Source organism: Molossus molossus, unplaced genomic scaffold (genome assembly GCF_014108415.1).
Source record: "Molossus molossus isolate mMolMol1 unplaced genomic scaffold, mMolMol1.p scaffold_m16_p_22, whole genome shotgun sequence".
In the NCBI taxonomy this organism is placed as follows: Eukaryota; Metazoa; Chordata; class Mammalia; order Chiroptera; family Molossidae; genus Molossus; species Molossus molossus.
The window spans coordinates 3091675-3335530 of record NW_023425358.1 but is presented as its reverse complement, the minus strand read 5'-3'; the positions used below and the strand labels follow the sequence as shown (position 1 = coordinate 3335530).

The 243856-nt window shown below is 42.3% G+C and overlaps 2 protein-coding genes and 1 pseudogene across 2 annotated transcripts; 1 reads left to right on the top strand and 2 right to left on the bottom strand.

Moving 5' to 3' along the window:
- Positions 1-56733: 56733 nt before the first annotated feature.
- Positions 56734-60598, top strand: BSX (brain specific homeobox). Its single transcript, XM_036276157.1, has 3 exons — positions 56734-57160; positions 59104-59300; positions 60291-60598. Exons 1-3 carry the CDS (start codon positions 56899-56901, stop codon positions 60510-60512), a joined length of 681 nt encoding a protein of 226 aa, XP_036132050.1. The 5' UTR covers positions 56734-56898; the 3' UTR covers positions 60513-60598.
- Positions 60599-78928: 18330 nt separating this feature from the next.
- JHY (junctional cadherin complex regulator) lies at positions 78929-203374 on the bottom strand. Its single transcript, XM_036276991.1, has 7 exons — positions 203037-203374; positions 185407-185923; positions 101117-101769; positions 91861-92152; positions 81707-81787; positions 80819-80947; positions 78929-79126 (listed from the first exon to the last, which is right to left on the bottom strand). The coding sequence occupies exons 1-7, from the start codon at positions 203372-203374 to the stop codon at positions 78929-78931; spliced, it is 2208 nt and encodes a 735-aa protein (XP_036132884.1).
- Positions 203375-231647: 28273 nt separating this feature from the next.
- Positions 231648-237304, bottom strand: LOC118640307 (annotated as a pseudogene).
- Positions 237305-243856: the final 6552 nt, after the last annotated feature.

Sequence of the window (243856 nt, the reverse complement as noted above, 5' to 3'; positions counted from 1 at the left end):
CCCTTTCCCCCCCCTATTATCGCATCTATAGTGTTAGTGGGAAGCAGGTCGATTTACTCTCAGAGAGGAGCTGGGAAGGGAAGTTGGCTGATTTGGGGAGGCTGGAGGCGAGGCCATGGTTGAGCAGATTGCACTGTTTGCTATTCACACTGAGGGACTAGCTAATCACTCAGCCCTGTTCGTCCCAGTTCTGGTTTGCCTGTGTAAGGAGGTGACTGCCAAGATCTTGGGACAAAGCGAGAGACCCTGCAGCCACTTCCTTGTGTGGCTTGGAATATCCCACGCCCTTACTTAAGTCATCCTCAGCCTTGCTAGAGTGCTGTGAACCCGAGGGGGTGCGAACACTGCTTTGTCTTCCGGGGCCTCAGCTCTAGCTACGGCACAAGGGTCAATGGGTGAATAGGTAGCAATAAGACACTGATTAGCACTGAGAAGGGCAAAGTACAGGGAGTTGTGGCAACCCATGGAAAGGTAAATGCCTAAACCGAACCTGAAGAATGGGTAGGAGAGAGTCACAAGAAAGAGGAAGAGCATGCAGTCAGTGGGAACAGCATGTTTCTAAGTGAAAGAGAAAAGACACGTGAAATATGGGGGATGTAGTCACATAAGGCCAACGCTTTGTATGCGGAGCAAAAACGTTCCTCTCCAACCCCAGTGTCTTATCTTCTACCCATCTGCCATGTGATGAATCTCATCAGGAGACTAAGGAAGCTCAGAGTCCCGTGTGGCATTTCCCATCATTTTATCGGATGCTTTCTTGTTTCCATCACACTTTCTTTTAGGCCAACAGTGATGTTTATCTCAGGTCCTTTACTTGTTTGTTTTGTGTGGTGGTTTTGAAACATGTTTACAGTTTTTTTTTGGTAGTACTATCATTAAGGTATGGAGTATAATTTCTCTCCCCTTGAATATGGGCCATCTTCAGGGACTGACTTCTGATGGGTAGCATGGGAAGTGAGTAACACTGGGTAACTTCTAAGTCTAGACTGTTACATTCGTGCTGCATCCATCTGGCCCTCTGGACGCTCATTGTAGGAGTCTTCAGCTGCCCTGTAGGAGAGAGCCCGGGTGAAAATTGGTCAGCTGAGACCAGTCAACTCCCAGTTTCAGAGCAAAACAAATGGTTGTTATTGTTTTAATTTACTATTTAAGGGTGATTTGTTACACAGTGATAACTCAAACAGTTACGTTTGGTTAAATTTGTGTTTGGTTCAGTTTGACTACTATAGCTGTATAGTGAGTCTTAAAACCACGTAGTATGATTCCCCCAATTTTGTTTTTCTTTTTCAAGTTTGTTATGAGTCTTCTAGATCTTTTGCTTTTACATGTAAAGTTTAAAACTTATCTCAATTAAAAAAAAATAACCTGCTTCAATTATAATTGGGATTTTAATTGGGTAAAGTTGACATCTTAATAATGTTGAATACCGACTCATGAACATGGTATATATCTCTTCATTTATTTAGGTCGTTTAAATTATCTATGAGTAGTTTTATAGTTTAGAAAAAATCTTGCACCTTTTGTTGAATTGGTTGCTAATTACATTTTATGCTATTATAAATAAAACTGTTTTTTAAAATTTTATTTTCCAATTAATCGCTTCTACTTTGTAGGAATACAATTGAACTTAAATATTGACCATACATTATGTGATTTGCTCAGTTCATTTCTTAATTCTAGTACTGATTTTGTGGAGTTCCTTCAGATTTTCCCCATAAGCAAAAATGTTATCTATAAGTATTTATAGTTTATTTCTTCCTTTCCAGTCTGTACACCATTTACTTCTTTTTCTTTTATTTATTTATTTTTTAATTTTATTTTTTTACATTTAAGGTGATTATTGATATGTACTTATTTATTGCCATTTTTGTTTAGTTTGGTTATATTTTTCTTCCTATTTCTTCTACTAATTACAGCAGTCCTTTTAACATTTCTTGCAGTGCTGGTTTGGTGCTAATGTATTCTCTTAGCCTTTTTTTTTGTCTGGGAAGCTCTTTATTTGACCTTCTATTTTGAATGACAGCCTTGCTGGGTAGAGTAGTCTTGGATACAGATTCTTGTTCTTCATGACCTTGATTACTTCATGCCATTCCCTTCTGGCCTGTAGTGTTTCTTGTGAGAAGTCAGCTGAGAGCCTTATGGAGTTTCCTGTGTAGGTAAGCTGTTGCTTATCTCTTGCTGCTTTTGGGATTCTCTCTTTGTCTTTAACTTTTGGCATTTTAATTACTATGTGTCTTGGTGTGGGCTTGTTTGGATTCTTCTTACTTGGGGCTCTCTGTGCTTCTAAAACTTGAATGCCTTCTTCCTTCACCAAATTAGGGAAGTTTTCTGTCACTATTTCTTTGAATACATTCTCTAACCCTTGCTCATTTTCTTCTTCTTTGGGGTCTCCTATGATGCGAATATTATTACGTTTCCAGTTGTCCCACAGTTCTCTTAAGCTGTCTTCCTGATTTTTTAAATCGTTTCTTCCTTTTGGTTTTCTGATTGGTTGATTTTTTCTACCCTGTCTTCTAATTCACTGATCTGGTCCTCAGCTTCCTCTACTCTGCTCTTTAGACCTTCTAATGTGTTCTTTATTTCAGATAAGTCACTCTTGATCTCTTCTTGGCGGTTTTTAATTTCCAATTGGTTTATTTTCAGCATCCCTATGTCCTTACTCATGCTGTAGAGCTTCCTCAAGATCATGGCTCTGAATTCTAGCTCTGCTAACTTGCCTAACTCTTCCACATTGATATCATCTTCGGTGGAGGTCTCTTGTTCTTTTATTTGGCTTTTGTTTCTGTGTTTCACCATTTTGGCTATCACAGTGGGCTTTGGAGCCTGCCAAGTTTTCTCTGTGGGTGTTGGTGTTCTGCTATTTGTGGCTTCCTCTCCTGGGTTTAGATGAGCGAGGGAGGACCCATGTTAAACACCACTGTCAAGTCTTACTTTCCTGGTTAAAGTTGCTAGCCCAGGAAAGGTACTGTTATCCTCTAGCTTTTTGCTTGGAGGCTAGAAGTCCAGGTTCTTGAAAATTTTTGGGTTGTTAGTTGATTGAAAAACTCCTTCAGGTGCTCAGTGTAAGGGGACTTCCCGAGGAAGGGGCAGATGCTGGTTGTTAGTGAGCCTCAATTAGCATTTCAATGGCCCACAGGGTGGGGTTGGATCTCTGAGGTAGAGGCCATCACCTCTCCCCAGAGTCCTGGGAAAGAGTAAGATGACCACCGTCCTGTGTGGCTGCAGCTCAGCAAAAGCTCTGAGCCCCCTCCAAATCCCGAGTGTCCCCACACAGTCCAGTCCAGTCCGCCCTCCCTCTGCCGGAGCCCAAGGTGAGTGACTGTGGCTATTTTAGTGTCTGTCCCAGCTCTGTGCTGTGGAGCTGCTTGGGAGTTTAACCCAAGGGCGCTGCTCCCAGCTAAGGCCGCTGCCGAGCTGCCGACCTTGGGCTCCCAGCCCCGTCTCGCGCCTTCGCAATCCTACCAGGATCGAGTCGGTGTCCCTGGTTATATGGTCCTCGCAAGCTGCTTTTCTGTTGCTTTTTCCCGTCGATTTGTCTGTGTTTTAGTTGTAATTCCAGTTTGGTCCTGGGAGACGTTCTGTGTAGCTCCATTCACTCCGCTGCCATTTTGGAATCCTTACTTCTTTTTCTTTCTTTACTGCTTTGGCTAGGACCTCCAGTAAACTGTTAGATAGAATGGTGAGAATGGACATTCTTGCCTTGTTTATTATCTTAGGAGGAAAGCATTTAATATTTCACCATTAAGTATGATGTTAACTTTGGGTTTGTCATAAATGTCCATAGATTTGGTTTGATATTGTGCTTACAATAAGGACAAATTTGTTGAGCATGGCAACTTACCCATAACAAAACTGCAGCAGAGACCAGGATGGAGGAAGAGGACCAATGCAAATGAACATAGGAGTGTGGCCTCACCATTTAAAGGAGATGAGAGAATCTGAAATAGTAAGAAGTGTTGCAAGATGTGGTTATCCTAGACAGCCTGGGAAGAATGGAGATAGAGCCAAGAGACAGTAACATCCTGTGGATTTACAATGGCTTCCTTTCTCCTCTGCACCTGGGAATCTATTCATTTCTCAAAAGTCAGCTGAAATCTTTTCCTAGGCAAAGTTGGTGACTCCCCCACTCAGTGCTCCCTATACATTTTGCACATTTAGTAGCAGTTTTCAAACATTTTGGACATGTTTCTGTGCCTGGTTGTCTCCTCCACTTATCAGTGGGATGCTCTGAGATTGGGACTGTGTCTTCGTTTTCATGTAGCCTCTAGGTCCTGCCTCTCGGGGAATCATGGGATAGAGTCAGAGCTCTGGGGTTTGGGTACCATATTCCCCCAGCTTTGCAAACCTCAACAAGTTTTCCTTCTGAAAATACTTCTATTTAAAACACAATTCCCTTCTAAGAACTTGTGCCAACGTTTTACTTATTCCCTTGAGTGTGGGATTGAGAGTTCTCTGGGGGTGGGGGCATGTGTGGGTGGGTGGATGCCTGAACTGTTATGTCAAGGAGTGGGTGAGGTAATTTGCTGAATTGGGTAGGCCACTTGCTTTAGGGCAGGCTGATTTGAACTCAACACGTAGATCGATTTCCTAACATTTAGAGTGATCTGTCAATTCGCATCAATGCTGAGAACGAACCTGGCATGTTCATGGTATTAGGCTGACTCCACCGGGGTGAAATGAGCCTCACAGCCTTCCTGTCTAAGGAGCCCATGGTGAAGAAATCAACAGAAGGCTCTGTCCGGTTGGAAAAGGAACGCGTGAGGAGGGAAAGCGAGCTGTTTTTGAACAGTTGGAGAGTGTGAATATATTCAGCATTAGAACTGGCATCCATAGCTGACGTGAATTGGCAGGAAGCAGTTTCTGGGCTACTATACCAGTTATTGAGTTATTGTCTCTTGTTCCAAACCCACTTCTTTGAATTCTGCTTTCTGGTGTTGGTGCTGGGATTCTTTATACATATTGATTGATTTTTAAAATTTATTCATTTTAGAGAGAGAGACATTGATTTTTTTGTTCCACTTATTTATGCATTTATTGATTGATTATTGTATGTGCCCTGATCTGGGACTGACCTACAACCTTGGTGTATTGGGATGACGCTTTAACCAACTGAGCTACCCCAGCAGGGTGGGCGTGGGATTCTGAGAACCACATTTCTTGTTGCCGACAGGGTCCCTATTAAGTTCCCCCGAAGGGGCATCAAAGGGAGAACAGAAAGCAGGGGGAAGGATAAGGAACTCCCGTCTTGTTTGTGTTACTGAGGGATTCATCCAGCAATGGCCCTCCACCATCACGGTGGCCATTGGTTCTAGTCTCTAGTTTCCCCAGCACATCCTGAACAAACATCATTGTGCCCCTCAGAGGCTGCAGGACTGGCTGAGACTGCTTCCTCAGAGTCTGAATCTCACCTCCATTATGTTCTCCCCCAAGCTCCTGAGGCACCAGCAACAACCGAGCAGCACCCCTTCCCCAGAGAGCTGGCTCCAGCACTGTGGGCCTCCTCCAAGTGTTCAGGCTCCTGTAGCCCTTCTCCTTATCTTCATGTCCCAGCTCAGAAGGGGTGACCACTCCAGAACTTATCTCAGTCTTCCCTTTCCCTTGTCAGTAACTAACCACTTTCTTTTTCTTTTTTAATTTTTTTCTTTATTGATTTTAGAGAGAGAGGAAGGGAGAGGGAGAGGTAGAAACATCGATGAGAGAGGACATCGATTGGCTGCCTTTTGCATGTCCCCACTGGGCATTGGGCCCACAACCTGGGCATGTGCTCTGACCAGGAATCAAACCAGTGACCTCTTGGTGCCTGGGTCAAGGCTCAACCACTGAGCCACACCTGCTGGGCTTGTGTTCCTACTTTTAATCGTTTTCTCTGTGTTGTTGTTAACCAGTGCCCAGCCTGGAGTCTAGGACTACCGAATGCCATTCTAGCATTCTTCAATGGCCACACTGAAGGCGGGCAGGTTGCCCCCGGGACCAGAGTCCTGTGCTGATGCACCTTCCAGCATTCAGGTGCCGGTTTCCATTACGTTCGATACATTTCCTGTTACCTACCTCCTGGAATTCTACATTCTCTTCATTCAGCACCCAAGTGAGAAGCTGCCCGGTGCCTCCCGCATTCCTGGCAGGGTGCAGAGAGGAACTCTGCGCATATGTAAAGTAAGACTGACTGAATCACTGTCAGCAGGATTGATGGTAGCAGCAACACTAATATTTGTATTAAAACTTTGTGGTAAAATACATATAAATGTATTATACTAGAGATTTTTAAGTGTACAGTTCAGTAGTGTTAAGTATTTTTTGTATTATTGTACAATTAATTTCCAGAACTTTTTCATCTTGTGAAACTGGAACTTGATACCTATTAAACAAGCTCCCCAGCCCCCCCAGCTGATAACTGCCCTTCTGCTTCCTGTTTCTAAAAGTTTCACTACTCAGGACACCTCATATACTCTATAAAACCTTTTTATGACAAACCAACTTTACATTCTTAGTCTTATTTGATTACAACAATAATCATATAAGCAGGCAGGACAAAGTCTCTCATGAAAATGGACCTGGACCGTTTCCATTGTTTTAGGCTCTCAGATGCTAAGAAATGCCAAACTGAGATTACAAAATTGTGGCATATTAAAAAGTTTAAATCGAATGAATGAGTGCTTTAAAAATGCAATGCCATATACTTGTCCTAGACAACATTTTTTAACGGTACATCATATAATGTTATACTTGTTTTTTTACTTCTTTCTTTTTTTTTTATTCTCACCTGAGGACATTTTTGCATGTATCTTCAGATAGAGTGGGGGTGGGGGGGGGAGAAAGAGAGAGAGAAATATCAATTTGAGAGAGACACATCGACTGGTTACCACCCACACGACCCCAACCAGGACAGGGACAAACTGCAACCGAGGTACATGCCCTTAGTGGAAACCAAACTCAGGTCTCTCTGATCCGCAGGCGACGCTCCAACCGCTGAGTCAAACCAGCCAGGGCTCTTTTTTTTTTTTAAGAGCATGTTTTCAAATGAAAACTTAAAGAAGTGTTTTTATAGATGGAAGATTAGGATCATCTCAGATTTCTCCTTATATCTGTTAAAAAATGAAATTCAGGCCAGTTGTCTCAGACAAATTTATTTTATTTATTTATTTTAACTTATCTTTATTGTTGAAAGTATTACAAATGTCCCTCCTTTGTTCTCCCATTGACACCCTCCTCCCTGCTCCGGCCCCTCTCGCCTTCCCCACTCTGTTGTCTGTGTCCAGTGGTTATGCATATATGCAGGTAAGTTCTTTGGTTTATCTTTTTTTTTCTTTTCCTCACCCGAGGATATTTTTCCATTTTTTGTACAGATAGAGTGGGAGGGAGAGAGAGGAAGGGAGAGAGAGAGAGAGAAACATCGACGTGAAGGGACACATTGAGTGGCTGCCACCCGCACGACCAACCAGGGCCGGGGACAAACTGCAACCGAAGTACGTGCCCTTAGCGGGAACCGAACCCGGGTCTCTCTGGACCACAGGCCGATGCTCTAACCGCTGAGCCAAACTGGCCAGGGCCCAATTTGTACTTCTTAATCCCTTCACATATTTTGCCCATCTCCCCAACCCCCTTCATCTGGCAACCAACAAAAAATGTTCTGTGTCTACGAGTCTGTTACTGTTCTGCTTGTTCATTTTGTTTGTAGATTCATTTGTTGATAGATATGAGTTTATTTCCATTTTATTGTTCATATTTTTGATCATCTTCTTCAAGAAGACCCTTCAACATCATTTCATATACTACTAGTTTGGTGGTGATAAATTCCTTTAGTTTTTTCTTGTCTGGGAAACTCTTTATATGTCTGTCAATTCTAAATGATAGCTTTGCAGGATAGAGTAATCTTGATTGTAGGTGTCTAAGACAAATTTATTTAAAAAATTCCTTAGAGGATACTGCAGAACAGGTGGTCCAAAAATGACATATTTCAAATCAAATGATGAACATTCCTTTCAATCTTGTTCATATTTCTCTGTGGCTGGATGTATATTTATTTGGAGACAGTGTCAAAATCTAAATTGGACATTAGTGTGAAGGTCAGATGACATGCCTTTTCTGCCTTCCCACCAGCCCTTCCCATTGTACAAGGCCGCAGGGCAGACCTCATTCCCGTCTGTACAGAGGGGGAGAGCTCAGCGAGTGTTGTTCCTAGCGGAAGACCGAAGGGCAACTGTGATGGGGGGTCAGGACCCCAAGTCAGGGTTCAGCTTTAACCTAACCCTCCTAGCACCACAGCGACTGACAAGGGTGTCTTCCTTTCAGTTCCCGGGACAGTCAGAACGGCAGCATGGCTGCCGTGCAGGAGGCTCTGGGTGCTGCTGGGCTGCTGACGCACGTGGACTGCCTTCAGGTAGTGAGAGCTCAGGCCCTGGGAGCAGTCAAGAGGTTAGGTCCTGGTCGGTTTGGCTCAGAATTTAGAGTGTGGGCCCTCAGAGCGAAGGGTTTTGGGTTTGATTCTGGTCAAGGGCACATACCTGGGTTACAGGTTCAATTCTGGCCCTGGTCGGGGTCAGGCAGGAGGCAACCAATTGATGTATCTCTCTCACATCGATGTTTCTCCCTCCCTCCTTCCCTTCCTTCAACTCTCTCTAAAAATCAATGGAAAAGAAAAAGAGAAGAGGTTTGACTAACATAATTTGGGTTTGCTGCAGAGGAGATTCAAAACTGGGGGTGGGAGTGGGGAGGAGGGAGTTGCCTTAGATGATTTCCAACCTCTCTCAGGCCCCGCAGCACAGGGCTGAGCGCAAACCGTCCCACGACCCTGCTGTCTGGGGAGAGCGTCTGGCCTGCACATTCGTTCTCCACCTTTTCATTTGCGGCAACCTGCCTGGTTGTCGGGCAGCCACCGCTTAATTCGAACAACTGGGCTCTGGTTTCCCGAGGAAAGCGGCCCAGGCACCTCAGCCTTCCATCAGTATTCTCTTCCGTCCCCCGGTAGCTGCGGGCTGGCTGAACCGCACTGACCTCATCTTCTCACACAGAGCAGAGGAGGGTTTGGGCAAAATTAGTTATATTAGTGACTCCCCGAAACACTCCGTTTACTTGTGATATGACAAATATTTCAGCCATTAGGATCTCTCTGTCTCTTATCATCTTAAATGCACTCACTTACATTCCAAATCACTACTTAATTTAAAAGTCTATTTGTTGAGATTGTCACAGGCCCAGGGAAAAGGAGAGACAGACACTCGCTCATCTCTGGCTAGAATAGGAGTCAGACTTGGAACTTTGATTGAATCTTTCTCCCCAAGACTTATACTCAGCCAGGTACAATCCAAACACTTAGGAAAAAAGACTTAAAGGGAAACCCGTACAGTGGAAATATATAGCTCTGCTCTCAAGTGGCAGTGTGGCAGGCCAACCTTGGGAAATGACTATTGATGGTGCCCTCATGCTCCCTGACCCTCAGATATAGTGACTTATTCAGTGAACGTTATGCTAGGCAGTGCGGCGGATCCTGAGGGCACAAGATGAGTGTCCCTGTGCTCAAAGCTGTTTTCCGTTTGATACTAACAATAAACATTTATTGAGCACTTATTATTTGCCAACTATGCTGAATGCTATACATGTGTTTTTGCATTTAATCTGCATTTTATTCCCATTTTACAAATGAAGAGACCGGTCCAACTCTTTAATTTATATTAAACACTGTGCAATACTATCTCCCCAAATAAAACATCCCTTAGTGCAATTTCTAAATGGAAAGTTCCCAGAACAGGCCGTGTTCAATATACACGTGCACTGTGTGATCAAGACATGTCTATGCTGTCACACCTGCAGCAGGTGCAAACCTTCTCCACCCGAAAGCAGAGGTCAGGACTGACCATGCCTACGTCCATCGGCACTGTCTAGCCAGCACACACCCGACACCTTATTTCAATGATTATATTCTTTTTTTTTTTTTAAATCCTCATCCGAGGACATTTTTCCATTTTTTGTATAGAGTGGGAGGGAGAGAGAGGAAGAGAGAGAGGGAAACATCGATGTGAAAGGGACACATCGAGTGGCTGCCACCCGCACGACCAACCAGGGCCGGGGACAAACTACAACCGAGGTACATGCCCTTAGCGGGAACCGAACCCGGGTCTCTCCGGACCGCAGGCGGACGCTCTAACCGCTGAGCCAAACCAGCCAGGGCTCAATGATTATATTCTTGTTTCTCTTTACTTCAGTCTCTTTGGTTCCTCTTGAGGTTTTGGCATGTTTGTTTGTTTGTTTCAGAGTTTCTCAGCTGTGCTAATGGAAAGCAAGGAAGGAGAATTATTCTACCTGGGCTTGGGTTCGAAAGTTAAAGGCAGAGAGAGCAAACTGCTTGGGACACAGTATGGAGGTGACGGGAGATACCACCTTGGGTGACTCCTAGGTCCCTGTCTGTGCTAGGAGACAGGGCCCTCCATCCCTGCCACAGCTGGTTGGTTCAGAGGCAGACTCCTGCCTCAGACTTGGAGCCCAGAGACCTGGACACCAGACTTGGAGCAGCTTTGTTAACAGCTTTCAAGACTTCGGCTGCAGAGAGCCCTGCGGCAGTTATCTGTGCCGAGTGACAAACAGCCTCGACATTCAGCGTCTACACAGCAATTTATTACTTCTCCTGACTGTAAGTTGCTTGGACACCTGGCCCCTCATGCAGCTGCACACTGGCCAGGCCCTGAGCTCCGCAAGGAGCCTGCCATGGCTTTCTGTTCTGGAGCCTAGACCAGGCTTCTTCATGTGGCAAAGGCAGTGTGCCAAGGGGGAGGGGCAAGGCCTTGCTCAGGCTGCGGCCCAGTGCTCCCTGGCATCTACCCTTCAGAACATGTTGCCAGGCCAGGCCATAGCCAAGCGCAGAGATGTGGACTCCTTTTCTTGATGAGGGAGCTGCAGATAATTGTGGCCAGAGGACGGGCTTGGATGAGCACCAAATAGACACAGGTTACCTGTGGCCTTTCCCATTAGTGGTAGAGTCTATTTCCTCAACCCTGGCATCCAGGATATGCCCACAGAACGCAGCAGAAGTGAAGCGGTTGCCAAGGTGGGCCCTCCCACTCCACTGCCACCCCCTTGCAGCACTTCCTGTGACGCAGCCTGGGTAGCCTCCTGGAGGAGGAAAGACCATGGGGAGAGGGAGGCCCAGTGTCCTCTGCCTTCCCAGGTGAGCCCAGCCCTCAGTCTGCCCACCAGTAGAATTATCATGTTGTGGCAGAAATTCGGTTGGCAGGAAGAGACAGACTGCACGCACTCGGAGGAAAGGACTGTTTAATGCACACAGTGCTGTCCCAGAGGAGTCACCTCCAAAGGCCGAGCCCTGAGCCCGGGTTCCAGCAGCCCTTATACATGATAAGCCTCTGGGCAACTGGAGGCCTTCTAGTTCCACTGTAGTTTAGGTGGTTGGTGGATGTAAGGGGATTCCAAAAGCCAGGGGCGGGGTCTCTGCACTGCGGAAGGGGCTGCACCGGGCTTGCCTTCTCACTCACATGAGTGAGTCCAGGAGAAACCTACAGAATAATTTTCAGCCAACCCATGGAATTGTGAGATAATATGCTGTGTGTGTTTTAAGCCACTGTTTTGTGTTGGTTTGTTATGCTGCACTAGGTAAGTAGAATGGCCCCAGGCTGGCCTGCTCATGGGGCTCTCTCTAAAGTATTCTGATCTTGTGACTGTTCTCCTAGGTCATTTTCCCCCCTCAAGGCAGCCAGAGTCAGTTTCTGTTGCTTGTAAGGAATACTCAGTAAAAGAGAACCCCAAGCAAAGGGAGACTCTCAATGTATTGTGAACCACTCGGTCAGTCCTCCAGGTGGAGGACCTCCTCCCCACCCCAAAAAAGAAGAACAAGGCAGAAATTAGAATTTATTGCATAATTTATATTTCCAAGATCTTAACTAGTTTTTTGTTAATTTTTTTTTTAGAGTGGAAGGGAGGAAGAGAGAGAGGAACATCGATGTGAGAGAGACATATCAACTGGTTGCCTACTGCATGACTCTGGGGCAGGGGACCAAAGCAGCAACCCAGGTATGTGCGCTTGACTGGAATTGAACCCCAGACCCTTTGGTCTGCAGGCTGATGCTCTAACCACTGAGCAAAACCAATCAGGGCTTAACTAGCTTTTTAAATTTACTCTTTACACCTTTTTTGCATACATTGAAAATTTTGGTTCCCGAAAACATTAGTATAGTTCTTATTAGCATTATTCTACAATAGATAAAATAATTTTAAAATAATCAAACTAATATTATTACCAGTAATTAGACTACCAAATGAAGTTTAAAGTTTCTCTCCAGTTTTATTTGTCTTTAGAATACACTCCTTTATTATTGTGGTCTAAAATGATGTGGAATAATTATCTCTGTGTTTATGAATCTAATTGATTTATCGTTAATTCTGTTCATTTTTAATTTTTAGGGGTTGTTTTTATATCATTTTTGAATATATAAAATATTTATATTTTTAAAGTCGAACTTTTACAGGTATTATTTAAAGAAATCTCCTTCTAGCTATGATCCTACAAGTCCTTCCTCACTTTTGTTAGCTTTTGATCCCTTTTCCAAGGGTTTGTTTCTTGCAAATATAAGCAACTACATATGTATATTTGCACTTGTTTCATTTTATTTTTATATTTTACAAAAAAAGAGACATTCTACTTGCACATATGTTTCATGTCTTGCTTTTCCCACTTAGTATGTCCTGGAGATCACTGTACATATGTACACACAGTTCTGTCTCATTACTTTAAAAAATATGTTTTTATTGATTACAGAGAGAGGAAGACAGATACAAAACATCATTGGCTGCATCCTGCACTGCCTCCACTGGAGACTGAGTCTGTGACCTGGCTCTGACCAGGAATCAAACTGGTGACCTCTTGGTGCATGGAGCGACACTCAATCCACTGAGCCACAGTGGCTGGGCCTGTCTTGTTACCTTTTATTTATTTTTTTATCCTCACCAGAGGACATTTTTCCATTTTTGTTCAGATAAAGTGAGAGGGGAGAGAAAGAGAGAGAGACATCAACGTGAAAGGGACACATCAAGTGGCTGCCTCCTGCACGACCCCAATCGGGGCCAAGGACAAACTGCAACCAAGGTACGTGCCCTTAGCGGAACCAAACGCAGGCCTCTCTGGACTGTGGGCCGACGATCTAACTGCTGAGTCCAACCAGCCAGGGCTGTCTTGTTACTTTTACAGCTCCAGCACACTCCCCTGCATGTAGGTACCCTGTTTATGCAACTGGACACTGGTGGATATGTGAGTTTTTCCAGTCATCTGCAATTACAAATGCGGCTGCAAAGATGAACTTTGTGTGTCGGTCATTTTGAATGTTGGCTCATGTATCTTTGGGATGGTTTGCTAGGAGTGACGTTTCTGGGTGAAAGGGTGACGTTTCTGGATATTTATGAATCCTTTCTGAATCCCCAACAATGAATGTCTGTTTTTCTACTTCTTCAGTAATAGAATATTCTCACGAACTCTGGGGTCCCTGCCAATCTGGCAGATGCGAAGTAGCATCTCCGTTGTTCAGCATTGCTCTGACGTGGGTTAGTGCGTCTTCCCATGGTGGGTGGCCATTTTAACCTTTTCTGCCTGTTCACGTCTTTGCATGGACTTTTAAGTAGATTGATACACAACAACCTTTCATCTCACAACAACGCAATGAGGTAGGGGGTTGGTATCATTTTACCCTTTTATAAAGATGAGAAAATGGCCGATTGAAAGCTGAAGTGATTTGCTCAAGGTCACAGCTGATTTGTGGCTAAACTCCAGTTGCCTGCCTGTTGGGCCTGTGGATTCTCTGTGGATCTAGTTCTAGGAGTGGACTTGTGATCCATGAAGGATCACATCCCTGATGTCGGACTCTTCTGGAGGTTTGGCCGTGGCTGGGTCTGGGGCAGGGCAGGGGAGCCTCTGCTGATAAAGAGAAGGATGGCACCTGGCACGTCACCCAGCCGTACCCAGCACACCGGGGCATTTTGAGAGAATGGTGAGAGACCTGCAACCTATTTAATTCTGTTAGAGAATCAGTGAGGTGCTTGATGAAGCCATTAAGTGGGGTTCGTGTCTCCATTCGACTTATGAGACCACGGGAGGGCAAATGCTGATGGAAATTTATTGATTTCTTTTTCTGCCTTTACCGAATGGGTCAAAAACGTGGTATAACACTGCTGGTTCCAATTAAAATCACCTGTTAGCTTACAAAGGTTGGCCCTTTCCACCCTTCCCCTTCTTCCCCATTTAAAAAGGGTTTAAAAGATTTTCATTTAATTGATTTGCTGTAAAATGCCCTTTACAATTACCCAGATAAACTAGGAGTCACCTGTGGAGTAAGAGCCAATTTGAGCTGTTTATCAAGACTTTGCCTCTGGCCACTTCTCACCCTGGGGTCTGAGTCTCCGTATTGATAGCCTGCATCTGTCCACATTGGATAGTTTTAGTGGCTGCAGAAAGCTTTTAGGGAGATGGGGTGGTGGCTGCCTCTCTGAGCAGGTGAAGAAAGCGTGATGGGGTTTTTGTTTGAAATGAGAATGGTCTTTGGTGCTGAAAACAAGTTCAGAAAATCAGCCCTTAGAAATATTTAAGATCACTTTACATGTGTCAGTTATCTGTTAACAGTTGGAAGTGCTTATGGAATTTATGTTAACAGGTTTCAGGACTCTTAAATTCTATACAATCAAATTATAATGCCATCATAAAATTCATAATATTGAAAAAAGAGAAGGAAATCAGCCTGGGCCCCATGTGCCTAATAATAGTAAGAGTTGGCCCTATTTGAAAACCAGGCAGCAGGCCTCGGGGGAAGTGGGGGTGGGGCAGTGGATACAGTGGAGGAGCACAGTGTTCCCGTGTCCTTTGGTTCGGGCATTTATTTATTTATTTTTATTTTTATTATCTTTTTGTGGTACGTGCCCCTAGTGGGAACCGAAGCTGGGACTCTCTGGTCCGCAGGCCAACCCTCCAACCGCTGAGCCAAACGGGCCAGGGCTGGTTTGGGTTTTATGTCAAGCTGTGTTGAACGTTAGAAAGAAGTTGGGGTGTGGAGTGACATTTGTGTTTTTTGAGCTAATGGGGAGGAGGGAGTGTGTTTACAGATGATGGGAAACAAAGACATGAGGGTATTTATTCTAGGCCTTGTATATTTCTGAAACCATACACTCGAATCCACTTAATCTTAGAAACAGTGGCAGTCCTGACTAAAGAATTATGAAAAAATTTGGTGCCCCAAAACAAAGGACTGGTAAATATGGAAAGGGAAGGGGGAGTTCTGGAAAATATAGACCAGTACTCTTAAAATTGATCATGGCAAAGTTTCATAATAAGTCAGGAAAAAAATGTTTTGTGAGACTTTGAAAGGTGATAGTGGGTCACTAAGAATGAGGTATAATTTCTGTTCGGATTGTTATAGAACAGGGAAGTGCCCTGGACACAGTGAACTGACACTATAGGGTGGTCGAAGAGAGTAAGTGATGGAGTACTTACGAAGGCTCTTCACACCTAGTAGACACGTGATAAATATTTGCTGCTGTACTTCAAGCTTTTATAATATTCATCAGAGTCAAAAGACTTAAAAGATTTGTCTACTTTTGTTTTTAATCTTCACCCAAGGAAGAGGTAGAGAGAAACATCAATGGCCAAGAGGAAAATTGATGTGAGAGAGAGACACGGATCGGTTGCCCTCGGCACGTGCCAGCAACCTTTCTGTGCACAGGACGGTACTTGGCCAGCTGAGCCACTCTGGCCAGAGAGAGATTTGAGTACTTTTGCCAGCTCTACCTCCCCATCCCCTTCCCCTCGACTCCATCTACTGACATTGCTCTCTCTCTATTACCAGTGACCTCCTGACAACTACATTCACTGAATTCTCTCAGTTCTTATTTTGCTTGAACCCTTTGAGAATTTTGACACTGTTAACTCTCCCCCCTCTAAGAAATTTTCCTTTCCTTGGAATCTCTGCCACCACACCCTCCTGGATTTCCTCTCTTCTACCTGCCTGCTTCCCACACTCGCTGGCTAACAGCACCCCTCTGCATTTCCTGAGCCCATAGTGTTGCTCGCAGCTCTCTCCTAGACCCCCTTCCCTACTTGTCTTGAGAGTAATTTCAACACACGTCATATTAAAACCCCATCAAAGTGGACAACTGCATAGGCACATGCAATGTAATGAATTTAGACCCCTATCTCACAACCATCTACAAAAATTAGCTCAAAACTGATCGAAGATATAAATATAATTGCTAAAACTAGAAAACTGATAAAAAAAAACATAGGTATAAATCTTTGTGACCTTAGATTTGGTTAACAATATCTTAGGTACAACACCAAAAACAAAAGCAACAAAAGAAAATATAAGAAGGACATCACAAAATTAAGTTTTTGCATGTCAAAAGATATCACAAGAAAGTGAAAGATAACCAAAAGAATGGGAGACATTTGCAAATTACATATATGAGAGATTTGTATCAAGAATACATAAGGAATTCTTACAAATCAATCATAAAAAGAAAAATAACCCAATTTAAATATGGGGAGAATGTCTGAATAAACATTTTCTCAAAGAAGCTCTACAAATGGCCAAAAAATACATGGAAAGATGTCCAACAACATTACTCTTCAGAAAAATGCAACTTCACACCACAAGACACCATCTCCTACCAATCAGGATGTGGAGAACGGGACCTCGCGCACTGCTGCAAATGTAGAGCGGTGCGGCCTCTTTGGAAAACGGTCTGGCAGTTCCGCAAAGAGTTAAACACAGACTTCAGTTAAAATATGCCTCGGGAATTCCACTATTACTTATATATTTGAGAGAAATAAAAACACACCTACACTAAACTTGTACATACACGTTAATAGCAGCATTATTCATAATAGCCAAAAAGTATCAACAACCCTGATGTCCATCAACTGATGAATGGATAAATAAAATGTGGCACATACACATAAGGGAATATTCTGGAAAAATAAAGAGAAATGAAGTACTGATATATACTAAAACATAGGTGAACTTTGAACACATTGTACTAAGAGAAAGAAGCCAATCACAAAAGACCTCACGTCATAGAATGCTGTTTCTATGAAATGTCCCAAACAGGCAAATCCATAGAGACAGAAAGTGGTTGCCTAGGGTTGGGGGAGGTGGTTTGGGGAAGAGGTTTAGGGAGAACTGTGGAGCGACTGCTAATGGGTATAGGGTTTTGTTTTGGAGTGACAAAAATGTAAAACTGATTGTGGTGATAGATATTCAACTTGTAAATATACTAAAAGTTATTGAATTGTACACTTTAAATGGGTGAATTGTATGTATGTGAACTGTATCTCAAAGATGTTAAAAAATTCTCCTCTCACAGTGCTCATATCTTAGTGAAAAGCAAATTGATTAAACGTACTTTATTGTTGACAGTATTACAGGTGTCCCCCATTTCCCCCTCTCTGTCCCCCTCCACCCAGCCCCTGCCCCACCCCAGGCCTTCCCCACACTATTGTCTCTGTCCATGGGTTTTGCATATTTGCACATATGCTCTTTGGTTAATCTCTTCCCTTCCCCTTCAACCCCTCCCCTCTGAGATCTGTCCTTCTGTTTCATGTACCCATTGCCTCTTGTCCTATTTTGATCATCAGTTTATTTTGTTCATTAGATTCCACAAATAAGTGAGATCATCTGATATTTGTCTTTCTCTCTCTGGCTTATTTCGCTTAGCATAAAAATCTCGAGGTCCATCCATGCTGTCACAAAGGGTAAGAGATCCTTCTTTTTTACGGTGGCATAGTACTCCATTGTGTGTATGTACCACGGCTTTTCATCCGCTCATCCACTGATGGGCACTTGGGCGGCTTCCAGATCTCAGCTATTGTAAATAGTGCTGCTATGAACACTTTCTGATGGGTGTTTTGGTATTCTTAGGATATATTCCCAGAATGGGATGGCAGGGTTAAACAGCAGTTCCACTTTTAATTTTTTGAGGAAATTCCATACTGTTTTCCACAGTTGCTGCATCAGTCTGCATTCCCACCAGCAGTGCACTAGGGTTCCATTGGTCACGCATATGTGCACATAAGTTCTTTGGTTTATCTCATTCCTCTTCTGAATCGTACTCCTTTCTATGTCTCTGGGTCTTTTTTTTTTTTAAAAATCTTTATTGTTGGATGTAAAATGTATTACAGATGCTCCACATTTTCTCCCATTGACCCCCTCCTCCCCACTCCTGCCCCCTCCCACCTTTTCCCACACTATTGTCTGTGTCCATTGGTTATGCATATAAGTTCTTTGGTTTATTTCTTTCCACCCCCCAACCCCTTTCCCTTTGAGGTTCGTCAGTCTAGCAATGAATTTGTACTTCTTAATCTCTTCACCTTTTTCACCCACTACTCCAACCCCCCTCCCAACTGGCAACCAACAAAATGTTCTCTGTATCTATGAGAATGTTTCTGTTCTACATGTTCATTTTGTTTGTAGATTCCATTGTTGATAGATATGTATTCATTGCCATTTTGTTTGTTCATATATTTTATCTTTTTCTTCCAAAAGACCCTTCATCATTTCATATAATAACGGTTTGGTGGTGAACTCCTTTAACTTTTTCTTGTCTGGGAAAGTTTTTATATGGCCATCGATTCTAAATGACAGCTTTGCAGGATAGAGTAATCTTAGTTGTAGGTTCTTGCTTTTCATCATGCTGAATATTTCTTGCCATTCCCTTCTGGCCTGTAAAGTTTCTTTTGAGAAATCAGTTGACAGCCTTATGGGAACTCCCTTGTAGGTAACTAGCTGCCTTTCTCTTGCTGCTTTTAAGTTTCTCTCTTTGTCTTGAACCTTTTGCATTTTGATGATGATGTGTCTTGGTGTGGGCCTCTTGGGGTTCATCTTGTTTGGGACTCCCTGTGCTTCCTGGAGTTGTATGTCTGTTTCCTTCACCAAGTTAGGAAAGTTTTCTGCCATTATTGTTTCAAACAGGTTTTCGATTTCTTGTTCTCGCTCTTCTCCTTCTGGCACCCCCAAGATGCAAATGTTGGCATGCTTGAAGTTGTCCCAGAGGCTCCTTACACTATCCTCATTTTTTTGGATTCTTTTTTTTTTTTTGCTGTTCTGATTGGGGATTTTTTGCTTCCTTATATTCCAAATCGATGGTTTGCTCCTTGGATTTACATACTCTATTATTGAAGCTGTGTAAATTATTCTTTATTTCAGTTAATGCCTCCTTCAATTCTAACTGTGCATCCATGATTTCTAACTGGTCCTTTTTTATGCTCTTGATGCCCTCCCTAAGTTCACTGAGGTTCTCACTAAGTTCATTGAGCATCCTTATAAGCAGTATTTTGAACTCAGCATCTGTTAGGTTGCTTATCTCCATTTTGCTTAGTTCTTTTCCTGGGGTTTTGTTCTGTTCTTTCATTTGGGACTTGTTTCTTTGTCTCCTCATTTTTGCTGCCTCCCTGTATTTGTTTCTTTGTATTACTTAAGGAGAGGTATGGGGCTCGCTGAGACCAGATGCTGGTTGTTTGAAAGAATTTAGGAAAAACCTGAAGCAGGATCCAAGACAGACCAATCCTATGGTTAAGCAAGTGGCAACAGCTTGGGTGGGCTTGAAAGTTGGGTGGGGTGGGGCGGGGCCTCAGGGAATCATCAGGGTGGGGCTACCTTTGTGAGCCAGGTTGCTGGAGTCCCAGATATGGTGGCCGTCTGCCGCCCCAGGGAAGGGCTCACCAAAGGAACAAAGGCCTCTGACAGCACAGTTGTCCTGGAGAAAGCGCCCTCTCCAGCCCTCGCTCCAGTGCCAAACAGCTCAGTTCTTCCCTGTGTGTCTCTGGTGCCCCTCGAGCTGCCTCCCCTCCGAGCTTAGAGGGAGAGAGTCCAATAAGTCCGTGCGCGGGCCCTTTAAGGAGCTGCCTGGGGCTCCAGCCGCTTCAGCTTCCCTGAGCCTCAGTTTCCGCTGGTTTTTCCAGCCAGAAGTTATGGGGACTTCTCTTCCTGGCACTGGAACCCTGAGCGGGGCACCTGGTGTGGGACGGGGACCCCTCAGTCCTCAGGAAGGACCTTCCCAGCCGAGGTGTCCTCCTGATTTTTATCCGCCACACGTGGGTGTGGGACCAGCCCCTCGCGCCGCCGCCCCTCCTACCAGTCTGGATGTAGCTGCTTTAATTCCGTAGTTGTAGGACTTCTATTCAGCTTAATTTCAGGTGGTTTTGAATGATGGTTGTTCTGTAGTTTAGTTGTAACTTTGATGTGGTTGTGGGAGGACGCGATACCGTGTTTACCTACCTGCCATCTTGACCAGAAGTCCAGGGTCTATTTTTTTCATCAGCTTATTTTATTCATTATATTCCACAAATAAGTGAGATCATGTGGTATTTGTCTTTCTCTGACTGGCTTATTTCGCTTCGCATAATACTCTCCAGTTCCCTCCATGTTGTCTCAAAGGATAAGAGATCTTTCTTTCTTACAGCTGCATAGTGTTCCATTGTGCATATGTACCACAGCTTTTTTATCCATTCGTCTACTAATGGACACTTGGGCTGTTTCCAGGTCTTAGCAATTGTAAATAGGGGTATATATAGTCTTTCTGATTGATGTTTCTTAGGATATATTCCTAGAACTGGGATCACTGGGTTAAATGGCAGTTTAATTTTTAATTTATTGAGAAAACACCATATTGTTTTCCATAGTGTCTGCACCAGTCTGCATTCCCACCAGCAGTGTACTAAAGTCCCCTTTTCTCCACACCCTCGCCAACACTTGTTTGATGATTTGTTGATGGTACCCATTCTGGGAGTTGTGAGGTGATACCTCATAGTTGTTTTAATTTGCATCTCTCAGATGGTTAGTGACATTGAGCATTTTTTCATATGTCTCTTAGCCATTTGTATATCCTTTTTGAAGAGGTATTTCTTTGGGTCCTCTGCCCATTTCTTATTTGGGTTCTTTGTCTTCCTTTTTTTGAGTTGTATGAGTACTCTCTAAATTTTGGAAATTAACCCCTTATCTGATGTATCATTGGCAATTATAGTCTCCCATATAGTGGGTTTCCTTTCCATTTTGATGCTTATTTCCTTTGCTGTGCAGAAACTTTTTAGTTTGATGTAGTTCTACATATTCATTTTTTCCTTTGTTTCTCTTGCCTTAGGCATTGTATCAGTGAAAATTCTGCTACATGTGATGTCTGAAATTTTGTTGCCTACATTTTCTTTTAGGGTCACATTTAAGTCTTTTATCCATTTGGAGTTCATTCTTGTGTATGGTGTAAGTTGATGGTCTAGTTTCATTTTTTTGCATTTAGCTGTCCAATTTTCCCAATAACATTTATTAAAGAGGCTGTTTTTACTCCATTGTAGCCATTCTGAGAGGTGTGAGATAATACTGCATTGTAGTTTTAATTTGCATGTCTCTGATAAATAGTGACGGTGAGCCTTTTTTTCATATGTCTTTTTGGAGAATTGTCTATACAGGTAACTTGCCCATTTAAAAATATGTTTTTATTGATTTTATTTTCTTTTAGAGAAAGATGAAGGGAGACAGAGACAGACAATAAGATGCCCCCCTGCACACTCTCTACTTGGGATCAATTCTGCAACCCTGGCATGTACCCTGACTGGGAATCAAACCAGTGACCTTTTGATGCATGGGACAGTGCTCAACCAACTGAGCCACACCTGCCAGGGCCCTTGCACATTCAAAAAAAAAATTTTTTTTAAATTTGATTTTAGAGAGGGAGAGAGATAGAAACATTGATGAGAGAGAACATCAATTGGCCGCCTCCTGCATGCCCCCCACTGGGGATTTGGCCCACAACCTGGGCATGTGCCCTGACCTAGAATCAAACCTGCGACCTCTTGGAGCATGGGTCAACGCTCAACCACTGAGCCATACCATTGGGGTCCCTTGCCCATTTTTAAATTGGATTGTTTGTCTTCCTGGTGTTGAGTTGTATAAGTTTTTTATATATTTTGGAAATTAACCCCTTATCAGATGCATCATTGGTGAATATGTTCTCCCATACATTGGGTTCTTTTTTCATTTTGATGATGGTTTCTTTTAGTGTGTAGAAGCTTTATAGTTTGCTGTAGTCCCATTTGTTCAGTTTTTTATTTCTTTCTCTTGCCCTTGGAGAATGTGGCAAAAATACTGCTATGTGAGATGTCTGAGATTTTACTGCCTATGTTTTCTTCTAGGGTTTTTATGGTTTCATGACATACAAGTAAGTCTTTTACCCATTTTGAGTTTATTCTTGTGTATGTTGTAAGTTGATAGTCTAGTTTAATTATTTATTTATTTATTTTATCCTCATTCGAGGACATTCTTCCATTTCCTGCACTGACAGAGTGGGAGGAAGAGAGAGAGAGGGAAACATTGATGTGAAAGGGACACATCGAGTGGCTGCCACCCGCACGACCAACCAGGGCCGGGGACAAACTGCAACCGAGGTACATGCCCCTAGCGGGAACCGAACCCAGGTCTCTCCGGACCACAGGCAGACGCTCCAACCGCTGAGCCAAACCGGCCAGGGCTAGGGCTAGTTTAATTATTAATTAATTTTTTGCATGTACCTGTCCAATTTTCCTAACACCATATATATATATAATTGATTTTAGAAAGAGAGGAAGGGAAAGGGAGAGAGATAGAAACATTGATGAGAGAGAACATTGATTGGCTGCCTCCTGCATGCCCCCCCCCCCACCCACTGGGGATTTGGCCTATAACCTGGGCATATGCCCTGACCAGGAATCGAACCAGCGACCTCTCAATGCATGGGTCAACAGTCAACCACTGAGCCACACTGGCTGGGCCCAACACCATTCATTGAAGAGACTCTCTTTTTCCATTGTATGCTCTTGCCTCCTTTGTCAAATATTAACAGCATAATGGTTTAGGTCAATTTCTGGGTTCTCTGTTCTGTTCTATAGGCCTATATGCCTATTCTTGTGCCAGTACCAGGATGTTTGATTATAATGGCTTTGTAGTATAGTTTGTTATCCAACATACTGATGCCCCCAACTTTGTTATTCCTTCTCAAGATTGCTGAGGCTATTCGGGGTCTTTTTTGGTTCCATATAAATTTTTGGAATACTTGTTATAGATCTGTGAAATATGCCATTGGTATTCTTCATTTCTACATGTTTCTTGTTCATGTTTCTATTCCCTCTTTCATGTTGTTGTAGTTCCCTCTAAGCTTCTTGTAAATCACACTAAGTTCCTTGAGCATCCTTATAACCATTACTTTGAACACTATATCTGATAAAATACTTGCCTCCATTTTATTTAGCTTTTTCTGGAGATTCTTCCTTTCCTTTCATTTGGGGGTTGTTTCTTTGCCTCCCCATTTTAAATAGCAGTCTCTCTGTGTTTGTTTCTATGTATTAGGTAGAACTGCTATGAGTCTGGGTCTTCATGGGGTGGCCTTATGTAGTGGGTGTCCTGTGGGACCCAGTGGCACAGTCTCCTTGATTGGCGAAGCTGGATTCTCTGTGAACGTCCCTCGTGTGGATTATGTGGGCCCTCCTGTTATGACTGCTGTGGCCCATTCGTGGGGGATTAGCCTCAGGCTGCTGACCGCGAGCTCAGCCCCCACACGCTGTGCACACGTGCAGGTGCACTGCTGCTGGTGCTCCTTAGCTGCCCACACGTGGCTCCAGCTTCCCAGAGCCTCTCAGCGCCTCTCAGCTCTGTTCGCTCTCCACAGCTCCTGTTTGGTTCACCCTGGAAACGTTCTGGCTGTGGCTCCATTGTGGTCCTCTGTAAATCTCCACTCTGCTGCCTTGGAGATCTTCCTGAAAGGCAAATTGATCACAGAACCTTAATGGTAAATTAGATTAAAAGGCCCTGCATGATCTGGTCCCTGCTTATCTAACCTCATTTCTCACCATTCATCACTCACCAATGTCAGTGTTGTGAGTCTCTTTGCTCAACCTCATTTCCGGTCCTTTGCAAAGGCTGATCATTCTGAATCTCAGCTTATATGTCACTGGCTCTGGCATATTTTTTTTCTTAAATACTCTCCTCCTTCATACGTTTGAGTTAGATGCCCCCTTACGCATGTGTTCCCATTTATTTTATAATGCTTACTGGATGCCAGGCACTATTCACACAGAGACTTAGTAACTTTCCCAAAGTCACACAGCCAGTGGTAAAACCTGGCTTTGAATAGATAATATAGTGCTAGAGTTTGTGCTATTATATTATGCTGCCCGCAAATTCTTATGCATTATAACTGACTGTTTAATTATATTTCCATGTGATTTTTAGTTCATTAAAAGTAAGGATTATGTCAGATCCCCATCATTTTCTGAGCACTTCCTTACCTGCTGGTACCACAAGATGTTCCGGGTTGACTGTACTTTCCCTGCCCCGTTGATGTGATCAGCCATCTTTTAAAGTTGGCCTGGTTCCTTTTTATTGGAGACTAATATTTAGAAACAAAAATCTTACTGCTAGGTGCTCATTGCTATCAGGTGTCGTTTCTTCACTCAGTGGGCAGAGCTAGGAAAATATGCATGTGTGACATACACACACCTCTACTTATTTCCACATTGTTTGTCTGTCTGTCTGTCTGTCTGTCTGTCTGTCTGTCGAAAGCTTTGACTTTATACCGACGCATCAAATTCCATTCCAACACTCAGGATTTATTCTAGTCTTTCCCTTTCTTATTTATAATTCCTTTCTCTGACAGTAAGAACACCTGGTGCTTATCATTAACAATATATTTACTTATTTGCTCAACCCTAGATTACACATAAGAGTTTCAGAATTGCGAACCTATAACATATTTTAAAACTAAATTTACTAACTAGAGTACAATACTGTATATATTCTTCAGCCTTAAAGTATATAGTTTAAATTACTGTTCAAAGTTCCTGAAGTTAATTCCTTTTTTCCCCTCATACCCTTTATTGTGGTTATGTAATTAATTTGTATTAAAGTCAATACATGTTTTTCAAAGTAAATAATATTTGTAAAAATATTTTGAGAAACACCATGTATATGGAACAGTCTCCTTCTCTCTCACATAACCCAGAACCCTGGAGAAATGTCCCCAGGTTAGGCACTGCAGAGGCTGCGGGAGGTTCAAGTCCTGCTCACTCCTTCCCAGTACCCTTCCCTCCCTCCCTCCCTCCCTCCTCTCGCTTGTTGAAAGAGGCCACCAGGTGGCGCCTTCAAATTTACTGCAGTCTCTTTTTACCTTAAACTTTTTTTCAAGTCAGCTTCTCCAAGTCAGGGTCTTTGGGAAGCAGTTGCATTTCTGAGAAGAGGAGAGATGTTCTATTTGAATGTTTTAATTAGCTAAGAAAAATTTTGCCATTTATATCTTCAGCTCAGCTCTCAGTAAAATAACGAAGCACAATTTAGCCTCTGTCTTTGTCTTTGCCTACAAACCCTGGGCTCCTTTTCTTTTTCTGTGATTAAAATTTGCTCCAAAGAAAAACATAATGCAAGTTTGCTGACAGCCGCAGTGGGAGTCTTCATAATGAGTGTGACAGTTCCTAGGTCCACCTGCCTCTCTGCAAAGGGGGCTTTGAGAGAACATCAAGAGGCTGGAATTCCTGTAGAAATGCCACCTCCTCCTTGAGGGGTCCCTTAGTTGTCCTTGACTTTGGTTTTCTTATGTGTATTATGAAGAGATTATTGCACTTCTGGTCGCAAACACAAATCTCTCAGGAGCCAGGGGGATACGGTAAGTCTATGAAGAAATTGAAGAGCTGGTTTAAGACAAGAGAAAGTGGTGTTGACTAAACTAGAACTGGAAAGTGCATACCCTGCTAAAATGCATTCATATTTAAACTTTTAAAAAACTTTGAGTAGACTAAACAAAATACCTCTGGCACTGAATGTGTCCAGAAAGCTGCCAGTTTTCAGTTCTGGGATTTCTTCTGTGAATACTCTAACTTGCTCACGTTCTTCTATCTACTTGGAATATTAGCTGTCACCATTGTTCTCCATCCCCTTTCCATGTCTAGATCCTAATTTCAACCCATTTAAATGCCATCTACTCCAGGAAGTTTTCCTTGATTTCTCTCTCTCTCTCTCTCTCTCTCTCTCTCTCTCTCTCTCTATCAGAAAACATCTTCTCTCTCCTCATAATTTTCCCAGCACTCTAATCCACTCTCTTCATGGCCCTCATTGCCTTTTCTGTTGTGGAATGGTTATTTACATACTGGTCACCAATCTTTTCCTACATATATGTTTTTAAGCTCCTGCATGCAGATGTCATGTCTAATTGAGTTTTGTATCTCTACCATCTGGAAAATTAGTTAAAAAGATTTCTTGAGTGCCTGCTCTGTGCTGGACATTGTCTTAGGCACTACTACGTCCAGCCCGTAGTAGTGGGACTCGATCAATGTTTGCTGAGTAAATGGTGTTCAGTGGCCAACCGGAATAATGAGAATGAGAAAGGCAGCCTGGCCGGGAGGCTCATTTGGTTGGAACGTCGTCCTGTGCACCAAAAGGTTGATGGTTTGGTTCCTGGTTGGGGCACATACCTAGGCTGCAGGTTCAATTCATTGTCGGGGTGCGTATGGGATGCAACTAATCAATGTTTCTCTCTCACATCATCATTTCTCTTTCTCTGTAAAATAACAACAACAACAATAATAATAACATATTCTTGAGTGAGGAAAAAATGAAAAAGACACTATTACATGTTACGATAGGTGGAGCAACTCTCGAGCTCTGCTGGCCTTCATAGCCTTGGCCTCCAGGTATATTCCCGTCATTAACATATGTCGCATGGTAAGAGGGATTTTGCAGATGTATTATGGTTACTAATCTGTTGACCTTATGGTAAGGAAATGATCTGATGGAGCTCAGTTTAATCCTACGAGCCCTTTAAAAACAGAGTTGCTTCAGCTGGTGAGAGAAGAGGGGGTCAGATATTCAGAACGTGAAAAGGACTCGTTGCATTGTTGCTGACTTGACGAGGCCTGAAAGTGGCTCTAGAGTCCAGAAGCGAGAGCGCCCCTCAGCGGCAGCCTGAGAAACTGGGAAGCTCCGCCCCAAGTAACCGCAAGGAACTATTCTGCCAACAGCTCAATGAGTTTGGAAGCAGATTCTTCCCGAGAGCCTCCAGGTCAGAACCCAGACCAGCTGACACTTGGATTTGACTCGCAAGAACTTAAGAGATCCCAGTTGGGTCTGCCTGGGCTTTTGGATGGCAGAACTATGAGACAATCCATGAGTGCCATTTTAAGCTACTGAGTTTGTGGTAATTTGTAATGCAGGAATAAAAATAGAGTAAAATAGCCCTGGCCAGTTTTGCTCAGCGGTTAGAGCATTGGCCTGTGGACCAGAGAGACCTGGGGTTGGTTCCCGCTAAGGGCATGTACCTTGGTTGCAGTTTGTCCCTGGCCCCGGTTGGGGTCATGTGGGTGGCAACCAGTCAATGTGTCTCTCTCACATCAACATTTCTCTTTCTCACTCTTTCCCCCTTTCTCCCTCCCGCTCTATTTGAAGATAAATGCAAAAAAATAAATAAGTAAAGTCATTGTTGAGGATAAAAAAATAAAATAAAAAGTTTAAAAAAAATAGAGTAAAATAAACAAATACAGACACTCCAGGAGCACTGTGGAGAGACTCACATGAAGAGGGATGAAGGCCTCTAGTAGAAGCCGGGGCCAACGTGCCAGCCAGGTGGGTGAGCCCTTCAGGAGTCGCTCTCCCGGCCCCAGTCAAGCCTTCTGATGATGCAGCCTGGGCCAACATGCTGACTGCAGCTCCTCAAGAAATCCTGAGCCAGCCACCCAGCCAGGCTTCTGACCCACAGACACCATGAGAGGAGAGATGATGTAAGCCACTGAGTTTGAGGGCAGTTGGTTGTGTACAACGTATCGCCAGCAGAGCCAGCGCTCAGCACGTGTCCAGACTGCGTGGCTGCCCTAGGGAACTGCAACTGAGCTGGTGCATGTCAGCCCCTCAGCTCTCTGGCAGCCCAGAAGTCAAGCCATGCCGACAGCCTTGCTCTCCGGAACGAAGCACACCCTGCAGCTCCCTGGCCCTGCTGTCTGCCTGGGGCAGCATCCCCTCCTTGGGTGCTCAGGGAGAGGATCTGCCTGCATGTTTAAGGACAAACGACGCTTCCTTAGGAGGAAGAGGAGAGCAAAATGTATTTTTTGAAATGGGAAAACACATATTTACTTTGCAAGAGTATTGTTAATTAAGTGGTAATGGTAGGAAAACAAATACTCTATAGTCATTAAAAATAGAGGGAAAAAAGCCTCTCCCTGCATAGATGTGGAACAGACCAAGATCGCTGACAAGGTTCAGAGCCAAGTGTACACTTAGCCATCACTGTGTGATGGGAAAGATATTTATAAATGTACACTGTGTAGGTCTAGCATATTTTTGGTAATAATGATTGCTTTTGGGAAAGAGAACTGGCTGGTTGGGCAGGGTGGGAGAGAGATCTTGTTTCACTGTATATCTTTTGTACCTTTTTAATCCGTGTACATATGAGATCTATTAAAAATAAATACCTTTTTTGGAGAGTGATAGTATAGGAGCTTAGCCACAGTTTCCTGTGTCCCTACTCCCTTCCATTTACACACTCACACACAACTAGAACTCCTTGCACACACATGTTTCCTTCCACATGTACACTTAAACAGTAAACATACAGCCAAGTGCCCTGCCTGATCACCACAGCCCACGTACACACACAAAGGCCGCGTGTGTCTGTGTACTCACATACATCCCCATGCACCCACCCAAAAGCACACATACACACATATGTGAGCCTCTGACCCAGCCCCTCACCCTCTGCCCACACCTGTGCCTGCTTCATATATGGGTTCACCTGGGTGGGTGATCCCAATTATAAGGCAAGAAAGATTAAAAGTAGCTTATTCAAAAGGACTAGCGGGGCCTAATTATAGGTGACTATAAAACTCTAATTAGGGGAGGGCTCATTAGTCACTAAGCAAGGGAGGAGAATGGCAGACTGGAATGAAAAGACCTGAATGATAAATGCAGATTCTTCAGACAGTTAAGAGAGAGGCTTAACTGCCCTTTGACAAAACTGGAATGGGGTAGACAGGAAGGAGGGGGAGACAGTAATCAAAGGACGGAATCCTGCAGGCAAGGCCTCTGCCCACAGCCCCCAGCATCTGCCTGGAGGCCATTCACAGGGACCGCCCCCCACGCCTGCAGATGAGGAAGGGGGCCTTGCACCTGCACCCGTCCTTCCTCTGCTCTCTGAGCGGCCTTCTGGGCTCCCCAGGAATCCTGAGTCCCCCACCTATTCAAACCCATTCTCCAGGGGGCTGCAAACATCGCCTTGTGGAGAGGCCCTGGTTCTAATCCTGACTCAGCCATTCACTAGCTGTGTGACCTTTGTGAGTCATTTAAACTAAGCGAACCTGTTTCTTCAGTTGCAAAATGGACTGATCACATGTGTGTTGCAGAGATGTGAACAAGCAGGAATGGTAAATAAGAAAGTGCTTGTTAAACTGCAAGTGGCTATATAATTATTAGTCGGTATGAACCAGATCCCAGGACCAGACGGAATGTTCTAGAGGACAAGGATCACCTCTTAGTCACCTTCGCTTCCAGATTCCCCCAACATTGATCCACAGGTTGGAGCTGAAGGGTCATTCTTGCTGTGGGGTGAATGACAGATCAGAGCAAATAGATCATTTCTCCCCTGGTGTAAGCAAATGGATACAACCTTTGGAGATAGGGTGTGTAATGGCCATACCATTAATTCTAATATTAACTGAGCATTTACTGTGTATCAGGTACCATCTTAAGTCGCTTACATATATTCACTTATTTCAGACTCACAATGTCCTCTAAAGAGGGGGTACATTATCAATATCATACCCATTTTATTTATTTATTTATTTATTTATTTATTTATTTATTTATTTATTTATTGTTTTATCCTCACCCAAGGACATTTTTCCATTTTTTTTGTTCAGCTAGAGTGGGAGGGAGAGAGAGGAAGAGAGAGAGAGAGAGAGAGAAACATCGACATGAAAGAGACACATCGAGTGGCTGCCACCCGCCCGACCAACCAGGGCTGGGGAGACAAACTGCAACCGAGGTACCTGCCCTTAGCGGGAACCGAACCCGGGTCTCTCTGCATGGCAGGCCAACGCTCTAACTGCTGAGCCAAACTGGCCAGGGCTATCACCCCCATTTTAAAGATGAGGAAATAGAGTATCCAGTTAAGAAATTTACCCAAAGCTATACTGCTAGTGAGTGGAGAAGCATGTCTTGAACCAAGGCAGTCTGGCTCCTTAGCCTATACTCTTTAAAAAAAATAGTTTATTGATTTTTAAGAGAGAGAGGAAGGGAGAAGAAAGAAACATGGATGTGAGAATGTACCAGGAATCAAGCCTGCAAAAAGGAATTGAACCAGCAACTTTTCGGTGCACTGAGCCACACTGGTCAGGGCTTTAGCCTATACTCTTAACTGTGTAGAGTTTAGGTACCAGCCAGCAGGTGGTGAATGACATCTGGGGTTTGTGGCCCTTTAGTTATCCTTGAATTGTAGTTATACCTAACATTTCTTGAGTGCTTATAATATACAAGGCACTATGCTTAGACTTTTACATATGTTATTTCCTTTAATCCTTTCAACAATTCCATCAAATAGATGCTATTGTTTATTTTCCTAGTTAAAGTTGAAACTTGTTAGTCTTCCTCAGAGTCTACATGCTGAATCTCATAATATTTTACAGGTACTTTGCATGAGCAGCTCCTTCCTCTGTTGAAGCTTTGAGGTTGGTTCTGTGTGGTCCAGCTGGTCTACCTCTGCAAGAGGAGTGAAGTCTGGGGGTGAGGGGCTGCCAAGGAAGTGGAAAAGAGACTGAGCTCGTTCTGATGTGCGAGGGCAGGAGGAAGGAGTAGGAAGACGGAAGGTGGTGATGATGACAGTGTGTTTCTGAAAGCATGTATTTTGTTATCTGCTTTGGTGTAAAAGACGACATAGATCCACAAAGAATTTATGGTCTAGAGATGGCATAAAACTGACCCTCAGTTGATTATTTTATAAAGCTTACATGGTGAAGAGATATGCATATGATGGATGAAATCAGAATAATGGTCATGGATAGGGAAGCATTCAACTTGGGTCGTGAAGACAGGAGAGGCTGCTGGGAAATAGAGAGCTGAGAAGGCTTTCCAAGAGTGATGGTTCTGATGCCGGAGTGTTTCCTTTTTGCAATGCCCCCTCCATATAGGAAAGATTTTGCCTATTAAAAGAGATTTATTAAATAATACCTTTTCCTATTTATAATTAAAGACAATAGAATTGTCTATTAAAGCTCCTGATCATCACACATTAGCTAACATTTATTCAACAAACAAGTGTTGGGCACCTGCTCTATGTACAGTGCTGTATTCGGTACTTGGGATACACTGATAGTCCATTGACAGACGAGATTTGCCCATTCCTTCAAGAAACTTTCTCAGTTTTCCTTTGAAATCAAAGAAACTTGACATTTCTGTGCAGCACTATGTTTGGTAGATAAATGTATATCTGTTATTAGGACTTTTGAAATATATATGAAAAAAATTACCAAAGGACAACTATATGCCAGGCATGCACTGGGCACTTTACAAATATTTGGTTTTATCTGTTCATGGCTCTCCTTCACCTTCACTCAAGTGCAAGCTCTGCATTTCACTTGTTGCTGTGTCTCCAGTGCCCACAGTGATGCCTGTCATACAATAGGTGCTCAACAAACCCTAGGTGAATCAAGCAGCAATATATAGGGTGGTTTGGATTTTAGAGAGATGGGAGATGACCGCTGTCACTAATTTGTCAGTGGTGAAGGTGGAAACCAGTAACTGAATGAAGATGGTGACAGTAAGAATAGAAAGGAGGGATGATGTGAGAATAGATTCACGTGCCCCAAGGAGGGGGGCTAGATCAAGTTATAGAGATTGATTTTCAGTAACAAGTAGGTGAGGCAGCTCGTATGTGTGGTTCCTCCTCCCTGCTGGAGTTATCTCCAGGTGGGTAGCAGCCTCTGACATAGGACCACAGCTTTAAACCACTCACCTTCTCAGCAGAGCCTTTGGCTAATCATTTCCCTACTAAATATTTATGGAGCACTTAGTATTACATGCTCACAGCATCACCATCAGCACTTTTTTTTAAACTTTAGGCTTGGGTCAATAAATGTATTGAGGCCATACTGTGTTAGGGTTGGAAATACAGGAGAACAGATTTGGGCATCTATCTGGCTTCCCAGTCCAATCTATATGTGACCTCCACCTTTCAGTTTCTTCAACAGGAAAGTGGGGATAATAATTGCACCTATCTTACAAGAGTGCTGTGAGAATTCAATGAGTTAATATAGATTAAGCAAATAGTAAGTGGTTGGTAAGTGTTTGCTACTGTTATGTACAAAGCCCGTCCCTTCAAGGATACAATCATCTGGTCCAGCAAGACACTGCAACAGTGCATGTGCACAAGAGACAGAGCTCTTCAGGGGGCTGATTCTTATGGATACTTGTCCATTGTTCAACCTGATCCCCACCACTGACAGCTAAGCTTTCCTCGTATCATCCAAACTTGTTGGTAATAGAATGATTATCAACTCTTCTCAAGCCTACATGATCTCAGGACTTCCCAGGAGTGTGCAAGAGCCAGAACCCCCATCAGTTTGGGAGGTGACCTCTTATTCCTCTCCAGCTTAGTGAACCTGCAGGAATTAAGTCTTTGCCTGGGACAAATAAGATTATGTTCCCTTTGGAGAAGAAAAAAAAAGACAATCTTCACCTCTCCCTGCACACACCTGCCAAGCAGATGAGCCTCTGAGATACCCTCTTTCTTGTTCACATAGGTGTGAAAAATTACCAGTAAGAATTCAATTAGCATCTTCTCCAAGTAGGTCCCAAGCCTTCTGGAGCCAATTCTTTTACTCCATCCTCTGCACATAAGCAGCATCTGCTTTGGGATCTTGTCCTAATTGAATCCAACTTGTGCTGTTATCATTAGTTAAGTGTAGCCCCAAGAGAAGGGAGGGAGGGATGGAGGGAGGGAGGGAAGAGGCTCTGCTGACAGGAAGGCAATCAAGAGAAAGAGTGATGGACCAGAGGGTCAGAGGTCAGCGTAAAACAATCTAGACACCTGGCTGGTTCTACACGCAATGAAAGATAATAAAAATGAATCTTTCTCAAGCACTTATTAGGCACCAGGCACTATTCTAAATGCTTCATATGGATTAATAAACCTAATCACCACAGCAACTCTCCAAGTTAAGTGTTCTTATCAGTTCTCATTTAAAAATAAGGAAAGTCCGGCTGGTGTGGCTCAGTGGTTGAGCATCGACCCATGCACCAAGAGGTGGCCAGTTCGATTCCCAGTCAGGACACATGCCCAGGTTGTGGGCCAGATCCCCAGTGGGGAGCATGCAGGAGGCGGCCAATCGATGATCTCTCTCATCGATGTTTCTCTCTCTCTCTCTCTCCTTCTCACTTTCTCTCTCTCTAAAATCAATAAAGAAAAAAAAAAACTTCTTTAAATATAAGGAAAATAGAGGCACTGAAAAGTTGAGTATTTGCCCAGGGTCACACAACTAAATTGAGGGAAAACCGAGACTTGGGTTCCAGCATTTCTGCTGCTACCTCTCTGTGTTCATAACCACTCTGCTGTACCACTTCTCCCTCAGCTTGCCCCTTCGCTGCGCAACATTGGAGCAAACCTCAAACCCAAGGGCTGCTGCTGAGAAACCACCATGCCTGGGTCTTCTGATCTCCCAGTTATCTGCTGGGAGAGCTTTGAGGAGCATCAGGTAGAGGATGGTCTCTGGCTGCAGAGGGAGATGTGGAGGAAAGAGAAGCAGGCTTTGAGGACACCTGGTCTAACAGGGAAACAGGATATACAAAGGATTGAGATAAGCAAAGGCAAGTAAATATCTGCCATTAGAAGCAACGGCCTGAAACCCAAAGCCCAGACTTCCTAGCAAAGCATGGGAGGCCCCTGTTCTGTGGTCTCTGCCATCTCCCCAGCCTCAGGATGAATACTGAGAAGAAAAAAATCTGTCTCCCATGTCATAGCTTCTTCTCATTTCAACCCTCCTGGCAAAAACCAATGCCCCCATTCCTTGCTGGAGTAAAACTGCTTCCAAATGCCAGTTTCAATCCTTCTGTTTCTTAGAGCACAGAATTGCAAGTTCAAACATCCTTGGAGGCCAGGCAGGTCAAATAAGCAAAGTGAGTAGTGTAGTCTGCCTTCCCCTGAAGAGCATACATTTTGCCTAAAGGCTTTCAGGATAAAAACAGTTGATTGGGCAAAAACCACTGTTAGGCTTTTAGCTTCTGAGAGACGGGGGTGATGGGAGTGAACCCAGAGTTTCTCCTTCCCTGTGAATTGCTTTATAGTAAAAACACAGCACAGACGATTCATCCAAAGCCAGGCTACGTGATTGGGATCCCAGACCTACTAGTTACTGCCTCTGTGCTTTTGGATAAGTTATATGCCTTCCCTTGCTCAGTTTCTTCATCTCTCAGGTGATTGGGATCCCAGACCTACTAGTTACTGCCTCTGTGCTTTTGGACAAGTTATATTCCTTCCCTCGCTCAGTTTCTTCATCTGTCAGATGGGGAGAATGGGTGGACCTACTTCATGAGAACTGTTGTAGGAATTAAGTGAGTTCTATGTAAAGTACTTACAACAGTGTCTGGCACATATTTAGTGCCATAGAAGTGGTAATGACTATTTCTATAGTGCACATCTTATAAGGTCTGGATAGTGTGGACATTGAATGACAATTTACAGTCTCAATACAGTCTGAGAGCCTGAAGGTAATCAAGAGTTATATTTGTGGGAATTCTAAAATGACAGCAGAGTGAATGTAAGCTACACAGACCATCTCCCAGGACCAAACTGGAATTACAACTAAAATAAAGACAAATCATCAGGAAAAATCAACATAAAAGCAGCTGGAGAGGACCCATATAACCAAGGGCAGGAAGACGACACTAAATTGAGCCTGGTAGAAACTGCAGAGGCACAAGAAGGTGGGCTGGGAGCCCATGGACAGCTGCTGTTTTAGCTGTAAGTAGCTCCCTCAGGGTTAAAATCTCAAGCTGGCTCCACAGTGCAGAGGGCCAGGACAGAGCACTAAATTAGCTACAGCCATGCACCTTGGGCTCTGGCAGAGGGAGGGCAGACTGAACTGGAACTGTGTGGAGAGACTCAGGAGCTTGGAAAGCTGGGAGGCCAATGGGAGCTTTGTGCTGAATCGCTCCCTCACAGGACAGTAGCCATATTATTCAAAGATCCCCTTCCCAGAGCTTCAGGGGAAAGCAACAGCCCCTCCCTTAGGAATTTAACACCACCCAGGCAGGCCAGAGAAATGCAAATTGCTCATTACAGCCAGCAAGCATCTGCCCCAGCCTCTGGAAATCCTCTTACCCTGAACACCTGAGGGTTTTTTTTTTTTCATTCATTTGAGGGCTACAACCCAAGGCTCATCAAGTAAGTGAGACTAATAGTCTCCAGGAAAAATGCTAGAGGATAACTAAACTTTTTCTGGGCTTGAAAATTGACCCAGAAAAGTAAGACTTGACAGTGGTGTAAAACATAGGTCCTCCCACACTCATCCACACCCAGTAGAGGGAGCCACAAAGAGCAGAACACCAACACCAACAGGAAAAATTCGGTAGTCTCCAAAACCCACTGAGATAGCCAAAACGGTGAAACAAAAAAAAACAAAAAACAAATCCCAAATGAAAGAACAAGAGAATTCTACAGAAGATGAGATAAATGAAATGCAGTTAAGCAAATTATCAGAGGTAGAGTTCAGAGTGATGATAATAAGGAAGATCAACAGCCTGAGTAAAAAGCTCAATGGCATGAGTAGAGCTACAGAAACATTGAAAATCAACCAATTGGAAATGAAAAACCACCAAGCAGAAATGAAGAATGACAAAGCAGAAATAAAGAACACATTGGAAAGAATAACAAGCAGAGTAGAGGACGCCAAAGACCAGATCAGTGAATTAGAAGACAGGTTAGAAAAACTCACCCAATCAGAGAACCAAAAAGAAAAAACAATTAAAAAAACAGGAAGACAGCTCAAGAGAACTGTGGGACAACATGAAACATAACAACATTCACATCATAAGGGTGCCACAAAAAGAAGAAAACGAGCAAGGGTTAGAGAATATATTTGAAGAAATAGTGACAGAAAAGTTCCCTAACTTGGTGAAGGAAAAAAGCATACAAGTACAAGAAAAACAGAGAGCCCCAACTAAGAAGAACCTAAAGAGGCCTGCACCAAGAGACATGATAATTAAAATCCCCCACATTAACGACCAAGAGAGAATCCTAAAGGCAGCAAGAAATAAGCAACAGGTTACCTGCAACGGAACCCCCAAAAGGCCATCAGCTGGCTTCTCAACAGAAACACTACAGGCCAGAAGGGAATAGGATGAAGTAATCAAGGTCATAAAAAACAAGGATCTGAATCCAAGACTAGTCTATCTAGCAAGATTATCATTCAAAATTGAAGGTGAAATAAAGAGATTCCAAGACAAAAAAAGGCTAAAGGAATATATTAGTACCAAACCAGCACTGCAAGAAATGTTAAAAGGACTTCTGTAATTAGTAGAAGAAATAGGAAGAAAATATAACCACAATAAACAAAAATGGCAATAAATAAGTATACATCAATAATAACCTTAAATGTAAATGGATTAAACATTCTGATAAAAAGACAAAGTAGCTGATTGCATAAGAAAACATGACTCATATATATATGTCCCCTTTTCTCCACATCCTTGTCAACACTTGTTGTTTGATGATTTGTTGATGGCGGCCAATCTGACAGGTGTGAGATGATACCTTATTGTTGTTTTAATTTGGAAAACAATTCTTAAATAGGAAACTCTTCTAGTGTTTGTCTGCAGGTAATGACCTGTTTGGCTAGGGAGAGACTGCTAGAGCGAAAGGAAGCAAAGAATCTTAAGACTGAAATGTTGATTTTAAATTTCTGCATAGCATCTGACATTTTATGAAGTGTTTCCTGGTTGCCCCAGTCCCTTTAGAACAAGGTGTTGTGTGACTAAATAAATAATGATGTGCTATTCTTTTTCTTGAACAGTCTCCACAACAGAACTGTGAAATAGACATTATGAGCCCCATTTTACAAACTAGGAAACAGACTCGGGGGTGTGGAGGGGTTAGGTGACCTGCCCAAGTTAAGTGCAGGGCCAGAACTCAACCCTATGTCTTATAAAGGTCCATCCAGCAGCCTTTCCCTGCACTGTGCCCCTTGAAGAGCTCATGCCACTGCCAGTGGCGTCCATCCAGCCACCGTGTTTACACTGTTCGACATGCCCAGAGGAGTCGGAGAACATCTGGAATACACATTCCCCACACTTAACATGAGAAGCGAGAGACACGGGGACATGACTCCATGACAGCAGAAGCGTCCTGAAGTAGCACAATGGAAGATGAAGGGACAGCAGCTCCAAAACGTCAAGGGGAAGTAAGAGTCTGTGCACATAAAGGAGTTTTGTGCACAAAGTACATGGAACATGCTGGCTGAGTAGAGGAAGCTGAAAGGCAGAGAGGGTGCTGCCCTGCTCAGTGCTGTGGCCCCACCCAGCATCGAGCTGAACTCTGGTGCATGGACTTTTATTGCCACAGAGCGTTTCTTCTCTTTCCTTTTCTTGTTGCCTGTGTGTTTCACTATGGTGTTGACTGCGGGCCGGGAATGTATGCTCTGCAACTCTTCTCTCCAACAGCCTCATTCCTTTAATTTGTTGAGCTGCCTAATTACCTAAATACTTCTGGCCAACACACGGGATGGGGATGGTGCGGCTGGTGTCTGTCACCTTCCTCTTCTTCCCCCAGCAGTGCCGCCCCATCTCAATTCAAAAGGCCTCGCAGTTTCCATGGAGTGTAGCAGCTCCATTTCCCTCGAATATTAATAATTATGACATTAGAAGGGTGATCTGTTGCAATTCAGCCTTTCTATTTGCAGGCTGGTGGCTGCATACCAATGGCATGATTAGGCAAATGAAATCAGATTGGCACTGTTACGAAATATTTACATGGCCAGAATGCATATGCTTCAATCTCATTGTTCCCATTATTAAGCCATTTTATAATCTCATAACATTTAGACTCACACTTTGCATTTCTAATTAACTTGAGGAGTGACTTCACTGGGAATTAATTGCAACTTGTGCATTCTTATACACACAAACTCACCGAGAAACAAACTCTGGTTGGCAATCATGCGACTCACCCCCAAGACAGACTCCAGGCTGACTTTGTTCTAAACCATCCTATTTGTCAGTGGGGAGAAGTGGCTGGGGACATTGGTTTGCATTAAAATTTGGTACAAATCACATGCAGGAACAGGCGAGTGCGAGTCCCTTTTCCCTTTGGAGGGTCTCATTTCCTCCGGAATACCTCTCACAAAGAAGCCCTTTGATGCCAAGCAGTTGTTTCAGCCTTTTGGATTTTGCACATCAACAATATCTGTCAAATAACAACAACAATAAAGATTTGGGATATCTAAATTACTGTTACACTGAGCTACTTTATTGCCTTTATTTGAATTACTTCAGTAGGAAGAACATGCTGTAGCTCACATACTTTATGGTTGGTTAGTTAGCATTTGAAAGTCTAATCAAAAGTCCATACCCCTGAAGTGGCTACTAAAGCACTTTAATGATCTTGTCTCCTGTTGACACCAGAGTTCTGTTAATATACACAACTGGTGTCAGAAATGATTTTTCTGGTGAAATAAGTGGTGTGCGAGATGTATGGATTGGTTGGAAAAGGTAATTGGGTGCTTCTTCTCACGGATGTGTGGGAAGGTGCCGGGAGCATGCCCGCAGCCCACTCTCCCAGCACACGGCTTAGGCCCAGAGTTCCGCCTGGTCGTAGCTCAGGAAGCCTATATAGGATCTGGCTGCTTGCCGCTACTGAAGGGAATATAACCAATAATACTGTAACAATTATTGTGTTGTCTGATGGGTACTAGATTTATCAGAGTGATCACTTTGTCAATGCCTAATCACTGAGTTGTACACCTGAAACTGGTGTAATATTGTATATCAAATGTAATGGAAAATTTAACATTTATTTATTTACTTACAGCTCCCCAAAATGTTTCCTGCACTTGCTCAGCACCCTGCGCAGGTCTGGAGGAACTACGTGAGCTCTGTGCCCGCGGCCCCCGGGAAGACCCCAGTGGCAGGCCCACCGCATCGAAGGACCTCGCTCCTCCCGGGCGCTCCTCGGGGAGCCCTCAGAGAGCGGGGCACCCTGCTCCTCGGGGAGCCCTCAGAGAGCAGGGCACCCTGCTCCTTGGGGAGCCCTCAGAGAGCGGGACACCCTGCTCCTCGGGGAGCCTTCAGAGAGCTGCGCACCCTGCTCCTCGGGGAGCCCTCAGAGAGTGGGGCACCCTGCTCCTCGGGGAGCCCTCAGAGAGCGGGGCACCCTGCTCCTCGGGGAGCCCTCAGAGAGCGGGACACCCTGCTCCTCAGGGAGCCCTCAGAGAGCGGTGCACCCTGCTCCTCGGGGAGCCCTCAGAGAGCTGCGCACCCTGCTCCTCGGGGAGCCCTCAAAGAGCGGGGCACCGTGCAGTGTGGCAGGGGAGGAACATGGAGTCCCCAAGGTCAGTTCTGTCCAAGTGGCTCATCAGCTTCTGGTTCTGCTCATCTGTCCTCCCCCGACGCTGGGCAGCTCCAGCCAGCAGCTCCTTCAGCTCCAGCTCACTGAGCTTGAACTTGTCACCTGGCTGGCCTGAGTGATTGTGGAAGGTGGACACCATCATGCCCAGGGCCCTCCCCGGGGGCACATCACGGTGTCAGTCAGGATCAGTCCAGGAGAGAGGAGGTGCTGAGGAGAGAGGGTGAGACAGGGAGAGAGGAAGAGCGGGAAAGGCCCAGCGGTCTGACCTATGTGTACCCTGGCCGGGCCTACCCGTGGCAGGGACGGGGAAGATGGAGGGAGAAACCTCTCCTCTGAGCCAGTGTGCTGGGGACCAGGGCCCCTCCACCAGCCCAGCCTGGACACACAACATCCTGCCCTGGGGAGCCAGAGACAGACAGAGTCCCAGTAGGCCCAGGGCGGGGCCTCAGTGTGGTCAGCACCCCCTATGTACACAGCTCAGCCCGTTTAGGGAGCCAGAGGAAGAGGCAGTCTGTGCCTGGGGTGTGTGGGACAGGGAGCAAGTAGTTCCACCAGGCAGCTAGGACGGGGGACCCCGGTGTGGTGGGTGACGAGTGGGAATTGCTCTGTGAAGGAGACTGCGTAGGAGCTAAGGGCGGGCCCAGGCTCAGTGCTGGGACAGTTCCCCCCGCCTTTCCTCGCCTCCCCAGAGGGCGCTCTGCCGTGCCCAGTGAGGCCCAGGCAGCTGCCGGGGGTCTGAGCAAAATCTACTTTTTTTAAAAAGAAGTGATCAGCTCAGTCGGTGTGGCTCAGTGGACTGAGCGTCGTCCTGTGGACTGAGAAGTCCCGGTTTGATTCCTGGTCAGGGCACACGCCAGGGTTGCGGGCTGGATCCCCAGGGGGCGTGCAGGAGGCAGCAGATTGATGTTTCTCTCTGACATCAATGTTTCTATCTTTCTCTCCCTTCCACTCTCTAAAAAAAAAATCAATAAAAACATATTTTTAAAAAAAGAAGTGATCTGAATCCACTGTGAGTGAACCTTGCTTGCAAGATGCTAGTTGGAGTGAGTGGTTCTCAGCCAGGGATGATTTTGCTTCCCCTCATCCAAGGGTGTGTGTATATGGGGGGGGGGTTGCTATTAAATCTAGTGAATAGAGCCAGCCAGAGATGCTGCTAAACACCCCTTAACACACAGGACACCCCATCGAGCAGCAAGGAATGACCCGGTGGAAGCCAATCGTGGAAACAGAATCCCTGGGGAAGGGGAGGGCGTCAGCCTCAGCGGGCTCCCAGAGCTGCCGTGAGCTTTCACATGAGGCTGCTAACTCTCGGTGGGCTCAGTCGGCGCCTCTGTGTCACCGCAATGCCATCTGACGGCGAAGTTGGAGGGAAAACACTTGGGTCCTTTTCTCTCGCAGCGATCGGAGATCACAACATCATCAGAACACAAGAACTGCGCCCAGCCAAGCTGTCCTAGGTCAGCCAGAAACAACAGTGTCGGTTCTCAGTGTTTCATTTTGGAAATTTTAAATTTTGTTAATTCCCAACTTTAAAAAGAAACAAATACCATCTACTATTGCCATCATATGATAACAAAATAAAAAGATTTAATTCCAAAGACATAGTAAAGAACAATCCTTTAAATAAAATATGTTTAGCTTTAATAGTAAAACTTGCTTTCCCCCCCTCAACTCATTGCATCAGTATTTGCTCCAGGCCGCCCTCGTCCTGGAACGAATATGCCCAATTTAGAAGCAAATGCTGCTCTTTCCCTCTCTGAAGGGACTCTCGGGCCGGGGCCAGCCTGAAGGAAAACCGCTTCCTCAGAGGCTGAGACAGTCCCCAGGCAGCCAGGCCACTAGGACAACTGCCAAGGCCCTTTCTTCACAGCGCTGGAGGCTCACAGACGGTACAGCCTCTTCGCTGGGGTGTGTGTGTGTGTGTGTGACTCCCATTGTACAGAGGAGAAAACAGGCTTCAGTGACTAGTCTAGTGACATGGCTGATGTGTGGTCCAGCATCTGACCAGACTCCCCCGCCTCCAAGACCTCAGATGTGAGGCGTGTCTGCGCAGCTTCATGTGGCCAAAGGACCCTGAATGAATTTCCACTCAGTGTTGGATGGATCATGGGATTAAATATTCTTTCAAGGGTCATCAAATTCAGAGATTCCAAAACTTACACGTAATAGGTCAATAAACATTTTGAAAGGTAATTATATACTTTATTTTTTTCCAAGGAAAAACATTTATTAAAAAACTGACATTATTAATACCATTGCATAGAAGAAAAGATATTTTAATACCAGGAAAGTAGAAAATCATTCACTTATTCATTCAGTAAATATTTATCAAGTGCCTATTACGTACAGGTAGTCTCTAGCTATTAGGGAAACACAGAGAACAAGAAAATCCAAGTCCTTGCCCTCTTGGAACTTACATTCCAGTAACATAATTTCAGAATAAAAGGTCTCTTGTAAGTGAAATAAACCGAGCTCTATAAAAGAGTCATCACAGTGCCCTTACTATTTCCATCTTAATAATAACCTGGTCATTGTCCTCACTGGTGCACAGACCAGCACTGGGAACTCTGAATCTGACACATTGGTCTGCTTCCAAGGAGAGAGCCCAGAGTAACCTCAGAGGGACGGAAATCAGACCAAAACTGAGATGCAGGCTGAGCCCTCCTGGGGCCCAGAGCTCATGGCTCAGGTGGCGATGGGGCGAGCGTGGTGCGCCGCAGGCAGCAGGAGCCAGGTTCTGTGAGGGCGACTCTGTTCAGCCAGTCCGGTGACATCCTCCACGTCACCACTTGGCTTTGTCTGCACCCTTGCAGGTCCCAGCCGCCTGCTGTGCCCAGCTCACTGGAGCTCAGTGGCAGCGCTGGGCGGCTGAGTTCATTTCCCACTCAGGGACACGGAGCCCCCGGAAGAGGGCAGCTGGCCAGGCAGAAGTGCGTTAGGACCTATCTTGGGTCTTCTGCTGTTCACCCATGGATCTACTCATGGGCAAGTCATGTTCAGAACAGGAAAGGCCAGGAGCTTTCTCCAGGCCACTGTCACTTCATTGGGTTGCGCCTCTTCAAAGTCACCCTCCCCACTCCGCCCGGAGCAGTGAGCAGGGAGCTCAGGGAAACAGGTTCGCACAGCTGACATCTCACTTGCTGAGCAGTCCAGCAGGCTTAGAAATGGCAATAGAATGATCCAAACGCTGAAAAATTATACTTGAGCACAACGAAGAGACAGGAGCAGGACAAGAGAAGCTGACTGGAAGGGCTTAGGCTAGGAGGCTGCTTGGTCAACTCCCCAGAGCCACGGAAATCCTGAATGTGGAATGAGGGGGCCCTGACAGCCGGAGAATAAATGCCCAGCTGCTCCTGCTCTGCTGGAGAGAGAGGCCGTCGGGCTGGCTGGGATCTTGGTGTGACGTCGTGTCTCTCCTTTGGCCTCCAAGCGGGCCTACGTTTGCACCATTCCTGTGGCTGCCGGTAGGCGGCGCCCCTCTCCCTCCATCCAAACGCCCACTGTTACCGTGCTCTTCCCAACTCACCTCCCGCAGGAGCCTTCCTGGGGTCGGAGTGCGACGCCTTCACAGGTCTCACCTTGACTCTCACCTTGTTTTCTTCATTGCCTGTGGAATTCATCCTCAGGCACTGGTGCTGAGCACCGGGTGGAAAACAGGGCCCAACACCGAGCACAGAGAGGTGTCAAGTGACTTTCGCTTCTGCTTTATTCCTCAGGCTAAGGTGCAAAATGAACCTTGGTCCTGAGCCTGTGACAAAGTGGAGCCCTAGAAAGCATGGCTGGGAGGGAAGCAGGACCCTCGGGGCTCCGGCTCGGCCATGCATGATCTCCAACAGGAGCAAGCAAGAGGCTGTCTGTTTTTTTAATTTGTAGAATTTAAAAATTATTTTTATATTGAGGTCTAATCGACACATGAACAGTGTGTTAGTTTCAGGTGTGCAACAGGATGACTTCATATACGAATATACTGCGAACTGACCACAGTAGGTCTAATTACCATGCGTCGCCTCACGCAGTTATAGGCTGTATAGAAACATCGATGTGATAGAAAACATCGATCAGCTGCCTCCTGCACGCCCCCTCACCCCCGGGGGACTGAGCCCGAAACCGGGCATGTGCCCTAACCGGGAATTGAACCCGGACCTCCTTGCTCAATCCACTGAGCCACACTAGTCGGGCCAGATTGTTTTTTCTTATGATGAGAATTTTTAAGATCTACTCTCTTAACAACTTTCAAATGTACAGGACAGTAGTATTAACTATAGTCATCATGCTGAAGAGGTCTTTTCTACATAGCATTTATTATGCTATTTAATATATTTATCCATCTATATGACTAGCTTAGTTTCTGCTGTCAATAACTGTTGGGTTAATGAGTTAATCAATGAGTGCATACAATATGTGTTTTTATTTAGCACCATTCAGGTCATATTTGAAATTTTATGTTCAATTGAAGGCAGTCACTCTTTTATTATTTTTAATTTTTAAATTTTTTAAAAATATATTTTTATTGATTTTTTAGAGAAAGAGAAAGGGAGAGAGAAATAGAAACGTCGATGTGAGAGAGAAACATTGATCAGGCGCCTCCTGCACGCCCCCCACCAGGGATCAAGGCCACACCTGGGCATGTGCCCCAACTGGGACTCAAACCAGGACCTCTCAGTCCATGGGACAACGCCCATCCACTGAGCCACCCTGCCGGCAAGGCAGGCACTGTTGTATAGCTCCAAGCTCCATCATGGTGAGGGCTGGGACAGGGAGCATTAGGAGGATCACTGCAGGTCCTGGGGTGTTTCGTCTGGGAGGAGAATACTGAGAAAGTAGAGTGCATTTTAATGTTTGGGATACTCTTTTTAAGTCAAAGTGAGTTTTCTTTCATGTGATTCCAGAGGTCAGAATAGGTGTCAGTAGCAGAGGTCAACCCAAGGTAAATTGAGGCTTCATATGAGGAAGTCACTGAACTGTCTGACATTTTAGGTGGGAGGCTTAATTTATGTTGAGGTTGGACCCCATGTCCTTTCATGCCATTTTCTGCTATAAAATTATGCTGTGTGTGTGCATGTGCCTATGTGCATGTGTGTGAGTGCATATGTATGTGTGTGTGTGCACAGGTGTGTGTGTGTGCTTGCCTTCATGTGTGTGAGTACATATGTGTGTGCCATGTGCATGTGTGTGCATGCTTGTGCATGTGTGAGTGTCTATGTATGTGTGCCCATGTATATGTGTGTGAGTGCATGTGTGTGTGCATGTGTGTGTGTGTTTGTGTGTAGCATATGGTTTCCTCCTGTACAAAACCTCCAGGCATAGGTTTTTGTTTATTTGTTTTTTGCTGGGTAAAATGTAGGTAAGACCATCCTCTGAAAGGACATTATTTCAGGCAATGTGAGCATGGTACAGGTGTCGACACATATAAAGGTGCATAAGCACGTAATAGTACTGACTAATTTTTATTAAGCACATACCACGTGCCAGACTCGCTAACCACTTTCCATGCAGTCTCACTTACAGCTTCCTACCACCCTGGAAGGAGGTAAGGACAATTTATTTACATCCCCATTCTATAGATGAGCCTGAGACTCTGTGAGGTCACACATAATATTCCCAAGGGCACACAGCTAGGTAGACCTGGGATGAACATTCGGGTGTGTCTCATGATTGGCCTCCTAAGCAAGGATGTGTGATTGTATTTAAACCAGGCACACATTCTAACCAAGCCTGTGCATGTGTTACGGAAACCTGTTTCCAAGGACAGAGCCACGTAGGCACCTGGTCATCGATGGTGATCATGGTGAAGGGGTGGTGTAGCTTATCTTTTCAGTGAGAGTCTTTCCCTCCCTCCTTCCGGATGCACCTGCTTCAACCTTAAGGAGCCCAGAGGCTCAGGCCGTTCCGGGCGACACTGTCCACCTGCAGCTCCCTCGCCACAGCCCATCATGGAATATACATAGACTGGGGTTTCTGTAGTCGAAGCAAATGAAGTTTTCTGTGACGAGTTGTTTCTTTTTGGTATTTGTGTGCTTTGTTTCCGGATGTATATATGCATGTGGGCTTTTGTCTTACTTTCCTGATGGATGGAGTTGGCATCGGACGGCTGAGCTCTTGTCCGCAGGAGAGCCTCCAGGTGGATGAGGGTGGATATATGAGGAGGTGCTGCCCAGACTTTGTGTGGAGCACTCACTCACGGGGTGCAGGAGATTTCCGGAAAATGGGTGGATAGCGTGGGTCTATTTCCTCTGCCCCTCAGTGGGGTAAAGCCTGCCAGCTGTCAAGACCCAGCAGCAGACGAGAACCGGTCTTCACCCTCACACACCAAGTCTGTGCATCAGTAAGTGCAGGCCCTGACAGGAATCTCAATTATTTAATCAGAAAGAAAATGAAAGAGGTCTTAAGTGTTGTGATTCGAAGACAGCCTTTTCATAGACCAATCTAGTGTGCGCTCACATTGAATATGAAGCAAAATGGAAAGGAAATTAAGGCAGCTTCGGCTTAAATCATGTGATTGCAAATAGTAAATTAGTTTCTCGATGTTTTCATTTAAGTGTTTAAGTGGAAGGTTTTATTCCTAATGTAGTGTAGTGACACAGAAGAGAACCCTCAGCCAATTTCAGCTTCCCCGTCCTCGATTCTGTGAAGTATTTGCCCTGGGGAGGGCGGGAGGAAGAGAGGCTAAGACAGAGGGAAGGGGAAGCGCAGCCTCAGTCACGTTAAGGCCCTTTTGTTTCAAATTGCTACCAGAGTAGCTTTCACAGCAAACTCATTAATCGAGCAGATGAGTAACGTCTGTTGAAAATGTACTAAGCGAAATGCATTTAATTTGGAAGGGAAATCAGGAACTGCATTAGCCAGAGCATTAAAATGGCAACATCATCCATTTGGCTGTTGTTTTGTTTGATGTGGACTCACTACATTTGTTCTTCAGGGACAAGGGCTAGGTAAAAATGGGCGACGTTGAGCTTCAGAGAAAAATGTTCCTCGGGTTTACAAAGGCTTCTGGTGGTTTTGCTGGGGCTAGACCCAGAGCCAGCTGTTGGGATGGGCCAGCATGTCCCAGGAATCTCTCTGCAAAGTGCTCACTGGGGTGGGCTGAGTTGACCTCTGAGCTGGTGCAACAAGTCACTGGAGGTCATTTCTTTGACAGTTAGCATCCCTTTGTGTTTGGGATTCGCTTTGGTTACTTGGTTGGGACCTTACAGCATGGCGGGAAGTCAGGCTCTGGGTTCATTCTACAGATCAACTGTGAGTGAACTTTTAATATCTAGTGAGCTAACGAGGCTCAGCATCTCTGATAGTCAGATCCACACCGCCCCTCCTGCAGCCCGCCCAGAAGAGGAGAGGCAAGTGTGATCAGACCGGCAACTGTCTTAGCTCTGGCTGGGTTACTGACCGGGTTCTGCCTGTGCATGTTCCAGTTTTATTCATTCAAGTACCTCCTCCTCCAGGGAGCATTTCTTGCCAAGAGATCCTTTCTTCAATAAACTTCCAGAAAGCTTTTGATCGATGTTTCTGTGTTGCTTTCTGGACACTGGGTACTGAGCATGCACTAACTTTTATTACTGTTCGACATTCTTTTTATGGTTAAATGGTATTTTCACTCTTACCTTTTTCTTTTTATTAGGGAAATTTTCAACAAATAGAAAAATAAAGAAAATAGTATAAGGAACTTCCATGTATCAACCACTAAACTTTATCTGTTTGTCATTTATTTCATTCCCTCGCAACTGAGGTTTACTTAAAGTAAATGCAGACATCATGATGTTTCACCCTAATTACTCAAGAATGCACTTAAAAAAACACAAAAGGAAATTTTCCTGTATAACAACGCCATTGTCACATCTAACAAAATTAACAATGATTCTTCAATGTCATTTAATAACTCGTTCATATTTAAATTTCCCCATTTCTCTAAAAGTATTCTTATGGTTGGAATGTTCAAAGCAACATCCAGTCAAGAACCATGCATAGCATTTGATCTTGTCATTGGAGTTACTTTATTCATGGCCTTGCTTTGCAGGAACAAGGATTTGTCCCACGGAATGCTGAGCCTCCCGGGTTTGTCTGGCGGCTTCCGTACAACATGGCCTTAGACTGCTTTCGGGTCCTTGGTGTTTTCTGTAACTTGAAGTGAGTTCTAAACCTGCCTGGATTCAGGTTAAACATGAGGCAGGAATACTTTATAGGTGTGGGTGTATACTTCATTTAGCATCACAATAAGGCATGTATGATGTCTGATTTTCCTTATTGGGTATGTTAAGATTAATCACTGTGTTGAAGTGGTGATAGCCTGATTGCTTTATGTAAAGTTACACTTTCTTTTTTGTAAACAGCAAGTAATCTAGAGGGTGATCGTTGTCATTGCGCATTACCTAATTTCTCTCATTCTACAGCCATAACAATACGAGGGTAGAGGACCCTGCATCAGACAATTTCTTGTTTTGTGCAGCACCTAGTAATGCAAGATAGGTAGTAACTTTAAAAAACACTGGCTGAGCCCGGCTGCTGGGGCTCAGTGGCTGAGGTCGACTAATGCATCAAGAGGCTGCCTGTTCAATTCCCAGTCAGGGCACATGCCCAGGTTGTGGGCCTGATCCCCAGTAGGGACATGCAGGAGGTGGCCAATCGATGTTCTCTCATCGATGTTTCTATCTCTCTCTCCCTCTCCCTTTTTCTTTCTCTCTCTAACATCAGTAAAGAAAAAAAAACAAAACAAAAACTGGTTGAAGGAGTGAATGAATAAATAGATGGATGCATGAGATTTTGAGTGAATAAAATAAAAACTTTAACCTAATGAGAACTTCTGCACTCCTGCCTGTGACTGACACATTGAGGAAGGGGTCCAACTCTGTTTGGAGTCATGAAATGATAACACTTCACGGGATGAGGAGTGATTCAGGTTTTTTAGCCTCAGCTTTGCAACTAATTTGCTGTGTGACTTTGGACAAATCATTTACCTTCTCTGAACTTATTTGTACAACAAGGAATACAAAAAGAAAAAGAAAAAATTCTAAGTTTCTACCAGCCTTAACATTCTAGGAGTCTAAAGAAATACAGATAACTGTATAGACCAGGTAGTTGGGGCCTAGAGATCTTGAGCCCACTTGAATCTGGGTTTTTCTTGTGCAGTCTAGGCTTGTGGTGCTTAATAGGCTTACAGGTTGTCATAGTAACCGCCCTCCCCACAGCTTGTTATCTAATAACCAGCCATCCCAATCATTACCAGCTACGATCTCGGCCCCGTTTGATATTGAACTGGGAAGGTGACTAGGGATTGATTAGCCTTCATGCCATTTTATAAACAATAGAAAGCACTTACTTTTCCCCCCAGCAAAGTAAAATCTGCCAGGCTGGATCATCTGAGTGGTCCTTTCACTTATTTATTTACTTATTTATTCACTTATTCAGTCAATTTGTTCATTTTTGAGATCTTACCATGTGCCAAGCATTGAACTCCATGCTCGGGGTATAACTGGTTCTTCTTGCATAGAGCACAGTTTATGGAGGGAGAGCAGTGATTACAGAGGCAGCTGCAATACTGAGAAAATTCTACGACATCAGTCTGTGGCAGCATAGAGACAGGGTGCCTACACCCCAGGGCGTTGGAGAAGGCTTCCAGGAGGAAGTGATGTGTTTCCATTGAGAACTGTATAGAAATAAGCCAGTGTAGGAGGGAGATGTGGCTAGAGTAATACATGCTCCTGGCAGAGAGGGTGGCATATACCAAGACTCAGGGATGGGAGAGAATATGGCATGTTAAAGAGTTTAGAACACTGGGGAATTACCAAAGATATTTAGAAACATTTTTTACTGTGGTAAAATATACATAAGTACTACCAAAGGATTTTAAGCATGGACTAACATAATCAGCTCCGCACACTGGAATCATCCCTCTGGCTAGTGAGGAAAAGATTGGAGTGTCAAAAGAGGAGTGGAGAGACCGTTGTAGTTAAGATCATGCCCTTAGCATGAGGTGTGGAAGTCTTCACAGTGGAGACCACGTTGTGTTTGTATCTTCTAAGCAGTGATGGCTACACTTCACATTCATAGAAATGACTAATAAATATTTGTTGAATGAATGAATGGTTGTTTATTGGCTGAATGCACATATATCTGGAAACACAAATAATTTAGTTTTGGGCTTTCTAGTACCTTTTCTCTAATTCTTCATGCATGAGACATTTTGATGAAATTTCCTAAATTACACCTCTACTCAAAAAAGTTTCATTGGCTGCTATGCTCACCTCACTGTCCTCAAAAGTAAAAAAAAAAAAAAAAAAAAAAAAATTGTAATTAGCTTTCAAAGTATATTGATAAGATCATAGCCACATTTCCAAATACTGTCCTAAACGCACTCTACTTATGCTGATCTCAGCATCCTGCACACGCACCACGTTCTGCCCACCTGGGAGCACTGTGCGTGCTGTTCCCAGCTGGAGCCTTGCACCACCTGCACTCACCTGCTCACTCTGCCTCCTAGGGCTCACTCTGCCTCCTAGGACTTGCTCTCTGCCTCCTAGGGCTCACTCAGCCTGCTAGGGCTCACGCTCTGCCTCCTAGGGCTCGCTCTCTGCCTCCTAGGGCTCGCTCTCTGCCTCCTAGGGCTCAATCTCTGCCTCCTAGGGCTCACTCTGCCTCCTAGGGCTCACTCTCTCCCTCCTAGGGATCACTCTCCCTCCTAGGGCTCACTCTCTCCCTCCTAGGGCTCACTCTCCCTCCTAGGGCTCACTCTCTGCCTCCTAGGGCTCACTCTGCCTCCTAGGGCTCACTCTCTGCCTCCTAGGGCTCACTCTCTCCCTCCTAGGGCTCACTCTCCCTCCTAGGGCTCATGCTCTGCCTCCTAGGGCTCACTTTGCCTCCTAGGGCTCACTCTCCCTCCTAGGGCTCATGCTCTGCCTCCTAGGGCTCACTTTGCCTCCTAGGGCTCACTCTCCCTCCTAGGGCTCATGCTCTGCCTCCTAGGGCTCACTCTGCCTCCTAGGGCTCACTCTCTGCCTCCTAGGGCTCACTCTCTCCCTCCTAGGGCTCACTCTGCCTCCTAGGGCTCACTCTGCCTCCTAGGGCTCACTCTGCCTTCTAGGGCTCACTCTCTGCCTCCTAGGGCTCACTCTCTCCCTCCTAGGGCTCACTCTGCCTCCTAGGGCTCACTCTGCCTCCTAGGGCTCACTCTGCCTCCTAGGGCTCACTCTGCCTCCTAGGGCTCACTCTCTGCCTCCTAGGGCTCACTCTGCCTCCTAGGGCTCACTCTGCCTCCTAGGGCTCACTCTCTGCCTCCTAGGGCTCACTCTCCCTCCTAGGGCTCACTCTCCCTCCTAGGGCTCACTCTCTCCCTCCTAGGGCTCACTCTCAACCAGGTCTAGGGCTGTCTTGCACGAAGCCTTCACTCATTATTGCAATTGATAGACTATTTAAATACAATTTTATAAAAATTAAAGCAAATTGTTCTTCACAGAGATTGTAGACATTTGCATTCTTTGAATCGGTGTATGAGAGTGAGTCTTTCCCTCACGTCTTTGCTAACAGTGGATTTAAATTAATCAGTTAAACTTTTGTCTTATTTTTTAGTATTATTATTAGCATTTAAAAATGTTTAACAGCCATTTATATTTTCTTTTTTGTGCACTCTTTTTTCCGATTCTTTGCCCATTTTTAAATTCATCCTTTTTATTATTGATTTGTAGTAAATTTATATATATATTAGATTATTTCTGTGTCTGGGATATGAGTTGCATATATTTTTCTCCCAGTTTGTTGTTCATCATTTTTTCTTTCCTCATAATAGTTTTAGCCATAAAGAATTAAAAAAATTATTGTAGTTAATTTTATTAATATTTTTCTTCTATGGCATCTAGGTTTTTATGTTACACACAAAATGGCTGTTCCTATTTTAAGTTTATTTAAGAAAATCTTTCCAATATTTTTCCTTCTGCTTCCTTTTAAATTAGCTGCTATCTTGGTCATTGTAAGACAAATTCAATATTATCCTCTAATAGTGACAAAATTTGTACCTTCCATTATTTTATATATATATATTTATATATATTTTATACACACACACGTATATGCATAGATATGTGTGTGTGTGTGTGTGTGTGTATATATATATATATTTGGTCCACTAACTTCATTGCATTACAAATTATAAATGAGAGTTAGAGGAATACAATCAATTTGGCTTCATGAACAGTATTTTCAAACAAAATATAAATGATCCGGCATTTTAACAAAAACATACCAAAAATTTAGTTCTGCACACAACGTCCTTTTGGGACATGTTTACAAGCTCATCTCTGTACCTAAAAATAGAGATAGAAAAGATCTTCTTTTTAAAAATGTTTTTATTGATATTTTAGAGAGAGAGGAAGGGAGAGAGAGAGATAGAAACATCGATGTGAGAGAGAAACATCGGTTGGCTGCCTCCTGCACCCTCTCCAACCCGGGTATGTGCCCTGACCCAGAACTGAACCAGAACCTCTCAGTCCATGGGATGATGCTCAGTCCACGGAGCCACACCAGCCGGGCCAGTTTGAAAAGATCTCACAACCTCTAACATCAGAAATGCACAGTATGTAGTGGTGGTCATGTATGCCCCTTTATTTTCAAAACAATGCATACTAGTTTGGTATTACCATTTAAAGTACATTTTATCATTAGGTGCTAAATTTTAACTCTGATGATAGAATTTGGGTGCTTTAGAATGGAAGAAAAGAATATTTAAAGGACATCTGTGTTACCTTTTTTTAAAAAAAAATATATTTGGCTACGTTTCTGGGACTTGATGAGGAAAATGGTAGAATTCTAATAAAAACTGATTTAAAGATCATTCTAATTCCATTATATACCACTTAGAGGATTAAGACATGATGATCTATGACCTTTCTTATTTCAAACCACTGATTCCCTTAAAGATCTTTCCATCACAAACTTTATGAAGCATGCTTTGAATTGAGGTGCCAGAGGCAGTATAGAAAACTTCAACAGAGAAAAGAAATGAATGCTTTAACCTTAAAGATTGACCCAGTCCTCAGTGAGCAAGCTGGATTCCTCCTTATAGGAGGAATAAATACTGTGATTTAAATATCCTACCCTTGAGTGTGTTCTCATGTGAGTTCACATCCTACTTTCCAGCGTAAAAGAAGATGCGTTTGCAGGGAGCATCCAGTGACTCCACTTCTTCCTCTAGACTGCTAGCCACTTCGGCAGTACTTAAAATAAAGTGCTCAGATAGAAGGTAAGTTGAAACAGGCAACAAGCAATATAATACAAAATGTTATGAGTAAAGTGTGTTACTCAGATCCTTCTAAAATACATTTCTCCCTTTATTTTGAAGGCCACAGTCTAGGCAAGTTGGCTAATGGAACCAGTCTTTTCTTTGATCATCAATAGGGTTATCTTTTTGGGAAACCAAGTCCCAGCTCAGATGACAGTTTCAAATGAGACTGACATGAAAGAGAGTAGGATTGTTTAATTATTTACACTCTGGAAAACATCTTTTTTTCTCTTTAAATTAATAATTCTTCATCTGAAACCATAAGCAGGAGCTCTATCATGCCTTGCAGATTGGGGAGGGGGAGAATTTATTTGATCTTTTTTTTTTTTGGCTCAGGGCAGTGTGCAGAGTCTGGTTTTATGTGTCAGCTACAGCTGGCTCTGGGTGACAGATTTTGGTCAAATAAAAATAAATGTAATGTGAGTGCATTTATTGAATCTTCTGAGGTTGAGAAAATGTGTAATAAGTAGCCTGGCATATAGTGGATGTTCAAAAAAATGCTCACAATAATGCTCACAATGATCACATATAGTGGATGGATGAAGGGCAGCATTGAAAATATACTGGGCTGGCTTCAGAAGCTGCTTTCCATTTCCTTTGTGCATGTCTACCTACCCTGGAGAGGGGCGAATGGGATTATGGCAGTTAACTGGCCATGTGCTGTCCAGTAAGTAACCACTAGCCTTATGTGGCTGTTGAGCGCTTGAAATATGGCTCATCTGGATTGAGATGTGCAGTTAATGTAAAATACACACTAGATTTTGGAGACTTAGTATTAAAAAGGAATGCAAAAGAATTTCATTGATAATATTTATATTGATTACCTGTTGAATAATCATATTTTTGACATATAGGAGTTAAATGAAATATAGTAATATTTCACCTGTTTCTTCTTACTTTTTAAGTGTGGCTAGCAGAAAATCTGAAATTGCCTATTTGATGCTCATATTTTTATTGAACAGTGCTGCTCTAGACTTTATAGATAATCCAGGCAAGGAAACAGTCCTGCTTTTAAGGGGCAAACTGTTTATAAGCTATCTAAAAACATAGAGAAAGGCCTGTGGGCTCTGGAATGCCCCTTCCCCCAAACATACGACCAACATGAAGTGAATCTCAAGAGGTGGCTGGATGCCCAGGTGGCCTCCATCACCCACCACAGAAGGAGGATGGGCCAGGCATGAGCCCCATGGGAAGGTAGGGATGGGGTTCTGTTAATCCTAGAGTGTCCCGTGGTTCTGCTCAGCAGCCCCACCATGATAAAGACAATTCCTAGCTTTTTTGACCTCTTGAATGGGAGACCCCACCCCATAGGAACTTTTCCAGGACAAGACTTGCCTGCACAGCCTGTCCATTCCAGTGCTAGGCTCAGGGCCACAATCCCCATGGCAAGCCCCAGCTGGGATTCTCTGAGCACCCTGGGAGAAGGGGTCTCTCTCATCAAATAGGGTGTCCACTATGGTGACTGAGGAATCCCTGTCTCTGCCTCCACTTCTGACCAATCCCCTGTTCTCCCCTCTGCCCCCCCCATCCCCGAGGGCTGCTTTGGTGCTGGCGGCTGTCTATTTTCTCAGCCACAGAGCTTTGTTTCCCAGCATCGCTGAAAGGGGAAGGGGAGGGGGGGAAGTAAAACTCACCTGCAGTCCTCGAGGTCCTGCCCCTTCTCATAGTCATCCCGTTTTCTCCCTTCATCTCTCTCTCAGGTTCCTACTGAGCGGGAGGTGTTGGGCTACCAGGAAGATGAGTCCCAGAATGAGCAGAACTCAGAATGGGCAGTGTGAGGAGTGGGCCTCCTCCCCTGCATCTAGGCCAGGCAGCAGGGCCAAGGAAAACAGCCTTAGCTTTGGGGGAGATAGGGAGCTGAGTCCAGGGTCTATGAAATAGGGGAAAGGGAAGGACCCAGCAGGTGCTCTACTTCCCTCCCTTTCCCTTCCCTCCTCAGATCCTGAGAAAACTCTGAGAGGTGCATAAGGCTAAATTCTGAGAAAGGGTTTGCAGTGCCTTGGGTCAAAGGTAACTGTCACCCAAAGATGGTTTTTACTACCCCTGGTCCCAAAGGGACATTCAGTAATCTTTTCATTTCACTTTCTGAGGCAGGAGTTAGTCCCACCTCATAGTGAAACTGAAATCCCATCCTCAAGGCTGATTGCAAATTTGTGCTCTCCCTCCATGTAGGGATGGAGAAGAGGGCGTGAGCAAGCACAGGAAGGCTCTTCCCTGTGACCAGTGTCTGGTTGTACCCCCACCACCTCTGAAACAGCCTCTAGCCTTTAGGATCCCAGAAGACAGGAAGGCTTGAAGCTCTCTCGCTGGGAGGCGGTGGACTTCCTACAGTGGGAACCATGCCCCAGGCCTCTTTAGGGGCCTCTTCAGTTTCTCTCTAGCCCTGGGGAGATGACTGGACTGAGGCTAAGGAATAAGAAATGACTCTTGGAAGTCTATCATTTTCCCTTTCTGTGGCCATTTCTCGGTGGCCTGCTCTGTGTCTTCAGTTCTTCCCATTATACACTTAAAACAAAAATCACTTTTCAGACTCCAGGACAAAGCATTCTGACTTTGTTTCAATGCCTACTTGCTAAGATCTTATTTTGAAGTTATTTACCCCCTTCTTTCTCCTTCCTCTCACTCTCCTCATCTGTTTTCCATTTTTACCAGGTCATCCATATGGAATAAGAGCTCTTACTTCCTGCAGCACTGTAGTTTGGGGCCTAATTGATTCTGGTAATTAATTTGTTTTACCTGCTAGATCAGATGAAAATTCTACCCATGCACCCAAGGATTAGCACTTGGCTTTCTAACACCTCCTTTAATTATCTAATAGCATGGGTTGTGAGGACTCAGTCTCTATTAAAACACTTTTGCTATTAGCAGTAGTGATTGGAATTGTGATGACAACTAGATTTCAACAAATTAGAGCTTAAAAATGGGGAGATGGAGGAGAAGTGGCTTCTTTTAATTTCTCTGAGTTTAACACCAATAATTAGAGCAATTTTTGGAGATGTGAGTCAAAGTTAGCCTGCTGTGCTGTAGATGATCACCTTAATTTTAGCAAATTGACTCAAGGTAAATAAATGTGACAGATCAGAAAAGAGACAAACAGGAGAAAGGATTGGGAAGGAGGGAAATAAAAAGAAAGGCTGGGAGGCGAATGGGGACAAAAACCTAGCACAAATATGTGTGTGTGTGTGGGGGGGTGTTGAAATGGGTAGTACAGCAGAAATAGCTCTGTGAGTGGAACAAGAAGATAACAAAAATCCGAGAGGAGGTGGAGACTGGCATTAAGAGGTAGCTCTGGCCATATTTACGCAGACCATGTTACTCAACTAATGTAGATATAACTTCCCTCACACCACCCGCTATAACTGAGGTAAAGGATGCTATGATCATTATTCCATTTATCCACCTCGACAATCTCGTCATCCGTCAGCCATCCCATTTCAGTTGGGTCCAGCAGATATGGCCTCTCTTTCTCCTCACTTCTCCCCTTGTCCTTGCTATGATTTCTCTACATTTTTGGAACCCAGACCCAAATGCCAAAATAAGTGTCTTATCCCTATTGCGTTGGGCCCTTGAAATGCCTTCTGTTCTCTAAAGAGGAGTTTGTCGGAAGACAGAGACTTTTTCTTTTTAGTCTTCTTTAAAAATAGCTGGGAGCAAAGCAGCTCCTACAGTGAAGGGTCAGAAATTACAGCGGGGAATCCTGGTAGGAGCAACAACCCGGTCCAGTCCGCCTGCCGGGTCTGGCCTGTAGAATTTAGCACCGCGGACAGCTCCCCGCCACGCCCCGAGCCCACCGCACCCTCCCCTCCACGGCTGGCAGCCCTGCCATTGGCTCTCCCGGCTCCCCTCTCCAAGCTGCCAATTCTCCTACCCAACCTACCCAGGAGCTAGTCTTCTTCCTCTGCAGCGCCAGGGGTAGCCCAGGCCGGGGAGAGAGCCGTGGGGATCCGAGCCTCGCAGGGTGGTTGTCCGCTGTCGACCAGGCTTGCTGAGACGCTGCCTGTTCCCTACACTTCTTCCTCGGCCCTCGCCCCGTGTCCAGCGCCAGGCTCAAGATGAATCTCAACTTCACCTCCCCTCTACACCCGGCATCTTCTCAGAGGCCCACGTCTTTCTTCATTGAAGACATCCTGCTGCACAAGCCCAAGCCACTCAGGGAGGTGGCCCCCGACCATTTCGCCAGTTCTCTGTCCTCTCGGGTGCCTCTGCTAGACTATGGCTACCCTCTCATGCCCACACCCACTCTCCTGGCTCCTCACCCCCACCACCCTCTGCATAAGGGAGACCACCACCACCCTTATTTTCTCACCACTTCGGGTAAGTAACAGGGGCTTCGAGGTACAGGGAGTGAGAGAGCAGGTGTTCCTGCGCAGACCCCATCCTGTGATGGAGCCTAGAGAAGGCCAAAACTGGTGCAGCCTGGCTTGTGGGCCTCCGTCCCCAGGTAACAGCAGAAGGTCGGGATGTCTGAGAACACACAGAGCTCCCTTGAGGTATGCCAACCCATGGGGTAACTTGTGGTCACTTTGTACTCTTTAGAATGGAGGAAACATGTGCAGCCAAGAGGTGGCTGGAGGTGTTGATTCTTGGTGGGCAGTGCTCAGTTTCCTTCCTGTTGTCTTCCTGGTGGCTTTGGTGCAGCTCTCAGTCTCAATTCTCTGTCTCTTCCTGCTCTGAGGGAGACCCCTGACCACTTCACCCCATAGAACAGAACTCAACTTTGCAATTCAGAAGTTCAAAAGACTCCAGGGGGTAGCTTTCTCTCCCAGGTGCTGAACATTCACCATCCGACCTGTGGAGGCTTGGAAGTGAGAGTTTGGGATATTCTGAGGACTGAAGGGTTGCACTGACCAAGGAAGGGAGAAAGGGTAAGAAAAAAAGAGGGAGGGACGTGGCTCTCTAACTCTCTCCACTCCCAAGTCGTGGGCGCAGCTTCCCTCTCTGCCCTTGTTGCTGGCACCGCTGGAGCCCAGCACCTAAGCATTTTGATTTGCCAGAGGTGGCAAGGAACCGGCACCCGCAAAGCCTAGTTGGTACAGGAGGTGTGGGGAAAGGCCCAGGTTTTTACTGCCTCTCTCTGAGAAAACTTGGTCCCACTTTCTTCCCGGCATTTCCATTCCAGCCGGAACAGAATAATTCGTTGAGTCCAAGCGCAGAGCGCAGCCGGAAACAACCCTAGTCCCAGCGGGGGCTGTGGAGAGACACGAGGCAGTGTGTGAATCCACAACAAACGCTAAAAGTGATTGTGAAACGGAAATCCCAGATGCCGGGGTCCGGAGTTGGAAAGGCGGTTGAGAAGCCTGCCTCGAAGTCTGCATCTTGGCACCGGCTTCAGCACCGGGCCGGCCCACTCATGCTCCCCCCAGAGTAGTGGCCACTCATGCTCCCTCCAGAGTAGTGGCCGAAGCCCGAGATACCGGGACTGCTTGTTTCCTGTTTTGCTTTTGTTTTCCCGGGATTGGCCAGTGCTGTGCCTGTGGCAGTGCAGGCTTGGTGCCTCTGGGACACGGCACAGCCTGCCAAGGTGTGAGGTGCGGAAAGAAAACGGTCTTTGATCCAGTTCTGCTTGAGGTCGGAGGGAGAGAATGAGAAAAACAGTGAGGGGCAGATTAGGCAGCGGGGTCCCCAGCGCTACCCTCAATCCGATAAGGAAACGTGCGAGGCGGGAATCGCCTCTCCGTCCGCGCTGGGAGCCTCCCCGGATGCGAGTGTGCAGCGGTTCCCTTAGGCCGAAGGCGGAAAATCCGGGAAGGCTGGGAAAGAGAAAGGCGATTTTAGTGAGTCTGAGAGGCAAGAGCAAGCTCAGGATTCCACTAATCTCAGAACCACCCTGAAGGTCATCGGGGTCTGGAAGAGTGGGGGATGGAGAAGAGGGAGACAGCTCCTGGCCGCCGACCTTTGCAAGGAAACTTCGGGGGGAGGCGCAGAGGAGGGCGGGACCCTGAGACGCTGGGAAAGTCTCTCTGAGAAGACGTGTTAAAAAGTCCTCCGATCTATGTTATAATGTTCTTTTCCGTTTTTCCTACTGTTAATTGTTTGTGTTTCTAGGTGGCTTCCTGACGATCTCCAAGCGGTACTCTTGCTGTCTCCCCGTCCCCAGCCCGCCCCTTGTGCCCCAGAGAAGGGTCGGAGGCTTTGGGGAGAGGAGGGGACTGTGGCGACGAGAGGCTGCGGGAGCCGGGGGACGGAGGAGGGGAGTGCAGCGGGGGCCGCTCGAGCGTGCTGGGGCTCTGCCCACCGGGCGGCTTTTCTCTCCGCAGGGGTGCCGGTCCCCGCGCTGTTCCCGCACCCCCCGCACGCGGAGCTGCCGGGGAAGCACTGCCGCCGCCGCAAAGCGCGCACGGTGTTCTCGGACTCGCAGCTGTCTGGCCTGGAGAAGAGGTTCGAGATCCAGCGCTACCTGTCCACGCCCGAGCGGGTGGAGCTGGCCACGGCCCTCAGCCTGTCTGAGACGCAGGTGGGCCTGGCAGAGGGAGGCCCCGATCTGCTCCTGCTCCTCTGCCCTCAACTCCTAACCCCTTCCGGACCCATGCAGAGGCCAAACGGGGATGACGCCGCTCCCCTTGATTCGAGGCGTCTCCAAAGATTCTTAGCCGAGCACAGCCACTTTCAACCTCATGTCAGACTTACCAAAGCAACGTCTCTCCAGCGGGCAGGCTCTGGACTTGGAGGAAAAACTCCAGTGATCCGACCACTGCTCCCGTCTGAGAGCTGCCTTTGCAGCGCCTTCTCTGCTTCTCCAGGTCAAGGCAGTACCCCTGTCAGACACAGACCGAGATCGGAGACGTTCTTGTCCCGAGAGAAGCCCACACGAGATTTTGTCTTCCTATTTCAATCTCTAACCGCTGCGAGTCTTCATATCCATGCCCCCCCCCCCATAACTTAAGCTTCTCCCTATCGCCCTCTCCTCAGTGGAAGAACCATTTGTCTTCCTCCAGATGCTATTCAACCTCCAAACTCCTTCCTCCACACCTTGTCTCACCTTCTGTGCACCTCAAACCCACCTCGCTGTGTTTTCTCTGGTGAGAACCAGCAAGTTTGATGCCCCTGCCTGCCCAGGAACCTTGCTGGCCAGACACTTGGCTGTCCTAATCAGAGGGACGTGTATTGAAAGTAAAGGAGACATCCACGCAACACTTACTGTTAGTAACTCTAGTTAATAACAGGGTTAGTATTCACTGACCACTCATCTTGCCCATCACTATTATTTCGGGACAGTTACTTCTGGGAGACACAGGTTGTTTGGTTCTCATTCAACCTAAGACGAACTTCTGAGCAGTTTGGGCGTGACTTGACCCTGCAGAGACTGTCACAACTCTTGAATAATTCGTCAATGGATTGCGGTCCAGGACCATGTTCCTAAAGCCCCGCAATCGCTCAGATCTTAGGTCAGTAATTATGGGTCTGAAGGAATAACATGGTTTTATATTTTTCTCCCTGAAATCAGGTGAAAACGTGGTTCCAGAACCGGCGGATGAAACATAAAAAACAGCTGAGGAAAAGTCAAGACGAGCCCAAAGCACCGGATGGGCCCGAGAGCCCTGACGGCAGCCCCCGCGGCCCAGAAGCCGCACCCTCCGAGGCTCGGCTGGGTCTGCCCGCCGGCCCCTTTGTGCTAACCGAGCCGGAGGACGAGGTGGACATCGGGGACGAGGGGAACTCGGCTTAGAGCCACAGGTGCTCTGAGCAGCCAGGCTGGGGCAGGCGGGAGGAGGCCGCGGGGCGGGCGCGGCTTCCTCCCGGACTGGAAGACTCCGGAGGCTTCGAGACCGGCGGCTTCGGAAGTCGGCTCCTGGAAGACAAAACGCAGCTGTTCGCCCTCCAACCCGTGCAGAACCCGCGCGGCGGCGGATCGACCGCTTGCCCTCCTCCTCCCCCCGCCCGTGAGTCCCCGAGGGGGGTACGTGTGCTCGGGGCAGCTCTTCCCCGTGCCCGGCGCTCATACTGGAACGCGGACCCGCGGCTCTCCAGTTCTCCTCCGGGAGAGCAGATCCCCTGGGCCCTCAACTCTCAGCCACCTGTCCCCAGCTCTGGTTGTCCAGGTTCCGCGGCCTCTCCACGCGGACCCTTTGCCCTTCTTGGGCAGACCCAATGACTGCAGGTAAGGGGCCGGTGCCTGGGCCTTCCGCTCTGCCGGGAGCCGGGCAGAGCCGTGACCTAATTCTTACTTAACGTGTCCACGGCCAGACGGACTCGCGCGCTGCTCGCTGCCAACCTCCAATGCGGATTCCCCCAACCCCATCTCAAACTCACAAACTAAGCGACGCCCTCCTTCTCAGAGCGGCGCTTCTGTCCTCTCCCGCCACCGTTCCCCTCGAGACCTGGCGGCTCTGCTCCCCGGCACCTTCCTGAGCTAGTGGTCCCTGGCGCTCCTTTCGGTCCTCCTCACCTCCACTGCGACTGGGGGCCCCATACTGAGAAGCGCCCGCGCGCGGCAGAAACTTGAGCAGAAAAACCCCTGGAGCAATTTTGCTGCCCGACCTTGCTGTGGGCCCGCCCCGCAACTCTTCCACGTCCCACCGCTTACTGACATTTTAAGTGAGCGTTCCTCGGGTTGTGTATGGAAATACTCGTTCTCATTGCGTTTTAAGAGAATGCGGAGTTTTTGCAAAAGTAAGGCTAAAGGGGAAGAAGCCTCGTCCCCTTCGGGAGTGCACCTGTTTGGGGACGACTGAGCTGGAGCAGGAGTCAGACGCGCCCTGCACGTGGCCCCGCTCTCTCTCCCGGGGAGGTCCGTTCTCATCCCGGGTTTGCAGTCTGTTTAGTTAATAAAGGGCTTGCGGGAAAAACTGGGAACGAACATAAGTTCTGGGAACCGTTTGTTCGGCCTCCAACCTATGCACGGTCCTTCCCGCCGCCGCAGGCAGTTTCCGGTTCTCCGCGGGACCGAACCAAGCCAACGCTTGACCTTTCCTTAACCGATCCCGTCTCCCGCACCCCGATTTTTCAGTTTTTAATTGTTTAATAGTCTTGAATTCTACCTGCATGGAAAAGGTCAAGGTAAATACTATTTTTTGACTCTGAAATGCTGAAGATACTTGGAATTTGAAATTATACTAACGAATCACGTGGTGATACTACAGGCCCAGTACGCTTATCAAATATAGCAGGTCCGCCAGGGGCAACCTCGCTTCCCATCTTCCCTCACTCTGGCTGTGTGTTTAGGTGAGCGAGCCCAGGAAGGCTGGAGAGGAGGGAGAGTGGCTAAGGGGTCCTCGCCCTTGGGTTCTAAGGATGAATAATAATAAAAGGCTCACCTGAGAGATACTGCAGTTGGGTTCGAGACCACTGTAATAAAACACAATAAAGCGAATGGTAATCCTTTTGCTGGTGGAGGATCTTGCCTTCAGTTTGTAAAGACGAAACTGTGAAGGGCAATAAAACGAGGCATGCCTGTATGTAGACAACAGCTGTGTGAGTTTACATTGCATTTGATCTTTTTTGGTTCTTCATTTTACTAGTAAGAGGATAAATCCTAAAGGTTTTTCTAGACCTTAATGCTACGATTCCATGAATGTAGGAGTAGACCTTTTTTTTTTTTTTTTTTTTTTTTTTTTACAGTAGCTTGCCCGGGGAAACATTATCTTAAGCAAAGACAAGGGTCAGAGGGTTAGACATTTACTCATTCTGCATCATTTAGGAGGCAAAACTGTTGTTTTAAAAACATAAGCATTGTATAGCTGTTTCCATTTTCCAAAGTGCTCTTTATCAATTAACAATCTTGTGAGTCACAGACAAGAATTATTTTTCCCTTTCATAGTTAAGGAAATTAAGGCTTGACAAGATTGTAAGATTTACGCATGAAATCAGGACTAGCTAACAGCCAAAGCAGGAATATATATGTTCTGACTCCTTTATTTCTCTGCCCAGGACACTTTTTTCCTAGTAACAATGCATTGATTGGCATTTTGCCTCTATCACTTCATAAGAACACCTTTCTCATTTACTTGGATTGTGTAGATGTGTTATTAAAAGCAAATTTAGGTTCAGATTTCTCCTTTCTCTTCTTGCTCAGATAATAACAGTACTGTTTTAAGGCAGGAGTTTTTGACAAATGCTTTACAATAAAACGAATAACTTGGTTTTAGGAAAAAAGTGATTTGTGAATAAGAATGTTCCTGGTAACATGGAAGGGAGAGTAGATACTATTACACAAGGAGGAAAAATTTCAAATTCTTCCAATCCCAGGAAGAACAGCTACTAAAAGGGATTTGGGGAGAATTTAAAATGGAACAGAAATTTTATGTTTTTGGGGGAAATTAAAAAAAAAATAAAGTAGATGATTTATACATATCCCAACACATCAGACATCTATCTCTTTCTTTTGTCTTCACAAGAAGATGCCAGGACTTATTTCGGGTCTATGAGGAGCAGATTGGGCACATCTCCTGACCTTCTGAAAAGGCAGGTAGATGAGATGCTTTGTTAGCATAGGCACCGCTCTACCTGGTTGGAGGCAGAATGAATCCTGGAGCCCAGGGACCTGGTTGTCTGTGTCTTTGATTCAGGAGCATTAAACATAGAAAGATGCCCATTTTGCCTCATCCTGGTCCTCTGTTTGTGGCTGTTCCTGGTGAGATGAGGTGAGAAGGAAAGAGCTAGGACCTGCAGCACTGTTTTCTCATCAGACAGTATTCCCTGAGATTGGTGGCAAACAATTCAATAGAAAAGTTCTCCTAATTTTCTTTTCCTTTTCTTTCTTTTTTTTAATCCTCACCTGAGGACACTCTTGCATTTATTTTCAGATAGAGTGGGAGGGAGAGAGGAAGGAAGAGAGAGAAAGAGAAACATCAATGTGAGAGAAACACATCAACTGGTTGCCACCCACATGACCCCAACCGAGGCCAGGGTCCAACCACAACCGAGGTACGTGCCCTTAGCGGAACCAAACCTCCGTCTCTCTGGTCTGAGGGCCGATGCTCCAACAGCTGAGCCACACTGGGCCAGGGCTCCTTTCTCCTTCCTTCCTTCCTTCCTTCCTTCCTTCCTTCCTTCCTTCCTTCCTTCCTTTGTGCTCGCTCTCTCCCTCTCCTTTCTTTCTTTCCTTCTTTCTTCCCCTCCCTCCCTCACAATTTAGTCTCAATTTAATGCAACATGATCACACTTTGGGTTTTGGCCTTCAATACTGATCATAGCCTCTATGGGCTGAAAAGTTATTTTGGTTTGAATTATCCAGCCTTTTGCCTCAACTCTGTTCCACTTGGTGGTGAAGCTCTGACAAGACCATGTTGATTATGACATGTTAAAGAAAGACATACATAGCTAGGTCTGATTCTGAAGGGGCACAAACTTCTTAAAACAGTCAAGGTGGCAAAGTCATCCTATATGTAATCTTAATTGTAGTGAATAATTTGTTCCATATTTGTTCTTAATGTTATTTGTGATGGACTTCATTTCATAGATTTTCAGAGAGGGGCTCTTGATAATATTTCTGTTCTTAAGAATATAAAAAACGAACAACACACCATCCATCCCAGTATTAAACTGATAGTGGCACTAAGAAATGATTAATTAGAATCCATGACACCACTTCAAAAGATAGAAAACTGGCCCGTGTGGATGTTTTTGATAACTAGAGATAAGGAGATATGGAGGCAAGGAGCAAACAGAATGCTTTCTGGTGCTAAGAGAATCATGCAATAAACATATTTAGTTGAAACAATGACTCCTTGATTTTCTTGAATTGGGCTTCATATATGTGTAAAAATAATGAGTTAATTAAAATACTTTATATTATATTTGTTATATTCTTGGAATCACATTTTAAAGAGGATGTGGACAAACTAAAATTCATCCAATGGACAGAAAGCTGGATAGCAAAAGGTATGGAAAACAATAAATAAAGGAGATGAGCTTTTAGCTTGGAGAGGCAAAGCCTTGGGGGCGGGGGGGCTCGGCGATGGTGGTTGTATTCAAATGGTTGCATGGCTATTAAGTATCAAGGGGGCACATTTATTTTGCCACACTTAGAGAGCAGAACCATAACCAATGGGTGGTTCCAGGGAATCAGATTTTTGAACAACATTTAAATACCTTCTATAGGTCAGGCACTGTGTTGTCTATCAATAGAACAGTCTAAATCCACAGAACACTAAACTCTTTCTCTAGGAAAATTTGAGAAATTGGAAGGCAAAGCATTAGGGATGCTCTATTATGGATTTCTTCCTTAGAGGGAGATGGGGCTGGATATCTTGTGTGGTTCTTTCTAACCTTTAAGATCCTAGAATTCTATCATTTTTTAAAATTGGAAATGAATATAAGTTTCAGCTTATTAAAATTGCTTGTCATCTCATTAAGATTTTAGGCCATATACTGTAATTTAAATACATATATCCAGAACATTTAGAAGAGTTAAGAGACACAAGAAAAATAAGAAAAGTATATTTTTTATTAAAGAAATCTTGCCCAGCTGGTGTGGCTCAGCGGTTGATTATCAACCCACCCACCAAGGGGTCGCCGGTTTGATTCCCGGTCAGGGCACATGCCCAGGTTGTGGGCCCGATTCCTAGTGGGGGGCATGCAGGAGGCAGCCAATTGATGTTCTCTCTCATCAACGTTTCTATCTCTCTCTCTCTCTCTCTCTCTCTCTCTCTCTCTCTCTCTCTCTCTCTCTCTCTCCCTTCCTCTCTATCTAAAATTAATAAAGGAAAAAAAATCTTAAAAACTTTATTCTAGAAAGTAAAAACAAAGTGCTATTCTACTGAGTTCAGGACAAAGATATAGTCAAGAAGGAATTGTAATTGTTAGAAGACATTTGACAAACTCTAAGACTTTATTTTATAAGCAAAGAGATTGGGATCCAAATATCATGCGTATCTTACCAATGTCAAACAGACAGCAGCAGAATTAAGACTAAAAGCCAATTTTAATGATTATACCTTACAACTAGTCCAGGTTTTGAGAAAAGTGACAGTGGGGGGTTGTCATTGTGGAGGAGAGGATTTTGCATAGCAATTTTGAATGTAAAATTAAACACTTAGCTAGAAATTATTTAGTAAAATCTTAGATCAATTTATGAAAAAACTTATGATTAGAAACAGTCTAAAATTTAAATTGGCTTTCCAAGGAGGTACTGAGTCCGTAAGCCCTGTTTCCATTCAAGCCAAGGTTGAATAACATTTGCTGGGCTGCTTTAGAAGAGGTTCATATATTTTCAGTAGGATGACCTAGTTGATCTCTAAGCTACTTCAGATCTCTACGTTTCTATTCTAAAAGGTTTCGCCTAATCTGCTTTAATTACGTACGAAGCAACTCATACAACCTATTAGTTTGGTGAGTTATAGAATCAATACATGCAGAGGTCAGAGAAGTGACCTCCAAAACATGTTTAAAAGTGAGATGAAAATCTGCAACGATTCTCATGTTTTCTCTCCAGTCACATTCTCTTCGTTCTATTTTCTGTTTTTTTTTTTTTTTTTTTTTTTTTAATAAAGGTTATTTTTATTAGAAACTAAGTTTTTTTTTTAACTTTATTTTTATTGTTGACACTATTATAGATGTGTCTTTTCTCTTAGAACTCCCAGTGTGCACACCAGATAACCTTTCCTCCGTGATTTTATTTATAATAATTCTGGGAGCCTTTCCTTATCACTCTGTATAATATTGCAGAGCCACAATCAGATTCAGCATCATCGCCACTGGCTAGATGGCTTGGCTTAGAGATGTAAATTCTAATCTTACTTTTGCTAATGGTTATATTACTTCTCTTGCTTGGCATCTGAAAAATGAGGACAGGATCTTGTAAATCAATAAAGAATGAAGAGGGGATGTGAGATAGGAGATAAAAGTCCCTACTGTGAGACCTGGTGACAGTGCTGGAGGAGGATAATGAAATGCAACGTGGATCTAAACACATCAGCACTTCACAGGACTCTTGCAACAGCGTGGTTAACCAGAGGTACTGGTCTTGTGCTCCATCACTAGTAGTATACAAGAGCTTTTGTCTCTTTCCAAGGAATGTTTTTTATCAGTTCATCTTATTTTCTCTTTGTCATTGTCCTATTGTGCGGACCAAGAGAGAAGTGTGGGCCTGGATGAAACAGGAGTCGGAAGGTTCCATTGCAGATGCTCTTTTACTGTCTGTGCCTCACCCGCCCACACCCGCCCAGCGTCTGTCATCCCAGACAGACATGCTATGTAGGGGGGAAGTGAGAACTCAAACCCATGGGAACCTTCTTAAAAGATAAACAACTGCTCTGTTTCTAGTACAGAATCTACCAGGAAAATACAGGATTTAAACTTTCTTCTTAAACTTTTAAGAAAAATTTTTGGTTTAAAAAGACACACCTTATGAATATACCTCTGCAACAAGAGTAAGCAGAAGAGTTGTTTACTAATATCGACTAACCTAATCCTTGGGGATTATCTGAATAGTTGTAGCGTCGGCTCTCCCTAGCCCCCAGGGCTACACATATGGAAGCTAAAGAACAGCCACATAGTCTCTGTCCTTCCTCAGGGCCTCGCCTGGGCTGGGAAATAAACTGCGGAGCAGTGGAATAGTTACAAGCTAAAAGCAAAACACCAATACTTCATGCTTGCTCTGAGAGTTTTCCACCTACTTTTCCTCTTTCAACTCCTAAATTCCTTATTTATAACTTCAAATATTTGAGTTTCATCATTGATCTATGTGTATCATTTAAAGAATCACATAGTTCTGCAAGGGTTATTTTATTTTATTTATATATCCTCACCCAAGGACATTTTTTCAGATAGAGTGGGAGGGAGAAAGAGGAAGAGAGAGAGAGAACATCTATGTGAAGGGGGCACTCGCACGACCAACCAGGGCCAGGGACAAACTGCAATTGAGGTACGTGCCCTTAGCGGGAATCAAACCCTGGTCTCTCTGTACCGCAGGCCGACCTCTAACCGCTGCGCCAAACCAGCCAGGGTTACAAGGGTTATTTTAAAAGGAGAGCAGTCCCCTGCCCCTTCCCTGTTCTCTTCACACAGGCAACGAGTCTTGGTGTGTCTGATTATTTTGGTATCTATTTTATGTTTCCAAATTATTTCACTGAATTGCTGCATTTATTTATTTATTTATTTATTTATTTATTTATTTATTTATTTTAATCCTCACCCGAGGACATTTTTCCATTTTTTGTACAGACAGAGTGGGAGGGAGAGAGAGAAAGAGAGAGAGAGAGAGAAACATCGATGTGAAAGGGACACATCGAGTGGCTGCCACCCGCACGACCAACCAGGGCCGGGGACAAACTGCAACCGAGGTACATGTCCTTAGCGGGAACTGAATCCGGGTCTCTCCGGACCGCAGGCGGGCGCTCTAACCGCTGAGCCAAACCGGCCAGGGCGCTGCTTTTATTTTTATTTTAGGAATTATCTAGTACTTTATGTCATAAAAAATAAAGATTTCATTCTCTTTCTCCCCTGCTCCTACCACACAGTGTACCCCCCCCCTCTCTCTGTCCTCAATACTGTTAGATCATTACTAGGACATGTATGTGTAAATCTCAACTAAACTAGGTAATCAATTATGATTACTTTTTTTGTTCTTCATGACTTTTTGTTTTCCTTGGAGTTAATACTTATCTTATTTTATCCTTAATTTTTAATGTACCTGTTGTCTAAATTAATTCCAAGCTCTTCACAATTTGTCTATGTCCCCCACCTCTCCAACATATTCATATGTTCTTAACATTTCATTTTCCTGAATAAATCTCTCCCAAAGCCTCTGGTCTGTTTCATTCTGGAGTCTCTTGTCAGTGCCTCTTCCTTCCCTTCATTCTGGGTGCCTTTCATTTCGCTGCTGCTTCCTTCCCATCCCTTTCTTCAATCTCGGGTTTTGGTGAAGAACAGTCTGTCTCTTGAGTGGTGTGTGAAAGGCAAATGTTTTGAGATCATCCTTGTCTAAGATTTTCTTTATTCTATTGTTATTTGGCTAAGTAGAGAATTCTAAGTGGGGAATCATTTTTGAATACTTTTGAATAAATTTGAAGGCATCATTCAATTGATTTTTAGCTTTCAGTTGCTGTTGTGAAACCTAAAGCCATTTTGATTCTTGATTCTCCGAGTCTTGTTTTATTTATCCATTGTTCTGAGGCTTGTGGGATACTCTATTTGTAGCTAGTGCACTGAAGTTTTATAATTATATGCCTTGGTTGGAGGTCTGTTTTTACTCACTATTCTCAAGACTATACTTTCAGGGATTATTTCTATAGTTTGTTACTATTCTGGATACTCAATAGGCCCTTTCAATCTGAAAACTCATTTATTTCAGTTATGAGAAAATTTCTCAAATTAATTCTTTGATGATTTCTATTTCTCTTTTTGTTTGTTCTATATGGAACTCCTATTATTTGGATTTTACCGTCTGGATTTATCCCTTAAATTTATTATCCTTTAGCATTTCAGCTCTGCTTTCTGGGAAAATTCCTGAATGGTATCTTCTAAGCTTTGGATTTTTAAAATTTCTGCTATCATATTTCTAATTGGCAAGATCTCTTCTAAATACTTTATCCTCCTGCTTCTTTTAAATCACATTTTTCTAATGTCCTCAGATGTTTGGGAATGCAGGGTTGCGTGCTTATTGTTCAGTATGAGAAACAAATGCTTGTGGGCTCTGAGCGTTACTGAAGGGTAATATGGTTCAGGTCTTTGGTTGGGGAAGCTCTGGAATCAGAAGCTTCAGGTGTTTTCTTTTGGGCTGGTCAGATCCCCCGAGAAGAATTTTCCAAAGTCCTGTTTGCAGGGTGAAGGCCCAACATTCTGGGGGCAGAGTGGCGGCAGAGGACCGTGGTCTCTGTATCTGAAACACGTGTGGTCACCTTTGACTCTGCTTCCCAGACTGTACCCCTCACAGGCCCACTTGTGCCTCAGCCTGACACACTGTCCTTGCAGAGGGAGGGGCAGTTGTCATCCCGTCAACCCCCCTCACCTCCTTTTCCCCCACTTGGAGGGGTAATTGACACCATCCATTACTGAGCATTTGGGGGTATTATTCAGTAAATCAGATAGATTATTGGATGTCCCCTTTGCTAGGTTAGAATTTAGTACTTTTGGAGTCTGTCAGTTTTTGTTTTGTTCACACAACTCATTTATTTACTTTCCAGTTTTCAAAATACAACCATTGTCCCTCCTCCTGTTTGTTCAGTTTTTATACGCTTATGCCTTAAAAGCACTCTTAACTGTCATTTTAGCCGGAGCTTGCCAAGAGAGTGAAATAGATGTGTGTGTGCGTGCGTGCATGTGTGTGTGTGTTCAGTGTACTGTAGCTATCCAGGAATCACATACTTAGAATTTTATGTTATTTTGCTCTGGCTTTGGCTGTGAGGGAGGGGGGTGTTGATCTTGCACCTCCATGTTTCCTTTATAACTGAATTCGTGGACATGCAGGAGAATTGCATCGTCATTAGAACAGGTGAAAAGGCCTCACTTCATCGCCAAAACACAGCATGGCCCCTCCTACCTCAGTCAGTGATGAGCCCAATGGCTTGAGATCTATCAGTTCGAGAGCATTGGAAGTTAGAGTTAGTCCTTAAGAATCTTTGTGGAAGGTCCTGAATAATTTTACAGGATATTCTTAAAAATTTCAGGGTGAGGGAATTTATGTTATTTTATTTTCCTTGGTTCAGATTTATTTAAAGCCTAGGTCCCTAATTCTCTGAGTAAAGAGACAGAAAGAAAGCACAAGGAAGAAAGACAGCTGCAGAAACGCACACACACATGCAAGCACACGCACACACACATGCACACCCATGCATGCTCCTAAGGAGAATGCTGCAGAAGGACCAGGAGAGCCGGAAGGTGATCAGTTAAGACATTAAGTGTTCTGTGACACATGGACGCATCTGCATTTTGCCCTGATAACAAGGCCATCAGCTCGTTTTCAGAGGGCTGCTATCTTCTTCAGCTCAATCCGCAGATCAAAGAAATACTGTCTGCTTGCATTTTCCAATCAGAATGGGGATGCTAATTTATACTCCTTAATGTGTGATGGTAAGAGACTCCTTCAATTAACTGAATTCTATAGCCAGCAAAATAAAAGGTATACAAAGAGGCGCAGGCTGAAAGAGCCGAAATTCTCATTAAATCAAAAGGTCCAGTATTCATTACCTCATGCATCTGAGGCTAAACACTAAATATGGGATCATCAAAGGAGGTTTAATGGGTTAAATTGAGAATATAATCTAATTAAAATATTAGACATGGCTAAATTGTTCTTTGATATTCATCTAAAGGTTTCATTAAAAATAGGTGCTTGAGGTTTGTATGATAGGAGATTATCAATTTTAAGTAGAGACAACAAATTTAGGGACTTATCAGCACTGATTCAAAATGTCACCATTGTGTGGACGCAGAGGAGATGGTGAGAGGCGTCCCTGCCAGAGGCAGGTTGATGCGAGACAACGTCACCCAGGTTCATGGTAGTGACTTTGGTAGTTGTCTGGATGGCAAAAAAAAAAAAAGCATAAGGTTCATTTGGGAGACAAATTTACCATAGAGGAAATAATACATTGGGTCTCTGAATTATTTAGTGTAGAGATCTACATTGGTTTCATTCACTGGATCACTGAGTGTCCATTCTGTTCTCTACTTCTTTCTCCTGTGTACTTTTTTGCTTTTAAATGTCTAAAGGTTATTTCCTTCACTGTCAAATTTGCAGCATGAGGATTTCTACTGTTTAAATATCTCTGGAAGAAGCTTGGGACCCTGTGACAGAGGGAGGGCACCCGAGCAGCTCCGGTGTCCGGCTGGTCTCTGTCCACTCATCAAAGGAGAGGTATGAAATCTCGTCAGATATTTCCAAGGTTTCGCTAAATATATTTGCCTGAAATGCTCATATCATTGCAATCCTCTCAACCTGTTAGACTGCTCAATAGCAGAAGACCATTTATGTAGCTTATTAATTACTTATTAATTACTTACATTGCAAGGGGAAAGTTAAAGGGCCACGGAGAGGCAGCAAGGGAGACAGACCTTGCCCACCGAATTCTTTCTCCTCTCTTCATCATACCCAAAGAGCCCCTACGCTGAGCAGTAGAGAGAGCTGAAAGTCTGTTCACTTTGCATCTCACAATGTGATGTTTTTATAACATTTGGGGAAGCCCCAATTTTCCAGTTATTTCACTAAGTCAAAATTAAGTAAACAAATCTTTAAGACTGGGGAATAAAATAAATAAATGAATGAAAATCTGCTATCCAAAGTCTTTTGTTTTTTATTGACCAGCTGTTTGCTTAGGAAATTGAGCCGTCATTTTCTCAGCACCTGTGTGAGAACGAGGTGTGGTTTTGCCTAACCCTCTCTCTCCCGGGGAGAGCGGAGGACATAGTGCACCACCTAGTTCGGAGGCAGTGGGGTGAGGGGCAGTTCTGAATACCAGCTTTCTCGCTACTCTGAGATCCTACTTCGATATATTTCCAAAAGTGTAATAAATGTCGAAATAAAATTTTTACAAGGATACCTATTTCTCTTTTATTTTGGTTTATAGTAGACAAATTCTTCCTGACAATATAGACAACTCCTCATAATCAGGGATAGAGGGTGAATGAGACACTATGGATAAACAAAACCCACAGTTTTTAAAGAATTTCACTTTGTGCTACTGTTTAAAATCTTTTCCTCACGGGAAAACAACTCAAGAGACAAGTGAAGTATTTATGTATCTTTTTGTTTCTGTTCTTACCCATAAAGAATAAAGTTATGAAAACACACATAGCATTAGGGAGAAGTCCTGTAGTAATCCTATGAATTCTTGAGAGTTGGATGAAATACACATTATTCATTCAAGATATGCATTTCATAATAGGAAAAGGGAATCTTTAAAAAAAAAAGATATATTTAGGACTTTGATTTTTTCTTAAGAATTTTATATTATCAAATGCTAGTTCTAATATAATGAAAATAGATGTTTTGAAGCACATCTTGGAGAGAATTAGCTAAACTTGCCCTGATATCTACAGACTATCACGCAAATTTAATTCATTTTCTGCTATTTTTCAATAAGTAATTAAAAAGAATCCCTCCTGAATTTATCTAGTCTGCTATTGTAGACCATTTGCTATCAACTCAAAGTTCTCAATTAGGTCTAGTGTTGTTATAATTACTGGATGTGTTTTCAAACAACTCCCAGATAATAGCTATTGGGATGAAGAGTCATTTTCTCGCTGTGGACTAGGCTGTGCGTGTTCATGCTTGCTGTGATGTTTTGACAATGATTCATTAACCAATAATAAGGCCCCAGTTGGAACCATTAGGCATTGGTGCCTTTGCTAGACTTACCTTTTATTTGTTCCTCAACATTGTCTTTTCTTGAGTTGGTTTCTAGATAACTCCCAAGAGACTCTTTTCTACACAAAACAATATCATGAAGGCAGCTGTCATTAAATTTAGCTATTTGTAAACAAGCCCCCCCCCCCCCAAGAGGATGCTCTTGTTGGAAACTGAAGTTGAAACAACACCATAAAAATGGGGGCTATAATAAGAGTTAATATGTAGCTTAAAGGTCCTTTGATTAGGCAGCTTAGGCACTGTGTCTAACATCTGGTGAAATACAGGCCCTCCCTCATTATATCAGTCAAGTTTAAAGTCCCTTGCTTTCTAACAGGCAGATTGTTTTTACTTCTTAAATATCTGAAACAGAAATACTATAGAAATTGGTCACTGATCCATGTGGGTCTATACAAGATCAATGTTATTGTCATTAGTACATTCGACTTTAAAGGAGCAGCAAACATTGCCTGTCATTCAGTGCTCTTGCAGACTCTTCTCTGCTTCAGTAGCATGGAAGCTTAGCCGCAGACAGACTGCGGGATCTTATCACTGTGAGCTGAACGGGGCCAGACGAAGGCCTGTTTTGATCCATTCTTTGATTTCAACCCCAAACGTTCAACAAATATGCCCTATTTCTTTAGCCAAAGTCATTTTTGATGCCATTTGTTCCTTTAAATATTTGCATTCAAAGAATTTTGATGTTCTGTAGTCTTATAGACTGGATGATAAGAACTTGCCTTGGGAGTAAGGATCCTGTGAAATGTTGTTTGATAATCAACCGAATTATTTAACCAAGTGTGGATTCTTGATAGTATGTGTGAAAATGCCTGAAGGGTTTAAAAATGCTTAGGCTAACAGAAATGGTTATGGGAAGATATTTAAAAGTTCTGGGAAAAAAATTGAAATAATATCTTTTTTTTTTTTTAATCCACAACCGAGGAGAGATATATATATTTACAATGTCTTCAGATAGAGTGAGAGAGAGGGAGAGAGAAACATCAGCATGAGAGGGACACATCCACTGGTTGCCTCCTGCATGACCTGGACCAGGGCTGGGGATGAACCACATGCTCTTGTCTGGAATCGAACCCGCTACTCTTTGGTCCTAGGTTGACGCTCTAACCACTGAGCAAAACCAGCTAGGGAGAAATAGTATCTCTTTTACTGGTCAACATCTGAGTTTCTTTATACATGTCTCTTAAACTTTATCAGTGTAGTAATGAACTTGCCAGATTGTCCATGATAAAAATATATGAGGTACGTAGTAATGCATATTTCTGAATGTTGGACTTACTTATGGAAACTCAGGTCTAAAAGGGAAATTCCGATCAGCTACATGCTCCTTGCTCACACAGTAAAACAAGAACTACTTCTTCCCGAAACAAGTACTCCGACGGTGCTCCTTCGTGGGGAAGGACTGGCGCTCAGACCTGGCTGCCCTCCCGCGGCTTCAGTCGGACTCTCTGGTCTCAGTCTCCTCTTCAGATTGGCAGTTGAACATGATACACCTGTTCCAAGCTCTAAGTTATTTTAAGATACTCTACTAGAAATGAATTATTTAAAAATTTTATCCTGTCCCTTTAATATGGAAATATGGAAGTGTCTCTATATGCATTATTTTCCAGAGTAAATTTAAATTTAAGGCTATAAACAATCATTTCCTGTCATGTTTCTTAGAAGTCTTCGCCTTGTACCCTGACGGTTCCTCTTCTTTTGCAAATATGTTTTAGGAACCACTTGAGCTATGATTTTTCTGAACTCCTTATGTATGACATGCTTTTCTAAATACCACGGAAACATGACTTGTCAGTTTACTATTTATCTTCAGATATTTGTTATCTTTCCAGACTTGCAATTCTAATTCCTTCCAGTTTTAAGAGAAAGTTAAGTACAGGCAGATTTCACACCACATCATGGCTTATGTAAAATGTATACAACATAGGAGTAAATTTCCAAAGTTAGTCTTTCTGCTGCTTGTATAGATAAATAGATCTGTTTTAAAGTATTGTTAAAATTGTCCATTTATGGGTATGACTATCTAAGGATAATCTAATACAAATAAGTAAAAAACAAACTTAAATCATCTAGAATCATTTTACGAACTGGGAATTTTATAATGTTCATTCAATTTCAAAAGGTTTTAAAAAGTACAAAATATTTATTAACATTCAGTAGTAAACTATGGAATGCTTTTGTCTTACCTAATATTATTTTTATGTAAAATACACATTTGATATATTTTAAGATCTTTGTGATGATAGCAAATTTAAATACTTGAGTAAGTAGCTTTTTAAAAAGATCATGTTTTATTTTTCAATTCAGTTGACATAAAATATTATATTAGATTCAGGTGATTAGGCATTATATAACTTACTAAGTGATCATCCAGGTAAATCTTGTACCCATCTGACAGCGTGCATAGTTACTGGAACATTATTGACCATCTTCCCCGTGCTGTACTTAACATCTCTATGACCATTTTGTAACAACCAATTTGTACTTCTTAATTCCTTCACCTTTTTCATCCATCCCCACAATCCCCCTCCCATCTGGCAACCAGCAAAATTTCTCTGTATCTATTATACTTATTTTTATAAATTTTTTTCTTTATTGATTTTAGAGAGAGAAGAAGGAAGAGGGAGAAAGAGATAGAAACATTGATGAGAGAGAGCATCAATTGGCCCCCTCCTGCATGTCCCCCACTGGGGATATGGCCCACAATCTGGGCATGTGTCCTGATCAGGAATCAAATTGGTGAACTCTTGGTGCATGGGTCAATGCTCAACCACTGAGCCACACTGACCAGGCTATTATACTCATTTTTTATAATTCTTTTTTCTTTTTATTGCTCTAATTGGGTGTTGTTTTTTTGTTTTGTTTTTTATTTTCCAAATCACTGATTTGATACTCAGCTTCATCTACTCTGTTGATTCCCTGTAAATCATTTATTTTAGTTAGTTTATCTTTGTCTCCACATTTTGTCTGCTTCCCTGTGTTTGCTTCTATGTATTAGAGCTGCTGTGTCTCCCCGACTTGGTAGAGGGGCCTTGGGTGCTCCAGATGCCCCTGTGTGGACTGTGTGCACTGTCCTGTCGTTGAGCCTTGATTGCTGTTAGCATCACTGGGAGGGACTGGCCTCCAGGCCACTAGGCTGTGAGGACCAGCTGTGACTGCAGTGGAGCAGCTGCTGTGCAGGAGCCGACCCTGTGGAGCAGACTTGCTTCAGGGGGGCTTTGGCGCTCACCGAGTCTGCCCCTGGAGTGTGTTGCTCGGGGAGGAGGAAAGGCTGTAGTCCGGTGTGGTCTGAAGCTGACTACCGGGTACTCTGGCTCTGGGGCCTCTGGGGAGGTGCAAGGCCAGGCCCTGCCTGTGCCCGGCCTGGGGCTTCCTGGCACAAGCTACTGAGTGATCTGCAGATGGCTGCTTCTTGTGCTGTGCTTGGAGGTGCCCAGGAGATGCCAAGCTGTGAACCAAGGCCAGCTACTGCTAATGCTGGGCCTAGGACCACTTAGCAAGAGGTATGGGGTACGCAGAGGTCAGATGCTGCTTGTTTGAGAGATTTTAGGGAAGTCTGAAGCATGGGGCAAAAGAGGCCATTGTATGCCCAGCCAGTGTGGCTCAGTGGTTGTGTGTCGACCCATGAACCAACAGGTCGCTGGTTCAATTCCCAGTCAGGGCACATGCCCAGGTTGTGGGGCTGATCCCCAGTGGGGGGCCAATTGGTGTTTCTATCTCTCTCTCCCTCCCCCTTCCTCTCTCTCTCTCTAATATCAATAAAGGAAAAAACAAACAAACAAAAAATAAAAAAGAGTGGGCATTGTATGGAAAAGCCTTTGGAAATGGCTTGGGTGGGCCCACGAGTTGGGTGGGACAGATCTCAGGGACTCAGCAGAATGGGGCAAACAGTGTGAGCCTGACTGATGGAAACTCGTATATGGTGCCCACCTGCCAGCTCTGGGGGTGGGGGTGGGGGCAGGGGGAGGTTGGTCTCAGAAAAGGAACAATGGCCTCTGCTGGAACTTGTGTCTGGCAGAAAGCTGCCCCCCAGCTCTCGCCCTGATGCCAGACAATTCAGTTCCTCCCTGTATGTCCCTGGTTCCTTTCAAGCTGCTGTCCCCACACTGCTGCTTAGAGGGGGAGAGTCTGAGTAAGTCCATGTGCGGGCCCTTTATGAGGAGCTGCCTGGGACTCTAGAAGCCTCTGTCTCCCTCAGCCTCAATCCCTGCTGGTTTCTACAGCCAGAAGTTATAGAGACTTCTCTTTCTGCCTCTGGACCCTGGGCTTGGGGGTCCTGGTGTGGAGCTGGGAACCATCACTCCTCAGGGGGAACTTCCACAGCTGGGATAGCTCTCCCAATTTTATTGAAATTTTTTTTATTGATTGATCTTTTGAGAGAGAGAGAAAGAGAGAGAGCCATCAGTTCGTTGCTTCACTTATTCATGCATTCATTGGTTGATTCTTGTGTATGCTTTGGGAATGAAACCTGCAACTTTGGTGTGTGGGGATGATGCTCTAACCAACTGAGCTACCTGACCAGGGCCCTCCTGATTTTAAACTACCACACATGGGTTTGGGACCAGCCCATTCCACATCTCTGCCCCTCCTGCCAGTCTCAATGTGGCTTCCTCAAATCTCTAGTTGTAGGACTTCCGTTCAGCTAGATTTCAAGTGGTTCTAATGATGGTTGTTTTGCAGTTTGGTTGTAATTTTTCCCTTTAAAATTCTCACCTGAGAATATTTTTTCATTGATCTTCAGACAGAGTGGGGGGTGGGGGAGAGAAACGTCAATGTGAGAGAGACACATCGACTGGCTGCCTCCAGCATGACCCTAACCAGGGTTGGGGATTGAACCGCAACTGAGGTACGTGCCCTTGACCAGAATCAAACACTCGACTCTTTGGTCCATGGGCTGATGCATTAACCACTGAGCCAAACCAGCCAGAGCATATAATTTTGATGTGGTTGTGGGAGGATCTGAGTACCGTATTTGCCTACACTGTCATCTCGACCAGAAGTCTGGAGTTAAGTACTCTGACAAAGGGGCTCTCAGAGTTGCCTGAGTTGGGTATTTCTGGACTTGGAGGATTTCTAGTTAATGTCTTGATGCTCTGCTAGAACAACCTTGGGATTTGTTTTACTTGAGTAGGCCATCTAGATGTATTTTCACTTCTTCCAATTGTATTTATTTATTTTTATTGGGATTAAACAAAAATTTAAAAAATTTATTTGTTGCCTCCCTATGCCCCGACCAGGGATGGAACCCACAAACCTGGCATGTGCCCTCCCCGGGAACCCACTACCACCTTTTGGTGTGTGGAATGATGCTCCAACTAACTGAGCCACTCTGGCCAGGGCTCTCCCAACGTGCTATATAAACCCTTGGCTCAATTAAAACATTTTAGAAATATTTTGGAAATGGTATCTCAAAATATACTAGTGATTAGTCCAATCTGAGTTCATCTTAGTAAAAACTGAAGTGTTTATACTTTTTTTATTATCAGGAATATAGAAGAGAGAAACACAAGTTGATAAACTTATTTCTGGGTAATTTTATGGTTTTCATTATGCAAAGGAAGGAGACAGGTTGTTTAAGAAATCAAAAGACCCAACATAAAACCAAAAGGCTTTATTCCCTAGTTCTTATTCAGCCCGAATTTTAACTGATGTGAAAGTAATTAAACATTTTTCTTCCTGGGAAGTAAAACATGGCAGCACAATGTCCCCGGGCCCCATGTTCTACATCCAACGTGAACGCAGACCGCAGCTGGACGACGCTGACGGCCCTCACTCAGTGCGAGGTCGGCCCGAGGTCGGCCGGGTTCTCCACGCCCCGTCTCTGGCAGCCGGGTCTCCACAGCCTACACAATGTGAAGGACTCTGAACGCAGCCACAGCTTGCTTTTCCCTCTCGTGCCTGCTCTGCAGCTTCTCCAGCAGCGAGAGCTCAGGCAGCGGGCCTCCTTCCCCAGCGCAGGTCCGGCTCTTCTCCTCCTTCGACGTGAGGCCAGGCAGGCTTGAAGGTTTGGGTTTGGGGATGGTCTTAGCATATTCCAAAGCCTGAAAGATAGAGATAACGTTTTATTTAAAATGGGAACTGAGTCCTGGATTCCTTAAATTAAATCTGCTCGTAGGAAACACTTATTGACAATGTAAGTGAAGAGTATTGCTACAATAATGTGCTAAGATGTGGGTGCAAATGGAAGACGGAAATAATGCCACGTAACTTTCAGTATAAGCAAAACCAATTAGCCACAAGGATTAGCTATGAAAAGTTGAGAAATGGTTGTACCTTCCAATCTTGTCTTCATAAAACAGTGTTTTATTTAGTCTTCGAAAACATTTTTCTTGTGTGTTTGATTTATTTAGCTCTGGCAGTCTTATTGAAACCAAACTTGTCATAAGAAGACAGTAACAGACCTTACTATCCAAAAGGACTGGTTACCACTTTAGACCCAAGATTCACTGCAGAAAACTGCACCTGCATTATCACACCAACTGTTCCTGTTCCTGGGCTCTTAGAAGCCCAGCACATATTTACTGGAGGTTAAAAATGAGTATTATTATTATTTTTTAGTATACCTAGATAAACCTGGATACTGAAAAAAGGCAGTATTTTTTTCTTTTCTGAGTGATGTCAGTTCTAAAAGGCATTACAATAAAAATAAAATCCCTAAATATGACATCTCAATCTGCCTTTATATCAGTTTTATATTTTAATAAAAATTTCGTGATGGCTAAGAATGGATAGTATATTTAAGTCCTAGAAGGAAAAAAGAGTACCCTCAAAACAGAAAAATTCTGGACTTCTCAGTATGTGCAGGTGACTTTGTATGAATTTCTCATTATAGACTTGTTGCCTTGAATCTCTTCATGAAAAAATAACGGACTGGAGGGGGGAAAAGTGGCACCATGATAACTCAAGTGGGTTGAGATCTTCGAGGTCTGAGGAAGAAAGGCAATAAATAAAAAATATGAGGGTCTGTGAATGAAAACATGAAGTACGAATTCCTAAGGGCCCAGAGGGTCACTGGTCCCTCATGCGAAGGCCCCTTGTGACTGGGCCTGAGGCAGGGACTTCAGAACTCCGCGTCTCCACAGAACTGCGTTCGTTCCCATCATGTTACAGCTGGATGGCCATGGCTGAGAGGGGGAATTCTGTATTTTATGAAATCATTTTTCTTGGACAGAGGAAGCTATATATTACAACTCCTTAGGGAAAATGTAGGAGAATGATTTTGAGAGAACCAAGGATTTTTCTTTGACACAGGCACCCATTAACAGCACAAAACCAGCATTTCCTTAACCTGTTAACTGAGCGGGACGTATAAATACGTCAAACGTTGCATACAGTGAAAGGGGAATTCCCCGGTTATCCCCTGGTTAACAGGTTAAGGCTTATTTAATGGTAGAGAAAGAAATGGACAGAAGAAACTACCAATCCTGATTAAGAAATCACCCTATTGTTCAACTGTTCTGTGTGGCAGCCTTGGAATCCTATACTCAGAAGGAAACATGCAGATGAATGAAGACAAGAATGACGTCAGGAAAGCAGAAGGCTGACCCTGTGGTGCCATGTGTGTGCGTAGCATTTCTGCATCCATGTCTGTGCATGGTGGGAGCTGCAGGAATGGTGCAGCCAAAACATCCCGTGTTCAGAAAATGGGGGGGAATTCATTAAGTTACGAGGTAACAAAGGTTTCTTTTTAATTCTAATCGAAAAGGTAGCTTGTCTTTGTGAGAATTTCTTACCTTCTGCCGAGAGATGGCAGATTTATTTTCAGTTTTTGTTGTTTGTGGTTTTGACAGAATGGATAGTGTCTTCATGTTGTACTCCTTAACTTGTTTTGCATATTCCTTTTGCTGTATTAATTTCTGCATCTATTCAGAGAAACAAAGTTATGATGACTTGCTGGTCCTGCTAGATCTCCCTGTTTTCCACTTAAAGTGACACTAACCTTGGTGAGCAGGGCATAGCCTACCGGCAGCACAGGGAAATGGGGTTCCCGCATGTAAGGTGAGGACAGGGAAGTGGCTAAGTCGGCATTTCTCCCAAAAGCAGTCTCTCTGAGGGGAACATCACCACAGTAGCCCACCCAGTGTTCCCTTAACAGTGGCTAAATCACATTCAGTCTCCTTTGTTGCATTTACCTAATTTGTTTTCATTTTTGCTTCCAACTTTGAACTATACTCTGTTTTTATGCCTTGAGTGCAACTGCAGTTAAAACACATTAAGTGAAGATCTCCTTTCACTGGAGGAAGAGAATCAAGTGGATGCACTTTTCATGGGTTGAGAAACTCTTACCCTAAGTGTCTTCCCTGCAGCCACTGTTCAGAATCAGCAAGATAACTCTACGGGCAAGACCCACAGCCACACGGCTCTTTTCCCGCGCACACGCCCCACTTTTCTGCTCGGGCCTTCGAAACTGAAAGGTGGATACGAACACAGCACTGGCTAAGTAATTTTATTTACGGTAAGAGGAAGCCTGGTTCTCTATTACCAGTGATATTTCAGAAGTGTCTCTCCTCAGAGTGAGACATTTGATTTAGGACTTCGTTCAGGGGGGCACTTATACATTTTTGCTAAAAGATAGGCAGGCAGATCCAAGCCTGAGAACACTGAGCGCACATCATACTCACTTTATCTCTGATAGACTCAAGGTCAGGTCCAAGGCCGCCCAGCTTCACGTCTCTTGTCTGATAACCTTTCAGCTTGGAACTCTAAAAATACATCCACAGAGAGTTTCTTTTAGGGACTTGCATGTCCTCCGGAGCTGTCGCAGCCACACACAAAGCAGGGAAGGGGGAGGGGAGCCTGCACGGACTGGAGGCTGGGTGCCCTCCTGCCAGTCCTCCCATTTTAATGGCAGTTATTGATAATGGTTTCTGTGGTATTTTGTAGCTGGTTAGTGAATGCATTTTGACCTTTCCACTTCCTGAAATCTGAACATTATAAATAAAAAAATTTCAAGTGAGCAAAGTGCTGTTTTGTTAGCAATTTTAATATGACATGTACATGACCACTTTGCTGCTGCTGCTATTACTGTTATGGCTAGTCTTGTACAGGTCACTGAAACCAAACATTTCCTTGGAAGAGGCATTCTAAATGAACCCGGTAAGCGCACTGCTTCAAAATAAGAGTGCCCTATCTGAGGATGGTGTAATCTTCAGAAGACAGTAAACCTTTAAGGGTTAAGAGTTTAGGCATGAGCTGCTGAGAAGCTTATTTTATTCAGCATGATTTGGATATTTTAAAGGGTGCAAATAATTTTATATAACACTTACTAGTATTTTTATCTTTAAAGGGACAAAGTAACATGAGGCAATTTAATTAATTGATTATGACACTTGAGCAAGGTAATAGGCAGGAATACTCTCCTGTCTGTAGGATAGATTACGATATTCTTCAAACTGATGTTTTAGACATTAAAACCAACTTGTTACTTGCAGCAGACACCCTTGTGGGGAAACCAAATCCTTTTTCTTTTGAGTGAATAAGTTTATTTGGCTTCCTCCCTTGGGAAGGGTAGATGGCACCACAGAGATGGTTTGGATGACAGTAGTTACCTTAGGGCAGTCTGGGTTGGTGCTAAGAATGGTAGCATGGCAGAAGAGCCATACTGAAGAGGTCTGCACCATACCGTCTATAAGCCAATGACAAGGCACAGTAGTTTTCTAAAATTTGAAAGCTCCTGTTAATTATTAAGTTCTAAGATATACAATACATCTAATGTGCTCATTCCTTAGACAGAATTTGGCATAGTCCAGAGTCATAAAAAAATAATTTCATCATATTAGATACAGTTACTGTGTATAACTCCCAAACCTGAACAGTGAACTTGTGGCCATACATTGTATCAACTATGACAAGAATGTATTCTATTCACAGTGGCCTGTTGACTGACTACCCAGAGGTCATACCCATTACTATCGTCATTGCCATTTCCCACTGGGGAGGCTCAGAGCCAATTGCTCTTTTTCCCAGACCTCCAGCCCTGAGCTCTGGCCCATGCAATATGAGTGAAAGTCTCCTGGGCCGGACGGAGGGGCCTCTTAGAAAGCTTTATTTGCACCCATGCAGCCCCTCCCGTTTCCTCTGTCTCGACTGGAATGTCGATGTGATTCCTGCAGCTGGAGCATCAGAGGCAGTCTTGTAGCCAGGAAAGAGAAACAGAGTGAAAGAGTCAGACAAATACTGGTTCTGATGCTTTAAGATGCAGAACCATTTGCTAGCAACTACTTACTTGTAGTTAATTGTCAGGAAAATGAACTCATATTTTTGCAGTTGCTGAAATGGTAATTCTGTGACTTGTAGCTGAAGGTAAAATTTCTGTGGTACATCTCTATCCTCTAAAGGGCCCAAATCATGTGTCATATAGACAACACTTCTACAACTGCAAGGATTAAAAGTTCTGAACATAGAATTTGCCCAATTAGAATGTTAAACATTTATAATCAAAACTATTTCAGTACATCTAATTCTAAAAGGTGAGAGAAGATCCTTTCCTAAAGAAGCCTTTGGACTAAAATCACTAAAAATTAATAACAATAAAGTATATAGGAGAAATATTGTTCATTGAAGGCATTTCAGAACCATAAATCCCCTTTAAGAAAAGAGTCATCCCCAAGCAAAGCCACTACACAGTCCTTTCTGCCCTTTAGATTTATTTGTTCATACTTTTATAAAATTGTCACTATGAAACAATTTCTTTTATTTTTCACTAAGCAGTTTAGCATAACACTGTATTTTCCTATCATTAAATGTTTTTTGAAAATGCAGGGTTTTTTTTGTCTATAAAAGACATTTAAAAAATTAAGTATAGTTGGTATACAATCTTATATTGGTTATATTAGTTTCAGCAATTTGACATTTTTATTCCTTACAAAGTGATCACCCCACTAATTCTAGTACTGATCTGTCACCATGTGAATTTATCATAGTATTATTGACTATATTCTCCCCTTCCCCCTTTCACCCTCCGTCACCCCTTCTCTTCTGGTAGCCACTCCTTTGGTCTCTGTTTCTATGGGTCTGGTTTGTTTGTTTTTAAAGATTCTACATATAAGTGAAATCATATGGTATTTGTCTTTCTCTGTCTGACTTATTTCACTTGGCATAATACCCTTTAGATTCATCCATGTTTTTGCAAATAGCGAGATTTCATTCTTTTTTATTGCTGTGTAATATTTTGTTGTATAAAATATATACTATATATTTGCTAAATATATACTATAGTAATATATAGTATACATATTATACTATATATATGTATATATATACTAGTATATAGTATACAATGGAATACATACACACACACACATTTACATCACATCTTTATCCATTCATCTATTGATGGACAGCTAGGTTGCTTCCATATCTTGACTACTGTAAATAATGTTGCAACGAACATAGGATGAATATATTTTTTGAATTAGTGTTTTTATTTTCTTTGGATAAATATCCAGAAGTGGAATCTCAAATACTGTTTTCCACAGTGGCTGCACCAATCATTATTCCCAGTAACAGCGCACAGTCTTGCCTTTTCTCCACATCCTCACCAACACAGGTGATTTGTTGACTTTTGATGATAGCCATTCTGACTAGTGTGAGGTGGTGTCTGATTATGGTTTTGATGTGTATTTCCCTGATGATTAGTGATGTTAAGCATCTTTCCATACGTCACTAGTTGCAGATGACATGATACTATATATAGAACACCCTAAAGAATCCACCAAAAATTTAAGAGAAATAATAACAGAATTCAGTAAAGTATCAGGATACAAAATTAATATACAGAAATCTGTCATGTTCCTATACACTAATAATGAACAATCAGAAGAAATGAAGAAATAATACCATTCAAAATTTCATCAAAAAGAATAAAATGCGTAGGAATAAACATAACCAAGGAGGTGAAAGGCCAATACTCTGAAAATTATAAGAGGAAAAGAATGGAAGAGGACTCAAATAAATGAAAGACTATACCATGGATGCATGAAACCACAAAAGACCCTGAACAGCCAGAGCCATCTTGAGGAAGAAGAACAAAGCTGGAAGTATCATGCTCCCTGATCTCAAACTATACTATAAAGCTATATTAATCAAAACAGTATGGTGCTGCCACAACAATAGACACATACATCAATGGAACAGTATAGAGATCCAGAAATAAACCCTCACACCATCAACTGACATATGGCAAAGAAGGTAAAAATATACATTGGAGTAATGACAGTCTTTATAACAAGTGATGTTGGGAAAACTGGACAGATACATGCAAAAAAAATGAAACTGGACCACTCTATTATACCATATACAAAAATAATGGGTTAGAGACTTAAATATAAGGCCTGAAACCATAAGACTCTTAGAAGAAAACATAGGAAATAAACCATTTGACATCAGTCTGAGTAATATTTCTTTGGATATATTCCTTTGGGAAAGGAAAACAAAAGCAAAGATAAATAAGACTACATCAAACTAAAAACCTCTGCACAGTGAAGGAAAACTTCAATTAAACAAAAAGGAAACCTACTGAATGGGAGAATATATTCACAAATAATATATCTGATAAGGGGTTGACATCCAGAATATACAAAGAATGTATACAACTGATAACAGAAAAAGAAATAATGCAATTGAAAAATGAGCAGAGGACATGAAGAGACATTTTTCCAATGACGACATAGATACATGAAAAGACGCTCAGCATCACTAAATGGAATGTGATTTTTATGCACAGCAGTCTATTGTATAGTTACAGTTGAATTGTGTAGCTATTGCTCCAGATGTTGAACATTTAAGATGTACTAGGGATGAGTATTTTTGTGGGCCTCTCTGATGATTTCTTCAAGATAAATTAAGAGAAGTGACATTATGGACACAAAATCATGAACATATTATTTAAGGCTATTACTGAAGACATCCATTACAAATGTATAAGAATGCTCTTTTCGAACAAAATGAATGAACAATGAAATTGAAATAGACTCATAGACACAGAAACTGGACTGGGGATTGCCGGAGGGGAGGCAGGTGGGGTTTGGGTGAAAGAGGTGAAGGGATTAAGAAGTACAGGTTGGTAGCTACAGAATAGTCACAGGGATATAAATGCAGCACAGGGGACAGAGTCAGTAACATTGTAACAACTATGTATGGTGCTGGGTGGGCACTAGAAATATCAGGGGGGACACTTTGTAAAGTATGTGGTGGTCTAATCACTATGCTGTACACCTGAAACCAATACAAAATAATACTAAAAGTAAACTATAATAGAAAAATTTTACAAAAATCATACGGTATTTAAAAGGAAAAAAAAAAAGAATGTTTTTTTTGTCTAAACCTCAATTATGCTGGGTATTATCACATTTTAAAAACTTTGCTAATTTTTAATATCTTACACTACGCAATTGCAAATTTGTTCTTTTTCTGGCATATGCCTTCTATACCATTGTTTTGCAGTCACTAAGTTGCTGTCTTTTTGCCAAAGTGAACCAATAACAAAAAAGGAGGAGAGAACCCCACTCATCTCCAAGCCATATATGCAGTTTGTCCAAAACTCATGAGAAAGAAATGATCAGTGTCCATAACCACATCCCTAGTCTGAAGCGGCTCAGCGTCAATCACTGCACTGACTCACAAGATACACTGTGAAGCACGGATAACGGCTCACTGTTGCCCAGTCCCAGCTTTTGCTGTCACCTGGAATAAGCAGTTTGGCTGGCACAGAAAAACAGAGCTGAAGGTCGGCCTCACATATTGACGGGAAGGAAAGAGTGTGGCCCCAAAGGACTCTCTCCAAATGACATCCGCCCCTGTACGGGATAAGCTGCTTCTCGCAAAGATGTTTCTTGAGAGAGAACGACGTCTCTAACAGAGTTTGTTCTGGGTGACTGGCAATGAAAATCCTGGATTTACTTAACTTCGGTTCAAGTAATCTCAATCGGTTCACAGTGCTGCAAGTTCGTTTGATCTCTCTCCATCAAGTCTTTTTAACAGCTTCATTGAGATATTTCACATACCACAAAATTCACCCATTTCAAGTTGTATAATTCAGTGGTTATTTAGTATAGTCACGGAGTTGTGCAAACATCACCACAATCCAATTTGAGAACATGTTCGTCACCCTAAAAAGAAACCCCGCCCATGAGCTGTCACTCCCCTTCTCCCTACAAACCCAGCCCCAGGCAACCCTAATCTACTTTCCATCCTTTCAAAAGGCTTTATAGGAAAATAATCCTAGAATTTACTTTGATTTACTTCTCCTTGGCTGTTACAAGATTGAAAAGTCACACTAGCATGATGCCAAAAAAAGAAAAAAGAAAATCAACAATGATAGTTCTGTTAGGTCTCCACACACAGAGGGCGGGGGGCAGGCATGTGCTCCACAAAGCCCTGACAGTCTCTGCTAGTCTCCGCGTCAGATGCATCAGACTGAGTCAGCGGACCTGGCTCTCGCGATGGTGCTGAGGCCCGACCATCCTCTGAGCTGATGCTCACCATTGATCTCTTTAGCAGAGGGTGGCATACGGCTTTCCTGATGGAAGTTTTTTGCAATAATTAACGACACTTCTTCTCAAGCCAGAAGAGTGATTTCTATTGTAAACTTGGGGCACAGGGTGCCAGACTGAAAAGGACGTTGACGGTGCACCAGGACCCCCTTCAGCTCTGACCTGTCGCACCTGCTGTGGGAGACACGGCAGAGCGTTCTCCTAAACATCCCTCAGAGGTGCAAAGTGACTCAACAACAGGACAGATAATGCCTCAACTGCTGGGGAACAGCAAAGGAAGCAGATTTGTTCTGCAGTTGCTAAACTTAATCCAAGTAAACCTCTTCTTAGAAGCAGTCAAGCAGCAATACCCAGACTGTCTGTGACAGCACACACGCGCGTTAGTTACGCCCAGCTCCGCACGCCGCTGCCAGAGCACTCCTGAAGCAGTTGATCGCGGTGGGCTGCGACAGATGTTTTCGAACTGTCACCTTTTGCATTGTGTTAATCTCTTAGCCTGACGTCTGGATTTAAGGACATGGACAGTGATTAGTGTTTACAAATCAGTCACAACAGAACTGCGAGGAGAAAGGAATGGTGCTTGGGCCTGTTATCTTTACAAATCCTCAAATTTTTAATGTGATTCAAGTTGATTCCCTTGGAAACCACAAGACTTGCTCACTAGCAAATGGGCATGACCTGGATAATGAGTCCTTCTGTCTGGTGCCTCGGCGCCCCGCTGGCCCATACAAATAGCGCAGTTCTAAATCATTTTAGCTTCTGGAATAGCTTCAAGGACAAAGAGTGCTTCTTTGTATTTGTCAAAAGTAGACTGAAGGTGCTGGGAGGAGGAAACGGACAGGTATGGACTGCAGCTTGCGGAAAGCAGGCAGGATGGGAGGGGTTTTCCCAGTGAGAGATGGTTTGGGAAGCAGTACCGAAGCTCTCCCTCCCGCGGGCCCCCCTCAGACTGCTGGTGATGCACACTGTCCAAGTGCTTCCCTCTGCCTTTCTCAGTAAAACATGAATTCAGATTATTAAGAAAAAAGAAAGGGATGGAAACTCACATTTAGTTGACATCTGTTCTTTGCTAGCTAAGGTTTTAATACACCACTTAATTTAATTATCATACCAAATCTACGAAAAGAAAGAACAATTCTGATGTGCATATAAGGAAATAGGGCTCCGGTGAATGAAAGACTTGCCCGAGGCACAGAGATGTTAGGTGGCAGGGCGGAGACACAGGCAGACGGCTGACCACTGCGTCCACTCCCCTGCTCAGGAGGCACTGAATTTAAAGCCTGCATTCGCGCTCTCTCTTTTACAGTCATCGTTTTTAGCAATAAATTATTTTTAATTAGGTATGTACATTATTTTGTAGACACAATGCTATTGCACACTTAACAGACTGCAGTAGAGTGTAAATATACCTTTTATATGCGCTGGGAAACCAAAGGGTCCTGTGACTCACCTTATGGTGATATTTGCTCTATTGAGGTGGTAGGAAACTGACCCATACCGGCTCCCATCCGCCTGCGCTCTGACCCTGGCTCTTGCCACCCTCTTCCACTTCTAAGAACCCTTCTGGTTGCACTGGGCCCACCTGAATAATCTAGGGGATTCTAGGGTGATCTCTCTCTTAATGTCAACTGAGTAGCAACTTTAGGAATTAAGGTTGCTATCCCAGTCTGCAATAAAAGCTTGCATTTTTCGACAGCAGTCTAGTTGGCAAGAACCCTTACTGGGAAGGCTCTTCTGAGGCAGTGTGTCTGAGCTGCCGCTTGGGCCCTGGCATTGCACCAGCCCCGCAGTGCACGCAACCTGTTGGGCCCAAAGCTCTGGACACATTTCCCTACAGAAATAATAACACGCATGTGTCTGGCTTCCTAGTCTAGTCTACAAAACCTACTTTATGAAATACTGAAAATGGTACTAATGGCACCTCAGAACCTACCATGGAATAATGTTTCTGTGGGAAAAAAATTAGTTGCGATCCCAGAAACATAGATCTTATTTACAGTGAAACGGGGGGCTGTCCCAGCTCCAGGCCACCAGTGGTGGTTCCCACCGCTGGGCAGGAACTATGGACCCCAGCGAACAGAGGAGGTGAGGGAGCGGAGCCAGATGAGGGGCTGGAGAGGCCTCGCGCGGCCTGTGGGGAGCCCAGGAAGGACTCAGGGCTGGGAGTGAGCTGGCGGCCTGGGCCTGGGCCTGGGCCTCGGCCTCCAAGGGGGCGTGTAGGAGCAGCCTGGGTGTTTCATAACCATCAAGCGCTGAGGTCATTTCTCAGCCCAGCCAGTCTTTCTCTTCTCTTGAATGTGCCCCACTGTCTCTTCTAGTCCAGTTCCCCTTCTTCTCTTCCAAGCCACCCTTCTCCTTTCCGCTGAGGGTCCCACATGAGGGTCCAATGACTTTATAACCCCCTAACTTTCTGAAACACGTTGTGTCCGTCTACCTGCAAATCTGACCACGGTCGGTGCTCCTCAGTTGTGTGTCCATCCCTCCCCACCTGCCCCACAGAATGAAGCCGTCCTTTCAGATGGGAAACAGCTCCCTGAAGCCCCTCCCCCTCCCCCACACCGTCCCTGCCTCCCGGGCTCAGTGACAGCAGCATTGAGATGCTGTCAGTCCCCAGGATGTGTCCTGTTGTCTTGAGCTTCCTCATGCTGGTCCCTTGGCCCGAATTGCTCTTTCAGTCTTTCTTCTTCTGTTACCTCTCCATCATCCTCTGAGACAGCTCACAGCCATCTCCCGAGACTGCTCCAGCCCCAGGCAGGGATGTGTCCTTGTCTGTGTTCCTGACGCAGCCGCCCCCACTTAAACTGCATTATACTGAAGCCATTTACATGTTCTTCTTCCCTAGTTCCACGTAAGTGTACACTTGCTGGGACAGTCATGCCCATTCTCGTCACACCCAACACCTGCCACAGCTCCTAGCAGGGGACAGTCATGCCCATTCGCACACACAGCACCTGCCACAGCTCATAGCTGGAATCCACCAGACATGGCAGAGGAAGTGGGGATGGCCTCCTAAAATTGTCTAGGGGATACCCCTCCTGGTGAGGCCCTAATTCCCCCTGGCGATGGGCATGCTGTCGCTATGGCACCTGTCACTCCGCCTAGCCCTGCCCACCTCAGTCCTCAATGACCCTGTGCCCGTGCATCTCCTCTGCCCCACGGGACCCACCTCAGTCCTCAATGACCCTGTGCCCGCACATCTCCTCTGCCCTACGGGACCCACCTCAGTCCTCAATGACCCTGTGCCCACACATCTCCTCTGCCCCACGGGACCACCTCAGTCCTCAATGACCCTGTGCCCACACATCTCCTCTGCCCCACGGGACCACCTCAGTCCTCAGTGACCCTGTGCCCACACATCTCCTCTGCCCCACGGGACCACCTCAGTCCTCAATGACCCTGTGCCCACACATCTCCTCTGCCCCACGGGACCCACCTCACAGCAGGGCGGCTGCTTCCAGCAGGTCTTCCCTGTCGCCCTGGGAACAGATCGCCTTTCCAGCTTTTCCTGCCTGTGACACTGGAAGCCGCGATCTTTCCGAGGGGACGGTTATTGCAACAGGGGACAAATACAAGGCCCTGGATGTCTCCTTCAGTCCAACTCATTTCTTCCTGGAAACACTTCACATCGCCACTCCCTCCCCCTCATTTCTCTTATTTAACAACATAAACTCAGTCGGAAGGATTTAAGTGCACTAAGGTGCTAGTAATGGTGAGTCTTACTGTGATCAAAGACCTCAGTGAGGATTAGCAGACATTTGGAAGGAAGCCCAGTCAGTGGCTGGCCGGCGTGTCCCACACAGGAGCTGAGGGAGGTGGGCCTGGGCGGGTCTCAGTGCTGGGGAGACAGTGTGGATGAGGGAACAGGCTGTGGCAACAGGGGCTTCCACTTACTCCCCCCATGTCCTCCTCTTCTTGGCTATGAGAACGACCTGAGACAGTCCAGACCGTGGGTGAGGGGGATGTGGGGAGCTTTTCTGAGGGCATGATGCTTAAGCTTCTGCCCAAAGGGGGACTAATGCCTCTGTGCAAATGTAGGCCCTTCCCTGAGCGGGAGCTAAAAGGAGGTGGAAATGGGCACCCCTGGAGCAACCACTGGAGGAAAAAGGGGAGGGAGGTCCAGGCAGCAGCCAGGGCAGGTAAAGAACTTCTCTGGATGGGGCCATCCCGTGTGGCAGAGCTCAGCAGTGGCCATCTGTACTCCAGGGCTGTGATGATGGAATGACAATCAAGGCCCATCTGTATCATCAAAGTTAAAAGGTTATTTGGTAAAAGGCGTCTATTACCTTCATTCTGCTTTTCCTAAGCTGTTTTCCTTCTCCGAGTTGAGACAGATAGCCTTCAGAATTGGTACGACTAATTTTCATTTGGTTTCTATGGCTTCTCTGTGAATTGACTTGGGATTCGCTTTCTGTTCTCGACAATATGGGTGGAAAGGTGATGCCGGCGAAGGCCTCTGGCCTGGGCTGCACCCCGGTCAGCTGCGCCAAGGCCTGCTGGTGCTGCTCCATGAGCTGCCCCAGCCGTGCGCCTGGGGACGCTCTGGCCGGTTGGCTGTCAGAGGAGGGATGGAATTTCCTTAGTGGACAAAAAGCACAGATCTGTTAATGAAACCTGAATACATACATAGCATAAAATTCTTTATGAACCATTATTTTGATGTATTTATTACTCTGTAAATCACATTAATGACCATTAGCTTAACCTTTTCATAAATACATTAATTTCTTATCTTAAAATATTTCTATTTTTTTTTAGGGTACTCTAGCTTTTATTTATAACTATAATTTAATGTATTTAAAATAGAGAAAGAACACCATTTTGAAAAATCAAAGAACTTTCCACTCCAAAATACCCAAAGTGTTGGGTTAAATTAAACAAACATCCTTTTCAATATACAGTTAAATTTTAAAGAGAAGCAGGGAATCTTCAAAGACCCAAAACTAAAGGAAAAAAAAACCACAACCCTAAAACTAAAGCCGATTTTGTATATGTTGAAGCTATGGCTTTCTTGGGAGAAATTTTAGAGCTAAGAGCTTGAGTTCTAACATTTAACACTGGCACTGGACATCTGAGATCATGGCCCCATGTGGAGCAGAGAATTGGAACTGAGATACTACATGAAGTCTGTAACCCTCGAAAAGCTACATCTCAATGAAAAGGTGGATTAGTGACAAACTCATTCACCAGCCTTGAAAAACAACAGGGCAAGCCTGACAGTCTTGGTCTAGCCTCTGAATTAGAAAAAAAAAATCCTGTGAATTTCCATGGTAAAATATTTGGGGTTTAAATTAACCTTGCCCACACAATCATGGCAATTTAACACAAAGAAATGAACATAAAGATAATCCTGGAATAGGGATACCTCTGTAGTAACTGGTGTAAACAAATAAAAAAGTTCTCTGGAGGGATACACTCTCACCCAAATCTGCTTAGCAGTCTACAGACAAGATGGCTAAACATAAGTTCACATCCAAAATCTTAGAACATATGATGAAATGTTCTACCAAGTATGTAAGTTAGCAGACAAACATGCATACACACACAAAGCAGTAGCATATTTCTAAGAAATTCAGATAATAGAATATTAGATAATATTCATTAAGTAAGCATATTTAAAATAGTTAAAGATATGAAAAAAGAAGTCAAAACTCTGAGAAACATATTTGGAAAAAAGAACAGGAAGGTTTTAATCAGAATCAAATAGAAATTATAGACATGAAAATTACCCTTATTAAAATGTACAACTCAATGGTTACATTAATGAACATATTGGGACTGAGAACCTATTTGTAGAAATAATGACTGAAAACTTCCCAAACTTGGTGAAGGAAAAAGACACACAAGTCCAGGAAACACAAAGGGTCTTGAAGAAAATAAACCCAAAGAGGCCCAAACTGAGACATATCATAATTAAAATGAAGAAGGTTAAAGACAAAGAGAAAATCTTAAAACCAGCTAGAGAAAGACAGTTAGTTATCTACAAAGGACCTCCCATAAGACTGTCAGTTGATTTTTTAACAAAAATATTTCAGGCCAGAAGGGGTTGGCATTAAAATATTCAAAGTGATGAAAAGTAAAAACCCACATCCAAGACTACTTTATCCAGATAGGCTATCATTTAAAATTGAAGACAAAATGAACTTTCCAGACCAAAAAGAAAAAAAAGCGAAAGGAGTTTGTTACCACCAAACCAGTATTACAAGAATTGTTAAAGTGCCATTTTTAATATAATAATAATAACTATAAAAAGGAAGAGGAAGAGAAGGAAAAGAAAAAGAAACAGATGAACACAGTCAAAAGAATAAAATGGCAATAAATATGTACCTCTCAATATTAACTTTAAATATAACCTGCTTAAATGCTTCAATCAAAAGACATAGGGTAGCTAAATGGATCAAGAAACAAGACCCATATATATGCTGTCTACAAGAGACCCACCTCAGAATGAAAGATAGACACAGACTAAAACTAAAGAGATGGAAAAAGATATTTCATGCAAATTGAAAAAACAAAAAAGTTGGGGTAGAAATACTTATATCTGACCAAATAGAGTTTAAAACAAAGGTTATAGTAAGAGGCAACAAAAGTCATTTCACAATGATAAGGGGGGCAATTCAATAAGGGGATATAACCCTTGTAATCATTTATACACCTAATATAGGAGCACCTAAATATGTAAAGCAAATCTGGGTGGACATAAAGGGAGAGATCAATAGTAATAAAGTAAGGGATGTGAACATACCATTGACATCATTGGATAGATCTTTCAGACAGAAAATCAACAAGGAAACAGTGGCTTTAAATGACACACAAGGTCAAATGGATTTAATTTATATCTTCAGAGCATTTTACAACAAAGCAGCAGAATATATATTTTTTTCGAGTGTCTGTGGAACATTTTCTAGGATAAACCACACGGTAGAACACAAAACAAGTTTCAATAAACTTAAGAAAATTAAAATCATATCAAGCATCTTCTCTGACCATGACGGTATGAAACTAGAAATAAATCACAAGAAAAAACAAAAACACAAAAGACATGGATGCTAAATAACATGTTACTAAGCAATGGATAGATTAACAATGAGATCAAGGAAAGGATCAAAAGATACCTTAAAACAAATAAAAATGAGAACACAACAACCTAAAACTTATGGGACACAGTGAAAGCAGTCCTAAGAGGAAAATTCATAGCATTACAGTCCTACCTCAAGAGATAAGAAAAGTCTCAAATAAACAATTTAAATTTATATTTAAATTGGAAAAAGAATAACAAACAAAGCTCAATGTGAGAAGGAAGGAGCCCGGCTGGTGTGGCTCAGTGGTTGAGTGTCATCCCATGCCCCAAGAGGTCGCTAGTTTGATTCCCAGTCAAGGCACATGCCCAGGTTGTAGGCCAAATCCCTAGTGGGGTGCATGCAGTAGGTGGCCAGTCGATATTCTCTCTTATCGATGTTTCCATTTCTCCCTCCCTCTCCCTTCCTCTCTCTCTAAAATCAATAAAGGAAAAAAAATTAAAAGAAAAAAGGAAGTAATAAAGATCAGAGCAGATATAAATGAAATAAAGTGTGAAAAAATACAAAAGATAATAAAACCAAGAGCTGGCTTTTGAAAAGACAAACAAGATTGATAAACACTTAACCATATCCATCAAGAAAGAAAGAGAATGCTGGCCAGTGTGGCTCAGTTGGTTGGAATGTTGTTCTATGTACCGAAGTGTCACGGATTCAATTTCCAGTTGGTCCACCTACCTAGGTTGTGAATTTGATCCCTGGTCAGGGGTGGCATGGGAGGCAACCGATCAATGTCTCTCTCTCTCTCTCCCTCTCCCTACCTCTCTCTGATCAGCGAAAAACACATCCCCGGGCAAGGATTTCAAAGAGAGAGAGAGAAAGGACCCAAATAAAATCAGAAAAAAAAAAAAAAAAGAACTAATAACTGACACCAAAAAAAAAAACCAAAGGATTGTAAAAAAATATTATGAACTACTATATGCCGACAAATTGTACAATCTGAAAGAAATGAATAAATTTCTAGAAACATACAATCTTTCAAAATTGAAGCAGGATGAATCAGGGAATCTGAATAGACAGATTACAAGTAGTGAAATTGAAGCAGTAATAAAAAACCTCCCAATAAACAAAAGTTCTGGACTGGATGGCTTCACAGGTAAATTTTACCAAGCAGTCAAAGAAGAACTAATATCTGTCCTTCTCAAACTATTCCAAAATTTTCAAGATAAGGGAAGACTCATAGCTCATTTTATGAGGCCAACATTACACTAATTCCAAACCAGAAAAAGAAACTCCAGAGAAGGAAAAGTAAAGGCCGATTCCCCTGATGAACATAGATGCTAAAATGCTCAACAAAATATTACCAAACCAGATCCAGCAACACATTAAAAACATTGCAGGGAGGAGGAGGGTCACTGGGGGAAAATAGTGGAGACATCTGTAATACTTTCAACAATAAAGATAAAATAAAAACAAACAAAAAAGAAACCCCATCATACACCATGATCAAGTGGGATTTATTCTGGGGATGCAAGTTTTGACAATATCCACAAATAAAAAATTGTGATACATCACATAAAAAAAATGAAGGATAAAAACCACATGATTATATACAGATGCAGAAAAAGCATTTGATAAAATCCAGCACCCATTTATGATAAAATCCCTTAGTAAAGTGGGAATAGAGGGAACATACCTCAACATAATAAAGGCCATATGTAACAAACCCACCACCAACATTATACACAATGGGTAAAAACTAAAAGTGTTTCCCTTAAGATCAGGAAAAAGACAAGGATGTCCACTTTCACCACTCCCCTTTGACATAGTACTGAAAGTCCTAGTTACAGCAATCAGACAACAAGAAGAAATAAACAACATCTAAATTGGAAAGGAAGAAATAAAACTGTCATTATTTGCAGATGACATGATATTGCACATAGAAAACCTTAAAGATTCCACCAAAAAGCTACTAGATCCAACAAATGAATTTGGAAAAGTAGCAGGCTACAAATTAATATTCAGAAATTGGTGGCATTTCTATACACCAATAATAAACTATCAAAAAGAGAATTGGAGAAAACAACTTTATTTATGATTGCATAAAAAATATAGATGTAAAAAACCTGTACTCAGAAAATTATAAGACACTGAGGTAAAAAATTGAAGAAGATACAAATAAGTGGAAGGCATATACCATGTTCATGGATAGGAAAAATTAACATCATTAAAATATCCATACTCCCCAAAGCAATCTATAGATTCAACAAAATTCCTATCGAGATACCAATGGCATATTTCACAGAACTAGAACAAATATTCCAAAAATTTATATGGAATCAAAGACCCCGAATGGCCACAACAATACTGAAAAAAGAAGAACAAAGTTGGAGGAAACACGTTACCTGATATCAAGCTATACCAAATGTCATATTAATCGAAACAGTGTGGTACTGGCATAGAAACAGACATATAGATCAGTGAAATAGATTAGAGAACCCTGAAATGAACTCATGCCTTTACGGTCAATTAATATTTAACAAAGGAGGCAAAAACTTACAAAGGGGTAAAGACAGTCTATTCAATAAATGGTGTTGGGGAATTGGACTGACAGGTGCAAAAAAAATGAATCTAGACCACAAACTTACATGAGACACAAGAATAAACTCAAAATGGACTGAAGACTTAAATGTTAGACTCAAAACCATAAAACTCCTAGAGGAAAACACAGGGAGTAAAATCTAGAACATTTCTCATAGCAATATTTTTTTCTGATATATCACCGCAGGCAAGAGAAACAAAAGAAAAAATGAACAAGTGGGATTATATTAAACTATAAAGTTTTTGCACAGCAAAGGAAAGTATCAACAAATGAAAAGACAACCTACTGAATAGGAGAACATATTCTTCAATGATAAGAGCTAAAAACAATCTAAGAAATGGGTGCCCTGGCCGGTTTTGCTCAGCGGTTAGAGCATTGGCCTCTGGAACAGAGGGTCCCAGGTTTGGTTCCTGCTAAGGGCATGTACCTTGGTTGCAGTTTGTCCCCAGCCCTGGTTGGGGTTGTGTGGGTGACAACCAGTCGATGTGTCTCTTTCACATCAATGTTTCTCTCTCTTCCTCGCTCTCTCCCTCTCGCTCTATCTGAAATAAATGTACAACTGTCCTCGGGTGAGGATAAAAAAAAAAGAAAAGAAATGGGCAAAGGACTTGAATAGACACTTCCTCAAAGAGGTCATTCAGATGGCCAATGGACATATGAAAGGTTGCTCAACATCTTTAATCATTAGATAAATGCAAATTGAAACCACAATGAGATATCACTTCACACCTGTTAAAATGGCTATTATCAATAAATCCACAAACAATAAGTGTTGGTGAGGATGTGAAGAAAATAGAACCCTTGTGCAGGGTTGGTGGGAATGCAGACTGGTGCAGCCACTGTAGAAAGCTGTATTGGGTTACCCCAAAATATTAAAAGTGAAACAGCCTTATGACCCAGGATTCCACTTCTGGGAATATATCCAAAGAAACCCAACCCACTGATTTGAAGGAATATATGCACCCCTATGTTCATTGCAGCATTATTTACAACAGCCAAGATTTGGAAGCTGCCCATGTGCCCATTAGTAGATGAGTGGATTAAAAAGCAGTGGTAGCCCTGACCAGTTTGGCTCAGTGGTTAGAGTGTCGGCCCTCAGACCAAAGAGTCATGGGTTCAATTCCAGTCAAGGGCACGTACCTCTGTGGTTCGGTTCCCGGCCCTGGTCGGGGTCATGCGGGAGGCAACCAGTTGATGTCTCTCTCATATCAATGTTTCTCTCTCTCTGTCTCTCTCTCCCCCTCCCTCCCACTCCATCTGAAGATAAATGGAAAAAGATCCTTGGGTGAGGATAAACAACAACAACAACAACAACAACAACAAGCTGTGGTACATTTACACAATGGAATACTACTTGGCCGTAAAAAAAGAAAAAAAAAGAAAAGAAAGAAAAGGCAATCTTACCTTTGCGACAGCACAGATGGACCTGGAAAGTATTATACTAATTGAAAAAAGTCAGTCAGAGAAAGACAAGCACCATATGATTACACTTACATGTGGAATCTAATGAACAAAATTAACTAACAAAGCAGAAACAGAATCATAGATACAGAGAACAGACTGACAGCTGTCAGAGGGGAGGTTGTTTGGGTGGCTGTGTGAAAAAGGTGAAGGGATTAAGCAAAAAACAACCAAACCAAACGAAAACAAACCCCACAAAACTCATAGACACAGACAACAGTGTGGTGATTGTTAGAGGGAAAGGGGGTGAGGAAAGGTAGAAGAGGGTAAAGGGGGAATAAATGACTTGAGGTGGTGACCACAAAATGCAATACATAGATAATGTATTATAGAATTGTACACCTGAGCCCTGGCCAGTTTGGCTCAGTGTTTAGACTGTCGGGCTGCGGTCCAGAGAGACCCGGGTTCAGTTCCCGCTAAGGGCATGTACCTTGGTTGCAGTGTGTCCCCGGCCCTGGTTGGGTCGTGTGGGTGGCAGCCACTCGATGTGTCCCTTTCACATCGATGTTTCTCTCTCTCCATTCCTCCCTCTCTCCCTCCTGCTCTATCTGAAGATAAATACAAAAATGTCCTCGGCTGAGGAGAAAAGAAAAAAATTTATAAGAAGGAATAGTCAAGATGGTAGAAATAAATCTAAATATATGAGTGTCACAATAAATGTGAGTAGCTTCAAGTTGAAATCTGCCTACAAACAATAGCAGAACAAAGTGAAACAAAAAATTCACATGACTGAAATAGTTTTACAAAAAATTCTATTAAACCTTGAAGTGATAGAAGGATCTCGGAGAATGTAAACAGGGGAATATTCCCCAACTCGTTTTGTAAGGCTGTGTAATCCTGATGATGCCTGATGGGGCCAGCGGCAGAGAGAGAACTTTAAGCCCATCTTGCTCATGAATGTGAATGTTGAATCCAGAGTGCTGACAAATCAAATCAAGACATTTATTAAAAATACAATATGACAAGTTAGGTTAATCCTAGGAACAAAAGGGTAGTGCATGTTAGAAAATGTTAATATATTTAACCACACTAAAGGACAGAGGGAGAAAAATTTTCAATTGAGGCAGAAAAAGATTTGCAAAACCTTTCCAAAAGGAAGAGGAACAGGAGGAAATTTCCTACCTATCTCCCCTCCTTATATGCCAAAAATTAGATATTATTTTTTAATGGTAAAAATGTTAGAAGCACTCCCTTTAAAGCCAGGTAAAAAAGAAAAAGCATGATCTCTTCTAGGAAACTAACTGAATCTCATTGAATGCACATTCCATACCTCCAATTGTAGCTCTTAACTGTCTTCTGATCGATTCATATGTGAACAATTGTCTCCTGACTTTGAAAATAAGTTCCTTGAAGGTACCCCCATGCATCATACTACCTTTGTTATCTTCTATAGCATTTTAACACCATATTCAGCATATATCAGGTGTGTATTACACACATTTGATTGAATGGTATTATGACATGTCTCCTGAAATGATTTTTAAAATAACTTTCCTTTTTCTCTGATTGTAGAAGTAATCTACACTGTAGGGAACTTCAACAATTCAGAAATTATAAAGAAGAAATTGAAAATAACCCAATCATCCTGGCCAGTTTGGCTCAGTGGTTAGAATATCGGCCTGCAGACCAAAAAGTCGCAGGTTCAATTCTTGGTCAAGGGCACATACCTGGGTTGCAGGTTTGATCCCCAGCTCCTGTCAGGGTGGTGTGGGAGGCAACCAATTGATATTTCTCTCTCTCTCTCTCCCTCCCTCCCTTCCACTATCTCTAAAAATCAATGGGAAAATGTCCTTGGGTGAGGATTAACAACAACAAGAAATAACCCCAACTTCTCTTACCACAGGCAACCACTTTTGACATTTTCCTTTTTCTGTGCACATTTTAATATAGCAGAGCACAAACTCCTTCAGTGTGATTTTGCATCTTACTAGTTTCTATTTATAGAAACATTTCCTCCTAACCCTAACTTTTAATAGTTACATCATATTAAATATCACAATTTAAATAGACATTTCCTTATTGTTAGATTGAGGTTGTCATTTCTGTAAATGATATTTTTATGCCTATATATTTTTCTGTATTTTAGATTCTTTTCTTAGGGTAGGGCATTATAGTGTCGGAGATAATTTGTTTTCTCCAAACATTATTGTAACCCTCAAAATCTAGTGACCTTTCCTGACTGGGTCTCTTGTCCTTCTTGCCTTCTCCCATCCCTCCAACCTCTGGTTTAATGGTTTAACTAGAGTGGAGAAAGCAGAAGAGACAGGAAAAAAGAAAATAAATACATAAAAAGTGGACTATTTTAGGCAGATATTAGAGCCAAGGACGTTGTGAGGTGAATTTTTCCTTTCATCTGACCATCCCATGACCCCCTGCCCCTGCAACTTCCCACTGTTCCTCGTTTTTCTCCAGCAGCCTCTCATTTCTCCTCCAGAAAACCACTTGAGAGAAAAGCATTCTTACCATAATATTTCCAAGTTCTTATACTTTGTCTCTGGAAGAGTTTGTTTGGGTTGCTTCTTATTTTCAGTTGCTCTATTAACATTTAAGTCAGAAACAGACTGAGAGCCTTTGTGACCCAGGGGCACTTGTGACGTCGTAAGTTCATCAAGGTAGTTCGAGTCCACATTGGAAAGAGTGTTGATGTGTGGCTGCTGGTATGAAAATCTTTTCTCTTCTTGGCCTTTGTATCCTCTTTCTTTATTAAAGCCCATCACTGAGTGATAGCTAGTGGTGTTTTTATGTACTACCTTGTCAAAAGTCTGTTGTGGTGGAGAAAATTTATTGGAGGTTGCTTTTGGATCCTGGCTCATAAGTGCACTTGAGTATTGTAAATTGCTGTTAGGAACATTCACAATTACAACTGTTTCATGCTTTATTGAAGTATCGATACGCTTATTTTGATTCTGTGGCTGTCTAGCAGTGTTTTTCTGGTTAACTTGGCTGAAAAGCAGCTCTTCAGTCACCAACGACTTCAGGCCATGACTGCATTTCTTCTGTCTTCGAATCTTGTGCCTGGTTGGTTTTCCGGAAGGTTGCTGACCATTGGTTGTTTCAGAAGATTGAACTCTTGGTACATTACTTGATTTTGCTCTTTCATGTTGAGACCAGTGTTCCTGGTAATTCCAAAAAGATATTTTTGGTTACTGGAAAGCTAAAAGATTGGCACTCTTCACAAATTTTAAATTAGTTTTTATCAAACTAGGAGTTGAGACTGGTAGGAAGGTAACTGGTCCTTTGTTAATTTCAGACAATGAGAAGGGAATTAGCTGAGTGTCTCCTCCTGGAGACTTTAGATTATAAATATTCTAGAAAGAAATAGAGAGTTTAGAATGGGCCTTATATCAAGGACAAGTCTTTGACTTAAACGTTATAAAATGAAGTGTTACCAATTCGAGGAGGGGGGATAAGCTTGACCTCTAAAGAGCTGTGTACAAAGAAAGTGCAAATATACCTCAAAATAGTCAAGTTTATTTTAACTAATATGACTATTTAAGAAATATTAACCAGAAAAAACATTAATGATTTGCCTTACCAACCAAGCACAAGTTTAGTATGACATACAATTCATTTATCAGATCTTTTTACTCATGTAGTTCAGAAGCTAGAAATGACCTCCTCACCAGAAGAAGTAAATTACATTTTATTCAGAGCATTGTAAAAGAGTCTGCACTGCGATAGGATGTCTGTGAAATCACAAGGGTTGTTTTGCTTCTGTTCTTTAATATAGCCTGTACTTAGGCAATCAAACATCTGGGGGAAATATTTCAATTTCACAATAGTCTCTATGCTTTTCAAAGTACTGTAACAACAAAATGTACTCCTGATATAATAGATGCACTATGTAACTATATTGTGCTAAGCCATTTAGAAGTATTGCCCAAGGAATGAAGCACTCATCACTTTGTGAAAACCTGGCCGAGTAAAGAGGCCTTTGAAAGACTGATTAGACGCTCACTGAAAACAGTGAGGTGGCCATCGGCATCAGCATGTCACATACGTGCACACATTTCCTCCCTCCTGCACACACGTGCACGAAATCTCTGTGCTCTGTATCCATAAAACATTAATCTAAATAAGCAAGTTACCCAGATAATTTGAGAAAAAAGCTTAAAGCAATTAAGTCATGCTTTTGCTCAAACTGTTTGCTTTAGCTTGCTATTGCTATTTCACTTTCCCAATATAATCACTAAGACTCTTCCTGTTCCTATACAATATTAAGTGATATTCTATTTTGAATGAGATCTCATTATAATGATCAGGTTGAGACTATTTAAAACATTAATAAACAATATTGCTTTTCATGTCAGACTTTTAAGTAAGAATGGCTTATAATGAGACATTTAGAGTATGTGCTCCTTAGGATTTGAGCTTTCTGGAGGATTGGACACATTCTGATGAGCCGCTATACACTTTGTTTTACCTGTGGTGCTCCAATATAGAAAACGTTCTTTTTGTATTTCAATTATGACAGGTTGTGGCCCTGGCCGGGTAGCTCAGTTGGTTAGAACATTGGCCCAATACACCAAGGTTGTGGGTTTGATCCCTGGTCAATGCACATTCAAGAATCAACCAATGAATGCATAAGTAAGGAGAACAAAAATCTCTCTTTCTCTCAAATCAATTAAAAGGAAGGAAGGAAGGAAGGAAGGAAGGAAGGAAGGAAGGAAGGAAGGGAGGGAGGGACAGAGGGAGGGAGGGAGGGAGGGAGGGAGGGAGGGAGAGAGGGAGGGAGGGGACAGGTTCTTCTTCCCATGCAATATATTGAGCCGCACGTGGGAAATATGGGCAAGAAGGCTCTGCCAATAGCCCAAGGGCATCCTTCCTGTAGTGGATCCAGAAGAAAATTGTTGTTTCACAGTCTTGTATGTGTATTCACGAAACACTGTGGCTCTTTCCATGGCTGTCATCACTGTTTATGAAAGGCAAAAGAGACCCCCTTTGCTATGATTTATAAATATTTATTGATGCTGATAAAGTCATTCTATTTATTTATTTATTTATTATTTATTTTTATTTTTTTTTATCCTCACCCGAGGACATTTTTCCATTTTTTGTTCAGGTAGAGTAGGAGGGGGAGAGAGGAACAGAGAGAGAGAGAAACATCGACATGAAGGGACACATCGAGTGGCTGCCACCTGCACGACTGACCAGAGCCGGGGACAAACTGCAACCGAGGTACATGCCCTTAGCGGGAACCGAACCCGGGTCTCTCGGGACCGCAGGCCGATGCTCTAACCGCTGAGCCAAACCGGCCAGGGCTAAAGGTCATTCTTTTTAATATGTATTCAGTCTTTTAATTGCTAGAGAAATAAGTGACCAGAAACTCTTTTTCTGTTGCCATCCAACTATACTTGTTTTAGTTCTCTCTCCTCATTCCTACCAAAAAAAGACCTATTAGGGATTTTTTTCCTGAGTACCAGATCTGAAATCTTGGGGGCACCACTTGGTTTTAGTCATGTTATACCTTTGCTGCTGTCAATTCAGGTTATAATAGTATTCTTCACAGGGTGCTTTGTCAATGAGGTCGAGGACTCATTATTTCATGAAACTTCAATTGTCTCAAGTGTTAAATTTGCTATTCACACAAATGTAAGTGCCCAGAGATGGTATTTCAGTCCCCAGAAAGGAAGACATTTATGAGCTTGATGTGGTTTCTCTTCCTTTCCCAGCAGCCTACTTGAGATCGCGGTATACTGAGGATTTATTACCCTACAATTGAGGCATCAGGTGTCACTCTTTAGGTGGCAAGACCTGAGTCCCCTGAAGTTAATGCACAAAGCCATTCTCGGGCTGTTTAATCTCCAGCAGCACTGAAATCCTCGATTCCTTCTGGCTCTCGCTGGGGCTCTTTGTCGCCAACACGCGGTCAGCCCACTCAGTAGTGCTGGACAGCAGCAGGTTTTCCTGACACACTCAGCAGGGTCCTTGGGGTGGACAGTTAGCATCGGGGAACCCTGATGCCTAATGCTAGGATGATGATTTCTTAGTAAGACCCGTACTTAGTTATTAATGTTTGTTTCTACTGGGCCATCTGCGGGAAGATTGCCCCCCACACTGTGAAAGGCAGCACCCAGAGCTTTCCTCTTTCATGCTTTGCTGTTTACATGGCATAAGCACAGGAGAGCATACATGCTCTGATCTCAGCCAAGACTTTCACCTGCTTTAGAACAAAACCCATTCTCACTCTCAAAGTGAAGACACACACCTTCGTATCTCTCTGGCAGTTACCCTGATCAACCGTGGAGTCATGGGGGTTGAGTCCGTGCTCCAAGATGAGTTCTGACATAGAGAAGTTTCTGTTGTGTTTATTAACAATAAAGCATCCAGTCAAGATGGCGGTGTAGGTACACATGGCATGCACATCCTGCTACAACCACATGAGAGTTACAACTAAACTGCAGAACAATCATCATTCAGAATCACTCGAAATCTAGCAGAGTAGAAGTCCTACAACTGAGGATATATAGAAGTCGTGTGAAGACTGATAGGAGGGCAGAGACACTGAACAGGCTGGTCCCACAACCACATATAGTGGTTAAAAATCAGGAGGGATGTCTTGGATGTGGAGGTCTTCACTGAGGAGCAAGGGGTCTCACCCCACGCCAGGTCCCCCAGCCCAAGGTCCAGTTCCAGGAAGAGAAGTCCTCATAACTTCTTGCTGTAGAAACCAGTGGAGATTGTGGCTGAGTGAGAGGGAGGCTACAGGTATCCCTCTTTAAGGGCCCACACACAGACTTATTCTGGCTCACTCACTCAGAGCTCCAGCACAGGGGAAGCATCTCGAAAGGCACCAGGGACATATGGAGAGGAACAGAACTGTCTAATGAGAGTTGGAGGGGCAGCTTTCTCCCAGAGAGAAGTGCTGGCAGAGGCCATTGTTTCTTTGCTGAGCCTTCCCCCCACAGAGCCCACTGTAAGTGAGTCTCCGTCAACCTGGCTCACACTGTTTGACCAGCCCTGGTGATTCCCCAAGACCCCGCCCCACACAACTTGCAGACCCACCCAAACCACTCCCAGTGGCTTTTCCATACAAACAGCCTGTCTTGACTCATGTGCAGATTTTCCTAAAATCTTTCAAAGGTTCAAAAACCCCAAACAGACAGGATTTGGCTTTCGTGTGCGCCATACCTCTTGCTAAGTAGCCCTAGGTTCAGCATTAGCAGCAGCTGGCCTTGGTTAGCAGCTTGTCCTCTCACAAGTAATTCCAAGCCTAGCACAAGTAGCAGCCATCTGCAGATCATTTTGTAGCTCATGCTGGGTGGCTTACCTTGGTCTACATCTCCTGGGAGATCCCAGAGCCAATGTACCTGGTAGACAGCTTCAGACCAAGCCAAAGTACCACCCAATCACTTCCACAAGCAACATACTCAAGAGGATGAGTCACCAGGAACCAGAGCTCCACTGAAGCAAGTCCTTCTATGTGGTTGGTGCCCTGCACAGCCAATCCTCCACTGTGGTTGTGGCCAGTCTTCAACACCAACAGGCCTTGGGGTAAATCCCTCCTGTTGAACTGTCAACAGCAATCAAGTCTCAACTACAACAGGAGGGTACACACAGTCCACAGATAGGGCACACCTGGAGTGCCCAGCTTGGGTGACTGGGAGGCTATGCCTCTGGGCCCTACTTTATAAAGCCACTCTACCAAGACCTGGAGACATAGCAGCTCTACCTAATACATAGAAACAAACACAGGGAGGCAGCCAAAATGAGTAGACAAAGATACCTGTTGCAAATGAAAGAACAGAACACAACTCCAGAAAAAGAACTAAACAAAATGGAGACAAACAATCTACCAGATGCAGAGTTCAAAACACTGGTGATAAGGATGCTAAAGGATCTCAGTGAGAACTTTAACAAAGAGATAGAAACATAAAAGTGGAGATATAAAACATTAAAAGAAACAGTCAGAAGTAAAGTACAATTACAGAAATGAAAAATACATTACAGGGAAGCAATAGTACAGTAGATGAAGCTGAGAATTAAATCAGTGATTTGGAAGATAAGGAAGCAGAAAACACCCAATCAGAACAGCAAAAAAAAAAAAGAATCCGAAAAACCAAGGATAATTTTAGGAGCCTCTGGGACAACCTCGAGCATACCCAAATTTGCATAATTGGGATGCCAGAAACAGGAGAGAGCAAGAAACTGAAAATCTATTTGAAAAAAAAAAAAAGATGGAAAACTTCCCCAACCTAGTGAAGGAAAAAGACACATAAGTCCAAGAAGCACAGAGAATCCTGAACAAGATGAGCTTAAAGAGGTCCACACGAAAACAAATCATAATTAAAATGCCTAAGTTTAAAGACAAGGAGAGAATCTCAAAAGCAGCAAAAGAAAGGCAGTCAGTTACGTACAAGGGAGCTCCCATAGACTGTCCCAAGACTGTCAGCTGATTTCTCAACAGAATCTTTGCAGGCCCGAAGGGAGTGGCAAAAAATATTAAAACTGATAAAAAGCAAGGACCTACTGTACAACCAAGATTTCCTCACCTAGTAAAGCTATCATTTAGAAGCAAAAAAGGTAAAGGAGTTCATAACCACCAAGCCAGTATTACAAGAAATGTTAAAGGCTTTTCTTTAAGAAGAAGAAACAAAAGATAAAAAATATGAATAATACAATGACAATCTGTATATATCTATTAACATTTTAAAATGCAAATGAATCACATGCTCCAATCAAAAGATGCACAGTGGCTGAATGGATAACAAAACAAGACCCATACATATGCTGTCTACAGGAGCTCCACTTCAGATTGAAAGATATACACAGATTGAAAGTCAAAGGATGCCTGGCCGGTGTGGCTCAGTGGTTGAGCATTGACCCATGCACCCAGAGGTCACTGGTTCCATTCCTGGTCAGGACACATGCCCAGGTTGTGGGCCCAATCCCCAGTGGGGGGCATGCAGGAGGCAGTCAATTGATGTTCTCTCTCATTGATGTTTCTATCTCTCTCTCCCTCACCCTTCCTCTCTCTCTAAAAAAAGATCAATAAAGAAAAAAAATTTTTTTAAGTCAAAGGATAGAAGAAGATATTTCATGGAAATGGGAATAAAAATTTTAAAAAGCTGGAGTAGCTATTCATATATTATACAAAATAGACTTTAAAACAAAGTGTATAACAAGAGACAAAGAAAGACCTAGCAAATCCAGTTCTGGGTATTTATCCAAAAAGCACCCCAAAACACTAAATAGAAAAGACATATACTGAATAGTAATATATTTATTTCAATATTATTTACAATAGCCAAGATAGGAAGCAAGCTAGGTGTCCATCATAGATGAGTGTATAAAGAAGTGGTGTACATATACAGTAGAATATGATTGAGCCATTAAAAAGAATTAAATCTTGCCATCTGCAACACAGATGGAGCTAGAGGGTATTGTGCTGAGTGAAATAAATCAGACAGGGAAAGACAAATGTCATATGATTTTACTTATAGGTGAAAAGTAAAAGACAAAATAAATGAACAAACAAAACAGAAACGAACTCATAAATACAGAGAACATTAAGATGGTTGCCAGATGGGAGGGGGGGCTTGGGGGCTGAGTGGAAAAGGAGAATGGATTAAAAGTACAAATTAATAGTACAAAATAGTCATGTGAATATCTAAAGTACAGCATAGGGAATGTAGTCAATAATACTGTAAAAACTGTATGATGTCAGATGGTTAAAAGATTTATTGGGTAATCATTTCATAAGCTATATAATGTCTAATCACTCGGTGTACACCTGAAGTTAATATAATATTGTATGTCAAGTGTAATTAAAATAAAATTATCATAGAAACAAAAACATGAGTACTTTGAGGTCGGGTTATAAGTTCCACCTGATGATATTATGAAAATTAGAGCACACTTATCAATTGGCTCTAATTTTCAGCATCAGTAAGGAAGGACTCTATGTCCAGGTGAAAAAAAAAGCATACTTCTTTTGGTGGTGTTAGAGGAAAACCAAATGTATAGTTCTGTGGAAATGTGAGAAGATGACCTAGGATGTGATCACAACGACTTTGAGATTAGTCAAAGATGCTGCACACTTTTTATGCCATCACTCCTTTTCCTTCCCTAAAACGTCGAGGAATTTAAGAGTGACAAGAAAGAAAATATCTTATTTTATCCTCTGGAAGCCTTACTTAACTGGAGAACTTTCTGTTTCATTGCTGACAACATGCTCCTTGCCTGGGAAGCATCTTCCGCGGGTGAGAGTACTGTGTCCGGTCTGGGTACACAATGGAAGTGGGATTTGTAAAACCTGAGAAGATTGACAGGGGCACAAGAATGATCCTGGACAGTGATATCTACATGGAAGGGTAAAGTAAGAGAGAATTACATGGTTGCAAAAAGAAAAGATGACCATGACCATCAATGACAGTACTTTAACAATGGAAACACAGAGGCTTAAATGGTCTCAGGGACCTTGTTTCCACCATGTCTTCTTTCTTTCCTTGCCCTGTCTCTAGTGTCTCTTTTTGTTCAGCAGGTAAATGTGTTTATGCCTCTTCTGTTACAAAAATGAAAGACCCTCTCACTTGATCTTGTTCTCTGGCTAAAATTCCTCTCTGAATCCACAGCCAAGCATCTTGAAAGTGCAGGCTCTGCTGGTCTTCATTTCCCAGTCTCCTATCTGACCTTTGCACCCTGCAGTAAAGCATTTATGCTCACCGCCCACCGACTCTGCTCTGGCCACCAGAAACCTCTCACTTGCTAAATACTATGGGTACCTTTTCTTTAATTTTTTATTTTTTCAAACTTACAACATTATTTAAAATATACAGAAAAAAATGCAAGAATAGCATAGAGAGCTTCCAAATATTCTTACCAAGATTCACCAATTTTTTGATAAATCTTTATTGTTGAAAGTATTACAGATGTTCTTCCTTCCTCCCCCAACATGTGCCTCCCTGCTCCCTCCTCTCTGTCTTCACCACACTATTGTCTGTGTCCATTGGTTGTGCATATATGCATATCAGTTCTTTGTTTTATCTCTTCCTATCCCTCTCCCCCTTCCCTCTGAGGTTTGTCAGTCTGTTCCCTACTTCCATGTCCCTGGATCTATTTTGTTCAACAGCTTATTGTGTTCATTATATTCCACAAGTAAGTGAGATCATGTGGTATTTCTCTTTCTCTGACTGACTTATTCTGCTCAGCATAATACTCTCCAGGTCCCTCCATGTCATCTCAAAGGTAAGAGATTTTTCTTTCTTACATCTGCATAGTATTCCATTGTGTTCACAGCAACACTATGTACAATAGCTAACATCTGGAAACTGCCAATGTCCATCAGTAGATGAGTGGATAAAAGAGATTCACCAATTTTTAATATTTTGCCTTATTTTATCATTCTTTTTCTGCCTTTCCATATACAGACACACACACAAATTTACATACATATCATTATATTATTGTTTGTGCTATTGTTATTTATTTTTCTCTGAATCATTTGAAACTCACATATATGATTTGCACATATTATTCCCTCTTCATAGCACCTTTTTACCTGTCTTCCCTGTTGAGTTCAACCTTGTTCACTGAGGTTTCTTTCTTGAAATTTGCATGTCTTCAGTTCTGTGCCAATGTTCTTTCCCTGCGGAGTTTGACCTCGTTCACTGAGTTTCCTTTCTTGAAATGCTCATGTCTTCAGTTCTGTGCCAATGTTTTCTCCTAGTCAGCTCTCTACCTCTCCACAATTCTTTTGCAGTCTCACTTTCCTCCCTGCCTCTGCCTCTGCTCACCCTAACATTCTGCAATTTTCTGTGGTGCCCTGTTCTTGACACTTCTCTCTTCTTCCACTACCTACAATTCCTGGGGCATTTAAGCAATCTGACAGTGTTAAGGCACCAGTAAATTCTAATGATGCAAATGCATGTTGCTAACTCAGATGTCCCTCCTATGTTCTGTGCCCAGATCAGATACAGGCAATTCCAAACTCAACATCAGGCCCATCCCCATCCTCATGCCTCCCCTCCTTTGAGCCCAACACCAATGCCATCCTTTTCTTCCTCAGTGGGATTGATACCACTAATCAGACACTTGGAAACTTAGATTTTGCTTTTGGGTCTAGCACTCAGCCTAGACTCAAATAAACTCTGAAAATTTCTTTAGGTTTAGAATTTCTTCCATCAACGTCTACTTGATGATGCCAGCAGAATTCCAAAGAAAATCACTCAGGACCATCCTGCGGACAAAGACCTGGTGTTAGGTACCAGCAGGGGCTCATGTTGCTACACTGGCTCCTCCTTTCATGTTGGGTGACATTGGGTGAGTTCTCTCTTGGAATCCCAGATCTTCCTGCTTTTGGTTGCAGGTCCTGACTTTGTTTGAGCTGTTACTAGAAAATCTTTGAGGTGGCACTAAAAGATAAGGGTTGGTTGAATTAAAATTAACTCAGTCTTTCAATTGGGATTGCTTTCTGAGGATCTGAATGAAACTAGTTATATGAGAGAATGAACTCATTCAGCTCCAAAGAACAGTGGCACCATCTCATTCCAGTTCCACATTTGGGTATTCTTAGGTAGCTAAACATCATTGTGATGATGTCTGTGAAATTTCAAGGCATGAAGTGGTCCCACAGAGATTCCAGTATATTGACTGGGGACATGCACATAAGGGCCAGTCACTCAGTGCTCCAAGTCATCATGGTTGTATTAGACAGGGACACCAAGGTACATAAGAGGGTTTGACAAACTCAGGAGGTAAAAGTCCCAAGGAAGTCAACATACAAGCAGTACACTATAACCCACAACATAATATTTCGAAAAGCTTATTCAGACTCTACAGATTTCAAAGGAAAATTAAATTCAAAATGGGAAATTGTACCTCCAAGGTTAACAAGCCCCAGAATGGACAGCCACCTATTAGTGTTCCTGAAGGATTCATGTACAATTCATACAGAGCTTTCATTTGTAAGCATTTAAAGAAATGAGAAGATTTAACTAAAAGCGATCTTAGCTTAAGATGGCTAAAATGGGTCCAGTCAAGATGGCAGCGTAGGTAAAGTGGTATCGCGTCCTCCCAGAACCACATGGAAGTTACCACTAAACTACAGAACAACCATCATTCAAAATCACCTGAAATCCAGCTGAATGGAAGTCCTACAACTACGGAAGTAAAGAAGCAACTGCATCGAGACTGGTAGGAGGGGCAGGGGCAGAGGCGGACAGGCTGGTCCCACACCCACGTGTGGTGGATAAAAATCAGGACACCTCGCCTGGGAAGATCCTCCCTGAAGACTGAGGGGTCCCTGTCCCACACCTGGTGGCCCGCTCAGGGTTTCAGTGCCAGGAAGAGAATCCCCATCACTTCTGGCTGAAAAACCAGCGGGAACTGAGGCTCAGGGAAGCTGATGGGGCTGGCGCCCCAGGCAGCTCCTTAAAGGGCCCCAGCACGGACTTACTCAGACTCTCTCCCTCTAAGCTTGGAGGAGAGGCAGCTTGAGGAAAGAACTGAGCTGTTTGGCATTGGAGCGAGGGCTGGAGAGACAGCTTTCTCCTGGACAAATGTGCTGTCAGAGAGGCCTTTGTTCCCTTGGTGAGCCCTTCCCTGGGGCGGCAGACAGCCACCATATCTGAGACTCCAGCAACCTGGCTCACACTGGTAGCCCCGCCCTGGTGACTCCCTGAGGCCCCGCCCCACCACACCCAACTTTCAGGCCCACCCAAGCTGTTGCCACTTGCTGTTGCCATAGGATTGGCCTGTCTTGGATCCTGCTTCAGGTTTTCCTAAATTCTTTCAAACAAGCAGCATCTGGTCTCAGATAGCCCCATACCTCTCCTTAAGTAATACACAGAAACAAACACAGAGATGCAGCCAAAATGAGGAGACAAAGAAACAGGTCCCAAATGAAAGAACAGAACAAAACCCCAGGAAAAGAATGAAGCGAAATGGAGATAGCAACCTAACAGATGCTGAGTTCAAAATACTGCTTATAAGGATGCTCAATGAACTTAGTGAGAACCTCAGTGAACTTAGGGAGGGCATCAAGAGCATAAAAAAGGACCAGTTAGAAATCATGGATGCACAGTTAGAATTGAAGGAGGCATTAACTGAAATAAAGAATAATTTACACAGCTTCAATAATAGAGTATGTAAATCCAAGGAGAAAACCATTGATTTGGAATATAAGGAAGCAAAAAATCCCCAATCAGAACGGCAAAAAAAAAAAAAAAAAGAATCCAAAAAAATGAGGATAGTGTAAGGAGCCTCTGGGACAACTTCAAGCGTGCCAACATTCGCATCTTGGGGGTGCCAGAAGGAGAAGAGCGAGAACAAGAAATCGAAAACCTGTTTGAAACAATAATGGCAGAAAACTTCCCTAACTTGGTGAAGGAAACAGACATACAAGTCCAGGAAGCACAGAGAGTCCCAAACAAGATGAACCCCAAGAGGCACACACCAAGACACATCATCATCAAAATGCAAAAGGTTCAAGACAAAGAGAGAATCTTAAATGCAGCAAGAGAAAGGCAGTTAGTTACCTGCAAGGGAGTTCCCATAAGGCTGTCAGCTGATTTCTCAAAAGAAACTTTGCAGGCCAGAAGGGAGTGGCAAGAAATATTCAGCATGATGAAAAGCAAGAACCTACAACCAAGATTACTGTCATTCAGAATCGATGGCCATATAAAGAGATTCCCAGACAAGAAAAAGTTAAAGGAGTCCATCACCACCAAACCATTATTATATGAAATGATGAAAGGTCTTTTTGAAGAAAAAGATAAAATATATGAACAAACAAAATGGCAATGAATCCATATCTATCAACAATGGAATCTACAAACAAAATGAACGGGCAGAACAGAAACATTCCCATAGATACAGAGAACATTTTGTTGGTTGCCAGATGGGAGGGGGGTTGGGGGAAAGGGTGAAAAAGGTGAAGGGATTAAGAAGTACAAATTCATTGCGAGACTGACAAATCTCAAAGGGAAAGTTGTTGGAGGGTGGAAAAAAATAAACCAAAGAACTTATATGCATAACCAATGGACACAGACAATAGTGTGGGAAAAGGTGGGAGGGGGGCAGGAGTGGGGAGGAGAGGGTTAATGGGGGAAAAATGAGGAACATCTGTAATACATTTAACAATAAAGATTAAATTAAAAAAAAAAAAGATGGCTAAAATGAGGAACTTTTGCTTTATTCAAGTTGATTTTTCTGCATACACAATTGGAAAAAGCCAGGTCTAAAATTGAACAAAATGAATGGGAAGCTTACTTTGATAAAAAATTAAGAGCAAGACAAGGCACCGATAAATTATCTTCACCCCAGGAAATTAATAAAAAGTTTTTAGAGACCATCTCTGAGTTAAAAATGGTTTCCAAATCTACTCACTGCCAACTATCTACTCCTCCTCCTTTTCCAACTACTACACTATATGCTTTACTCTGAGCTTTTCTGCGTGGACTTATTTCCCTTTCTTCTCCCCCTCCCCTTTTTCTTTTCCTTCTTTGCTGCCTTCACCTTCACCAACTGAAAAAGAAACTAAAAATAGCTAAACCAGGATGAACTAGAATAACCAGAAAACTGGTGGCTTCCTTTAGGGAAAATCCAGTCTCAGGAATGGAAGAACAGCAATAATTTATACTATTTTGATTAGAAATGAATTAAGAAATCTAACTAAAGATGTTCCTGATCGGAGAGTGAAAAATGGCGGCAGAGTGAATGGAAGCTACACAGACCATCTCCCATGACCAAACTGGACTTACAACGAAAATAAAGACAAATCGTCAGGAAGGGGCCACTGAAAGGCAGCTTGGAGGACCACATAACCAGGGACACTGACTCAATCCTGGTAGGCTTGCGAGGACGCAAGAGGGGGCTGGGAGCCCACGGTCCACAGCAGTCTGGGCTGGGACCAGCGGACTCGGCTGGAAGCTGCTGCTGCCGCCTCGGCTGCGACCGGTGACCACAGCCGGGTCCTTTGGACTCGGCTGGGTGCTACGCCCTCGGCTGGTGCCGCAGACGCGGTTGCCCTTGGCTGGGAGCAGCGCCCTCCGGTTAAAAGTCCCAGGTGGCTCCACGACGCAGAGTCTAGACAGAGGCTAAATTGGCAGCAGCCACTCACCTTGGCCTCCGGCAGAGGGAAAGCAGACTGGACTGGAACTGTGTGGGGACAGTCGGGATTTGGAGGGTACTCAGAGCTTTTGCTGAGTGTAGCCACACAGGACTGTGGTCATCTTACTCCTTCCCAGGGCCCTGGGGAGAGACGGCGGCCACTCCCTCGGAGATTCAACCCCACCTGGTGGTCATTGAAATGCTAATTGAGGCCCATTATCAACCAGCATCTGCCCCACCCTCGGGAAATCCTCTTTCACTGAGCAGCTGAGGGACTTTTTCAGGCAACTCAGAAACCAAGGTTCTTCAGGTGACCTCTACTAATAGCCTCCAGGCAAAAAAAGCTAGAGGATAACTACCATTCCCTGGGCTAGCAATTCTAACCAGGAAAGTTCAGACTTGACAGTGGTGTTTAAAGTAGGTCCTCCCTGCCTCATCCAAACCCAGGAGAAGGAGCCACAAACAGCAGAACACCAACACCCACAGGGAAAATTTGACAGACTCCAAAGCCCACTGTGATAGCCAAAATAGTGAAACACAGAAACAAAAGCCAAATAAAAGAACAAGAGACCTCTACCGAAGATGAGATAAATGAGGTGCAGTTAAGCAAGTTAACAGAACTAGAATTCAGAGCCATGATCTTGAGGAAGCTCAACAGCATGTATAAGGACATAAAGATGCTGAAAATAAGCCAACTGGAAATTAAAAACCACCAAGAAGAGATAAAAAATGACATATCAGAAATGAAAAACACATTGGAAGGTCTAAAAAGCAGAGTAGAGGAAGATGAGGACCGGATCAGTGAATTAGAAGACAGGGTAGAAAAAAATCAACCAATCAGAAAACCAAAAAGAAAAAATGATTAAAAAACAGGAAGACAGCTTAAGAGAACTGTGGGACAACAGGAAACATAATAATATTCGCATCATAGGAGTCCGCGAAGAAGAAGAAAATGAGCAAGGGTTAGAGAATATATTCAAAGAAATAGTGACAGAAAACTTTCCTAATTTGGTGAAGGAAGAAGGCATTCAAGTTCAAGAAGCACAGAGAGCCTCAAGTAAGAAGAACCCAAACAGGCCCACACCAAGACACATAGTAATTAAAATGCCAAAAATTAAAGACAAAGAGAGAATCCTAAAAGCAGCAAGAGATAAGCAACAGGTTACCTACAAAGGAAACTCCATAAGGCTCTCAGCAGACTTCTCACAAGAAACACTACAGGCCAGAAGGGAATGGCATGAAGTAATCAAGGTCATGAGAAACAAAGATCTGAATCCAAGACTACTCTACCCAGCAAGGCTGTCATTCAAAATGGAAGGTCAAATAAAGAGTTTCCCAGACAAAAAAAGGCTAAGGGAATACATTAGCACCAAACCAGCACTGCAAGAAATGTTAAAAGGACTGATGTAATTAGCAGGAGAAGTGGGAAGAAAAATAGAACCACACTAACCAAAAATGGCAATAAATAAGTACATATCAATAATCACCTTAAATGTAAATGGATTGAATGCTCCCATAAAAAGACACAGAGCAGCTGATTGGATAAGAAAGCATGAATCATCTATATGTTGTTTACAAGAGACCCACCTCACAACAAAAGACTCACATAGATTGAAAGTGAAGGGATGGAAAAAAATCTTCCAAGCAAACAAAAAGGAAAAAAAAGCTGGGGTAGCAATACTCATATCTGATAAAATAGATTTCAAAATGAAGGCCATAACTAGAGACAAAGAAGACCACTACATAATATTGAAAGGATCTATCCAACAGGAAGATATAACCTTGATAAACATATATGCACCCAATATAGGAGCACCAAATTATATTAAAAATCTTCTGGAGGACTTCCAAGGAGAAATCGATAGCAATACAATCATAGCAGGGGACTTCAACACCCTGCTGTCATTACTGGATAGAACCTCTAGACAAAAAATTAGCAAGGAAACAGAGACTCTAAATGAAGCACTAGAGCAAATGGATTTAATAGATATTTACAGAGAATTACACCCCAAATCTACAGAATTCACATTCTTCTCAAGTGCACATGGGACCTTCTCAAAAACAGACCACATGTTAGGGCACAAACTAAGTCTCTACATGTTCAAAAAGACTAAAATCATATCAAGCATCTTCTCAGATCACAATGGCATGAAAGTAGAAATCAATTGCAACAAAAACATGCAAAGACATTTGAAAACATGAAGGCTAAATAGCATGTTATTAAACAATGAATGCGTCACGGAGGAGATCAAGGAAGAAATTAAAAACTTCCTGAAAACAAATGAAAATAAAGACACAACAACACAAAATCTATGGGATGCAGCGAAAGCAGTTCTGAGAGGGAAGTTCATAGCACTACAGGCCTACCTCAAAAAAGAAGAAAAATCTCTAATAGACTATCTAGCCTCACAACTTAAAGAACTAGAGAGCAAGCAAAAAGAAAACCCCAGAGCAAGTAGAAGGAAGGAAATAATAAAGATCAGAGCAGAAATAAACAACACAGACACCAAAAAAACAATTCAAAGGATCAATGAAACAAAGAGCTGGTTTTTCAAAAAGATAAACAAGATTGATGGACCCTTAGCTAGACTCACCAAGAAACAAAGAGCGAGAGAACCCAAATACACAAAATCAGAAATTAAAGAGAAATAACAACTGACACCATAGAAATACAAAAGATCGTTAACAACTACTATGAACAATTATATGGCAACAAATTCGACAATTGAAACAAAATGGACCAATTTCTAGAAACACATAGTCTCCCAAAACTGGACCAGGAAGAGGTAGAAAACTTGAACAGACCAATAACAACTAAGGAATTTGAAGATGTAATCAAGACTCTCCCAGCAAACAAAAGCCCAGGCCCGGATGGCTTCATGGGGGGAGTTTTACCAAACATTCAAAGAAGAACTAACACCCATTCTCCTCAAACTATTTCAAAAAATTCAAGAAGAAGGAAGACTTCCAAACTCATTTTATGAAGCCAGCATAATTCTAATTCCAAAACCAGAAGAAGACACTACAAAGAATGAAAACTACAGGCAAATATCCCTGATGAACATAGATGCCAAATCCTGAACAAAATACTAGCAAATCGGATCCAGCAATACACCAAAAAAATTATCCACCATGACCAAGTGGGATTCATTCCAGGGATGCAAGGCTGGTACAATATTCACAAATCAATAAACGTGATACACCACATAAATAAAATGAAGAATAAAAACCACATGATCATATCAATAGATGCCGAAAAAGCCTTCAACAAAATCCAGCATCCATTTCTGATAAAAACGCTCAGCAATGTGGGAATAGAGGGGTCATATCTAGACATAATAAAGGCCATATATGAAAGACCTACAGCCAACATCATACTCAATGGGCAAAAACTAAAAGCATTTCCCTTAAGAACAGGAACAAGGCAAGGATGCCCACTTTCACCACTCTTATTTAACGTAGTATTGGAAGTCTTAGCCACAGCAATCAGACAGGAAGAAAAAATAAAAGGGATCAAATTGGAAAGGAGGAAGTGAAATTGTCATTATTTGCAGATGACATAATACTATACATAGAAAACCCCAAAGACTTCATAAAAAATTTACTAGACTTAATAAATGAATTTGGCAAAATAGCAGGATACAAAATTAATGTCAAGAAATCGATGGGATTCTTATACACCAATGATGAACTCACAGAAAGAGAAACTAAGAAAACAATCCCATTTACCATTGTGGTAAAAAAATTAAGATACCTAGGAATAAACTTAACCAAAGAAATAAAGATCCTATTTTCAGAAAACTACAGGTTATTGAAAAAAGAAATAGAGAAAGATATAATGAAGTAGAAGCACATACCCTGTTCATGGATTGGAAGAATTAACATCATTAAAATGTCCATATTACCCAAAGCAATCTATAGATTCAATGCAATCCCCATCAAAATACCAATGGCATACTTCACAGAATTAGAACAAGTACTTCAAAAGTTCACATGGAACCAAAAAAGACCTTAAATAGCCACAGCAATCTTGAAAAGGAAGAACAAAGTTGGAGGAATCACATTACCAGATTTCAGGTTATACTACAAAGCCACTGTAATCAAAACAGCCTGGTACTGGCACAAGAACAGGCATATAGACCAATGGAATATAACAGAGAACCAGAAATGGACACAAGGCAATATGCTCAATTAATATTTGACAAAGGTGGCAAGAGCATACAGTGGAGTAAGGACAGCCTCTTTAATAAATGGTGCTGGGAAAATTGGACAGCTACATGTAGAAAAATGAAACTAGACTGTCAACTTACACCCTACACAAGAATAAACTCAAAATGGATAAAAGAGTTAAATGTGACTCATGAATCCATGAAAATCCTAGAAGAAACTGTAGGCAACAGAATTTAGGACATCATACGCAGCAGAATTTTCACTGATACATCACCAAAGGCAATAGAAACAAAAGAGAAAATGAACACATGGGATTACATCAAAATCAAAAGCTTCTGCACAGCGAAAGATACAATCATCAAAACGGAAAGGATACCCATTGTATGGGAGAACATAATTGCCAATGATATATCAGATAAGGGGTTAATTTCCAATATATATAGAGTGCTCATACAACTCCACAAAAGGAAGACGAAGAACCCAATTAAAAAATGGGCAGAGGAACTAAATAGACACCTCTCCAAACAGGACATACAAATGGCTAAGAGACATATGAAGAAATACTCAACATCACTAATCATCAGAGAGATGCAAATTAAAACAACAATGAGGTATCACCTCACACCTGTCAGAATGGCCACCATCAACAACTCATCAAACAACAAGTGTTGGCGAGGGTGTGGAGAAAAGGGGACTCTAGTATACTGTTGGTGGGAATGCAGACTGATGCAGCCAGTACGGAAAACAATATGGTATTACCTCAAAAAATAAAAAATGAAACTGCCATTTGACCCAGTGTTCCCACTTCTAGGAATATACCCTAAGAATCCTGAAACACCACTCAGAAAGAATATATGTACTCCCATGTTTGTAGCAGCACTATTTACAATAGCTAAGATCTGGAAACAGCGTAAGTGTCCATCAGTAGACGAATGGATAAAAAAGCAGTGGTCCATATACACAATGGAGTACTACGCAGCTGTAAGAAAGAAAGATCTCTTATCCTTTGAGACTACATGGAGGGTCCTGGAAAGTATCATCCTAAGTGAAACAAGCCAAACAGAGAAAGACAAGTATATAATCTCACTTATTTGTGGAATATAATGAACATAACAGTCTGAGGAATGGGGTAGTCCCAGAGACGTGGAAGTGGGGTACAGACTGATAATCCCCAGAAGAGGGGATGGTGGGGGAGAGATAAACCACAGAACTTATACGCATGTATGCATGAACAGTGGACATGGACAACAAACTGGGGACAAGGCAGGGAGGGAGGGGGAGGGGGGAATCAGTGGGTGAAAAAGGAGAAACATCTGTAACAAAAATTAATTAATAAAAATAAATAAATTAAAAAAAAACGGTGTTCCTGATCGCCTCCAAGACCCCAGCAGACTTGCTAAGGAATTCGGTTGAACTCCTGGTTTTGAACACATGATCCTGTTTTTTCAGATCTGTCCCAACTAATACATTTATTCATTTCTGAGAGTAAGGCAACACAATAGTTAAATAAGGTTTGTTGGGGGGAAAAAAACCTATAGAAGATTTTTAAGACAAAGAAACCAGTATGAATGCAGGGAATTTTCTGATTGGTTTTACCAAATCATTCCTGAAAACTTTCCCCCCCAAAGAGGAAAATCCAGCAATGTAAGTGAAGATCTGATGAAACTGATACTGTTATAATAACCTGGTTATTATTTTACAGGAATGGAGTAAAAGGAAGACTAGATAATCTAGGCACGCCATTTATATAGCTTTGACAGAAAGCTGCAAGCTAATACTCTCCAAGTCTTTTCCCCATGGCTCAATGAGGATAGGGACTGGACAAAGGCAGTTTGGACACATGCCCAGTAAGGTCTGGGTGACACAGGAAGATGCTTACCTGTCAATCACACCTTTAAACAGGTAATTGGCCAGAATAGGCATGGCCAATGCAAGGGCATAAAATCTGAGATGCTTGATTCCAAAACAAGGGAAATTCCCTCTCTTGGCTCTTGACTCTCTCCCTTACTCGCCCATGCTCCTGGCTCTCCTGTTACAGGGGGTACACTCCCCTGTATTTGCCCACATGGCCCACAGCCATGTGGACTCCACACAGTGCACTAATGGACTGTGAGTAGCCTGATGCCTGATGCTACATTGGATCGAGCTTCACCATGGAACAAAAACTTTGGACACTAGCCCTGCTTCTAGCTCCAGTAAAGCCCCAGCTGCATGTCTTCTAGGACTGGCTTAGGGAAATGGAACTAGGGTAACTGAGGAATGTAACTCCATGAAAATAAAATATTTTACCACATCCCATCCTCCTGTGGGGGCCTCCAGAAATGCTTATTATAGCAGTGCCCCAAGAACCCCACTCCTGCTAGTGACAGAGAAATTCAATTCTCCAGTAACAAAACCATTCTTGATTTATTTGAACATTTTAAGAAAACTTTCAAACAACATTCAGAACTGTCTCCATACAATTTTAATAAACTTTTCCATGTTTCAAGTGACCATCTTTGGAAGGGTTTGATGAAAAGTTTGTAATTCTGATTAATCAGCATAAATTAAACTGGCCTACTGTGCATACTCATAAGCTAGCAGTTCTGGCTGATCAATTATCTAAAACTATCCAGAAGCGCTCTCCCTTCCAGGAGCATGGCCTCGCCTTTCCTCCCCCCACTTTCTCCCCCTAAGCCTGGTTCCTTTACCTTTCTCTCTCCTAAGCCCCAAGGGCCCTTCTTTGCCTCTGTAACTTGTTTCCTGAGCCTTTTGTTCTACCACTCACTCTTCTACTTCTGTGATTTTCTAAATAAAGTTTATCTTATAGAAAATAAAATAAAATATAACTATTCAAAAGAAGGAAAGGATAAAGCTACTAAATCATGAATTTACAACTCCAACAGTTACGTAATCGGGTCAGACCTTCCCAAAGGACTTTTCAACGAGGGGAAAGGAGAATCTGCTTTTACTGCAACAGGCCAGGTCATCTTAAGGAAGATTGCAGAAAATGAAATGGCATTTGGAAAAAGAAAAGAAACCAAAGCAAGCATGGAGCTGCTCCTATAATTATGAAAGGGTATTTCCCCTTGTCCTTACCAAGGAAACTAAATTATCATAAAGGGGAAAATTACCAGCATGACTTTATCTGTTTTCAACCCTACCTAGTTAAACTGCTCTCTCCCTTGGAATAAAACTTCTATACAAATGGTAGAGATATCTAACCAATCAATGCCTGTTTTTTGTTTTTGTTTTTGTTTTTATCCTCACCCGAGGACATTTTTCCAATTTTTGTACAGATAGAGTGGGAGGGAGAGAGAGGAAGAGAGAGAGAGAGAGAAACATCGACGTGAAAGGGACACATCGAGTGGCTGCCACCCGCACGACCAACCAGGGCCAGGGACAAACTGCAACCGAAGTACGTGCCCTTAGCGGGAACCGAACCCAGGTCTCTCCGGACCTCAGGCCGACGCTCTAACCGCTGAGTCAAACCGGCCAGGGCTCAATGCCTGTTTTTAATTCAGAACTTGTTCCCTTTCAGCTAGGGAATGTTATGGGGCAATATATATTTTTACTAGTGAAATATTTCCCAATTCACCTGATAGGACAAGACTTTCCTGAAGCTCATGACACCTACATATCCTTTTCTCAAAAGGGCAAATGCATTTAAAAATAAATAAATCAGGCATTGACTCAATTGAGAAAATAATGATTTTAAAGGAACCTCAAAAAGAAGAAACTGCCCTGGCTGGTGTTACTCAGTTGGTTGAGCATCGTCACGAACACTGAAGGGTCTCCGGTTTGATTACTGGTCAGGGTAAATGCCAGGGTTGCGGGTTCAATCCCCAGTTAGGGTACATGCAGGAGGTGGCCAATCATTGTTTCTCTCTCCCTTTTTCTTCCCTCTGTCAATACAAACATATTTTTTTAGAAAGAGGAAACTAATCTTGAGACTGAACATTTACTATGGAATGTCCCTATGGAGCTCTGGGATCTTTCTAGTATGGATACTGGCAAGATTAAGCTAACTACTCCTATAAAAATAACTATTGACATAAAGGGACATAAGGTCTTGAAATACAAGCTTCAATTTTGTTTACCCCAAGAAAAATACCAAAGCCATCTTCTAATTAACTACTAATTAACCCTGCAAGATTCATAGAAATTCTAGTCTTCCCTCTTTCAAAATCTGAGAAACAGCTTAGGTGATTTCTAGAGCTGACTGGATACTGTTGCAACTGGGTCTAAAATTTTTCTTTAATAACTCTACTATATGGATTATTAAAATCAGATTGGCCGGATCCAATCCAACAGACTTACCAAGGGAAACAAGCTACAGAAGCTCCAAAGAAGAATTATCTAAAGCTCCCACCTTGGGACACTCTAAATATAAACTTCCTTTCTTATTGTTTATACTGAAAATAAAGAAATGCTTTAGGAATTTTAACTCAGAAACATGGAGATCATTATAGACCTATAGGAATTATAGCCAACAATTAGACTCAGTAGCAAAAGAGCTCCCTCCTTGTATGTGGGCCATCTCTGCTACAGCCATGTTATAAAAACAAATATAGGATTTATCTTCCTCATTCTGTTGAATATTTACTTAACTCTTATAACACTCGGAACTTCTCTACCAGTTGACTGGCTTCTTATGAAGTATTGCTTTATTAGTAATATCACTAATATTCATTTTCCTTGATGTAACAGTTTTAAACCAGCAACTTTACTACTTTCTTTATAGAATAAAGACACCCACAATTGCACTTTACTTAATGACCACATTCTTGCTCCTAGGAATGATTTACAGAGAACTATTGACAATGCTAACTTAATTTGGCTTACAGATGGATCTTATTTAAAACATGAACAGGTCAGACTGTTAAACTGGGACATCTACCTTCTCTTGCCCTCAGAACTTCTGATTCTCAGAATTTCAGACCCAAACTGGAATCCATACCATCTACTTCTCACTTCTCAAACCTTTGAACTACATCACCAACTTCACTAGCTCTCCAGCTTGCAGTCAGCAGATCATAGGGCTTCTTAGCCTCCATAATCCTAAGTTAAAAATAATAGTGGGGAGGAGGCTGTGGGGAGCAGCTGAGACCCAGCATCCTGAGGCCATAGACAGGTGCAACGGGCACCACTGCTGCTAGTCACCAGCCTGCCACTGCCACCACCATGACCCAATATCCCTAGATGCATGGACCTGCTGTCACAATCCAGCACATCTTACATGGTGCCACCATAAAACCAGACCCACCATGGTGACCTGGCATGACATGAGGCCACTGAATGCACAGACCTCCCCCCACAACCCAAGCCACTTCACTCAGTGCCCTGGACCACTGAAATGGGGAGACAAAAAAACAATCCCCAAATAAAAGTAAAGTAAGAATTTTCAGAAAAGAAACTAAATAAAATGGATGCAAGCAATTTGTCAGATAAAGAATTCAAAATAATGGTTATTAGGGTCCTCAAATAACTTGGCAAGAACTACAAACAACTTAATAAGAACTAAAAGGAATTTAGTGAGAACTACATAAACATGAGAAAAAGATGTAGAAACCATGAGTAAGAATAAAAGAAAAAGAAGAATGACATAACTGAAATAAAGAATACCGTGGAAGGAATTAACAGCAGATTAGAAAAAGCTGAGTACCAAATCAACAAATTAAGAGACACAGTAAAAAACAACAACAACAACAACAACAACAAAAACCAATCAGAGCATCAGTTGAATAAAAAAAATTAAAAATCAGAAGGATATCCACATCATAGGGGTACCAGAAGGAGAATAATCTGAGCGAGAAATAGAGAATCTGTTTGAAGAAATAATGACAGAAAACCTCCCTAACCTGGTGAAGAAAAAGTCACACAAGTCCAGGAAATACGAGTCCCAATCAAGATGAACCAAAAGAGACTCACACATAGACACGTCATAATAAAAATGGCAAATGTTAAAGACAAAGGAAGAATCTTAAAGGCTGCAAGAGGGAGACAGAAAGTTCCCTACAAGGGAGCTACCATTATGCTGTCTGCTGATTTCCAAATAAAAACATTTCAGGCCAGAAGGGAGTGGTATAAAGTATACAAAGTAATGAAAAGCAAGGGACTGAATCCAAGACTACTCTATCCAGCAAGGCTGTCATTCAATATTGAAGGAGAAATAAAGATCTTCACAGACAAAAAAAGGCTAAAGGAGTTTATTACCACCAAACCAGCACTGCAAGAAATGCTAAAAGAACCGTAGTAAGAAGAAGAAGAAATAGAAAGAGACAGGAGCACAGGCGTAAAGAATAAAAATAGCAACAAATAAGTACCTATCAAGAAAAACCTTAAATGTAAATGGCTTAAATGCTCCAGTCAAAAGACAAGGTAGCTTAATGGATAAGAAAATATAACCAATATATATGCTGTCTTTAAGAGACCCACCTCAAACCAAAAGACTCACACAGGATGTAAGTGAAGGGTTGGAAAAAATTTTGTGTGCAAATGGAAATGAAAAAAAGCTAGGATAGCAATATTCATATCTGACAAAACAAACTTCATAATAAAGGCTATAACAACAGCAATGAATACCACTTCATAATACTGAAAGGATAGATACAACAAGATGATATAACCTTCATAAACATATATGCACCCAATATAGGAGCACTCAAATATATAAAAATAATTTCTAGAGAACTTTAAGAAAAAGATTGACATCAGTACAATCACAGTAGGGGACTTTAATATCCCACTGACGTAACTGGATAAATCTTCTAGATGACAAATATCAATAAGAAAACTACCTTAAATGACACACTAGATCAAATGGATTTAAGTGACATTTACAGAACATTTCACCCACAAACTGTAGAATATACATTCTTCCCAAGTGCACATGGGACATTCTCAAAATAGACCACATGTTAGGACACAAACTAAGTCTTTACAAGTTAAAGAAGATTGAAATCATATCAAGAATCTTCTCAGATCATAATGGCATAAAACTAGAAATCAACAACAATAAAAACACTCAAAAACATTCAAACATGTGAAAGCTAATTAGCATGTTATTAAACAAGAAATGAGTTATCAATGAGATCAAGGAAGAGATAAAAAACTTCCTGGAAACAAATGAAAATGGACACACAACAACACAAAATCTATAGGACACAGCAAAAGTTGTCCTGAGAGGGAAGTTCATAACACTACAGGCTTACATCAAAAACCAGAAAAAAATTCTAATAAACTATCTTATCCTACAAATTAAAAATGTAGAAAGATAACAAGAAAATCCCAGAGTAAGTAGAAGAAAAGAAAATAACAAAGATCAGAGTAGAAATAAATGACATAGAAACAAACAAACAAACAAAAAAATCAAAAATCAAAATATCAACGAAGCAAAGAGCTGGTTCTTTGAAAAGATAAACAAGAGTAATGAATCTTTAGCCATATTTATCAGAAAGGATCCAATTTAATAAAATCAGAAATGAAAGAAGTGAAATATCAACTGACATCATAGAAATACAAAGCGTTGTAAAAAAAAAAAAAATACTATGAGCAACCATATGCTAACAAATTGAACAACCTAGAAGAAATGGATAAATTCCTAGAAACATACAATCTTCCAAAAATCAACCAAGAAGATTCAGAAAACCTGAACAGATTATAACAAAATTGATGAAATTGAAGCAATAATACATAAACTCTCAGCGAACAAAGCCCAGGTCTGGATGGCTTCACAGGAAAGTTTTACCAAACATTCAAAGAAGAACTAACACCTGTCCTCCTCAAACTATTCCAAAAAATTCAAGATTAAGGAAGAGTTACAATCTCTTATTACGAGGCCAGCATTATCCTAATTCCAAAACCAGATAAAAACACTGCAAGGAAAGAATTACAGGTCAAAATCCCTGATGAACATAGATGCTAAAATCTTCAACAAAATATTAGCAAATTAGATCTAGCAATATATTAAAAGGATCATACACCATGACCAAGTGGGAATTATTCTGGGGATGCAAGGTTGGTACAATATTCACAAATCAATAAATGTTATATATCACATAAACAAATTGAAAGATAAAAATCACATGATTATATTAATAGATGCAGAAAAAGCATTCAACAAAATCCAATACCCATTTTGCTAAAAACTCAGCAAATTGGGAATAGAGGGATTATACCTCAACATAATAAAGGCTATATATGACAAACCTACAGACAACATCATACTCAATGGGCAAAAACAAAAAGCATTTCTTCTAAGAACAGGAACAAGACAGTGTTGTCTGCTTTCACCACTCTTATTTAATGTAGTACTTAGCCACAGCCATCAGACAAGAACTAAAAATAAAAGGCATCCAAATTGAAAATGAAGAATTAAAACTGTCATTATTCATAGATGACATTATATTGCACATAGAAAACCCTAAAGACCACTAAAAAACTATTAGATTTAATAAATAAATTCGGCAATGTAGCAGGATACAAAATTAACATCCAGAAATTATTGGCATTTTAATACACCAATAATGAACTGTCAGAAAGAGAAACAAACAAGAAACAAATTCATTTACCATTGCAACAGAAAAAATTAAGATGCTTAGGAATAAACTTAACCAAGGAGGTAAAAGATCTGTGCTTAGAAAACTACATGATGTTGAAAAAAGAGATTAAGGAAGATACTGAAAAGTGGAAGAATATTCTGTGTTCATGGATTGGAAGAATTAACATCACTAAAATGTCCTAACTACCCAAAGCAATCTACTGACTCAATGCAATCTTTATTAAAATACCAGCAGCATATTTCACAGATCTAGAACAAATACTCCAAAAGTTTACATGGAATCAAAAAAAGATCTTGGATAGCTGCAACAATCTTGAGAAAGAACAAAGTCAGAGAGTTCACAATACTGGATATCAAGTTACACTACAAAGCCATTATAATCAAAAGAGCCTGATATTGGCACAAGAACAGGCATATAGATCAATGAAACAGAACAGAGAACCCAGAAGTATGCTCAATTAATATTTGTCAAAGAAGGCAAGAGCATATAATGGAGTAAAGACAGTAGCTTCAGTAAATGGTTTGGGAATATTGAACAGGTTACATGCAAAAACATGAAACTAGACTACCAACTTACATCACACACAAGAATAAACTAAAAATAGATAAAAGACTTAAGTGTAAGTAATGAAACCACAAGAATCCTAGAAGAAAACGTGGCAGCAAAATCTCATATATCACACATAGCAGAATTTTCACCAATACAATGCCTAGGGCAAGAGAAATAAAGGAAAAACTGAACAAATGGGACTACATCAAACTAAAAACCTCCTGCAGAGCAAAAGAAACTGGTATCACAATGAAGTGGGAGACCATTGTATGGGAGAACATATTTGCCAATGATACATCAGATAAGTGGTTAATTTTCCAAATATATAAAGTACTCATACAACTCATCAAACAGAAGAAAATAATCCAATTAAAATGGGCAGAGTGCCCGACCAGTATGGCTCAGTGGTTGAGCATTGACCCATACACCAAGAGGTCTCCAGTTTGATTCCTGGTCAGGACACATGCCTAGGTTGAGGGCCCAGTCCCCAGTGTGGGGCATGTAGGAGGCAGCCAGTCAATGTTCTCTCTCATCAATGTCTCTCTCTCCCTCTCCCTTCCTCTCTCTCAAAAAAAAAAAAAATTTTTTTAAAATGAGCAGAGGACATAGAGATGGCCAAGAGACCTGAAAAATGCACAATGTCACTAATCATCAGAGAGATGCAAATCAAAACAACAACGAGGTACTATTTCACACCTGCCAGAATGACTACTACAAATAAATCAACAAACAACAAATGCTAATGAGGCTGTGGAGAAAAGGGAACTCTAGTACACTGCTGGTGGGAAGGCAGACTGGTGTAGCCACTATGAAAAACAGCATGGAGTTTCTTCAAGAAATTAAAAATTAAATTGACAGTTGACCCACTTCTGGGAATATCAATCAGATAAGAATATATGCACTCCTATGTTCATAGCAGTGCTAATCACAATTGCTAAGATCTGGAAACAGCCCATGTGTCCATCAGCAGGTAAGTGGATAAAAAAAGCTGGGTACATTTGCATAATGGAACACTATGCAGCTGTAAAAATGAAGGACCTCTTACCCTTTGAGACAGCATGGAGGGATCTGGAGAATATTATGCTAAGCAAAATAAGCCAGTCAGAGAAAGAGAAGTGTCAGATGATCTCACTTACATGTGGAATCTAATGAACAAAATAAAGTGATGAATAAAACAGAACCAGGGGCATGGAAATATGGAAGAGATAGATGAATCTCAGAGGGAAGGGGGAAGGGGGACAGGAAGAGATTATCCTAAGAACATATATGCATATAACATTCCCCATGGACACAGACAATATGGTGGTAAAGGCCTAGGGTGGGATGGGAACCAGGGGTGGGGGGCAAAAGGGGGAAATTAAAGGGTACATCTGTAATATTCTCAATGACAAAGATTTTTAAAATAATTAAAAATAAATAAAAAATAAAAGATGAACAGGGACATTACCAAGCTGGATATTCAATAACTTCCCTGGTGGATATAATTGAAAGTTCTTATTTACCTGAAATAAGATCTGCTCCAGAAACCAAATTTATGGTCTAACCCAGGCTTGTGGATTGGCCAAAGATCAAATAGTATATATATATATTCTGCCTGGCCTTTTTAAAAATTAAATTTATTCGGTGACATTAGGTAATAACATTATGTAAATTTCAAGTGGCCCTGGCTGGTTTGGCTCAGCGGTTAGAGCGTCACCTGTGGACGAGAGAGACCCGGGATCAGTTCCCGCTAAGGGCAAGTACCTCAGTTGCAGTTTGTCACCAGCCACCGTTGGGGTCGTGTGGGTGGCAACCACTTGATGTGTCTCTTTCATGTTGATATTTCTCTCTCTCTCTCCCCCATCCCTCCCTCCCACTCTAACTGAAGATAAATGCAAAAATGTCCTCGGGTGAGGATAAAAAAAATTTTTAATTTCAAGTGTACAGTTCTATAAAGCATCATGTGTACATTGCACTGTGCTCACCACCCAAAGTCTAGTCTCTCCATCACCATGTATTTGACCCCCTTTATTCTCTTCACCCTTCTCCCACTACTTTTCACCTCTGATGACCTTTCTTCTTTTGTCTGTGTCCGTGAGTTTGTTTGTTTGTTCATTTGTTGCTTTCTGTTTTATATCTCACATGTGAGTGAAAACATATAGTTCTTGTCCCTTTCATCTGACTTATTCTGCTTAAAACAGCCAATCTTTTTTTTTTTTTCAAATCTTTATTGTTGGATGTAAAATGTATTACAGATGTTCCACATTTTTCCCCCATTGACCCCCTCCTCCCCACTTCCGCCCCCCTTCCACCTTTTCCCACACTATTGTCTGTGTCCATTGCTTATGCATATAAGTTCTTTGGTTTATTTCTTCCCACCCCCCCCAAACCCCTTTCCCTTTGAGGTTTGTCAGTCTAGCAATGAATTTGTGCTTCTTAATCCCTTCACCTTTTTCACCCATTCCCCCAAACCCCCTCCCAACTGGCAACCAACAAAATGTTCTCTGTATCTATGAGAATGTTTCTGTTCTACCTGTTCATTTTGTTTGTAGATTCCATTGTTGATAGATATGTATTCATTGCCATTTTGTTTGTTCATACATTTTATCTTTGTCTTCAAAAAGACCCTTCATCATTTCATATAATAACGGTTTGGTATTGATGAACTCCTTTAACTTTTTCTTGTCTGGGAAACTTTTCATATGCCCATCAATTCTAAATGACACCTTTGCAGGATAGAGTAATTTTGGTTGTAGGTTCTTGGTTTTCATCACTCTGAATATTTCTTGCCACTCTCTTCTGGCCTGCAAAGTTTCTTTTGAGAAATCAGCTGACAGCCTAATGGGAACTCCCTTGTAGGTAACTAGCTGCCTTTCTCTTGCTGCTTTTAAGATTCTCTCTTTGTCTTGAACCTTTTGCATTTTGATGATGATGGGTCTTGGTGTGGGCCTCTTGGGGTTCATCTTGTTTGGGACTCTCTGTGCTTTCTGGACTTGTATGTCTGTTTCCTTCACCAAGTTAGGAAAGTTTTCTGCCATTATTGTCTCAAACAGGTTTTCGATTTCTTGTTCTCTCTCTTCTCCTTTGGGCACCCCCAAGACGCGAATGTTGGCACGCTTGAAGTTGTCCCAGAGGCTCCTTACACTATCCTCATTTTTTTGGATTCTCTTTTCTTTTTGCTGTTCTGATTGGGGATTTTTTGCTTCCTTAAAATTCAAATCAATGGTTTGCTCCTTGGATTTACATACTCTATTATTGAAGCTGTGTAAGTTATTCTTTGACCCGTCCCGCAGGTCGAGCAACGAGGACTCTAGAGGGGGAGTGAGGATGAGGAGGGACAAGAGACACAAGAAATGGAGACAAGACAGGGCTCTGATCAAGTCTCGTTTATTCTGGGGAGATCCACAGTATACATAGGGCAAGAAGCAGAAAAACAAGAACATTTGTTGCCAAGCAATAAGTTTGTGGTAACCACCCGGAAGCAATTTCAGGTAAATATCCCGGGTGGAACAAAAGACAAACAGAGCATAACTGGCTTAGTAAATGGTTACTTAAAGGAATGCAGAGGTATCCTGCCTTGGGGCAGGAGATGGCAGAGCAGATTTTTGCAAAATGGATGCCATGCAAACAGTCTCCCACAATTCTTTATTTCAGTTAATGCCTCCTTCAATTCTAAGTGTGTATCCATGATTTCTAACTGGTCCTTTTTGATGCTCTTGAGGCCCTCCCTAAGTTCACTGAGGTCCTCACTAAGTTCATTGAGCATCCTTATAAGCAGTATTTTGAACTCAGTATCGGTTAGGTTGCTTATCTCCATTTTGCTTAGTTCTTTTATTGGGGTTTTGTTCTGTTCTTTCATTTGGGACCTGTTTCTTTGTCTCCTCATTTTGGCTGCCTCCCTGTGTTTGTTTCTGTATATTACTTAAGGAGAGGTATGGGGCTGGCTGAGACCAGATGCTGCTCGTTTGAAAGAATTTAGGAAAAACCTGAAGCAGGATCCAAGACAGGCCAATCCTATGGTTAAGCAAGTGGCAACAGCTTGGGTGGGCTTGAAAGTTGGGTGGGGCGGGGCCTCAGGGAATTAGCAGGGCGGGGCTACCAGTGTGAGCCAGGTTGCTTGAGTCCCAGATATGGCGACTGTCGGCCGCCCCCTGGAAGGGCTCACCAAAGGAACAAAGGCCTCTTACAGCATGTTTGTCCCCATCTCCAGCCCTCGCTCCAGTGCCAAACAGCTCAGTTCTTCACTGTATGACTCTGGCGTCCCTCGAGCTGCCTTCCCTCCAAGCTTAGAGGGAGAGAGTCCGATTAGTCCATGCGTGGGCCCTTTAGGGAGCTGCCTGGGGCTCCAGCCACATCAGCTTCCCTGAGCCTCAGTTTCCGCTGGTTTTTCCAGCCAGAAGTTATGGGGACTTCTCTTCCTGGCACTGGAACCCTGAGCGGGGCACCTGGTGTGGGATGGGGACCCCTCAGTTTTCAGGAAGGACCTTCCCAGCCGCGGGAGCCTTCTGATTTTTATCTGCCACACTTGGGTGTGGGACCAGCCTGTCGCGCCGCCGCCACCGCCGCTGCCGTGCTGTCGCCCTGCCGCCCCTCCTACCAGTTTGGATGTAGCTGCTGATTTAATTTCATAGTTGTAGGACTTCCATTCAGCTTGGTTTCAGGCAGTTTTGAATGATGGTTGTTCTGTAGTTTAGTTGTAACTTTGATGTTGTTGTGGGAGGACGCGATACCGCGTTTACCTACGTCACCATCTTGACCGGAAGTCAGCCAATCTTTTTAAAATTAAATTTATTGGATTCCAAAATGGCAGCGGGGTAAATGGAAGCTACACAGACCATCTCCCAGGACAAAACTGGAATTTCAACTAAAATAAGACAAATCGTCAGGAAAAAGCAACAGAAAAGCAGCTTGCAAGGACCATATAACCAGGGACACTGACTCGATCCTGGTAGAATTGCGGAGGCGTGAGAGGAGGGCTGGGAACCCATGGGTGGCAGTAGTCTTAACTGTGAGCAGCGCTGTCGGGGTTAAACTCTGAAGTGACTCCACAGCACAGAGCTGGGACAGATGCTAAAATAACCACAGCCACTCACCTGGGGTTCCGGCAGAGAGAGGGCAAACTGGACAGGAACTGTGTGGGGACACTCGGGATTTGGAGGGGGCTCAGAGCTTTTACTGAGTTGTGGCCACGGTGGTCATCCTACTCCTTCCCAAGGCTCGGGGAAGAGGCAGTGGACCCTCCCTTGGAGATTCAACCCCACCTGTGGGCCATTGAAATGCAAATTGAGGCTCATTAACAACCACCATCTGCCCCACCCTCAGGAAATCCCCTTACGCTGAACACCTGAGGGAGCTTTTCATTCAACTGAGAACCCAAGGCTCTTCAAGTAACTGCGACTAATAGCCTCCAGGCAAAAAGCAAGAGAATAACTGAACCATTCTTGGGCTTGCAACTCTGCCCAGGAAAGTAAGACTTGACAGTGGTGTTTAACATGGGTCCTCCCACGCTCATCCAAACCCAGTAGAGGGAGCCACAAACAGCAGAAGACCAACACCCACAGGAAAATTTGGCAGGCTCCAAAGACCACTGAGATAGCCAAAATGGTGAAACAAAGAAACAAATGCCAAATGAAAGACAAGAGACCTCTACCAAAGATGAGATAAATGAGGTGCAGTTAAGCAAGTTAACAGAGCAAGCATTCAGAGCCATGATCTTGAGGAAGCTCAACAGCATGAGTAAGGACATCAACAACAAGAGTAAAGACATAGAAATGTTGAGAATCAACCAATTGGAAATTAAAAACCACCAAGAAGAAATAAAGAATGACATAGCAGAAATAAAGAATACCTTGGAAGGTCTAAACAGCAGAGTAGAGGAAGCTGAAGACCAGATAAGTGAATTGGAAGACAAGGTAGAAAAAATCAACCAATCAGAAAACCAAAAGGAAAAAACAATAAAAAACAGGAAGACAGCTTAAGAGAACGGTGGGACAACTGGAAATGTAATAGTATTCGCATCATAGGAGTCCCCAAAGAAGAAGGAAATGAGCAAGGGTTAGAGAATATATTTCAAGAAATAATGACAGAATACTTCCCTAATTTGGTGAAGGAAAAAGGCATTCAAGTTCAAGAAGCACAGAGAGCCCCACCTAGGGAAGAACCCAAACAGATCCACACCAAGACACAAGTAATTAAAATGCCAAAAATTAAAGATAAAGACAGGATCCTAAAAGCAGCAAGAGATAAGCGACAGTTTACCTACAAAAAAACCCCATAAGGCTATAAGCTGATTTCTCAACAGAAACACTACAGGCCAGAAGGGAATGGAATGAAGTAATTGAGATCATAAAACCAGGATCTGAATCCAAGACTACTCTACCCAGCAAGGTTATCATTCAAAATAGAAGCTCAAATAAAAAGCTTCCCAAGCAAAAAAAAAAAAAAAAAAAAAAGGCTAAGGGAGTACATTAGCACCAAACCAGCACTGCAAGAAATGTTAAAGGGACTGCTATAAGTAGTAGAAGAAACAGGAAGAAAAATATAACCACACCAAACAAAAATGGCAATAAATAAGTACATATCAATAATCAACTTAAATGTAAATGGATTGAATGCTCCCATAAAAAGACACAGAGTAGCTGACGGGATATGAAAGCATGACTCATCTATATGTTGTTTACAAGAGACTCACCTCACAACAAAAGACTCACATAGGTTGAAAGTGAAGGGATGGAAAAAAAAATCTTCCAAGCAAATGGAAAGGGAAAAAAAGCTAAGGTAGCAATACTCACATCTGATAATATAGATTTCAAAATGAAGGCAATAACTAGAGACAAAGAAGGTCACTACATAATATTGAAAGGATCTATCCAACAGGAAGATATAACCGTGATAAACATATATGCACCCAATATAGGAGCACCAAAACATATTAAAAATCTTCTAGAGGACTTTAAAGGAGAAATTGATAGCAATACAATCATAGTAGGGGACTTCAACACCCCGCTGACATCACTGGATAGAACCTCTAGACAAAAAATTAGCAAGGAAACAGAGACTCTAAATGAAGCACTAGAGCAAATGGATTTAATAGATATCTACAGAGAATTACATCCCAAAACTACAGAGTTCACATTCTTCTCAAGTGCACATGGGACCTTCTCAAAGACAGACCACATGTTAGGGCACAAAGAAGTCTCTACAAGTTCAAGAAGATTGAAATTATATCAAGAATCTTCTCAGATCACAATGGCATGAAACTAGAAATCAATTGCAACAAAAACATGCAAAGACATTTGAAAACATGGAGGCTAAATAGCATGTTATTAAACAATGAATGGGTTACCAAGGAGATCCAGGAAGAAATTAAAAGCTTCCTGGAAACCAATGAAAATGAAGACACAACAACACAAAATCTATGGGATGCAGCGAAAGCAGTTCTGAGAGTGAAGTTCATAGCACTACAGGCCTACCTCAAGAAACAAGAAAAATCTCTAATAGACTATCTAACCTCACAACTTAAAGAACTAGAAAGCAAAAAGAAAACCCCAGAGCAAGTAGAAGGAAGGAAATCGTAAAGATCAGAGCAGAAATAAATGACATAGAGACCAAAAAAGCAATTCAAAGGATCAATGAAACAAAGAGCTGGTTTTTTGAAAAGATAAACAAGATTGATGGACCCTTAGCTAGACTCACCAAGAAACAAAGAGAGAGAACCCAAATATACAAAATCAGAAATGAAAGATTAGAGGTAACAACTGACACCACAGAAATTCAAAAGATCGTTAACAACTACTGTGAACAATTATATGGCAACAAATTCGACAATCTAAGCAAAGTGGACTAATTTGTAGAAACACATAGTCTCCCAAAACTGGACCAGGAAGAGGTAGAAAACTTGAACAGACCAATAACAACTAAGGAAGTTGAAGATGTAATCAAGACTCTCCCAGCAAACAAAAGCCCAGGCCTGGATGGCTTCACTGGGAGTTTTACTGAACATTCAAAAAAGAACTAACACCCATTCTCCTCAAACTATTTCAAAATATTCAAGAAGAAGGAACACTTCCAAACTTGTTTTATGAGGCCAGCATAATTCTAATTCCAAAACCAGAAAAAGACACTACAAAGAAGAAAAACATCAGGCCAATATCCCTAATGAACATAGACGGCAAAATACTGAACAAAATACTAGCAAATCGAATCCAGCTATACATCAAAAAAATTATTCACCATGGCCAAGTGGGATTCATCCCAGGGATGAAAGGCTGGTGCAATATTTGCAAATCAAATAACGTGATACACCACATAAATAAAATGAAGAATAAAAACCACATGATAATATCAATAGATGTTGAAACAACATTCAACAAAATCCAGCATCCATTTCTGATGAAAACACACAGCAATGTGGGAATAGAGGGATCACATCTCGATATAATAAATGCCATATATGAAAGACCTACAGCCAACATCATACTCAATGGGCAGAAACTAAAACATTTTTCTTAAGAACAGGAACAAGACAGGGATGCCCACTTTCACCACTCTTATTTAACATAGTACTGGAAGTCTTAGCCACAGCAATTATACATGAAGTAAAAATAAAAGGGATCCAAATTGAAAAGGAGGAAGTGAAACTGTCATTATTTGCAGATGACATACTGTACGTAGAAAACCCTAAAGACTCCATAAAAAATCTACTAGACTTAATAACTGAATTTGGCAAAGTAGCAGGATACAAAATTAACGTCAAGAAATCGACAGCCTTCTTTTACACCAATGATGAACTCACAGAAAGAGAAACTGAAAAACAATCCCATTTACTATCACGGCAAAAAAATTAAGATAGTTAGGAATAAACTTAACCAAAGAAATAAAGGACCTATTTGCAGAAAACTACAGGACATTGAAAAAAGAAATAGAGGAAGATATAAATAAGTGGAAGCATATACCTTGTTCATGTATTGGAAGAATTAACATCATTAAAATGTCCATATTACCACAAGCAATCTATAGATGCAATGCATTCCCCATCAAAATACCAATGACGTATTTCAAAGAACTAGAACAAATACTTCAAAAGTTCATTTGGAACCAAAAAAGACCCTGAATAGCCACAGCAATCTTGAAAAAGTAGGACGAAGTAGGTAGGATCACAATACTGGATATCAGGTTATACTACAAAGCTACTGTAATCAAAACAGCCTGGTACTGGCACAAGAACGGGCATATAGATCAATGGAACAGAACAGAGAACCCAGAAATTGACCCAAGACATTATGCTCAATTAATATTTGACAAAGGAGGCAAGAGCATTAAATAAAAATAATTACAATAAAAAAAGCCCTGCCAGTTTGCTCAGTGGTTAGAGCGTCAGCCTGCGGTCCAGAGAGACCCAGGTTGAGTTCCCACTAAGGGCATATACCTTGGTTGCAGTTTGTCCCCTGCCTTGCTTGGGTCGTGCGGGTGGCAGCCACTCGATGTGTCCCTTCACGTTGATGTTTCTCACTTTCTCTTTCCCTCACACTCTATCTGAACAAAATATGGAGAAATGTCCTTGGGTGCAGATTTGAAAAAATATATTAATAAAAAAAGGAGGCAAGAGCATACAATGGAGTAAAGACAGCCTCTTTAATAAACGGTGTTGGGAAAATTGGACAGCTACATGCAAAAAAATGAAACTAGACCATCAACTTACACTATACACAAAAATAAACTCAAAATGGATAAAAGGCTTAAATATGACCTGTGAATCCATAAAAATTCTAGAAGAAAATGTAGGCAACAAAATTTCAGACATTATACGCTGCAGAATTTTCACTGATATATCACCTAAGGCAACAGAAACAATGGAAAAAATGAACACATGGGACTACATCAAACTCAAAAGCGTCTGCACAGCAAAAGATACAACCATCAAAATAAAAAGGCAAGCCAACCTATGGGAGAGCATCATTACCAATGATATATCAAATAAGGGGTTAATTTCCAAAATATATAGAGTACTCATACAACTCAACAAAAGGAAGACAAAGAACCCAATTAAAAAATGGGCAGAGGAGCTTAATAGACACCTCTCCAAACAGGACATACAAATGGTCAAGAGACATATGAAGAAATGCTCAACATCACTAATCATCAGAGAGATGCAAATTAAAACGACAATGAGGTATCATCTCACACCTGTCAGAATGGCTGCCATCAACAAATCATCAAACAACAAGTGTTGGCCAGGGTGTGGAGAAAAGGGGACTCTAGTACACTGCTAGTGGGAATGCAGACTGGTGCAGCCACTATGGAAAACAATATGGTGTTACCTCAAAAAATTAAAAAATAAACTGCCATTTGACCCAGTAATCCCACTTCTAGGAATATATTCTAAGAAGCCTGAAACACCAATCAGAAAGAATATATGTACCCCCATGTTTGTAGCAGCACTATTTACAATAGCTAAGATCTGGAAACAGCCCAAGTGTCCATCAGTAGATGCATGGATAAAACAGCTGTGGTACATATACACAATGGAGTACTATGCAGCTGTAAGAAAGAAAGATCTCTTATCCTTTGAGACAACAAACTACACAAGAGGCATTGTGACTATCAGTATAAAGATTGGCTGTTTTAAAATAGGCTGGTGAACAAAATAGACCCAGAGACATGGAAGTGGGACCTGGAAAGTATTATCCTAAGCGAAACAAGCCAAGCAGGAAAAGACAAATACCACATGATCTCACTTATTTTTGGAATATAATGAACATAACAATCTGAGGAGTAGGGTAGACCCAGAGACATGGAAATAGGGTACAGACTGACAACCCTCAGAAGAAGGGTTGGTAGAGGGAGGGAAGAGATAAACCACAGAACTTGTATGCATGTACGCATAACCAATGGACATGGACAACAAAGCCAGGGACAGGGTGGGGAGGGGATGGGGAGAAGGGTTTCAATGGGGAAAAAAAGGAGAAACATCTGTAACAAAAATGAAATAATTTAAAAATAAATTAAAAAACTTAAATTTATTTTTTGTTACAGATGTCCCCCCTTTCCCCCACCTTTGACACTCTCCTCCCCACTCTCATCCCCCACACTTTCACTACACTGTTGTGTGTGTCCATTGGTTGTGCATATACGCATATGAGTTCTTTGGTTTATCTCTTCGTGCACAGCCAGCCCCCTCCTCTGAGGTTTTTCAGTCTGATCCCCACTTCCATGTCTCTGGGTCTATTTTGTTCACCAGCCTATTTTAAAACAGCCAATCTTTATACTGATAGTCACAATGCCTTTTGTGTAGTTTGTGACTTTGGAATGTTATGGAAACAACAAGGTTTATTAACTTCCTCAGGGCAGCTTGTAAAGAATGGAAAACAGGGAGGAGGAAGAGATACACCAAAGAATTTATATGCATATATGCACAACCAATGAACACAGACAGCAGTGCAGTGATGGTGGGGGAGGGTTTGGGGAAGAGGGGTGAATGGGAGGGAGGAGGAACATTTGTAATACTTTCAATAATAAAGATAAATTTTAAAAACTCCTTGAAAATGAGAAGCCACCAGCAACTGAAGTAAAGACCTGTTCCCCCCCCAAAACTGGACCAGGCTTGTGTCACACCAGTCTTTACAGACACTTTTAACTTGAATTTCTTGCCTTTTCCCCTTGCTGATCTTGGTTTAGGAAGATTGTCTAACATGATAACAAACCCAGTTGTTCCCCCTTTTCTTCCTCTCTCTCTCATCACCTTTTCTAATGCTTGGAAAGATATTTGGTAAAACTCCTTCAAAGTTCTGCTGAAGGAGGACATGTAAATGATTGCTGGATACGTTATCAAATTCCTAAAACAATGAGACCAACACTTCCCACCAGTTGCACCTGTTACCAACTTTGATACCTGCACAAGGTCACTGTCTTCTCATGCCAACCCACCTCCCCCTTCACCTCTCAGGCAGACAGTGTTCAAGAGCCAGGGACATCCACCCTCTGCCTTTCCCTAAGCCCTGTCATCACCAAATCTGAGTTTAACTCTGCCCCTTCCTAATCTCTTTCTTACTTGATCTCTAAATGTCTATATGACAAAATTGAAAAGAAAAATATGACCAAGTTATGTACTTGATTCTTCCATCCACTGTATCACCCCAGTGGATTCTGGAAACCTTGTAACTGGTTCTACCCTTGATTGAGAGGGATTCTCTCTGTCATAGCTCTGAAGGAATGTCTAAACAAAAACACCCAAAGGGGGGGTGGAAGTGGTTTGGGCCCCACCCAAATTCATTTTTATTTGTGGCTTAGGAGAGGATCCCTCAGCTGGAGCATGAGCACACTGATGCTTAGACAGCTGGCAAATGGAAGGACTCCGTTTACTGGGCAAGTCATCATACTTGATCTACTCATAAGAATCTCCGAACTTTCCATAGGACACATTACATTAATAAAGAGCTGTTTCAACAGAAGCAAAACACAGATCACAAGGCCCCAAAGGGAAAGACTGACTGGTTGTGATGACAATATTGGATCAGGACCCTCAGCACACTCACCCCAGGCCAGAATACATATCCATAAAGACAGGATTAAAATCTTATCTGTCACCATCAGAAAAGTGCTGAAAGGATGGCTAAGACTATTGCTGCCCAAAAGAAGTCTCTAAATTCTCTTGCTTGGGTTGTCCTTGACAATCACACAGCCCTTGACTACTTGCTGGCCAAACAAGGGGGCGTTTGTGCCTGTCCTCATTCTACCTATTCCACATAGATGAACACCTCAGGGGAAGCAGAGACGTAATTAGAAAAGGTCTCCCAACAAGCTCAATGGCTCCAAAAATAAGAAAAGATGACCCACGGCCTGAATTGTTTAGCTGGCTACCTCTGGGGTTAGGAACGTTCTGATTTCTGTTAGAGATTGTTATGATATTGGTGGGTTTGCTGATCCTTTTTGTAGCATTCAAACTCAGAGTCTATTGTCTTTCCCACTGCTTGAAATAAGCTGCTCACACTAAAATTATGGTGGCACAAAGCATAGAAATGGTCCCTCGAGCACTACGTTCTTTTAATTAGGAATGATTTGAACTCTTTTTCTCCAATACATAAATTTCCTGCATGTCTTTTTGGGCGAAAAAGCTACAGACTAAGCAGGCTCCCAAGTCTGACTGCCTTTTGCCAGTTGCACAGGGTTTTCTGATCAATGCACCTTAACCAACAGGGTCCAGCACTCGAGCTCAGGAAAATGGGACCTGAAATGGCTATGGAGCAACAGCCAGCATAACGGCTGCACACGCCTGTGGAACTCTCATGGTCCCCCTGAGCTGTGGACATTTTCACATTGAAAATGTAACTCATGACACTACATCAGGCACCTGGCTAAATCCTAAACTAAATTTTTCCATAATTCAAATGGCTGGTAAAGAAATTATTCTTAGTAACACTTTCCAGTGGGAAGTAGATGGGCCATATTTTTAAAAAAACTACAGTACATGAGAACCCACCTCATTGTCAGATTATGAAAATCAAAGAGGTGAATGGTTATGCCCTCAATCTATGTGAAATGCTGAGTTCACCTGGCCTGTTATATCTACCCCAACAAACAGCAGTACATGGTACATGGGAAAGAAACATTTTTGTCAGGAAGGATTAGAAAATTCTTCTATTATTCTAAGTAACCTTCGGTAATAACACTAAATTTATATCAAACACTATAGGAATATGGTATAATATAGAGATTATAAGTAAAGTAACTTTTCCTAATGCTAATAAAACATAACAATATTAACATAGAAAATCAAATGCACTAGGGAATTTACCTCAATCTTCTCCATGAAGTTATTTCTGTGAAGTTATTTCTGCCAGAAAAAAGAATTAGAAATTTTGGATCATGAAATAGCTAGAAGTCTCCATTCATTGAGCCAAACTTATAAAGTACAGATGGCATCAGATGAAGGCAGAAAACACATTCTTATTTTGGTAAAAAATATGACACATTGTAAAGTGTTCTTTGACTGGCTGTGATGTTTACTTCCCTCAAGCTTATCCTTACTAATATCATTCACATTATTTTTTAACTTATGTTATTGGACCACTGTTATTATTCCTTTTTATTATGTAAATGTTATATTAGATGCAGCAGGGTGAAGGATAAAATAAACAATAAAACTCAGGTCATGACAGCTCACAGGTTAACAATGATCCAGAATGTTTTTCATAATGAAGGCCCGTAGGCCCTGACTGCCTCCCAGTTACCTGCCCTTTCCCCTGTTAGAAAAATTAGGCCTTAATCTACGTCCCATAGTTACAGTCTTGCCCCATTCCCAATTGTCCATCATTTCAACAAGACAACACCGACACTAAGACTTCTTAGGAATGAACATTCCTAGCACCATGAGACTACAGTATCCAACCAGATGGTTGGTCATTAAGGCATCATTCAAACTGATTTATGACCAAAAGGGGAAATTGTGAATGAAAAGGTGGCTACCTGGCAAGACTGACAAGCAAAATAACTGAAGGTAACGACACAGGGTGTGCTGGTCATAAAAATTTTTAATTGAGCTGGTCATGATGGTTAATCATGTACCAGGCCTATATGATAGATTAATCCTTACCTTGAGCAATCCCTATCCATTGTTTTTGTGCTTTTAGGATAACATACTAAAAATGTCAGAATGATCTCTTCTCCAGACTTCCGGAGATAAACACCCCAGTGTTGGGGTGAGATGATCCCAACATTTCTCACTGTTATTTTTGATTTTTAAAAACTTTTTTATTGAATTTATTGGAGTAACATTGGTTAATAAAATTATATAGGTTTTAGGTGTTTAATTCTACAATATATCATCTGTATATCGTATTTTGTATTTACCACCCCAAGTCATTTATCCCTCCCTTTCTCTCTTCTACCGTCCCTCATCCCCTTTCCCTCTGGTAATCACCATAACTGTTGTTTGTGTCTATGAATTTTTTCTTATTGCTTAATATATTTACATTTTTCACCCAGCCCCATGAGTCCCCCATTCTCTGACAATTGTCAGTCTGTCTTCTGTATCTATGAGTCTGTTTCTATTTTGTTTGTTTATTTTGTTCATTAGATTATACATATAAGTGAAATCATGGTGCTTGTATTTCTCTGATTGCCTTATTTCACTTAGTGTAATAATCTCCAGGTCCGTCCATGCTGTCACAAAAGGCAAGATTTCCTTCTTTTTTATGGCTGAGTAGTATTCCACTGTGTAACTGTACCACAGCCTTTTGATCCACTCATTTACTGATGGGCACTTGGGCTGCTTCTAAATCTTGACTATTGTAAATGATGCTGCAATGAACATTGGTGTGCATATGTTCTTTTAAATTGGTGTTTGGGGTTTCTTCAGATATATTCCCAGAGGTGGAATCATTGGGCCACAAGGCAGTTCCATTTTTTATTTTTTCGGGTATTTCCATACTGCTTTACACAGTGGTTGTACCAGTCTGCATTCCCACCAGCAGTGCACAAGGGTTCCCTTTTCCCCACATCCTTGCCAACACTTGTTGTTTGTGGCTTTATTGATGACAGCCATTCTGACAGGTATGAGGTAATATCTCATTGTGGTTATAATTTGAATTTCTCTGATGATTAATGATGTTGAGCATCTTTTCATCTGTCTATTGGCCATATGTATGTCCTCTTTGGAGAAGTGTCTGTTCATATATTTGTCCATTTTTAAGTTGGATTGGTGTGTGTGTGTGTGTGTGTGTGTGTGTTGAGTTGTAGAAGTTCTTCACGAAATGTGGATAGTGACCTCTTATCAGATGTATCATTAATGAATATGTTCTTCCATTAAGTGGATTGTCTTTTCATTCTGTTGATGTTTTCTTTTGTTGTACAAAAACTTTTTAGTTTGATTTAGTACCATTTATTTATTTTTTCTTTTGTTCCCCTTGCCTGAGGAGATATATCAGAAAAAAATATTGCTAGAAGAAATGTCTGAGATCTTACTGCCTATGTTTACTTTTAGGATTTTTATGGTTTTGAGTCTAACACTTAAGTCTTTAATCCATTTGGAGTTTATTATTGTGTGTGGTGTAAGAAGGAGGTCTAGTTTTATTTTTTTCAATGTATCTGTCCAATTTTCCCAGCACCATTTAGTGAATAGACTATCTTTATGTTAAATAGACCATTGTATGTTTTCACCTTTTTTGTCAAGTAGTAATTGACCATAGAGGCACGGGATTATTTCTAGGCTCTCTATTCTGTTCTATTGATTTATATGTCTGTTTTTATGCCAACCATGCTGTTTTGATTACTATAGCCTTTTAATATAATTTGATATCAGGTGGCATGATCCCTTTAACTTTGTTCTTCTTTCTCAAGATTGCTGAGGCTATTTTGTGATTCCATATAAATTTTTGGAATATTTGCTCTGGTTCTGTGAAATATGCCATTGGTATCTTGATAGCAATTGTGTTGAATTTATAGATTGTTTTGGGTAGTATGGACATTTTAATGATGTTAATCTTTTTATCCACAAACAAGGTATATACTTCCACTTATTTGCATCACTTTTCAATTTCTTTCTTTAGTGTCTTATAATTTCCCAAGAACAGGTCTTTTACATCCTTAGTTAAACTTATTCCTAGTTTTTAAAAAATATGCAATTGTGAATGGGATTGTTTTTTTAGTTTCTCTTTCTGATAGCTCACTGTTGGTGCATAAAAATTGCAACTGATTCCTGGATATTTATTTTGTATCCTGCTACTTTACTAAATTCATTGATCAGTTCTAGTAGTTTTTTGGTGGAATCTTTAGGGTTCTCTATATACAGTATCATGTCATCTGCAAATAATGACAGTTTTATTTCTTCCTTTCCAATTTGGATGCCTTTATTTCTTCTTCTTGTTTGATTGCTGTGGTTAGGACTTCTAGTACTATGTTGAATAAGAGTGGTGAAAGCAGATATCCCTGTCGTGCTCCTGATTTTAATGGAAACACTTATAGTTTTTGCTCATTGAGTATGATGTTGGCTGTGGATTTGTCATAGATGGTCTTTATTACACTGAGGTACATTCCCTGTATCCTTTGCTGAGAGGTTTTTTTTTTGTGTGTTTTTTTTTAACCATAAATGGGTGCTGGATTTTATCAAATGCTTTTCTATATCTATTGATATGATCATGTGATTATTATTCATTATGTTTATGTAGTTTATCACTTTTATTGATTTGTGAATATTGTACCAACCTTGCAACCCCAGAATGAATCACATTTGATCATGGTGTATAATATTTTGAATGCATTGCTGAATCTGGTTTGCTAATATTTTGTTGAGGATTTTAGCATCTATGTTCATCAGGAATATACGCTTATACTTTTCTTTCTTTGTAATATTTTTATCTAGCTATGAAATTGGGATAATGTCAGGAGTCTTCTCTCCTCTTAAAATTTTTGGAATAGTTTGAGAAGGATAGGTGTTTGTTCTTTTTGAGTGTTTGGTAAAAAAAACTCACCTGTGAAGCCAACCAGTCCAGAAGTTTTGTTTGTTGAGAGTTTTGATTACTACTTTAATTTCACTAGTTATAATCTGTCCAGATTCTCTGATTCTTACTGATTCAGCTTGGAATATTGTATGTTTCTAGGAATTTATCCATTTCTTCCAGTTGTCCAATTTGTTGGCATATAGTTAGTTGTTCATAATATTTTCTTACAATTCTTTGTATTTCTTTGGTGTCAATTGTTACTTTTCCTCTCTTATTTTTTATTTTATTTATTTGAGTCCTCTTTTTTTTTTTTTGGTACGTGTCCCTAGCGGGAACTGAACCCAGGACTCTCTGGTCCACAGGCCGACATTCCAACCGCTGAGCCAAACCGGCCAGGGCTGAGTCCTCTTTTTTTTGATGAGTCTGGTTAAAGGTTTGTCAATCTTGTTTATCTTTTCAAAAACCCAGCTGTTGGTTTCGTTGATCTTCTGTATTGTTTTTGTAGACTCTATTTTGTTTATTTATGCGCTGATCTTTATTATTTCTTGTTCCCACTTATTTTGGCTTTGCTAGTTGTTCTTTTTCTAGTTCCTTTAAGTGTAAAGGTAGATTGTTTATTTGAGATTTTTCTTGTTTCTTCAGGTAGGCCTATAACACTGTGAATTTTCTTCTTTGGACTGCTTTCACTGTGTCCCAGAGATCTGGGGTGGTTGTATTCTCATTTTCATTCCTTTCAAGGTATCTTTTTATTTCTTCCTTGATCTCATTGTTAATCCATTCATTGTTTAGTAACGTGTTATTTAGCCTCTATGTCTTTGTGTGTTTTTCTTCCTGTGACTGATTTCTAGTTTCATACCATTATGATCAGAGACAATGCATGATACCATTTTAATTTTCTTAAATTTATTGAGACTGGTAGCCTGGAGAGATGTTAAAAGATACTGCATAAAAATGGAAATGAAAAAAAAAAAGCTGGAGTAACAATACTTATACCAGGTAAATATACTTTAAAACAAAGTCTATAACAAGAGACAAAGAAGAATCCAACAATTCTACTTCTGGGTATTTATCAGAAGAAATCCAAAACAATAAATTGAAAAAACATATGCATCCTTATGTTCATTGCATTATTATCTACCATAGCCAGGACAGGGCAGCAGCCTCAGTGTCCACTGCAGACGAGGAATAAAGAAGTGGTGCACGTATGTAATGGAACACGACTCCGCCATGAAGAGAATGAAATCTTGCCATCTGCAACAACATGGACGCACCTAGAAGGGATTATGCTAAGAGAAATAAACGTCATATGATTTCACTTATATTTGGAATCTAAAACACAAAGTAAATGAACAAGAAAAACAAAAACAAAGTTATAGAAAACATTATGATGGTTGCCAGAGGGGAGGGGTGTTGGGGGAATGAGTGAAAACGTTGAGAGAATTAAGAAATACAAATTAGTAAGTACAACAGTCATGGGATATAAAGTACAGCACAGGGAATGTAGCCAATAATACTGTAATAACCATACATGGTGTCAAATGGGTAGAAGACTTATAGGGGGTCACTTCATAAGTTATATAAATGTCTAATGACTGTTATACACCTGAAACTAATATATTTTATGTCAACTATAATTGAAAAATAAAAATTATTGTTATTATTTTTAAATACATTTTTAATAATTTTTTAAAGAGAAAGGAAGGAGAGAGAGACAGAGACAGCAATGTGAGAGAGAGACATCGATTGCTGCCTCCTGCATGCCCTCTACTGCCCAGAACCCCGGCATGTGCCCTGACCGGGAATCAAACCACACTGGCCAGGCAAAAAAATAAATAAATAAAAATAAACACCCCCGCCCCATACACACACACTGTTTCCACCCAAGCCTCACCCCAAGCCCCACCACCACTAAAAAACAAAAAAGGAAAAGAAAAAGAGAAAATGCCCTGGCTGACGGCTCAGTTGGTTGAGCTGGTCCCATTCACCAAAGGGTCACTGGTGCAGATCCTGGTCAGGGCACGTGCCAGGTTTCAGGCTTGATCCCCGGTCGGGGTGGGTGCGGGAGGCGGCTGATGGATGTTTCTCACTCTCTTCCCCCCTCTCCCTTCCTCTCTCTCTAAAATTAATAATAATAGTAATAATATATATATATATACACACACACACATACATATAAAAGTAAAATAAGGGTGGTCTGTAGGCCACTGGGGAAGAAAGATGATTTGAGTAGTCCCTCTTTCCTCACTTCTCTGAAACTGGAATACTTTATTATTTTCCTCATTACTTTCACCATTGTACATGGCTTTAACTGGTGACGTCAATAGGCTCTGAGGAGCCTGGGTGATTTTAAAGAGATTGTTCCTTCTTAAGCAGAGATGAAACCTGGCCCACAGATGACTGCTCAGTAAACCCCAACACTGGCTCAGATCAGCGGCTTGTGCTTTCTCGATTCTCCCAGAAGTCAGTGGGGGACAGTTTCACAAAAATATTCCCTGAAGCAAAATATGATTTCAAAGAGTGAACCCATGGTCAAAGAAGGGTGTGATCGCACTGAACTGCTGGTCAGTGGGCTGTCCCATTCTGCAGCCGAGGGTCCCGAGAGCTCGGGGGCACGTGGCGGGTCACGCTTCCTCTCTCCCAGGGACTCCGTGGAGCTGCCAGTTAGTTCCTCAGTGACACAGACTTGGGAGCAGCGCAGAATCGGACAGTATTTTAGAACTGTGATTTTTTTCCCTGCACTTTCGCCATGCCTTTCTTCTCTAAGAGGGTATAACTTTGAATGTTTAGTGAGTGAAATGATAATTTTCCTGTAGGAAATACAATCTTTGGAAAAATGGGCAGGGTTGGCTGGCTGAGCAAGCAATGGCCCATCTGGGCAGACGCCAGTCTGACCCAGGAGAGTGGGAAACTATTCTTAGGCATCAGAGTAAATCTTTAAGTGATAAGAAGTCAGTCACAAACATTACTTATATTCAGCAGTAATCCTTGAAACACTTTTAAAATTCAGTCTAGCAAGTAACCTCTCGCTGTTGGGCTCTGGCATTCTGGACAGACATCTGGTCAGTTACTCTGACGGGGAGCAGATCCGAGAGGGTGAAACAGCATGTTAGCTGGGTCCAGTTCAGCCTCAGAGCCGTGGGGCTCAAGTCTCTAGAAAGAGGGCTGGGTTTCACTTTCAGTTCATGGCAAAGATTTATGTTGCTCCTGAGGGACCTAGATTATTCCCCAGGGAAATGGGAATACACAATGTTTTCACTTTCAGGCATGATCTGAAAATCGGTGCTTTGAGGCCACACTACTAATTACTTTAAATGCTCTTATGCATACCCAGAGGACCCAAGTTGACAAGAGTTATCTGAACCAGATGCTGCAACTAATGTTGGAGTATGCCAAACAAATCATATACTGAAACAACACTGCACTGAAAGATGACGGCAACCGCAGACATAGCTACAGTATGTGACATGCACTGACTGTATGCTAGTAGCTGTCCCAAGCACTTAGCACATATCACTTAATCCTCAAACAGCCTTATCAGGTAAGCACTATTATATCACCTTTCGAAATGAGAAAAACTGAGGGACACAGAGACTAAATAACTTGCCCAGAATCAACAGCTAGTAAGGAGTGGAGCCAGGCAGTGTAACTCCAGAGCCTGTACCTGTAACAGTTTTGCTAAATTAACTCAGTTATTAGAAATATCATTTTTGACGTGCAGACTTTTCTTGTTTGGCACTCAATGAATTTGAATGATGTCGCTCAGTGGTTCTCATCTTTAGTAAGATATTAGCATAAGCTAGGAAGCTTATGAAAAATATCAATGCCATCCCATCCCAGACCAATTAAACCAGAAGCTCTGGGGGTGGCCCCAAATATTAATATGCTTCAATCACCTCCCTGTATGTAGGTCTAATCTGCAGCCAGGTTTGAGAACCATATAAGATTTAGGTTCCCAAATTATGAAGGCCCTTTATCATCTCTATTAGCTAGCTACCTGTTTTAAATTTTAAAAAAATTAGATGGTCTCTGACCTATGTGGAATTCTAGCCGTCAGGTAGCATTTCAGAAAGCAAACGTAAAGTTACACAATCTTACTATTGGAAAAGATTCTGCAGGTGGTCTGGTACAGCCTCTGGTACTTCACACCATCCCTGGTAGATGCTCATCCACTTGCTGCCTAAACATATGCCCCTCTCCTGGCAGAAGTTACCTGTCAGTACTAGTACAGGTTTAAGGGTCTTCTAGGAAGGGAAGGTGGGAGGGAGGGAGTAGGGAGGGAGGAAGGGAGGAAGAAGAATAAGGGGGCTTGCAAATATTCCCTTTCTGTGGGAGACCTGGTCCTCTCAACCATCCCTTGGAGCACAATGTTAGATTTTTAAATCTCTGCTTCATGGATGATGAGCATGAATTCCATTACTGAGCAGCCTAAATGCTATAAAGCTCTTCCCCTTATCAGAGCAAAAATATCTTCCTTTAACTTCTATCCCTCTGCCCTCTAACATAACATGGAACAAGTGACTCTCTCTTTCAGAAAACAGCCTGAAACTGTGAGAAGCTGACTGAGATATCTTTCCTGAGCCTTCTGTTATCCGAGGAACAGTCTCGAGACCTCTTTGCCATTCCTGCTAGGACGGTTACTCCGGTCGGGCTCCTTTGGCCCCTCTGCTTTATCACCTGTAAATGCTGGTCTTTCCCTTTCTAATGTGATTAGTCTCAGATTTTAGATTTAGGATTTTATACTTGTGCAGTTAAATGTCCCCTAGTAGGCTGTGTGGCGTGGGAAGAGCACGGGCTTAGAATTTGTCATGAATGTGCTCAAGTTCCCGTCTGCGGCTTACTTTTACTGCATACTTGTGCAGACTAGTATTCAACAGGAAAAGAAGCAAACAAATTTATTAACTATTAAGTAATAAGTAAACATTTGACAATGAAGATAACCTCATTCCTTACCACTCGGCGTGACTTCTCTGGACCAAGAGAGACAGTGTTTTTTTCCTTTGTTTTGAATGTAACCTTCTCTGCCTGAATGCCTACTTATCACGATTACACACACGCGCGCGCGCACACACACACACACAGACACGCACACATAGATGCTGTGGAAGTTTAGATACTTAAAGGTTAATCTGAAAGTGGGAAAACATGAAAATACATTTTTCGTGCTTCGATTTTCACTGCTACGCCAGGATCAGTGTACTATTTGATGATGGGGTTTTTCTGATTACAGATGGAAGTAATCAACAAGTGTTGAATGATTACCTACTCTGCAGACGAAAAACTTCACCAAGAAATAGTTGAACTCGGGCTGAAATGGAAAGTTTAGAACTACGAATGGGCCCCAGTTTGGTTCAGTGGTTGAGCGTTGGCCTGCGGACCAGAGAGTCCTGGGTTCGGTTTCCGCTAGGGGCACGTACCACCAAAAAAAAAAAAAAGATATAGAACTACGAATGCTGCTGCTCATGCTCAGGAACATTTCCCATGTTTCCATCGCTTGGTACCTCCCACAGTCTTGGTTCAAGAAACAGCAGATGACTAGAGACAGTATTAGGTTTTACAACTTTGTCGTCATTATTACAAAGGTTTCAATCCCCTATTGCCACGATGTTAGAAACACCGCTCAGTTAAAAGAAAAATCAACTCTGTCCTGGAGGAGAAATGAAGGCTAAGATTGTGCAAAAAGAAAAAAAAAAAAAACCTAAATAGGCTGCCTAAGCAGACAAGGAAATAATCCTTTTTCAAAGCTCAGACACACACCGTCTTGGATGAGCTGTTATTTGGGGCCCAGGAGAAAAGTTGGGCTTATTCCTAGATCTGCCACTGGGCAGTTTTATTTCCTGGCTGCTGTCAAGGGGACTTGGTTTAGTTAATTCAGTTTTTCACTGGGGATATTGTTTGATTGTCAGTGGTGGGATATATTACATAGCTTTGGTAGAAAGTTTACAAATTAAAAATATACTGTCTTATGCTCCCTTCCCCTGAGAATGCAGGATGTTCAGCATCTCCATCCCCAGGCTGTTTGGCTGGAAGTCTGTGTCTGAATCCCGGTGAGAGCCCCTGGGCAAGTAGAGCATACTTCTACATTATCTCTTTGGAAGTGGAATGGGACATAACCTCTGCCAGCTATTTTTTTTTTTTTTTGTGAACCATTCTATTAATACCAATCAAATTGAGAAAATGATCAAATGAAATTGCATTTTGAGCATCATAAGCTGTGTAATGTCTATTCTGTTAAATTGGGGCCTATAATTGCTTCTCTACTGAAAAGATACAACAAAGACAGCAATCACGGCATGTCATTATCCCGGACTAGGAACGGCCTTTGCTGGGAGGGCTTCAAAGGCTTGTGGTTCTCGAATTGCATTTGGCTGCTATTGTTGAAGCGCAAGCAATCTTGATTAGGTGTTTACACCGAGGTAAGGCACAGAGCAGAGAGCCTGAGTGCCTGGGTCTAGAGCCATTAAAAAATTGTACATTATGTTCCTTGCTTTGAAGTGAGGGTTTGTAGGTAGGAAAGCAACTCAGATTGAGCACAGCGGAGACTGGCCGACGGCTCTCTCAAAGAAACTCATCCGGTCTCAGGGAAGCAGCACCACAAAAAAAGTTGATGCTTTACCAAGAGCTATATGTAGATTAATGCACCCACATAGACACACACCGAAATGTGTTTGAATAGCGTGCTGCCATGCAGGTTGCCATCGCTGGGTGTTCGTGGTTTTCATGGCTGACTTTGTGTTCACGGGTTGTTTGGAGCCACATGTTAATTTACTCGTCTCCTTATTATTCCTTGTTATTATTATTCCTTGATGATGCTAACAACTAGCACATATCCAAATAAAAACAGGCCAGATTCCGATTTTTTAAAATGCAGTATTTGCTTATCATAATTCCAACACACCTATTATTCAATCCGCCTCTTCTGAGTCACTGGAGTCAGCACGCGTTTCTTTGTTAACTTGCCTGACGAGGAACGCGCAGTATTAATTCTCTATTTCTGATGCATGTTGCTGGGGTGGTTTATGTCCCCTAACATCCGCACTGCTACCACCTGTGTTTACAAAAGAGGCTGAGGCACGACAATACAAAGAGTGTCGCTTTGTAAGGCTCCAACATGGACATTTAGCACAGCTGTTTGAATTAGCTGGGGTTTATATGAACTATTTAGCTATTTAGAGACAAAGCACATGAAATATTTTGGTTCTGCTGTTGGCCACTTTCTCTCTTCCTACAGAACATTTAATAATGTATTAACAGGTACGTGCTCAATAAAAATGAGATGATGGGGAACCTGTTGGCTGTATTTCTTTTACATTCATTTTCCATATAAGATATTTGAATTGCACAACCTAAAACTAATTATGCATGTCACCTACTTAACACTTCACTGCTTTTCCATTGTCCTAATCTTTAAAAATTTATAAACCCTCCAAAATTAAAATGTATGAAGCCCTGCACCCTCTGCTCTTCAGCCTCGACCCCTTCCTCGCTCCCCTGTGTGCTTCTCCCGCCTCTGGTGGGCCATGCCCTCGTCATCTCTCAGTGTGCGGAGGCCGTTCTTCCCTGGACTCCCCTCCCGCCGCACTTATTCTGACCAGTCTCACTCACCGTTCCAGGTTTGGCTGAAATACAACCTCCTCCAGGAAGCCTTCCCTGACACCCCAGAGGTTAAAATAGATGCACCTGAGCACGTGTCCTTAGAACTTTGTATTTTCCCTTTTGTTTTTTTTTTGTTTTTGTTTTATCCTCACCCGAGGACATTTTTCCATTTTTTGTTCAGATAGAGCAGGAGGGAGAGAGAGGAAGAGAGAGAGAGAGAGAGAGAGAAACATCGATGTGAAGGGACACATCGACTGGCTGCTACCCGCACGACCAACCAGGGCCGGGGACTAACTGCAACCGAGGTACGTGCCCTTAACGGGAACCGAACCTGGGTCTCTCTGGACCGCAGGTCGACGCTCCAACCGCTGAGCCAAACCGGCCAGGGCTGTACTTTCCCTTTTGTAACAAGTATCACCCAGGTAAGTTATTACAATATTAGTGACCACATTCCCTGTGCTGTGCTGTACATGCCTGTGACTAGTCTGTAACTGCCCATCTGTACTTTTTAATCCCTTCACCGTTCCCACTCGTCTCCCCAGCCCTCTCCCATCTGGAACCATCAGTTTGTTCTCTGTATCTGTGAATCTGTTTCAATTGTTTGTTCATTTATTTTGTTCCTTAGATGCCACATATAAGTGAAATCACATGGTATTTGTCTTTCTCTGACTTATTTCACTGAGCATAACACACTTTAGGTTGATCCATACTGTTGCAAATGATCTGATTTCATTCTTTTCTATGGCTGAGTCAACTCACATTATATATATGTACCACATCTTTATCCACTTGTCTATTTATGAGCACATGGGTGGCTTCCATATATTGGCTATTGTTAATAATGCTGCAATGAACATACTGATGCATATATCTTTTGCATTAGTATTTTGGGTTTCTTTGGATATAAACCCAAAAGAGGAATCACTGGGTCATAAGGCAGTTCCATTTTTGATTTTTTGAGGAACCTTTACACTGTTTTCCATGGTGGCTGCACCAGTCTGCATTCCCACCAACAATGCACAAGGGTTCCCTTTTTGCTACATTGTCACCAACACTTGTTTGTTGATTTATGGATGATAGCCATTCTTACAGGTGTGAGGTGATATGATTGTGGTTTTAATTTACATCTCTCTGATGATTAGTAATGTTGAGCATCTTTTCATACATCTATTGGCCATTTGTATATCATCTTTGGAGAAGTGTCTATTCAAGTCCTTTGCCCATTTTTTAATTGGATTGTTTGGGTTTTCTTGGTGTAGAGTGGTATGAGTTCTTTATAAATTTTGGATATTAACCCCTTATTAAATATGTTATTGGCAAATATGTCCTCTCATTTAGTAGGTTGTCTTTTCATTTTATTGATGGTTCCCTTTGCTGTGCAAAAGTTTTTAGTTTGATGTAATCCAATTTTTTAATTTTTTCTTTTGTTTCTCATGCCTGAGAAGATATATTAGAAACAATATTGCTAAAAGAAACATCAGATATTTTACTGCCTATGTTTTCTTTTAGGAGTTTATGGTTTTGAGTATTACATTTAAGTCTTTAATTCATTTTGAGTTTATTCTTGTGTAAGGTATAAGAAGGTGGTTTAGTTTCATATTTCACATATATTTTTTCAATTTTCCCAACACCATTTGTTGAATAGACTGTCTTTACCCTGTTGTATGTTCTTGCCTCCTATGTCAAATATCAATTGACGAGATAGGTGTGTGTTTATTTCTGGGTTCTCTATTCCATTCCATTGATCTATGTGTCTGTTTTTATGCCAGTATGGTACTGTTTTAATTACTATGGACTTGTAGTATAGTTTGACATCAGCTAGCATGATACCTCTAACTTTGTTCTTTCTCAAGATTGCTGTGGCTATCTTGGGTCTTTTGTGGCTCCACATAAATTTTTGGAGTTTTTGGTTTAGTTCTGTGACATATGCCATTGGTATTTTAATAGAAATTGCACTGAATACATAGATTGTTTTGAGTAATATGAACATTTTAATGATGTTAATTCTTCCAATCCATGGGCACAGTATATGCTTCCATTTATTTGTATCTTCTTCAATCTCTTTCTTCAGTATCTTATAATTTTCTGAATACAGGTCTTTTACCCCCTTGGTTAAATTTATTCCTAGGTATTTTGTTCCCTAAATATTTATTTATTTATTTATTTACTTACTATTTTGATGTAATTGTAAATGGAATTGTTTTCTTAGCTTCCCTTACTGGTAGTTCATTATTGGTGTATAAATTTGCACCAATTTCAGTTTTAGTATTTTTCTGGTAGAATCTTTAAGGTTCTCCTTCTATATAGTAAGTATCCTGTCATCTGAAAATAGTGACAGTTTTATGTCTTCCTTTCCAATTTGGATGCCTTTTATTTCCTCTTCTTGTTTGCTATGGCTAGGACTTACAGTACTATGTTGAATAAGGGCGGTGAAAGTGGACATTCTTTTCTTATTCCTGATCTTAAGGAAAACCCCTTTGGTTTTTTTTTTTTTTTAATCCTCACTCGAGGATATTTTTCCATTTTTTGTACAGATAGAGTGGGAGGGAGAGAGAGGAAGGGAGAGAGAGAGAGAAACATCGATGTGAAGGGACACATCGAGTGGCTGCCACCCGCACGACCAACCAGGGCTGGGGACAAACTGCAAGCGAAGTACGTGCCCTTAGCAGGAACCGAACCCGGGTCTCTCCGGACCGCAGGCCGACGCTCTAACCGCTGAGCCAAACTGGCCAGGGCACCCCTTTGGTTTTTAAAGCACAGATTTAAAGGCCTCACTTTAGAGTTTCTGATTCAGGAGGTCTGAACAGGGCCCAAGAATTTGCAATTTTAGTACATTCCCAGGTGATGCTGCTGCTGCTGGTTTGGGGACCACATTCTGAGAGTCCTTGCTTTTAAGTGACATATAAGGGCCTATGTGAAAGGCACCTGCCAATTTCTCTAGCTTAAAAACGCACATTCCCATCCTCACAGTCCAGTCATTTCCAGCACAGCACTATCCCCCGTTAGATGCCATGTGCAACGCCCACAGCTGCGGGCTCACGGCTGGTCAGCTACTCACAAGTATGCCTTTGTCCTTCGTTTCCACTATGAAGCTGTACGTTTGCCAAGTCATTCACATTGGTTTCCAAACCTGTTTATTCCTATTGAATGTATTAAAATTATGAAATTTATTTAAAGATTAGATCACGTGGACAAATCTGAGTGTGAACGGAGTTGTTATTTTTATGAAAACTAAGTTAAATGATTTAGAATGACTCATTAAAGCATATGGCAAAATAATATGGAGGAAAAAATTGTAAAAGATTAGTGGAAAATTCACAAAAATCTGTAAAGATTATGTTCTTAGATTGTTTCTAGAGACTCTTTAAGTGTTTCCTTTCCTTTCAAGAAATCAGTGGTGGAAATCACAGATGCTCTCAAGTTGATTCAAGAAAGACAACTCAAGGCTCCAGGCGATGAAAGATGCACCGATGGGAAGGTTGGCTCCTCAGTAAAAGAAACTGGCAAGTTCATGTGCAGTACATATATTACAGTATATAATTATCATTTTTCATTCTGCTGCAGACACTTTATTTGACTAATTGGCTACCAGTTCTTACTGTACCGGAGAGGTTCCTCCTGCGCCAGTGGCTTCGACTCACACAGTAACTATCATGCCGTTGCTTATGCTCGCTTTGCCTACAGCACCTTGCTGCCCACCTACACCTCTTACTTTCTGCTTCTTTTTAAAAAAATCCTCAGCCGAGGATATTTTTCCATTTATTTTCAGTCAGAGTGGGAGGGAGAGAAAGAGAGAAACATTGATGTAAGAGTGATACATCGACTGGTTGCCTCCCGCATGACCCCAGCCAGGGCTGGGGATCAAACAGCAACCAAGGTACGTGCCCTGGACTGGAATTGAACCCGCTACTCTTTGATCCACGGGCTGACACTCTAACCCCTGAGCTAAACCAGCCAGGGCCTTTCAGCTTCTTTTAAAGAATCAGTTTAGTGATCGCCTCTTCTGTGAAGGCCCCTCTGACTTCCCTAGGCACTTTTTCTTCTGGGTTCATTTGGGACTTTACATGTCTCCAGTGTAGCAGTTATCACTTGGTACTGACTGTTCACCTGTCCGCTTCCCACTTGGCCAGAGCTCCTGAAGAGCAGATTCCATAACAGCAACAAAACGACCCCAGACGCATACCACCCGAGTGTATGTAGTGAAGGGGCAAAGAGCCATCCCCTCCACCACTGCCCCTGACTTGGTTACAGAACGGTGCAATATGACCTGGGTGAAATATGCAGAATTATCATGTGCACTATGCCCACTTTTGAAAGCCATCCTTAGAAATGATTATGTCAGCATAGTGATTTTCCAAAGGGCATGCTTTAGTTACGTGGAAAATTTTATTTTCCAGAGCCCCCGTCGGTAATGTTGCATTGATGAAGCGTCACTTTGCAGATAACACAAACTGGCAGTGTGGAATAGTGCACACAAGAAGATGCCCTTAAAATGTCTTATATTGGCCCTGGTCATTTTGGCTCAGCGGTTAGAGCGTCGGCCTGCGGTCCGGAGAGACCCGGGTTCGGTTCCCGCTAAGGGCATGTACCTCGGTTGCAGTTTGTCCCTAGCCCCGGTTGGGTTGTATGGGTGGCAGCCACTCGATGTGTCCCTTTCACGTCGATGTTTCTCTCTCTCTCTCTCTCTCTCTCTCTCTCTCTCTCTCCCCCCCACACACACACACACACACTCTATCTGAACAAAATATCAAAAAATGTCCTCGGGTGAGGATAAAAAAAATAAATAGATAAAATGTCTTATATTGAACATTCCACGAAGTTCAGTTTCAATGACGCTGCCATAAGTATGTACTCTTGTAGTTGCACAGGGAAAAATAACAAAATCTGAGAATCAACAAACAAACACAGTACTCACTCTGTGGAACAATTTTTACAAGTATAATAGGAGAGGTGGAATTCAAAAACACTAGCAAACTAGAAGAATTCTATAAAAAAGAATTCTATGTCTTGTGGGGTGAGGGTGAAGGGGTCTGTAGCTTTGGGCGCAGAAGGTGGTGGGAGAAAGGGGTACTAGGGGTTCCCGGGAGCTGGCTCAGAAATCTGGTGCAGCCTTTGCTTTGCCTTCCTGTCACCTCCAACTGTGAAGGGTAGGGTTTGTCCCTGGCGTCAAAGGTAGGAACAGCTGAGCCCCTAAGCGAATACTTAAATGTGAGAGCCCAGAAGCAGGCCTTTCACTTTTCCAAGGCTGGGGAGCCCCTGAGACTATGCCCTTTGACCTTTGACATGTGTGCAGCTTATGCTTTTCCAGAGGGAGGCAGGATGGCTGAAGCTTAAGGAAGTTCCGTCTGCTTGCTCCAATCACAGGACCAGCCGAGGCTAAACTGCAGAACATTCAACTTGAAAAATCACCTGAAAACAGCTGATTGGAAATACTGCAAGCAGAGAGTGTGGAGACGGGATAGGAGAAGATGCCAAGCGGGTGAGCAAACTCACACAGAATGGCTGGGAAGGTGTGTTGGTGCAGATCCAGGCCCGAGAGTGGGGGATTCAGCTTCACACAGGGATCCCCAAACGAGAGCGACAGAGAAAGGAAGGAGAACCCACATAGCATTGGACAGTCGGAATCAGAGGTGATCGGCCCAGGCTAAAAGCCAGTGCATGGTTACACCAGCCTGTGGGAGCTGGAGAGGCCGCAAAACAGAACAGCCTACCTGATGAGGGGTGTGAGCATCTCGCACAGCAGTGAATCTGAAAGGCCTGCATTTGCTGAAAGAACTTTGAGAGGGGCTAGAGTGCCCAAGGAAGGAGCACATCCTTCCCACCTTGAGCAAGAGGAGGCATCCTTTCCCCCCTGGGACAGCTCTGGGCTGGAGCCTGCACCCAGTGGCAGGGCCTGGTGGCACTGGGGATTTAGATGTCTGGCTGGGTGGCAGCCTGGGCAGAAGCTCCACCCAGCAAGAGCTGGCCATACTGAAAGATTAAAGAGTTAAGTAGGACATTTTTTTTCTTTCCCCTTTTTATTCTGTTCTCCCCTTCTTGGGGTGGCGACCAGGGATGCCAGGAACCCAGACATAGCTGAGGCATTGGAAGGAGAGGAAAAAACTACCTGCCCTTTCTATAGGCTACAGGTACCACTTCCAACACAAATCTGTTCAAACCACCCTGAATGGACATGATACATCATAGAGCCCAGTGCAGTGGGCTCGTTTGGTCTCACACCTTCTGGTACTGTGTGTGTGTGTGTGCGCGCGTGTGTGTGTGTTCTGTTTGTTTGTCTTTTAATCTTTTTGTTGAAGCTGGTGCTTTTATGATTGTTGATGCTAATATTTTTTTCAGGTGCTTTTTAGTTTGGTCTGGTTTTTCCTTCCCTTCTTTACTTTTATTTTATTTTTCTCCCTCTTCTAATTTTTTTGGTCTCACACCTTATAGTATTCTGTGTGTGTGTTTTCTGTTTGTTTGTGTATCTTTTAATCTGTTTTGTTGAGGCAGTTGCTTTTATTATTGTTGATGCAGATATTTTTGGGGGGTTGTTTTGGTTTGGTTTGGTTCTGCTTTGTTTTGTTATGTTGACACTTATATAACAGTTGACATGACAGGGTTGACAGGGTCAGATTTAGACTCACAGTTAATACCCTGAGAGCCGAGCCCACCCACAAATGGACAAAAACAATCAAGACCCAAATTCAACAGGAGAGCCTACATAACCCACACAAAGGACATTCCTACAGCACCCATCTCAGAAGATCAAAGAGATTACTCCACTGGGTGCTAAAAATGCCACCACAGCAAGACTGGGAGGCATAGCAGTCATATCTGATACACACCAACCTGTGTATCTGTCCCAATATGCCTCACCTGGCCCAGAATTACCACACTTCTAAAATGGCGAGACAAAGAAAAAAAACCCAAATGAAAGAAAAGAAGGAATCATCAGAAAAGGAACTACATGAAATAGGGGCAAGTAGTTTTTCAGATAAAGAATTTAAAGTAATGGTTTTAAGGGTGTTCAAACAACTTAGTGAGAATTACAAGCAACTTAATGAGAAGTACACCAGCATAAAAAAAGAGATAGAAGCTATAAATAAAAATCAAGTGGAAATGAAGAATGCCAGAGTGATAAAAAAATAAAATACACTGGCAGGATTTAATAGTAGATTAGAAAAGGCTGAAGACCATATCAGTGAGTTTAAAGACAAGGTGAAAACAAAAAACACCCGATTAGAGCAGCAAATGGGGGGAAAAATTAAAAAGCAAGAGGAAAGTTTAAGGGAGCTTTGGGATAACGTGCAATGTAAAAACAGTCACATCATACTGGTACCAGAAGGAGAAGATTTGGAGAAAGGAATAGAGAAACTGTTTGGAGAAATAATGACAAAAAACTTCCTTAACCTGGCGAAGAAAAAAGTCATACAGTTCCAGGAAACACACAGAATCCCACTCAAGGTGAACCCCAAAGACCCACGTCTAGACATATTATAATTAAAATAGTAAACATTAAAGACAAAGAATAATCTTAAAGGCAGCAAGAGAGACAGAGAAATTATCTACAAAGGAGCTCCCACTAGACTGTGAGCTGACTTCTAACCGTTGAGCCAAACTGGCCAGGGGATCAGCTGACTTCTCAATAAGAAACACTGTAGACCAGAAGGGAGTGGCATGAAATATACAAAGTAATAAAAAGCAAGAGTATGAATTCAAGACTATTCTATCCAGCAAGGCTATCATTCAAAATTGAAGGTGAAATAAAGAACTTCGCAGACAAAATAAAAAGGCTAAAGGAATTTACTATCGCCAAATCAGCACTACAAGAAATGTTAAAGGGACTGTTGTAAAAAAAAGAAAAAAAATAGAGAGAGAGAAAGGAAACACAGGTATAAAGAATAAAAATGACAATAAATAAGTACCTATCAAAATAACCTTAAATGTAAATGGCTTAAATGCTCCAATCAAAAGACATAGGGAAATTGATTGGATAAGAAAACATGACCCATATATATGCTATCTACAAGAGACCCACTTCAGAACAAAAGACTCACACAGAATGAAAGTGAAGGAATGGGAAAAAAAAAATTCCATGCAAATGTAAATGAAAAAGAAAAAAAAGCTGGTGTAGCAATTCTCGTATCTGATAAGATAAACTTCAAAATGAAGGCTATAATAAGATACAAAGAAGGTCACTATGTAATAAAGGATTGATCCAAGAAGAGGACATAACTCTGGTATATGTATATGCACTGAATATAGGAGCACCAAAATATATAAAAAACTTCTGGAGGACTTCAAGGGGGAAACTGACAACGATATAATCATAGTAAGAGACTTTAACACCCCACTGACATCACTGGATAGATCTACCAAAAATTAGCAAGGAAACAGAGTCCCTAAACAATGCACTAGGTCAGCTGGATTTAATTGATATTTACAGAGCATTTTACTCCAAAGCTGCAGAATATACATTCTTCTCAAGTGCACATGGGACATTCTCAAAGATAGACCACATGATAGCACACAAACTAAATCTTTACAAGTTCAAGAAGATTGAAATCATATCAAGCATCTTCTCAGATCACAATGGCATGCAACTAGAAATCAATTATAATAAAAACATTCAAATACATGGAGGCTAAATAGTATGTTATTAAACAATGAATGGGTTACCAAGGAGATCAAGGAAGAAATTAAAAACTTCCTGGAAACTAATGAAAATGAACACCACAAAATCTATGGGACACTGCAAAAGAAGTCCTGAGAGGGAAGTTCATAGCACTACAGGCCTACCTCAAGAAACAAGAAAAAATTCGATTAAACTACCTAACCTTACAACTTAAAGATTTAGAAAGCTGTCCTGGCCAGTTTGGTTCAGCAGTTAGAGTGTCGGCCTGCAGACCAAAGAGTCGGTGAAGGGCATGTACCTCGGGTGCAGTTTGGTCCCTGGCCCCTGGTCAGGATTGTGTGGGAGGCAACCAATTGATGTATCTCTCTCACATCAATGTTTGTCTCTCTCTCTCTCTGCCCCTCCAACTCTGTCTGAAGATAATGGAAATGTATCCTTGGGTGAGGATTAAAAGAAAAAAAAAGAATTAGAAAGAGAACAAAAAGAAAAACTCAGAGTTAGTAGAAGAAAGGAAATAATATCAGAGTAAAAATAAATGACAGAGACTAGAAAAATAATACTAAAGCTCAATGAAACCAAGAGCTGATTCTTTGAAAAGATAAACAAGACTGATCAACCTTTCTCACCAAGAAACAAAGAGAGAGGACTCAAATAAATAAAATCAGAAACAAAAGAGGTTAAGTAACAAGTGACACCTGAGAAATATAAAGGGTTGTAAGAAAATATTATGAACAATTATATGTCAACAAATTGAACAAACTAGGTGAAATGGACAAATTCCTAGAATCATACAGTCTTCCAAAACTCAGCTGGAGAGAATAAAAAAACCTGAGCAGACCAATAATCACTATGGAAAAAGAAGCAGTAATCAATAAACTCCCAGCCAAACAAAACAAAACAAAACAAAACAAAACAAAACAAAACAAAACAAAACAAAACAAAACACCTTGGTCTGGATGGCTTTACCAGGGAGTTTTATCAAACATTCAAAGAACTAACAGCTATTCTCCTCAAACTATTTCAAGAGGAAGACTTTCAAACTTTGTAAGAAAGAAAGATCTCTTATCCTTTGAGACGACATGGAGGGACCTAGAGAGTATTATCCTAAGCAAAACAAGCCATTCAGAGAAAGCCAAAGATCACATGATCTCAATTATTTGTGGAATATCATGAACAAAACAAGCTGATGAACAAGATAGACCCAGAGACATAGAAGTAGGGTACAGACTGACAAACCTCAGAAGAAGAGATAAACCACAGAATTTATATGCATGTATGTATAACCATGGACATGGACAACAATGCTGAGGGTGGGGGCAAGATTGGGAGGAGGGGTCAGTGGGGAGAGGGGGGAAACATCTGTAGCAAATAAATAAATAAATAAAAGACTTCCAAGCTTTTTTTTTTTTTTAATGAGGCCAACATAATCTTAATCCCAAAACCAGATAAAGACATACAAAGAAAGAAAATTATAGGCCAATATACCTGATGAACATAGACACCAAGATCCTCAAAACAATACTAGAAAATTGGATTCAGCATATATTTTTAAAAATTATACACCATTACCAAGTGGGATTTATCCCAGGGATGCAAAACTGGTATAATATTCACAAATCAATAAATGTGATACACCAAATAAACAAAATGAAAGATAAAATAGATGCTGAAAAAGCTAATGACAAAATCCAGCACACATTTTTAATGAAAACTCTTATTAAATTGGAAATAGAAGTATCATACCTCAACATAATAAAGGCCATATATGACAAATCTAATGGGAAAAAACTAAAAGCCTTTCCCTTAAGAACAGGAGCAAGACAGTGATATCCACTTTTGCCACTCTTATTCAACATAGTACTGAAAGTCTTATCCACAGCAATCAGACAAGAAGAAAAATAAAAGGCATCCAAATTAGAAAGGAGGAAGTGAAACTGTCATTACTCTCAGATGGCATGATACTGTACATAGAAAACCCTAAAGATTCCACCAAAAAACTTCTAAATTTAAAATATAAATTTAGCAAAGTAGTAGGACACAAAATCAACATCTAGACATTGGCATTTTTATGTAGCAATAATGAACACACAGAAAGAGAAACTTAAAACAAATCCCATTTACCATTGCAACAACGAAAGATTAAGATACAAAGGAATAAACTTAACTAAGGAGGTAAAAGACTTGTTCTCAGAAAACTACAGGACATTCAAAAAAGAAATAGAGGAAGATATTAAAAAGTGGAAGCATATACCATGTTCATGAATTGGAAGAATTAATGTCATTAAAATGTTCATACTACTCAAAGCAATCTATAGATTCCCTGCAATCCCTATTAAAATAGCAATAGCATATTTCACAGATCTAGAACAAATATTCCAAAAGTTTATATGGAACCAAAAATAGCCACTGCAATCTTGAAAAAGAAGAACAAGGTTGGAGGGATCACAATTCTGGATATCAGGTTATACTACAAAGCCATTGTAATCAAAAGAACCTGCTACTGGCACAAGTACAGGCATGTAGATCAATGGAACAGAATCGAGAACCTAGTAATTGACCCAAGACATTATGCTCAATTAATATTTGACAAAGTTAGCAAGAGCATACAATAGAGTAAAGACAGCCTCTTTAATAAATGGTGCTAGGTAAATTGTAGAGGTACATGCAAAAAAATGAAACTAGATCACCAGCCTACACCATACACAAGAATAAAGGATAAAAGACTTAAATGTAAGTCACGAAACCATAAGAATCCTAGAAGAAAATGTAGGCAGTAAAATCTCAGACATCAGACATAGCAGAATTTTCACTGAAACATCACCTAGGGCAAGAGAAACAAAGGAAAAAATGAATAAATGGGACTATATCAAACTAAAAAGCTTCTGCACAGCAAAATAAACTAGCATCAAAATGAAAAGGGAACCCACTGTATAGAAGAACATATTTGAGATACATCGAATAAGGGGCCAATTTCCAAAATATAAAGTACTCATACAACTGAACAAAAAGAAGACAAACAATCCAATTAAAAAATGGGCAGAGTATCTGAATAGACGCTTCTCCAAATAGGACATACAGATGGCCAAGAGACATACGGAAAAAAAATGCTCAATGTCATTAATCATCAGAGAGATGTAAATTAAAATGACTATGAGGTATCACCTCATATCTACCAGAATAGCTGCCATCAACAAATCATTAAACAACAAATGCTGGCGAGGGTGTGGAGAAAAGGGAACTCTAGTACATTGCTGGTGGGAATGCAGATTAGTACAACCACTGTGAAAAACAACATGGTGTTTCCTAAAAAAAATTCAAAACTGAACTGCCATTTGACCCAATGATCTTACTTCTTGGAATATACACTAAAATCCTGAAACACCCACCAGAAAGAACATAGCATCACTATTTACAATAGCTAAGATCTGGAAACAGTCCAAGTGTCCATCAGTAGATAAAAAAGCTATGGTACATGTACGCAATGAATACTATGCAACTGTGAGAAAGAAAGATCTCTTACCCTTTGAGACGACATGGAGGAACCAGGAAAGTATTATGCTAAGTGAAATAAGCCAGTCAGAGAAACACAAGTATCACACGATCTCACTTATTTGTGGAATATAATGAACAAAACAAGCTGATGAACAAAATAGACCCAGAAATAGGGAAGTAGGAAACAGACTTACAAATCTCAGAGGGAAGGGGGGTGGGCAGGAAGAGATAAACCAAAGAACTGACATGTATATATGCACAACCCATAGACACAGACAGTAGTGCAGTGAAGGTGGGGGTCGAGTGGGTAGGACGGTGTCAATGGGGGAAAAAGGAGAGACATCTATTATTAAAAATTAATTTAATTTAAAAGATTATACTATATTTTTTACATAAAAAAGAATTCTATATTTCTAACTGAATATAACTAGAGAATCATAATTTAAATAAAAATAAAAGTTAACTTTATAGACAACTAAAAGTTTCACTAAATTCAAAACTATAGAAAAGGAGAGCAATATATCACTTGATAGTAATCTTATCCAGTAGTAAACTAAGTTTAAATCAAATGTTCAATAATAATTTGACCTTTACATAGGGTTATATGATTATACAAAGTTTTTGCATACAGTATCTTGATTGGTCATTTTGATAATCCTGCATCTGTGGTAGAAGACAAATATCTGTAACCTAACTCTAATGGGAGAAAATAAGGCTCGGCAAGATTTTGTGATTTACTAAAGGTAATAAATGGCTTTAATAACAATAGAGCTCAAAATCAGGTCTTCTGATGACAAATTCCAGGATTTAAGTCAATAGCACAAGCCCCAGTTAGCTTTTCTTATCTTTTCATTTTGAGAACAATAAAATTCTGGACCAAAAAAAAAAATATTTAAAAATGACATTCTTTTGTCAAAAATAGATAGTAGTTACTGTATGCCAGGCTCCGGGATTTCAGAGATGTCAGCCCATGCCCTCACGGAGCTCAGGAGTCATGTGAAGACACACAGACACATTAACAAAACAGTGCAATGTGGTGTCATGGGTTCTGTGGTGGATGTTCAAGATGGGGGAAGCAGTGGGAGGGAGGATATTTAGAAAGTCTTCATACGGGCAGAGAGTCTTCATATAGCTGAACCTCAAAAGGAAGGTGAGGTTTTCCCAAGCAAACAAGATAGGGAAGAGTGGTCCATCGGCTAGAAGAGGCCCAAGAGATGCAAGTAGGGAGCGACAGAGGACGAGGCTGAATCAGCAGGTAGGGGCCAGGTCACGAAGGGCCTGTGCAGCACTCTGAGAGTTTGAGTCTGAGAGACAGCATGGCAGGTGTGAGGTGTGACTAGGTATATGCCCTTTGGGGACAGTCTTTTGAGAGTCACATCATAGAGTGGGCGACTGGACCAAATACATGCTATCTTGTGGGCTACACTTTGTTCTTATTCTACCAGAAGTCATGTCCCTTTCATTTTGAGATACTGTAACTTGGAAAACTAAAATCCGCTTCTCTAGAGGGCCTTTTCCCAGAGGGGATTCCTTTCCTTTCCCAGGGCTTATAGAATGCCTGGTGGTAAGATAGCTTCCCTTCACTGAGTGTCTGCCATGCATCAGGAGCTTCGTATAAATTCTTCCAATAGACCTCCAAGGAAGAAATGGGCCCCATAAAATAGATGAAGCAGATAAGGTTTAAAGAGTCACTTGGTCAAGTATCTAGTAAGTGCTACCTCCTAGTACACTGAGGAGCCGAGATTTAATCCATGACTGACTCCCAAACCAAAGTTTTGTTTGAGTGTTATTTTTCTGCTATAACATTATGTTGCCCTCTGAGAAACTGAGGCCACCAAGGCTGGCGCAAAACGCAGCTCTTCCCCTAGAGCCTGCCTCAATAGCTTTTCTTTCTCTGATCCATTCACATGTCAACTCAAATAATACCTCCTCAAGAGCCCTTCCCTACACCTAAACATCCCAGCTACACCCCCCATTACTTTTTAAATAAAGTGTATTTGAGCTCCTTTGAAGTACCTGAAGTCAGTCTCATTGGAGGTACTAGAAATGATTTTGCTACACGTTTTACTTTTTGCTGTCACATAACTGCAAGGTAAGCTCACTCAAGACAGAGGCTCTGAGCCCAGACGACCGCACCGGAGGGAAGTTCAGCAACGGGAGCAGCAGGGGCCAGCAGGGCAGCTCTGCAGGCACCGTGAGAATTTGATTCAGTCAATAAATAGTCATCTACAACAAAATTCTTTAAGTGTTTTGAGGAGATCCAAGATGGTGGCAGAGTAGGTAGAAGTTACACTCACCTCCTCCCAGGACCAAACTGAAATTACAAGTAAACTATAGAAAAATCAACCAGAATACCCAACCAAAGACTAGCTGAACAGAAGTCTTATAACCTAGGGTTTACAGAAGAAGCCACATTGAGACACTTTGGAAGTATGGAGATGCAAAAAAGGCCGGTCCCATATCCATGGGCAGTGGCTGAGGAGCAAGGGGTCTCAACTCCAAGCCAGATTCCCCAGCCCAGAGCACCATGACCAGGATGAAGCGCCCAGACAACATCTCACTGTGAAAATCAGTAAGGATTCTGTCTGCAAGGGAAACATGGCAGTCTGCTGGAGATACAGGTGCTCTCTTAAAGGGCCAATGCACAAGATCTTGTTTGCAGCCACTCACCCTGGGCTCTGATGGAAGGAAGGCATAGCAGACTAGAGTTGCACGAGGAGAGACTGTGGTTTGTGGATCTGGGGAGAGAACTGAGGGGGAAACAGCCAGGATTCCCCATATGGAATCATTCTCCCACATTGCAGGCAACATCTTTCTTGGGCGGAACACTCCCCTCAGGGTGGCAATTAGCCTGGAGAAAAGCAACAGCTTTACCCTCTGTTCTCCATGTGGCCTCATCCTATGGAGTTTGCAGCTTGCTGAGGAGTCAGCTGCCTGGGCTGGGGTGCACAGGTCTGGGCCAGGGTGTAGAGGGCTGGGCAGTTTCAAGGGGTGTCAATGACTGAGTTGTGTGACTTTGGGGCAGGGGATATTACTGCTACTTTCCTGTGCACCTGACTGGAGTTTCTCTCAATGGGAGATCTGCTAGCCCCACTCTCCAGGCTCCTGGTGACCCCATCCTCTTGACTCTTGGTGGCCCTTCACTGCAGAGGTCTGGGAAGACTCTGGGACAGCCTGAGTTGCGTGACTCTCAGATGGAGGCACATCCCCAACTTCCTCCAAGCCTGACTGGTACCTCTACTTTCCTGACTTTCAGTGGCTCCACCTCCTAATATTGGGGTTCTGGAAAAATCTGAACCAGAATGAGTTGTGTGGCTCTAGGATGGGGGAAATTCTGCCCTCACACAACAACCAGTGTACAGCCTTCTTTTCACATGGCCAAATCTTGGTATGTTTGTGCCTGATAAACTCTGCTGACCTCACCCTGAACATACCCTGAGACCTCAGCTCTCTGCAAAGGTGTTTGAGCACCCAACAGGTGGCAGCTAGACTTGGTATATGGTGGGATACTTTCTCAGTGGCCTCAGACTCAATACTGGCACCAAGTTTAAGCCTATACAGGTCTGGTGAACACCTCTCACCTCTACTTGGTGACTTACTGAGAACCTATCACATGTGACTCAAGTGCCACCAGAGGCTTTTGCTGTGACTGAGCCTAACAGGCAGCCATCAGGCAGAGTCAAGCAGAGGCAGACCTCAGGGTTCTTAGGGACTTTTGCTGACCTGTCCCCAGGCCCACTGCTACTAAAATCTGGCCTTTTTGTGCAGCTTAATCCTTCCTGAGCACTCCCAGACCCAGCAGAGACAGCCGCAAACTGTGGATTGTTTTGTAGCTCCAAACAGGTTGCCCACTGCCAGTCACAGGCAGCATCTGACACTGGCCTACACCACATTCCTTCCAAAGAGGCCCCAGAATCAACACAACCAGTGGCCAGCATCAGAAAACATCAGAGCAGTATCCAATTAGTTTCATAAGCAGCAAAACCTGCTGAGGCAAAACCAGCCTGTGTGGTCAGCACCTGCACAGCAGCTTGTGTGATGTGGTCAGGGTTGATCCACACAATCAGCCAGCCTGTAGGTCGACCCTGCACACAAAGGGGCCAATAAAAATCAAGACTAACAACAAGAGGGCTCACATAACTCACACAAGGGACATTCTTGGAGCACCCAGTGAGATGATCAAGGAGACTGTGCCACTGGGTCTCACAGGACACCTATTACATAAGGCCATTCTACAAAGGCTGGGAGTCACAGCAGACCTACCTAATACATAGAAACAAATACAAAGAGGAAGCTAAAATGGAGAGACAAAAAACATGCCCAAAATAAAAGATCAGAAAATCTCCAGAACTAAAGCTAAATGAAGTGGAGGCAAGCAATCTAACAGATATGGAATTCAAAACAATGATTATAAAGATGCTCAAGAAACTTAGGGGAAGAATGGTGAAATAAATGAAAACTTAAAAGAAATAGTATGCATAAAAGAGGACATATAACCCATAAAACAGAACCAGTCAGAAATGAAGAATACAATACCTGAAATGAAGACTTCACTAGAAGGAATAGGCAGTAGGTTGCATGAAGCAGAAAATCAAATCACAGAATTGGAAGACAAAGTAGCAGAAAACAATCAGAGCAGTAAAAAATAAATAAGTAAAAAATGAGGATAGTTTAAGGAAACTTAGGGACAGCATGAAGCATAACAATATCCTCATAGGAGTGCCAGAAGGAGAAGAGAGAGAGAGGCAAGGGTTCAAAAACCTATTTGAAGAAACAATGACTCAAAACTTCCTTAACCTGCTGAAGAAAAAAGACACATAAGTCCAGAAAGTGTAGAGAGTCCCAAACAAGATGAACCCAAAGTAACCCAAACCAAGACACATCAAAATTAAAGTCACAAAGATAAAAGACAAGAAGAGAATCTTAAAAGCAGCAACAGAAAAACAGCTACCTACAGGAGAGCTCTCATTAGACTGTTAGCTGATTTCTCAACAGAAACATCTCAGGCCAGAGGAATTGGCATGAAATATCCAAAGTGAGGAAAACCGAGTACCTACCACCAAGATTGCCTTACCCAGCAAGACTATCATTTAAAAAACAAAAAACAAAGAGCTTCCCAGACAAGAAAGAGCTAAAGGAGTTCATTGCTACCAAACCAATATTAAAAGAATGGTTAAAAGGTCTTCTTTAAGAAGAAAAAGAAGAAAAAATAAAAACACAGCAACATAGTTAAAAGAATAAAATGGCAATAAGTATGCACCTACTAATAATTACTTTACATATAAATTGCACAAATAAATAACATAGGGTAGCTGAAGACATAAAAAAACAAGACCCATATATATGTTGTCTACAAGAGACCCACCTAGAAATGAAAGGTACACACAGACTAAAAGTAAAGGGATGGAAAAAGATATTTCATGCAAATGGAAATGGGGGGAAAGCTGGGTTAGCAATACTTATATTTGACAAAAAAGACTTTAAAACAAAGTAAGAGACAAGAGGATGTAACCCTATAGACATTTACACACCAAACATAGGAGCACCTAAATATGTAAAGCAAATCTTGATGGACATAAGGAAAGAGAAACACAATAATACAGTAATATAGTAGGAGACTTTAACACCCCATTGACATCAATTGACAGATCTTCCAGACCGAAAATCAAAAAGGAAACAGTAGCAATAAATGACACAATAGAAGAGATGAATTTGATTGATATCTTCAGAGTATTTTACCCCAAAACAGTATTATATACCTTCTTCTCAAGTACACATGGAACCTTTTCTATGATAAACAACATGTTAGGACACAAAACAAGTTTCAATAAATTTAACAAGACTGAAATCTTATCAAGCATCTTTTATGACCATAATGGTATGAAACTAAAAATCAATCACAAGAGAACACTGAAAAATACACAAAGACAATGAATGAATTAACAATGAAATCAAGGAAAAAAATCAAAAGATACCTTAAAACAAATGAAAATGAAAACACAACCACCCCAAATCTAATGGGCACAGCAAAAGCAGTCCTAAGAGGGAAATTAATGGCATCACAATCCTACCTCAAGAAATGAGAAAAATCTCAAATAAACAATCTAACTCTACACTTAAAGAAACTAGAAAATGAACAACTAACAAAACCCAAAGTGATAAAAGAAAGGAGATAATAAAGATAAGAGAAGAAACAAACAAAATAGAGTCTACAAAAACAATACACAAGATCAATGAAACCAATAGCTGGTTCTTTGAAAATATTAACAAGAAGACTCATCGACAGCCCTGGCCAGTTTGGCTCAGCGGTTAGAATGTCGGCCCGTGGACCAGAGAGTCCTGGGTTTGGTTCCCGCTAAGGGCATATACCTCAGTTGCAGTTTGTCCCCGGAGTTGTGTGGGTGGCAACCACTCGATGTGTCTCTTTCCGCTGATGTTTCTCTCTCCCTCCTTCTCTCCCTCCCACTCTATCTGAAGATAAATGCAAAAATGTCCTCGGGCGAGGGTAAAAAAAAAATCCTTTAAGGGTTTTCTATAAAAAAAAAAAAAAGAAGACTCATCAAGAAAAAAGAGAGAGGACCCAAATAAATAAAATCAGAATGAAAAGAAGTAAAAAATTGAATCCATAGAAATACAAGGCACTGTACAATCCCATTTACCATTGCGGCAAAAAAATTAAGATACCTAGGAATAAACTTAACCAAAGAAATAAAGGACCTATTCACAGAAAACTACAGGTCATTGAAAAAAGAAATAAGAGGAAGATATAAATAAGTGGAAGCACATACCTTGTTCATGGATTGGAAGAATTAACATCATTAAAATGTCCATACTACCCAAAGCAATCTATAAATTCAATGCAATCCCCATCAAAATACCAATGACATACATCACAGAACTAGAACAAATACTTCAAAAGTTCATATAGAATCAAAAAAGAGCATGAATAGCCACAGCAATCTTGAAAAAGAAGAATAAAGTTGGAGGGATCACAATACTGGATATCAGTTTATAATAAAAAGCCACTGTAATCAAAACAGCCTGGTATTGGCACAAGAACAGGCATATAGATCAATGGAACAGAATGGAGAACCCAGAAATTGACCCAAGACATTATGCTCAATTAATATTTGACGAAGGTGGCAAGAGCATACAATCGAGTAAAGACAGCCTCTTTAAAAAATGGTGTTGGGAAAACTGGACAACTGCGTGCAAAAATATGAAACTAGATCATCAACTTACACCATACACAAAAATAAACTCAAAATGGATAAAAGACTTAAATGTGACCTGTGAATACATAAGAATCATAGAAAAAAATGTAGGCAACAAAATTTCAGGCATCATACGCAGCAGAATTTTCATTGATACATCACCTAAGGCAACAGAAACAAAGGGAAAAATGAATACATGGGACTACATCAAACTAAAAAGTTTCTGCACAACAAAAGATACAATCATCAAAATGGAAAGGCAACCCATCCTATGGGAGAGCATCATTGCCAGTGATATATCAGATAAGGGGTTAATTTTAAAAATATATAGAGTACTCATACAACTCAACAAACGGAAGACAAAGAACCCAATTAAAAAATGGGCATAGGACCTAAATTGACACCTCTCAGCCAAGAGACATATGAAAAAATGCTCAACATCACTAATCATCAGAGAGATGCACATTAAAACACCTATGAGGTATCACCTCACACCTGTCAGAATGGCAGCCATCAACAAATCATCAAACAACAACTGCTAGCGAGGGTATAGAGAAAAGGGGACTTTAGTACACTGCTGGTGGGAATGCAGACTGGTGCAGCCACTATCAAAAACAATATAGTGTTTCCTCAAAAAATTAAAAATTGATCTGCCATTTGACCCAGTGATCCCACTTCTAAGAATATATCCTAAGAAGCCTGGAACACCAATCAGAAAGAATATATGTACCCCTATGTTCACAGAAGCACTATTTACAATAGCTAAGATCTGGAAACAGCCAAAGTGTCCATCAATAGATGAATGGATAAAAGTGTAGTGGTACATATATACAATGGAATATTATGCAGCTGTAAGAAGGAAAGATCTCTTATCATTTGAGATGACATGGAAGGACCTCAAGATTATTATGTTAATCAAAATAAGCCAATCAGAGAAAGACAAATACCACATGATCTCACTTATTTGTGGAATATAATGAACAAGGTGGGCTGATGAACGTAATAGACCCAGAGACACAGAAATTAGTATGGTTCAGACTGACAAACCTCAGAGGAGGGAGGCAGGGGGAAGGTGGATGGATGAGCTCAATCAAAGAACTTACATGCATTTATGCATAACCAATGGACATAGACAGTAATGCTGGGGGTGGATGGGGGGCAGGATGAGGAGGAGGGTGTCTACGGGGAAAAAGGAGAAACATATGCAACAAAAATAAATTAATAAAAATTGGAAAAAATAAATAAAAGGCATCCAAATTGCAAAGGAAGAAGAAAAATTGTCATTATTTGTAGGTGGCATGATGTTGTATACAGATAATCCTAAAGATTCCACTAAGAATCTATTAAAACTGATAAATGAATTCAGCAAAGTAGCAGGATACAAAATAAATATCCAGAAATCAGTTGCATTTTTATACACCAATAATGAACTATTAAAAAGGGAACCTAAGAAAACAATCTCAATTACAATTGTATTAAAGAAAAGCAAACAAACAAAAAACTAGAAATAAATATAACCAAGGATGTAATAATCTGTACTTGGAAAATTATAAGACACCAAAGAAAGAAATTGAAGAAGATACAAATAAGTGGAAGCATATATCATGTTCATGGATAGGAAGAATTAACATCATTAAAATGTCCATACCACCCATATCAATGTATAGATTCAGTGAAATTCCTGTCAAGATACCAATGGCATATTTCACAGAACTGGAACAAATATTACAAAAATTTATATGGAAGCACAAAAGACCCTAAATAGCCACTGCCATCTTGAGAAAGAAGGACAAAGCTGGAGGAATTAATCTTCATGATATCAAACTATACTACAATGCCACAGTACTGGCATAAAAACAGACATATAAGTCTATTGACGAGAATAGAGCCCAGAAATAAACCCACGTCTTTATCCTCAATTTTTGACGAAGGAGGCAAGAACATATTATGAAGGAAAGACAGTCTAAAAATGAAACCATTCACCAATGATACATCTGATAAGGGGTTGATATCCAAATTTTATAAAGAAGTTATACAACTAAACACCAACCTCCCTCCCCCAATCCAATTAAAAATGAGCAGCCCTGGTCTGTGTGGCTCAGTTGGTTGGAGGGTTATCCTGACACCAAAATGTGGTGGGTTCAATTCCTGGTCACGGTGCATGCAAGAAGTAACACTGGATGTTTGTCTCTCACATTGATATTTCTCTCTCTCCTTCTTCCTCTCTCTAAAATCAATTTCTAAAATTGGGCAAAGAATCTTTTTTTAAAAATGCATCTTTATTGTTGAAAGTATTACAGATGTCCCCCTTTTTCCCTATTGATGCCTTCCTCCTTGCTCCCGCCCCAATCCTGTCTTCCCCACACTATTGTCTGTGTCCATTGGTTATGCATATATGCATATAAATTCTTTGGGTTATCTCTTCCCGCCCACCCTCCCCCATTCCCTCTGAGGTTCATCAGTCTAACAACCAATCTGTATTTCTAAATCCCTTCACCATTTTTGCCCATCCCCCAACCCCACTCCCATCTGGTAGCCAACAAAAAGTGCTCTATATCTATGAGTTTGTTTCTGCTCTGCTTGTTCATTTTGTTTGTAGATTAGATTGGTGATAGGTATGTATTTATTGCCATTTTATTGTTCATATTTTTTATCTTATTCTTTAATAAAACCTTTTAACATTTCATATGATGTTGGTTTGGTGGTGATGAATTTCTTTAGCTTTTTCTTGTTTGGGAAGCTCTTTTATATGTCCGATTCTAAATTATAGCTTTGCAGAACAGAGTAATGTTGGTGGTAGGTTCTTACTCTTCATCACTTTAAATATTTCTTGCCACTCCCTCTGGCCTGAAAGTTTCTTTTGCGAAATCAACTGACAGTCTTATGGGAGTTCCCTTGTAGGTAAATAACTGTTTTTCTCTTGCTGTTTTTATGATTTTCTCTTTGTCTTTAACCTTTTGCATTGTGATTATGATATGTCTTGGTGTGGGCCTCTTTGGGGTCATCTTGTTTGGGACTCTCTGTGCTTTCTGGACTTGTATGTCTATTTCCTTCACCAAGTTTCATGTCATTAGTTTTTCAAATAGGTTTTCAATTTCTTGCCCTCTCTTCTTCTTTTTGCACCCCAATGGTGAAAATGTTATGCTTGAAGTCTTCCCAGAAGCTCCTTATACTAGTCTCATTTGGGGGGATTCTTTTTATTTTTTGCTATTCTGATTGGGTGGTTTTTGCTTCCTTATGTTCCAAATTCATGGTTTGATTCTCAGCTTCATCTACTATTGATTCCCTGTAAATTATTCTTTATTTCAGTTAGTGCATCCTTCATTTCTGACTGGTCCTTTTTTATTCTGTTGAGGTCCTCACTAGTTCCTTTAGCATTCTTATAAACCAATGTTTTAAACTCTGCATCCATTAAATTGCTTGTCTCCATTTTGTTTAGTTCTTTTCCTAGAGTTTTCTTCTGTTTTTTTCATTTGGGACATGTTTCTTTGTCTCCTCATTTTGGCTGCCTCTCTGTGTTTGTCTCTGTGTGTTAGGTAAAGCTGCTTCATCTCAGAGGCTTTGTAGGGTGACCTATTATAGTAGGTGTCCTGTAGGGTCTGGTGGCACAGCTTCCCTGATCACCCCAGCTGGGCACTCAAAATACCCCTCTTGTGTGGGCGGTACACCTTCTGTTGTAACTGAGTCTTGATTGCTGTTGGCATGTCAATGAGAAGGATTTACTCAGGTTGATCAGCTGCGAGGACTGGCTGTGCCTACTGACCACATACCTCTGACCATCTTGGTGGACCAGCTGTGCAGGGGCCCACCACACACAGGAAGACATATTTCAGCAGGGCTCTGGTATCCAGTGAGTCCACCCCTAGAGTATGTCACTTGTGGAGGTGGTTGGGTGGTAGTGCTTCAACATGGTCTGAAGCTGTCCACCAAGTGTGCTGGCTCTGGGGCAAGATCAGCCACTGCCTGTGTTCTACCCGGGGCCACCAGGCATAAACTACAAAGAGATCTGCAGATGGCTGCTTTTTGTGCTGAACTTGGAGCTGTCCAGACAAAGCCAAGCTGTGAACCAAGGCTAGCTGCTTCTAGTGCTGGGCCTGGTGCTATGAGAGGTACAGGCTCACTGAGGCCAGAAGCTGCTTGTTTGAGAGAATTTAGAAAAATCTGAAGCAGAGGCTAAGACAGGCCAATCCTATGACAAAGCCACTGGAAACAGTTTGGGTGGCCCTGAAAGATTGGTGGAGCAGGGCCTTAGGGAGTCACCAGGGCGGGACAAACAGTGTGAGCAGGTTGCTGGAGTCCCAGATATGGCAGCATCTGCTGCCCCAGGGAAGGGCTCACCAAAGGAACAAAGGCCTCTGACAGCACATCTGTCCAGGAGAAAGCTGCCTCTCCAGCCCTCGCTCCAATGCCAAACAGCTCAGTTCTTCCCCGTAGGTTTCTGGTGCTTATACTGTCTTGAAGACTGTAGGTGATTAAATAAACTTTCTATATCCACATTTGCAAAGTATCTGTAATTTCTCTTCAAGAAATTACAAGGAAAGAATACCGCAGGAAGCACTCGCTGTTTTCTGAGCCCATACTGACCTTCACCATCTTCAGTCTTCAAAGCCACACAGAGTCAAGATAGAAAGGTAGCTCATTTTTCAAGACACAATTTCTTTAATGGTAGATTATAAATGGACTCAAATTCTAATGAATTTCAGACAAATACTTTTGGGTACTGAATAAATCATGTGTAAAGCAAGCACTGAAGAGTCACCAGTAGTTACTGTCCAACTGTGATACTTAGGTGCCCCCTAGTGTGTGTAGGATTTTACGTCAGTTCCTTGCTTCACACATCATGTGACTAAGATCTTATAATGTATTCAAAGGCGACTTTTCCAGTGCATTTTAATGTATGATGGACAGATCTATGAAAAAAAATGGCCAAAATATTGTAGAGTGATTGAATTTTAAAAAATCAATGGTTCTTGTAAATAATGCTTCTATGAACATAGGGGTGCGTACATTCTTTCTGATTGGTGAAATCTAATGAACAAAATGAACTGGCCAACAAAATAAGTTCTAAGGCATGGAGGCATGGAACAGACTCACATGTCTTGGGGGCAGAGGGCGACCATGAGAAGAGACAAACCGAAGAACTTACATACTTATATGCATAGCCCGTGGACACAGACAATAGTGTGGTGAAAGCCTGGGTGGGGTTGGGGCTGGGGGGTGGGTAAAGGGGGAGGAAATGGGGACCACCTGTAATACTGTCAATAGTAAAAAATATACATATATTAAAAAATCAATGGTTCTATTCTGAGCCATTATTCACAGACAAAAAAAATAAAAGCAATATTAGTGACTCTGAGCAATCAAGGGGTGTGAAGTTACAGGGGTTCCCCTCAAAATGTGTGGTTCAACCTACGAGCGATGAACGGGGTGAAGCGCACTGCTGAGCGCCCCTGCTCCTCTCCTCCCTGCAATGAACCGTCTGTGAGCCTTCCAAAGTTCTTATGTACTCCAAGCAAATGTACACATTTCATTCCTCCCCACCTTTTCATCCTACACCTTTAATTTCTCTCTTAATAATAAATCCTGATAAGTTGTCCATAACAGTTCATAAAGATCATCCTTTTTTAAACAGCTACAGTTGTACTCTGTCGTTTGGATATAGTACAATTTACTTAAGTACTCCCCAAATGATAGACATTTGGGTGGTTTCCAACCTGCTGTTATTACAAACACGGATGAAATAAATGATTTTATACAGGAGTTATTTCAAAACTGCACACATATAACAGATAAATTACTAGGAGTGGAATGTGTTGGGTCAAACAAAAATAATAATTGCTAATGGTTATATAGCACTTGCCATAAGCTAGCATTTGATCTACACATTCTACATATATTAACCCATTTATTCAACCTTCTTAATAAGATTATTAAGAACAATTATTTCCATTTTAAAGATGAGAAAACTGAAGCACTGGGAGGTGAAACCACCCAAAGTCAGACAGCTAGCAGGTATTAGTGTCAACTGACCTGTCTCCAAAGCTTATACTCTTAGCTATTACACTTTATTTTCTCAAGGAGTATATGTATTTGTATTTTAAATAGACATTAACAAATTTCCCCCCATTACTGATATACTGATTTATTCTTTCACCAGCTTGACTATATTTTTTGCCCATACGTTCATCCAACTTAGGAAATTTTGTTGGTTTAATTATAGGTGAAAAATGGAAGCCCAATGTGGTGTTAATTTTCATTTTTCTTATAATAACTGAGGTTGGATATTTTTTCATAAGCTTAATAGCCATATGTATTAACCTTTATGTGAATTATCTTTTCATATCTTTTTGTGTATTTTTTAAAATGTCCATGGCATGACATTCAGTCCACTAAGCCACACCAACTGGGCCTTTCATGTATTTTTATATTGAAGTATTGATCTTTTTCTTATTGATTTCTAGGAGCTTTTTAGATATTTGTGATATTAGTGAATTTGTGATATGTAAGAAATATTTTCCTAGTTCTTTATTTTTTGACTTTCGTATGCTTTCTTGTAGTAGTTTTTGATATTTATATAGTCAAATTTGTCACTTTCCTATAGATTCTAGGTTTTAAAAAATGTCAAGATTTTGTTCCGGTCAGGATAGCAGGTAGGTAAACACGGTATCACGTCCTCCCACAACCACGTCAAACTTACAGCTAAACTACTGAACAACCATCGTTCAAAACCGCCTGACATCCAGTTGAATGGAAGTCCTACAACTATGGAATTAAAGCAGCAGCCACATCGAGACTGGTAGGAGGGCGGGGGCAGACGGGCTGGTCCCACACCCACGTGTGGCAGATAAAAATCAGGAGGACACCTCGGCTGGGAAGGTCCTCCCTGAGGACTGAGGGGGTCTCCATCCCACACCAGGTGCCCCGCTCAGGGTTCCAGTGCCAGGAAGAGAATCCCCATCACTTCTGGCTGAAAAACCAGCGGGAACTGAGGCTCAGGGAGGCTGAGGCTGCTGGAGCCCCAGGCAGCTCCTCTTAAAGGGCCGCGCTCAGACTTATCAGACTCTCTCCCTCTAAGCTTGGAGGGGAGGCAGCTAGAGGGACGCCAGAGACATACAGGGAAGAACTGAGCTGTTTGGCATTGGAGCAAGGGCTGGAGAGGGGGCTTTCTCCTGGACAGACGTGCTGTCAGAGGCCTTTGCTCCTTTGGTGAGCCCTTCGCTGGGGCAGCAGACAGCCTCATAGCTGGGACTCCTGGCTCACACTGGTAGCCCCGCCCTGGTGATTCCCTGAGGCCCCACCCCATTCAACTTTCAGGCCCACCCAAGCTGTTGCCACTTGCTGTTGCCATAGGATTGGCCTGTCTTGGATCCTGCTTCAGGTTTTCCTAAATTCTTTCAAACAAGCAGCATCTGGTCTCAGATAGCCCCATACCTCTCCTTAAGTAATACACAGAAACAAATACAGGGAGGCAGCCAAAATGAGGAGACAAAGAAACAGGTCCCAAATGAAAGGACAGAACAAAACCCCAGGAAAAGAACTAAGCGAAATGGAGATAGCAACCTAACAGATGCTGAGTTCAAAATACTGCTTATAAGGATGCTCAATGAACTTAGTGAGAACCTCAGTGAACTTAGTGAGGGCCTCAAGAGCATAAAAAAGGACCAGTCAGAAATGAAGGAGGCACTAACTGAAATAAAGAATAATTTACACAGATTCAATAGTAGAGTAGGTAAAGCCAAGAAGCAAACTGTCAATTTGGAATATAAGGAAGCAAAACCACCCAACCAGAACAGCAAAAAGAAAAAAAAAAAATCCAAAAAATTAGGATAGTGTAAGGAGCCTCTGGGACAACTTCAAGCATGCCAACATTCGCATCTTGGGGGTACCAGAAGGAGAAGAGAGAGAACAAGAAATTGAAAACCTATTTGAAACAATAATGTAAGAAAACTTCCCTAATTTGGTGAAGTAAGCAGATATACAAGTTCAGGAAGCACAGAGAGTCCCAAAAAGATGAACCCCAAGAGGCCCACGCCAAGACATACCATCATCAAAATGCAAAAGGTTCAAAACAAAGACAGAATCTTAAAAGCAGCAAGAGAAAAGCAGTTAGTTACCTACAAGGGAGTTCCCATAAGGCTGTCAGCTGATTTCTCAAAAGAAACTTTGCAGGCCAGAAGGGAATGGCAAGAAATATTCAGAGTGATGAAAAGCAAGAGCCTACAACCAAGATTACTCTATCCTGCAAAGCTGTCATTTAGAATTGATGGCCATATAAAGAGATTCCCAGACAAGAAAAAGTTAAAAGAGTTCATCACCACCAAACCGTTATTATATGAAATGATGAAAGGTCTTTTTGAAGAAAAAGATAAAAAATATGAACAAACAAAATGGCAATGGATACATATCTATCAACAATTGAATCAACAAACAAAATGAACAGGCAGAACAGAAACATTCTCATTGATACAGAGAACATTTTGTTGGTTGCCAGGTGACAGGGGGGTTGGGGGAATGGGTAGAAAAAGGTGAAGGGATTACAAGTACAAATTGGCTGCTAGACTGACAAACCTCAATGGGAAGGGGTTGAGGGGTGGGAAGAAATAAACCAAAAAACTTATATGCATAACCAAAGGACACAGACAACAGTGTGGGAAGAGGCAGGAGGGGGACAGGAGTGGGGAGAAGCGGTCAATGGGGGAAAAATGAGGAACATCTATAATACATTCAACAATAAAGATTCAAAAATTTCAAGATTTTAAGGAAATTTTTCTGTTTTTAATGATTAATTTTTTTAATTAAATATTTGATACATTTAGAATGTATCTTGTATGATATGAGGTATGGATCCAACTTTATTTTTCCCCAGGTGTCTTACCTAGTTGTCTAATTGAACAACCCTTGTTTTCCTCACTGATTCGAGATCTTTATCAAATCACAGATTCAAATCTTATATTCTTGTATGTGACTTGTTTCTCTTTCTAGACTTTGTGTTCTGTTATTCCATTTTTCTATCTGTATGTGCATTAAATATTACTTTCATATTTAATTATTAAGGCTTTATACTATACTAAACTATACTATACTATAATCTAGTAGGGCTATTTTCTCTTATGAAGACTCTTAACTTCCAGAGCTTTCTTTATTATTTATGCTGTTTTTTTTTTATTCTTTTAAAAAAATCCTCATCCAATGATGTCAGTGGAGTGTTGAAGTCCCCTGCTATGATTGTATTGCTGTCAATTTCTCCTTTGAAGTTGTCCAGAGGTTTTAAAATATATTTTGGTGCTCCTATATTGGTTTCATATTATTTACCAAGGTTATATCTTCCTGTTGGATAGATCCTTTTAATATTATGTAGTGGCCTTCTTAGTCTCTAGTTATGGCCTTCATTTTGAAATCTATTTTATCGGATATGAGTATTGCCACCCTGGCTCTTTTTTCCTTTCCGTTTGCTTGGAAGATTTTTTCTATGCCTTCACTTTCAACCTATGTGAGTCTTTTGTTGTGAGGTGGGTCTCTTGTGAACAACATATATATATGTGTGTCATGCTTAAAATCCTCATCCGAGGATATTTTTCCCCCCATTTATTGTCAGAGGGGAGGGAGAAAAAGAAAGAAAGCGAGAAACATCAAACAATGTGAGAGACACACATCGATTGGTTGCTTCCAGAATGACCTCGACCAGGGCCAGGGATCGAACCACAACTGAGGTACGTGCCCTTGACCAGAATCAAACTAATACTCTTTGGTCCACAGGTGGACGCTCCAACCGCTGAGCCAAACTGGTCTGGGCCATGTCAGTTTTTCATATGAACTTCACAATCAGCTTTTCAAATTTTATTTTTAAAAAACCTATTGACATTATTATTTGGATGTTGTGAACTTCTTAGACTTATTTTCAAATTTTCTTAAATACAATACACTACTTAAGACCCTTAGGTCTGCTGCAGCTGGGCATGGTGCTCACAACAAAACGATGTGTTAAAAAGCTGAGTTTTCGTGGTTGTATGTATGGTAATTGAGATTCGTTTATGCACTCACTTAACAATAGATGTTATTTATCATCTTGATGTTCCTAGTTATAAGACACTTGTCATCTCAAAGAAATTAGAAAGGGAAAACAGATCGTTCAAACATGAAAAACTTCCGGAAGGATGTTGCTTAACTGAAAACAATAGCCCCCAAACCTGCCACCCCAACTTCATACCTCCTGCCCTCAGTCAAAGGAATGCTCCTCACAGCCACTGAAATCTCCAGTGCTTTGTGGTACTGACCCAACTTTGGCTTTAGGTTTCTGATAAGCACTTCATGTTCTTTAAACTCTAGCCCCTTGCTCCTCAAAGTGTGGTTCATGGACCAGCCGCCTTGGCATCACCTTGGAGCTTGTTAGAATTGCACACTCTTGTTCCTCCACCAGACCTGCTGGAGCAAAGTCTATACTTGAACAGGACCCTGAGGTGGTCCATAGGCACCTGTAAGTCTGAGGATCAAAAGATCAGTGGTTCTCACAGTGTGAGTCTGACAGCAGAATGGCTTTGTCTGGAACCACGTAGAAAATTCAACTTCTTGGGCCCATCCCTACACCTCCTAAATCAGAAGTGCATGGGTTCCGCGCAGCAATCTGTTCTAACAAGCCTCTGAACGATTCTTACATGTGCGAATGAGTGAGAATCACGGCTCTAGGTCAGTGACTCATCCCTGGCCAGATCTAGGTAGCTCTGGCAACTCCCCATGCTAAGAGGGCACCGCTCATAAGTTACATCAGAACTTCAGGGTTTCAGGCTAAGCAGACAGCATTTTAAAACTATACAAGGTGAGTCCAGTGTGAAGTCACAGGTGAGGACCTCTGTCCTGTCGCAAACAATGCTTCTCAAACCCAGCTTCATCCGAATCACCTGAGGGTCTTTCAAAAAAAACAAAAAACTGATGCTCAACATATTCAGAGATGTAAGTTGGTTTGGATAAAGCCGAGAATAACTTTAAAAAATTTTTGTTTCTTGGGTGATTTTAATATCCAGCCAGGATTTCAAACCACTGTTCTAGAAATGCCATTTCCCCTGCATACACTTCAAGTCACATTAAAGAGAATAAAGTTTGGATGTAATGGAAGAGACGCATTTTTCAATTCCACATATTTACTGAGTTCCTGCAGTATGTTAGGCTAGTTACTATGAAGATTAAAATTAGTGCAAGGCATAGTTCTTGACCATAAAAGAATATATACTCTGTATTGGCAGAAGGACTCCTCATTTCATATATAAATCATTATTTAAAAGTAATATATTCTATGATACTGACTATACTTTTAAAAGTTACATATATCATTACATCACTGTTAGGTCAAACTAATTTTTATCTTTTTTAAAAGAACAGGAGTAAAGATGAAGAAAATATGTTAGAAATGGTTATAAAACAATTTTGAATACGATAAGCAATCAGCCCTTAGATATTTGAACCAGGAGAAAGCAATGGACAAGGCCAATGGCCAAAGAATAATTCATTAGCTTAGAGACTGAGCAAGCCTAAAATGCTTTAACATCTCCTCCTTGGCACAATAAAAATTATGCTATGGACTCACTGAAAATCAACTCAATCCAATAGTGTTTAGTAAATTAAGTTATAAATACTAAAATAATTGGCAACTAAGAGCAATTAAAGAGCTTATAATAAATATTTCCCCCTTTTATTATTAGAAATATGACTATTTTGGCTATTTTGCCTCTCCTATATCAACTTATTTTGAGAACACAGTTAAAAATAATAAAATATATCCTAGCCTGGGAGAAATAACTAGCTATAAACATTTTCCACATATATTGGACTATCAAATTTATTTATAATTTTAAATGAGCAGTTAAAATTCAAAATTTCACATAAGTTTATGAAACCAAAACATTAAACATCTAAATGTGGGTCGAAATGTTGAAAACTCTGCTTGAATTCAGCTGTTTGTTTTGCTAATTCAGCTCAATGTACTGCACCCTTGCCCGTGTTCTGCTCCTGGTTACAAAGGCCAGAGTGTGACACACGCTTCACGACGACACGAGGAGAACCCTTTCCTTTCTTTAAATGTGAAGGTCTAACTGGCTTTATTAAGTGATTCACGAGTCGGGCACCATCCCATCTGGCAACTAAAAGGTGCCCCCTATAAAAGGAATTTAGAGTCAAGGAAATAATCACAAATGTTCATCCCATCTCTCTTGTCCCATCAGAAAATACAGGCTAAAATAGGCTACCGCACCTTAAATGATACCAATTTAGATCTGGAATAGGTCTAAGGGAATCCCTATGTAATGTAATAACCTCTCTTTCATATTTAACTGACCCCACAATAGTAGGTGATGAATTTCAAGCTGTTCCCCCAATGAGGGTGGTGGGCATACTGGTTCAGCTACACTCGTTTGTGTCCATAGACATGTTCATTAGGAGGAGGGTGCCCATTAAACAGAAGTTCACTGGCTTCAAGGTTTTAAATCCATCATCTGTGAGAGAACTGACCTTCAAAATGGTCAGATGAGAAAGGGAGGACATTTGTTATTATTCTAATGTTATAGATAGAGACTAAGGTTTAACAATGAAGGATGGCGTAGTGATTGTCAATGGGGTTAGAAAGGTAATAGAAGAGCCTGGATTTTTAAAAAAGTATCCAATGTTGTATCTGCCTCCCTCCCACTGCCACCCAGTAAGTATTCAGCATCTGATTGAGAACCACTTCTGTGTGAGTTATTAAAGGGCTGGGGGCATCTGACGGGTTGAAACCCAGCACTGTATGGAAACAAAGGCCACGACCCAGGAAATCCACCTACAGGGTCATATTTTATCTGTGGGAGCATGCGCTCAGGAAAATTCTATGGTTCCTTGAATGAACAACATTTTAGAGATAGTAATCGACTTACAGAACTATAAACCATTCATGACTTTTATTTTGCTTTTAGGAATTTGTGGATTAATTGCCTCCATTCTTCAAAGAGGGCAAGGTATAGGGCATTTGCCTCACTCAGCCAGGTGTTTACAATGACATCACTATCCCAGAGGACTGATATCCAGCCATTTCAAACAAAGGCAAATTCCAGTATAGTGCTTCGGATGGTGTTTTTAAGTTGCTTCTACATACCTGTTCTGTGTGAGTGTCCTCCCTCTTTTTATTGTGAAGTTGAAGATAAGAGTCCACTTTGGGGGTGGGTAATCCCAAAGTCAGCTTGTTTTGTTCCACAAAATATGGTTTGCACTTCTTTCGCCGAGGACCACGTGATCTTGGCAAGAAAACCTCATTGTGTGAACTTGAACTCTTCAAGTACGGAGAGAGGTTGCTGGACTTCTCTGCCAGATCACTGCCGCTCAGCTCTGAAGACGGGCTGCTGTGATGGGCACCACGCTCGTAGTGTGGGCTTACAAACTCACTACCAAGTAAGGAGGCTTCACTCTGTGGGCTCTTGTCCTGTTCGCCGTCCCCGGCTGGGAGCTCCACAGAGGTCTCCTTGGAGGGGTAGAGCGGACACAGGGTCGGGTCGGCTGCGGAGCTGTCTGCAGATCCCGGCAAGGCTCCCTCAGCCGACGCCCGCCCTGCCGCTTTATTTCTCCAGTCTGGGTCATAGCGGAGATCTGAATATTTGTCTTCTTTGGGTTGCTGGCTGCCCAGAGCAAAAAAAAAAAAAAAATCAAGGACTTAATCGAGATACATTTACTCATTATATTAGGTTGATAATTTTATTTAATATAAATCTCAATCTTCCTCCTATACTTTTCATTTTACTATTGATATGTTAAAGACATATCTCAGGCTCACATTAGGCCTGCACACTACACATGAGGGTAAAAGGTCTTAGTTATTAAAGTTTATTAAAATATGGAATAAAAACAGGGGAGAGTTAATTTCTAAATGCCAGGAAACGCCTGAAAAACAAATGTCTCTAATGTTAAACCAGCCAATGACTGTGGCCCAAGGAATGCTGTTACTGAGGCACGCCATAAGGATTTCGCTGAAGGTAAAGTTGGCTCCACAGTTCAGGTGGCCATACACACATCTGGCTCTACCTAGGGAGCGAAATGTGGCTGTCACCTGGACAGTGTCTCAGTCTTTCAGAGGCAAAGCAAGATCTGCCCCCAGCTGAACTCCTACAGAGGTCCATCCTCCTTTTCAGTGACTACTTTTCAGCTCACTTTGTGCTTGCAGACTTTACTAAATGTACTACAGAAAGATCCCAAGGTTTAGAATCAGAAGGTGGCTCACCGGGAAGCTCTTGGTTCACCTGTCTTGGTTGTCAGGTCTGTAGACAAGTCCGCGTGTACTGTAGCTGTAGGACAATCTTGTTTGAATAAAAGTTTAAACAGATGGTCCTGGCTAAGGGAAATGAACTGGAGGGAAGTCCATAAACAGCGTATAAGACCCCAGATAAAGTCTTCTCTTTCCCCATGGCAATCTCAATTTGTAAAGCACCTTCTAGTCTTAACCAAAAAAGAAAAAAAAATGCTGGTAATGTGGTATATTAAATGGCCCCTTTGATCTTCAAAAGCTAAATGGGAGAGATTTTCCTGCCTTGAGTTCAGTAGATGAATCCTCTAATCAAAAAGGAAATGTAAATCAGCCAGGCTTCTTATGCTATTTGATATTCCCATTTACAGAGGACATAATTTCATGCTGGGTAAACAAACTAATGGTGCCCCTGATGCTAATTTGCTCTTCTTAATGTGGACCTAGATTTACTTGATTTGATGTAAGGAAAAACTAGAACAAGCCAAACTCCCATGTCTTGCTAAATTGTCGTTTTGAATTTTTTAGTTCACATGTTAAGATGGAAAACTTTCTGGAACTGGCTGCTCTTCCTTCACCATCAAGGGAAGAGACAATACATTCTCCTCCAGCAAACGCCTGAATGAAGGTGGTCCTCACCTCTCAGGAACCGGGCATCACGTCATGCAGCTCACCACCCCCTGGCACCATGGCGTCCACTGGGCTTCCAAGAGGTTTCCCCTGTGACGTCCCATCACGAGAACCCACGGTATTTTTTAGCCTTGCCCTTTGCCTGTTCCAAGGGTCACTGGGTATGTACTAGGGCATGGAGTGGTCCAGCAAGGCACACCTGAACTTGGGATTGGACAGACCTGGCCTGTCACTACCTATCTGTATCAGTGGGCAGATCATGTTGTCTCTGAGCCAGTTTCTGTCATCTGTAAATAAGGATAAATGCTATGTATTCTGTTTATTATTCAGGATTGCATAAGGATCAAAATGGGACATTATGTCTGAATTAATACTGTGTATTTGTGCTTCTTTCCTTTTCACTATGGGGACCTGTCCCCTCACCTAGTTAAGGTTGTGGGCACCAGGGATAGAGGGTTCTCTTTCCTTCCCTAGCCTAGCTCTCTGCCCTCTGCTCTAACACAGAAGGATCAACAAGTGTTTCTTAAACAACAGAGCCTCTAATAATACTTTTGTCAATACAAATGTAGTATTAGATATTCATTTTATTAAACCAGTAGTAGTAAATTAGAAAAATCTCAACATGCAGAAAAGCTTCTAGCATTGGACCAAATTAGTGATTTTAGGGTGTAACTTGCACCCAGTTACATGTGAAGTTCCACTGTGGTTGTGTAGGTGGAAAGAGATGATAAGGAGTACCTCAATTATATCTTCAAGTAAACAAAGATATAAAACATTTTGTAATGAAGGTGCTGTTTCAGCATATCCATGATATAGTGAAAGGAAAGGGAATTTAACTCTCCTCACTGATTTGCTTGACTTAACAGAATTGTACTGACCTCAGCTCTTTGCCCACTCACTGGTTCTCACTCACTGAGCACTTGTTAAGCTAGAGGAATACAGTGGTGAACTAACTCACAGCCCCAATAACCAAGGAATGTTGACTAGTTATAAAATCAGGTGGTCTTCAGTGACTGAAGGAAATGGATTCCTGACTCCATCCCTGCAGTAATACAAAAAAACTGGCACTCATTGGTCATCCTATTTAGTCAGCACCAGCTGACAGGGGCGTCAGTCTACAGTCATGGCTACAGCTTCCTGCCACATGAAATCTCCATAGCACTTTGCTTCTCCAAATAACAGTCTGGAGTACTTTGGCTCTGAGGAATGGTATAGCCGAGTGTCTCAGGACAAGGGTCCTGGAATCCGACAGCCTGTGCTCAGTTCGTGGTGCTACCAGTTACTGTGTGAGCACGGGCCAGTGCTGAACTCCTCCCGGTGACTGTGTGAGCGCGGGCCAGTGCTGAACTCCTCCCGGTGGGGCTGTGTGAGCGCGGGCCAGTGCTGGACTCCTCCCTGTGGGGCTGTGTGAGCGCGGGCCAGTGCTGAACTCCTCCCGGTGACTGTGTGAGCGCGGGCCAGTGCTGGACTCCTCCCTGTGGGGCTGTGTGAGCGCGGGCCAGTGCTGAACTCCTCCCGGTGACTGTGTGAGCGCGGGCCAGTGCTGGACTCCTCCCGGTGACTGTGTGAGCGCGGGCCAGTGCTGGACTCCTCCCGGTGACTGTGTGAGCGCGGGCCAGTGCTGGACTCCTCCCGGTGACTGTGTGAGCACGGGCCAGTGCTGGACTCCTCCCGGTGACTGTGTGAGCGCGGGCCAGTGCTGAACTCCTCCCGGTGGGGCTGTGTGAGCACGGGCCAGTGCTGGACTCCTCCCGGTGACTGTGTGAGCGCGGGCCAGTGCTGGACTCCTCCCGGTGACTGTGTGAGCGCGGGCCAGTGCTGGACTCCTCCCGGTGACTGTGTGAGCGCGGGCCAGTGCTGGACTCCTCCCGGTGACTGTGTGAGCGCGGGCCAGTGCTGAACTCCTCCCTGTGGGGCTGTGTGAGCGCGGGCCAGTGCTGAACTCCTCCCTGTGGGGCTGTGTGAGCGCGGGCCAGTGCTGAACTCCTCCCGGTGTGACTGTGTGAGCGTGGGCCAGTGCTGGACTCCTCCCGGTGACTGTGTGAGCGCGGGCCAGTGCTGGACTCCTCCCGGTGACTGTGTGAGCGCGGGCCAGTGCTGGACTCCTCCCGGTGACTGTGTGAGCGCGGGCCAGTGCTGAACTCCTCCCTGTGGGGCTGTGTGAGCGCGGGCCAGTGCTGAACTCCTCCCGGTGTGACTGTGTGAGCGTGGGCCAGTGCTGGACTCCTCCCTGTGGGGCTGTGTGAGCGCGGGCCAGTGCTGAACTCCTCCCGGTGACTGTGTGAGCGTGGGCCAGTGCTGGACTCCTCCCGGTGTGACTGTGTGAGCGTGGGCCAGTGCTGGACTCCTCCCGGTGACTGTGTGAGCGCGGGCCAGTGCTGAACTCCTCCCTGTGGGGCTGTGTGAGCGCGGGCCAGTGCTGAACTCCTCCCGGTGACTGTGTGAGCGCGGGCCAGTGCTGGACTCCTCCCTGTGGGGCTGTGTGAGCGCGGGCCAGTGCTGAACTCCTCCCGGTGACTGTGTGAGCGCGGGCCAGTGCTGGACTCCTCCCTGTGGGGCTGTGTGAGCGCGGGCCAGTGCTGAACTCCTCCCGGTGACTGTGTGAGCGCGGGCCAGTGCTGGACTCCTCCCGGTGACTGTGTGAGCGCGGGCCAGTGCTGGACTCCTCCCGGTGACTGTGTGAGCGCGGGCCAGTGCTGGACTCCTCCAGTTGACTGTGTGAGCGCGGGCCAGTGCTGGAACTCCTCCCGGTGACTGTGTGAGCGCGGGCCAGTGCTGAACTCCTCCCGGTGACTGTGTGAGCGCGGGCCAGTGCTGGACTCCTCCCGGTGACTGTGTGAGCGCGGGCCAGTGCTGGACTCCTCCCGGTGACTGTGTGAGCGCGGGCCAGTGCTGAACTCCTCCCGGTGACTGTGTGAGCGCGGGCCAGTGCTGAACTCCTCCCGGTGACTGTGTGAGCGCGGGCCAGTGCTGGACTCCTCCCTGTGGGGCTGTGTGAGCGCGGGCCAGTGCTGGACTCCTCCCGGTGACTGTGTGAGCGCGGGCCAGTGCTGGACTCCTCCCGGTGACTGTGTGAGCGTGGGCCAGTGCTGAACTCCTCCCTGTGGGGCTGTGTGAGCGCGGGCCAGTGCTGAACTCCTCCCGGTGACTGTGTGAGCGCGGGCCAGTGCTGGACTCCTCCCTGTGGGGCTGTGTGAGCGCGGGCCAGTGCTGGACTCCTCCCGGTGACTGTGTGAGCGCGGGCCAGTGCTGAACTCCTCCCGGTGACTGTGTGGGCGCGGGCCAGTGCTGGACTCCTCCCGGTGACTGTGTGAGCGCGGGCCAGTGCTGGACTCCTCCCGGTGACTGTGTGAGCGCGGGCCAGTGCTGGACTCCTCCCGGTGACTGTGTGAGCGCGGGCCAGTGCTGGACTCCTCCCGGTGACTGTGTGAGCGCGGGCCAGTGCTGGACTCCTCCCGGTGACTGTGTGAGCACGGGCCAGTGCTGGACTCCTCCCGGTGACTGTGTGAGCGCGGGCCAGTGCTGGACTCCTCCCGGTGACTGTGTGGGCGCGGGCCAGTGCTGGACTCCTCCCGGTGACTGTGTGGGCGCGGGCCAGTGCTGGACTCCTCCCGGTGACTGTGTGAGCGCGGGCCAGTGCTGGACTCCTCCCGGTGACTGTGTGAGCACGGGCCAGTGCTGGACTCCTCCCGGTGACTGTGTGAGCACGGGCCAGTGCTGGACTCCTCCCGGTGACTGTGTGAGCGCGGGCCAGTGCTGAACTCCTCCCGGTGACTGTGTGAGCACGGGCCAGTGCTGAACTCCTCCCGGTGACTGTGTGAGCGCGGGCCAGTGCTGGACTCCTCCCGGTGACTGTGTGAGCACGGGCCAGTGCTGGACTCCTCCCGGTGACTGTGTGTGCGTGGGCCAGTGCTGGACTCCTCCCTGTGGGGCTGTGTGAGCGCGGGCCAGTGCTGAACTCCTCCCGGTGACTGTGTGAGCGCGGGCCAGTGCTGGACTCCTCCCTGTGGGGCTGTGTGAGCGCGGGCCAGTGCTGAACTCCTCCCGGTGACTGTGTGAGCGCGGGCCAGTGCTGAACTCCTCCCGGTGACAGTGTGAGCGCGGGCCAGTGCTGGACTCCTCCCTGTGGGGCTGTGTGAGCGCGGGCCAGTGCTGAACTCCTCCCGGTGACTGTGGGAGCGTGGGCCAGTGCTGGACTCCTCCCAGTGACTGTGTGAGCGCGGGCCAGTGCTGGACTCCTCCCGGTGACTGTGTGGGCGCGGGCCAGTGCTGGACTCCTCCCGGTGACTGTGTGAGCGCGGGCCAGTGCTGGACTCCTCCCGGTGACTGTGTGAGCGCGGGCCAGTGCTGGACTCCTCCCTGTGGGGCTGTGTGAGCGCGGGCCAGTGCTGAACTCCTCGGTGCCTCAGCTTCCTGACCCGGAAAATGGTATGGATAATAACAGCACCTACCTCATAATATGGTTGAGAGGATTAAGCAAATGTATATATATGCTTAGAACTATGTCCTTGACACAGAAAAAGGATCACATAGGGTGCGATATGAAAGCATGTCAGTGAGCTCTCTCTGGTCCGGGCTTGCTGTGTGTTACATTCAGTTGCCAAGACAGAACATTGTTGCACATTGTTCTTGCTGCTGATGTGCCTCATGGGGTTCTTCTCTCCCTAGAGCTTACGTTATTTCCAGAGTATCAAGTTGTCTTGTTATGCACTAAGTGGCACCTTAGTGGCCTGAAAAATTAACACCTCTCTTTAAAAATCCGATTTTTTACCATGACTTAGGCATCACGGAGAATCTGTTTGAACTGTGATTTAGGAAATAAGATTAAGAAATGTCAGAGTTTCCACATGATGAAATATCTTAAGAACTGCTGAGAAATGAGGAGGAGGATAAAACTGGGAGGATTAAATTACTTTAGGCCTGTAGGAACAGCTGTAATTTCTAGCCTCAACAAATTTCCATTCTGAAATGCTCAGAGAAGCAACATCACACACTACGGGGAAGACTAATGTTTTAAGTGGAACCTAGAAAATACAGAGGGTTTTGAAACAAATCAGACACAATGAACGGCTTTGGCTAAGAGAAATGTGTTTGAACCAATGGTTTGAAGAGACACTTTAATAATGTATACATACCAGACAGAATCTGACAACGTGGTGCGTGGTGCTTGAAAGAGCATTAATCACACTGCACCATTTACACCTGTAACGACCATCTTAAAATATCCCCTTCCCTTTCTCGATGGAAATCATATATTGAAACAAATGAGAGGTTATGTTTTGCCAAATCATGAGCATGGAAAGCTGTCATATTTTACAGAAACAAATCTAATGGTCAAAACGGAACATGATACTGAAGGACCCCATTGTCCTGAGCTTGTGTGCAAAGAAGCTCAATTGTGTTTTGTGGTCTAGGTCAACACACTGGAACAACGTGAGTGTGAAGTGCTCCTTTATCAGTAATCATCTGCACACAAAACATGCCTCCCTTTCCTCTCCATTTGACAGAAACGTTACTCGGCAATGAGTACGAGAATCTTTTGTTACTGTTCAGACAACAGATGCCAGGGCTCACTTCAGACGCCTGGGTTAGAAACGGAGGCGGCGAGGAAGGGGAGGTGGTCTCATGTGCACATGCCGGGATATTTGCTGGCTTTAATGGACCATATTTGGTTACTGACTGTGACAATTTCAAACAAAATAAAATCAAATCTCCACTTAATGAAGAGCCTCATATTCGGTATAGTATTCAATCAAAAAATTACTAAAATTAGAGCATATTTCTAGTACAATTAACATCCTTTGCACACATAATAAAATATTCAATAACTGGCCATTTTGCCTGTTGAGGAGGTGAATAAAAGCATTGCTATTAATCATTTAGCAGTTATTTATTTGCTACTTTATTTTAAGTAGCCAGTTAAATTGAAACTGCACATGTTATTATTGATTTAGGTTTAATTTAATCCTTTTAAACAGAACAATTATTGCCAATTTATATGCCATTAAATCTTCCATGCATATGAACAGCAAATTCAATTTTTATATAAGTATAAAGTTTTTAATGTGTCTTTAAGAACTATAAAATTGACAATTGTTTCCAAGGGTTTCTGAATTCTATGCTCATCTCAATCTTTTATCAACAGCTTTGAAGTAAATAAAATGGGGGGGAAAAAACGAGACCCCAAAGGATTAAAAAATCACTTTTGCAAGTATGAAATAAAATGGTTCCTCAAATACACCGGAATGCTTTAGGAAGGTTATTTGCAACCCAGAAAATTTCACTTAATGCAGGCACATATTCTGCCCAAAAATCTAAACATTTTAATAGAAAAAAAGTGGTTTAATGTACTGAAGGCCAAAGGCCATCTACGGAAACACACAAACTAAGGGGCTGGATTGTTACCTAGTGAATTTTATTTACAGCAATAATATAATGTGGATAATTCCATCTACAATCCTTTCTTTTCTTTGACAACAAATTCTTTTCTTTGACAGCAGAATAACCAGATATTTGCCCTAAATTATTAGACTTGCTAGCAACCATCTTGATCAAGGACAATCTGTGAGTTAAATGAAAATAACTGGTCAAAGAAGGTGTGTTGGTGATTGCCACGTAAAACTCGAGCCCTCCTTCTATGGAGTGTGCCTTCGGTGAAACAAAGACTGTCTTCACCAAGGAAATGCTGTGTGGCCGTATCTAACGACGCCGTTGCTCTCACTCAGTGAGTTTACATGCTCCTGCCAGGCGAGGGACGCTTGCTGTTCTTGTCACTCTCTAGAAACAAGGACCAAGAGTCAGGGCCCAGATTTATGAAATTTCCAGGTGTTACACTTTCTCAGTCTAGAATGTCTTGCATTCTGAATGCCAGGTAGGAACAGCATTGGGATTCCCAGGTGGCTGTGATGTCATGGGTAAAGCAGGTCTTGACACAAGGGCCCTAGTCCAGATTCTGCCACTGAGGGAACTTGAGGGAGTCGAACCACTCTGGGCCTCAGGGCCCTCTTTTGTACAACACGGGGAGGGCTGAGCTTTAAGGGCCCAACAGCCTTAAAAGTCCATTGTTTAATAGCTGGGTTGGGCCTAGCACATGAAACTTGACAATGTATAGTAAGTGCTGGGAAAAGCTTTTACTTTAAATTCAATACATTAAAAATTATAGTTATTAATGCTCTCTAAAATTTCAAACTTGTCAGAGTAGAAATAAATGAATACCGTAAAGGTCAGGAATTAAACTACTATTTCTTTAGGAACTTGGCAACAATCTTCTTAATCCTCTTGATGAACTCATAAGCCTGCAGGTGATACGAATTTAAATCACACTTGGTAAGGTTTCAAACTCACTATGTATTTACTGATTTTGACATAGCAATGCATCCCTGTTTTGAAATAAGCTGGAAAGGAACTGGCTGTTCTCTGGGGCAATAAACCCAGAAGTCGTGAGACCACAGCACTTCTGGTGGGGACTCTGCCTTTAACAGACGCCATTCATGCCCTCGCACACCCTTTAATTCCTTCTCGGACTGCTCGTCTGTCACCGTGGCACCATGCCTGCTCTGAGGAGTGCACCGGGTTTCACTACAGCAAGATCTGAGCGCAAATGAATGAACATAAAACAGAAATGACTAATACCTATAACAAAGTCAAGTCTCTGATGTAACTATTCCCACGTGATCTGAAATAACTAAAATGCTAGTAGCTATCCCTCCAACACTGTTGAAACCCCTAGAATAAAGTGTAATGTAGATGAAGAGGTTAGCCAACCAATCTATCTTACAGACAATAGAAATCAACATGGAGGAATATTGCTAGAAACCAAAAGAAATGAAAGTTGATCCCTGCAAACTCTCAGATATTCCTAGTAATACTAGGATATCAGACCTAGCAATACACCAGGATATCAGACTTAGCAATAACACCAGGATATCTGACTTAGCAACAACATCAGGAATCTGACCTAGCAATAACACCAGGATATCTGACCTAGCAATAATACCAGGATATCAGACCTAGCAATAATACTAGAATATCAGACCTAGCAATTATACTAGAATATCTGACCTAGCAATAATACCAGGAATCAGACCTACCAATAATACCAGGATATCAGATCTAACAATAATACCAGGATATCAGACCTAGCAATAATACTAGGCTATCAGACCTAGCCTCAAGTCATCCTTACACTCCCAATCAGTACCAAAAAAAAAAAAAAAAAATCAAAACTCTCTAACCTGTGAGAAAGTAGTCTGTCCCCAGCTTCAATATTTCCAATGTGTTGTACAACACAGTCTGGTAAATTTAAGGGGTAATGAAAATGCTGAGTTTCGGTTCTGACCCACTATCCATTCTGGTTGTCCAATACTGCTCATTAAGACCTAGAAATCATCATTCAATACAATTCTTGTATTATTAATTTGAAACAATATATATAGAAGCATTTCAGAAGAAAAATTATATACTACGACAAAACAATAAAAATGCAGTTATTATTATTTTATGTTTTTATTGATTTTTTTTTTGAGAGAGAGAAAGATAGAAACATGGATGTGAGAGAGAAACATTGATATACTGCCCCTGATGCCCCCTACTGGGGATCGAGCCTGCAACCCGGGCATGTACCCTGACCAGGAATCAAACCAGGACCTCTCAGTCCATGGGACGATGCTCAATCCACTGAACCACACCAGCTGGGCAAAAATGCATTTATTATCGCTGAGTCCCTTTCTTACTTTCAGACAATTCCGAATATTCAATTTAATCTATAATTCCTTATTGTTCCTATCTCCTGCCCAGTAATTTCTGGCACAAGGGTGTTTATTAGACAGAATATGGGAGCTTTTGTGAAATAGTGCCCAGGCCTAAGAGGGAGACATCTGCAGACCTCAATGAATAGAAACGTGTCTGTTCTGGAAGACATGTGAGGAAATAGTCTGCTATGACCCTGCTACCCTAAGTAAAACAATTAATGTTTGTTCATTCGGAGGGCACCGAATCCTTTAAATATTTGTATCACTTTGATAAAAAGTTATTTTACATGCATGTGTTTAGTCCATATTAAAACTGTTATATCTGGCCTCAGTTTAGTCCATATTAAAACTGTTATATCTTTAATATTTCTTAGATAGTAAAATTGAATCTTTTATCAGCCTTTGATCACCTAACTAGACATTTATAATTACAGGTGCAGGCTCTGCCAAGTTGTAACTATGTCCACTTACTCAATTCTCAAGTCTTAGTTCCTTATCTGCAAAATGGGGACGACAGGGCCTTCCCAAGAGGCTCCTGTAGGTAAATGAGATCATATGCACAAAGCAAACAGGTCTACAAAGGGGGGCTCATTATTTCTGAGTCGTCTTGTGAACAAGACTAGATTCGCATAAACACGTGCTAGGTGCCGCCTGCTGCGCTCCGGCGCGTTTGAAGCACAGGCGGTGAAGGCCCAGCGCTCCTGCAATCAGTCGGTCTCCTTCCTCACTGCGGCAGGGTCACAAGGCTAGTTCTGGAGTGGGGTTTAAGGATTATCATGTGAAGATCCTCTCTCCACTCTTGATTCATTCACTACAGTCAATGCAGCTCCAATTTCAATTAAGAAAAGTGTTTTCTCTAATCCATTCACATTGAACTAGGGCCTGACTTTGGTGAGACAGGAGGAGTAATTGCTCTGAGGGAGTCCTAGTAACGTCCAAGCACAAGAGTAGGGCTCAAGGACTCGTCAGACAGCTTTCAAAAATGTTGTTTATGAAAGCAAGAAGAAAAAGATTGTCCTTGGTTTTAAGGCAAGACTGGATGGATTTTCTGAACTACCATTCCCAGCATACCATCTGCCTCAGAATGCAAGCATACTTGAGTTTACACTGAGAGTCTGATGTTAATTTGTGTGCTTCATGGCTCATATACTACCAGCCCCAAGAAACAGTGCACCGGGCAAGCTTCCCAAGGTTCAGGGGAGGCGGAGGAAGGGCCAATAACGAAACACTCACACAAATCCTAGTTCGAGGCATTACCTGGCTAAGTGCTGCAGTTCTGTTTTCCTGTGTAGTGGAGAACTGTCCTCCTAATGTCCAAAGTATAACCCATTCTAACCCTAGGGATTATCATCTATCATTTAACATCTCCAAGGCAGATCAATGTCAGAAAAAGAGCATTGTTTAAGGATCTCTGAATCAGAAGACCAAGACCCTAATCATAATGCTTATTTTTGTAAGTTTTTTTCTTTTTAAAAAAATTTATCTTTATTGTTGAATATATTACAGATGTTCCTCATTTTCCCCCTATTAACCCCTGCCTCCCTACTCCCGCCTTTCCCCACACTGTTGTCTATGTCCATTAGTTATGCATATATACATATAAGTTCTATGGTTTATCTCTTCTCATCCCCCAGACCCTTCCCTTTGAGGTTTATCAATCTAACAACCAATTTGTACTTCTTAATACCTTACCCCATTTCCCCAACCCCTCTCATCTGGCAACCAACAAAATGTTCTCTGTATCTGTAAGGATGCTTCTGTTCTGTCTCTTCATTTTGTTTGTAGATTCAATTGTTGATAGATATATATTCACTGCCATTTAGTTTGTTCATATTTTTTATCTTTTTCTTCAAGAAGACCCTTCAACATTTCATATAATAATGGTTTGGTAGTGATGAACTCCTTCAGCTTTGTCTTGTCTGGGAATCTTTTTATATGGCCATCGATTCTAAATGACAGCTTTGCAGGATAGAATAATCTTGGTTGTAGGTTCTTGCTTTTCATCACTCTGAATATTTCTTGCCACTCCCTTCTGGTCTGCAAAGTTTCTTTTGAGAAATCAGCTGACAGCTTTATGGGAACTCCCTTGTAGGTAACTAACTGCTTTTCTCTTGCTGCTTTTAAGATTCTGTCTTTGTTTTGAACCTTTTGCATTTTGATGATGATGTGTCTTGGTGTGGGCCTCTTGGGGTTCATCTTTTTGGGACTCTCTGTGCTTCCTGGACTTGTATGTCTGTTTCCTTCACCAAGTTAGGGAAGTTTTCTGCCATTATTGTTTCAAATAGGTTTTCAATTTCTTGTTCTCTCTCTTCTCCTTCTGGTACCCCCAAGATGTGAATGTTGGCACGCTTGAAGTTGTCCCAGAGGCTCCTTACACTACCCTCATTTTTGGGGATTCTTTTTTCTCTTTGCTGTTCTGATTGGGTGTTTTTTGCTTCCTTATATTCCAAAGCGATGCTTTGCTTTTTGGCTTTACCTACTCTACCATTGAATCTGTGTAAAGTATTCTTTTTTTAAAATTTTTTTTATTTTTTATCCTCACCCGAGGACATTTTTCCATTTTTTGTTCAGGTAGAGCGGGAGGGAGAGAGAGGAAGAGAGAGAGAGAGAAACATTGACCTGAAAAGGACACATTGAGTGGTTGCCACCTGCACGACCAACCAGAGCCGGGACAAGCTGCAACTGCGGTACGTGCCCTTAGTGGGAACTGAACCCAGGTCTCTCTGGACCGCAGGCCGACGCTCTAACCGCTGAGCCAAACCAACCAGGGCTGTGTAAATTATTCTTTATTTCAGTTAGTGCCTCCTTCATTTCTGACTGCTTCTTTTTTATGCTCTTGAGGCCCTCACTAAGTTCACTGAGGTTCTCACTAAGTCTATTGAGCATTGTGTGTGGCATATTGAGCAGCCCTGCTGATGGCAGAGGACCTGTCCTCAGTGTAGGGAAAGTGGACTGAGGAGGGGCCTTGCTTTGGGGCCATCATGGAGTGAAACCAGTCAAGGCACTAATAGACCCTGAACACAGAACTCAATGAGGCTCTTTGTAAAGACTGAGTTCGAGCCTGGTCCTGAGTCTGTTTCTTCCTGTCTTATTTCCAGCCTCCTTTCTTTCTCTGGGAATACTGAGTTGAACCAAGTTGATATGCTTTTGAAGGGATCTCAAAGTTCAGTACCAGTGATAAATGCTGTCAGTGAAGTGTGGCCACTGCGGAGGGTAACAGGGCTCGGGAGAGTCCTGCCAGCCACCGCGATGCCTGGCTGTGCCCGAGGAGAGAAGCAGGTGTGGGGAGGCCCTGAGATGAGCGGCACATAAGGAACGTATTCTGCAAGCTGACACATTTTGACGTAGACGATAAACACACAGGGGGCAAAGAGACTACCAGACGGCAAAATTCCAACAAGAGGCAACGATAACAGCAGCAGTATCTCTTTGTACAGGCCAGTTTGTAATTTCCCTTAATCACTGTCATCATGTGAGAAAGTACACTTACAATGCCCAGTTCACAGATGAGGAAACTGAAGCCAAGAGAGAGAAAGTAACTCGTCTAACATCACAGTGGTGTGAGGGGATGTTTGTTGTTTTGCTATTGTTCTTTTCTTAATTTTGACAAAATTCTAACCAACAGAACAGTACAGAGAAAAACACTTGTAACCCTATTACTGTATTTGTTTCAGATATATATTTAAAGACAAAATGCTACAGGTAAAGTTTTCTTGTTCCCCTTCTCAAATCCATTGCCGTTTTCTTCCTGAGAGATAACCAATACATATTTCTTCTTAGCAGTCTTTTATTTATTTCTGCCATGATTAATTTATAGTTAGTGGAGAAATGTGTATCTATAATGAAGAATTGACAGGGCTTGGACAGACTAGATATGGTGACTGAAGGAACAAGAGAAGCCCAAGATCACTTTGGTTCTAGTAACATCTGCAGCACTTAGAGAGTCACTGTCCTGAACACTTCACGTTCATCATCTCACGTAGTCCTGTGGCAGCTCTGGTAGGTGGACTCTATAATGATACCATTTTAAAGGTTGTAGATGAGGCTTTAAAAGGTTACATTACACCTCTTTCTTACATCTAGTGAGTGGTGAAGCAGAAAACTCAGGCAGTCTGACTCTGTGCTTGAAGTCATGTTTTTATTTTATTTTTTCCCATCACCATTTGTCCCCTCTATGCCCTCTTTTACCTGCATGTTTTTCTTATAGTTCTAATCTAAGAAAGTCATGGTCTCCTAGGTGATAAACACTGGCAGTTTCATTTACAGAAAGATCTTTGTGATGGACAGGTATTCTTTTTAAAAAAAATTTTTTTTTTTTAATCCTCACCCGAGGACATTTTTCCACATTTTATTCAGATAGAGTAGGAGAGAAAGAGAGAGTGAGAGAAGCATCGACGTGAAAGAGACACATCGAGTGGTTGCCACCCACACGACCCAACCAGGGCCGGGGACAAACTGCAACCGAGGTACGTGCCCTTAGCGGGAACCGAACCCGGGTCTCACAGGCCAACGCTCTAACTGCTGAGCCAAACTGGCCAGGGTTGGACAGGTATTCTTGTCTGTATTTTCAAGATGAAACCAAGACAAGGATCCATTGAGTGCAGTGACCTCATTTCCCAGTTTTGAGTTTTTCCTCTTTGAGTCGATGCTCAGGGATCCAGCTTTAACCTTGCTCTTTACCCAAGACAATGTAAATACCACTCAATATATTTCAAAATTAAGAAAAATTCTTACACTTCCGGTCAAGATGGTGGTATCACGTCCTCCTACAACCTCATCAAAGTTACAACTAAACTACAGAACAACCATCATTCAAAACTGCCTGACATTGAGCTGACTGGAAGTCCTACAACTATGGAATTAAAGCAGCAGCCACATCGAAACTGGTAGGAGGGCAGAAGCAGACAGGCTGGTCTCACACCCACGTGTGGCTGAAAAAAATTAGAAGAACACCTTGGCTGGGAAGGTCCTCCCTGAGGACTGAGGGGTCCCCGTCCCACACCAGGCCCCACCTCAAGGTTCCAGTGCCCAGAAGAGAAATCCCCATAACTTCTGGCTATAAACAGCAGCAGGAAATGAGGCTGAGAGAGGCTGAGGCTGCTGGAGCCCCAGGCAGCTCCTCTTAAAAGGCCCCAGCAATGGGGAGGCAGCTTGAAAGGCACCAGAAACATATGGGGGAAGAACTGAATTGTTTGGTGTTGGAGTGAGGGCTGGAGAGGGGGCTTTCTCCAGGACAGGCGTGCTATTAGAGGCCTTTGTTCCTTTGGTGAGCCCTTCCCTGGGGCGGCAGGCGGCCACCATATCTGGGACTCCAGCAACCTGCTCACACTGGTTGCCCTGCCCTGGTGATTCCCTGCAGCCCTGCCCCACCCACCTTTCAAGCCCACCCAAGCTGTTTCCAGTTGCTTTACCATAGGATCCACCTGTCTTGGATCCTGCTTCATTTACCCCTAATTTTAGAAAACCTAACATATGTATAACTTATAAACAGCCAGTCCCTGTTCTCAGTACTTCATATATATATTAATTTATTTTAACATCACAATAACTCTGTAAGGTAACCATTATTATTATACATTGTTACCCATGAGGAAACTGAGGCACAGAGAGATGAAGTGGACTTGGCCAGTCATACAGCTAGTAAGTGGAAGAATTTGAACACGACGATCTGTTTCAGACTCTATGTACTTCACTACCACACTAAAACCTCTTTCTAATCAATAGCTTTTAACCTCCATACTCTATCACATCATTTATTTTTTTATTTTATTTTATTATTTTTTTTATCCTCACCCGAGGACATTTTTCCATTTTTTCTTCAGATAGAGCGGGAGGGAGAGAGAGGAAGAGAGAGAGAGAAACATCGACGTGAAGGGACACATCGAGTGGCTGCCACCTGCACGACCAACCAGGGCCAGGGACAAACTACAACCGAGGTATGCGCCCTTAGCGGGAACCGAACCCGGGTCTCTCTGTACCGCAGGCCGACGCTCCAACCGCTGAGCCAAACCGGCCAGGGCTATCACATCATTTATATTTTCATTAAAACTGAGTAGTATTGCATACATTTATTTTTTCTTATAGATTTTGGTAGCGCATAGCATAAAGTTAATGCTCTATCAACACTGATGATTGGAAATTGAATCTTTATATGATTATATAAGCCCTAGGAGGTACAGACCTCCAGAATGCATCTGACTGACATTTTTAGCAACCCTGGGAGGTAGGCAGGCTGGTTTACTTAACAGGTGAGAAAAGGTGAGATGCAAAAGAGTTAAGTGACTTATTCTACATCATACACTAAAAGGCAGGGCCGGGACTGAATCAAGACCATACGACTTTAAGTTATGGCATTTTGCTCTACCAGCCTTTCTGGGGTTTCTCCAAGGTGAGTCAGCAGTGGAGACACCTGGAATACATACAGGAAATAAGGAGCACAAGAAAAGCAGATTCCTTTATGAGTACCTCTCTTCGCGTTTTGCATGTGTGTGTGTGTATTTATTTATATTTTTGAGAGAGAGAGAGAGAGAGAGATGGGTTTGTTGTTCCACTTATTTATGCATTCATTGGTTGATTCTTGTATGTGCCCTGACTGGAATTAAACCCACAACCTCGGAGTATCGGGACGATGCTCTAACCAACTGAGCTACCAAGCCAGGGCTCCTTGTCTTTTGCATATTTTTTAATTAAAAAAAAAAAAAAATGTCGCCCTGGCCAGTTTGGCTCAGTGGTTAGAGCGTCGGCCTGCGGTCTGGAGAGACCCGGGTTCGGTTCCCGCTAAGGGCGCATACCTCGGTTGCAGTTTGTCCCCGGCCCTGGTTGGTCGTGCGGGTGGCAGCTACTCGATATGTCCCTTCACGTCGATGTTTCTCTCTCTCTCCTTCCTGTCTCTCCCTCCCACTCTATCTGTACAAAAAATGGAAAAATATCCTCGGGTGAGGATAAAAAAAAAAAAAAAAAAATGTGGCCAAGAGCCTGGCTCCTAGCTGTCCTTAGATGCGGGGAGACCCATCTCACACACATTGCAAGGCGCTCTCACTTGGGACAGTACCAGAAATCATTTAACAATGCATTTCAGAAACCACTGCTATCTTACACAAGGCAGTTCCTTACCTGTGGTTCCCGCCATTGCCCTGGGTACGGAGGCGGTCACTGCTGAGCACCTGCGCCGCCCTCCGGCTGGCTTCCTCCTCGCTCTCGCTCAGGCTGTCCTGCGGGGAGCTCCCCTCTAAGCTGTCAGGCTCCATGTTGTCGTCCTGGACTTGGTCTTCAGGTTCAGACTGGGAATTAATCTCTTGAGTGAGGCTCTCTGAATCAGCTTCCAGGGAGTCTTTTGAAATTAGATGGAAGCCTTTTTTCTTAAAAGGTGATTCTGTGGACTGAACCTTTAAGTTGGCATGATGGACAGGAGACTGAATAGAGAGCTTGGGAATTAATTTTCTATAACTCATCTTAAAAAAATACAAAAATTAACAGGATACTCTTGTTGACAGGAGCAGTTGGCTGAATATTTAAAGTTGTGGTTCACAAAAGCATTACCTAAAAAAAGTATATTTATGTTACTTTGTGACTACTGAAGTATCTTTAATTCCAATGCTAATAAAGATGTAAATGAAGACAATAACTTAGTAATATTACCTGCAGGCTTTTATGTATATGCTTTTTAAAAATATATGTAATTGATTTTAGAGGGAGAAGGAGAAAGAGAAATATCGATGAGGAAGAAACATCGTCAATCGGCTGCCTCCTGCACGCCCCCTACTGGGGATGACGCCCAACCCTGGCCTGTGCCCTGACCGGGAATCACACCTGCCACCTCTTGGTGCAGGGACGATGCTCATCAGAGCCACACCGGAGGCTGTGTGCACCCTTCTGTGCGTGAGAAAGGTCTGCTGGAAATATCATTGTGTTTTGCTCTCTGCAGGAACACGTCTGATGAAGAGCTTCTCCGGGCCTGAGAGATCAAGGGCAGCTTCATGGAGGAAATGAAGTAGCTGAGTGGAAGCTCAATCCTTTTCTAGCTTCCAAGGGCCTGTGACAGACAGGCCTGGACAAGCCACGTGGTAATTATGGACAGGACCTTGGTGGACTTATTTCAAATACCCAGGGTACTGACAAATACGCCATTGCTCAGTTGTATTCACGGACAGAGGAAACAGGTTCATGGTCTACCTTGAAGGTAGAGAGGGCAAGAGGGTGGTTCGCACAGTCAGAGCTGTGGAGAGGGAGCTGCTTGTTCCTGGACCTATACTGGCTGGTGTCATCACTGGGAGGCTTCGCTATACACAGGAACATGTAATTCGGGGGTGGGGAGTCATTCCATGGAGACCAACCTCAGCACAGTATATAAAAAACACAATAATGATTAAAACTGTTTGCCAAAAGCTTTGGCAGCCCTGTGAATTCCACCGTGAGCGGTTTGGAGAAGAGGTGGATGTCCCTCCATCTGAAGGAGACGCGGTCCTGGAGGGTGCTGGGAGATGGGCCTGCTAGCACCTGGGGTCTCCTCTGACACGCTTCAGTGTCCTTCCAAGTGAGCCCTCCTGCCTCAAGGTGCAATGAGACGGTTTATGGAAAAGGTGGTTTGACCTCACATCAGACTGAAAGGAGACGTTTTTGGACTGTGTTTCCTTTCATCTCTACCTAGCATTTCTCTGCCCCCACCTCCCGGCCTTCTCTACCTCTCGGCCTCCTCTCTGCCTCCACCTCTCGGCCTTTAAGCCATTTTCCCCTGTAGGTCAGATAACAGAAACCTTCAGCATCAGAGATTACTGTAGAATTTGTTTTAAAGGCTTGCTCTTGTCTTTTTGTTTGTTTGTGTTTTTCTTGGCAGATCCTAATTATAATTAAACAACAGGAACTTGTTGCTATTCCAAGCGTTGCTTAGGTTGACTTTGTTGCTAAGGAACATCATCAGTTCCTTGGAGGAATGCATTTAACAAACAAAACAGACTAAAGGTAACATTCATATTTAAATATTATTGTCTAACTGTAAATCCTAGTTTGCGGTATTAAGTCTCTTATTTTAAAAATACATCTATTTCATTCTACTGTATTATTTTAACATTGGTGAACCGATTAACTGTTGCTTTTTAGGATATTTTTACAAGCAGCAAATCAGTCAAGTCACTGAAAGTTTTAAAACAAGACTTCAAGCCACTATACCTAAGATCTTAAAGAAAAAGCTTAGTCGTTATATTTCAATTTAGACATGCTCCTTCATCAAATTAATTTCTTCAATTTCTCTTTTTTTCTTAAGTGAGATAGATTAGTGTCTCTTGGAGTTAATCGATAAACAATGTGCGTAGAAGATGCTACTTCTTCCCTTAAGAGAGTAATGAACTTTGAGAGGGCTGAGGAGGCAAAGCCAAGTCCCACGGAAGTGGGTCTTCCTCGGAGGTCGGGCCGTGGAAAAGCACGGGCGGGGGCAGCACGAGAAAGGGGGTTTCGGAGGCAATGACCGCGACTGCCTAGTGGTAGGACAGTTTTTCCCTGAAATTTCTGACCAAGAGGCACACAAATCCAAGGGAACGAGACCGACGGGGCGGGTAGGCCCTGGGAACCGGCGGCCCGGAACTGGTCGGGGTCTGGCCCCCAGCACTGGAGAAGGGGCTCCGCGGTGGCCTAGAGGACCCTGCTTGCTCACCAAGCTGACTGGTAGAGAAACGGGGGCCCTGTTGGGGACAGGCAGAAGCTGCCCACAGGGGCGTTCGGGTCTGTTTTCTCCCTTTGCCTTTGCTGAGATGGATAAGACTGGGCAGCGGGGGGCGGCTTAGGGCCCAGCAGCGCCCGGTCCGGCGGGTCTGGGGCCCTGGACGGGCCCTAATCCTCCGAGGACAGAGCAGCTGTGGGAGCAGGGCCCCAGCCCTTCCAGATCCCGGCCGCCAGCCCTGGTCCTGGGTGCGGTGGGCGGGCTCCTCCGAGCTCTCCCCGCCCCATCCCGTGGCCCCGGGAGACGTCCTGCCGTCCCCACTCCCAGTCCCCGCTTCCCGCCCCTCCCCCGGCGCGCCGCCCACCCGCTCGGCTCCGGGTGCAACCGCCCGTCACCTGCCCGGCGCCCGTCCGCGCCCCGCATCCTCCGCGCCGCCGCCGCCCCGCCGCCCTCGCCCTGGGCCGCGGCACCTACCGCGTCCCCTTCCGCCCGCGTCGCCCAGCGCTGCCCTGGAGACCGAGGCCCCGAGCGACTCCGGCCTGGCACCGCCGTGGGCAGGGCCGCACGGGAGGGAGGAGCCGGTGCGGTCGCGGCCTCCGCGTCCGGGGACACCTGCTCCGCAGGAGAGTGTGGGGACCGCTGGACGACGGCGCAGGGCCAGACCCCCGGACCCTCGGACCTCTGGACGAGGCGGCTGTCGGGCCACCCTGGCTCTCCCAAGGTGGAAAGAAAGCAAGGAAAGGCCGGCCACCAAGTGGGAGGAGACATTTGCAACAAACACTGCCGAGAATAGGTGAAGAACTGCAAATCAGGGCAAACAAGCCGTTCAAGAATGGGCAAACTACTTGAACAAAAATTGCACAAAAGAAATCCAAATGACCAATAAATATTTGTTGTTGATTAAAGAGGTGCTCAATTCATTAATAACCAGAAGAGGACAAATTAAACTCACGGCGGGTGTGACTCCAGGCACCAGCTCCGCATACAGAGCCTGGTGGGGCCCAGAGCTGGGGAGGCTGTAGGGCAAAGGACCCTCACGCTGCAGACCGGAGAGTGAACTGGGGTCACCACTTTGGAAAAGGGTTTGCCATTAGCTAGGATATGTGTACCGTATGATTCAGTAATTCCACTTTTAGATATTTACCCTAAAAATGTGTTTGCTTATGTGCACCCAACCGGAAACGACAATAGAATGGGCGTTCAGTTGTGGTGTTCCGTATACTGGCATACTATCCAATAATGAGAACGCATGAAGTATGGCTACACGAAATAACAGAGGTGTCTTAAAAAGTATATTGCATACAGAAAGCCCCAAAATATAAACATTTAAAACAGGCATGATTAAACTGCATCACGTTCATGGATGCCTTCTTTTAAAAATTACTGATTGATTGATTTGAGACTTGTTGTCCCACTTGTTTACACATTCATTGCTTGCTTCCTGTATGCGCCCTGACCCGGGATGAAACCCACAACCTGAGCTTATCAGGGGACGCTCCAACCAACTGAGCTACCCAGCCACGGCCTGGTGTATTCTCAGTGGAGAAAACTATGAGAAAAAGCAAAGCAGTGATTCTCATAAAGTTAGGATTGTATCAGCTCTGGCGGGTAGGGTTGGGGTTTTTGGGGACAGTGCTTTTGAGATCTTATTCCCTGACTTTCTATGCTGGGTACATAGATATTTATTTTTATAATAATTCATTAAACTATACATTTATGTATGTATAAAATATTTCACTATAAAAAAGGCTTCAAAGAAGTGTTGGGAATTATATTCACATTAAAACCATCAGTAGATTTGAATAGCTGTCTTCAACACGGCAAGAATGCTTGAATACCAGTTGCCTAATAAATAACAGGGAGTACAGAAAATTGGAAAATATCTTTACTACTCAATTTATTCTGCTTTTTATTAGAGTGTATTTTTGTTGTTGTTTTTGTTTTTTACTATTTTTTTCTGATGAGTACAAAAGAGGACCTCAATGGTTTTTGAAGGAAAGCAATATAGCTGAAAGCATTGGTTATTCTGCCCAACATATAATGCAAACTAACATCAGAACAACTGCAAACATGCAATCAAACCCCAAGAGGGCTCATTCCTCACAGCAGCTAGCAGAATACGTTATGGACTCAGGGCTGATCATTCACACTTGCTCACCTTCTCGCCCACTGGCCAGTGGAAATTGATGCTGTGGTTCTTCAGATTCTTCAAGTGCTTTCTGCATTATCCAGAAAAGACTTTCTACTCCTTCTCTGAGTGGTTCCTACATGATTCCAGGAGTCCATCAATCCAGTAGCTACTTGCAGAGACTGGTCACACACACAGAATGGAATACCCTGAGCTGGATTTGCCTCCTTCCTCCTTTGTAACGGCTGTCCTGTTGTTCTTATTTGGAATGACCATGACAAATAATAAACACAAATATCAGTCAGAATCTAAGCAGGAAACAGAAGTCACACCAGTAATTTTAACAGAAATAATTTAATATGAAGCTTGATTAACTGAAAAGTTAAAAAGGACCAAAGGTATCATAGGAATAGTAACTACAGGAAGGAACAACCACCCCTATTTCTGGGGAACACAGGGAGAATTTGGAATTACTAACATTTACAGGCTTGTAGGAAGGGGCAAGAGCTGGCATGCAGACCTCTAAGGAGGAGGAAATCCCAGACTGATGGGCAGTGGTCTTGGAGAAGGTATGAGGAAGCTGGTTCTGGGGGTATTGGGAACACAGGAATGAGCTGCTGCTACTGAAGCACACTGAGCTGCTGGGATGAAGAAACATCTCAGGGCGATTCTGAGAGAAAGAGAACCAGAAGGAGGAGTAGTCCCCTTTCCCTGTGCCAGCCTTGTAGTCTCCTTCTAGTGCCCCCTACTGGCAGAGACTAACAAGGAGCTGGCTGGCCAAGGGGAAATGAGGTTTGCAGAGGTTTCCACAAGTATATGGTAGGAGTGTGTTTGAAGCTGGGAGACAATGGTTTCATAAGCAGTGCCGTAATACTGTTCTTCAGAATTCTTCAGGATTGAAGAGTGCATACAAACAAAATAAAGACATAAAGCTTTTATCTGCTGTAATGTAATAATAATAAAGATAATGACAGTTTACAAATGATAAACCATTTCCCAGGGTCTGCAAAGTGCTTTTGCATTATATATTCAGAAATAAGCTGTCAATCTGACCCTGAACTAACCAAAACACAAAGAAGAATGAGAAAGAGTACAAAATTGATCAACATAGATAGGCTGACAGTACTGAACTGATTTCGATCCTTCCCCATCGCTGCTCCATCGAGCCCCTCAACTCCCAGCCTGCCTTCCCTTTCAACTTGTCACTTATGCTCTGCTTGCGAAGCCCTTTCCTTTACCCCTCCCCCTCCTGGTCTGACTAGCTTCTACTCAGTCTACAGGACCTTGCTCATCTCATCTCCTTCAGGGAGTATTTTCAGACTATCTTCCAGCACTGTCCTCGTGACTCCTGGACTAGGGTGTTCTCAACCCGGGGCTGTCCTGTCCACCAGGGTACACTTGGCAACACCTGGAGACATTTTTTTATTATGACTTAGGGGAGTGCTCTCAGCATCTAGTGTACAGAGCCTGGGGTCACTGCTAAACACCCTACTGTGCGCAGGCCAGGTCCCACCACAAGAAAATTATCCAGTTCAAAATGTCAGTAGTGCGGAGGTTCACAAACGCTAAGCTAGACAATGGCCCTTGGTCTGTGGCTCCAAGACACCCAAGTGAATGCTTCTGTCTTTATCCACACACACGTATGGCATTGTGTTCTAGTCACCTGTTGGTTCTGTCACGGCCTCACTACACTGAAAGTTGCCAGAGAGCGAGGACCAGCATTGTGCACGGCACCAAACAACACTCAGTGCGTGTTGAACTTGAACACTTCAGTGGAGGCAGATGAGCGTGGCCGTCATGCCTTTTGACAGAGATGTGCTCTTGTCTGACACATAACTGGGATGAGTAGATAATTTATTATTAATCTCGGGATACAATCAAGAATTTTTAAAAGGGTGCTATTAATAAATACACTAGGACAATTGGTATAAACTGAAATTGTCCGGGGAGCCAGAAAGTATGGTCACTCTATGTATAACTCTAATAAGTTTAAATGCCGGGTTCCTTCATATATATGTTAAATTAGAAGCAGCAAATTAGAAATGGGCACAGAAGGCCACTCTGAGAGCAGAGAGAAATGACAGTACCAGTAAGTGAAGGGACAGAAATGCAACAAAAGTAAGGGATTTAAAAAACAAAAACAAAAAACCCCAAAGCAACCTGGGGTCACTTGGTACAGGGAACGAGCAACCACAGCTGAAAACTCTGTGACAACCACAGTATTATAGCAAGCACACCGTTAATGTTCATGAAGGTTAATTTTTAAAAACTTGTACAGAGTAGGTCAACTTGTTAAATACTGACTAGAAAGGTAAAAATCATGCATGATATTTTTATTTATTTATTTTTTATCATCCTCACCTGAGGACATTTTTCCATTTTTTGTTCAGGTAGAGTGGGAGGGAAGAGAGGAAGAGAGAGAGAGAAACATTGATGTGAAAGGGACACATCGAGTGGTCGCCACCCGCACAACCAACCAGGGCCGGGGACAAACTGCAACTGAGGTACGTGCCCTTAGCGGGAACTGAACCCGGGTCTCTCCGGACCGCAGGCCGATGCTCTAACCGCTGAGCCAAACCAGCCAGGGCATGCATGATATTTTTGTTTTGTTTTTTTTTTATCCTCACTGGAGGATAGTTTCCCATTTACCTTCAGATAGAGTGGGAGGGAAAGGGAGAGAGAGAAACATCGATGTGAGAGGGACACATCAACTGGCTGCCTCCTGCACGACCCCAACCAGGGCGGGGGATGAACTACAACCAAGGTACCTGCCTTTGACAGAAATCAAACCCGTGACACATTGGTCAATGGGCTGATGCTCTAACCACTAAGCCAAACTGGCCAGGGCAAAGGTTTTATACAAAATATTAAAATGTTTACAATTTCAAGGAATAAACTCTCAGTCATCCAAAAGGAACAAAGTATTTATTTAGGATGGCCAGTCTTGAGAACCTAAAATGACTGCAGTTGTAGTCAGTCCATGTCTATACAGCCAATGTGACTGAACAGACAGAAGCACAAGTAACGCTAACACTGTTCCAGAAGAAGAGTCAGGCGCTGGGAGCCCAGAGGAGGGAGTTCTGCCCTCTGATGATCCCATAGGGCGGCTCTTACAGATACAAACGAACAAATTCTCAAGGACTGCTTTTCTTTATTGTTTCCTTCATTCTCTTTCTGAAGAATAATTTAAAAACATTTTTATTATGGAAATTTTAGAACATGTACGACAGTAGAGAGAAAGTGTAATGAACATGCACGTAGCGGACACCCAGCTTCACCAAACACGCCTGTGAGCAGTCCTGTCTCTGCACGTGCTGTGCTCTGCCCCAAAGTCATTTCATAGCAAATCCCAGCTGTCACGTGGTTTCACCGTAAGTACTCAAGGATGTAGCTCTAAGATAATTTTTTTAAAACTGCAAAAGCATGATCACATCTAAAATAAAATTAATGATGACTCCTTAATATCATTTAATATTGAGTCAGTGTTCAGACTTTCCAGATAGTTTTCTACAGATCTTTTCATAATTGGTTGGTTGAATCAGGAAACAAACAAGTCTATACAGTGACTTTTTAAAAAATAACAGCTCTAGCAATATACAAATCACATACCACACAACTCACCCTTTTAAAATGCACAATTCAGTAGTTTTTAGTATATTCATTGAGTTGTGCAACCATCACAAATATCTAATTCCAGAACATCTCTCCCAAAGAAACTCCACACCCATTAGTGGTCACTCCTCATTCCCCACTTCCTGCAGACCTTGGCAACCACTTACATTCTTGTCTCTGTGATTCGTCTATTCTGGACATTTCGTGTAAGTGGAATCACACAATGTGTGTTATCGTGTCCTTGTGTGTGCACTTCTTTCACTCAGTTTAATGTTTTCAAGGTTCATCCATGTCGTAGCATGTATCAGTACTTTATTTATTTATTTATTTATTTATTTATTTATTTTTTATCCTCACCCGAGGACATTTTTCCATTTTTTGTTCAGGTAGAGTGGGAGGGAGAGAGAGGAACATCAATGTGAAAGGAACACATCGAGTGGCTGCCACCTGCACGACTGACCAGGGCCAGGAACAAACTGCAACCGAGGTACATGCCCTTAGCGGGAACTGAACCCGGGTCTCTCAGGACTGCAGGTCGACGCTCTAACTGCTGAACCAAACTGGCTAGGGCAGTAATTTATTTTCTTAATTGCCAAATAATATTCCACTATATGAATATACCACATTTTATTTATCCATTCATCAGTTGATAGACATTTGGGTTGTTTCTACCTTTTCACTATTATAAATAATGCTGCATTACACATTCATGTACAAGGTTCTGTGTGGGCACATGTTTTCAGTTCTCCAGGGTATGTACCTAGGAGTGGAGTTGCTGGGTCCTGTGGTAACTCCATGTTTAACATTTTGAGGAATTGCCAGGCTGTTTTAGAAAGTGGTTAAAACACTTCATATTCCTACCATAATCTATGAAGGCTCTCATTTCTCTATATCCTTTCCAAAACTTGTTATTGTCTGTCTTTTCCACTGTAGCCATCCTTGTGGATGTGTATTCTATCTCATTGCAGTTTTGACTGAAATTTCCCTAATAACTGATGAAGTTGAACATTTTTACATGTGTTTATGGCCATCTTTATTATACAGTGATTTTAATGATGTATTTCAAATTTCAGATTAAAGAGTTTGTGTTTGAGAAATCTCTGAAAGTGATCTGTCCTTAAGCTTCTTGCTTTCTAGTGTAAATATTCCAGGCTCATCTCATGCATTTCTTGCCCCAACCTGGAATTAGCCATTTCTCCAAGGAGCCTTGGGTTATTTTAGTGAGAATGTTATTTAAAGGCACAATCTAGGGACTAAGGATGCTTGTTGCTACTGAAATAGTTACTGTCTCAAAACATTTTTGGTGGAAAAAAAACTAGAAAATCCTTTTTCTTCTTCTTCTTTTTCATTAGAAAAATACATTATAAATTAATGCTTTAATTTCTAATTCAAATGTGAGAACTCCAGGTTTTTACTTATTTGATTTTATATTTATATCTCTTTTATGCTGAAAATCTTGGTTCCAATGATAGTAACATATTTTGTGTAGGATGAAGTGTATATAGTTAATTATTTTACAATTTCAAAATCACTATACCAATGTTGGACTAATATGACTACTGAAAACAATTTAAAATTTGTTTGTAGTTCTTTTTGTCATTAGGATATATCCTGATGGTGTACATCGTCAAATGCCTGTGTCTTTTTCCAGTTAGAGTTGACACACACAATTATATTAGTTTCGGGTGTGCATCATAGTAATTACACATTTTACATAACTTACAAAGGATCACCCAGGTAAGTCTAGTACCTGACACATTAGTTGTCACAATATTATTGACTATATTCCCTGTGCTGCACTTCATCCCGTGACCATTTAGTAACTGCCCATTTGTATTTCTTAAGCCCTTCCCCCTTTTCACTCCTCCCTCCAAGCCCCATCCCATCTGGCAACCATCAAAATGTTCCCTGTATCTATAAGTTTCTTTGTTTGTTTGTTTAGTTTGTTTTTTAGATTCAACATATAAGTAAAATCACATGGTATTTGTCATTCTCTGTCTGAATTATTTCACTTAGCATAATACCCTCTAGGTCCATCCATGTGTCGCAAATATCAAGATTTCATTCTTTTTTATGGACGAGTAGTATTCCATTATACACATATATTTATGCCACATCTTTATTCATTTGTCTAATGAGGGACACCTACATTACTTCCATATCCCAGCTGTTGTAAGTAATGCTGCAGTGAGCACACAGATGCATGTCTCTTCTCAAATTAGTGTTTTAGGGTACTTTGGATAAACACCCAGAAGTGGAGTTGCTGGGTACTTCCTTGTCTCTTATTATACCTTTTGTTTTAAAATCTATTTTGTTTGATATAAGTTGCTACCCAGCTTTTTTGGTTTGTTTTCATGTGCATGAAATATCTCCTCCCTTCCCTTTTTAGCCTGTGTGTCTCTCAGCCTGAAGTGGGTCTCTTGTAGGCAGTACATGCACTTTGTCTTCTCCATTCATCTACCCTATGTCTTTTCACTGAAGCATTTCATCCATTTACATTTAAAATAATTATCAATAGGTATGGAGTTATTGCCATTCTATCACTTGTATTTTTCATCTTTTTTTAGTTCTTCTTAAAGAATTCCCTTTAATATTTCTAATAATACTGGTTTGGTGGTGATCAACTCCTTTAACTTCTTCTTGCCTGGAAAGCTCTTTATCTGTCCATTGATTTTACGTAATAGCTTGACTTTCAAAGTTAATAAAAGCCCACTGCAAAAATGGTCTGGTACCTTGCTCGGTCATGTGGTTCATAGCAGTTTTCCTAGTTAAGGAGCAAAGACTGCTTTCCTGAAAGGTGGCAAGGAAGGAAACTCGAGACACTCTGCGGACCTCAAGAACTTGAGGAATGTACCCAAACCTGTAGGTATTGAAGGCAAAGCCTGCTGGCAACTGTGAGGCGTGGCTTCTTTGCTCTGAAGGGCTGACTAGAGCTCAATCTAAAGATTCCTTGTATGATTCCAGCAAAGCAGATTTAAAAAGCCCATATAATGAAATTGCTATTCTTGTTGTGTTTATGCAAATAATCAGGCCAAATTAAAATTGGACTTAATGTAGTCTCTTTGATTAAAATGAGGGTAATTTTAGGAGAAAAGTTATGTTTCTGTAGAAATCGCGATGCCCTAGGGATTGGGAACTTGGACTCTAGTGCAGGTAATTGTCTTCAAAGTTGTTTTTCACCTGGAAGCTGAACTCCTTCCTAAATTCTTCTAGTTTTCTTCAACCCTCTAAGCTAGTGTGTCATTTTCTTTCACCTTTCCAGGGTCATTGTATTATGTTCATTTATTGTGCTATTCTTTTATGTATTTCAGTAAAGTTTTAATGTTTTCTTCCAAAGATAAATTGTATTAAATTAAAAAAAAATTGGTCTAGCCCTGGCTGGGTGGTTCAGTTGGTTGGAGAACCAAAGGGTTGTAGGTTCGATTCCTGGTCAGGGCACATGCCTGGGTTGTGGGTTTGGTCCCAGGTCAAAAAGGTGTGGGACAACTGCTTGATGTTTCTCTCTTACATTGATGTTTCTCTCTCTAAAAATCAATAAAAACATATCCTCGAGTGAGGATTAAAAAAGAAATTGGTCTAGATAACTAAGACTTAGTCTCCCTCAAATCACATTGGAAGTCATAGAGTTTAGTAGTTTTAAAGGGATACAAATTTTATTTCTCAAATCAGGACTTCATTAAAAAGAGGCATCCTGTCTTAATTAAAAATTGTGACTCATTGTTTCCTGGGGATGTAAAATACCTGGTAGAATTATTATCTCTTTTTTATATCAGTACAGGGTGCTCCCACAAAGTTAGGCTTCTCTAAAATTAGAGAAGATATAACTGACAGAATGCCTAAGGAATTGAGAGATTTTTTTTAGAGAGCTGGGAAGAAGTGTGATCATACAGTAGTAATAAATTATAGAATATTAATAAACAAAAAGAAAATTAAACAAAGAAGACAATTACCAACACTAGAAGAAGCAGAGGACATACAGAAAGTGTAACCATGGTAAGTTATGTGGCTCGGTTCTGAGTAGCACTTGTACAATTATATTAATTTAAGCACTAAATGTTGATCTAGTACAAATGACAATTATACTGGGAGGAGAATGAGAGCCGCAGAACGGGGTGCTGGCGGGAGGAAGGCGTGGCAGAGGGAGCTGAAAGCCGACGTCCCCGGAGCCAGGGCAGCACTGGTTGCCTGTGGCACAGACCTGGAAGTTTCCAGAGAGCGAAAGGCATGCCTCGGGGAACAGGCCACTCAGGGGAAGCACTGGACTACAGTCATTTTTTATCTTTATCTTTTTTATTTTTTTAAATAATAAGCCTTATAAATATATTTGAATTACATGCATGTAGAATTTTGGTTAAAAAATGTAAAGAATGAAGAAATAGTTCACTTTCTTTACAAAAAAAAAAAAAGAAAGTTCCCTTTTTCTCTCTCTACATGGAGAAGGAACTTTCTGGAATGACCCACTACAGCAACAGTGGTTATTCCTGGGTGGTACAATAACTGCTGATTTTATTTTCTTTGTGACTGCATTTTATAGTTTTATAACAAGAGTTATATTAATAGTTACATTTAATGTAAAAACTAAAATAAAGCTCTGAGGATCATCAATTACTACAAAACAAATAGACGTGACAGATAAACGATCCTGGTGCTTTAACAGGCTGAGGCTCTGGAGTCCCAGCCCCCCGGGAATGTCTGGGTTCTGGCTTTCAGAAAGCATGGGGAGAAAACTCCAGAGAGCCACAGCTGCCCAGCTATTCTGATTCTAACTTCTTTAACTTCTTTGGACAGAACAGTAACTTTTTTTTTCTTTTTCTTTCTTTGTTACAGATGTTTCTCCTTTACCCCACTGACACCCTCCTTCCTCCCAATCCCCATTGGTTATGCATACATGCAAATAACTTCTTTGTTTATCTCCCCCCCCCCCACCCCTCCTCTATTCTGAGGTTTGCCGGTCTGTACCCTACTTCTATGTCTCTGGGTCTATTTTGTTCTTCAGTTTATTTAGTTCATTATATTCCACGAAAAGGTGAGATAATGTCGTATTTGTCTTTCTGATTGTCTTATTTCGCTTAGCATAATACTCTCCAGATCCTGCCATGTTCTCTCAAAGAATAAGAGATCTTTCTTTCTTACAGCTGCATAGTACTCCACCATGTACATGTACCACAGATTTTTTATCCACTCATCTACTGATGGACACTTGGGTTGTTTCCAGATCTTAGCTACTGTAAATAGTGCTGCAATGAACATGGGGGTACATATATTCTTTCTGATTGGTGTTTCAGGCTTCTTAGGATATATTCCTAGAAGTGGGATCACTGGGTCAAACGGCAGATCAATTTTTAATTTTTTGAGGAAACACCATACTGTTTTCCATAGTGGTTGCACCAGTCTGCATTCCCACCAGCAGTGTACTAGAGTCCCCTTTTTTCCACATCCTGTTGTTTGATGATTTCTTGATGGCGGCCATTCTGATATGTATGAGGTGATACCTCATAGTCGTTTTAATTTGTATCTCTCTGATGGTTAGTGACATTCAGCATTTTTTCATATGTCTCTTTGCCATTTGTATGTGCTGTTTGGAGAGGTGTCTATTTAGTTCCTCTGCCCATTTTAAATTGGATTATTTGTCTTCCTTTTGTTGAGTTATATGAGTACTTTATATATTTTGGAAATTAACACCTTATCTGATGTATCATTGGCAATTATGCTCTCCCACATAGTGGGTTCCCTTTCCATTTTGATGCTTATTTCTTTTGATGTGCAGAAACTTTTTAGTTTGATATAGTCCCATTTATTTGTTTTTTTTTTCCTTTGTTTTTCTTGCCTTAGGTGTTGTGTCAATGAAAATTCTGCTGTGTGTGATGTCTGAAACTTTGTTGCCTACATTTTCTTCTAGGATTTTTATGGATTCACGGGTCACATTTAATTCCTTTATCCATTTTGAGTTTATGTTTGTGTATGGTGTAAGTTGGTCCTCTAGCTTCATTTTTTTGCATGTAGCTGTCCAATTTTCCCAACACCATTTATTAAAGAGGCCATCTTTACTCTATTGTATGCTGTTGCCAACTTTGTCAAGTATTAATTGAGCATATGTCTTGAGTCAATTTCTAGGTTCTCTGTTCTGTTCCATTGATCTATATGCCAGTACCAGCCTGTTTTGATTACACTGGCCTTGTAGTATAACCTGATATCTGGTATTGTGATCCCTCCTACTTTGTTCTTCTTTTTCAAGATTGCTGTGACTATTTGGGGTCTTTTTTTGTTCATATAAACTTTTGGAGTATTTGTTCTAGTTCCATGAAATATATCATTGGTCTTATACTGGGGGTTGCATTGAATCTATAGATTGCTTAGGGCAGTATGGACATTTTAATTGTATTAATTCTTCCAAAATCCAGGAACAAAGTATATGCTTCCACTTTTTTACATCTTCCTCTATTTCGTTTTTCAATGTCCTGTAGTTTTCTATGAACAGGTCTTTTACTTCTTTGATTAAGTTTATTCCTAGGTATCTTAATTTTTTTGCTGCCATTGTAAATGGGATTATTTTTTTAGTTTCTCTTTCTGTGAGTTCATTTTTGGTGTATAAGAATGCCATTGATTTCTTTATGTTAATGTTGTATTCTGCTACTTTGCTAAATTCATTTATTAAATCTAGAAGACTTTTGATGGAGTCTTTAGGGTTTTCTGTGTATAACATCATGTTATCTGCAAACAATGACAGTTTCACTTCCTCCTTTCCAATTTGGATCTCTTTTATTTTTACTTCATACCTAATTGCTGTGACTAAGACTTCCAGAACTATGTTAAATAAGAGTGGCATCTTTGTCTTGTTCCTATTTTAAGGGAAATGCTTTTAGTTTTTGCCCATTGAGTATGATGTTGGCTGGAGGTTTTTATATATGGCCTTTATTATGTTGAGATATGGTCCCTCTATTCCCACATTGCTGAGCATTTTTATTAGAAATGGCTACTGGATTTTGTCTAATGCTTTTTCAGCATCTATTGATATGATCATGTGGCTTTTATCTTTCATTTTGTTTATGTGTTCTGCCACATTTGTTGACTTGCGAATATTGTACCAGCCTTGCATTCCTGGGATGAATCTCACTTGATCATGGTGAATACTTTTTTTAATGCATTGTTGGATCTGATTTGCTAATATTTTGTTAAGGATTTTGGCATCTATGTTCATCAAAAATATTGGACTGTAGTTTTCTTTCTTTGTAGTGTCTTTATCTGATTTTGGAATTAGAATTAAGCTGACCTCATAAAATGAGTTTGGAAGTCTTCCTTTTTGTTAAATTTTTTGGAATAGTTTGAGGAGAATGGGTGTTAGTTCTTCCATGAATGTTTGGTGAAACTCCCCTGTGAAGCTGTCCAGGTCTGGGCTTTTGTTTGTTGGGAGTTTCTTGATTACATCTTCAATTTCCTTAGTTGTTATTGGTCTGCAGAGCAGTAACTTATCTGATGATAAGTGTCACAGTGTAGTCTAGCAAGAAATGTGGATATGCTGATAAAAGGAATTTTTAATCTTCAAAGGGCAAGGAGCTTGCAAAGAAGGAGTCCATACAAGAAATGTTTTGTTGATAATTTTATATAAGCACACAACCCAAATTTCAACACTATCTAACACCAGAGGGCTTGGAAGCTATCTCCCAAAGCACTCTGTCAACACACATCACACTTCTCGTAATCTATAGTAAAGCCTGGTCTGTCCTTGGAGGTCTGTTTCCCACCATGCTTTTTTTTTTTTCTTCTTTTTTTTTAATGCAGTTTGGAAACAACTAAAATCATGAATAAATACTTTCAGGATGTCTATATGTATAACCTTAAATAGATTTCTTATCTGTTTTAAATTATGAAACTAAATCAGAAAATAAGATATACATACTCATATGTAATACAATTTTATTCAGCTTACTTTATGCTTAGAAAGTGGGCATGTCATCTTTGACTGGGCATACCTTACCATATGGTTAAGTTCTATCATTTCTCTGCAGTAACTTTTCTTTGGAAATTCTGAGCCCACACATATATATGATCTTTATTGAGTTGGCCTCCTTCTCTCTGTATCCATGTATTGTTTAGCTTTTTTTTAAAGATCACACAAAAATATTCACATGGAGACAATATACCTTCTTAAAAATTACACTTAGATTTCATTTAATTTACCATTTTCTTAGCCGTATGATTTTGGAAGGACAACTTCCTTTCCTTGGAACAGGAAGAGATTGGACTACAATATTTCTGAGATGTATCACTAGCGTTCACGCTCTAGGTAGTCTGAGTCTCCTTTTTACCTGATTGTGATGCTCTGCTGGTGGGAAAAGGCTTCTGAGTGTGGACATCAGGCTGAGATTCTGCTCCACTTTCGACAAAAGAAGGGCAACTGAAGACATTCAGAAGCTCAGGGTCACTCTCCCAGTCTGAATGACTTAGATTAGCTCTTAAAACCTAGTTGCAAAATAATATAAATAAAGTTACTGCATAGGGATTAAAAACTGCAATTAATTTCCATGAACTTAAACAACACCCCTGTAGATAACTGCGACTGTCCGCCAAGTCCCTAAGACCCGAAGACCTTCACTTGGGCCATGGGGTCCCTAGCGGCTTTCCCAGCGCTTCTCAGAGAAGGCCTGCAGACAAGGGGAGCCAGGGAACCACCAGGCTTCCTTCTCCCTGGAACTGCCATCTATCTTGTAGCTCTGGTGTCCACACCAACAAAATCACCGGTGTCAGTGACGACTCCATGCACACCGACCGGCTGCCTCTCTTTACCGAACCTACCTGGGGAAGCTTTGCTTTGGATCTCTGCTAATTCCATTTCCCCTGCCTGGACTGTCCTTCCTTCTCCTCCCCAGCCCACAGTGACACTATCGATATCTTTCCAAAAGCTCTTCTCAGTGGTTTCTCGTTTTCCTGAACTCCTGGGGTACTTATTATTTAAATATTTAATTGAAAAGCATATACTATTTCATACCATTGATTAACTTTTCACACATGTATTGTTGAAATGGTGGTTAAAGTGCCCCTAAGAAAGGTCAGCCGGCTGCCAACCTAAAGTCCTCATTAGCTGGCATAAACCTTGGAGGAAATGATCACAGAAAAGTAGCCATGCTCTCAGCCATGCAGGCTAAGGAACTTCATTAATGAAGAAGAGATGACTTGGCCCAGCTGGTGTGGCTCAGAGGACTGAGCGTCACCCCATGGACTGAGAGGTCCTGGTTGGATTCCCGGTCAGGGCACATGCCAGGGTTGCAGGCTAGATCCCCAGTAGGGGGCGTGCAGGAGGCAGCTAATCAATGTTTTTCTCTCACGCCGGGTGTTTCTATCTCTCACTCCTTTCCTCTCTCTCTAAAAAAATCTATCTATCTATCTATCTATCTATCTATCTATCTATCTATCTATCTATCAAGAGATGACTTGTGTTAAGAAAACTCACAAGAGAATAAAGAAAAAAAGAAAAAAACAGGAGTAAGATGCGTGTCCCCTGGCAGCACATCCCTTCCACAGGCGCGCATGTGGGATGCAAGGCGCGCTGGACGGTGGCAGGTGTGCGTGGACTCACTGAGAAAACACAGGTGTCAGGCGACCTCCACAAGCTCACGCAGGCAGCATCTGCCAGCACCTCATCACATAACTGCGCTGTCTGACTCTCCCGGTGGACACACATCCAGGCTCCACCTGCAGCCAGTTCTTCCTGTGAGCACGTGCCCCAGCCCTCTCTCTACTCGGATCACCCGTCACTTCCACGCTGTCCCCTGCATCATTCCCACCAGCACACGGATGAGCTGTCGTGTGTCCCACTGGAACACTTTCCTGGACTCCAGCTGTGATACAAATTCCTTTGCGCAGCCAGACTTTGCTGCATTGTGCTTCACAGATGTGTTGTTTTTTAAAATATGTTTTTATTTATTTTTTAGAGAGAGAGGAAGGGAGAGACAGAAACGTCAATGTGAGAGAGAAACATCCATCTGCCACCTCCCACACGACCCCACTGGGGATGGAGTCCAAAACCCAGGCATAGACCCCTCCTGGGAATCAAACCAGGACCTCTCAGTCCATGAGATGACGCTCAATCCCCTGAGCCACACCAGCTGGGCAGATGTTGTGTTTTTCACAAATTGAAGGCAAGACCCTCCACCAGCAAAAATATTACAACTTGTTTTATTTCTGTGGTGTGGAAGCAGACCCGCAATATCTCGGAATGCCTGTACTTCTTTGCGGCGCAATGCCTAGAAAGAGCTGTCCAGACCTGCTGTCCCCTCTGCCCGCCTCCTGCTCTATCTTAAACCCCCACTCCAAGAAAACTTCCGATTCACTGTTCCACTCCTTTTTCGCTCTCTTCCTTCCTGACAAGGCGGCAGAGTGTCCCCGCACTCTCTTGGCTTCCTCCTACTTCACCAGCTGTTCCTCAGACTGTGCGGCTCCTCTTTCATCCCGGACATCGTAACCCTAGAGTGGCCCAGAGCTCAGTTCTTGGTTCTCTTCTCTGTCTTCACTCCTTGGTGATGTCATGTCATCTGTGATTGTCATACTATCTACCATGTTGTTTTCAATTCTACAATAATGCTGCATCTTACAAATGATGGCATTTTAGGTTTGATGATTATAATGTAAATTGACAGCCTCCAAATGTATACCCTCTTCCCAGGCCCCTGTCCTGGACTAATGCGTGTATCTAATGAGTTCTTGGTGTTCCTCTTGGATGTCTGATGGCCGGCCCACCTGGTGGTCACACGGAGCTGCTGGTCTTCCTGCTCCACCCCTTATTTCAGTTGATGGCAACTGCTTCTTTCTGGATGCTCAGGTCAAAATCCTGAGTCCTCCCTGATGACCCTCTTTCTCTCACCTCCTATGTCCAACCCATCAGGAATTTCTGTTGGCTCTTTCCAAGGTTGGTCTAGAATCCTCCCGCTTATCATTCCCATTGCTAACCAGCTGGGCCCGGCTACTACCATTTCTCATCTAGAGCAGTGCTTCTCAAACTAGAGCGTGCAAAGCCCGAGGAGCTGTGTTCTGTGCGGGTTTGGACTCAGGAGCCCGGGCAAGGCTTAAAATTCTGATATCTAACCCGAGATATCCTTGGGGCTTACTCTCTCACTTCCTCCAGATCCTTCATCCAGGACGCCTTCCCTGACCTCTGCATTTCAAACAGCACCCTTTGCTGCCACCCCATCTTCTATCCCCCTTACCCTTCTATCTCCCTGCGCCGTGGGGAGGTCTCACCATTTTGGAAGATCCCAGGTCTTCCCTGGGAGGAGGCAGTGGGAGTGGCTAGGGCCCAGCAACCCGAGCCACCAGTGCACCATCGGACCAGTGGACACTCTGTGTCAACACAGACCTGTGAACAGTAGCGAAGCTGTCAAGGTGCCTGCTGTGGCAACTGCAAATGGCTGGTAGCCCAGCACCATCCTCCACAGAAGCAGCCTGATCAGAGTCTAGATATACCCCCAGCAACAGAGGCTGGGGAGCAGACATCCATCCCCAGGCAAAAGAAGCACAGATCAGCAGCTGAGACTCATCCCCAAAATCTATAGCAAAGGCTGAGCAAGAGCTGAGCCCCACAGGGCAGCAGCACTCCCCAGCCACCAGAAGCGGGACCTGGGGCTCCACAGAGGCCTGTGCCACCCAGTGGCCCACAAGATAGGCTTGGAACTGGGTCTCCAGAAGGAACTGTGCGATCCAGCTCCACACGGGACCTGCGGAGAGCTGTGGCAACAGAGACGCCTGTGAGGCCCAGCTGCCCACAATATAGGCATGGAGCCGGGTCTCCAGAAGGGACTGTGCGATCCAGCTCCACATGGGATCAGCGGGGAGTGAGGGCTCCAATTGGGCCTATACAACCCAGCTGCCTACAAAATCAGCAGGGCTCCAGGGCTCCAGTGAAGCCTGTGCAACACAGCTGTCCACAGTGTGGGCAGGGAGTGCAGCTCCAGCAGGACCTGAGCTACAGGTGGCACCAGCGACCAGCTGGGAACACAGCTCCAGAGGGGCCCATGCGATCCAGCAGCAGCACCTACCAGGACACACCAATACCAGCCCCCAGTAGTCAGTCCTCCAGGATCCACAGCAGGCAAGAGGTGACACACAAAAGAACAGTCTGGGAGGCACAGTAGCCTTATTTGATATACAATGAGCTGCCTACACATCCAAACATCCCTCACCAGGTCTAGAGCAACCAGACGGCTAAAATGGGGAGACAAAGAAACAACACCCAAAGAAAAGAAAAAGAGGAATCGCCAGAAAAAGAGCTATAGGAAATGGAAGACAGCAACTTGTCAGATAAAGAATTAAAAGCAATGATTTTAAGGGTATGCAAACAATTTGGTGAGAACTACAAGCAACTTAATAAAAATTATGAAGAGCTCACTAGGAACTACTTCAGCTTAAAAAAAGTGGTAGAAGCTACCCATAAAGAGGTAGAAGTTATGCATAAAAATCAAGAGGAAATAAATGACATAGCTGTTATGAAAAATACCTTAGAAGGGTTCAATAGTAGATTAGAAGAAGCTGAAGACCGAATCGGCGACTTAGAAGACAATAGAGAAAAGCACCCCAATAGAGTAGCAAATGGAAAAAAAGTTTAAAAGGTAGGAGGAGAGTTTAAGGGATCTGTGGGACAATACAAAACATAACAACATTCGCATTATAGGGGTACCGGAAGGAGAAGAATCAGAGAAAGGAATAGAGAACCTGCTTGAAAAAACTTTCCTAAACTGGTGAAAGAAAAAGTGACACAAGTGCAGGAAACACAGTGCGTTCCAAGCAAGATGAATCCCAGAAGACCCACAGCTAGACACATCATAATAATAAATGGCAAACATTAAAGTCAAAGAAATAATCTTAAAGAAAGCAAGAGAGAGACAGGAAGTTCCCATTAGACTGTCAGATGATTTCTCAATAGAAACACTGCAGGTCAGAAGGGAGTGGCATGAAGTGTACAAAGTAATGCAAGGCAAGGGTCTGAATCCAACACTACTCTATCCAGCAATGCTATTACTCAAAATTGAAGGAGAAATAAAGAGCTTCATGAATTAAAAAAAAAGCTAAAGGAATTTACCACCACCAAACCAGCACTCCAAGAAATGCTGAAGGGACTGTTGTAAGAAGAAGAAACAGAGAGAGAGAAAGAGAGAGAAACATGGGCATAAAATTAAAATGGCAACTAATAACTATCTATCAATAATAACCTTAAATGTAAATGGCTTATATGCTCCAATCAAAAGACATAGGGTAGCTGACTAGATAAGAAAACATATATATGCTGTCTACAAGAGACTCACCTCACAACAAAAGACTCACACAGGATGAAAGTGGAAGGATGAAAAAATATTTTCCAAACAAATGGAAATGAAAAAAATAGAAGGTCCCATGCACATTTGTAAAGAGGTGATATCTCTCCAAATGTGCATGGGACCTTCTATTTGGGGTAGGGGGATACCCCCCACTGGGGATCGGGCCCACAACCTGGGCATGTGTTCTGACCGCGAATGGAACCAACGACCTCTTGGTGCATGGGTTGACGCTCAACCACTGAACCACACCGGCCAGACTGACAGCATTTTTATACACCAATGATGAACTCACAGAAAGAGAAACTAAAAAAACAATCCCATTTACCACTGCAGCAAAAAAAACCTGAAAATACCTAGGAATAAACTTAACCAAAGTAGTAAAGGACCTCTTCACAGAAAACTACAGGTCATTGAAAAAAGAAATAGAGGAAGATATAAAAAAGTGGAAGCATATACCTTGTTCATGGATTGGAAGTATTAACATCATTAAAATGTTCATACTACCCAAAGCAATCTATAGATTCAATTCAATCCCCATCAAAATACCAATGACATATTTTACAGAACTAGAACAAACACTCCAAAAGTTTTTATGAAAACAAATAAAACATTGAATAGCCACAGCAATCTTGAAAAAAAAGTACAAAGTAGGACGGATCACATTACCAGATATTAGGTTATACTACAAAGCCACTGTAATCAAAACAGCCTGATACCAGCACAAGAACAGGCAGATAGATCAATGGAACAGAACAGAGACCCCAGAAATTGACCCAAGACAATATGCTCAATTAATATTTGACAAAGGTGGCAAGAGCATACAGTGGAGTCAAGACAGTCTCTTCAATAAATAGTGTTGGGAAAATTGGACAGCTACTTGCAAAAAAAAAAAATGAAGCTAGAGGACCAACTTACACCATACACAAGAATAAACTCAAAATGGATAAAAGACTTAAATGTAACTTGTGAATCCATATAAATTCTAGAAGAAAATGCAGGCAACAAAATTTCAGACATCATACACAGCAGAATTTTCACTGATACAACACCTAAGGCAAGAGAAACAAAGGAAAAAATGAACACATGGGACTACATCAAACTAAGAAGCTTCTGCACAGCAAAATAAACAACCATCAAAATGAAAAGGGAACCCACTATATGGGAGACCATAATTGTCAATGGTGCATCAGATAAGAGGTTACTTTCCAAAATATATAGAGTGCTCATACAACTTAACAAAAGGAAGACAAAGAACCCAATTAAAAAATGGGCAGAGGACCTAAACAGACACCTATCCAAACAGGACATATAGATGGCAAAGAGACATGAAAAAATATTCAATGTCACTAGTCATCAGAGAGATGCAAATTAAAATGACTATGCAGTATCACCTCACATCTGTCAGAATCAACAAATCATCAAACAACGAGTATTGGCAAGGGTGTGGAGAAAAGGGGACTCTAGTACACTGCTGGTGGGAATGCAGACTGGTGCAGCCACTATGAAAACACTATGGTGTTACCTCAAAAAGTTAAAAATTGAACTGCCATTTGACCCAGTGATCCCACTTCTAGGAATATACTCTAAGAAGCCTAAAACACCAATCAGAAGAATATATGTACCCCCATGTTCATTGCAGCGCTATTTACAATAGCTAAGATCTGGAAACAACCCAAGTGTCCATCAGTAGATGAGTGGATAAAAAAGCTGTGGTACATGAACACAGTGGAATACTATGCAGCTGTAAGAAAGAAAGATCTCTTAACCTTTGAGATGACATGGAGGGACCTGGAGAGTATTATGTTAAGCAAAACAAGCCAAGCAGAGAAAGACAACTATCACATGATCTCACTTATTTGTGGAATATAATGAACTAAACAAACTAATAAACAAAATTGACCCAGAGACATAGAGGTGGGATACAGACTGACAAACCTCAGAGGGGGCAGTTTGGAGGGGAGAGATAAACCACAGAACTTATATGGATGCATGCATGACCAATGGACATGGACAATAAATCTAGGGATGGGGTGGGAGGGATGGGGAGGAGGGTGTCAATGGGGGAAAAAGGAGAAACATCTGTAACAAAAACAAATTAATAAAAAAATAAGTAAAAGAAAAGGCTATTTCCTATACCAATTCCCACTGTTATCACTGTATCCTGCATGACTAGCCTGCACTCAAACTTCCGAGTCTCGGACCAGCTCTTTTAATACAGACCCGAGATCGTCATTCCTGAGTCACTAAATTCTGCTTATAGAACCCCTGAGGGCTGAAACACAAGGAAACTTGGGCCACAATTCCAAGCTCCCAACAAACTGTCTCAAATAGATTACAAGTCTCTTCAGCCCAAGAGAGTAAGTATTGCACATGAAACGCATCAAAGTTTGCCCAACTTGCCTTTCTCAGCAGTGGCATCATCCCTACCCCAAAATAAAAGGTACCATACACATTTGTAAAGAGGTGACATCCCCCTACCTCAAATAGAAGGTCCCATGCACATTTGTAAAGAGGTGACATCCCCCTACCTCAAATAGAAGGTCCCATGCACATTTGCAAAGAGGTGACATCCCCCTACCCAAATAGAAGGTCCCATGCACATTTGTAAAGAGGTGACATCCCCCTACCCCAAATAGAAGGTCCCATGCACATTTGCAAAGAGGTGACATCCCCCTACCCAAATAGAAGGTACCATGCACATTTGTAAAGAGGTGACATCCCCCTACCCAAATAGAAGGTACCATGCACATTTGCAAAGAGGTGACATCCCCCTACCCAAATAGAAGGTCCCATGCACATTTGCAAAGAGGTGACATCCCCCTACCCAAATAGAAGGTCCCATGCACATTTGCAAAGAGGTGACATCCCCCTACCCAAATAGAAGGTCCCATGCACATTTGCAAAGAGGTGACATCCCCCTACCCAAATAGAAGGTCCCATGCACATTTGCAAAGAGGTGACATCCCCCTACCCAAATAGAAGGTCCCATGCACATTTGCAAAGAGGTGACATCCCCCTACCCAAATAGAAGGTCCCATGCACATTTGTAAAGAGGTGACACCCCCCTACCCAAATAGAAGGTCCCATGCACATTTAAAAATACAGCTGCTCTGGTGGACGGGAAGGTGGGTTGCGAGGCACCGAGCTTATTTCCTTCACATACAGGCTTCTGAGAAGAGATGATAACTGAGCTTTTTCTTGAAATGACAGGTAAAGTAAGTAGGTATTCCAAGCAAAAGGAAAAACATGCAAAAAATATTTTAATAGTACCATTATAGAAATTCCTTGAACTTCTATTTAGAACATAACCATATATTTCTTTATGTTTCAACTAATCAAATAAGAAGTCAAAATTAATTCTAGTGTGTCGATCAGTGGCCATGTCCTCCTGGACGCTAACAGAAACCTCTTCACTGGAAAGCTCTGCCAAGCATGTCAACGCAGAGAGGCCGCGCGGTTTTTATCTTAACTCCACTCTGGGACTGGTGACTCACTGCAGCCCCTTCTACTAGCATAAACCGAGTTTTTACACTATGCCGGCCTGCTCTCCTGAAGACAGCGTTTCCGATACTCCGATACTCCGTGCAACTCCATTCTAAGGCGGGAGGGAAGTGAGCGGAGATCCGGGCTAGGACGGCAGACACCCAGCGCGTGGATCCGGGCTAGGACGGCAGACACCCAGCGCGTGGATCCGGGCTAGGACGGCAGACACCCAGCGCGTGGATCCGGGCTAGGACGGCAGACACCCAGCGCGTGTGAACCGCGGTCTGCGCTGGCCGCGCGGCCCTCCACCTGGCCGCAGCCTTCCTGCGCCCTTGGCCGGCAGTCGGAGCAGCACACGCCCCCGGGTGCCTGTGTTTGAGCGGCCCGTTCCCGCAGCAGTCCTTTTCAGGGCAGGCCCGGTCCTCTTCGGCCAGCCCAGGCCCGCCTGCCCCAGCAGCAAGGCTCCTCCGCAAATCTTTCTTCGGTGGCTCCAGTCCATACTGATCTTCCTCCTTTCCTTTTTGCCCTTCATGTCACGTATGAACACAGCGTTATAGGATTTTGCGTGTATTCATTCCACAGTGCACAAAGCCCTCTCCCCACTAGGCTGGGCCTCCTGGCACTTGGTTTCCAGGGGTGGGCGTGAAGCGAGTGTGCAGTAACTACTGCTGCTGACGGACACGCCTCGGGGTGAGCGGGGTGGGGGATGGGAGGAGGTCAACCAAAGAACTTACATGCACATGGGCATAACCAATGGACAGACACAGTGTGGTGAAGGTGGGGGGAGGGGGGAGGATGAGAGAATAAAAGAGGGACATCTGTAATGCTTTCAACAATAAAGATAATTGAAAACATAAAATGGTTCAAGTTTTCAGACACAATAAAGCAAGTAAAAAAAAAAATAACCCCTGCTGTTAAATAATTGGTTTTTAAAGAATTCTTGGAATGTCCCTGGCCAGTTTGGCTCAGCGGTTAGACCATCGACCTGCGGACTGGAGAGTCCAGGGTTTGGTTCCCGCTAAGGGCATGTACTTGGGTTGCAGTTTGTCTCCTGCCGGTTGGGGTCGAGTGAGTGGTAACCACTCCATGTGTCTCTCTCACGTCGACGTTTCTCTTTTTCTTTTCCTCCTTCTCTCCCTCCTGCTCTATCTGAAGATAAATGCAAAAATGTCCTCGAGTGAGGATAAAATAAAAAAATAATAATAATTCTTGAAATGGCTTCAAAATACATGAAGAAATGCGAAATTCAAATACTAGCAGGGATTTCTGAAATTGAATATCAGGTTTAACTCTCCTGACCTGACAGTTCCAGCTGAATCATTTCAGAAAATAAGCATTTTCCTTTAAAGCATAGAAAATTATGTTCATCACAGATGATAAATATAAAATAGAAAAATATATACCAACAGACAATAAGAGATATACTCCTTTTGTCATCATTTATTTATTTATTTTTGCATAATAGTTGCTCCCCCGGAAAAGCCACTTGACACAGGATAAAAAGTCCCTGCTTTAAGACATTTGCGTCCAATTTTACCATCAATAATTACCCACTTTCATTCCACTTTGGACTGCCTGCTTAAAATCCTGGCTACCTCTCTAGAATCTACCTAACTTTCCATTCCACACCTCCAAATCAGCACGGTGAGACCGTGACTGGAGATGCTGAGCACATGCGAAGAAAGAGCTCACCAGGTTTCTCTTCCTTTTAAGTCCCGGGTTGATGGCTTCTGTTTTCGTATTAGGAATAGCCTCAGTGCTTAAAACTTCCTTAGATCTCTACAGGAACAGAAACATATCATTAAAAAGATAGCTTCACGCCTCCCTAAATATACTTCCAAGCACATTCTGGAAGAACAATGAACCAAACTGTGAGCACCAGAACCAACAACGGTAACATTGAGGGAAAGTTACATAACCTGGAACATTCCGACTGACCTTTTTGGTACTTTCTCATTCAAAATTACTCAGTACCTAAAACAATGCCTGGAATATAGTAACCACTAAATAAATGTCTGTCAAAGGAATAAACTTTTATTTCAAATCACTTGTTAATTGTTTCAAATCAAACCTAAAGTCAAATATATTTATTTTTTCTGACCCCCAAACACATTTTGGAATTAAAATAATATCTGCATTTATTGTAATATGCAATGCCTTAGCTACATATCCTACTGTTTTGTTTGAATAATACTCTAAAACAGCTTTATTTATGAAATTTTAAAAGTATAACTTTTTATTTTTAATAAAATTTATAGGATTTTGGAATGGCTAAATGCTGAGTACAATTCATCCCAAACTCTTCAATTCCAAGTGTTCTCAGGGGCTGGTGCCTAAGATTCTGGCTCTGGCTCTGTCTCTCTCTCTCTCTCTCACACACACACACACACACACACACAAGTATTGTCTTTTAAAAATTTTTTACAGGTGTCATTGATTGCATATATATTTCCCATAATTGTTACGCCAATAATATTATTTACCAATGAGCCGTATTTCACACAAAGGCAAAACCACACTGGAATTCTGTCTTCTAACACCTGGTCCACTGATCCACTATTTTTTTTACTAAAGCAGAAAGAGAAATTTAGCCATTACTATATAATTATATAACCCTAATAATTTAAAATTTATTCCAAATTCTGTCCTAAAAAACAATATTAAAATTGAATTAATTAATACTCTTAACATACTTATTCATATATAATGTAAAAATATAGAAGCATGCTATATATTTTTCTTTAAATATATCTTCTACTTCAGAGGCACATGTAGGTAGAGTTATTTTCTTCCAAGTAATCAATGCTTCATACCTTTGTTTAGTACCTTTAAATAATATGTAGTCACTTACTGTAGAAATGATTTTATTTACAAATAATATATAGACATTCTACTCATAAATTTTATTTTCCAAAAGCAATTAGCTTTTAAAAAGAAACTTGTTCTACTAGGAATCGCAAGTTAAAGTTTTCTCCAAGTGGAAATTATGGAGTAGAGTAGCATTTCAGAAACAGACTATTCAGCTCTCACCCCAACACCCACAACTGCCTAACCGAACAGTTAATCCAGGTCAAAATAGTTAAGGAGAATTGGGTTTCGATATATGAAACCATGCTGTTCTTCTAAGATGTTAATAAACCAAAAGGAAATACTAAAACCACAACAAAAGATATCAGTACTTGATGTTAATTCTCACTCAGATTAATTCCTTGTTGTATTCCCCTTTCTACAACATTAATAAAGGGAATATTTTTACTGCAAAAAAAAATTCTATTTGGTACTATTACTTGCCATGAAATTTTGTCATTAGTTATTACATGAATGCTGCCTGGTACCACTGGTTTAAGTGGCATGACCATTTTATATCCACAATTCACTTTGTATTTACAGAATTTTCATGATTTACATACGAAGGTTTAACACTGAGATGCAATCTAGCATCCATATCTGATGTTTTGCAGACAGCAGTGCAGAAGAGAGATGTTTTTAATCACCTTTTCATTTGAGTCATCTTATGTGAAAAATAAATCAATAATTTAGACGTTCTAAGTCTCTAAAGGAGATTTTCCAATGTGCTCATAAGAACGGTTACAGACAGAAAGATTTTCAGAAAAAACTCCCATGTCCACATCCTGCTGTGATTTCTGTCCGTTGTGCTTTCCAGCTGCTTTGCTGTGCATGCAAAGGGGGCCCGCATGAGATGAATGGTTTGCTTGACTTCTTGGGTGTCCTGAGCTTTCTGTCGTACTTCATTTTTCTTCAACCTGCTTATCATACATTTAGCTTGGCATTTCTGTTTGCTCTCTTGGACGCTCTTCATTGCATCAGTGCTTTTACTCCACTGCTCTCACTGGTATTTGATGGGTTTACTTCTACATTTTTCAAATTCAAATGAATTCTCCACTGTAAGCTCTTTACTAGCTTCTTTGCAGAATGCTTTTGTCCACTTGACCCGGCGAGGATTGCACTTGTTTTTCAAGTTTTTATGAAACTTGGATTCACAGAATCGGAACACCTTGCTTCACTATAGACAAACACCAGGCCATGGCTGGGGTATGCAGGCCAAACAGAAATAACACCTCTGGATATGAATGTTGAATTTGAGTGGGGATCCACCAACCAATCGCCAATAAAAAGTATTTAGTCTTGATGAAAAAAAGGTGAAGATTGTTAACCAACAGGGAACACACTTCACTGCATTTAGAGATTTAGGATGAAATGGAACTTCCACTTTCATGCGGCTCTTGGAGTGTCATCTGATGCATTGAAGGGTGGCGGGTTTGATTTCTGGTTGGGGTGAGTGGGGGAGGCAGCCAATGGATATTTCTCTTTCTCTCCCTCTCTCTTCCTATCTGTCTCTCTCTCTCTCGGGAAAAAAATCAATACAAACATTTAAAAAAATTTTTTTTCCTTTATTAATTCTAGAGAGAGAGGAAGGGAGAGGAAGAGAGAAAGAGAGATAGAAACATTGATGAGAGAGAACATCGACTGGTCACCTCCTGCATGCCCCCCACTGGGGGTCTGGCCCACAACCTGGGCATGTGTCCCGACAGGGAATCGAACTGGTGACCTCTTAGTCAACGTTCAACCACTGAAGCACACTGGCCGGACCAAACATATCTTTTTTAAAGAATAAAGGAACTGTCTCTAACAACAGAATTTTTGGAATGCATTCGCTCTACTCATGGATGCCATATTCAAAGTCGTTCTGATGGACTGGACTGGCCACAGTAAGAACATAAGACATGTCAGAATCTACTCCAAAGCGGTTACCCAGTAGGAACAGGTAAAACGTCTAAAGACTAGACAGGGAAAAAAATGCTTAAATCTGGGCTAGACAAAATGTGAAATAACTAAAGGTTGAAAAAGCAAAACATGCAAACTGGAGCTATAATTAAGTTACTGAATGGCTGGTTATATTGTGGACAACTATACAGTCAATTAAAATGTCCACAAACATTTAGAACACAGGGCAATTCTTAATTTATTAAGACAGAAGATTCAATAGCACTCACCACATCCCCTTTCCCTTCTCACACACAGAAAAGAGACCGAATGGGAGCACTGAAATGTTGTGTTGAGATTATTGGTGATTTTAGCTGTCATCTTCATAACTTCCAAATTTTCTACAATAAATTTGCTCCTATAATCATGAAAATCTATTCAACTTACACAGTTCTTTATTAAATACACACAGAATATTTGCAAGAACAACTATTATACAAATTGGCCAGATTTAAGGCCTGAAAATGTTTTTCCTGTATAAAATATACCAAGAGAAACTCCTAGCTCCTTTACCAATCCAGAAGGCCTTTTCCAGATTGTAGAGCATGGCTAGAGCTTGAGGATGGTGTACAGAGTAAGATGGAGGGCAATGGAAGGGGCAGAAAAAGAGGGAAAGTTGTACCATGACTTCTACTATTCATAGGTGTACCTACTGTCTCATCAGCCATTTCCCACCCACTGGATTTCAACACCCTCACACTACAATACCACACTTCAGGGAGCACCCGTCACATCATACTTCATATGAAGACCATGCCTGGACTGCCAGGAAGCCAAGAGTAACCACTGAAGTTGGACAACACAGTTTGTCTCTCACATGGAAGGCACTAAGTTCCTGGCTTGTAGAAATATGTTGCTACATTCTTAACAAGTTACTCCATTCAGGTTGACAGTCTTTCAAATGTGGAACCAGGCAGTGGTATTAGGATCTTTCAAGTTAAAAAAACTGCAGATTTTATCAGACAGAAACAAATGAAAACATTATCAAAGACAGAAATAAAAACAGCAGTTAGTTAATAGTTTAATCACTACAAGAACAGCATTGTGACTTCATCTGCTAACGGCCAACAGTCCATGTTGACTTGTCCTTCCTTCACTGCTGGTGCAGGCACAGTGGTGAGTGAAACAGCCAGTGCTTAGTGTGTGTCAAAGCAGAGAAGATCAAACAACACGTACTTAACGTATACGACTTGGTGTGTGTGTGCATATCCAAAACCATCACCATAATCAAGATGATGACTAGATCCATCACCCCAACCATTCCGTCAGAGGTGCACTTATCTGTTAACTATCCTGTGTGACTAATGGAGGTAGACGCAAGAACTTCCACTGCAGATGGAAGAACAATGATTGTCTCAAGGAAAAGCTCTTGGATTAAGTTGCAAGCTAGGCTAACCAGTTTTCCCAAAAGAAAAAAAAAATTGTTTTTACTTCTTTCATATATTTTTCCCAGATTTTTAATTGTTTGGGGTAGAAATGTAAATCTGGTTCCTACTACTCCATCTTGGCCAGAAGCAGAAGTCTACACAGTTACTTTTATCTGTTCCAAAAGTACTTTTCTTAAGCAGATGTGATGAAGATAATATCAGCTCCTTCCTGGCTCTGTAGACTCTGAGCAAATCCTTTTCCAGAGGGAAGAGTCCTGTAATTAGCCTGTCCAACAGCAGGTTGTCCACACCATTGATGATTCTGGTTAGACTGCCCTGAAGATGTGTGACCAGAACAGGGCCTAGCACTCCCAGTGTGAAGGCAGCCTCACTGACCAAGGCCATGTTGGGCAGTTCAACAATCTTTATTTTAAGAGGCAGGTGTGGTGGGGCAAAATGAACACCAGAGTCAGAAGACTCAGGTTCAAGTCCTGGCTCAACATTTTATACTTGTGTGACTTTGGCAAACTCACTCAACTTGTGAGCCCTGTTTGCCCCATCTATTGATAGGCATAACAGTATATCTCACAGGCTGTCATAAGGAGGAAATTAAATAATGGGTAAGAAAACACTTGGCAATCTGTAAGATACTGTACAATGATGAAATAATAATGATGTGTATTTCCAATACTCCCAACAGTCTTCAATCTTTCTAACATTCTATCTTCCAAACCTCTAAGCTACCACAACACATTAAAAACTCTTAAATAAGTATTAACTAATAAAAAGAAATGCATCATCTTCTAAGTATAATTTTAATTATTTCCCCTTAGACTATACAGTCTGAATCAGGCAATCATTTATATATATATTTATATATATGGCCCAACATAATTTCAAAAACTCATCCTAAATCTAATTTATAAATTCCTTCACCCTTGCGTAAGCACTTGCAGACTACTTACATTCTTGGAATGTGGGTATTGCAAGGCCGATAAAAATAAATCAATTTTTTCCCTATAACAGGCTGAAACTGCAATTTTTAAAACATAAGCAAATTCATAGATGAGATCTGTTACTTACTTCCGTAGCATTGTGGCAAGAAGTACAATATTATTTGCCTTTATCAATAAAACCCCAAGAGACAGCAGTACAGAGTACGGTGTTCTCTGAACTCTTTCTGCAGAAGAAGAAAACCACACGCTGTACATTGTACCTAAACCCTGAAGTTCTGCTGAGGGTTATCTCCAGTTTTACCCCATAAATAAAAACTCATAGAAAATATATGAGATTATCTATAAGCAAGGAGAATAGCAGTTCAGTCTTGAGCAGACTGAAATGGAATTAAACCTATTAAAGAGGTTTCTAAAGTATGCAATGGGTGAGGGAAAACATGAAGAAAAATGGTAGGGGTAAAATGGAAAAAAGATGAGTAAAAAAACTCCTTGAAAATGCTGTGGTTAAAAAAGATGACAAGCCCTTGCCAGTGTGGCTCAGTTGGTTGGGCATAGTCTCCAAGCACCAAAAGGTTGCTGGTTCGATTCCCCATGGGGGGCACATACCCAGGTTAGGGGCTTATCCCTGGTGCGAGGGTGTGTGTGGGAGGTAGCCCATCGATATTTCATTCTAATATCAATGTTTCACTCTCCCTTTTTCTCTCCTCTAAAAATCAGTAATAATAATAATAATAATTATAGTAATAAAGATGACAAGATTTAGTATAGAGAGAGAAGACTTAGAAAATAGAAATAGCATGCCATTTGGGAATTCCTCCAGGACACTAAAACACATACCACAAAGAAACCAGATTTTTAGTGGAGTTGTTTCAAATGTTGATTTATTCATTCAGCAATATGAGTAGCAACTATTTATGTACTAGGTATTTAAGTAGATGATGAGGATTCAAAGGTGAGCAAAAACAGTTATAATTGCCACTTATAGCATATACATTCTAATGGTGAATGGTAATGATTTACAGACGTTAGCCATCCATCACTCAATAAACATTTATTGAGCATCTTCTGTTTCAATAACGCTTCTATACACACCCAGACTGTCAATCAATTACTGACCCCAACTCTTTGGTGTTTGACTTTATCGCCGATCTACTTATGGAATACTTTAGTACCATCAGAGGATGCAGCATTTTATGTAGTACGTAAAAAATGAACGGCACTTATTTTGGCAAGTTGGTAAAGTTTTCATTAACCCCGCATTGATAACCAGCATTACTTGGAGTGCCCCAAATCTGAATTTGGAATCCCTGCAGCACACGGGAGCGAGGGTTCCCAGAAAGACGGGCAGGGGTTACTTGGGGGCATTCTGGTTCCAACCCTGTCCAGGGAGGGCGAGCCGTGTGGAACAAAATCCACTGTTCATCCTCCTCCTGAAGCACATCCACAGGGGCTATCACCCCACCTTCCCTTCGTCCACAGCCTCGTCCGGCCAGAAACTCCACTCTGGCCGCTTTCCCCCAAAGACACTCGCACGCCTGCCAGCCCCATCCCTTTCGCGCTTCCAGACACCGCCCGCCGCCCTCCTCCGGTCCAGGCCAGTTGGCCCTCCAGCCCCGTCCTCTCAGCCTCAGCCTCACTCCCCTGCGCCCAGCTGTGCGCCCCCGGCCCTCCCCGCCTCTCTACGCCCCTCCCGGCCCCTCTACGCCCCTCCCCACCTCGCTACGCCCCTCCCCGCCTCTCCTCTCTACGCCCCTCCCCGCCTCGCTACGCCCCTCCCCGCCTCTCTACGCCCCTCCCCGGACCACGCCTTCTCCACGCCCCTCCATTCTCTCTCCACGCAGCTCCACGCCCACTCACCACCTCCTCGGGGTCCTTGACCGCGCTGCCGCCGCGGAGCGCAGCTTCCGGGAGCGGCTCTCCGGGCGGAAACCGAGACCCTGACTTTGCATTCCGGCCGCCTGCGGCCTCCGCTCCCTCCCTGGGCGAAGCTCCCAAGTTCTGTACCCTGCTCCCAGAAAGCCCTCCTTTCCAAGTCTGGGTACCTGAAACACCCCGGGAAGACACCGGGCGGTGCCTATGCTGAGCTGGTCCCATCGCGCTGACTGACGGGCTGCAGGGAGCACAGGCGAGGGTGGGGCTCTGGAGGGAAGAAGACAGGTTGCTGGGTTACATCTGGGTTCCTCATCATGGCTTTTGTGCTTCCTTGTGCCTGTTTCCTCCTCTGCAAAAGTTAACTATTGCCTGTGAGCCCCTTCTAATTGAGCCTCACATAAGTGCTCACAGATTTAGCTTTTATTGTTCCTTTTTTGGGCACGTTCATCCCATAATTTATTCATTAAGCAGGTGCTATTTTAGGTTCTGAGGATTCAGCAGTGAACACAGTAACCAAAGGTCCCTTTTCTGTTTACTTGCCATGGAGGTTATTTCTGGTGGGGAGAGACAGAAGTAAATAAGGAAATATATGGTGTAATAAGTGGTGATGAGTGCTAGAAAGAGAAGCAGGAAAGGAGAATGAAAGCTATAGGGTGGTTTCAATTTTTAATGGGGTGGTCAAAAGAGGTCTGAATAAGAAGGTGACCTTTGAGGCAAGAGCCATATTGGGAACATCATTCCAGGCAGAGGGAACAGTAAGTAAGTACTACTAGCACCTGAGTCCTGAGCCTCATGCCATGTCATTGAATGGTCAGCAGGGAGGTCAGTGAGTGGCTGGAATGGAGCTAAAGTGAGAATAGAAAATGTAGTTGGGGCAAAATATGTTTTAAGGATTTTGACTTGGAGAAATTGAGGAAGACATTGGAAGAATTATATGATCTGACCTATGTTTAACAGATTAGTCTGGCTGTTGTGGGGAGAACACACAGCTAGGGGACAAAAATAGAAGTCAGGAGACTTAATAAAATATGAATAAGTTATAATGGTAGCTTGAACCTGGTAAAAGTGGTGGAGACAGTGATAAGTAGACAGAATCTGGAAATACAGATTTTGAAGGGACAACCAAAAGTATGGAAATGTATTTATTTAATTAATTTATTTATGGACCGCTTCACAAATGTACACGTCATCCTTGCCAGGGGCAGTGCTAATCTCTGCATCCTTGTGCTGCCAAAGCCAGCACCATAGGATATTTTGATGGACAAGAAGTGGGCTGTAAGAAAAAAAAGAGTCAAGGATGACTTCAGGATTTTTACTCTGAGCAACTGGAAGGGTGAAGCTGTCATTGGCTGAGTAGGGGCAGGCTGTGGGTGGAACAGTTTGGGAGTGGCATAGAGAAGGAATAAAATCTTTTGTTTTGAACATATTAAGTTAAAGATATCTAGAGAACAGCAAGGTAGGATGAAAAGGCAATTGGATATAGGGGTCAAATTCAAAGGCAAATTCTGGACTGGAGATACACATTTGGGAGTTATTTCTGTCTTGGTGGTATTTAAAGAGACGCGATGAAATCACCAAGGAAGTGGCTCTTAATTTCACAAAGTCATTGAACACTCACTCCATGCCAGGCAGTGTGCCAGCAATTGGGAAATGAGGGTTACACAGGACAGAGTCCCTGCCTTCAAGAGGCACCCAGTCCAGCGGAACAGTCAGTCTCATTATTTGTCATGGCTCTAGATAATGCTCTTCACCAACTGCATCACCCGTGTCATATACCAGTCCTGGCTCTGTGCAACTGCAGACTCTTTCCAAAAACTTACCCATCCTCAAAGCATCAAGGGTTGTCATATGAACAGCTGAGCAGAAGCCTTTTATTGTCTAAACCAGCTCTGATTTTAAATGTTGAAATATTAGAAAGAGGCAGTACTGAATGTCCAACTAAATAGGAATTAGTGTATTGAATTGCAGTAGCTCCATGGCATTAGGGGTCTTTGTCTTCCTGTATATTGCTATATACCCTGGTACTTAGAGGAATGTTACTAGCAGAGAAGTTTTAATATGCATGTCTTACAGCTCTGGCTCAGATGCCATGTTTGGCCTGTCAGATGGGCACAGATGAGTCTTGTCTAACAGAACTTGTCAGTGGCAGAAGGGCTCAGTGAGATGAACTCTGTCTAATGCTGCAGGTAAGAGTGAATGTGGGAATATTTCTGGAAAACAGTTCGACTACAGCAGGCGATACGGCTGAGAAACACTGAGACCACCCCAAGAAGGAAACATAGGGAAATACAATTAGAACAGATAATAAACCTTTCAAGGGACTAAGATTCTCTGGGCCAAGATCTGACTTAACACCAAAGCCTGATTGAAGGTATTAACACATCTAAATAAAGACTGTGTAAGTCAGAAAGAGATTTATTTAGCCCTTCAAGCCTAACAACAGGAGGACCTAATCATAGCAAAGACCCTAGCACTACTGTCATACCCAAGCAGTTGATATACCCAAGAGTCCACATTTCTTAAGTGATAGACACAGAACCCACACTAACCATTACACAATGTTGCCAATAACTCTAGGCCAGTACATTTGAAAATTTTGACGAGATAAATAAATTCCTAAAAAAACACAACTTATTCAAAGGTGTGTAAGAAAAAATAGAAAATTTGAAGAATCCTATATCTACTTAAGGAATCAATTCTAAGTAAAACCATCTCACAAAGAAAAACCCAATCTTAGCCCTGGCCGGTTTGGCTCAGCGGTTAGAGCGTCGGCCTGCGGTCCCGAGAGACCCGGGTTCGGTTCCCGCTAAGGGCATGTACCTCGGTTGCAGTTTGTCCCCGGCCCTGGTTGGTCGTGCGGGTGGCAGCCACTCGATGTGTCCCTTTCACATCGATGTTTCTCTCTCTCTTCCTCTCTCCCCCTCCCACTCTACCTGAACAAAAAATGGAAAAATGTCCTCAGGTGAGGATAAAAAAAAAAAAAAAAAAGAAAAACCCAATCTTAAATGGGCTAAGCTGGTGAATTCTACCAAAGTCCATTTTCTCTCAGAAACATCAATGCAAAAGTTCTAAACAAAATATCAGCAAATTGAATGCAACTTCTTTGTATAAATAGGATAATAAATCAAAACCAAATTGGGTTTATTCTAGGAATGCAAGTTGGTTTAACATTAAACAGCAACAACAAATCAAATAAATCCAGATAGTGTGGTGCAAAGATAGACCAGAAGATCATTGGAATTGAATAGAAAGTCCAGAAACTGACCCATAAACACATGTATGATAACCTGATTTACAGCAAAGTTTCAACAATAATTAATTGGGGAAAAGGACTGTTCTACAATGAATGATTCTGGATCATATGAACTGGGCATTCCTATGAAAAAAATTATCGATCAATCCCTACCTCACACCATACACAAAAATTAATTTGAAATGGATCATAGACCTACATGTGATAGGTAAAGCCACAAGTCTTCTAGGAAACAAAATAGGTAAATATCTTTATGACTTAGGATAGGATAGATTTCCTAAAAAGATCACAAAGAAGCCCTGTCTGTGGAATAAAGGGTTATTACCTTGGACTTCATGAAAATGAAGAACTTCAGTTGATCAAAACACGTTGTTAAGATATACTAAAAACTGGGAAAAGAGATTCACAATACACGTATTCAACAAAAGACATATTAATAACAAATAAAGAATTTCTACAAATCAATAAAAAATAACCCAATTAAAAACAGGCAAAAGACTCAAATAGCTGTTTCACAAAAGAGGCTAGCTAAAGGATCAATAAATATATGAAAAAGTGTTCAGCCCTGGCCAGATGGCTTAGTTTGTTGGAGCTTCGTCCTCTACACCTAAAGGTGTGAGTTCAATTCCTGGTCAGGACACATATGTAGGTTGTAGGTTTGAGCCCCAGACCCTCAGCTGGGACGCCTATGGGAGGCAACCAATCAATGTTTTCTCTCTCACACCAGTGTTTCTCTCTCTCTATAAAAAAAAAAAAAAAAAAAAAATCAATAAACATATCCTCAGGTGAGGGGGGAAAAAGTGTTCAACATTGTGACTCATCAGAAAAGTGCAAATTAAAACCACAATAAGATGCCAGTCCATGTCCAGCAGAATGGCTACAGTGAAAACGATAACACAAAGGTCTGGTAAGAATAGGAACACACTGTATCTCCTTTATGTTGCAGATGGGAATGTAAATTCATGGAAATATTTTGGAAAATTGTTTGGAGGTAATGCTACAAAATGCCAGTGATGTCCCAGCAATTGCATTCCAAGATAAATCAGTACATATGTCCACCAAAAGATATGTATAATTATTTTCATAAATCTTTTTTTTAGCCCTGGCTGGTTTTGCTCAGTGGTTAGAGTGTCAGCTTGAGGACTAAAGAGGGTTTGGTTCTGGTCAAAGGCATGTACCTCGGTTGTGGTTTGGTCCCCAGCCCTGGTCAGGGTCATGTGGGAGGCAACCAATTGATGTACCTCTCTCACATCAGTGTTTCACTCTCTCTCTCCCCTTCCCTCCCACTCTGTCTGAAGATAAATGGAAAAGTATCCTTGGGTAAAGATTTTTTTAAAAATATTTCTTTATAATATTCAAAAATTACAACCAAATGTCACCAATAGGAGACTGGACAAGCAAATTGTGAGATAGTCACCCAATGGAACATTATACAGTAATGGAAAAGAATGAATGACTACATACGACAGCATAGATGAATCTTACAAACACAAAGAGGTGCAAAATAAGCCTGTGGATCAAAAACAGCCTCGACTGTTTTGCCACTCCTCCCACTGAAAGGTGAGTCCGCTCCCCCACCCCTTGAATCTGCGATGTCCCTGTGACCATCTCTGGATAACAGAATGCCGCTTTAATGATGCTGTGTATTTTCCAAGCAGGACTCTGTAGCTTTCGCTCTTCTCAGAATGCTCCTTCCTGAAAGCCAGGAGCCATGGCAAGAAGTCCAAGTAGCTGGAGACACTGTGCTGTGAGGGTGCCCAAGGTCACCGTGCACACAGAGAAGCTGCGCGGAGCACTGAGGTGTAGACTCGTGAGTGAGCCTTCCTGGACCCGCCAGCGCAGCCTGGTCACTGACGTTCACGGCCCAGGGAAGGACCCCAGGCAGTGAGGCCGAATGGAACCACCCAGTCTAGTCCTGCCCGAAGTCCCAACGCGCAGACTACTGGCAACACAACGGTTGTTGTTTAAGCCACTACATTCTGATGTAATTTGTTATAAAGCAACAGAGAAGCTCCAGAAACTGGTTCTTGAAGTAGATTGTGACTAATGAAAATCTAAAATATGTGACCAGATCGAATCTTTTTTTTTTTAATCCTCACTCAAGGATATATATTTTTTTATTTATCATCAGATAGAGTGGGAGGGAGAAAAAGGGAGAGAGAGAGAAACATCGATGTGAGAGGGACAGATCAACTGGTTGCCTCCAGTAAAATCCTGACCAGGGCCGGGGACGAACAGCAACCGAGGTACGTGCCCTTGGCTAGAATCGAACCCACAACTCATTGGTGTGCGGGTTGACGCTCTACTGCTGAGCCAAACCAGCCAGGGCCCCAGATCTAATCTTATTCTAATACTGCCTCCTCTCCACATCAGAAAAAAATGTGAACACACATTCCCGTTATACAGATGTGTATTTTTACACAAATCATGCACATGTAGCACTGTTCTAGTCATGTATAGTATAGGACACTCATAAATATTAAAATGATAACATAAATAATATGTCAGGTGGCAAAAACTTCCATGAGAGAAAAGAAATCAAGACATGAAGGTAGAAGTGTTCTCAAAAAATGGGTGACATTTGCAAGGAAACATAAGGAAGTGGGGGCCACAGCCATGCAGATATCTGGGGATTAGCACCCCAGACAGAGATAGTAGGGTGGTCCCCAGTAAACCAGGGAGGGGTGGTAGAGGGCAGAGGTCACCGATGTGTCCAGGGCCGGGTCCTGAGTGAGGCCTTGTGCATTACAGCGAGGACACCAGAGCCCGCCCCCCGCGGGGTAGAGAGCGGCCGTCCAGCGGCTGCCTCATCTTTTAGAAGAGTTCCTCTGGTTCGTGGAGAGGAGGTGGGACGGGGCAGGGGGAGCAGGGAGATCAGAGAGGGGGCTACTCCCGACCCAGGTGTGGGCTGTCACAGGGTGCACGTGGTGATGCCAAGACGTCCCCTTCGCAGACAGAGAATGCCTTTCCAGGCAGCTCGGGTGTGGCCTGAGAGACAGAAGCATTAAGGGTGACTGCAAAGTTCGGGGTCCGAATCTGTGGAGGAATTCAGGTGCCATTTACCGCGATGGGAAAGACTGTGTGTGGGCTCATGATAGGTTTGGAGGAAAAAAGATCAAGAGTTCGGTTTGGGGTGTGTTTAAGTCAGTAATGCCTATTCGATATCCAAATGGAGAGGCTGAGTGTGCTGTTGAATGGATGTTCAGGGGAAAGGGACCAACAGAAGGTACAATTGGAGTCGAAAGTCAGGATAAGGTCATCAAGGGTGAGAGAGAGAGGAAGGTCACAGGACTGAGACCTGGGCACGCTGACGTGTAGAAGGAGGGCCCAGCAAAGGAGCTAAGAAGGAAAGCCAGTAGTGCTTGTTCTGCCACTGACCCCGGCCCGCCGGCGACATGCTAGGGGAGGAAAGGTCACCTGGAGGTGAGGCTCTTGTTTTCCCAGTTCTGCTCATTGCTTGGCACCCGGGGCTTCCTGCCCTGGTGACTTGTACCTGCCCGTCGTCCTGGCTCTGCTCACGT

Excerpts from the sequence above, each read along its gene's own strand:
- JHY (XM_036276991.1), bottom strand. The coding sequence starts at position 203,374 with ATGAGTTATAGAAAATTAATTCCCAAGCTCTCTATTCAGTCTCCTGTC. Across the intron at positions 101,770-185,406 it reads AGGACACTCACACAGAACAG|GAACACTGGTCTCAACATGA; the intron begins GTATGTAGAAGC and ends TGGAATTACCAG. Across the intron at positions 80,948-81,706 it reads TTGAGTCTATCAGAGATAAA|ATGCAGAAATTAATACAGCA; the intron begins GTGAGTATGATG and ends TTCTCTGAATAG.
- BSX (XM_036276157.1), top strand. The coding sequence starts at position 56,899 with ATGAATCTCAACTTCACCTCCCCTCTACACCCGGCATCTTCTCAGAGG. Across the intron at positions 57,161-59,103 it reads TTATTTTCTCACCACTTCGG|GGGTGCCGGTCCCCGCGCTG; the intron begins GTAAGTAACAGG and ends TTCTCTCCGCAG. Across the intron at positions 59,301-60,290 it reads TCAGCCTGTCTGAGACGCAG|GTGAAAACGTGGTTCCAGAA; the intron begins GTGGGCCTGGCA and ends CCCTGAAATCAG.